The following is a 256,300-nucleotide window of genomic DNA, read 5'->3' as shown; positions in this document are numbered from 1 at the left end:
TTTTCAGGAAGTGGTACCAAGTCCACCACCTAACGGGGGCTGTTCTGGGATCCGGGTATTACAAACAGGCATATGATGTGGCCCTTGCCGTCGAAGGATGTGATGTAGCGGTGTTTGTGGTGAGCATCTCAGTACTGAATCCACCTCTACTTCAATCAGTTGTATCCACTACGATAGCTCTCAAGTCTGTCCCTCTTCTCCATCCCTCCACCTCCCTGGTCCAGCCACCATCTGGACCATCTGGCTCCACTCTGAATCACTGCGGTAGCTGGAGAGCTTGACAATGGCCTTCTCTAAGACACACGGCACACCTGAGTTAAGAGGCCTTTTTGAAATGCAAATCTGATTGTTTCAGGCACTCTGCTTAAACCCACTCTGGTTTCCCACTGATCTTAGGTTAAAAACCCAAGTCCTTAACCTGGCCTCTAAGGCCCTGCCAGGTGTGGCTCTGCCGGCCTCTCCAGATTCTTCTCCCACCACTCTCCCAGTGGGAGGGCTCCACTTCCGGTCCACTCAGCGCTTCATCCTGCAGAGAGACTTTGTGCAGCCTGGGCCCTCAGCCTGAAAGGCTCTTTCTCCCATTTCTCTTTTAGCTAGCTCCTCTTCATTCTTCAGATCTCAGTGTCTCTGCCACATCCTCAGGAAAGGTACCCTGCCCTTCCTTCCTGGGTCAGATTGCCCTTTCCTGAGCTCCCACACCAAGGTGTGCCTTTCCTCAGAGGCACTTGGCACAGTTGCAGTTCAACATTTGTTCATAATTTGATGGAGGTCTGTCTCTCTGGAGGATGTAAGCTCCCTGAGGGCAGGGATCGTGACTACAGATGCTCACTCTTGTCATACACAGGGGACCTCGAACTCCATAAATATTGAGTCAAAATATTGGTTTAATGGATGCATGCATGCCAGGATCTGGCTAGAGGGCTACAGATTTCAGGATCTCAGAGAGGATGGTTTGAGGCCATGATTCTCTCTCCAACAGTTGCGGCCCAGGAATCCCATATGCCATTTTCTTAACACCATTACTTCCTCCATATTTCCTAGCTTTGTCCATCTACACAGTTCCACCTTCATCTCAGGCCTCCTCCATCTTGCCTATGAGACCCTCCTTCCCTTTAACTTTGCAATGCCCCTTTCTGGTCTTGCTTCATTGGCTTCAGAAGGCAGCATGGAATAATGTGGCAACAGCACAGGATCTAGAACCATAATATCTGGGTTCAATTACTAGGTTAAAAGTATTAGTGGTGCAACCTTCATCAGGCTGTTAAATCACTCTGAACCCTAGCTTTCTTATCTATAAAATGGGAACAACTTCAGAATCAAGCAAGATGGAGGACTTAGAATATCTAAACGCACCATCACCTGGAAATACTGGATGAAATATGGGGGTAAAAGTAAACATGACTGAGTTCTCAAAAGGAAAATAAAATCCCAAGTGCTAGAAACAAAGAGAAAACTGAAAGCCAGATAGTAAGTTGACCATGGCAATGGTTGCTAGAAGGGGACTGGGAAAGAATTGGTTCTATGAACTAAAAATGTTTTACCAGCCACCAAAAGATGGGAGATGAGGTCTTGGTCCTGAAGAGGTGGGAAATCATATGAAAAGTGGACAAAGTTGACTCAAGAAGAAATAGAAAACCTGAACAGATCTATAAATTCTAATAAATGGAATGAGAAGTTAAAACACACACACACCCCTATCTAGATGGTTTTATAGATGTATTATTCTGCCAACTATTTTTTTTTTAAAGTAAGCTCTACACCTAACATGAGGCTTGAACTCATGACCCCAAGAGCGAGAGTCACATGTTCTATAGACTGAGCCAGCCAGGTGTCCCTATTTTGCCAACTATCAAAAACCATTTTTTTCATTTACTTATACAAACTGTAGCAGACAACAGAAAAAGAGGGACAATCACACTTATAAGACTAAAATCCTAGGGGTGCCTGGGTGGCTCAGTTAGTTAAGCCTCTGCCTTCAGCTCAGGTCATGATCTCCAGGTCCTGGGATCAGCCCGCATCGTCTGCTTCTCTCTCTCCTTCTGCCCCTCCCCACTGCTCATTCTCTCGCTCTCAAACAAATAAATAAAATCTTTAAAAAAGAAAGACTAAAATCCTAAATAAGATATTAGCAAACTGAATCTGGTGGAGTTTGTGCAAGTGTGTGTGTGTGTGTGTGTGTGTGTGTGTGTGTGTGTATGCATGACCAGCAGGCTTTATTGCAGGAACACAAGGATGGTGTACTTTAAAACTCTATTAATGATATGTACAATTTGTCATATTAAAAGGAAAAAAAAGATTGTCCCAATAGGTACAGAGAACACATTGGATAAAGTTTAACAGGAATTTATTATTTATTTTTTTAAAGATTTTACTTATTATTTGACAGAGAGACAGTGACAGCAGGAACACAAGCAGGAGTGGGAGAGGGAGAAGCAGGCTTCCTGTGGAGCGGAGACCCTGATGTGGGGCTCGATCCCAGGACCCTGGGATCATGCCCTGAGCTGAAGGCAGACACTTAATGACTGAGCCACCCAGGCACCCCAGGAATTTATTATTTTTAAAAAAATCTAGCTAACTGGGTGCCCGGGTGGCTCTCTTGCTCTCTCCCTGTCAAATAAATAAATAAAGTCATTAAAGAGAGAGAGAGAAAAAAAACTGTCCTTAAAATTCTTATAAAGAAGTAAATAGCCAAGAAAAGCCAACACGAGTTTGAAATGGAAGAATACGAGAGGCTAGCTGTACCATAATCACAACTTTACTATAAAGCCAGAGTGATCAAACAGTATAGTCCTGGCACATGGGCAAATAAATAGACCATTTTTACAGAGTAGAACTTCTTGGACTCAGACCTTCAAAGACTTGAGAACTTGGCATATGACAAAAATGACATAACTTGGTGGAAAAGGATGGACTATCTGTTAAACTGTCTTGAGTTAATTGGCTATCCAAATAGAAAAAAAATAGATCCCTACATTACAACATACCCCAAAACCAATTTTAGGTGGTTTAAATATGTGAAAAACAAAATTTTAAACTGTTTGAAGAAACTGTAAGATAATATACTGATGATACCATGGTAGGGAAGGATTTCTTAAACAAGATACAAAGAGCACAAACAATAAAGGGAAATATAGACACATATGACTATATCTTTAATTTTTTTAACTTTTATAAGATAAGAGACATCACAACAAAATAAAAATACAAGCCACAGACTTGGAGAATATTTACAACCTATACGATTGACGAAAGTTTGGTATCTGGGATTTATATAGAACTCTTGCAGATCACTAGGAAAAGGACAAGGCAGGAGAAAATGAGCAAAAGCTATGAATAGGCAAGTCACCAAAAAGGAAACCCAAATGGCCAATAAATATAAGAAAAGATGTTCAACTTCATTAGTAATGAACAAATGCAAATCAAAACCATGAGATACAATTTTACACATACTAACTCAGCAAAATTAAAATAACTCTGATAGGGATACCTTGCTGGCTCAGTCGGTGGAGCTTGTGACTCTTGATAGCAGAGTTATGAATTTGAGCCCACATTGGGTGTAGAGATTACTTAAAAATAAAATCTTTGAAAATAAAATAAGGGGCACCCTGGTGGCTCAGTTGGTTAGGCGACTGCCTTCGCCTCAGGTCATGATCCTGGGGTCCTGGAATCAAGCCCCACATCGGGCTCCTTGCTCAGCGGGGAGCCTGCTTCTCCCTCGCCCTCTGCCTGCCACTCCCCCTGCTTGTGCTCACTCTCTCTCTCGGACAAATAAATAAATAAAATCTTTAAAAATAAGTTAAAAAAAAAAACAACAAAAAAACCTTACCTGGCAATGAAAGTGCCCAATGTCTGAGATGCTCCAAACTCTGCCTTCAAGGAACTAAAATTGAAGGTGGCAAATTCACATTTCTGTGAAGGCCAGGCAGGTAATGTGCCAAATGCAAGGTTTTGTTTTTTAAGATTTTATTTATTTATTTGAGAAAGAGAGAGAGAGAGTGAGCATGAAAAGAGTAGGGGGGGAGGCAGAGGGAGAAGCAGACTCCCCACTGAGCAAGGAGCCCAACTTGGGGCTCCATTCCAGGACCCTGGGATCATGACCTGAGCCGCAGGCAGACACTTCACCGACTGAGCCACCCAGGTGCCCTGCCAAGTGCAAGGTTGTCTGGAGAGGCAGCAGCTCCTGGTCGGGTGTTGCCGTGTAGGAATTCAGAGCTAGCATTGCCTCATTTAAAGTTTTTTTTTTTTTTTTCTAAAAGAACTATAAATCCGAAATTTTTTATAAAATTTCTCCATTTTTAAGTGTTGTAATTAATTCAAAAGAATCATAAAAGCACATTGGGAACCAAATGAAATACTTGAGTGGGTTGCCATTTTCTGAGCTCTGAGACGGAGCCTGGCACAGAGACAGATGCAGGAGCAGGTCTTAAAAGTACAGTGTAATTGGAGCTACAATAAAGGTGAGTGACAGAGTGCAGTGGGAGCATGGGGGATTGAAGATGGCAGCAAATTCTTTGTCCCTCCTCCCATTACGACGTCCAGTCTATCCCCCCTTCCCTGGAGTCTGCGTTGGCCCTGTGACCTGTTTTGACCAACAGAATGTGGCAGGAGTGAACGTGTAACTTCTGAGGTTGGGTCTTATGAGATCGGCAGGTCCCACTTTTGGCACCTGGAACGTGCCTCCTCGGGACCCGGTCACCATGCTGTGAGGAAGCCCGAGCAGCTACTGAGAGAACCACATGAGGCAGACCCGAAGCCCATAGATGCCAGCAGCGGCTGGGTTCCAGCTGCAGCCAGTGTCAACTGCTTGCCAAGTGATGAGGCTGGGACATCCCACCACCCCAGCGCCCCGGCCAAACACTGACTGAAGCAGAGCTGCCCAGTCAACTTGCAGAATTGTGAGAATACATTTCTGTTAAAATGCTAAATATTAGGGTGGCTTATGGAACAGGGATAGATAACTAAAACAGGCAGCATTAGAAAAAAGAGGTCTCACTCTACCTGGAAGAGTCAGAGATGGGTCCATAGCATTTGAGATTTGAGCTAATTCTTGAAAAAGGCATACATTGGCTTTCTTTGTGGAGGGGGAGTGGACGGTAAGTGGTAAACTTTCCAGAAGGAGGAAAAAGCATGCACACAGCATGGATGATGAAAAGTGTGACATAATCAAGGACCCCCAAGTACGTCAGTTTTGCTGATGGGAACATAAAGCGCAAAGATGGGAGGGAAGGTAGAGAACAATCTCTAACATTTCTTGAGCACTTACCATGTGCCAGGCTCAGTGATACATGCTTCACAAAATCATATAAATCATGAGTCCTCAAAACATCCCTCTCTCATTTTGTACATGAGGAAGTCGTGGTCCAGAGTAACTTGCCAGAGATCACAGAGCCAAAAAATGGCAGAGCCAAGGTTCAAAGCCACTCTGTACAAGCTGTGTTCTTTCCACCCTACTTCATATCTTAAGTCAGATCCTGAAGGGCTTTGTGTGCCAGGTGAACAAGTGGAGATTTTACCTGAAGGGGAGAGGTAGCCATCAAGGAATTGTGAGTAGGAGAGTGAGAGGTTCTGGTTTTCACTTCAGAAGCGTCCCTCCAGCAGCTGGGAGGAGCACGGACTAGAGGAGATGGCAAACTAGAAGCAGAAGACCAGTAAAGAGACATCTTCAAAGGTCTGGGTGGCGACACCCGAGCAGTGCTGCATTCCTTCCTCATCGGGACTAGCACAGCTGGCCAAGTGGCTGATTCGGGGTTAGGTTCAAGGGCAGAAAGTAGGATAAAGACCATCTCTGAAGCATATAGAGAACTGAAGGCCATGTCACAATCCAGTGGGGGAAACTGGCTCTAGCCCTGGAATCCAGAAGTCCAGAGATGAGACTAAGGTTGGAGCTAGAGTTGGGAGCTGGAAAGAAGCAACACTGGGGGAGTAGGTCAAGAATGACCAGGAAATGTCTTAAGCAGAGGCTCCAAGGCCCAGGGAGCACTTGTGATTCATCTGTGAAGTGGGTGGGCACATGGTGCCCAGGGCTGGGGAAAGGCCAGGGGTAGGTAGGCAGGCAGTGGCCGCAGGGTTCATAATGTAATGCTATTCTGATTAGCTAGACAGTAAACTCGCTAGGACTTGGTTATTAGAATGGGAGTGGGAGGGGGGAGGCAAGAAAGAGTGTGGCCTGGGGATCCTTCCAGGATTCTGGCTTGGGCAACTGGGTGGTTGGTGATTCTGTCTACTGAAACCAGGAATAATGAAGAAGGAGCAGGTTTGGGAGAAAAGACAAATTTCAAATTAGGGAATATTCAATGCTTGCTCAATAAGTTTAAATTGAAACATTAATTTTTAAGCAACTGGGGACATTCAGATGGAAAGATTCATGAGACAGATATCTAGGAGTAAAGGTTAAAGGAGAAATGGGGGCTAAAAATACACATTTCAGAGTCACCAGCATAGTGATGGTATGAGAGTGCCTTAAAGAACTGTGCAGATAAGAAAAGAAGGGGGCCTGGACCTAGGCATGGAAAGTAGCCTGAGAAAGGCCAGGAAGAGAGGTAAGAGGACAAATGAGAGGGAGAGAGAGCAAGAGAGTGGTTTCACAAAAACCAGCAGAGAAAAGAACTTCAAAGGGTAGTCAACAAGGTCAAATGCTCCAGGGAAGAAAAAACAAAACGAAGATGAAAAATGTCCATTAGATTTGGAAAAGGGAAGATCTACCATGTTCAACCTTAGTGAGAGCAGATTCATTGGGAGGGCAGGAAGTAGAGCTGATGGCACTGAATTGAGGAGGTTGTATTAGTTACCCATGCTGTGTAACAAAGTACCCAAACCTTAATGGCTTAGAATAGCAATAACCATGCATTATCCCATGTATTCTACAGCTAGGAATTTGGGCAGGGCACAGTTGGGCCCACGTGTCTCTGCCCTACAATGTGTGGGGACTGCACTGGAAGTGACTGAATGGCTGGGAGCTGAAACCATCTGAAGACTTTCATCTGCATGTCTGACAGCTGATACTGGCAGTTGGTTGAAACCTTAGTTGAGGCTGTGGCCTCCTACCCCTGATGGCTGGGTTCCTGGGGAGCAAGCCTCCCAAGGGGAAGAGAGAGAACCCTGACATGTGAGGGGTCTGGATACAGAGTACAAATAAAGAATATGAAGTTGCAGGGACTTAATCTCCCTGTTGAGCTTATGGATTTGAGAAAAATGATTTTATCAAATCTACAACTTGAATAGGTCAATAAAATTCACACAACTTCATATTCTTTACTGATTTAGTTATGGATCAAAACAATGAAGATACATGTGGCCTCCATTTGTACTCTTCTCAGTTTTTTTTTTTTTTAAGATTTTATTTATTTATTTGACAGAGAGAGAGCACAAGTAGGCAGAGTGGCAGGCAGAGAGAGAGGGAGAAGCAGGCTCCCCACTGAGCAGTGAGCCCAATGCAGGGCTTGATCTCAGGACCTTGGGATCATGACCTAAGCCAAAGGCAGACACTTAAGCGACTGAAACACCCAGGTGTTCCTCTTCTCAGTTTTTAAAAATTTCAGTAGAGGGGTGCCTGGGTGGCTCAGTCAGTTAAGCGGCTGCCTTTGGCTCAGGTCCTGATCCCAGGGTCCTGAGATCAAGCCCTGCATCAGGCTCTCTGCTCACCAGGGGGCCTGCTTCTCCCTCTCCCACTCCCCCTGCTTGTGTTCCCTCTCTTGCTGTCTCTCTCACTCTGTCAAATAAATACAATCTTAAAAAAATAATAAATAAAAATAAAAATTTCAGTAGATTGTTTCTTTGAAGATGTTCCATTTTTCTTTGAGTTCCACATTCATAGTTTCTACTTCTTTTTTCAAAAAAGATTTTTATTTATTTATTTGACAATGAGAGAGAGCACAAGCAGGGGGAGCGGGAGGGTGAGAAACAGGCTCACCCAGGACCCTGAGATCATGACCTGAGCCAAAGGCAGACACTTAACCGGTTAGCTTAACCACTGACTGAGCCACCCAGGTGCCCCATAGTTTCTACTTATATCATAATTTCAGTAGTTTCTATTTCTGTCATAATTTCAAACTCGTTCTCAATGATCTATGGTTTAAAAATATATATATGATTATAGCCAACATTTACAAAATGTAAATGTATTTTTACCAAAATACAGTAAATGTAAAAAAAATAAAAATCATTTTAGTAGATGTTATAAAAGTTATTTTCTTCTAAAATATTCAAAATTATGTATTGAAAAAGGCAAAATAAAAATTATAATTAATAAATATTAATATTCTAAATCAAACTAATTATTTATTTATTTATTTAAAAGCTTTTTTTTTGCTTACCTTAAAAATCCTTATTAGATAGCTTTATAGAAATCAAACCATAATCTAGTATTCAATGTTCATCCACTTACCAAACAAAATCAATGTCATACCTCACAGAAGTTCTGTCTACACCTACATGCATACAAGTTTAACAGTAATAAAAATCATTTAATATTGCAAAATGTTCCTCAGTTGTCATTTGCAACTATTGTGAATGCAGCACAACCTAAATCAATACCTCTGGAACACAAAGAGAAGCAAGAAAAATGGACACTCAACACTATTGGGAAATGATACTTTATCATGCCACTTGAGAGGTAATATTTGACAAATTAATTAAGTTGCATTTTCTCTTACCTAAGTGCTTCCACCACTTAAATCCTGCCTATACACCAAACCAGCGTGCACCTCCAAATCTGGCAGAGGCATAGCCTAAACTTTCACAGGATTCGGTTGTAGTCATCTTTTGTTTCCAGGATACAGGGCAAGAGATTGCAGAAGCATTTCCCTAGGGCCCAAACAGTGTTAATTATGAGAGCAGATGTGCAGGGTTTCAGGTTGTGCTGTTGCCAGCACTGAGGGCCAGATCCCAAGTGCCTGGGTGTCATTTAATAAATGTAGTGTGTGATAAGTAAGGGCCCCCAAAGTATGTGGCCAGGGCTAGGCCCTTGTGGTCTGGATATGGTGATGATACTGTTTGTGGGCAAGATCATGATTAAGTTCCAAATATGCTAAGTTTGTGGTACCTTTGAGACATCCAAGTAGGGTTGCCATGTAGGCAGTCAGAGACACAAGACTGGAGATCAGAGAAAGAATAGAAACTTGAGAGTGATCGGCTGATAGCAGTTGAAGCCATGGGTCAGGTGTGATGGGTCCCCTGGAGGGAGAATATAACACAAGAAGAGGGGTTTGGGACTCACTGCCCTTGGTGAATTCCACTATGGCCAGATAGTACAGGATGAGCCCACAAAGAAGCAAGGAGCAGCCAAAAGGAGAGGAAGAAAATCAGAAGAGTGCTCAGTCCTGGAAACCAAAGGAAAATAACGTTTCAAGAAAGAATTGATCAACACAGTTGACTACTGGTGGGAATTCAAGCAGGGGAAAATGAAAAAATGGATTTAATGACAGAAGCCATTGCAAAAGCAGTTGAGCAGCATGAGAGAGGTGGATACCCACCTGAAAGGGCTGAGGAATGAGTGGAAGTGAGGGGATAGAGAATTTTTCCCCAACTTTTTATTATGAAACGTTTCAATACAGAAAAGTTGAAAGTATAGTATAATTATCATTTGTGCATCCACTACTTTACTTAGATTTAACAATTCTCATTTATACATACATACAAATATTTATATATTTATATACTTCTTAAAAAGATTTTATGTATTTATTTATTTGAGAAAGAGAGAGCACGAAGTGGGGAGGAGCAGAGGGAGAGTGAGAGAGAATCTCTCAAGCAGACTCCGCGCTGAGTGCAGAGCCCGATGCGGGGCTCCATCCCATGACCCCAAGATCATGACCTGAGCTGAAACCAAGAGTCGGACGCTTAACCGACTGAGCCACTCAGGTGCCCCAGTATTTATACATATTCTTGAGCCATGTGAAAATTTAGGAAATCATGATGCTTCACACTTTAATACTTCAGCATACACATCCTAAAAATGGGGACTTTCTCCTATGTAACTACAATGCTATGCTTACAGTAAGAGAATAACCATTGGTCCCTAATACCATCTGATATGCAAAATATACTCAAGCTTCACCCCAGTTCACCCCCAAATGTCTTTTGTATGTATTTTTTCTGAACCAGGATGCAATCAAGGCACACACACTGTGTGTGAGAATCAGGCCAGAAGAGGCGATTAAGAGGTGCAGGGAGCAGTGGGAGGAGGGAAGGTGGAGGAGGGGTTGGTTTTCTCAAAGGGAGAGTTTGAAGATTCAGGAGGGGAAAAGGGATGCAGAACACAGTAGAGACTGGCCTTGGGTGGGAGAAAGGCAGCTCCTCTACTCTAGTGGTTCTCAAAGTGGGGGCCCCAGGCCAGCAGCAACTAGTTACAAAAGAAAATTCTAGCTCCCCACTCAAACTCATGAATCAGGAACACATGGTTTAACACGCCCTCCAGGCAATTCTAACGCACACAAAATTGGAGAACTATTACTCTAACGTGAGGAACAAGGGGGTAGTGTAAATTTGGTAACAGATATTGGAGGGAATTCACCTCGGGGGGCTTCAGTTTCCTATGCGACATAAGTGAGATCGTCGACTGAGAGAGGTGAGACAGAGAAAGGAGCCTCAGAGGTCCAGGACCGGGGAGATTAAAGTAGCCATTGACCAGCACAATGTGGTTGGGTCGCTAAGCAGTGCTGGGGTTGGTGGCCACGAATAAGGAGTGGTGACTATTTCCTGGTTGTGAGACTTCCTCCAACACTTCTTGGCCATCAGAGTAAACTCCTAAAGAAAACAGATCCCAGGGCTCATCTAGAGGTGAGGCTTTTCAAGGTAGGGGCCAAGAGTGAAAATATAGAGGGGTGAGGGAGCGAGGGACCTTGTCAAGACAGTTGTTGAAATGAAGGACCATGCAGCTGAAAGTGGCTAGGAGGGGCTAATGGTTTGGAAGAAGGGAAATACCATTGACCAGGAGGTACCAGGAGACTGAGACATGGTGGTGAGGGGCTAGACGGGGTGACGGCTGGATGGTTAGAAGATGGGGGCTGAGTCAGGCAGGCTGCTTGAATGAGGGATTTTCTAAGAGGGGCTGCTTCAGATGACAAAGTCCAGGGTGTGACAAAGGGAATGGGTGGCCGGCTGGGAGTGCAGAAGGTCCTGGGACGATGTCACCAAGTTGTTAAGAGGCCAGGTGGGGAATGGGTCCTCCGTGTGCACAATGAGATGGGGAGACACAGTCCGCTGGGTGCCACTATCCCCCTGCATTCGAGGGAAGGAGGTCTGGCAGGTGGCGGACAGTAGCTAAGAGGAAGAGGGCAATTTAGCCAAATGGCTGAGCCACAGAGGCAGGGGGCTATTTTAAACACAAAACTGGGGACTGGAGGAGGTGTAGTTTGGAGGCAGCGATCTGGAGCAAGGAATGCACCCTCACCTATAAGAAAATAAACAGCTCTTATTTCAGAAGACAGCAAAGGAGGTAGTGCCCCCAGGAGAGAGTTACATTTCAGCTAAAGCCAGGAAGTGAAGAGAGTACACTAAGAAGTCAAGGGTATGAGGAGATCTGCAGTTTATTAGAGGGCATGAGGGTAGCTTAGGGAGGGGGTAAGTGGAGGGCTGGGTCAGGAGCAGAGTACAGAGTGTCATGGAGACAACAATGTTATGAAGTAGGTAGGCTAGGGCATTTACATTTTCACTTAAATGATCAAAACAGGGTTAGGAGGCAGGCTGGATTTCATTTAGTCTCTCAGAAGAGGTAAAAAGTGGTGATTAAGGATGTGGCCTCTAGGGGAGCCTGGCTGGCTCAATCGGAAGAGCATGTGACTCTCAATTTCGGGGTGATGAGTTTGAGCCCCATGTTGGGTGTAGAGATTACTCAAAATTAAATAAACTTAAAAAAAAAGATTTTATTTATTTATTTGAGAGAGAGAGAGAGAGCACAAGCAGGGGGAAGGCCAGAGGGAGAGAGAGAAGGGGGCTTGATCCCAGGTCCCTGGGATCATGACCTGAGCCAAAAGCAGACTCTCAACCAACTGAGCCACCCAGGTGGCCCCAGTAAATAAACTTAAAAAAAAAAAAAAGAAAAGGATGTGGCCTATAGAGCAGAGCTGACCGCATTCAAATCCCAGCCTTGTCACATTCCAGCTGTCTATAACATTGGACAAGGTCTCTCTGGGCCTCCATTTCCTCTTCTGTAAAATGGAGATCACTAGAGTACCGATCCCCCAGGGCTGCTGTGGGCATTAAATGACTTCGAGTGTTAAATGTCTGGGTAGTTGCCTCACACACATTTGGTGGTGGCTCCCAGGCCTGGCGCCCCAGCCTCCTCACCCACTTGGACCCTGCCCCTGTGCTAGGTGGAAAACACAAGCAGCAACCACTTGGATGGGAAGGACGAGTTTCATGAGCAGGTGGGAATGCAAGAATTATATGGAGACACCAAGAAATCCCAGTGAAAAAAGGGATTCTTTCGGTAGCAGCTGGCTGATACTTCCTATAAGTGGGATCTGGATGAGAAGGCTTCATTCCCTGAGATCACAGAAGGTTATATTGCTACGTATCAGGCCAATTATGGTTTCTCCAATGATGGCGAGTCTAGCCCTTCTGGAATTGTACAAAGGTATCAATGCTAGGGATGCAGAGGAACTTCTGCAAAGAAAAACCCCAAACCCACTGATCCTAAAAGGGGAGAGATAAAAGAAAGGAAGAATCAAGATGGTTTCATGTTGAAGAAGACAGAAACACAAATGTATTTTATGTCTGATTTGCCTCCAAACATTACAGTGGATGAATTGATACAACTTTTCCAAATCCTGCATTATTATGAGAGATCCTTGGAAGGAGCTCAAGGATACCAAGCTTTGCAAAAACAACCAAAGAGATCTTAAAGGAGATGCGCTCTGCTGTTACTTGAAGAGGGGATCTGCAAATCTTGCATTAACGCTTTCAGTAAAAATGCAAATTGGGGGTTGCAAAGTTCATGTCAAGGTTGCAAAGTGCCAAGCTGAAGGAAGAATATGATGCCTCAAAAAAGAAGTGCAAAGACCACAAGAAGACAACCTTCCACACCACAATTATAGCAGCTCAGCCTAGGTGTCTGCCCTCTGCAGGTCCTGGATGAGGCCCTGGGGCTGCAGAGCAAAGAATCAGAGAAAACTCAGAAATAAAAATGGAGACAGTGACATCTTCCGGGTAAAATGATTAGAAGTCTTCAGAAAGTAAAGGAGGAAAAAGAAGCTTGGAACGAGGGAAGGCTTCAGGGCAGTTAATCAAACCTTGGAGTAACCAGGAAACCCAGAGATTCCTTGAAGAATAGGATACAAGTGGAGATGAGGAAGAAATCAGGTGGTGTCAAAAGCAATTGCCAAAGGGCTCAAGCACAGGGGCATAGGGAAGAGCTGGTGACAATACCTACAGATGCTAAATTTGCAGGACTTATCCTGGACTATTAATGAGGCCAACCAGAGGCCAAGGACTGACCCCTGTCCTGTCCTTAATAGGCAGGTCCTCCATAGGATCTTGGGTTATAAATGGGAAAACAACATCTTCTCAAGTCTTCTCTGTGCAGACGTGGGGAATCTCCCACCTCCTGACTACTAGCCCCAGGCCTGGCCTATCCATATTCCCTTTAAGGAGCTGCTGTCTCTCCCTTTCCTACAGGTGATCTATACCGAGGCTCTGCAGGTACCCTGGTGAGAGCCCTAGAGCCTGAACGCTCCATGATCATCTCTGTAGCTATCTCCCAGGAGCAGTGCCAACATCCTCTGACTCTGATCCAGATCCTGAACTTAAAGTTGAACTCTGATCCTAATTCCATTTTAGAGACAATAGGATATAAACTCATGACGCCTTCCCTTCCCCAAACCCAGTGTCATATATATCCAAAGCATGTGAAAATACACAAACAGAATTTGACAAAATTAAATGAAAAAAAAAGAAAAATCCACATTCATAGTGAGTGACTTTGGCAAACCTTTCTCAATAACTGATAGAAAAAAAAACCACAAGGAAAAATCAGTAAGGATATAGAACATCTGAAGAACACAATTAACAACTTGACCTATTTGACAAATATAGAACACTTCCCCCAACAGCAAAAGAATCCACATTCTTTTGTATATCAAATTTTATTTACTAAAAATTACCCCATGCTATGTCACAGAACAAGCTTCAAAAAAACATCAAAGGATTGAAACCATTCAGTATATGTTTTCCAGGAGGGAGAAATCAAGAATAAAATAAGAAAATACTGAACTACTGAACTGCTCAGATGTCAAGCCATATACTCCTAAATAATCCTTGGATTATGGAAGCTACCACAATAGAAATTAGGAAATCTTTTGAATTGAGTAACAATAGAAAGAGATCAAAGATCAGAAATTGTGAGACACGACTAACAGTGTTTAGAGGGGAAGTTAAAGCATTGAGTCCATATGTTAGAAAAGGAGATAGGGCTGACAACCAATGATTCGAAATTCATCTTAACAACTAAAAAAAAGGTTAGCGTATCAAACTCAAACACAGCAAAGCGAAGAAACAGTAAAGAGGTGGCACCAATAAAATAGAAAAAGCAACATCCAATGAAGAAATTTGACAAAGTGGGGGCAAAAGCAGTGCCTTGTACAGAGTAAGCCCTTGATATGTGGCAGTCACACTATTGTCACTCAGGAAGGGTGGACACCGGGCTCACAGGCGGCTTGGATGCTCGCCCTGAAGTAGACTCGTCCAAAAGTTTGCAGATCGCTGAGGGTTGTGACGTGAGATTTGGGATGGGGAGTTTGAGAGAGGGAAAGAGAAGTCTCAAAAGGCTCTGGGGGGGTGTGTGTGTGTGTAACCTGGACACCGGTAAACTCCCGTGTGTGCAATGGCCAACCAACCAGGGTGAAGTGGAAGGGGGCAGCACCACAGGGACGAGTGTTTTGTCACTAACACTGTTGCAGAATGGTTGGTGCATGGGAACAAAAAAGTGAGTTTCAGTATTATCTTAAAATTGTCTATAGCACGCACCCTCTTGCTGCCTGCACCGGGGCAACCCTCCCTCCCTCCGCCCTGCGGTCAGTAAACTGCCGCCCGGGGGCGCATGTGAGTCAATAGTCCAGCTCCTCTCCCAAATTGGGAGAAGCCATGGCAAGTGAGGATTATTTTGCACACGCTAGCAGAGTTTTGAGCAGCATAGCTTTGTACAGGAGAGGTGTTTCCTATATATTTGATGAATGAATGGATAATTGGACCGAGTAATAATGGAGACAAGAAAATATGGGCATTTTGTTTAAACACAAAGAAAACCTTCCCAATTACTACGATTGTAAAATAATGCAAAACAGGACACTACACCATCTCATCGGAGCTCAAGGAGTTATTAACCTTTTTATGTTTGGAACCCCTTTGGCTGTGTGATGAAGTCTATGGAGTGTCAACTGCATAAAATAAAATACATAGGATTACAAAAGAAAACAATTGTATTAAAACACAGTTATCAAAATAAAAAATGTGTGGTAGATGATAAGATTCAGTGTAGGTATAACTACTATCATAACTATAAAGTAATAATGAGGGCTCAACGGGGAGCCTGCTTCTCCTTCTCCCTCTGCCTGCCGCCCCCCCACTTGTGCTCTCTCTCTCTCCCTGTCAAATAAATAAATAAAACCTTAAAGAAAAAAAAGTAATGATGAGGGGCGCCTGGGTGGCTCAGTTGGTTGAGCGACTGCCTTCGGCTCGGGTCATGATCCTGGAGTCCCAGGATTGAGTCCCGCATCGGGCTCCCTGCTCAGCGGGGAGTCTCCTTCTCCCTCTGACCCTCCCCCCTCTCATGTGCTCTCTCTCTCAAATAAATAAATAAAATCTTTGGAAAAAAAAAAAAGTAATGATGAGCACACATGACATTTTGAAATTTCTGCAACTGGAAGGTGATGTGATATAAAAACATCTGTGATTTCTATCGACAGTCACAGGTACTGCCAATTCTGCTGTCGTTTGTCGCTTACACTTTTCATTGGAGGAAATGCTAAATGTCAGTTCAAGGTTAGTGAAAATAAAATGCAATCTTTCTCGATCCTCATTCACAGAGCTTTAGGATCTTGGTTAAGGGCCCTGCATGGGAACCAGCGATGTCTGAGTGGAAAGGGAGCCAGGCCAGGAGACCATGTTGCTCCCTGCCCGTGAGCCTCGTGACCCTTTGTCCCTGCTACCTAGATCCTGGAACTGTCCTGGCTTCTGTCTTTTCCAAAGCCTGCCTGTTCAGCTTTTCCTTCATGTCTTCCAATAATTTACTCTTACTTCTTAGAATTAACTTGTTATTTCTCTACAGACAGCTACTGACATAGTCCCACAGCTCCCAGCCTGGAGTCATGAAACAAGAGGTGAGTGTGGACAGAGAAGGTTCAAGTCACTGAGTGGCTGTGTGCTGTTGGGACTCATTTACTTATTCAAGCATATGAAACAGAAAGAACACCTCCTCACGGGGCAGGTGTGTGAATTCAGTGAGATGAAAGGTCTACTCTATGAGATCAAGGACTTCGATTTAGTCTCTGCTGAATCCTTTCAGTGCCTATCATAGAACACAGAAGGGGATCAATAATATGCTTTGGCTTAATGAATACTGTATCTGAAAGACTCAGGGAACTCCAAAATGTAACATGAATTGCTGTACCCATTATTCCCAGGATAAAGAGAGCTGACATCTATTCTTCCCCCTCAAAGTTTGCCTTGGGCTTGCTTTTTCCTTCTTTTCTTGAACCTTTACCCCAAACCTATGTTGGAATCCAGCTAATTTTCCTGCTTCCCCTTATGACTGATTTCCTGAAATCAAAAAAGCCACCCTTCTTAAGTGGAGGGTGGGTGGGTCAATAATAGGATGAGGAGGAAGGAGGATGTCCCTTATTTCTTTTGTCCTCATTCAATAGTCCTGAAATTGATGCTGGAATGGGCACCCCCATTTTGCGCAGATATAGAGCTGTTAAACACTAAGTGTTTACTAGAGAGCCCCGGTAAGAAATAACTGAGGGCAAGCCGAGGGTACAGAGGTAGAGAAATAGAGGGAAATGCTATTTCTTTAAAAGACAGAGATCCCTGAGCAGCGTTGGAGAAATTTGAGGGGCAGTGATGTTCACCAGAAGTTGAGTTTCAGGCTGGAGATCATAAGATTCTATCTACGCCAAAGGGTTTTTAGGCTGGGGCACCTGGCTGGCTCAGTCCGTAGAGCTTGCAACTCTTGATCTCGGAATTGTAGGTTTGGTCCCACCTTAGGTGAAGAGATTACTTAAAAAATAACAAAATCTTGGGGCGCCTAGGTGGTTCAGTCAATTATGCATCAGACCCAACTAGGCTTAGCTCTTGATCTCAGGGACATGAGTTCAAGGTCCCCCCCACCCTTGGGCTCCACGCTGGGCGTGGAGTCTGCTTAAGATTCTCTCCCTCGGCCCGCATGCACTCTCTCTCTCAAATAAATAAATAAATAAAATCTCTCTAAAAAACCATTCTAAAAACATCTTTTTTTAAAAAAAGATTATTTATTTATTTATTTGACAGAGAGAGACACAGCGAGAGAGGGAACACAAGCACGGGGAGAGGGAGAAGCAGGCTTCCCGAGGAGCAGGGAGCCCGATGTGGGGCTCGATCCCAGGACCCGGGGATCATGACCCGAGCCGAAGGCAGACACTTAACGACTGAGCCACCCAGGCGCCCCTAAAAACATCTTTTTTAAAAGGGCCGGGGATAGGCTGAAGGAAAAGTCCTTCAGTTGTTTCAGTGATGGAAGCTGGGGAGAAGCTTCGCAGCCGCCGCCAACAAGACTAAGTAGCTGGGAACAACGCCATCTCCTGGTCGATGCTGCCCCCTGGAGGTCGATATGGGTATCGCGGTTCCCTTTCACGCAATTCTGTCGCATCGGGTCCTGAAAGACTGCTGGGTAAGCGTTCTTAGGGATCCCCGGCGAGATCGATGTCCCCGAAAACTGTGCGCTACAATAAAACGTGAATGCCTTCCGGTTCCCTAAACAAGAGCCTCCCCATACTCCAGCACTGCCCCTCAGTGAGCCCTGCAAAATAACGCGCTTATCGGTCGTCTGAATATTTGCGTTCCGGGATGGACAGAAGTGGCCTGTGCTAAAATCAAAGCGCCTGCCTGCACAGTCCTTCTCCCATAGGAGCATTGTTGACTTTCGATTAAGTCGCCTGTCTTGAGGAAGTCTTCCTCGCGGGGTATCAGAGGCCCCTTTCTGTGGGGAAACTGCTCTTTGTCAAAACAGCGTGCACCTCCCCTATCCCAGGTCCCAAACCCTGAGCGAACCTTCTTCCTGTGCACCTCAGGCTGAGGCCGGAGTCGGGTCAAATGTGAGCACTGCATCCCCCAAGGTTGAAAGTTAGAACTGGGGGAGGGGGTAGGTGGGCGAGGAATGAGAAGCGAGAAAGGAAGGCAGAGGGACAGAGGATTCCCGGGGCAAGCTTGCGGCCCTCGGAGCCCAGCACACCACCACCCAGCGCGCCGCAGGCCTCAGGGAATGTCTGGGGCAGAGTCAGGCAGGGTAATACTGGAAGGACGCCGAGAGCAGGGAGTTGAGTGGCCGTGACGCCGGCTGAGGTCAGTTAAGGACACTGCCCTGATTCCGCCCCTGAGGCGTCTGGGCCAGTCAGGAGCCGCCCACAGTTCCCTCCCCCCGCCATCACCCAGTTCCCCACCCCCCGGCACTTGGGCCTCGGGTGCCAAGGTTCTCAAAGCAGAGGAAGCAACTCTGACGTCTGGCTCCCAATCAGAGCGCGGCTCTCGGAGATGGGCGGAACCCAAAGAAGGCGGGAGCGGGAGAAGGCGCCCCTCCCGCCACGCCCCCACCCCGTGGCAGCCAATCGGGAGAGCCTGCCAGCCAGGGCCGTTCCAACTCCGCCTCCCGACGCGTCCACCTCCTTCTCACCGCCCTCCGGCGGAGCGGACCCGGACCCAGCGCTTGGCAAACTCGGGGCGCCTTTGAAGACCCTTCCCCTCCCTGCCTCGGCGACTGGGCCCGCATCCAGAGGGCCTAAGCGGGGGGCAGAATTCATTTTCCTTCCGTAACTCGTTCGGACCTGGGAAGGAATGCTCAGGCCATAGGGGAGAAGGAAACATCCCCAAATTATCATTTTCTCCGGACTGCCTGCGCCTTTCCCCTAAAGACTTAAAGGCGCCTCCGTGTCTCTCCGGTCTAGAGTCTGAGTTCAAATGAGGTGTACAGGTGCAGCAGGAAGGCCCCAAGTCAAAACACAGAAATGGATGAAATAGGCATTCTGGAAACCTGTCCTACCGCTGCCCCTGTCCTACCCCTGCAAGGGCTGTGCCAGCCACAACCAGAGGAGCTAAGAGCTGATGTTGTAGGAGAGGAGAGAGTCCCAGGGTCAGCTCGGTGGGGAGGGATGCAAGGAAAGCCCGTGTTGGGGAACCAAGGTAGCCTGTGGGACAGTGCCTGAGGCTGCACAGCCATGTTCCCAGCCCTTGAGGCATTTGCCATTTTATTTATTTTTTGAGGCATTTGCCATTTTAACCAGAGGCCACCTTCCTCCATCAAGTTGGTTACTTATGAACTAGTCCCCTCCGTGAAACCAATGGAGCCATTTCTTTGGCCTGAAGCAGCTAGAGGTTAAAGGTTACTATCTGTACCCCTTCTTTCTGGACACCCACCAGAAGGGAGGTAAGCCCAGGAGGTAGCCACAGCCAAAAGGTGACCCTGGAGCAGAAATGGGGGCCACCTGAAAGTCCCAGGAGGAAGGAGATGGGAAAAGAGTGTTATGTCATATTAAATATTTATTGTTTTCTGCAGACTGGGCTTGGAGTAACTCTCAAGCCAGGAGGGGACTGGTTAGTGTTCAAGTTTCTGAGATCTTAGGTCAAAAAGCTACAGAAAAGAAATCACTGAGTGGAGGAAAAAAAATGACTTGCCTTGCCACCAATTCCAAGAGTTGAGGCTTTGCGCCTCAGGACACGATGACAAGAGTTGAGTAAACCAGATATTGAGACAGTGAAGGTTTTACTGGGGGAAGAGAACTTGGGTGCAGGGGGTGAGGGGTGGTGAAATTGGGAAAATGATAAAGGCTGTTTTGGAAGCCCAGGAGGAAGTGGTCCCAGGTTTCAGTATACCTGAAAACAAGGGGATCCAGCTTATCCTGATGAGGCAGGGTCTGGAGAATGAAGGCAGGGTGAGGCATGTCAAGGACCTGGGAGGCAGGCGGAAAACCGGTAAGGAAACCCCAGGTGAAGAGTCTGGGACGGGGTACAGAAGTCCATAGAGAAGGCCGGTGGATCCCAGGGTCCAGCACATCAGAAGTTAGGCTTGTGTTTCTTGAGCTCCACCATTAGGTGATGAATGTTGATGAGCTCAGCCCGGGCAGGGAGAGCTCGGAGCTGGGGCTGAGAGAGCACCCGGTGGAAGCGATGATAGAGCTGGATCAGCTGGGTCAAAGCTCCCTGGTCAGAGAAAGTCATGGAAGGATCAGGCTGTGGGGTGGTGGTGCTAAAGATGATGTTAGGAATCAGGCTAGGGCTCATCCAGAACTTTGGGCATGCTGGATATTGAAGATCAAGGGTCACCTGGACGATGCTGAGCCCAGGGAAAACCACTAGTGATGGGAGTTGGGAGGGGAGTGAGGCCCGGGAGCTACAAGTCACCTGGATGATACTGGTTCCATTTCTGAAGTTGGTGAAACTCCGCATTACATCCTGACTCAGAGACTCCACTGATGATTTCCAGGAACTACCAAAGCCACGGATCAGCTGAGTAACCCGGGCTGATGGCAGGAGGAAAAAGGGAGGGTGTCAGAGGAGGACTTGGCTAGGTGATCTTTGACCCCTAAATCCTCCACAAGGCACAGCCCTCCTCAGCATCCAACCCCATTTTTCTGCTCTACCCCTCCCCGTGGAATCTGCATCCTCTCATTTTTCTTTTCCACTCCCCTTACCAATGACCCCACCACTACCACATCCTCTTCATACCTTCTTCCCCTCGAAGTCGCTCAGCCTGTCCACGCTCAATCAAAGCCTCAGCTTCCTTCACAAATGCCACCAGACCCCCAAAAGGGGGAGACAATAACTCTTCAATGAATTCCTGTAGAAATAAACACACACACATACACAGAGTCAAGTGTCCTGGTGTCAAGAGATTTCCCCACTTCCGGCATCATGACTGACCAGCTCCTCAGAATACTCCCAGAGCAAATTATATACTTGAAGACACCAATGGTCTCACAAGAGGTGGGGGAAATCTCCAAGGAGTCCCCCCTCTTCAAAAACAAAAACCAAAAAACTAAACTTGAGCTAGGAGCAGAGCAACGAGAAATTGGGATCAGGGCCGGAACCAGAGGGGTGGGCAGCTGGGAGAGGCAGGGCTGCCAGAAGGCAAATGGCCATGGCAACTCTGCTCTCTGGAAACCGAGCCTGACGCCAGATACAAGTAGAGAGGCGGAGCCTAGGTCTCTCGCGAGAGCCTCAAAGGGGTGCTGATGTAGATGGAGGTGGATTGCATCTTTCAGCCACTGCAAAAGCAGAGGCAAATCCTCTTGACAGATAAATATCCTCAACCCCATTTTAGGCCCATATGACTCCCCCTGACTAAGATCGAGCAATGACCTCAAAGATCGTCAGACACATAAGAAAGGAAACTACTATGAGAGGCAGGAGACAATAAGCAATGGACTCAGACCTCCAAAGACTGCCAACATCAGAACTGTCAGATATATAGTGGTTGTGCGTTCTGTACGAAACGTTCAAAGAATTAAAAATATAGACACAAAGATGACGACTCAAGATTAGGAATGGACAGACTTGAAACAAAATGAAATTTTTAAGAAATGACTTAAAAATTTTTAATGTTTTTAACTTTAAAAAGTCAACAGGTTAAACAGCAGATTAGAAATACCCAAAGAATGGTAACACCTAATTGAAATTTATAATTGAAGAAATAACTTAGAATGAAGCACAGAGAGATAAGGAGATGGAAAATTTTTAGACACTGAGAGGTACAGAAATCTAATTTGTGGATGTAGGCAGTGAGCACCGATGGCTACTGACAGAAAAGGAACCAAAAAGACATTATGTGTCCTGATGGAAGTACACACCACTAGCTCTCAATTATCCTGGAAAAAAAAAAAAAACAACTGCAATCTGATCAAACCTTTTCATCTAACTACACACTTATGGGGAAAAGAAACAGTTTAGCCACACCATGGAATGTGATCCGCAAACTCCAGACTGTATGTTATTCTACATGACAAATGACTCAGTGACTGTTTCTTCCACAGAAAGAATACTGAGGAGGGGAGCAAAGATGGAAGGGTACTCTATAGATTATAAAGAGACATATGTATGGACCATACATGGGTGCTGATTTGAACCATAAAAACCATTTATGAGAGGGGCGCCTGGGTGGCTCAGTTGGTTAAGCAGCTGCCTTCGGCTCAGGTCATGATCCTGGGGTCCTGGGATCGAGCCCCACGTCCGGCTCCCTGCTCAGCGGAGAGCCTGCTTCTCCCTCTCCCTCTGCCTGCCACTCTGCCTACTTGTGCTGTCAAATAAATAAATAAAATCTTTAAGAAAAACATTTATGAGATAACTGGAAAAATCTGAATACTAGCTCTTTTAAGTGAGATCATTTTTTTAAAGTGTAATATGTTGTGGTTTTTAAAACACATCCTGATACAGGTGAAGTGATGATGTATGATTTAATTCCAATTAACTGGGGGTGGGGCGCCTGGGTGGCTCAGTTGGTTGGGTGTCTGCCTTTGGCTCAGGTCATGATCCTGGGGTCCTGGGATCGAGGCCCACGTCGGACTCCCTGCTCAGCAGGGAGCCTGCTTCTCCCTCTCCCTCTGCCCCTCCCCTTGCTTGTGCTCTCTTTTTCTCTCTGTCAAATGAATAAATAAAATCTTAAAAAAAAATAACTGGGGGGCAGGCACGGAAGGATAAGCAATGAGTGCTGATAGAGATGAAATAAAACTACCCACGAGTAGTTACTGACTGAAGAAGATCTGTGATGGTACCTGGGGGTGCCACCCCTGGGGGATGGCACCTGGGGGGTCCACTATGCCATTCTCTATATTAGCATGTGCATTCAAAATTTCCCACAATAGGGGCGCCTGGGTGGCTCAGTTGTTAAGCCTCTGCCTTTGGCTCAGGTCATGATCCCAGGGTCCTAGGATCAAGCCCTGCATCGAGCTCCCTGCTTGGCGGGAAGCCTGCTTCTCCCTCTCCCACTCCCCCTGCTTGTGTTCCTTCTCTCGCTGTGTCTCTCTCTGTCAAATAAATAAATAAAATCTTTAAAAAAAAATAAAAAATTTCCCACAATAAAAAGTTAAAATTGGGGTGCCTGGCTGAGTCGGTAGAGCATGTGACCCTTGATCTTGGGGTTGTGAGTTCAAGCCCCACATTGGGCTCAGTGGGTTAGGTGTCCAGCTCTTGATTTCGGCTCAGGTCACCATCTCAGGGTCATGGGATAGAGCCCTGTGTGGGGCTCAGGGCGGAGCCTGCTTGGGATTTCCTCTCCCTCTGCTCCTCCCCCACCCCCCACTTTCTCTTTCTAAAAATTAAAAAAAAAAAAAAAAAGTTTTCCACTCTTCCCACAAACCATCCATTTACATTCACTGAAGGACATCAGGTAATTAATATGAGACTGGGGAGACATTCCCAAGAATGGATCTTTCTATAATTGAGGGATCTTCATTTGTAATATCACTTTGAACAGAGATTAAATAACCAAATTCAACCTATTCCAGTTGCCCAAATGCAATAACCCACTCTTAACAATGTAACAGTGGGGCGCACAGGGAGTGTACTGCAAAGGGAAGTTCAGCTAAGAGCAATGAACTGTCCTGTCTACCACAGTAGCCATGACTCACATGTAGCTATCAATCACCTGAAACGGGGTTAGTTGTAACTGAAATATGCCGTAAGCATAAAATATATGCCAGACTTCAAAGACTTCATATGGGAAAAAATTTAAATAATTACCAACTTCTTATTGGTTATATGTTGAAGTAATGATATTTTGAATACAGCAGCTTAAACAAAATATAGTAAGTTCATTCCATCTATTTCTTTTTACTGTTTGAAAGGTAGCTACTAGAAAATTTAAAATTACACGTGGCTCCTATTTGTGGCACATACTGTATTTCTATTGGACAGCAGTGGTCTAGACTTGGAAGCTTTCTTTATGCTATCAACTAAAAGAGAATGTTTTGGGAAAAAAAATTAAAAAAGAATATTCTGACAGCTGAGGAGCTGACCAGAGGGAAACAGTGCACTGGGCTTTGGCCAGCAATCTTTCCCACACACAGTATCAAGAAGCAGCCCAGCAAAAAGGACTGAGAGCACTGATGCCAGGTGGCTCTCTGGCCAATCTCACAGCACCTCAGCTGCTCTCAGCAGAGCCCTCTGGTTTAAGGGAATTGCAGTTCTGAAGGCAGAGCTGACATTTCCTCTGGTCACCTAACTGCAGGCGAGGACAAGTTTTCTTTCTGGTCTTCTTACATGTTTATTTTACTAAGAGAGAAGAATGGGAAAGTTTAACCTAAAACTAACCCAACCCCAGAAAGAAAGAAGAAAGAATGGAGAAAAAACAATGTTGAAAAGATACGGCTATGAGGGGTGCCTGGGTGGCTCAGTAGGTTAAGCGTCTGCCTTCGGCTCAGGTCATGATCTCAGGGTCCTGGGATAGAGCCCTGCTCGGCGGGGAGTCTGCTTCTCCCTCTCCCTCTGCCCCTCTCCCTGCTTGTGTTCTCTTGCTCTATCTCTCAAATTAATAAATAAAATCTTAGAAAAAAAAATAAGGCTGTCAATTTTCCCAAATTAATGAAAAAGATAAATTCAAAGACCCAGGAAACACAAGATACCAAACAAGATAAATAAAGAGAAATCCACATCTAAATATACTGTGGTAAAACTTCATTATACCAAAGAAAAGAGGATCTTTTAAGAGCAGTCAGAAGGAACAGACTGCCGTTTCTAAATGTTGAGAGAAAGTAATTTAGAATGTGACAGTAAGCCAGCAAAACTATCTTTTTCTAACAAAGATAAAATAAAGGCATTTATATAAAAACAAAAATGAAGTTTACTGCCAACAAACTTTCACCGAAATATTTCTGTAAGATTTACTTCAGGAAGAAGAAAAATGACCCCAAAAAGATAATTTGAATTTTAAAAAGGAATAGTAAACTGGGAAACATGCATGGAAATCCAGATAAAAGCTGTCACTATAAAATGGCAACAATTAAAAGTAGAACAGAGGGGCGTCTGGGTGGCTCAGTTGGTTAAGTGTCTGCCTTTGGCTCAGGTCATGATCCCAGGTTCCTGGGTTCAAGCCCTGTGTAGGGCTCCCTGCTCAGAGGGGAGTCTGCTTCTCCTGTTCCCTATACCCTCCCCTCCCCAGTCCCACTGGTGCTTCCTCTGTTTTTCAAATAAATAAATAAAATCTTAAAAAAAAAAAAGTAGAACAGAAATAAAATACTGGTCACTAATAGCATGGAAGGCAGAAGGGGGAGGAACGACTGGAGCATTAAAGTATTTTCAATGTTTTAAAGTCTACATATGTTTGGGAGAGCGGTTAAATATTAGGTTTAAATGTCAAGCTAAATATGCAAAGAAGTATTTAAAGGACAAATGCTAAAAGAATGGAATATGAAATCCAAACAGAAAAAAACACAGTGTGGAGTCTGTTTGAGATTCTCTCTCCTCCCTCTGCCCATCCTGCTTGTGAGTTCTCATGCTCTCTCTCTCTCAAATTAAATAAATAAATCTTAAAAAAAAAAAAGAAAACTAAAAATGGTAGAAAAAAGTCCAAATGTAACATTAATCATCATAAAAATAAACAGATTAAATCACAAGTTAAAAGGCAGATAACCCAATTTTTTAAAAGTTCCAGCTATATGCAATTTATAAAAGACTTAAAATGTAAAAACATAAAAAGGCTGAAAGTAGAAGAATGGAGATAAGTTAACAGGCAAATATTAATCAAACTAAAGCCGACAGAGCTATGTTAGTATCAGACATAACAGGCTTTAAGACAAAATTATTAGAGCTAAAGTGGGTCATTATATCGTGACAAATACTTCAAGTCACCAATAAGATCTAACGATTCTAACCTTTTAGGAATTTAGATAAAATAAGCTGAAACTATATAAAGCAAAAGTTGATAAACTGCAGTGAAAAAGTGACAAATCTATAAATTTCAAACATATCTCCCAACTATTGATAAGTCAAGCCCACACAAAAATAATCAGTAAAGATGTACATAATGTGAACAATACAATTAAAAGGCCTGGATCTCCACACTTAGCAATTAAAGAATACATGTTCTTCTCAAACACACATGGAACATTTACAAAAGTTGATCATGTAACTGGCCACAAGTGAATCTAAACAAACTTCCAAAAATCAGCACCAAAAACCACGTTCTCCATCCACAATGCAATTAAATTAGACATTAATAACAAAAAGATAAATAAGAAAACTACTTCTAGAAATTTTAAACACTCCTCCAAAAAAAACCTCATGGAGCGAAGAAGAAATAACTGAAATATACAAATTCTTAGAACGGAATTATTTTATTTTTATTATTATTTTAGAACTGAATTATTTTTAAAACGCTACATATTCAAACCTGCAGAATTCAATAAAAGCAGTAATCTGAGGGAATTCCATTGTTTTAAATCTTCAAGGATGCTTTTGCTGGCAAGTTCTATGAAACCTTTCAGGGAAGAGATCATTTTAATCTTAACTCTTTCAGAATAGAAACAAAAATGGTACACTTCCTTTCCCCCTCCTTCTACAAATCCAGTATGACTTTGGTACCAAAACCATACAAGGATACTACAAGAAAAGAAAATCAATGGCCAATATCACCTATGCACAAAGAAGCAAAAATTCTAAATGAATTAGACCAAATCCAGAATTGTTTAACATTCTAAAATCTACAAATGTCATAAACCATAAAATTGATAAAGAACAAAAGCCATATAATTACCTCAACCATTGCAGAAAAAACACATATTCTTAATAAAAAATTCAATGATTTTAATAAATAACAACTCTTGGCATACTAGGAATTGAATACCAACTGTTGGTGAGAATGTGGAGAAAAAGGGACCCTCTTGCATTGTTGGTGGGAATGCAAGCTGGTGCAGCCGCTATGGAAAATAGTATGGAGGTTCCTCAAAAAATTAAAAATAGAATCACCATATGATTCAGTAATTCTACTACTGGGTATTTACCCAAAGAAGACAAAAACACTAATTTGAAAAGACATACGCACCCCCATGTTTATTACAGCCTTATTTACCATAGCCAAGATACGGAAACAACCAAAGTGTCCATTGATAGATGAACAAAGATGTGGTATGTACATACAATGGAATATTAGCCACAAAAATAAATAAAATCTTGACAGTTGCAATGACATGATGAATCTAGAAGGTATAATGCTAAGTGAAATAAGTCAGCCAGAGAAAGACAAATACCATATGCTTTCACTCATATGTAGGATCTAAGAAACAAAACGAAGTAAAACAAGAGACAAACCAAAAATCAGAATCTTAAATACAGAGAACAAACTGGTGGTTGCCAGAGTGGGCAGGTGGGGGATGGATGAAATAGATAAAGGGGATTATGAGTACACTTATCTTGAGCACTGAGAAATGTTCACATTTGTTGAATCATCATATTGTACACCTGAAACTAATATAACACTGTATGTTAAATCATACTGGAATTTTAAAACATGAATTACTGATATGTAATGAAAAATAGTAATAATAATAACTTGGCATACTAGGTATTGAAAGGAATTTTCTTAACCTGTGAAAGGGTATCTATAAAAAGCCTATAAAACAAGACTATAAAAAATTTTCTTAACCTGAGAAAGGGTATCTATAAAACAGCAATATTACTCTTACTGGGGAAATGACGAAAGCATTCCTTTTAAAATCAGGAAAAGATAAAGGTTCTCACTATCATCACTTCTACTCAATTATTCAACTTTGTGCTGGAGGTACCAGCCAGTACAGTAAGAAAAAGACATAAGAAATTAAAGACTTAAGGATTAGAAAGTTAGAACTAAAATTGTCATGCCTATATAGAAACACACACACACACACACACACAAACTCCAGAAATGTTATTAGAATTGTAAGTTAAGGAGGTGGCTGGCTATATGGTTGATATACAAAAACCAATAGCATTTCTATTGGCAGTTCAAACAACAAGAAAATTTCTTTCTAAAATGATAATATTTAAGTATCAACAGTTTATTTAAAGGACAAATTCCAAAATAGATCAGAAAGCCTGAACAACCAGAAAGTAAAAACGTGGTAATTATTCCTAGTAATTCCTAGTACTCCTAGTAATTATTCCTAAATAAATGTGGATTTATTCCTAATAGGAATAACTACAGTAACAACTCCTAGCACACTAGAGACTGAGAAGAATTTTCTTGACCAGATAAAAGGCATCTACGAAAACACTCACAGCAGCATTACTCCTAATGGGGAAATGATTAAAGCATTCCCTTTAAAATCAGGAACGGGATAGGGGTTCTCAATATTACCCTTCAACTCAACTGCTCAACATTGTCAAAGAGATCCTAGCCAGAACAGTAGGAGATCAAAGATGTAAGAAATTAAAGGCAAAGGATTAGAGAGGATTTATTCACTCCTAGGGGGTGAAATCTGCATATTACACCTGCCTAAGAATAACTGACAAAAGATCTGCAATGTCTTTGTGCTGAAAATTACAAAAGGTTATCAAAAAACATTATAGAATATCTTAAAAAATGGGAAGCCCATGTTCATGGATGAGAAGTTTCAATATCACAAACTATCAATTTTTCCAAACTGATCCAAATTGATCAATGCAATTCCAATCAAAATCCTTAAAGTTTTTTCAATGTGAAAATTTACAAGCTGACAATAAAATTTATATGAAAAATCAAGAGGCCAATAATAAGAACCTCCTGAAAAAATTAGAATTTGCATAATTACAAAGCATAATTAAAACTGCACTGCAGGTTAGACAAATTGATCAATGGAATAGAACAGAGGCAAGACATACATCTTTATAGTTTTCTACGTAATAGAGGCACACTGTAGATCAAGTGGAGAAAGAAAGGGATTTTCTATAAATGGTTCTGTGCCCATTACTATCTATATATAAAATATTAAATTAGATTCCTACCTCACATCATACACAAAACCAATTCCAGGTAAATTTAGAGCTTAAACATAAAAGAGCAAAATTCTGTAACATTAAGAAAAAAATGTAGTATATTTTTCTGACCTTGGGATAATACGAGATTTCTTAAATGAGACAGAAAAATCAAGAAAAGATCAGTAAAGTCAATCATATTAAAATTAAGAATTTGTCCACCATAAAACAACATAAAAAAATAAAAATAAAAAATAAATAGATAAAGCACTGAAAGATATCTGCAACCTATCAAAAGATTGGTTTCATAAATATAAAAAAGCTCTTCTAAATCAAAAAGAAATACAAATAGCCCAATTTTAAAAAGGTCAAATGCTATGACAGATATTTTACAGGAAAAGAAAAATCTGTATGACTTTTGAACATTTGAAATGATGCTCAATCTCATTAGTTATCAGGAAAATGCAAATAAAGACCCCCCAACAAAATACCTACCAGAACGGTAAAGATAGTTTGATAATACCATGTGTTGGAGAAAATATTGCTCAGTGAGAATTCTTACACATTGCTGGTAAGGGAAAAACTGGTATACCACTTAGGAAAACAATCTGGCAGTGTCTCATAAAGTTGATTGCCGGCAAACCCTATAAGCAACTAGCCAATGCTGACTTCAAAGAGAAATTTTTATAAAACTTATCTCCATCTACATGCACTGAGACGTAATTGTTCACAAAACAATTCTCACAGTAGCAAAAAACTAGATAATCCAAATGTCTACCTGCAGAATACGTTATATTCACACAACATAAAATTATATAAAGTGAAAAAGAATAAGCTGCAGCCATATATAATAATATGACAATGTTGGAAAAATTATGCATGAAAAAAATCCTGTGATTGCTTTTATGTCACTCAAAAATAAAACTAAATGGGGGCGCCTGGCTGGCCCAGTGGGTAGAGCCTGCAACTCTTGATCTTGGGGTCGTGAGTTTGAGCCCAATGTTGGACATGGAGGTTACTTTAAAAAAGTAAATAAATAAATAATAAAAAATCTTAGAAATAAATAAATAAAACTAAGTAATCATCATTTTGCCATACTTAAAGGCGTATTTTTAAAAGCAAGAGCATGGTAAACACAATATTAGGTCGAGAGATTTAAAAGAGTGACAGGCAAGGAAATGGGTGAGGAAGAATTCATTGTTTGATGCTGGTTATCGCCAAGGTATGTGGGGTGTTCAGGGGCACACGTACCATTAAAAAAAACACAAAAGAAAATAAAGCAGACCAATAGTTCCAATTCTGTGTACCTGAAGCCCTCTAAGTGCCACTCCCTACACAGATACACACACACACACACACACACAGAACTGAAAATAGCACACGAGACTGTCCCTCTCTTCTTCCCCACTCCCCTACCTGTGTTCGAGCATTGAGCAGCTGCTGGAAACTCTCAACCTCCTTGCTGTCATCTGCAGCCCGCTCCTAAGGGAAGACAAAGGGAAATCTCAAGCGTGGGGAAAAGCAGCCCTTCACTTCAGGATATCCTCTTCCTTCCCCATTTACTGTACTTGGCCAGGCAATGGGCCAGACACCAAGAATAATACATGAACAAGACCAACATCATCCCTGTCCTCCCGGAGCTCACAGAGCAGTAGGGGAAGCCAGACTCTCTGGGTAGGGAGGAAGGGAGACATGGTGTCTGTACCATCAGCACACCCAGCATCATGTCATAGTTGTTGATCAGGAACACAAGCTGCTCCTTCCTTGAGGAGAACTCGGCTGCCACTCGGAGGACAAAATTCTCTACTTCCACCTGGAAAAGCCAGAAGGAAGAGGAAAAGCCACGAGGAGGCAGGAGCACATGGCCCTCGTCACACTCCAGGCCACTGCCACAGCCTAGCCGCCGGGAAGTCTCTCCTGCCCACCCTCACCTGTAGCTGTCCCAGCAGCTGCATTGTCCGTTCGTTGGGAATTGTCTGATTGATGCTGACAAGAGCAGACGAGAACTCTGCATATCGGCGTGTGATCTGGGGGAGAGAAAGTGGGAAGAAAATCACATCGGCCCCCTCGCCCAACCAACACAACCTCCCAAGTCCCTAGGAGCTAGCCAATCAACCTCTGTGACTCCCACCCCCAATCCCTCTACCCAACGGTGCCCGAGTCACCCTGCCCCTAGACTGCCCCCCACACACAGTGTGCCCAGTATCCAGCCAGGCCCACAACACAACTGGGAACCTGGCCAACCCCCACAGTGAAGCTAAGAGCCCTGCCTTTCAGGAACCCCTCTGTTACCCTTGCCCTCTCTCACATAGTGGGGCCGAGTATCCAGCCCCCCAAGGCGCTGAGGGTCAGTGCTTCGGACACTCTGGACATTCATCTCCAGGATCAGCTCAAATCGTGGCCACAGCAAGGCAAGCACCTGCTCCCAGTACCTGCAGGCTTAATCAGAATCAGAGATCAGCTGGCAAGAAATGGGGGGGTATCATGATAAGCACTGGGTGACACATGGAATTGCTGAATCACTGTATCATACACCTGAAACTAATAGAACACTGTATGTTAACTAACTGGAATTAAAATAAAAACTTAAAAGGCCAAAAAGAAATGTGGGGGGATGGTGGTCGGGTTTCTGTGGGGGAACCCAATTAACAGCTGAGGGCTGGGGGAGGCAGGACTGGTATGAAAGGTGAGTCAGAAAGCAGTACTATCCCCAGGCAGATGAACGGGAGTAAGAGTCAGGGTGTCGGGTCAGTAGCAGCCCAAGGGTCAGGGCAGGGTCATGTAAGACCAAGGGTTCAAGGGCATCAAGGACCAGAGCTCAGTGACCTGTCCAGGGCAGGAACATCCCTCTTCGCTGCAATGTTGCGGAATCGGAGGACGATGTGGATACAGAGAAAAACAGCAATGGCATCGTAGCAGTCCGTGAGATAAGACTCCAGGTGTTTCTATGATTCAGGGACAGAGTATTGGAAAAGGATGTTTGTTACTCTGTCCCCAGTGGCTATGGACAAATGCACGTGTTCCTCTGGGGATGCAGCACTGGGAGGGAAGGGAGTGAGCTCTCGGGAAATGCCCCCTCCTTCCCTGTCCACTGGCCACTCAGGTGGTCCTGCTGCCTTGCCCATCAGGATCTATGCTCACAAGCCCATCATAGTAGAAGTCAAGGCTGAGCACCATTTCGGGGGCCCTTAGTTTTCAGATGCTACTGCCTGGGTGTGGGTCAATAGTAGGGGTAGCCTCAGGGACCCCAAGCTTTGAGGGTTTCATATACTCTGTACTAGGCTTAGACATTTTAGAATGAGGGGGTCCTGGTTTCGGTACCACCAGAGCTATGACCCCACTATGGTGCTGCAGAGGACTGAGGACAAAGGGATCCAAGAGCACAGGAGCTGGGGATCTTACCAGGGTCATGCCGAGTGTGCGACCCATGACAGCATGGAAGAGGTCGTGTGCAGCCGAGCCAGACACAACGAAGAATTCACAGATGAAAAGATATTCACGGCAGGAATTGTCTAGGAGGGCGTAGTGCTGGCTTCGGAAGAGGGCCTCGAATGGATACTAGGATGGGAGAGGATGGGAGAGGTGAAAAAGAGAGACAGAAGGGATGGACCCCCAACACTGACTCCCATAGATATCGCTGGAAAAATCAACAAGCCTGGGTAATAAGAGCTCAGGAGGCCCTTCCCATCTAACCCAAATACAGGCTGTGAAGGAGCACCCTGAATGGGTACTGAAATGGGGAGGGGGATGAGGGGCACAAGAGAAGAACCCACCCCCACCTGCTGTTACTATGCCACCCACTTCCACAACCTGCCTCATGACATTCCCCTCAGCCAGTCTCGCCCTCTATCTGTCCTGAAGTCAATGGTCTCAACCCTCTTCCCATCACAGAACACTTGGGTGACCCAAGAAGGCCACTCCCAATTCTAAGGGGATTGATACAGGGGACTGCAGGGTGGGGAGCTTTGCCTAGAGGTCTGGCCTCCCCCCACCCATGCTCGGCATCCCCTCATGACTGACTCTTGTTCCTTCTCCTACCCTCTGTTCTCCCCGCTGGGCGGTGTGGGGCACCAGGATGGGGGCCTCCAGTTCAGTGGGGGAAATGACAGAACCACGGGTCCCCAGGGTGAAGATGGTGTTCCTGCTGCGGAGGGAAGGCTTCGAGAAGAATCGTGAAGGGTCAGAGTCAGGGAAAACAATAAGATCACAACTGTAACAAACACAGAGGCTCAGTACCTTCAGGAATTGCAGGCAGCCAGACACAGCCTAGATGTCCCTCCTTCCCAGTACCAGGGCCCCACTCCCCCTGACACCTGGGAAAGGACTTCAGAGAGCTTCTACCCTCCCTGACATCATATGCAAAACTATGTGTCAAAAAGGCATGTGACTTTTTCTGGGGAGGGGGGCCATAGCCTTTATCACATTCTCAAAGGTTTAGGCCCCAGAGAAAAAGGCAAAAAGCAGTGTCTTTGAGGCACCCTCACTGTCAAGGACTAGTAGGTGGGTTCCTCAGCTCTAGGATATCTTTCTTTGCTGTATCTTCTACACCCATTAGATCATCCTTTTCAGCAACTTCCTCGTACTAGGAAAAAAGAGAAGAGAGAACTGGTAACCATCTCTTCCCACGGTGTGATAAGAAAATTTTTTTCCACTGTCCAGTCTTGACCAGGTGTGGTCCCTCTTCCCAGACCACGTGCCTAGGAATGCCTCTCTCTTTGGCCTCACCTGCACCTTCATGAGCCGCCCCAGGTAAGAGCGATAGTAAGACAGGTAGATCTTGCTCAGTGTTTCCACATACTCATCCCTGATCTCCTTCGCTGTTGCTCGTTCATTGCCCAGCAGAAACTGATAGAAGAACCTGGGGGGTGCCGGGGACAAGTCAGTCTCCCTGCCTCCCCCAAGAAAGCAAACACTACACGGGCGGCTCGACAGCTCAGAGGCCATCCCGAGCGCTTCCTTTGGGCAGTGACCTGTACTTCAGCAGGGCCGTCTGGGGGATTTGATAGTTGGTCATTGGTTTTCTGAAGGAATAAATTTTCTGAAGAATAAACTCTCGGATCTTCGTCACCGCCTAGATGGGGGGGGGGGGACCAAATACAGGGCATTAAGCTGCAACCTTATGGCTGTTTGGGAAACAGGAGGGGAAGTGCCACATGTTAAATATAGGAGGATGGAGGGTGGAGAATACCTCTTTGGTATTTCTGAAAATTTTCAGGGGAACCCAGAGACATGACGATGAGCTCTGCCAGGTAAAGGCAGGGCGAAGTTCTTGGGGACGGGCTACAGGGCGCACTGCCAGGGAAACCCAGGTTGAAGATGTCAGGGAGGCTGGTTCTAGTAATCTCTGGGGTATCATTCCCACCCCTCACCTTGACCCGGAGCCGGTCGAGTATGCCTCTGACATCAGCGCAGGCTGCTGTCCCTCTACCTTCCTGCTCTCGGACTGCAGCTGCCTTGGCGTCCAGCTCCTGCAACTGCTCCAGGAACCTGGGCTCTGTCACTGGCGCCTCCAGAATTGCCCTGGGTAGCAGGGGCGGGTGGAAGGGGTTAGGAGAGAGACCTGGACATTGCTAGACCCCAAACCCCATCCCTTACATCCAGCCTGTTGCCTCTCCCTTCTTATGCTGAATCATGTAGTCAGGATGTATGTACAAAGTTTTCTGTTCCTGAAACCTCCCCTCTGTCTCATGCCCATGAGCCTTGAACACCCCCCCCCCCAATAAATGCCCAACCCTGGATAATTCCTAATCTTGGATGCCTAAAGCATACATCAAGGTTGAGTTGTCAACCCACCCATCAGTTTCTGGAAGGCGCTTGATGACCTGAAGCCGGAAACCCATGTGGTAAGTAGGGGAGGTCACCCTAGGCCATCTACCTGCTATAGACATTGTAACTCTTCAAACTGGCAACTCACGTGATCAGAGCAGAGGGCACTATCAGACCATCGACAAGTTCCCCAAGTTTTCCCCGAACTGCCTGGCGGTTTCGAAGCCGAATGTTCATGGCTCCTGACTGTTCCTGCAGTGTCCGGATCTCAGAGCTGATAGAGCTGAGGTCACTCTGAAAAGCTCCCAACATCTGCTCCATGCGCTGGGGGGAGGACAGAAGATGTTGCTGGAGCGCCACAGGGTTGGCAGGGGACAAATGTGCCACCTAAGTTTATTGGTGAAGTCTTCAATATCAGTCCCTGAGGGTAGCAGGTGATGAGGTAAGAGGTGCCCCAAAGGTCACTGGCAAGTAACATTAGTATGGCACTAACAACAAAAGAGGCTGCCGAGGTCATCCTGAAAGTGAATCTAACTATCCCCACCTGAGGCTGATGACCTAAAGAATGACACCAGAGACCACGATCTGGCTCAGGGTTATTAGGGGTCACAGGTCATGGTTACTAACCTCAAGAACAGCATCACAGGCTGTGATCTGGTTGTGCAAAGATGCTATATTCTCACTCTCTTGGATATCTGACCCACAAAAAGTCAAGGGGCCTCACCATAAAGTTGGAGATTCTCAGACCTGCAGGACCACTCCAATTTTTCCCTGCGATGACAGAAACCTCAGAGAGAAGATGTCAGCCCCTGCTGGGCTGCCTGCACCATGCTCCACAAAACCCCTATTTTAATAACATCACCCTTTTTCTCTACTGGAGGATACAATCCCGGATGGATTTCTGCTCAATCTGCTGTAGCTCCAGCTCAACCTGCTTTGAATAGTGACGGAGATCCACACCCTGGGAGAACGTAAACACAACAGGTTAGGAGAAAGTCGCAGTGAAGAGATACTGGGACAGGATAACAAAGGACTAGAGGATAAGACACCAGGGTAATATTATAAAAGCGAGACTGTTTCCTTTTTTTCTTCTTTGAGGGGAGGGTAAGCAGAGGGGCAGATCAGGATAGCAGAAAGCCTCACCGTTTTAAGAGCTTCCTTTACTAACTCATCCTCCAGATTTGCCTGAATGTGAACTGGAAATAGAAGTTTATCGTAAGGGTCCAGCTCCACAGCGCCCTCTCCCGCAAATGAACATCTGTACACCAATTCCTGCCTTATTACTTCCAGCCCCCATGCCTCTCAAATCAGAAGCAGTCTGCATCCACGTCGTACCATCACTTACCATCCACTTCATCCAGGATGAATTCATCAGAGGAGATGTCCAATTCTCCAAGTTGTAATGGCTCCTGAAGACCAGGACCACCCCCCTGAAGAGGGACAAGTTAATGGGAAAGGACAAGGAAGAGAGAGGGAGAACAAATATAATGGGATAATCCACATACCTTCAGGGAGTGGGGGAAGGTGGGGACAGGCTGGGATTTTACTGAGTTAAAAAATTCCAAGAATTTCACGCTGTACCCAATCTACTACTTGGGGCTTCTGGATAGGGAATATGACAAAGAGACTTGCAAGCCACCAAGAGAGTAGAGGTGTCCCAATAAGAAAAATCAGGGGTTGCAGAGAACAGAGCAGAACTTACAGTTGAATGTAGGATACCCAGACTCCTGCTATCCTAGGAGTTTTATCACAATCCCTGTGGAGATCACTAGCCCTTCTAGAAATGTCAGCTAACAGTGTTTACCTGCGTGCCAGGTACCATCTTTCATACATCATTCATCTAATCATAACCAACGATCTATATGGTTAAGTCTTACTAGTTCTTTCACCTTATAGGTGTGGGAAGTATGACACAGAAGTCGGTCAACTTGCCCAAAGACACACAGCATGCAAGAGGCAAAGCTGGAATTAGAACCCAGGCAATCTGACTATAAGCCATGTTCTTAACTTTTACACTACACTGCTTCTCTATATTCTGCCGCAAAATCTGGAAGTTAATTGAAATTCTGCCTCTAAAACCTGACTCTCGGCCATTCTGATTCCCGCTCAGACTCAGGCCCGATCCCAAGAAGGGATATGGAAAGCCACACAGGTAGCATCACCGGTAGCAGCCGCGCCCCCACTCTTGTGCCTAAACTCAGCCCGGGCCTTTCTGACGCGAGGACCACCGGACAAGACTCCGCAAGAGAAATAGCCCCGCATTCTCACCAGCGGGCCCTCCTCTTCCTCCATATCTGAGGCCCCGGCTCGCAACATCAGCTCTCGGGCAGCTGCCGCCATGGTCGCAGCAGCGGCCATTCCGCGCAGCCTCACTTCCGGCAGCTGTCAGTCGCTGTGAGTCCGCCCTGCGGTGGACCAACAAATCTTAGAGGGTCTTGCAGAGCGCGAAACCGTTCCCAGATATTTGAATTAGGTTGTTGACTCCAGCCTTCCCCTTTCAGCCTAACCACTTCACCCAGCTGCAAATGGGAACTGGGCGTCTTACGCACAATCTCACCCCGGAACCTTTGTTGCTCTCACGCTCAAGAACTTTACGAACTGTAAAGAGACCGCACCGGAAGTTGTGGCTACCAAGAGAGATTCTCAGAAGTCGAACTGGCTCTGGCACCAGCGGTTTTCGGAAGCGCTTCAGCATGGTCGCCCCGCCTCTTCCGCCTGGTTGCTATATAATGATACTACGTCACTTCCGGTCTCTCTTCCACAGGAGGCCTACACGCCGCCGCTAGGGCCGCCGCCATGGTAAGACTAGAACCAGTGCGGGGATCCGGCGACATCGGAACTGGGACACGGAAAGTCTGCTGTTAGGGGGCTAGAAATGCCCTATTCTGGGGGTTTGCAACATTCTGTGTGAATCTTTGAGTCGCACCCCTGGGAAGGAAGGACTGAAGACACCCAGTTCTGGGGAGTGGGCCAGAGGCAGAGTCGCTCCCAGGGCGCTCGAAAGCGGCTAAAAGTCTTGGGTGTGAATGGGGACAGCAGGTTCCCGCCACTCAGAGTGTACGTATGGGAACGGGCAGAAGATTTGCCCCTTCCCGGAGGTTGCGTTTTCCCGAGCCTGAACACTTCGTGTTCTGCTGCGTGCAAGACTGACGAGTTTGTTGTGAGAAAACTGAAGGGGGGGGGGTCGTTGCTCCCTGTATGACAAGCTTGGCGTTCCTCTTTGAGGTTACTGTTTGATGGTAGTTCACAGTGCCTGATTTCTCCCCCTATCTCTGTCAGTCTCTAGTGATACCTGAGAAGTTCCAGCACATTTTGCGTGTACTCAACACCAATATCGATGGGCGGCGGAAAATAGCCTTTGCCATCACTGCAATTAAGGTAAAGTAGGGTAAGGACTGGAGCATATAAATGACACTGGAGTTGTTAAGACAGCTTTAGTGAGGCAAGGTCGAGGAAACCTGTTCCAACCAGATCACCTTAGCTGCTGGGTAAAATAATGGTTAAAAGAGTGACTAGTTCCTTTAATCCTTTACCACAATTGCCCCAAAAGGTAAGTAATGAAAGCCAGTCAGGTCAAGCCAAGATACTTCTCTCCTAGGGGATGGGGAGTGGGTTGGCTCGTCTACTAGAATTCGCTAAAATTTTACTGGACCATCAGCCATGGTCCTCTTGTGAGGTTCATTCTAAGTTTGGTTTCTGTCTCCTACAGCAGTGCATCATAACAGCAATCCTTCCTGTGAAATCTGTATGCCCTAGAAATTGTGTAATTGTCCATGTGGGGGGTAGAAATGCCAACAGACTCCCAAGTGTGAAGAAACCTATAGTTGGGAAGTGGGAGGGAGTATTACCACATCGTAAGCAGGGCATTTATTCCAATGCCAGAGGTGAATGAAATGCATTTCCAGTTGATGGGAACCGGTATTTGGCTCATTGTATGCATTAGGTCGGTGAGCACAAGCTTGGATGTGTTCTTTGACCAACCTAACGAACTAGCCTTCCAGTGGGGGTCTTTATTCCACCGTATTTTTTTGTTGTGTAATACGTGTAATTGTGGATATGGCTGAATGTGTTTTTTGCCAATGATTACGGGGGGGGGGGGTGGGCAGGGACAGTCCTATCTTGTTCACAGTCCCCAGCTTCTGGTGCATAATAGGTGCTCATACAGTGTTAGGGAATGGATCCACGGATACTGTAGCCTGGTTTCAAAGAATTTAAAGGAAACATAAATACTGTATAGATAACTTGTTCGATCAAAACTGTATCTTCTAGCTTTGGTTCACAAGATTGATCAGATTCCGTTGGTTTTTCATGTTCTATTGCAGGAAGCACATCTTTCATTTGTTCTTAAATGGTAAATAAAAAGATTGCTTCCTTTTTTTTTTATGTGAAACTAGGAAGACAGTGTAAAATATACTAGTACCTTTTTAAGGGTTGCTATGAGGTTTAAATGGGATAGTGAATACAGACACGAATATCTCAGAGGTCTGTATAACAGGTTCAGTTCCAGGCAATAAAGTGAGTCAAAGGAATGTTTTGGTTTCCCAGTGCATATGCAAGTTACATTTACACTGTAGTTAATACTAAGCGTGTAATAGTGTTATGTCTAAAAAAAAAAAGTACGTACCTCAATTTTAAAATATTTTATTGCTAAAAAATGCAAATCATCATGAGCTTTCAAGGAGTTGTGATCACTGATCACTATAACATAATAATGAAAAGGTTTGAAATACTCTGAGAGTTACCAAAATGTGACACAAGCACAAAGTGAGCAAATGCTGTTGGAAAAATGGCATTGATAGACTTGACACCGGATTTGCCACAGGCTTTCAGCTTGTAAACAAAACAAATGAGGATATCTGCATAGTGCAGTTAAACAAGGGGTGCCTGTATAAAAGATGGTCATGGTCAGTGGGATGCTTGTGTTAAACCCTTTCTCTCTGCCTCTTTGAAATTAACTGGTTTTGTATTTACTTTCATTAAATATGTGTCAAAGTCTTTGTAGTCCACTTAAAACAATTGAACCAAAGGACTTTAAGGTACTTAATGAACTCTGTAATAAGTCTCTTAGGGATCCTGATGCTTTGCTTATCACTGGGAAAGGTTATTCCTAGAGATAGATGATACAGAGATTTTTTTGCTAATTGTGTGGAGAGCCAGCAAATGCAGCTAGCTAGCTCTTCCTCTGGTGAGAGAACTAAAGCTTGAATAGGAGAGGGTCTTTTGTTAAGGATCCAGAATGGAGGGGTAATACTTGGAAACTGGAAGAAAGTATGGTATAGGGAGGGGATTCTTCAAAAGATGTGGCTAAAGAGGTAAGTGAGATTAATTGGCTGGGGAAGGATGAAGAATGGAGTGGAAGTTGACAGTAAGCACAAGAGGATATTGAGAGGTAATACAGACCCTATAAGATTATTCTATGCCATGATTCCTTCCTAATGTTTTGTTTTTACTTGTAGACTTTTGCTATGGGTATTCTTTAAGGTTGGCTGGTCTTCTGCCCTTCCTCTAAATCAGGGTGATACTGCCCTCTGCAGGTTATTTGGAAACCTGGGAGGAAGGGGTTGGAGTTGGGCATAATCACTGGGAGGTACCCACTGGCCTTGTTTATGAGGAATTTGTGTCCTGTCCCATGAGTAACTCTGCTAAATACCTTCCAAGAGTAATACTAAGTTGGTGTCAACTTTTCTATTATATGGTCAAGGCCCTTGGACCACAAATATGAGTGATGGTCCCCTGAGTATACTTAACTCTTATGGATGGAGAAGATGGGGGTGGTCTCCTTGGAAGAGAAAAGGGATCTAACTTAGAAAGTTGGCAAGTCAATGTCAGCCCACAAACAGGGCTATCAAAAATCTTAGCCAGAGGGGCGCCTGGGTGGCTCAGTTGTTTAAGCGACTGCCTTCGGCTCAGGTCATGATCCTGGAGTCCCGCATCGGGCTCCCTGCTCGGCGGGGAGTCTGCTTCTCCCTCTGACTCTCCCCCTCTCATGCTCTCTCTCTATCACTGTCTCTCTCAATAAATAAATAAAAAATCTTTAAAAAAAAAAAAAAAATCTTAGCCAGAGGCTTTTGGGTGTGTCTGTCGATGAAGCATCTGTCTCTTCTCTTCATCTCAATTCAGGTCTTAATCTCAGGGTCTTGAATTCAAGGACCCCCCCCCTCCTCCATTGGGCTCCATGCTGGGCATGGAGCCTACTTTAAAACAGCAACTCTTTAAAAACTTGATTATGGAAAAATTTAAACATTCAAAAGTAGAAGGAAGAAAATTAGCCCCTGTGAAATATCATCTAGCAGAAATTCAAAATCCTGTTTTATCTATATGCTGTATCATTTAAAAGTAAATCTCAGACATAACTATTTTAACTGTAAATATTTAAATTTGAGACCTTAATCTCTTCTGTTCGGTTGGGGGGGTGGGGTTGTGGGGTTGTTTCTTTTTTTTTTAAGATTTATTTGAGAGAAAGAGAATGCGTGAGCAGAGGGGGCAGAGGGAGAGAGAGGAGCCCAACACAAGGCAAGCTTGATCTCACAATCCTGAGATCATGACCTGAGCAGAACCAAGAGTCGGACGCTTAACTGAATGAACTACCCAAGTGTCCCAAGACAGTCTCTTCTGAATCAACCTGATAATTTGATTTTCTAAGTCACTTTTTTTTTTATTTGAGCAAGAGCATGCACAAGTTGGGGGTGGGGGCAGAGGGAGGGAGAGAGAAGCAGACTCCTGGCTGAGCAGGGAGCCCTACCTGGAGCCTGATCCCAGGACCAGGAGATATGACCTGAGTCGAAGGCAGACGCTTAACCTACCCAGGCGCCCCTCTAGGTCACTTCTTACACACAGGAAATATCTTCTCATTGCTTGGGGCTACTGAGACAAGTCACCACATACTTGTTGGCTTAAAACAACAAAAACTTACTCCCATAGTTGTGGAGGCCAAACATCCAGAATCAAGGTGTCAGCAGAGCCATGCTCCCTCTGAAGGCTCTGGGAATTCTGTCTTCTGGTGGTTACTGGCAATCCTTGGTTTTCCTTAGCTGTGTCGCTCCTCCTATCACATGGCCTTCCACTCTCCTCTCGTTTTATAAGGACACCAGGCATTGGATTCAAGGCCTGCCCTAATCCCATGTAACCTCATTTAACTAACTATATTCACAATGGCCTTATTTCCAAATAAGGTCATGTTCTGGGATTCTAGATGGACATATTGGGGGGGCACTATTTAACCCAGCACATCATCCTTCACTATTCACATGTTTGCTTCATGAGTTCAAGTGGCAAGGAGTACTGGTGTTGGTGCTGATACAATGCCACCAGTGTAAGCATTAGTTCTTTTCAGTTTGGTTTGGGCACTTAGCTTCCTGTGGCCTGGTCATTTCTGGGCATTGACCAAATCCAAGTTTGTGATCTTGGAAAAGTGATCATTGTGATGGGGTGACCTGCCCAAAGAATTATGACCCGGGGCGCCTGGGTGGCTCAGTTGTTAAGCGTCTGCCTTCAGCTCAGGTCATGATCCCGGGGTCCTGGGATCGAGCCCCGCATCGGGCTACTTGCTCAGCCGGGAGCCTGCTTCTCCCTCTCCCACTCCCCCTGCTTGTGTTCCCTCTCTAGCTGTGTCTGTCAAATAAATAAAATCTTTAAAAAAAAAAAAAAAAAGAATTATGACCCTTAGAGACCCAGAGCACCACAGTCCTACCCCTTGATCAACCATGTTAATCCAGAAGCCCCTAGTCTTGCTGCATTGGTGCTGTATTAGCTTTGAGAGCATCAAGCCTTTGGTTTTCCACAGTGCAGAGATGAGAACGTACTGCTCTTGGGTGCTGCTGCAGTGTCTTTAAGAGCCAACATCTGACAGCTGTATATGCTGAGCAGTGTGGAAAGACTCTGCTTTTTTTCAGAACTGTCCCTGGGGCGGGGGCGGGGGTGGGGGGGAGCAAAACTTTTTCTCCTGTTTAATGGTTATGTTTTGTATCTAGAAAAGTAATGCCCTGGGTGGTTGCAGGCCCGACCTTTGTGTGCTTTTTGAATAGTGGGGCTATAAAGGCAACCAAAAAAAATCAGACTCAACCCCAAATTCCACAACCTCTCCTCAGGGTGTGGGGCGAAGATATGCTCATGTGGTGTTGAGGAAAGCAGACATCGATCTCACCAAAAGGGCCGGAGAGCTCACTGAGGATGAGGTGAGGACAAGGAAGGGGGGGCTGTGGGTTGGGCCTGCCTTCGAAGGGAAGCCCTCTGTATGTATCTGACCTTTGTCCTGCCTGCCAGGTGGAACGTGTGATCACCATTATGCAGAATCCTCGCCAGTATAAGATCCCAGACTGGTTTTTGAACAGACAAAAGGACGTGAAGGATGGAAAGTACAGCCAGGTGTGTGCTGAGATGGGAGAGATTAGGGAAGAGGCAGGGTGTCTAGTTAGAATTAGTCGTAGGAGGTCAGTGGGTAAAACATTACTCACCCTCTCTTCCAAATCCAGGTCCTGGCCAATGGTCTGGACAACAAACTTCGTGAAGACCTGGAGAGACTGAAGAAGATTAGGGCCCACAGAGGGCTGCGACACTTCTGGGGGTGAGTAGGGGTGGGAGTCTCCTCTGCTGCCTTGCCCCTAGACTCCCAGAGATTTGTCATGCTCTGCTTTCTCTTCCCAGACATTTCCTTTGCATTGTGTATATAACCTGTGACTCTTCTCTTCTCACCTGCAGACTTCGTGTCCGAGGCCAGCACACCAAGACCACAGGGCGCCGTGGCCGCACCGTGGGTGTGTCCAAGAAGAAATAAATCTGTAGGCCTTGTCTGTTAATAAAATAGTTTATACACCTAAGGCTTCCTTCTGTGTGATTCTCTCCATTCTTCTGGGGACCCTGATAGGGAAAGCTATCACGCTGAGCCCTGTGCGTGGTTTTCCTCTCTTGGTTGATCGCCTCACTCAGCTTCCCAAACTAGCTGCCCCCGTCTGGGCTAAAGCGATGGCGCGATGGCGTTACCACTCCCCGGCCTACCTGAAGCAACCCTGTGGTGCCCGCCCTCTAACGGAAGAGGTAGATAAAACCCCACCCCCCCTTGAGGGGAGTCCAAGGCAGTTTCAAGACAACCAAGGCCCCAGGGCGTTGGTGTGCCCAACGGCTTGGCCGGTGTGGGTACCTTGAGTCTAAGCAGTTGATGGCCCGGGGAGTATTTTCATATCTTGACACCCTTCGCCGCGCCGGGTTTCTTTAAGAAAAAGGGCGGGGGGGGCGCCGAGGCCGGGAAGCTGTGAGCTACCCGTACGGATGAAGATCTCTAAATCGTTGACCCGGAAGAGCTGGGCTCTGCAGCAGAGCGAGGGGTCGCGTGTGTGGTTAAGGAAGTTGGCCCCGGCTGGCGGGCTGCTCTGCGTTCGCCCCTGCGACTGCGACTGCGGCTCCAGGTTCCGCTCCCGTCGCCTCGCGCGGAGCCCCCGCCGCCGGTGCTCTGCCTGCCGTATTCCGTCCGCCGCAGCCGCGAAGCTTCGGAGCAGCTTCCGGGGAGGCGGGTGTGCGTGCGGCCCTACACCCTCCCAGGGAGGGGGGCGGGACCTAGCCGCCACCGCGGGCGGGGGAGGGGCGGCTGGCGCCGCCGCGAAACCCCACGATGGAGCCGAGCTTCGGGGCGGCGGGGCCCCGACAAGGTAACCTCCCCGCAGTTCTGGCTGTGCGGGCCCCCCCCCCCCCCCCCGCTTCCCGGGTCTCGGCGCTTTTCAGCGCCGGTACTGGCCGCGCGCACTAGCCCCCCGCTCCATCCCAGGCTTGGCCGGTTAGGGACTCAGGTCACGGAGACCTGGGGCGTCCGCCCACTAACCGCCCTCATCTTTCTCTCCAGGTCACTTCTGATTACCCCACACCATGCCTCTCAGCCTCTTCCGGCGCCTTCTCCTTGCCGTCCTGCTGCTGGTGATTATCTGGACCCTCTTCGGGCCCTCGGGCATCGGGGAGGAGCTGCTGAGCCTCTCGCTGGCCTCCCTGCGCCCGGCTCCGGCCTCCCCAGGGCCGCCCCTGGCCCTGCCCCGCCTTCTGATCCCCAATGAAGAGGCGTGCAGGGGATCCGGCGCCCCACCCTTCCTGCTCATCCTTGTGTGCACGGCACCAGAGAACCTGAACCAAAGAAATGCCATTCGGGCTTCGTGGGGCGGGCTGCGAGAGGCCCGGGGTCTCAGGGTGCAGACTCTCTTTCTGCTGGGAGAGCCAGGCTTGTGGCATCCTACCAGGGAACCCCACGACATCGATCTAGTGCGGGAGGCAGCGGCCCAGGGGGACATCTTGCAGGCGGCCTTCCGGGACTCCTACCGGAACCTTACTCTCAAGACCCTCAGCGGGCTGAACTGGGCAAACAAACACTGCTCCATGGCCCGCTACATCCTCAAGACGGACGATGATGTGTTTGTCAACGTCCCTGAGCTGGTATCAGAGCTGATTCGGCGAGGGGGCCATTGGGAACAATGGGAGAAGGGCAAGGAACCGCCTCTGAGAGAGGTTGAGGCTGGAGATGAAGACTGGGAAGAAGCGTCCATCCTGAGGAACCAGCCAATGCCTCTTTTGTACCTGGGCCGTGTGCACTGGCGGGTGCACCCCTCTCGGACACCAGGGAGCAAGCACCAAATATCAGAGGAGCAGTGGCCTCCCACCTGGGGCCCCTTTCCACCCTATGCTTCTGGCACAGGGTACGTGCTGTCAGCTTCTGCTGTGCAGCTTATCCTGAAAGTGGCCAGCCGGGCACCCTCTCTGCCACTGGAGGATGTCTTTGTGGGGGTAAGTGCCCGAAGAGGAGGCCTCACCCCAACCCACTGTGTTAAGCTGGCTGGGGCCACCCACTACCCCTTGGACCGGTGCTGCTATGGGAAATTCCTGCTGACATCCCATAAGTTGGACCCCTGGAAGATGCAGGAAGCCTGGAAGCTGGTGGGCGGCTCTGACGGGGAAAGGACTGCACCCTTCTGCTCCTGGCTCCAGGAAATCTTGGGCATCCTGCGCTGTCGGGTAATAGCCTGGCTTCACAGCTGAGAGTGCCTGGGGCCACAGGAGTGAGGAAGTTGAGGGTCTAGCTGGCACCCCCACAACCTTCTCTTGCCCAGGCCCAAGTCAGGGGGCCCTGACTGGCTGCAGCTGACCAGTTTCCTCTATCACTGAAGACGGAGGGATACAGGAGAAATCTAGGGGCCTGGCCTGGCGCCCCAATGATGGTCACCAGGAAGAGCAAACACTGCTGGGGTTGTTCTCTCCAGCTATTGCAGAGGAGGGGCACAAGCTCCTCAATAAACTTGTCTGTCTACCTCTTCGAGTGCAGCGTGGTCCTCAACAGGAGTCCCAGAATGCAAACCTGGGGAGCCTGGAGGCTGCCAGACCGTGCTGGATGGGAAGGACACCGCCAGGGACATGGGAAAGAGAGGAGGAAGGCCCCTAAAGAACAAGGCTAGGGTCATAGTGATAAGATACGGGGTGGGGGTAGAGCAGGATACCATGACCCCCTCAGATCCTAGAGTAGTCCCATGCTGGGCAAAGGGAGGGGAACAGGTCCCCAGGAAGATCTAGACACATTATCCAAAAAAAAAAAAAAAAAAAAAAAAAGCCATCTTCTTTAATACCAACCCAGCCCAGGAGCCAGCTGTCCCTCCCCAGTTGGGGAGGGGCACACTGCCCCCTCCTTATTCCAAGGAACAGCGTCATTTCCCCACAGGCAATTGTGGGGAGAGATTGTTCTTCTCAGGCCACCCTGAAGCATGGCTCAGCGCACAAATCTGTCCAGGGCAGATGGCCGGGCCCTCAGAGGCTTGGCCTTCTTCTCTTGCTTCTGTGGCTGTTGCTCAAGGCTCTGCCGGACTTTATCCTGGGTGGGGAGATGGGGGCAAGGTGAGAAGCGGCAGGCTGGCAAGGGCAGAGGCATTAGCAGGAGGGTGCGGCCCGTGGGATGCCTAGCCCACTGCCCAATGATCATTTACCCGGTGCTCCTCATCCATGACCTTCCTCTTCCTCTTCACCAGGCTTGCTGTTGAGCTGCGGCCCTTCTGCTTTGGCTTTGGCTGGAAGGGAGCCTTGGCCTCAGGGTCATAGCCCTAAGGGGAGGGGGACAAGGGTAAAATCTGTCAGAGGCCAGGAACTGTGGCAGCCCCCATCTGCTGTGCCTTACTTCTGGGAACATGGCACAGGGGAGGATGTGGAGGGGAGTAGGGCCTGAGCACCGGGGCCTGCTCCATACCAGCCTCTCTATCCGCTCCTTCTTCTCTTGCTCCAGAGAGATGACATCAACCTCTGCCAGGGCTCGTGGATCCAGACAAATGAGCTCTGCAGGTACCTGGAGGTGTCACAGAGGCACAGGAAAGGGTCAGGAGCCATAGGAGGGTGACCCAGAGGGACAGAGGCCAGGGGGGCTGCTGAATTCCACTCTTCCCAAGACCCCTGGGGCATGGGGAGCTTTCCCCAACCCCAGCCCAAACCACACACCGGCTCATGCTCACCTTCTCCAGCAGGGCCTTCACCTCCCACTCCTGGCGCTGCTTCTGGCTCCTATAAGGGTTACTCTCCAGGCCATCGAAGTTGGGCTCAGCAGCCCCTAGAGGGACGGAGAAGCATGGAGCCATAAACGGAACCCAGTCCAGCAGCTCCAGCCCAACCAAGCCCTTTGCTCCTGGCTGTCTTGAGCCAACCCAAACCTGACCCAGAGTTCATTCACACGGATCCCATCCCCTGGCCCACTCACCAGGGACCAGCATGCTGGTGATGCCGCCATTGTGGCCCACCCCCAGCACATCTTCAAAGGGGCAGAAATGAAGGCCATGCACGTGGCCTGAGAGCCGGTGGGTGAGGTAAGGCTGCTCCAGGGAGGGTGGGCTGGCCTTGCCCTGCCCTGCCCATATGTTGACCACATCACCCATGCCTGCAGCCAGCAGTCCCCGCTGGGAAAAGGCCAGGTGTCCTGCCCCCTGGGGCAGGGTCCGAGCACTCAGAGGCTGGAATGTCCCTCGTAGGTCAAAGATCTTCAGCTGGTGGTCCAGGCCAGAGGTGGCCATGTACCTGGTGGAGAGGGGGCAGGCAATTAATCTGTTGCATGGGCTTACTGAGCAGGGCTGTGGCCAAGTGCAAGCGTGAAGTCTTGTTGGGGAGGAACAATTTTTATTTCCCCTTTACAGATGAGGAAACTGAAGCTCAGAGAAAGGAGATCAGGGTGAGTGGTAAGCTAGAATCCAAGTCAGGCCGGTCTCTTCAGTGTCTGTTCTCTCTTTTTTTTTTTTTTTTTTTTAAAGATTTTTTATTTATTTGACAGAGAGACATAGCGAGAGAGAGAACACAAGCAGGGGGAGTGGGAGAGGGAGAAGCAGGCTTCCCGCGGAGCAGGGAGCCCGACACGGGGCTCGATCCCAGGACCCCGGGACCATGACCTGAGCGGAAGGCAGATGCTTAACGACTGAGCCACCCAGGCGCCCCTCAGTGTCTGTTCTCTTAATCAAGGGAAGAGCGCACACGCCCATCTGCACTGAAATGATATGTTCCGCCGCGCGCACACGGAGCACGGTGGCTCAGCAAAGAGAAGGACCGACAGCACTGGTCAGGGAGGACTTCATAATAAAACTGGGATTGGAGCCGTTCAAGGTCATTCTTGAGGAAGCACAAGAAACATATAGCAGGTACAAATGAATGAACATCACGGTGTGGAGATGAGATGGAAACAGGTCTGTTTTCAGGATTGGTGGGACATGTGGTCAGCAGGATGACGAGGGGACAAATCGCAGGAGCTCTTTAAACTCAGACTGAGGACCCAGATTCCCCAACACTGCTCTCTGGCAATGAGAGACAAGCTGAAGCCTGCATGTAGCTGAGAAAGGCTGAGGAAGCAATGACGTAATGCACTGGAGGACCCTGCCCCACCCTGTGCTTCCCTGGAAGAAGGGAGAGCAACGCTCTCGAGGAATCATGCACTGTGGCTGTTTGTTTTTAGAGGCTGGGAGTTTCTATCCATGTTCAAGTTGTTCCTCAGAGAGGAAGGCTGAAGGGAGACCAGCAAAGCCAGGGGATATAAGAGGCCACAGACTCTCTTCTTAGCCTTGGCTGTGAACCCCAGAAAAGGGGACTGAGGGACTCCTATGAGAGGGACTAGCCCTGTGATGGAGCTGAATAGGGGCCCAGCTGGATTCTACTCCAGACACAAGACGATTGGGGCCCCAGCTCCAGCAGATGGAAGGACCACCAGTGCTAGCCAGGAATTACTGAGGGCTCCTGGGACACAGGGTCACACCTTTCAGTCAACCCACAACTCAAGGGCACATGCTGGCTTCTCTCCCCACACATACCCACCTTTGGGATCTGCTGCACAAATACCAGCCCACTGGCCAGAGGGCATCCAGGCTACACTTCCACGCTTCTAAACTTGCAGACAACAGTTTAGCTCTGGGAATCCAATCCAATCCTAACGCAAGCTTCCAGAATGCCTCTTAAGCAGACAGTAAGCCTCATCTCTGGAGCCCCTGTGGCCTGAGGTGCTCCTGAGGAGGACCAGAGATAAGCAGAGCTGTTTTTTTGTTTGTTTTTAAAGATTTTATTTATTTATTTGAAAGAGACATAGCGAGAGCAGAAACACAAGCAAGGGGAACAGTAGAGGGAGAGGGAGAAGCAGGCCTCCCGTTGAGCAGGGAACCCGATGCAGGGCTCGATCCCAGGACCCTGGGATCATGACCTGAGCCGAAGGCAGACGCTTAATGACTAAGCCACCCAGGTGCCCAAGCAGAGCTGTTCTTAAGGTGCTGACCAAATCTCAGGGAACTAAGTGATTAGGCCTTGGGCACAGCAGTACCGGACCGAAGCAGCCCAGGGCAGGCAAACCACAATTTAGATTCAGTGGCCCAAAGAAAGCACTTTCCTAAAGCCAGGCTGGCACAAATACGGATTAAAAACAGTTGAGACAAACCACTTGGCCCCAAAGATACAACTATGGGAGGACAAGGCGGGGGCTGAGCATCTAGAAGGTTTTTATAAGTTGGTGACTACTAGGCTGTTCTTCCTTTCTTTAAAACCACTTAGAAATAAAGTTACGTAGTTTATACCTCATGTAGAAGATCCCCACGCAGCAGCGTGAAAGGAGGAAAGAAGCTTGTGGGAAAGATCAGTCTGCCCACAGCATTCAGGACACGCCAGGAGGAGGAAGAACCAGAGGCTGGAAAGTGGCTGCAAGCATCGTGCATGTTCACAGGAGACAGCGAGGATGGAGAGAAACAGACCTCAGAGGGCCCTCCAGGGGACAGCAGCCGGGACTTCACAGGGGGTCATGGGCAGTAATGAAGTGATGTCGCCGAAGCAAGCAGCAGAGCCTGGGCACCCAGGAAGCACCCAGCAAACAGCAATTTGGTTCCCGCCCTTACTGATGGCGGAAGACCATGGGGCTGTGTAGCTAGAGGTGTCGAGTCAAATTCTGGGTGACAGGAAAATGTGGCAGAAAGGCAGCAAGCAAGGAGGAATCTGGGAGTGGGGTGACCTATCCCGGGATGGACACATTAAGTCTGGGGTGATAGAAGACAACTCAACAGAAACTAAATGCATCTCCTGGCTAATCATTTCCATAAACTACAGTCCCCTGTCTCTGTACATAAAGTGGAATACTGCACCTGGGCAGGCTCGATGGCCCCTTCATCCTTGTACCCACCCCCCCAGAACCTCAGCCCAGAGCCCCACCCGCAGCAGGTGCCCGTGAGTGCCTAACAAAGAAAGGAATTAAGAGGAACACCCACTAATCCCATTCGAGGGAACCTGTGTGGAACACAGCGCACCAGGTACACACACACACACCCCTCAGCACAGCGGGTCAGCTGCAGACTCTCGAAGAGCAGAAATTCAGAGCAGGCCCACCGCTCCTACCCCTCACATCACCAGCCAGGCCTGAAGAGAACGATCACCTTCCATGACGCCAGTGGTGAACCGCGGTGCTCCATACTCCCCGGGCACTGTGCTAAACTCCACATGCCTTAACTCACGTTAACACCTAGGACGGCTTTACAAACTAAGCCCTGGGCTTGGCGACCTACAGCCCATGCGCCAAACAAATCCGGCCCACCCCCTACTTCTGGACAGCCCTCAAGCTCCGAATGGTTTGGCCATTTTTAAGTGCCCGGAAAAAATTCAAAAAATATTTTGAAACAGGTGAAAATTACATAGATTCAAATTTCAGCATCCGCAGAGGAAGCCGTATCGGAGCACGACCGCACTGGTTCACTGGCTTCTTCCGTGGCTGCTTTTGTACAATAGCCCGGGAGAGCGGTCAAGACCGACATCACATGTGGTGTGTCATCCCTTCACACCACTGTGGGCGCACGACAACTCACAGTGACACAGTTATAACCTGCCACCTATCTCATCATGTGTGTGAAAGATGTCTTCGAAGACAAAATAGGTAAAATCTCTCCACAGATCAACGTTAACAGATAAACGTCTACAACTGGGTTTGCTGATTTAGAACACTAACTTTGAACCTCAATTGAGCAAAATGTTATCCTCAAAACGAGGTATCCGATTCTTCCCATTAGTAGACCCGTGTTACAAAAATACTATATTCGGTAACTATTGTATTTTGAATTTTATTGCTTAAAAAATTGTGATGCTTTGTTTTCTCTTTACTCAAACATCTATACTACACTCAAATTTGCCTCTTGGCCAGCAAAACCTAAAATCTTTACTATCTGGCTCTTCACAGAAAAAGCTTTCTGACTCTTGAGTGAGATACTCATCCCTACCCTTGGGGCAAGGAAAGTGTGTGGCACACAGAGGTTATGAAATGTGCCCACGCTTACATGGCTCGTCAGTGGTTAACACCAGGATTTATTTACCTCCTTATTTTTTTAAGTAGGCTCCACGCCCATGGTGGAACCCAATGCAGGCCTTGAACTTACAACCCTGAGATCAAGACCTGAGCTGAGATCAACAGTCAGACGCTTAACCGAATGAGCCACCCAGGCGCCCCAACTAGGATTTAAACCTAGGCAGCTTGACTGTGAGTCTGTGCTCCTAAAGGCACACTACCTTCTAGATCTTTCTACCCAGCTGTGACCTCCCCAGCACCTCGTGACCAAACAAGTGACTTACGTGCCTGTAGAATCTATGGCCACAGCCCGGACCCCACCCCGATGACAGAGGATCTTTGCCAGTGGCTCCTTCATGGCTGGACTCCATAAGGACACGGTACCTGGACGTCAGGGGAGAGAAACCAAAGTTACTAATAGGCGCTAAGGTGATTACATCTGGGAAAGACAGGGTCTCAAGGCCAAGGGGTAACGAGAAGGAGGAATAGGGGCAACCTGAAGACACTTGCAAAGTACAAATAGAAGCAAAGCAGGTCAGGGTGGTCAGAGAGTCAAAGCTCAGCTAGAGACCAACCATTGCTGTGTCCGAGATGGATGACGGCATTGTAAGGATTCTTAGTCATGACGTCCAACCGTCCAGCCCGAGCATTCAGAGCTGCCACAATCTTTCCCACTGACACGTCCAGGTAGGTCAGAAATCCCGTCTCTGACTGAGAGAGAGAGAGACAGAATGAGTCCTGATTGCCCTCTGTCCTTCTACTGGGATCCCAGAGAAGAAGCGGTCTTCTCAAGGGCTGCCACCCAGTCCCTGTGCTCCACAGCCACTCACAGCCGTGGCCAGGAGGAAGTGGAAAGGCAGGAACTCCAGCCGTGTGACTCGGTCACAGCGGCGGATACAGTGGAGCTCGATGCCCTGGTTGTCATAGATGTGAAGCCAGCGATTCTGAGCAACAGCGAGCAGTGCCTCCGAATGCAGAAACCTGGAAGGAGGGGAGGTGAGGGTCAGTGGGAAAGGGGGTCAAGGGGCAGTCATTCAATCGGAAGGGGATGCCTCACCCCCACTGACCGGATATCCCGCACTGCCTCCATGACGTTGATCTCACACATGAGCCTCTTTGTTACCCAGTCAAGGGTGGCCACATGACCCCGGCGCCCTCCAAAAGCCAGATGTCTGTTGCAAGTAGGGGACAGGTAGAGTGTCAATGCAAGGAAGCACCCTGACTCAGACCATTTGAGGTCTGTCCCACACTGGCCCCTCCTCTATGTGCTCACCCTCACATGCAAGCGAATCACAGGACCCTCCCCACATCATCAGCCTGAACATACACTGGTACCGCTGAGGAGAGCGTGGCTGAAGTGGTTAAGGAGATGAACCACATCCTACTTCAACAGACTGATATCCAGCCTTACCTCCCAGTTGGGGAGTAATTCAGTCTGTAGGGTCCAAACTGCCTCAAGTTTAAATCAAAGTGCTGAGAAAGGAAAAAGTGGGGAAAAAATCAAGAAAGAAGTGGCTCCTTTCAGTTGTTCCCTCTTCTAGTCCCCACTTCCATCTTGCTCTGCACCACCAATCCAGCCAGTGGCCCCTTTTCAACTCAGACTCACCTTGGCCGCACTTGCAATATCCACAGCCTCCACAATGTCAGCTTGGCGTATCTGTGCTGTGTCCTCCCCATTCTCCCCTTCCAGAAACCTAGGAGTGAGTGCTGGAGTTGCAGTAAACTCCCAAACATGCAGTGGATGTACCAACATGAAAATGACAAAGAAAAGCCTCATAAAGCAGGACCTGGGGAGGTCCACATTAGGGTCCACTTACCCGGGTTCCTCAGCAAGCAGTAGTTCAGAACGAGCAGCTTTAATACTTATTTCCTCTTCCTCAGCTTCAGCCACCTCAAGTCGGCTTCGGGTTTTGGACTTCGAATGTGGCAGCTATAACGTCATTGGTGGGGGGAGAAGTGAGAGAAGAACCAGACATTATGTAGGGTCCCAGGAGAGCCACACAGCCTCCCCTCCAACCAACTCACTCATATACTCCCGGCTGCAACCTCTCCCCACTCTCTGGCTGGTCCTCACCTTTTTGGATTTGTCAATGCGACGGAACTTCCGAGCCACCTCCACAGGGACAGGGGCAGGGCCTGGAAATGGATCCTGGGCCTGGGGAAGGAGGAAACAATTAGCAAACAGGCTAGGGCTGACCCCAATCCTCGCACCCGTAAAGCACAAGGCGACTTGCCCCACCACCTTATCAGCTCCCAGGCTCACCCCGGACACGCTCCGCTGAGGCTCAAGATTCCTCCGTTCTCGGGGTTTCTTCGGGAGGTGAGGCTTCCTGGAGATCCGAGACTTCTTGGTGATGTTAGCGTTCTTTGGTCTCTCGGGGCGGAGCTCACGATTCCTCTTCTTGCTACCAGGGGGGCCTGGAGAGGCTCCCGCAGCGGTCAGAGTGGTTTCTTCCTCCCAGTACCTCCGCGGTTTCTACGGGCACATCAGAAGCTCTAAGACTCCGTAGCCCGCGCCCCGCCCCCCCCCCCCGGACCCCGCAGCTAAAAACTTCCCTTCCACCCTAGAGAGGAGACGTCTCTACCTTCTTGGCCTGAAGTCTGTCCTTCTTGGGCGGGACATCCCTGCCCGGTTTGGGGGCTGTTTCCATCTAGCCCACCCGAACTACAATCCACGTGCAAACTCCTCTCAGCTGTCCCACAGACCCCTTGAAAACTCCCGGAAGTGCGCCTGCCCTTTATCCAATCAGCGCCTACCAGGTCTGAAGCCTTTTAGGTGCCATCTTGAGTGAGGGCTTACGCTCTCGAGGGGCGGGGCAGGCCTTGATCCCGCAATCCGAAGCAGCCGCTTATGCCCGAGCAATGAAAGAAAGGTAGTCTGGAGCTGGGCCCTAAGTAACGGTGCGCCTTCTCCTTCCGGCTTCGTTTCCCTGTCTTGCCTAAAACCTCCCGAGTCCAGTCTTCTGGCGGAACAGCTCTCATTAAACATGCCAAAACTACAGTTCCCGGCATGCGTCAGAAGACAGCTTCCGGCGCCGTCTTTTCCCAGCATTCTTTGTTTACTTCCAGGTTTAGTAATAGTGAAGGGAGAACGTGAGTAGGGTTGGGTTACGGATGAGGGCTTTGGGGGGTCTTGCTGCGCCCGCCACCCCCTGGGGCCGGGGTAGAGGGCTCTCCGGGACGGGGTGAGGCTGCGGTGCCCCGGGAGGCTGCCTCTCAAGAGTGCTATCATTTCGGCAGGCCAGGCCAGAGAGGGGAGTTCGGGTACCACCCAGCGCCCCTCTCCCGCTCCCCGCAGGCCTTCGTCCCCGCCATGGCCGATCTAATCCAGAAGAAGCTACAGGGAGAAGTGGAGAAATATCAGCAGCTACAGAAGGGTAAGGGAGCAGGGTCTGTGCGGCCTCGCCCCAGTCCCTTCACTCACAGCCCAAAGCCAAACCAAGATAATGATTTCTGCCCCACCCGAGGCCCCGCGTGCCGCTCCTTCCCCATCTCAGTGCTTTTCCCCACTCACTGACTTGCTGCCGCATCCTTGTCTACTTCCTCAGTTCCATTTTCTTCTCACCAGGATTGGCATCAGGCGGCACATTTGAGGTTTCTAATCAAGCCTTTTTTTCCCCAACCCCCAGACTTGAGTAAATCCATGTCGGGGCGGCAGAAGCTTGAGGCCCAACTAACAGAAAATAATATCGTGAAGGAGGTGAGAGAGGACTTGTGGGGGCGAGGAGGGACCTGTATTGGCTCTGGTTCTGATCATGTATGTCCCATCCCTTCATCAGGAGCTGGCCCTGCTAGATGGGTCCAACGTGGTCTTTAAACTTCTGGGTCCTGTACTGGTCAAACAGGAGCTGGGAGAGGCTCGGGCCACCGTGGGGAAGAGGCTGGACTATATCACAGCTGAAATGTGAGTCTTTGTTCCACAACTTGCAATGCACCTGACACCGCTGGTGTAAAGGGGTTGAGGAGCCATTATAGAGTAGCTCCAGAGTCCCCCCTCTTGTCTAGTTCTTCCAGACCCTCTCCCAGATCTCAGGTTTTCTGTCAATCTCTTCCTTGCCTTCAGCACCCTCAGTAGTAAGTCCCATGAATTTCTCCTTATTTGCTTCTTTGTCTCTCTTCACTCTCCTTAGTAAGCGATATGAATCCCAGCTCCGGGACCTCGAACGGCAGTCAGAGCAACAAAGGGAGACCCTGGCTCAGCTGCAGCAGGAGTTCCAGCGGGCGCAGGCAGCCAAGGCAGGGGCTTCTGGGAAGGCCTGACCCCGTGATGGGGGGGAGGGGAGGGGAGGGAATGAGGCAGCTCTAGGGTCTATACTGTAGCTAATAAAATGTGAAAACGCCTGGCTGTTTTCTGACCAGCCACTTTCTGTCATAATTGTCTCCATCCGTTCCCCGGGCCCCTTCCACTTTATTTATACACCACATATATTACTCTATCAGGTCCAAGGTCTTGTAACTGGAATCTCTGCAGCAGAGTAATCCTTCCTTCTTTCCTGAGACTAAAATCTGAAATGTCTCAAACCTGCTTCTTGCCTGTATATACAACCCTTAATTCTTCCTTATCTTGGTTGGCACACCCTTTCAGGAAACATGAGAAGAGCATTTACAACACAGTTGTTGGGAAGGCCAGTTTAATTGCAGAACTCACAGTAATCTTAACTGAGACCCCAAGATGAAATGTGGTGACCCTCTTTGCTATGATTTCTTGTCATCCTCCAAAAAGCCCTGGCATCTCTCTTAAGTCGGTCTCTTTCTAGAATTTGTTTGAATGTAGCTTAGACGGATTTAAAATCCCAACATGGAATGCTTTGTGATGTTTTAAGTCTTCCAAGTTTACACATTATCCACAAAGTTTGTCTTCCATTTCTTTGTCCTAAAATTGTTTCTTACAAATTTCCAACCAGGGGTTGTTCTTCAGACTGATCACTTTAATTAGGTGACTAGTACTTGATGTGGGTCTGTGACAACTGAGGACAAAAACTTAGGAGCGAATAAAGGGACCCGGGTGGAGGTTACTGGGGAGGAATACACTATTGTGAGGAAACTTTTCACTAACACCTTGCTTTCAGCAACGGGGATAGAAAACACTGGGCCCCTTCTTGTTCCTTGACGTCTACCTTCAGCCATCTCCCTAACCCCACTGCCAGCAGCTAGACCATACGCACTGCAAAGACAGGACAGGGGAGTAAAATTTAGGTAGTGTTTTGGTTTATTATCTTAGTGTTGTCACAGTGACAGGAACCCCTACTTGAACCGATTTCTTGCCATCCCCTCTCCCCAGGGCTCAGAGCCTCTAGGCTTTTTCTCTCCCCCTCCTTGTAGGCCTTTCCTTGGCCCTCGGCATGCTAGGATGTGGCCAGGAATCAGGAATTGATTCCTTTTTCTAGCACCAGCTGTGTGCTGCATTCATGGAAAGTAGGGAGCTATACACAGGTATCCAACTTGGTTACCAAGATTACTAGTTCCCACAAGGCTGGATCTCTCAGCTATCTGGCAAGCCAGTGGCACTTCACTGCCCCGGGGTGTTTGGCCACCTTTCTGAATTTCTTGCCAGTGCAACATGACCTCCACCATTCAGGATGGCTACCCACATCTGGTATGGCCACCAGGAGTCCTGTTGAGCTAGAAGGGCTTCCTCCTCAGAACAGTGCCCGGGCAATCTTCCTCCCTGTGGCTTTGATCCTGGGAAAGGAACCCCCTCCTCCCTCACTTGGGGGAGTTCCTGAGGCAGAAGGGCTGCTGGTGAGACCCAGTGTGGCAGCAGAGGGCCTTCGCCGCTGCCGTAGGAGGAAATCGTGTGAAGCTCCATCCATAGCATAGAAGACGTTGGCCGAGGGTGGGATAGTCAGCTCTGTATGTTCAGAGAGGGAGTGTCAGGAACAGACACGGCCATTCCCCCCACAACCACCCGGACGTGGAAGCATTCCCACAGGTGGGCAGCACTCTCCTCTCGAGTCTGCCTTCCCTCATGGCCTCTGACCTCGCTCCCCTGGGAGCAGCTGCACGAGCTCATACTCCGAAGCCACCGCAGAATCACGATTGTTTTTCTTAAGGACACGACCGATGACACTTGGAGCCTTGTCCTGGCTTGTCACCTGGTAGGACAGGAGACCAAAAGAACAATAAATTGGCCATCACCTCTGCTTTCCATCCTTTCAGCTCTAACCACTGATCCCAACCAAACACGGTTACCGTGTCAAACACTTCAGAATGAACAGGGAAACCCTATATGGTGGCTCCTGGGACTCCACGGTGTCCAGTGAAATAGGGCTGCTTCCCTACGAAGAAACTGCTGTGGGTTCTGACAATCTAATATGGCCACCAAAATTCAAGGTGCAGCAGCTAATGCCAAGTAGCCTTTAAAATAAAACAGGTGAGGGGCATCTGGGTTGCTCAGTTGGTTGAGCGTCCAACTCTCGGTTTTGGCTCAGGTCATGATCTTGGTCATGAGATCGAGCCCGTGGGGCTCTGTGGTGCTGGGTGTGGAGCCTGCTTAAGATTCTCTCCCTCCCTCTCCCTCGGCCCCTTCCCACCCCTGCTCACAAGCACGCGCATGTGCACGTGCTCGTTCTCTCAAAAATGAAATAAAAAAAATTTTTTAAATAAAATAGCGGCCATAACCAAAGATCAAAATTAAAACTATAATCATCCTCCCAGTTGACTATTCAAACCTAAAACAACATCTGTAGTCCCACAAGGCATCAACCTTCCCCCCACCCCGCAGCCCGCAGCTTGCTCACCAAGATGCTCTTGTAGACACTGCCATCTTCCCCCAGCTCCATCTGGACTCGGATGATTCGGCAATCAGAGGCCCCTGGCCCAGACCCCCCACCCCCATATCCAGTCCCCTTGGAGGCCCCCTCGGCACCCCCACTGAGTGGGGAGCCACAGGAGGCGGAGCGGCGGTGACCTCGAGAAGGCCTAGGAGAGGAGGCTGGGGGAGAGAGGTGGCTGGGGTCAGACGGACTGTGCAAGGATGGAGTGCTTTCCAGGGCAGAGTCCAGAGATGAGACAGATGGCCACTTCATGTGCTAGGGACAAACAACATGGGGGACGGGCATGAAGGCAGAGAGGTCAAGGCAGAAACGTTCACAAAGGCCTGGTCAGTGCTGAGGTCAGAGGTCAGGAACAGAGCTCACCTGGGCCAGCCGGGTCAGCAGAGGGGCAGGGGTTCCAGGTACCTCATCTCCCCCCACACTGGGCCGGTCCCAGGAGACCAGGGGGGTGGGTCCCCCAACAGAGCCCAGAACCCTAGAGGGGCAAGAGATTGGGAGGGTCAGAGGAAGAAGGGCTCTTCTCCCAAGTAGCTTCCGCAAAACCTACCCCCCAACCGCTGATTTCCTCACTCTGTCCACTGCGAGATGACCAGCGTTGGCCGAAGCACCCGCGGGGCAGGAGGGTCACTGGTACCAGGTGGCTCCACCTCACAGGACACTCGATGGCTGTGAAAAGGGCCAATGGGCAGAGGTCAGGACGTGACACACCGATCCCCACACTCAGCCCCAGCCCTGGAGTCCCAACCTCATCCAGCCAGTCACCTCTGGGCCTCTGTCAGTGGCCGGAGCCCCTGTAGCCACTGCTGGATATCGGGATCAGGTCGGAGGTCATAGCCACGACATTCGTTCTGGAGCCGCCGCAGCTCAGAAAGGACAGCAAACTCCTAGGAAGGAGCCCACAGACTGCAGGAGCCAAAACTCAGGGACCCCCCCGACTTTCCCCTCTGTCTCCCCATCCTGGGACATGGCTAGGGATGCCTGGCATCCGGCCCAGGCACTCCCCTCACCTTCCTCCGCTTGTCAAAATTGATGTATCCGTTCTGCAAAAATAAGGGGGATGGGGTGAAGCCCAACCCTGCCACAGAGAGCACACACCCATCCACATCCAACTCACACACACTTCACCCACTAGGCCTCTGAGTCCTCTGTCCCTCCCCTGGCTCCCCCTCACCCCTGTCCTGCCCTAAACACTCTACCTCACCCTTGAAATGGAATATCACAGGTACAAGTAGTGTCCATTTCACAGCTGGGAAAATTAGGGCTCAGAGAGAATGAGGAATTTGCCCAAGATCCCAGTATCTGTTTCTTTAATGAATGCTACATAGGCTTACATTTCAGGCATGCTCTAAGTACCTGCTGAACAGTAATTCATTTAACTCTCGTAATAACAGACTGGCACAGACACGGTCGCTGCTTTCCCATTTACAGGTTACTGAGGCACAGAGAAGTTAAGCAACTTGCTCAAGTAACAGAACCAGAATGCTGGCAATCTGGCTCGAGCCCTGGAGTTCAGTGCTGACGCCCTGTAGCACCTTTCTGGAAGGTCTGTCTGACCCTGAGGCCCACTCATTCCCTCATCACAGTGCACACACGAACACACACACACCACTGACCTCCAGTTCATCCTTGGAGGCTGCATCCAGCATCACGAGGTCCTTCAAGAAGGTGCCAAGGTATGGGACCACACCCTGAGGTCAGAGGTCAGGATCAGACGCCCACCCCTGATCTGAGGGCTCTCCATCCCTCTGCACTTTCCTATCCCATTGCCTCGGAACCCCCCCCATGCCCCCTCTTCCCATCCCTCAGACCACTTCCCCCCCACACACTCCTTACTCCTTCACAACCACCCCCCAGCTAGTCACTCACCCCACCCCGGGAGCCAGACCTCGGGGCCTTCTTGGAATTTGGCTCCAGAGAGGGCTGCAGCTTCACCTCCTGGTGGTGACAGAAAAAGGAGGTATGGGTGTGGGGCGGGGAGCAGGGATGGCTGGGAACACCAGCAAACAGGGCCTCACCTGCAAGAGGAGCTCCCGGCTCTGGGAATAATTATCCTCCTCAGAGAAAATGTGGCAAAGGCTGGAGAAGACTCTGAGGCTGTCCCTGGGGGGTGGAGGGCAGCAGCCTTAAGGACGGGCCAGGCTCGCCCCCACGCCTCTTCCCAGCCCTCAGCTCCCAGCCAGTGCCCCATCCTCCCCACCTGGCTGCTTCCCCCCAGGCTGCTCGAAGCCTGTGGATAGGGCTGGACTGCAGGGCTGACACAACAGCATAAACTGAAGAGAAGTTTCGGAGCAGACGACACTCCTGCAGGGGTCACAGAGGTAGGCCTGAGCTTTGGGACCTCTCTCCACACCAGGGTCCCCAACGGGGCCAAGCCTCTCTCTTACCTCTGCCACACGGATCCACTTCTCCAGGAGCCGGGCCCTCTGGGGAGGACGGAGTGGCCGAATGGTCACCTCCCCGGGCCCCTCTCCAGTTGAGGTAGCCCCCAGGACAGAGCTGACCACTGCCCCTGCCACTTTGTTGAACTGTGTGACAGTAGCTCGGACAGATGGGCAGAGGTGGGAATGTCCTGGCCGGTCTCTGTGACCCCACAGGCTCCCCAGGCACTGTGAGGGGACCAGACTGAGAAACAGCTCCTGCAGGGCAGAGGGCAGAGGTTAAGGTTCATAGTCAAGTGAGGTCAGCCTACCAATATCAGGGGTGTGATGATCTCAGGTGGCCAAGGAACCAAAGGGGCACAGGGTTTGCAGGGTAACAATCAAGGTGAACAGGGGAAAGGTCAAAACTGAGTGGACAGAGGAGGCTGGGAGCTGGATCAGGAAGGGTTGGAAGCAAGGAAAGGACCTGGAGTCAGGGAGAGGTTAGTAAGGGGGCAGGGGGCACGGGGTCAGAGGTCAGGGTCTCACCGCATCTAGCAGGGTCAGCTGTTCGGCCAAGTGGTCAGCGAGGAACACCAGGACATCCGTGGGGTCAGCAGGGGGATCGCCAGGGAGGGCCAGGGGCTTAGAAAGGTCGGGGGCCTGGGGGTCCACCCGGGACCGGAGGTTGCGGATGAGGTCAGCGCTGCCCCCCCCAACACCCTCCCCTGCTGCATACCCGGTCCGAAGCAAGAAGCTCTCAAGCCGGTCAAGCTGACCCTTGACCTCAGAGCCAAAATCCTCAGGGTGAGAGGCCAGCCAGGTTGACAGTACAGAGATGGCTACCCTGGGAGAAGGGGAATCAGCCAGGAGTCAGGTATCAAGCCACAGCTCAGCCAGAGAAAACTGTGAGGTTAACAGCCAGGGGTCACTCACCCTATTGTGCTCTCTAGTTCATCAGTAGGATGAGATTCAAGGGCTTCTAGCCTGGGAAGGAGAAGAGATTCTATCTGCCCATTTTTTTCCAAACCCCCAGTGGCTCTGACTATTTTGGTGGGATTTTTTTGGCTCTAGAAAAGTCCAGACACCTCCGTAACCCTTGGTCCCTTATGACCCTGACCTGTCAGCCACAAGGCCTAGCAGGGCAGGCGTGGAGGTGAAGGCCCGGTGGGTGGCCAGGAAAGCTGATGTGAAGGTCACGTCAGCCCCTGATGTCCGGGCATCCAGCAGGTGTCTGACGAGGGCCTCCAGAGTGCCAGCTCGGAGCCTTCTGGAGGAACGCGGGGGAGGTGTGGGGGCCTGGGGGAGACAGAAGGAAAGTCACTGACCCTTTTTTCAACTCAGCCCCTAGATCTCTGGGGAAAATCCCAGACCTAGGAGATGGTCCAGGCTTGTTATATTAAGATTCAGAGAAGGCCAAAGACTTGACCTAAGTCACACAGCAGATTTCAGGTCTTCAGACATCTGACTTAGCACTCTGGCCAAAAAGTTGGCCAGATGAAGAGGCACTGGGAGGTGATGGGTCAGAGATGAGAAGCCAAAGTTAGGATCTCACCAAGGGATCAGGAGACCGATACTGGCGGCTTGTGACAGTAAAGGTGGCACCATCCTCCTCCTCATCCCAGACAGACACAGGGGCCTGGCGGAGCAAGGAAGGGGAGGTCAGACAGTCCCACACCACCCCCCACTGCTCCCAGCCCTCACCCCCAGGCCCTACTCCTCCCTCTGTACCCCTCACCTGTGGTGGCAGGGGACAGTACCAGCGAGTGCGAGGGGTGGGGGGGGCTGGTGACCCCAGGTCTCCCCCACTGGGGCCCAGACAGCCCCCCCCAAGCCGCCTCAGGGCCCGGTGGAGTCGAGGGGGTGGCAGTAGAGGGGCGGGTGGAACGCAGGAACCCTGGGCCTGGAGACCGCTGTAGCCCTTTCCCCCCAGAGCTGAACCCCAACAGAGCAGAGAAGTAAAGTGCAAAGGATAGGAGGGGGAAGCGAGAGAGGCAGAAAGCCAGAGGCAGAGACCTTGAGAAGCTGGAACCCCAGTCACAGGCACAGCCGCAAGCTCCGCCCTCCCCCGCAGGACCTGACCAAGCCCCAAGAGTTAGTCCTTCCCCTTAGCCCCCTTTCCCTGGTCCCCCAATGCTGGGAGACCCCCTCAAGGTGGAGGCTCCAATCCCAGTACAGGAAGGAGAAGGGGAAGTTGGGATGATGGGGGGGGGGCCCCAGCCAGCCGACTCGGAGAGTCACGTGGCCCCAGCCCCTCCCCCAACCGATCCAGAAAAACCAGCCCTGCCAGTCACCCTGCCCACACCCAGTCTCTGGACCCAGGAGTCCAGGGCCTCGGGGCCCCGAATCCAATTTCTGGCCCCTCCTGAGGCCCCAAATCCTGCTTCTGGCCACCATCATTAGTCCCGGAGGAAAGCAGGCGCCCTCCCCCCGACTCGGCCTGGGATCCCTCCAAAGTCCAAGAACCTGGGCTTCCCGCCTCCACTCGTTGCCCAGCGGGAGAGGGGGAGGGGTCACGAAATCGAAGAGTTCCCTCCCCAATCCCAGAGTCAGAGGAGCCGGTTACTGTGGAAACAAACCCCTCCCCGCCAAACAAAAACAAGGAGGGCGACAGGGACCAAGACACGATGCCCAGAGAGGCAGGCACAATCTGGCCGAAGCAGGGAGAGCCAGAGACTCGCAGAACAGAGAGCCAGACGCTCTGGCAGGAACTGGAAAGGTTTCTGCGGGCAGGTCCTGAGTCACACTGCCACGGGGAACCACAGAAACTCCGGGACTCCCCGCAGCGGGGAGACAGGCAGACACCCAGCAAGAGGCGCGGAAATAACTGAGGCTGGGAGGAAGAGATGAAGGGACACAGAGACACGAGAGAAAGGTGGAGAGTCTCCGAAATGTATACCTCCCCGACTTCCCACCACTCGAGTCTCACCTCGTCTTCTTCCTCCTCCTCCTCTTCCTCCTGCCCCCCGCCCACGCCCTGGCCACCTGGGCCCCCACCCTCTTCGGGGTCTCGGCTCCGGAAGCTGCTCAGCACGACTCCCCCGGGGGGACTCGTGTCCCAAAGCAGCCGCAGGGGCCGCGGGAGCATGGCCGAGTGAAGGAATCAGCGGGGTCGGGCCATGGGGGCGCCTGGGGAGAAATGGAGGGGGGCAGGTGGAGAGTCAGGTGGGCGCGGGGGGATCGGGGAGGGGAAGGACGCGAATGGGTGCCTAAGTGACCGTATGGGAGTCCTGGGGTGGGGGAGCAACACAAGAGTAGAATATGGGGGTCCCTGGTGCATTTTGGGGATGGGGGGTCACGAGTACGGGAACGGGCAGGGTCACAGGGTGCTCTGGCTCTGACCTGCTCGGGAATGGTGGGAGCAGCGCGGGTCCCGGGCCGCTGTTCCCGTCGGTCTCCGGTCCCCAACCGAGTCCCTGGACCGAGTCCCCTCCTCGGCTTTTCCGCACCCCCCGGTTACCCACCCCCCCCCCCGCCAGGCTCCCGGGCCCTCCCGCCCTTTCCGTTCCCCCCCACGTCCGCCCGCTCCGACAGCAGGAGCCAAAAAGGGAAGGAAGTGAGGACAGGAGCCAGGGCCGCGGACGAGAAGAGCGCTGGACGCCCAGCGGCCGAGACCCAGCAGCCAGGGTCCCCAGCTCCGCTGTCCTCGGTACCCCCTACGCGGGGATCCTGGAGCCCACGTAGCCCCGCACTGAATTGGAATAAAAATTCCAGTCTCCAGCTCCCGAGGGAGGACAGGAGCCGAATTTGACATTCCCCTCCACCCCACAACACTGAGGCTAAAACTCGCGTGGGAAGCGTTTTAGGCCGAGTGGGATCGGTTACTCCACCCCGCGGGGTTACGCTCCCCACTCACACCCACGCGTGTAGCGGACCGGAATCCACTCCGCGTTTTCCGAGGAGCGCGGCGTTCCGGCCCTCTTGTAAGGGGGCGGAGCAGGAAGCCGCCACTTCCGGTTCTAGATTCGGCCCTCCCGGATTTCCGGCGCCTGGCGCTGGTACGTACGCTCCCTTCTGCTCAACGCCGCCCCCCGTCCCCACGAAAGCCCGCTGCTAGAGGGCATGCTGCCCGCCATTAGTGGCGCTCGACCCCGACTTTTCCGGAGGGTTGGGTGTCGCCAGAGCGTTTGAGAGGTCGGGGGTAAGGGACCAGAGGTGGCTGTAAGAGTCTGTGCTTGCTTGCGAAGGGGACCCGTGGGGTAGAATGAGACACGCTGTGGGGAGCATTGGAACACAGCTTTATTCCCACACGATTAGATCCGCTTCCCGCGTCGGTCTAGCCGACGGTCCTCCCCCTCGGAGGTCCCCAGGCCAGCTGCCGCTTCCTTCGTCCAGTAGTTCTTTGGTCGAACACCTGCTTTTGCATACTTAGGACGAAAAAAGGACTGATTTCTTGTGCTGAGCGCCCCCCAGTGGGCGCCCGGCCCTGTGCCCGAGCGGGGACACAGCAGTGGACAGACAGGCACGTTCTTGCCATTGAGGAGCCGACAGCCCGGGAGGGGAGACAGGCATCTACCAACGACTCGCACAATCACTTAAATACAACTGTGGTGAACCGCACAAGAGGGACACGCGGCGGTCTGAGGGAATAACGAGGCTGACCTGGTCTGGAGCCTAAGAAGGGCGAGGGTGGACCAGACAAAGGGAACAGACCAGGGAAGGTGGGAGCCATTGGAAAAAAAGAAACAGCCATCGGTGTGGAGAACACTGAGGGAAGGGCTGGAGGGCACCAGGTGGGGTTGAAGAGGCAAGCAGTGGCTCCAGCTTGGGAGATGCATAGGCCAGGACAAGAAATGGATTTGGCTTCTAGAGCACTGGTTCTCCAAGTGTGGCCCTTGTCCCAGAGGTCCTGGAGACTATTTCGGTGAGTGTGCAAAGTTAAGGCCATTCATAACAATACTAAGATGTTATTTGCCTTTTTCACTCTGTCCAAAAAAACCGTACACTGGAGCTTTCCAGAAGCTGTCTATTGACATCATTGTCCTCCCAGCTAATGGAACGCGGGCTTGCTTACTAAGCAATTTATGCTACTAGAACTTACTAAGTGAGTAGCATAACTTACTAAGTTCCAGTAGCATAAATATCTATAGTTTATCACCCACATAACCAAAAGCTCTTTAGAGTTCTTGAGAATTTTTAAGCGGTCCTGAGATTTAAAATTTTTGAGACCCACTGCCTTAGAGCTCTAAGAAAGGAAATGCTATAGGTTTGTGTCCTTTGAAAAAGCATTCCAGCTGCTCTGTGGAGAGAGATTGGAGGGAGCATGAGCGGATGATGGTGTACTATTTGGGGGTGCTACTGCAGTAGCTCAGGCCAGAGATGATGGTGGCTTCCCCAGGATGGTGATGAGTGCCCTCACTGTGCTTTCTGGAAGAGAAATAAAAAGGAGGTGAGGAATTCCGGGTTTCAGAAAGCCAGGTGACATGCTCATGATCAGTCCAGAGATAAATGAACCCTCGTGGGCACAGAGGGAGGCAGAGGAACGGGGCTAACAGTTTCTGTCAGTTTTCTGCCTGGCAGACACTGGGCGGAGTGCTTTTGCCTAAGTACTTTTTTTCATCCTTACACTCAAGGAAACTGAGGTGTTAAGTAGAATATTCAAGGTGGCAGGAGTTAACCCAGGTCTGTGTGAATTCCAAATCCAGGGTGGACTTTGGCTGAGGAATCCTTGGGTGAGGAGTTACAGGGAGGGCCTCAAATGAGAATGGAAAGAAAAGGAGAGCTGTTACCTTCTCCTTTGAATCCTTCAAAGTGGACTTGTAGGCAGCTGCGGAGAGAGATTGAGAAGGAATGGTCTGAGGGAGTGGTAGGGCAGAAGAGGGACAGGTGTCAGGCTTCTGGGAGTAGGCAGGGACTGTCACTGTGGCAGGGAGGGTCACACTCACCCGCCCAGCCCAGCACTTTGATGAGCCCGAGGAGGAGAAAGGCAGACAGGAAGAGGCCCACGCCGTCCTCTAGGGAGGGTCCAGAGAGACCTGGCAGGTGGAAGGGGGGGGTTGGAGAGTGAACTCAGTAGTATCCTCCCAGGTGCCCACCCCTGGCTGCTCCATCCTTCTGGCTCCTACCTGCCACCTCCAGGGTGACCTCGGCGCTGCGCCCCAAGGCGGGCAGGGTGGGGTGGTGGACGCGACAGGCATAGCGTGCCCCATGGTGTTTGGCCGTGACTGGGACGGGCTGCAGGTGCGCAGAGAGGCTGACAGAGCCATCTGAGTGGTGGCTCAGGGCAGAGAGCCACCTCTGCCCCTCAGCCTTCTGAAAGCTGCCCTCTGAGCCGCCCCGGAGCTCCCACTTCACCTCCAGGCCCTCGGAGGGATAGAAGTGGGATACATGGCAGAGCAATTCAGGGGGTGCCTCCCCGGGGGCAGCCCATACAAGAGGTGCCGGCATCAGGGATACTTTGGGGGGCTCTGGGGAGAAAATAGGAAAGGAGCATGGGGGGAATCAGTCCATATCTGTCCTCCCTCAGAGACCCTCAGTTTGCCCTTTGGCTTTCCCCAAACTGAGGTGGGTTTGGGCTTTTTCTTCCAGGATGGGGAACCTGCAGTCTCCCCACTGGTGCTTCACAGGAAACCCCATGCTAAAACCCTTATTCTCAGGGATCCCCTATTCCTCAGATTCAGGAACTTTCATCCCATTCACTCAGGTTCCCAGGGACCTCCACCCATTGCGCCTCTGACTCCCAGGGACCCCAATCTTTCCCACCACTCACCCAGCACCGTCTTCTCCCCCATCCCTCTGCCATCATGGTGTCGCCATAATCCCAGTGCCCACTGTTTACCCGTGGGGGCCCCTGTACCCCAACTCACTCTGTACAGCAAGCTCCAGGGTGACCTGCCCTTGCAGGTACGGCAGGTGTACGGTGGCCAGATAGGCACCCTCCTGGAAGGGCTGTACTGCAGGCAGCTGGAGGGTCCCATTGCCAGTCCACGGACCCCATGGCTCATCATCATCCCAAGCGGCAAACGCCACTGCCCCCTCTTGGGCAGCTGGCATCTGCTCACCCAGCCCTGGAGTTGCAGCCAGGAGTAGGTGCCCCTTTCCCAGGTGCTGGCGTCTCCACTCCAGCCCAAAGGGAGGGGGACCGGGGGCCAGAGATGTAGCGGCCTCAGAGCTGGGGGGCATGTAGGCAAAGTTCAAGTCCAGCAGAGCATCTTGTCCCAGTTGGATCCGAGGGGTGGGAGTGTGGGTGAGGACAGTCAGCACAGCTGGGGAAGATGAGGAGAGGAGGAAGTGAAAGGGGCATGAGGGACAGAAAGAAAGAGGAAAAAAAACAGAGAAATAAGAGTTATAGAGAGGACCCAACTCAAATTCACCCACCCCTCAGAGGACACCTCCTTTTCTGATACTCACCATCTTCTAGTCCTCCCTGCACATCCCCTTTGTTCTGGGCCTGCGTGGGACCCAGAGAGGGAGCAGACGGGTCTAGAATAGGGGCAGTGAGTGGGCACAGCCGTTGAAGGCTGGTCTGAGCACAAAGCCCACTCAAGTTCTGGGGACAGTGGGCTCTGAGTGCACTTCTGACACAGCCTGAACCAGTCTGGTCTCCATGCACCGCCCTTAAAGAGCCAGGCCTTTCTTGGTTCGCTCGAGAAGACTGTGATGACTCAGGGCTGTCAATCCTCTGGTGCTATACAGAGCGCTTACTGACTCTGGAAGGTTCTGGCTCTAGCCTAGACCTGAACACAGACCTCTATGCTCTACTGAGGAAGGGCACGCTAGTTAAGTGCCTGGAGCCTGCCCACCCTGGTTAATCCCCACTCTGCCGCTATTTATATGGCCTGGTGGGCCGGTTGTTTCACGTTGCCGTGGCTCAGCTTAATCTCCTAAATAATGAGATAATAATGATGATAATAGTACCTATCTCATGGGGTTGTAACAAGGGTTAAATCATTTAGTGCCTCTTGCTACCCTGATTTATTCAGTTCCGGATTCTGGATAACAAGGACACCTGTGGGGGTGCCTGGGTGGCTCAGATGGTTAAGCATCTGCCTTTGGCTCAGGTCATGATCCCAGGTCCTGAGATTGAGCCCCGCATCGGGCTCCCTGCTCTGCAGGAAGCCTGCTTCTCCCTCTCCCACTCCCCCTGTTTGTGTTCCCTCTCTCACTGTGTCTCTCTGTCAAATAAATAAATAAAATCTTTAAAAAAAAAAAACAACAAGGACACCTGTATCTGAAAGGTGCTTCAAACAGTGCCCAGAATACAGTAAGTCCACCAAAGTGTTTGCAGTGATTACATCTAACCGTCTGCCAGACCAACTTAACATGCCCCAACTCAACAGCATCTCTGCATCCTTCCCTCGCCCAGCTCCAATGCCCATTCCCCCTGCCTTGATGAATGATCACCAGCAGCCCCCCAGACACTAAAGGCAAACACTTGGGAGTCACTAAGACTCCTTCCTCTAATTCTCTCACTCAACTAATATTTACTGAGCACCTACGATGTTCAAGGTAGAGGACAGAGCGGTGAATGAGACAGGCAGTCCCTTCCCTCAAGTTTCTTACAGTCTAGTAAGGGAGACAGATGAGCAAATTGGCAAATATAACATACCATGTGCTGTCCCCACCAGTCTTCCAAAGAGATCCCACTCTGTCTCCAGCTCAAGTTCTCACAACTTCCTCTCAGGTCTTCCTATCCTCAGTCTCCCTGTTCTTCAATTCATCCCCCATGCTGGAGCCACAAGGTGTGGCTACAAGTCTGATCGGGTCACGTACCTGTTTAAAAAACCCAGCTACCTACGAAGCCGGCGACTAAAGGCACAGGCTGGAGCTAAATGAGCCAGGCTCAAGTCCCAGCCCAGCTTCTTACAAGCTGGCGGTTCTCGGACAAGTTCCCCAAGTGCCCTGTCTCAGATTTCTTCATCTGTGACATGGAGATGATATCAGTACCTTGTTCCGATGGTTGTTGAGAGGAATAAATGACGTATGACAATAAAATGCTAGGACCTGGCTATAAGAGGAATAAATGAGATTATGCCAATAAAATGCCAGTACCTGGCTATAGAAAATGCTCAATAAATGTTAGGTGTTGCTATTTCCATTACCGCCATCATCATCCTCACGAACTTGCTGGGCATCTCAGGAAAATCGTTCATCTATATTTTTCTCATTAGTCCAGTGATCTGATCCTTGCCTAACTTTGTAAGAATCAAGTAAAATAGCAGGTTTTTGGGAAAACGGCATGCGTGTGCATGTACACACACACACACACAAAACTTCTGATGATTCACTGTTACCTATAAAACCCAGGTCTCAGGGTACTTGACAATCCAGCCCCCAATCCACCCTTCCAGACTTCTCTTGCACCCTAAGAACTGGCTCCAAAGAATCCCTTTCTCATGGCTAGTAGAAACTCTAATCATTGGGCCTTTCTTTGCTATGGTCATAAGTTTCCTTCAGGTCCCTCCCCATTGTCTCCCAAATATCTAAATACTCCATGTCCCTCAAGGTCAGTTCTACTGCTCCTTCTTCCCAGAAATGTCGGTCCTTCACATAAAAGTAATCTTTCTTCTCTTGTGATTATGTAATTTTTAATCCTAGTTTCTGAGCCCCACAAGGTTAAACTTCTCTCAACCACATGGGACAGTTTTTGTTCAATAAAGTAAAAAGGTAGGCAATTCACTTCGTTTATCAAAATCCAGAAACATACTTTTGAATTGTTAAAAACAATCCACAGGATTAATAAAATCTGAAGGTTTTACAGTTTAACCCTTAACCTAACACTGCTCTTTAATATCAGTTGATGGAGCAATTTTAGACCTGCATCCCACAAACTGGACTCTGAGAAATACAAATGTAAATACAACAGGGCCAGAACACTAAGGAAATTCGTACCTGTTTTTACAGCTTGCATTACATAGGTTTTTGCTTTTCTGTTAATAAAGTGAATGGTAGGGGCACCTGGGTGGCTCAGTCAGTTAAGCATCTGCCTTCAGCTCGGGTCATGATCCCAGGGTCCTGGAATCGAGCCCCACATCGGGCTCCCTGCTCAGCAGGAAGCCGGCTTCACCCTCTCCCACTCCCCCTGCTTGTTGTGCACGCGCACTCTCTCTCTCTCAAATAAAGAAAACCTTTAAAAAATAAAATAAACTAAATGGTAAAAACTATTATAAAGCATTACTGAAAAATTTTAAACCCAAATCTAATCAAGTTTCTAGATCTATCAAATTCATAGGAAGTATGGAAGAAAAAGGAACAAGGAAGAAAATGACACAATGAAGAAATACTTGGCCAAATACAGAATGTGGAAAGTTATACAGGACAAGTGACAAACCACTAGCATGGGGGGGGGGGTGTGTGTGTGGCAATTATAGAATAATGGAGACTTAAGAGACAAAACTGTTATGGACTCAATGTCTGTGGTACCCTCCCCCCAAGTTCATTTGTTAAAGCCTTAACCCGCAACGTGACTATACTGTTGGCCCTTGAACAGCACGGGTTTGAACTGCGAGGGTCCACTTATAGGCAGGGGTTTTTTACAGTACAGTCCTACAAATATATTTTCTTCTCCTATGATTAATTTTCTTAATAACACTTTCTTTTCTCTAGCTTACTTTATTATAAAAATACAGTATGTAATACATACAACATATAAAATATGTGTTAATCAACTGTTTATGTTATCGGTAAGGTTTCTTGTCAACAGTAGGCTATAAGTGGTTAAGTTTTGGGGGAGTCAAGTGTATGCAGATTTTCGACTGCTGGGGGTGGGTCAGCGCCTATAACCGCCTCCCTGCCCCCCACACCCCCCCACACACACACAGTTGTTCAAGGGTCAACTGTATTTGGAGATAGGGGCTGTGAAGAGGTGATCATGGTCAAATGAGATAATTAACACAGGGCTCTACCTGATATGCTGGTGTCCTTTTAAGAAGAGGAAGAAACACCAGAGTTCCCTCTCTCTCCTCCATGTGAGAACACAGCCAGAAGTGGCCATGTGTGACTACAAGGGTGGAGCTCTCTCATCAGACACCAACCCTGCTAGCATCTTGATCTTAGACTTGACCTGGGACTTCTAGCCTCCAGAGCTGTGAGAAAATAAATTTAAGACACCCAGTCTATGATATTTTGTTATGGTAACCCAAGCAGATGCAAGAACCAAATATAATATGTAGAGAGACCTGTTTTTGATCCTGATTCAAGCAAATCTACTGTAAAATAACATCACTGAGAAATTGGGAAAATTTTAATATGGGCTAGGAATTAAGTGATATTAAAGAATTATTGTTTGTTATGACAATGGTTTCTTTTAAGTCCTTATTTGATAGAGATGCTTACTGAAGTACTTATGAGTAAAATCATATGACGCCTGGTATATACTTTAAAACACTTCAAAAAAAGAAAATAGGTGGGAGGAGAGTCGGCAAAACAATGTGGTAAAACCTACTAACTACACAAGTGGGGGATGGGTCTACGGGGTTCATTTGACCATTCTCTCTACTTTTATGTGTCTTTGAAATTTTCCATAACAATGTATTAAAAGAACGATGAGAATTAAAAAACCATACACACAAAGTATGTTAGGACAGTGTATTTGTCAACAAACATTTTAAAGTATTTGCTAAGAAATACTGTATAAATGTATATTAGCAAAATTACCAATGATCTGTACCCCTAGAAGGATTCATTTTAAATCTTACGTTAAAACAACAACTTTCATTTTCTTCAATCCCCAATCAAGCAGAAATGCTTGATAAGGAAGACTGAGCACAATAACTAGTTTTTACCCCCAGGGGTCTATGAGAAGCAAAAAGTCTTCCCACCTGGGCCCTCCATGGCTCCTATCTACACTTCTCTCATGGACCAAATTGTCTTCCGCTCTATTTCACAATTAGCCATGACAAATCTACCGAAAACCTTGAGAGCAGAATCTACATCTGATCACCTTCCTGACCCTTAAAAGTGCCCAGGGCCACCTCAGAGATTCTGATTTAATTCGCCTGGAGTGGGACAATTCAGTATATTTTAGAAACTCCCAAGAGGACTCTTATTTGCAGCCTGGACTGAGAACCAACTGGGCCCTAATTTCTCCTTGGTGTTAATAAGTATTGAACCAGTGAGTAAATTAACAAAGTGCCTCCCCTGAGAGTCACAACAACGGAAAGGCAGAGGGGAAATAGCATCCACATTTTATAGTTGGAAAAACTGACTCAGAGAGAAAAGCATCTTCTCACCCCCCATCTCGGTGGAGCCAGCAGCCCTGGGAAATACTCCTCCCCACTGGAGAGAGCCACTATCCCCACAAGAAGCAGTTTGCCTCCACCCCTGCCTAGGATGGGGCCTGGGAACTTAGAATGGCAGCAGAGGCAGAGGTGATGGGTGGGTGCTGAGTCCCTTTCCCTGGTCCTGTGGGTGATTCACTCTCAGGGAGGGGGTGGCTGGAAGGTGGTCCTGGAGAAGGGAGAAGGGAGGGGTTGGCCTGCCAGTTTTTTTAACAAAAAATCGCACAAGAGACACCTGGCTGGCTCAGTTGGAAGAGCATTGTGGCTCTTGATCTCAGGGTCTTGAGTTCGAGCCCAATATTGGGTATAGAGATACTTACATACATATATACATACATAAACTTTAAATAAACTTAAAATTCACAAGACTGAGGGAAGCCAATGACTCTACTGGTATCCTACCCACCCTCTGCTGCAAGAATGGTGAGCCCCTAGGTACCCCATTCTTGCTTTATCCGCTCCCTCCTCAAGCCTCAGCTCAGCAAAGTGCCAGATCCCTGCCCGTCAAACAGCGTTGCACCATGCAATAAGCGATGCTCTCAGTGGGAGCCGTCAGGCCACCTGCGCTGTCTCTTCCGCCCAGTCCAGCCCACCATTTGGTGACCACAGAATCAGCGCATCCTCACGAGCCATAGGGAAGGGGCTGGCAAGAAAGGTCAACGCGCTGAAGTGCAAGAGCCTTTGCCTTGCTAAGTGCCACAGCTCCGGATGTGGGCACGGGTGGGGCTTGGACGCTGGTTTCTGAAACAGGGAAAACCTTAAAGATGGCAGTGTCTATCTAGCAAGACACAGATCTGGGAGGAGAGGAGAAAAAAAGTTCCTGCTTCTGAGCCCCTCCCAGCCCCAACCCCTTACAAGTTTCTCAAGATCCGGTGTCAGGAAAGTCAGACTTTCTCCAAAGCTCAGCCCTCCGCACGAAGCCCCGCCCCTAAACCCAGGCTTGTGATTGTTTTATTTGTTTGAAACTGGGCAGGAGCTAGAAGAAGCCGTTGAGATCAATTAAACAATCCTAGGCGAACCGCCTCGCTTTACATATAAGGAAACTAAGCCCCGATTGGGCAAACGAGTTCACAGCGCGAGTCACAGGCTGATCTAGACCCTTAGAATCTACCCACTCCTCTCCACCCCCCACCCTCCCCGATACCTGTTGCCAAGGTGATGAGAGCAGGCTCGGGCTGAGGCTCGGACTGTAGTCTCAGGAGGCTGGAGAGGCTGAAGATCGGGCTGGACATGCTGACCATGAGCCAAGTCCCGTCCAGGGACCGCGGGCAGCTCTGCTCGGGGGTCAGGCCCCTGGCCCAATTCGCCGAAGCGGGGAGCGGGACGTAGCTGCTCAGCTCGCAGTGTGGCGCGGGGGCGTCCGAGGGGTACCGCCTGAAGGCAGCCTGGAGTGCTCCCGCGGGGTCTGTGAGCCGGGAGAAGGGAGTTGCTGCTGCAGTCACCGCCAGGAAAGGGGCGGGGAGGGCAGCGTCCAGGCAATCCCGAATGCACAAACTACCCAGTAGTGAGAGATTTAGAGGTAATCCAGACTCATTTTACAGGGGGAAACTGAGGCCCGAGATCACAGCGCGACCTAAAGAGGAGGGGGTTTCGGTGGAAGTGACAGAGTTGAGGGCGAGTCCGGGATGACTCACCATGCACTTTGAGGTAGAGCTCGGGTTCGAGGTCCGGTCGGGGAGGTGGGGTCCCCGGGCCCTGGCGCAGCAGCAGTGCGGCGGGTTTCTTGGTCAGGCGGCCCCCGCCCGCATCCTCCACCATCCAGCACTCTATCACCGCGGGTCCCGCCGAGACGGCGGTCACCAAGGCTGGGGGAGAGGGGCACGAGTGAGGGGGCGACCCGCCCCCCAGCGTCCGGCGTGTGGTGGGCTCACATCCCTCCTCCTCCCCCTTGTTCTTGGGCAAAGAGTCTGGGGGTTCGCTCACCCAAAGCCACGGTGAGGGGCAGATACAGGGGCTTCATGGCGCCGCGATCTGCTCAGCCCCGAAGCCTCCACTTCTCCCTTTCACTTTCACTTTCCTTGGAAGGTCGGCAGGAGAGGTGGAGGAAGTCCCCTTTCTGGTTGGGTGAGGGCACGTGAGCGGCAGGTGCTTTCCGCACTGGCCGGGTAGGGATCCCGAAACTGTATCTCCGCTTCTGGTCTGGAGACCTCGGGCCCCGCCCCGCCCCGCCCTCTTGGCCCACACAGCACCACCCAGTCCCGGGGCCCTCCCCAACCCTAGGCTCCTCCTCCCTCCGTGCCCTGGCCCCCCAGACTCTACTTCCCAGAGTTCGGTTACTCCGCCTTCCCCCACCTGCGCCGGGGCTGCAGCAAACACAGAGGGGCTGTTGGTAAGCCGAGTGAAATGACCAATAAATATTTTAATCACCATTTAAAAAAAATAAGATTTAAAATAAAAACCTTGTATTCTTACGACTTACTCCCTCCTTGTCTTCACTCCCTCCGCAGTGAGAATCCAGTTGGGGGGCCCCCAAGGAGGGATAGGAGGGATGAGGGTGGAAATATAGGGCACGTCCTTAGGGAGGTGGGGTGGGTTCTAGGACAAGGGCGGGACTCAAAGGCCTGGTCCCCACAACAACACTAACACAGACTTCATGTACAGACTACAACCACCTGACCCTTGACCCTGTGACTCCAAGATGCTCCATGGCCCCCTCTCCCTCCCCCCGACCATATGTGCCCCAGTCTGTAGCTGGGACTTCAGTGTACGCATCTGAGGGGAAGGAAAGACTCAGTTCCGGGGATACGTCGTGGGAGAGTGGCTGAGGAATGGAATGGGCGGCTGATGGTGCAACACGGGTCCCTCTCCCAAAATATATACAAGTCCACAGAGATACGGAAGACATTAAGCGTGGTGGGAGATCACCTGAGAGCCACAGCGCCCCTGGCTCGTGCTCCCTGTTTCCTCCATCCGGAAAGCTACCTCTGGGAGCCTACCCCCTCAGTTCGTTCCTCCACCTCCACCGAAGCCCATCTCCACCTTGTGGACGCTGGGTGGGGACCAGACCCTTCGGCTGGACTGGGGCGTGGCTCCACTCGCCTCGTCGCCGCTGCCCCCGCCCCCTCCGGGGGATTCTCTCTTGGGTGGCAAGGCTGGCCCGGCGGGTCCCCCGGGTCCCGGCCCGCCCCCGCCCCCACCCAGGCGGTGCCGGCGCTCACAGTGTCCCCGGTGGCGCATGAAGCTGTCTCGCCACATGAACTTCTTGGCGCAGACGCCACACTCGTAGGGTTTGAGGCCTGTGTGTGTCTTCATGTGCTCGGTCAGGTGGTGCTTCATCTTAAACTTTTTGTTGCACACGGGGCAGTCAAAGGGCCGCAGGTTGAGGTGCATATTCACATGCCGATCGCGCATGCTCTTGTGGGAGAAGGCCTTCCCACAGTGGCACAAAAAGATCTTATTCCCATCCCCACTGCCTGTCCCTCCAGGGGTCCCCCCGGCACCACCAGGCATGCCCAGGGCCCCTGCCGAGGTGCCCCCCAGGGTCACCGCCCCGTGTTCGGCTTGGTTCCCTGGTGGCTGGCCTGGAGCCTGTGAGGAGGAGGAGGAAGATGAAGACGATGGGAAGACCAGGATCTGGTTGCCCTGCATGTCCAGGGGAAGCAGGGGCCTCGGAGGGTGGGAGGGGGCATAGGAGGAAGGGGTTGGCCCCCCTGAATCATCAAGCCCTGCCCCAGGACCCCCACCCTCATAAGAGCCAAAGTCATTGGAAGACTCACAGAAATTGACCTGCTCTTCTCCCTTGTCCGGGGGCTCAGTCAGGGTCCGGACATCACTTATGCTAAGAGTAGCCTCAGGTCCTCCGGCCTCGGGAACCCTGGAGCCACCCCCCAGCTCTTCATCTTCATCATCCTCACAGGTCAACACCAGGTCTTCCTCCTCCTCATCCTCTTCCAGATCTGGGTCTTGGGGAACCAGGGGTGCTGGTGCTGGGCTGTTTCCACCCCGCTTCACGTATACCCAGTGCTTCTGTGGCATGATGCTGGGCGGTGCGTAGGTGGGTCGCCGGAGCCCAGCCCCAGGAACCACAGCACCCCTCCCATCCCCGCCGTCGTCACAGAGCTCATCTGCCTCCAGCAGCAGCTTTCCAGAGGTAGCCCCCCCACTGCCAACCGCAGGGGCTGGGAATACCGGGCCACCTCCGCGACGCTCCCCGCCACCCACTGCAGAAGCTGCAAATGCCTCTTGGGAGGAAGATGAGAAATCAGTGGACTCTCGGGGGCTGAAGTAGTTGCTGCTGCTGGGGGACTGATTCTCACTGGCCCGGCTGGAGGCATGGGAGCGCACAGAGCCCATGGTGGCAGGCGCCACGGTAGCCCCGCTCCCTGATGGGACCCCAGCACCAGGGACAGTGGCAGAGGTGGCTGCAGCAGTGGTGACGGTGGTGGTGGTGGCTGAGGCCCGGCCTTCGCGGAGGAGTTCAGTGCACTTATCCACGATGTGCCACATTTGGAGCACCGACCCCACTGTGAGGAAGTTGACAATGTCAGCAGCAGCCATGCTGAGGCGGCCAGTGTAAGCCGAAGCCAGGACAGTCTCGAAGGCGCCTGGGTCCATGACGCTGGGCAGCGAGATGGAGGTCATGCCCTTGAGTAAAACCTGGTCGTGGAAGTAAGGGGAGGAGGCAGCCAGGACAGCACGATGAGCCCTGAACTCCCGGCCCTGCACTCGGATGGACACATCGCAGAGCTGGCCCTGTAGCCGCTGCTGATTGAGGGACTCCAGGAGGGCACTGGTCACCTCAGGGAAGGACACATGTACCACTGCAGCTGCAGGCAGGGGTAGTGGGGGTGGGGCCAGTGATAGAGGCAGGGGGAGTGCTGCCCCACTGGGAGAGAGAGGAGATGGCTCCATGGCGTGGAAGGAGGGGGTACCCCCCCAGCCACAGGAACAAGGGAAGGAGGAGGGCGGCCGGGGGGGTCTCTGGGAAGAAAAAGAGAGAAGAGTGGTAACATCTCATAATGACACAGCCCTTCCCTTTACAGTTTAAAAACATGTTCACACCCTTTATCTGAGTAATTCCCCACAACAACACTGTAAGGTAGGTATCCCTCTCAACCCTATTTGACAGACAGCAAACTGAGGCTCAGAAAGATTACGAGATTATCCAAGATCACACAGCCAGTAAGTGACAGTGCCAGCAAACGCAGATGTCCTGACTCCAAATCCAGTGCTCTTTCCTTGGAGATTAGAGAAATAAGGTGCTCTTGGGGAGTGGAGTGCCTCTCTCGTAATTTCCCATTTGCCTGAGAGCCTGACTTTCCATTTCCCTTATTGGTGTTTTGCACCCTTTTATTGGGAGGCGGCAAGTCTGTTCCTGTACTGAGAACCATCCCCCCCTCCATGTGTTTTTTAGGCTATGCACCCCCCCAAGCTCTTCCGCGAGCCAAGGCCCCCTTTGCCCCCCGCCCCCCGGCTTACCTCTAGCCCCGCCCCTCAAGACACGCCCCTTGGCCCTTTCGGCCCCGCCTCTTCAAGGCCCACCCCCGTGGCCCTCTCGGCCCCGCCCCTTGTCTACCCCCGCCCACACCGGACCCCGCCCCCCTCTGCTCCGCCCCAAGCGCTACTTCGACCTCCTCTCCCACCCGGAAGGCGCCCCCCAACGCCGCGCGTCCCCGCTTACCGGGCCGCGCGCCCCCGGGCCCCCCCGCCCCTCACTCGGCGGCCAGAGCCGCAGCCTGGGCCCCTCCCGCCGCCATCTTGCGCCGACTCCCTCCGCCCTCCGCCTCCGGTCCGCCTCCCGCCCCTCCGGCTTTAAAGGGACAGGCGGGCACCCCCGCCCGTGCCCCTGGGCAATACTCGGCCGACTCGGCAACTTCTCCTTTAAAGAACAGCTGTCTCATGCCACCTTAAAGGTACCAGGCCTCTTCCGCCGCTGAAGAACTCAGGGCTTGGTGGTTCGGCAGAAGCACTCGTTCCCCTTTAATTCTGTAAGCCTGCCCTTCCCATTGGCCAAGGGTCTTGGCCATCACTGCTTAGGCTCCGCCCCTGAACTGTGGCCATTAGCGGGTTTGCGGGATCTAATCGCCCGGCTCTCCCAGCTTCTGACAGTCCCCCTGGAGCCCCGCCCCCTTCCTCCGGGCACGGATTGGCCAAATAACCTTGAGTCGGCCCCTGATTGGCCTTTTTACTCCTACCGCTCAAAGTGAGAAAGTAAAGCGCATTCCGGACGCCGAAGCACGTTTTTTTTTTAGTGCCTGGCAGAGGGCAAGGGGAAGGCCTGAGGGCGAGGGAACTCCGAGAGAGGCAATCTAAGGACAGGCTACAAAGGACAGCTCCAAGGGGTAGCCAGGGGTCAGGGTAACCCTGAACCAGAGAACAGCTGGTGCCGAGCGGTGAGCATAGAAGGACAAGGAAAAGACAAGGATACAATAAGAAAAGAACTTTATTGTTTATTAATGTTTCTGTGTAAAACTTAAGTTTTTGTTGTTTTTTTGTTTTGTTTTTTTTAAAAGAAACACCACCAAAAGGGGATTAGCTCAGTCAATCCCTTCCTCGGTCATCAGCTTCCCACCATCCTCCAAATACTATCCCAAAACATTTTGGAGGCTGGGAGTGGGAGGAGAGGCGGCTAATCAGAGTCTGAGAGCACGATGATCTCCTCTGGATCGCACTGTGTGGCCACACTCATCTGCAGGGGAGTGAGAGACAGAGTCAGAAAGAGACGTCTGGAATATAAGGGGAGGAGAAGCAGAGGGAAGGACTTATCAGAGATTAAAAATAGGGGTGAGGAAAAAGGAAGAGAGAGGATGTGGTGTGTGTAATATTCAGATGGAACACCTGAAACTAAACAATGAAAGAGAATTAAGTTAGGGAAAAACTGCCTCCCCCTCTTACCTTGTAAGTACCAGGCCGGGAGGGTTGTGAATGGGGGGTTTGGGACAACCGGGCTGGAGATGGGCTACAGAGGGAGCTGGTCACCAGGCCATGGCTAGGAGAGTCCACTCTCGTCGAGGAATCAGCAACTGGGGCCATGGAACTCAGGGGAGAAGGTGGGCTGTACAGGGTGGGTATCTTCTTCCCATTCTTCTCATGCACTGCCCTTTGCCTTTCCACATAGCTGGGGACAGAAACACAAATATGTAAGGGGGTATGGAGAGCCTGAGGCTGGAGGGGTAGCATACAATCTCTCCCAGCAGACCCAGTTCCTTAATATTCCTCTCAGAAAGCCCCCTGTAATCTCTCCTTGGCCTCCGTCCTCCTCCTTGTTGTTGTTGTTACCTGTTTCCCAATGGCCCTGCTCCAGTTTGCTTCTCCTTCCGAGACTTCTTGCAGGGGGGACAGGAATCTCCCCAGGTGTGAGGAGAGACACCTCCATTGAAGGAAGTGGAGGTGACCATGGCTGCTCCATTCTCCAAGACAGTGGTGAGGGGGTCCTCTGATTGCTTCCTAGAAGAGGAAATGTCCCTCTCCTCAGGGGAAGGGGTGGTATCCAAGGGCAAGGCTTCAATCTCTAGCTCAAAGAGCTGAGACATAGGGCTCTCTTCCTCCAGGGGTAACTCCTCAAGGTGTTCTCCATTGCTTTCAGCATCTACGCTGGAGGGGGCCAAGGGCTCTTCTGACAGTGAAGATGGTGACACCATGAGTCCTTTGTTTTGCTGCTCCCCCACAGACCTGCTGATTCCTTTGCTAGGTTCCAGATTATTTTCAGTGGACATCCGTGGTGGGGACATGGGGCTCTTGTCTCCATCCTGACCTGGAAAAGAAGAAAAGAGGGGAGAGGTAGCATGAGAACTCAGGGAAAGAATACTGCTGAGAGTAAGAGGAGGAAGGGAAGGGTCTCAAACAGGTGGTTCACATCCAACAGAGTAGAGGGAACTGACACATGAGGGGATTGTTCTTGACATACCTGCTTCCTCCTCCTCCTCCTCTTCATCGTCCCCCTGACCTTCCTGCATCTGTTCGAGATCCTCCTCTTCTTCAGAATCTGTGGCCTCCTCTTCTTCTTCTTCCTCTTCCTCCTCTTCTTCCTCCTCTTCCTCTTCTTCCTCTTCCTCATCACTTTCCTCATCTTCTTCATCATCTGTCTCGGGCTTGGAGGTGGTAGGGCATTCCTGGGATGCCATTCCACTAGGGCCCTGGGGGACAAAGGAGTTTCTCTAAGGAATCCCTTGCCCCAGAGGGTCTGGTTCTTGTGTTCCTTCTGCACTCTTCCCCCTCAGTGACCCTGAAATCCCTGCTGGCCTGTGCAGGGGAAAGACAAGGTCTGTCTGAAGGGTTTATCCCTTCCATACCTCACCAGAATCCAAGGAGGCTTTCGGGGGGTCTGCAGTGTGGGAAGAGGTAGCTTGAGGAAGCCGAGCTCTTCTCTTCTGTCTCTCACCCTCCTCACTCTTGTCTTGCATCATTGCATATTTGGAGATGACCTCATCCAGCCGGCTCATAGCCAAGCTCCGGTTTTCTCGCAAGCGCCGGGCTAAGGTAGGATCCGACAATGCAGGATCAATGCCTATGTGGGAAGACAAAAAATCAGAGTACTCAGCCCAAACCCTAGAAGACGGGACTAGAGAGATGCCCCCTCCACCAAACATCTGACATATAAGGGTTATCGATAGGCATCTCACTAATCCCTACCTGGCCTATAGTCATCTGTGAGGTGACAGCCAAAGTTGTAGATGAGATCAAGGTGGCGTCGCTCCTGTAACCTGATGCCCACATCTCGGAAGGCATCCTGAGCCATGAGCTGGAGCTGCTGTTGGGGGAGGCCAAGGCTGTGCCGAGCAGCTGCCTTCTCCACAGCCCGCAGCACATCTCCATAGTCAGGGAACGTATCTGGCCCCGGTTTGTTGATGAGCCGCTCAATGCGCCTGTTAACCTCTGGATAGCGGGTGCCACGGTAGGGGATGCGTTGCTCTATGACACGGCCCGTCAGGGAAGAACAGTCTTTGAGCTCACACAGCCGCCCAAAGAGGCGGATCAGCTTACGCTTCAATCTTGCTTCCTGCAGGTATGTGGAGTCTGGGTCATCCAATTCTGAGAGATCCAACTCCTTTTCCTGCAGCCGCCGGATCTCTGCCACATAGAGCGCTAGCAGCTGCTCCAAGCGCTGGATCTGCCGCCGGGAACCACGGGTCCTTGGGGCCTCAGAGGCAGTGGTCTCAGCATTTGTGGGGTCCGAGGAGGGGTCTGTGGGAGGGTTATTCCCAGAGGGTTCACTAGAGGTGGTGGCAGCAGGGGCTAGGTTCAGCTTCTTCTTGGCTGAATGGGCCTTGAGAACAGTGCAGAGCTCATTAATGTAGACATAGAGCTTAGCTGGCCGACTCTGGGCCCGAGATAGGACCCGAGAGAGGATGTTGCAGAACTCCGCCGAGGCCAAAAACAGAGAGTGGGCACGCTGCTGCCGGTTATAGAGGAATGGGACCACCTCAGGGTGATCTGCTGTCTGCGTCTTACACAGTTCAAGGAACTAGAGGGTTCAGAGGAAGAAGGGAGGGGGAAGAGACAAGGGGAGGGGTTGAGAGAAAGAAGGCGAGGCGGGGTTAGTGGGGAAGAAAGGACAGGAGAGCCAGTCAGCCATCCCCCTCCCTGGGGCACAAGAATCTTCTCCCCTAAAGCTCACCTCTTCAAACAGCTTCTCATTCTCCAACTTGTAGCATTTCTTGCCGCCAGAACTACTGCTTCCTCCAGCCCCATGGGGCTGGGAGGAGCCAGGGGCTTCTGCCCGGGGTGAGGCCGGATTGGGGGGTGGGTGGGAGGGCCCTGGCTGAGCAGCTGCTTCATCTTCGTCATCATCATCCAGCACGATGATGCTGTTAGCGGTGGCCATGGGGGATCAAATCCCCCGGAGGGAGGAAGTGTTGGGGATTTCGGGATTCCTGCTGGAAGGGGATGGGGCCTCAGAAAGAGCCCCTCCAGCACAGCCCATCCCTTCATCTCACACATTTTCCAGTCTTCTTGGGCTTCAGTAACACCCAGCCCTGCCCAACAGTGTCCTCACCGCCTGTCTTCAGCAACTCTTAGTACCAGACGCTTTTCTGGCCTTTTACTACAGGAGCCCCAAACCACCTGAAAACCTTAAGTTCCCCACCCCCAGCTCCACCCCTCCTGTCGTTATCCAGTCTCTTTCGTTTTCCCCACTATCTCTCATACTTGCCAAGTTGATTCTTCCAACCCCTGGACCATCTCCCGCATTGCACTCTGGATTTCCTCGACATTCCCTCACACAGACACCACACCCCCGTCAGCACCACCTCACGAGCCTTCCCCCTTTCGCTCTCTAACACGTCAAATCCACACCCGCACCTCATCCTAAAGAATCACCCCCAACTCCTAGACTCTCTGAGGCGAAGGAGGTTCCCTCCCAACAATCCATTCCCCTTTCTCCTCCTTGAATTATCCTCACACTCCACCCTCTGACGGGTCTCCTCAAACCCGGGCGTTAGGTTGGAGAGATCTCACCTCAAGTCCCCTCCCTCTCACCCCACCCGATTTCCCCCATTCTTTCTCTGTGACCTGTAACCGACTGCGAGACCAGCACTGAACTCTCCCGATTCCTCTCAGATCCCAACCCCGCGTCCGACCCCTTCCCCTGAATGAGCTTCCCGCCAAGTCCCCCTCCCCCAGTTCAGCCCCCCGGCCGCCCCACTCCCCTTCAGGGATTGGAAGGAAGGTACCAGAGCTTGCCCCTCAGACTCAGCGTCCGGGACTCCCCAGTACCTCTCCCTCGACATTCCCGCCCCCGCCTTCGCTCCCCGCACGGTCCGGCCCCCACCTCAGAAACGGTCTCTCGAGGCGACCCTCGCTGCTGATCTCAGAACCTCGCATGGTTCCCTCCGCCTTCCTTCCCCCTCCCACCGCAGGCCCTTCTCTGGACCGGAAGTCGCAGAGTTTCCGCCTACAGTCAACTAGACGCGGCCATATTGTCGTACGGCGCCCGGCCCGTCCGCGGCCGGAAGTGGAGGTAGGCCCGCCCCCACCTCCAGTGCCGCCCACACGGTCGGGGGCCCCCTTTTCTGTGACCAGTAGAGGGCGGGCTTGTCCCCTGCGGGGCGTCCCAAAGTACCTGGGGGACGCCATCTTGCCGTACGGTATTGGCTAGGCCCGAGCTCGGGCGCGCCGCCGACGGAGCTCTTTTCACCCGGTGCTTCTGCGACTCTGCCAATCAGAAACTTCCTGCATCCGGCCCAACCGCCGGCGGGTCGCGTGCGGGAAGGACTGAGCCACCTTTCCAAGTAAGGGAGGGGGAACGGAACAGGACAGCTAAGGAATTGGGCCCTCCAAGACTGCGCAGGGGTACAGGGAAGAGCGAGAGTCTCTTAAGAGGGAAAAAAAAAAAAACCCTCTTCCTTCCGCTGGGCCATTGAACAGCCTTCCGGCGCTGCTTTCCTACCTGCCAGGTACCCTTTCCACGGCTTAATCGACTGCGCCTGCCCCTTCCCTTCTGCTGGCTGCGCGCTCCCTTGCCGCTGTCCAGCAGCTACTTCTACTTCCAGGTGCCTACAGCTCCCAAGCGTGAAATCATTAACACATGCGTACAGATTAGCACAATGCGCTATACAAATGTGTTATTATTGTTGCTATTCTTATTGATTTCTCTTTAAGCGCCTCCACGGAACTAATGACCAACCAAGCAGGTGGGACCTAGGTGGCTGTCCGTTCTTTTCTGGAGGGGGTCCCCGACGTGCGGGCAGTGATGACCTGGAGGCCGTGCTTTGTCCAGGAGCTCCAGAGACTTAGGACGGCGATATGGGGCGGGAGCTTTGAGGAGAATCTGTGCAAATTGCCGCTGTGAGGGCTGTCAGATGAAATGACACTTGTAAAGTACCTTGGGTGTCGACTCGTCTCCTCTTCCTCTGGGAGAGCTGAGGAAAGAACGAACAGGCAAGAAACTGATTTTGACGCCCGCCTCGCCCGCACCCCCATCTCACCCAACTACAGGAAGGCCGGAAGGACTAGTGGAGGCCAGGCTGGGTCCAAATATGAGCTTATGGGGAAGTCAGACCGGTTAACACGGAGATTCCCGTCTCCTGCAAACTTTCACATTCCACAAGTGGTGAGCATCTTGCCACTTTCTAGGACCGCAGAGGTCCTTATATCCCTAAGCCCTCAGAGTACCAGAACCTCAAACCCTCCCTTCCATTAAAGAATCCCACACCGTGTCTAAACCTATAGTCTTCAAATTAGGGAACATGAAAACTCTCCAAGAGAGTACTCAGACTTAGGAGATAGAGGAATTTAATTTCCAGATGCTCAACTTTCGCAAAATTGGTCTTACTGAGTAAATGCCTGCAGTAGAGGTTCTCCTTCTTCCTGTTTCCTTTTATAATAAACTTTCTCCTTCTTAAAAAAAAAAAAAAGTACGCAGATGTACCTCATTTTATTGTGCTTCACAGATATTGTGGGCTTTTTTTTTTTTTTTACATAAATTGAAGGTTTGCATTGAGCAAATCTTTCAGCAGCATTTCTCTTTTTTTTAAAAAAAAATATATTTTTAAGTAATCTCTACATCCAACGTGGGGCTCAAACTTACAACCCCCAAGATCAAAAGTTGTGTGCTCTAGGGACTAAGCCAGCCAGGTGCCTCTATTGGCACCATTTTTCTAACGGCATTTGCTCATTTTGTGTCTCTGTGTCACGTTTTGGTAAGTATTGCAATATTTCAAATTTTTTCATTATTTTTATATTTGTTATGGTGATCTGTGATCAGTGGTTTTTGATGTTATTATTGTCACTGTTTTGGGATACCACAAATGACACCCATATAAGACAGTGAACTTAATAAATATTGTGTGTTCTTATTGTTCCACCAACCAGCTGTTCCCCCATCTCTCTCCCTCTCCTCAGCCTCCCTTATTCTCTGAGACACAACAATATTGAAATTAGGCCAATTAATAACTACAATGGCCTCTAAGTGTTCAAGTGAAAGGAAGAGTCACCTGTCTCTCGCTTTAAATCAAAAGCTAGAAATGATTAAACTTAGTGAGGAAGGCATGTTGAAAGCTGAGATAGGCTGAAAGCTAGGCCTCTCGTGCCAAGCAGTCAGGCTGTGAATGCAAAGGAAAAGTTCTTGAAGGAAATTAAAAGTGCCTCTCCAATGAATACATGAATGTTAAGAAAAACAGCCTTATTGTTGATATGGAGGAAGCTTGCGTGGTCTGGATAGAAGATCAAACCAGCCACAACATTCCCTTAAGCCACAGCCAAACTCTCAGAGACCCTAACTGTCTTTAATTCTGTGAAGGCTGAGAGAGGTGAGGAAGCTTCAGAAGAAAATTTTGAGACTTACAGTGGTTGATTCATGAGGTATAAAGAAAGAAGCCATCTTTATAACATAAAAGTGCAAGGTGAAACAGCAGGTGCTGATGTAGAAGATATAGCAAGTTATCTAGAAGTTCTAGCTGAGATAATTAAGGAAAGTGACTACACTAAACAACAGATTTTCAGTGTAGATGAAACAGTCTTATATTGGAAGAAGATACTATCTAGGACTTTCATAGCTAGAGAGAAGTCAGTGCCTGGCCTCAAAGCTTCAAATGACAGGCTTACTCTCTTGTTAAGGGCTAATGCAGCTGGGTTAAAGCCATTGCTTACTTACCATTCCAAAAATCCTAGAGGCCTTAAGAATTTTGCTAAATCTACTCTGCCTGTGCTCTATAAATAACAACAAAGATGTGCTGGATGACAGCACATCTCTTGACAACGTAGTTTACTATTAAGATGTCCTACTCAGAAAGAAAGATTCCTTTCTGTTACTGCTCATTGAAAATGCACTTGGTCATCCAAGAGCTCTGATGAAGATGTACAATGAGATTAATATTGTTTTCATGCCTGCTAAACACAGCATCCATTCTGCAGACCATGGATCAAGGAGTAATTCTGACATTTAAGTCTTATTATTTCAGAATACGTATCATAAGGCTGTCGCTGGCATACATAGTGATTCTTCTAATGGATCTGGGGGAAGTAAATTGAAAACCTTGAAAGGATTCATCAATGTAGATGCCATTAAGAACATTCGTGATTCATAGGACAAGGTCAAAATATCAACATTAATAAGAGTTTTGAAGAAGTTGATTCCAACTTTCATGGATAACTTTGAGGGGTTCAAGACGTCAGTGGAGGAAGTAACCACAGATGTTGTAGAAATGGCTAGAGAACTAGAATCAGAAGTGGAACCTCAAGATGGGACTGAACTAACTGCAATCTCAAGATTAAACTTCAACAGATGAGGAGCTTCTTCTTATGGGTGAGCAAAAAAAAAGTGTTTTCTTGAGATGAAATCTCTTGGTGAAGATGCTATTAAGATTATTCAAATGACAACAAAGGATTTATTTTTTAAAAGATTTTATTTATTTATTTGGGAGAGAGAGAGAATGAGAGAGAGAGCATGAGAGGGGTAGGGTCAGAGGGAGAAGCAGACTCCCCGCTGAGCAGGGAGCCCGATGTGGGACTCGCATCCTGGGACTCCAGGATCATGACCTGAGCCAAAGGCAGACACTTAACCAACTGAGCCACCCAGGCACCCAGCAACAAAGGATTTAGAATATTACATAAACTTAGTTGATAAGTTAGCAGCAGGGTTTGAGAGGATTGACTAATTTTGAAAGTTCTGTGGGTAAAATGCTATCAAACAGCATCGCAAACTACAGAAAAGTCATTTGTGAAAGTAACAGTCAATTGATGCGGCAAACCTCCTTGTTGTCTTATTTTAAGAAATTGGCACAGCCATCCCAACCTTCAGCAGCCACCACCCTGATCAGTCAGCAGCCATCAGCATCTAGGAAATACCTTTTACCAGCAAAAAGATTAAAACTCCCTGAAAGCTCAGATGATGCTTGGCATCTTTTAGCAATAAAGTATTTTTATTTTATTCTTTATTTTTTGAGAGAGAGTGTGTGTGTGTGTGACTGGGTGGGGAGGGGCAAAGGGAGAGGGGGAGAGAGAATGCCAAGCAGTCTCCACACGCAGCGCAAAGCCCAACGTGGGGCTCTATTTCATGACCCTGAGATCATGACCTAAATAGAAATCAAGAGTCGAATGCTTAACCGACTGAGCCATGCAGGTGCCCCACAATAAAGTATTTTTAAATAAAGGTATGTACATTGGTTTTTTTAGACATAATGCTATTACACACTTAATAGACTATAGTGTAAACATTTATAAGCACTGGGAAACCAAAAAAGTTCCTTTGACTTGTTTTATTTCGGTATTTGCTTTGTTGTGGTGTCTGGAACTGAACCTGCAAATCTCTGAGGTATGGCTGTGGTTGTCAATCATGAAATCTTACCTTGTCTTAAATAAAGAAACACATAGTGGGGCGCCTGGGTGGCTCAGTCAGTAAGGGCCTGTCTTTGACTCAGGTCACGATACAGGCTCCCTGCTCAGTGAGAAGTCTGCTTCTCCCACTTCCTTTCCCTCTGCCCCTTCCCCCAGCTCTTACTTTCCCTCTCACTCTCTCTCAAATAAATAAATAAAAAACAAACAAATAGCCTCGTACTTTCCCTCTCACTCTCTCAAATAAATAAATAAAATCTTAAAAAAAAAAAAACCACACACACACATAGCCTATTTCTTTCATCAAGGTACCATAAACACCCCCTCTCCTATCTCATTAAAAATGTACTTTTAATTTTTAACCATGTTTAAAAATGTGTGCAATCTTTGCCATTTAATCAATTCTGTTCTCATAATAATTATAATGATAGCACAGAAGAAATTTTTTAAAAACCTTTTCGGTCTATGGTCACAAGAAAGAAAAACACTTTTCATCTCAATTAAAATATATGCACATGCAGGGAAGTATGATAGATTGGTCAATAAAAGATTTTCAAGTATAAAAGCCTAAAATTGTCTTTGGGGAAGTGGACTGGTAATAGGTGTTCAAGGAGAAAAGAGAGTCATAAAAGAAGGAAAGGAATAATCCCAATTGTTAGGAGCTAGTTTATCTATTTTTAAATGGGTAGTGGTGAGTATCAAGTCACTCTGATATTACCCTTCCCCTAGAAATTCAAGGGGTGATCTGTTTTATTTTTAAATGTGAATGTTTTCAATATGCCAGAAATTACATCCTTGAAACAATTTTAGTTTATGATGAAAAATTTTAGATGGTTACTTACAAATATGTGAGAAGTACAAACTTTTTCAAAATGATTTTCTGGAGTGTAGGTGCAAAAAATTTAAGACAGCGGCTCTGAGCTCTCCCAGTGTCCCCTCCATAGCCCCCAACAGTCCGGTTTCCCTCCCCTCTCACCTCTGTAGCAGGGGAAGAGAATGTTTATGGGAAAGGTGGTCGCAATTCCAGCTCCTCCTTCTGAGGTGTTCTCAGGGGCCGGTCCCCAAACTCTGTTCATGGCAGCAGTCACAGCAGCGGACGAACAGCCTCCAGTGTCAGGAGTGTGAGGGTGAGGGCCAGGAAGATAATGAAGGCCTTGTCCAACGCCCAGCGCAGGGGACTCCTCAGAGGACAGGGACCCTGGGCAAGTACCAGGAACACAGCCTCCTCAGCCACATCACCCTCCTCATCCACCATACTTACTCATAGTCTGACAGCTGACTGGATCAGGGAGGCTGGGAGGGAAGCCCTTGCTCAGCGACACCAGGATTAAGGGGCATGGCAGCAGCAAGCCCTGCACCTGTCGGGCTTGACCCTAATTCCCCCACCAAAGAGAGAGAAAGGAGAGAAGAGCCTCTGAGCCTTTGAAACAATCATATAATCATGGAGTGCAATGTGAATGGTCTGGACTAGATGATTCATAAAGTTCGTCCGCCTTTACTATAACTGGGACCTGGCAACTGAAGGCCCAACACAGAGACAGGCAAGCTGGAACTGCTGAAGTCATTCTAGGTCTCTGGGCTCAGGGCCCGACGTCTTGGGGCCCTACAGATAGAGAGTGAGCAAGCGGAGCTAGCTAGTACGCTACGGTTGAGCCGCTGTCAGCCCATTCCAGCTTTACAGTGGGTGGTGAGAAAAGGCCTAAGGGAAGGGCTCTCCTAACCCAGGTGGGTGGGAAAGGGCAGCGGCAGGCTGGAGGCTGCACAGGACTACTTCTCCCCCAAGTCTGCGGGCCACTGAGCATGCGACGGCGAAAGCCACACCTCTCTCTTCCTAATTTCCGGGCCCTGCGTTCCACAGGACAGCTATAATCGCACCCGCAGGAGCCCAAGGGGAGGTCTATAAAAAGAGAAAGATCGTGATTGGTCAGCGGGGCTAGAGTGAGTAATTGGGACTTAAGTGTTGGGGCAATAATGAGGGAGAGTGAGGGGTCCTGAGAAAGAGTTGTTGGCTGGGAATGTCGTCCAGGAGGTTGTCGTCGGGGCAAGCGTTGAAGGCCATTTCTTGGCCCTGTTCCCCAGGCACGGCCTGGAAGGTCCATGACAGAAATTGAAGCCCATGTGGAGACCTGAGGACCCCCTGGGATAAGTGGGGCAGTAGGGGATAGGGTAGCCAGCCGTGGAAGCAGTGTGTGGTAGTGGACCTCATACCTGGAGCCTTTAGGGTCTCTTACCTACCTTAATAGGAAGACTTTGTTCACCCCCAGAAAGGTACACAAGTCGTCACAATTTTGTTTACAGTCAACTTATGTTATTGTTTGCTGTTGCCACAGGAGGGTTGCATTAAGAGTCAAAAAAACTCGATGGGGTCAAACTAATTACTTATGAGGTGTGTTAAATTCTTGTTTAGTGTGTGTGCTGCCCAAGTGAGCCGGCCAAATAATTGCGGTTCTTCACTTCTGCACTGGATCTGTGTAACTCTTTCCCCTGGCTCCTGTCTACAGAGCATGACTAAGCACTTCTGGTTTGGTGCTGCCCCATTCAAATCTGTTTTTCTTCAAATAAATGCTTAAAATTTTTAATATGCCTCAGTTTATCTTTTGTCTGTGAGTGTGACCTTGGGGAAGTCACCTGAACTTTCTTTAGTTGTTTTTTTTTTTTATAAAATTGACAAATCTCTTGCCTCACAGAATTGTTATAAGGGGCAAATGACATAAGGAGCTTTTTTTGTTTATTTTCATTTTTTGTACATTGTGAAGTGCTATGTTAATATAATGTATTAATTTCTGATACCCTCACTTATGTCTCAGTCAAGTTTACAGTAAGGCTATACAAACACCTTTATCTTTCCTTCCACATGACAGGTTCAGCACCAAGGTCTTCTGTAATGTCTATTCATGGGATTTTAAAAAAAATTTTGAAACAATTTCAAGTTTACAGAAAAGTATCAAGAACTCTAGTATCCAGGGGCACCTGGGTGGCTCAGTCTGTTAAGCATCCGACTCTTGATTTCGGCCCAAGTCTTGATCTCAGGGTCATATGAGGGTCATGAGATCAAGCCCCGTATTGGGCTCAATGCTCAACATGGCGTCTGCTTGAGATTCTTTCCCCTCCCTCTCCCTCTGCTTCTCCCCACCTCCCCCGACCCCCCTGCTCCTGATAGCTCTCTCTCAAGTAAGTAAATAAAATCTTAAAAAAAATAAAGAGCACAGGCTTTTCATTTCTGCAAGATGTCCTTCAACCCAAGTGGCACATAAAGGCAGGAGAAAAATGATGTTTTGTCCTTTTCAGTGTATCACATCAGGAAGTGCAGGAGGTGAGCCCTTCTCACCCCTGTATTACCAACCCAGTTTGGCAGGTTTCTCCTCCATAAACTCACCACTTGTCTCTTTGTAATTCCTAAGTATCTGCTACATCATCAGATCTCCATCTATCTGCCTTAGCATCCATTGATAACCCCCATTAGAATAACTGCCATGATAATGTTTATTAAATACCGATTTTTAATTCCATCATTTCTTCTTCAACTTTTAGTCAACAATCTGCTATAAAAGAGAGCATTCCCTTCTTCCTCATTTATTCATCCATTGATATCCTATGGACTCATAGATTCCTATCTTACTCAATAAACTGTAATCCATTACTATCATATTTATTGTCTGAACCTGTGGACTTCTATTTTACTTAATGAATTATAATAGGTTACTATCATTATTATTTTGATGCACAAATTACCCCAAATTTGGCAAATGAAATAGCCCTTCAAGCTGGATCCCTTGTCCTTTTGAAATCTCCTTAACATTATTTGAGCACTTCCTTACTTTCTCTGCAAGAGGTTATCCATGGTTTCAATTTGTACTTTTCCTGCCTCAGCCCAGGAATCAACCATGTCTTCTTCTGGCTTCTTCTAACAGGATGGCACTTGGAAACCAAGATCTAGGTGCTAGATGTCCTTACTGCTACAGAGATGCCATTGTTTCTAGGCCCTGTCCACAAACCAAGCAAGGAAATATATGAACATATATATGTACACACACACACACACACACACACACACACACACTGTTCCAGTTACTATTGCCGCCTAAAATACCCAAAACTTAGTGGTATAAAACAACCATTTTATTGTGCTTGTGGAATGCTGTCAGGAATTCAGAAAGGATACAGTAAGGACAGCTTGTCTTTGGTGATGTCTGGATCTTCAGCTGGGAAGACTGGGGGTGACTTAACTACTGAGGTGGAATCATCTGGAGACATCTCCTGGTGGTTGATGTTAGCTGTCAGCTGTATCTCTGCTGGAGCTGTTGGCCAGAATACCTACACAAGTCCTCTCCATGTAGCCTGGGCTTCTTTACAGCATGGTAACATTGGGGTAGTTAGAATTCTTACATGGCCCTCATGGCTCTGAAAGCAAGTGTTGCAGTGAAAAGGGCAGAAGGTGCATCGCTTTTTAGATCTAGCCTCAGAAATCAGACAGCATGACTTCATTGCATTTTATTGGTTACAAGAGAGTCACAAACCTGTTCAGATTTATAGGGAGGAGATATAGATCTCATAAATCCACCTCTTGATGGAAGAAGTGGAGAGAGTTCAAGAGAGAGTGGTAGGTGAGTAAGAGGAGAACAAGAGCACAGCCTGTTCTTTCAAAGAATGTTGCCCTAAAGGGAAGGAGAGAAATACAGCATAATATAGAAGGAGATGTGGGATCAAGAGGAAGGATTTTTTAATGGGTATATTCTAGTATTTTTGTATGCTCATAGGAATGACTAAGTAGGGAGGGAGGAGACAAGGGGGTAAAGTCGTAATTGTAGGAGTGGTAGGAGTGGTATCCTTGAATGAGAGGGCCTGGGTTTCAGTGCACAAGTAGAGGAGGTGGACTTGGATAGACACTTAGATTTGGTGCCTGGAGGGAAGACAGAATCTAAGGGCAGAAATGTAGGTAGGTAGGAAGATGTAGTGGGAAGTGGAGAAAGTTTTCTTCTGTTGCTTCTGTTTTTCAGTGAACTAGGAAGTAACAATCAGCTGAGCACCAGGGAGTTGATTCACCAGGGAGAGAAAAGAAGGTGTAGACATTTGCAGGGTCCCAATGCAAGAGTAAAAATAGAGGCTTACATATCATAGGTCTAAATTTTAAAAAGCCATTAATCAGGCTAATGGATTGTTAAGGATGTTCTTTACTCATACCTTGACAAATCTACCCTCATAACAAAATTAAAAAAAAAAAATGTGTAAAACAACACAATTAGAAAAACATCAAAATGACTACATTTAATTATCATCACATGTATCTAGGTATTCTATTGGTGGATCAGATATGGTCAGATGAGTAATAAAGATATGCATTATTTACAAATTAATATGTTGTTTTTTAAAATTTTTATTTATTTTAGAGAGAGAGATCAGGGGAGGGGCCGAGGGAGAGGGAGAGAGGGAATCTCAAGCAGACTCGCAACTGAGCCCAGAGCCCAATACAGGGCTTGATCTCACGACCCTGAGATCATGACCCGAGCTGAAACCAAGGGTCAGACACTCAGCCGACTGAGCCACCCAGGCACCCCTAAAATATATATGTTATAAAATGAATTTTAGGGGCACCTGGGTGGCTCAGTCAGTTAAGCGTCTGCCTTCGGCTCAGGTCATGATCTCCCTCCTTCTCCCTTTCCTTCTGCTGCTCATCCTGCTTGAGCACTCTCGCTCACTCTCACTCTCTCTCAAATAAATAAATAAAATCCTGGGGCGCCTGGGTAGCTAAGTCGTTAAGCATCTGCCTTCAGCTCAGGTCATGATCCCGGGGTCCCAGGATCAAGGCCCACATCGGGCTCCCTGCTCAGCGGGAAGCCTGCTTCTCCCTCTCCCTCACTTGTGTTCCCTCTCTCGCTCTGTCTCTCTCTGTCAAATAAAGAAATAAAGTCTTTAAAAAAAATAAATAATATCCTTAAAATAAATAAAGTGAATTTTATTTATCTTTATTTTAGCAAAGTCACTATGTTGTTATAATCAAGATTTTCACATAATCTGTGTTCTATTGATGGCAATGGGTTAAAGAATTTAAAAGTTAAATGCAACCATATTCAAATTTTACATTATTTGAATATATTTGCATACAGATGTAAAATTAAACTAATGTAAGATTAAAATTATACTCATGCTTTCAAATATTATTTTTCTAATGTTTAAATCATCTATTCAAACTGAAGTATAAAATGCTGGTACTGGCACAAAAATAGACACAGAGATCAATGGAACAGAATAGAAAACCCGGAAATGGACCCACAACTATATGGTCAACTAATCTTCAACAAAGCAGGAAAGAATGTCCAATGGAAAAAAGACAGCCTCTTCAACAAATGTGTTGGGAAAATTGGACAGCCACATGCAGAAGAATGAAACTGGACCACTTTCTTACACCATACACAAAAATAAATTCAAAATGGATGAAAGACCTAAATGTGAGACAGGAAACCATCAAAATCCTAGAGGAGAACCTCTTTGACCTCGGCTCAAGCAACTTCTTACTAGACATGTCACTGGAGGCAAGGTTAACAAAAGCAAAAATGAACTATTGGAACTTCATCAAGATAAAAAGCTTCTGCACAATGAAGGAAATAATCAACAAAGCTAAAAGTCATCCTACGGAATGAGAGAAGATATTTGCAAATGACACATCTGATAAAGGATAGTATCCAAAAACTGTAAAGAACTTATCAAACTCAACACCCAAAAAACAAAAAATCTAGTCAAGAAATGGGCAGAAGACATGAACAGACATTTCTCCAAAGAAGACATACAAATGGCTAACAGACACATGAAAACATACTCAACATCACTCATCAGCAGGGAAATACAAATCAAAACTATGATGAGATACCACCTCACACCTGTCAGAATGGCTAAAATTAACAACACAGTAAACAACAAATGTTGATGAGGATGTGGAGAAAGGAGAACCCTCTTACACTGTTGGTGGGAATGCAAACTAGTGCAGCCACTCTGGAGAACAGTATGGAAGTTCCTCAAAGAGTTAAAAATAGTACTACCCTACAAATTGCACTACTCAATATTTACCCAAAGGATACAAAAATACAGATTCTAAGGGGGTACGTGCACCCTGATATTTATAGCAGCATTATCAACAATAGCCAAACTATGGAGAAGCCCAAATGTCCATTGACTGATGAGTGGATAAAGAAGATGTGGTGTATATATGCAATGGAATATTACTCAGACATCAAAAAGAATTAAATCTTGCCATTTGCAGCAATGTGGATGGAGCTAGAGTGTATTATGCTAAGTGAAATAAGTCAGAGAAAGACAAATACCATATGATTTCATTCGTATGTGGAATTTAGGAAACAAAACAGATGAATGTGTGGGAAGAGAAAAAAAGAGAGGAGGAAGGGGGAAGCAAACCATAAGAAATTCTTAAAGATAGAGAACAAACTGGGAGTTGATGGAGGGAGGTGGGTGGGGGATGGGCTAAATGGGTGATAGGTATTAAGGAGGGCACTTGTTATGATGAGCATTGGGTGTTATATGTAAGTGATGAATCGCTAAATTCTACTCCTGAAACAAATGTTACACTATATGTTAACTAACTAGAATTTAAATAAAAATTTGGAAGAAAAAAGAAGAAAGAAAAAGGAAGGAAGGAAGGAAGGTAGGAAGAAAGAAAGAAAGAAAGAGAGAGAGAGAGAGAGAAAACTATGACACAAACAAAATAAAAATTGAAAGCCAGATCAATGGAAATAGTTTCACAGTTAAGCTGATCCCAGTGTATTTACAGTAAAGGGTACGGGATAAATGAAAGGTAAAAGGATAAAGATTAAAAACTATCTCCTACAGAAGCCTTCTTTGATTATCTCCATTCTGGATTAAATGTTCCTCTTTGGTAATCAAAAGAGGAAAATAAAAATAAAAATAGAAGAAATAAAAATAAAGTATAAAATGCAAGTTATCCTAAATAAATATTTAAAATTATTATAGAAAGAAGGTATTTTAAAATTTAACTTTTTAAAATTGTAATTAAGTCTTCTTAAATATTTGTTAAAGATTTTATTTATTTATTTGAGAGGGAGAGAGAGAGAGAGAGCAAGCGAGAGCACAAGAGCAGGGGGAAGGAGAAGCAGACTCCCCGCTGAGCAGGGAGCCCTATGTGGAGCTCGATCCCAGAACACCGGGATCATGACCAGAACCAAAGGCAGCCACTCAACCCACTGAGCCACCCAGGTACCCCTTAAATATTTTTATAAAAATAAAATTATATGTACTTCAAGTATTGGCTGTCTGTTTAGTTGCCAGTGTAACTTCATTTGTCATGCTTGTTCTACCTACGTATACATATATACAAATCTAAGAGTAATATGAATTGTTTAGTACAGGAAAATGTTCCTCAGCCACCATGTGCAACTGTGGCCCTACTGGGAAATGAAACATCATTATGTGAGAAAACATTGCTTTCATACTGACCGAGAGAGAAGATTTGACAAGTTCATTAATTTGTCTTTTCTATTACTTAATCACTATCACTGCTAAATTCTCCCTGCATTCTAAACAAGTGTCCATCTTTAGAGTCAGCAACAGCACAACCCATAAATCTTCACAGCATTTGGTCACCATCAACTTTTGTGTCAATGATAGAGGATAAGAGGTATGGAAACACATTTCCTTGAAACCTGAATAGTGTTAATTATAACAGATGTTTAGGCTTATGGTCATGCTGTGTATAGTAGGCAGCCTTCTAAAATGGCTCCCAGTGATCTCCACCTCCTGATGTTCATGCCTTTGTGTAATCCCCCTCTTTGAGTGTGGACTAGACCTAATGACTTGCTTGTAATGAACTGAATATGGCAAAAGTGATGGGATGGCACTTTTTTTTTTTTGCAATGGACTTTTATTAATGGTAAATTACAATATATGTCCTTTCCCACCTCCCACCTTCACTCTGCCCAGCCCCCCAAAATTAACAAGAAAAAGAGCAAATATTTGGTAATATACCAACAGCAGTATTACTCTTTTTGAAGATCACATGTGCCAGTAATTTTATTTTTTAAGATTTATTTATTTATTTTAGAGAGAAAGAAAGAGAGAGCTCACACAAGGTGGGGAGGGGGTGGAGGGACAGAGGGAGAGGGAGAGAATCCTCAAGCAGACTCCCCGCTGAGGGCAGAGCCTGACCCAGGGCCCTGAGATCATGACCTCAGCCAAAATCAAAAGTCAGATGCTTAACTGACTGAGCCACCCAGGGACCCCAATGTGTCAGTAATTTTGAAAGGCCACAGTATACTTCAGATTTTGCTGGCAAGTATTTCTGGATTTCATGGTAAGTCTTTCCACCATTTGTGGGGCCTTAATGGAATATTCTCTTCCATTGTATGGCTCTGACTTCTTGGTATCAGTTAGGGGGTATTCTTTTTTTTTTTTTTATTTGATGGAGAGAGACACAGCGAGAGAGGGAACACAAGCAGGGGGAGTGGGAGAGGGAGAAGCAGGCCTCCTGCAGAGCAGGGAGCCCGATGCGGGGCTCGATCCCAGGACCCTGAAATCATGACCTGAGCCGAAGGCAGATGCCTAACGACTGAGCCACCCAGGCGCCCCAGTTAGGTGGTATTCTTAAGTCACTGATCTTACCTAGATCATCTTTACATTCCAACACAGGAAATACCTGTTTCTCACATCTCAAGGAAAATGGAAATAAATCATCCACAGGAGCTGCGCTGAAGCAAGTATCATTCAAAATAATGTGAATATCCACATCCAGGGAATGAGGCCGCACAATATAATTTCTAAAGCTTATGAAAGCTTGGTGGAAGAGACTAGCATTGAGTCCATAATCAACACCCAGTTTCTGAATTTCTTTTCTCTTGTAAAACTTGTCTAAGACTTTCTTTACTTCATGCTTGTCCAGAGGGTGGGTTAGCTTGGCCCCAACATTGCCATCCATGCGGGGGCCCTGAGGTTTCACAGTTGGCTGCACGAACAGGGATGTATTCTGAGCTTTGGAGCTTTCTGAGGCAGAGGAGAGGACAGAGGCAGCAGCACACATGCCCAAGAGTCCCAGGAAGGGGTTCAATATAGGCACAAAGGGCAAAGAAGTCGGCTGCCCCGGGAGCCAAGCCCACAACAGGGCATACTGGGGGAAGGACATCAAGGCTGCAAGCCCTAAAGGAGGGTGGCTGGAGCAGCCTGGGACTTAGCCTGGGATGTCACTTCTAAGATCGAGTTATAAAAGACATGACTTTCATCTTGCTGGCACTCTTGCTGGTTTTGATGAAGCAAGCTGCCGTGTTGGAGAGGCCCACATGGCAAAAAACTGAGGGTGGCCTCTGGACAGCAGCCAATAAGAAACTGATGGCCTGAGTCCAACAACCTTTAAGGAACTAAATCTTGCCAACAACTGTTGGAGTGAGCTTAGAAACAGGTCCTTCCCTAGATGAGCCTCAGATGAGATCACTGGCAACACCTTGATTGCAGCTTTGTGAGATACCCTGAAGCAGTGGATCTAGCTAAGCTTCTCCCAGATTTCTGCTCCCCAGAAATCATGAGATAAATATGTGTGCTGCTTTGGGCTGCTAAGTTTTGGGGTAATTTCTTATACAGTAATGGATAACTAATACACTGTGCCAGAAATAAGTGTCAGATCCTTAATAACAGAGAAATCCATATAACTTTTCCAAACTTACTCCTTTTGTATTATGACATGTGGGGACCTCTTAAATGTGGAGCTCACGCCAGAGTCCCTTCTTGTGTGGGTATAAAAATGGTGCTAGGATTAGTCCATCAGTCTTCAAATTTTTTGCTTGCATGTTTCCTAAAACAGTTTGGAAAACTATGTGACCTTTCCGTATTTTTTTTTACCTTATATCTAATTGTTTCCCTTGTGAGTTTAAGTAACTACAAAGAGTATAAAAATTCTGATGTCTTATAAATATTGACATTTTAAAGATTTTTTTGAAAAGATTTTATTTATTTGTCAGAGAGAGAGAGAACATAAGCAGGGGGAGCGGGCAGGCAGACGGAGAGGTAGGCTCCCCACTGAGCAAGGAGCCTGATGCGGGACTTGATCCCAGGACCTTGGGATCATGACCCGAGCCGAAAGCAGATGCTTAACTGACTGAGCCACCCAGGTGTCCCAAATATTGACATTTTAAAGTAAAACTGTTCATATTATTCTTTTAATGTATCCAATAGAATTAAAATGCCATCATTATTTGATATTCAACATCCACCTTTTATTTATTTTTTTAAAGAATTTATTTCTTTATTCGAGGGAGAGAGACAGAGAGAGAGATCACGAGCAGAGGGGAAGGGTAGAGGGAGAAGCAGACTCCCCTGCTGAGCAGGGAGTCTAATGAGGGGCTCAATCCCAGGACCCTAGGATCATGACCTGAGCCAAAGGCAGATGCTTAACCAACTGAGCCACGCAGGTGCCCCAATATCTGCCTTTTAAAAGAGATATGAATAGGGGTGCCTAGCTGGCTCAGTGGATAGAACGTGCGGCTCTTGATTTCAGGGTCATGAGTTCAAGTCCCACTTTGGGCATGGAACCTACTTAAAAAACATGTTTTAAAAAAAGTTATGAATAAACTCTTCTTCTGCAGTGGAGATTTTATTCCTATTTCATTCACTTCCACCACAGAATTTTATCTTAATTTAATAAATGTGATATCTGAAAGTCTTGTAATGATCTCCCTATATTTCTCTGCAACAAAATATATTTTTAAAAATTAGTTCCTTTTATTTTTTTTAACCATAACATTCTAAATGTTTCAATTTTTCTTCTGGGTTGAACCATTAGCAGTAGCCCAAACAGATGAAAATCACATAAGTATATCTATCATAAAATTTGATAATTAATAAATATTAATATAAAATGTTACCCAAAATGCATCTCTAAAATGAGTTTTCAACTAGTTCATGTGTCATTGAATCATGTTGCTGGAATGAGGCAGCATTAATTATCAATTCCTTTTCTATTTTTTCTTTTTCATCAGAGTAAAGGCTGAGAATCCTTGTTCACATAAATAAGTAAAAGGGAAGGGAAATACTTTTATTATAGCAGTAACACTCACTTCTTTGAACCCCTTCTGAATTATATGTCAAAAATCACATAATGAGCCATCATTAAAAATATTTTTAATGATATTCAAGCTGACAACTCAATTATATTCTCTTTTAATTTTGTTGAAAGCAAAGAATTGGAAACCACCTGACTTGCTAAAGGATTCATTACTCAATCATTAAAGTCATTTTCTTTCAAAAACAATATTCCAAATATTCCAAATTGTACTTCTGTTTGACAACCCAGATATTTTCACATTTCCTCACCTTGAGAGAATGGCATATATGCAATGGTAAAAGAGGAGGAGGGAAAAGAGAATCTGCAGAAAAGTTCTCAGGCAAACCAGTTTTAGGGAAAAGGACATATGGCAATAGAGAATGCAAAAATGGGTACCTTCATAACTGGTCATGCCCTCAGACCCCTTGTAAGGTCTCTGTGTACTCCTTGGGTGTCGAACACTCTAGGGTGAAGGGCAATATGATTGTCAGACAGCACTGAGGTCTACTTGAGGCTTACAATAAATTCAAAGTGAGATCAGCCAGCATGGTTGCATGGTTTTAATTCCCCCTGGATATGGCCAACTACATGAGTATGTGGCAGAGCTGGCAGAGTTAGAGCTTTGCCAAGAATGCTGGAAAAGAATAAAGTAGCAAAGGAGTCCAGGCCATATGCAAAAGTAACATCAGGATTATTGGTGGAGGCCAGACAGGAAGGCAAGTGCTAAAATTTCCAGTTGTTTTGATGGTTGTTGTTGTTGTTTTTAACTAAACTCTATCTTCAACGTGGGGTTCAAAATCATGATTCTCGAGATCAGTAGTTGCATGCTCTACTGACTGAGCCATCCAGGAGCCCCTAAAGTTTCTAGTTCTTAAGAATGAGATCTCCTGGGGTGCCTGGGTGGCTCAGTTGGTTAAGTGTCTGCCTTCAGCTCAGGTCATGATCTCTCTGGGTCCTGGGACCGAGCCTTGCATCGGGCTCCCTGCTCGGTGGAGAGTCTGCTTCTCCCTCTGCCCCTCACCCTGCTCATTCTCTCTTGCACTCTCTCTCAAATAAATAAATAAAATCTTAAAAAAAAAAAAAGGAAATTTGAAGGCATGGCTTCACTGTGTTTTAGCTTCCAGTGGACAACATTCTGGAACTTGATCCTTTGTATAAAACCTGTTTTATCTTCTCTAGAAGTTTTTAGGATCTCCCCTTTGTCCTCACTGGTGAAATTTTAAAATGATGTAGCTCTGGAACTGGCATATTTTCCTTTAAAATGCCAGGCACCTTCACTCTAGAAACTCATGTCCATCAGTTCTGGGAGATTTTCTTAAATTATTTCTTTGATGATATCCTTCCAAGTGTTCTCTCTATTCTGTCTTTATACAATTCCCCAAATCATATATTAGACCTCTTGGACTGCCTAATTTTTTATACTTTTTCTCTCATTTTTCATTTTGTTTTCTTTTTATTCTACTTTCTGGGGGATGTCATTGACTTTATCTTTCATATCTTCTTTTTCTTTTTTTATCTTCTTTTTTTTTTAAGATTTTATTTATTTATCTGACAGAGACAGAGATAGCGAGAGCAGGAACACAAGCAGCAAGAGAGGGAGAGGGAGAGGCAGGCTTCCCACCGAGGAAGGAGCCCGATGTGGGACTCGATCCCAGGACCCTGGGATCACGACCCAGGCTGAAGGCAGATGCCCAACAACCGAGCCACTCAGGTGCCCTATCTTCTTTTTGTCTATCTTCCATATTATGTTTTTCATTTCTGCTATCCCTTTTTTTTTTTATTTTCAAGAGCTTTGTTTTGTTCTCTGAATGCTATTTTTTATAATCTTCTGTTCTTATTTCATGAATCTAATTTCTTAATTCTCTTGAAGATATTAATAATAGATTTTTTGGTAAGTTTTTCCCCCCTTTTTAGTCTTTGTTTCCTCCAAGTTATTTTATTTTTGTTTTGTTTGATCTCCATATTTCAAGACAGAATTTTTTCTAAAATTTCTGGTCATCCTTGACTTTATATTTAGAAGGGGGCACTACAAAGCTGACTAGAAGTTCTATTCAATTTGCATGGGCATTTTCAATTTTGATGTGATTGTATTAGTTTGGGTTCTCTCAAAAGAGACCCTGAGACATGTATTCTAATGGAAGTACTCAGTGGAAACACAAGTAGGGAGCAAGGAATTAAGACAGAGAAGAGAAGGCTGCCACAATGCTAGCTATAACTGAGAATGACTATGGCTTAATCCTATGGAGAAATTCTGAGAAAATGGTGTAAAACACACACCTCAGAATTATTGCAAGCAAGGGTGAGGGAAATAGGGTATTCATACAACAAATCTTGACAGTCATTGATTGAGAGCCACTCCCGGTGGGGAGGTTATTAATTCCCTAACACTTCTGGCCTGCCGTATTCCTAAGCAGAGTAGCTTTCCCTGGCTTTGGAGAGAGACCACAGGCAAGGAGACTCAGACACTGGCACTTGGAAGTCAGCAGAAGTACACTGAAGTAGAACTACCCAGGGGATATGGGTGGGGGTAGTGACCTACCTGGGCTATTCTTGGATACACGCATCTGCATTTTTAGGTCTTTTCTTTTGTCCTTGTCATATTTTTTAGACAATCTCTTGTCTGGAGGGTTCCAGTCTGGCTGCCAGAGTTCTGTGACCTAAGTGGGGGAAAAGGCTGTGAATCTCAACTTTCAGTGGAAAACTCTAAACTTTCACATTCTCCTATTTTAGGATGACACCCTTGCTGTCTGGTGCCCTCTAGTCTAGAGACTCTCTACTTGGTAACTTCTAGGATATAAATTCTTTTTTTTTTTTTTTTTTTTTTTTAAAGATTTTATTTATTTATTTGAGAGAGAGAGAATGAGAGACAGCATGAGAGGGAGGAGGGTCAGAGGGAGAAGCAGACTCCCTGCCGAGCAGGGAGCCCATGCGGGACTCGATCCCAGGACTCCAGGATCATGACCTGAGCCGAAGGCAGTCGCTTAACCAACTGAGCCACCCAGGCGCCCCTAGGATATAAATTCTTAAACTTCTACTAGTTTGGGACGGGAAATCACATACCTGTTCTCAGAGGAGAGGTATTGGGGTTCAGTTGCTTCTTAAGTGGCCCCATACTCACCTCCATAGGTGACTGTGTCACTGATTCCTTTTGCAGCTTCTGTGATGTAAATTTGGTTGCTGCTCTGCTTTCCCCAGCTCTCTCTGGTCTGCTAAATTAGTTACCACTTGCTTTTCAGCTTTCCAGTTTCCAACATTTTGTTGCTGTTGTTGCTGTTGCTGTGTGATTTTGATCATTAAAAAGAATTCCTTAGCAGAATTCTTTCTGTGTCCTTTTATAACCTACTATTTTATTACAGACATTTGTGACATTTTACCTCCAACTGACTGGGAGAACTCCACTTCAGTAACTTCTCAGATTATCACAAAGTTATGTAACAGGGCATCTTGTCTGGCTGGTGAAGATGTCTTCCTATTCTACTGTCTTTCTTTATAGCTTTAGAAGCTTGAGAGCACTGACTGACCTTTTGCTTGGTATCTATGAGAAAGAGAAAGGGATAATGTGATGTCTGCTCACCATCACCCCAAGCCCCAACACAAGTTTGAGTGCCAGTGGTTCGTAGGCCCCAGCTCATCAGCGGAAGGAGCTGTTTCCTGAGAGATGTCAGGGACTCCAGACACAAGTCTTACTACTGTAGGGCTTATTGTCCCAGTTTGTCACACACCCCAGCATTAATGTGGTATTCTGAGGATTGGTTGATGGCATTTTCTGTAGGGTATCAGTCGTAGTAACAGCAAAGCTTCCTTAGCAGCTTTGAAACTATGAGCATTGAACCAGAAAGGAGAGGAGGAACATGGCAGATACTTCATGGTGGCTACAGCTGATGTTTACACACACACATAATGCCTCTTGTGGGCTCATCTAAAAACACCAAGGGAGGGAAATTTCTGCCAGACTGGCTGACGTAGGTCAAGACCTGTGGTGGTCTGCTGCATTGGTGACCCCTAAAGGATGCCTCCCCATATTCACAACATTGTGTGGTCCCCTCTCCTTGAATCTGTGCTGGCCCTGTCACATGATGTAACCAATAAGTTACAGTGGATGTGGCTATGACCCAGTTCTGAGCCTAAGCCTAAAGAAACCTTGGTAGTTTGAGTCTCTAGGTAAGAAGTCTGTCTACTATGCTGGAGTGACTGTGTGGAAAGGCTGCACAGAGAGGGAGGAACCCTGAGATTTCACAATAAAAAACTGAGGAAGCCAGCAACAATGAGAATTGAGGCCTCAGATGTATGACCCCAGTTGAGCAATTGCATCCCCTGGCCACTTGAGCCCTCCAAGCTGAGGCTCAAGGCATGTGAGTGAAGAAGCCCTCATGGACATTCCAGTCCCAGCAGACATCACATGAATCAGAAACAAGCTATGACCTGCCAGAATTCCTGACCCACTGCATTGTAAGAAACAATAAAACAATTACTATTTTAAGACACCAAGTTTTGGTGCAGTTTGTTATGCATCAATAGATAACCAAACTGAACCAGAAGAACTCTGGGTTCTTGATGTTTGAGGGACTTCCTCCTTGGTGGGTACCAAGGAGGTCTGATGACATTTAGACTGTGTTCAAAAAGAGCTAAACATGCAGGGCAGCTAAAAGCATAGACTGGTCTGGTAGAAAATATGCATTTTAGAATTTTAGAATTTTTTAAAATCTCTAAAAAAATATGAACCTAGGCATTGTTTTCTTTATTTACTGTTAGGCTTCAAAAGCCTAACAAGAGTGGGAAATATGCCAAACATTACCGCCAGATTGGGTAGCTTTTTGACACATCCCAGTATGAGCTCCCTCTAATACATGGCAAGGGAGCTGGGACCTTCCTCTCCACTTGTGATATTTTTTAACAGTGGCTTCAATCTTATGCCTTTAGTTTAAAACCAGGTTAAGTAAACTCACTTTCATACTTGTTTTAAAAATAAACTCTTACAAGAAAGAAAATGCTCATCTTTATAGAATCCTCCCCATGTGGTACTGGCACATTCTCTCAAGAGGTACCTTAATATAAGGAAAGGATGATGAGGTTAGAAATCACAGGGGATAGGGTTTGAATCCCACCTCTTTCATGTTTTAGCTGTGAGGCTTTGGAGAAGTTATTCAACTTCTTTCAGCCTGTTCCCTCATCATTAAAAAGTGAGAATGCTAATATCTACCTTGAAGGATTGCTTTGAGAATAAAATGAGGTAATGTGTATGAAAGTACATAACATACTGCTGGGCATATGGTTAAGACTCAAAAATATCTTGACTTCATTTTGCTGCATTCAGAGGTTATTGGATCCAGGATTATGGCTCAAGGAAGTTGAAAGAGGAACCAGAGGGCTAGACAGCTCAGTGGCAGTTTGGTTGGGTCACCATTACTGCCTTCTCTTCTTTCTATTGCCATTGACTTAGATCCTAGAGATAAAAGATCTTCAAAATAGTAACCAATTATCCTATCTTTCCTGTAACCCCTGTCCCTATTCTCAACACAGAAGACAAGGGTTCTGGTTTTATCTCAAGAAAGGAATGATAATAGTTAATACCAATTATAAATGAGTCAAATTTTTTGCTTTGGGGTTTTAAAAGCCAGACTTCTGGCATAAGAACAGTTTTGAAAGAATAATTGGAGAGGCGCCTGGGTGGCACAGTCTGTTAAGTGTCTGCCTTTGGCTCAGGTCATGATCTCAGGGTCTTGGGATCAAGCCCTGTGTCGGGCTCCCGGCTCAGCAGGGAGTCTGATTCTCCCTCTCCTTCTGCCCCTCCTCCCTGCTTGTGTGCTCTCTCTCTCGCTCTCTCTCAAATAAATAAATAAAATCTTTAAAAAAAGAAAGAATAATTGGAGAGTTGATTTTTCTCAACATTGTCACACATAAGCAAACACACACACTGACACATGTGTTCATGTCCACACTCAAAGAGCTGGACAAAACTTCACTGGACTTCAGAGTAGGGAAGTCAAGTAGAGCAGGGAGCTGGCATGAGTTTCACTGTTGGCTTCGATCCTTAGAAACTATTAATGTGTTTTTCTCTTTGCCCTTAGCAATGAAATGACCTCCTCCTTATTTGGTTATGGCATCAATCTGCTTGTGAGGAGGTTCAGATTGTTTCAGCAGGAATACCGAGAGAGGAAAAGAGCCATCTGTGTGGCTCAGTCGGTTAAGCAGCCAACTCTTGATTTCAGCTCAGGTCATGATCTCAGGGTTTTGGGATCAAGCCCCATGCGTCTTGGGCTCTGTGCTCATCAGGGACTCTGCCTCTTCCCTCGCTCTATCCTCTAAGATAAACAAATACATCTTTTTTTAAAAGAAAAGAAAAGAGGGGCGCCTGGGTGGCTCAGTTTGTTAAGTGTCCGACTCTTGGTTTGGGCCCAGGTCATGATCTCATGGTCATGGGATTGAGCCCTGCATCGGGCTCTGCGCTCAGTGTGGAGTCTGCGTCAGATTCTTTCTCCCTCTCCCTCTGACCCTCCCTGCCTCTTAAAAAAGAAAAGAAAAGAAAAAGCTAACATGCATTGAAATTCAAAATAGGATTTTTCAGCAAGACAATAGGCTTGAAAACTGGACTCTGTGAGAGACAAATAATTTTCTATATTCACTTAGTTCTTATTTAAGATCAAGATCCAAACCTAGATTCAAATTTCTACCAAAGGAGGGGCTAATTTAGTCTATTGTCTTTGATTTCCTCGTCTACCCATGATGATGGTGACCACACCTATATCAAAGGATTGTTTCCAAAAGGAACTTCTGTCTTCCGAAGTGACAACTAGAGTCAGGAAGCCAAGGATATATGAAAGGAAAAAAGAGAAGCCTGCCATTTCCTGTCTTGGACATTGAAGAAGATAGCTGGGAGGTGAGAGTGAGATAAGAATCAAAGAGGTTTAACTTGGAATTGGGGAAATGGCTTCAGAAATATCCAGCAAATAGAAGAAATCATTGAAGTTGGCACAAACTGGTGCCCAATTTGATAAGTGGGCAAAGCAGGGTGAACTGTCAGAGAGATAGGGTCTAGTTTGTACTTCCAGTCCTTCCCCAGTGATGAGTATTCAGTTGAGAGCCATGGGCCTGTCATGGGGCCATGGTGTGGCAGGAAGTTGGCAAAGGGGAATTGGAAGCATGTAGTTTGGACATCTTGGGTCAGGGGCTGGATGGGGGACATAGTAGAGATTCAAGGGGTCCCCTGGGCTTTGCAGAGCTATGGGAGGTTGAGTCAGCTAGAGAGTACCAGTGAGATCAGACCTAAACAAGAGAGATGTGACTTTAGCCAAAGGCCAGTAGGGTGAACATAACCATGGCCCATAAACCAGAGAAACCAAAGGGCGCACTGAGAGCATGAGGATCCCAGTTCTTCTCTTATACCCATCCTGAGGATATCACTTAAGCTTCATCTCTCTCTCCATGCACCCCCAACAGCTACTTGGCAAGAAGCCTGAGAGGAGGGAAGGCCTGTGAGAGATCTGAGACTCTGAGCATTTTTACCTATAGAGACTAAAAAGTATCTGAACAGCCTGTTTATTCTATGGTATTGCACTGAAACAACTCCAGCTTTTAATGCTACCCAGTAGATGAAGGTTGTAAGAAAAACCACATTACTTACAAATAAACTATTTCTCCACATCTCTGAGTTGTGGGGTAAGATCATTGATTCTATTAAAGGGCTTAGACATTGGTGGAGTCCTCAGAATGGCCTGTAATAGTCAGTTTTTGCTGTGCAACAAACAAACAGCTCCAAGATCTCAATGGTTTACAACAGAAACGATCTATTTTCATGCTTTTGGTAGTAGAAATTGACTATGGTTTGGCTTATCCAAGCTGGGCTTAACAGGGAGTGGTAGAACTTCAAGCTCCTGGTTATGTTCAGTTATTTAATCTGGGGCCCAAGCTGAAGGGGCAGTGGATATCTGGAATTTGCTTTTCTCTTGATACATCACAGGGGTGTAAGAGGCCAAGTCAAATCACAAAAGCACATTTTTAAAAAAGATTTTGTTTATTTATTTATCAGAGAGGGAGAGAGAGCACAAGCAGGGGGAGCGGCAGGCAGAGGGAGAAGCAGGCTCCCCACTGAGCAAGGAGCCTGATGTGGGACTCGATTCCAGGACCCTGAGATCATGACCTGAGCCGAAGGCAGACTCTTTTTTTTTTTTTTAAGATTTTATTTTATTTATTTGAGAGAGAGAGAATGAGAGATAGAGAGCACGAGAGGGAAGAGGGTCAGAGGGAGAAGCAGACTCCCTGCTCAGCAGGGAGCCGGATGTGGGACTCGATCCCAGGACTCCAGGATCATGACCTGAGCCGAAGGCAGTTGCTTAACCAACTGAGCCACCCAGGCGCCCCGAAGGCAGACTCTTAACTAACTTAGCCACCCAGGCATCCCAACACAAAAGCACGTTTAAAGTATCTGCTTTTATCATGTCTTATGACATTCTATTGGCCCAAGAAAGTCACATAGCAAAGGGCATGAGTGTATACTTAAATAAAGAGGAAGCAAAGAATGGGGAATAACAATCTAAACCACCACAGGACCACTGTCCCCTGCCCATTCCTCACGCCCTCCCCAAACAGCAATATTCCCAAATTAATTTAGGCAGTTTAGGAGCAGAGTTTCCCTTGTGCGAAGAGTATCAGTGGAGCATCACAGAGGACCCAAAAAGCCAGCATACGAAGCATGATGGAGGATGAGGAAAGCCTAGGTCTTGGATGATATAGTTGAAGGTCTTTAGCAGACACCTACCTCTAGACCTTTTTGTAATATGAAACAATTTAATGTCTTTATTGTTAGCTGAGTTTTCTGTTTATTGCAGCTGAGTGCATCCAAACTGATACTGGACTCTTATTAGTCCTATTTCTCCATGAGGCCTAGAGAAGTAAGTGCTGGAGGTTGGATTTGAACCCAAGCTTTGTCTACAGAGCACATGCTTTTACTTTACTGTGATACCTTGCCTTCCAAGTCTTGTGTGAGTCTGAAGTCTCTAACATACATGTCAGCTGATTCAAAGGGTAATGCAGTTAAATGCCTCCATGGTGAAAAAGGAGAAAGTCTGGGCGTAGCAGTAAAAAATACAAACATGGGGGGCGCCTGGGTGGCTCAGTCATTAAGCGTCTGCCTTCGGCTCAGGTCATGATCCCAGGGTCCTGGGATCAAGCCCCATATCGGGCTCCCTGCTCGGCGGGAAGCCTGCTTTTCCCTGTACCACTCCTCCTGCTGTGTTCCCTCTCTCGCTGTGTCTCTCTCTCTGTCAAATAAATAAATAAAATCTTTTAAAAAAAAAAAATACGAACATGGCTTTGGTCTGGCCCTGTGGCCATACAACTCAGAGAAGAGTCAGGACCAGGCATCAGAGGCTACTCAGATGGAGGGCTAGTCCTGGGGTTTCCCTGGGTTTTATGCAGGGAGAGATGTTATGTGATGGTGACCCCACGCAACGACTTAATCAACCTACACACTTAAAACAAGCCTTCTCAAGCACCTGCTCCCTTCACCCCCTTGTTCTTCTTTGAAAGGATGAAAAGGAAATTTGGTAAATAGCAGGCCTAAACCATCAATCTTCAAATCTATTCTATAGATCAAGATTTCTGGGTCACACGGAAATAGCTGTCTAGGTAGATACCAGGGACTGACCCAATAATTATATCCCACACAGGAGGTGTTCAGGCAGGTTTACTGGATGAGTGAACAAACCACAATCTAGGATCAGAGCCTGATGATTCTCATTGCAAGTCTAGAGGTTTGTTGGTCAGTGTATTTAGACTAACTGAAACTCAAAGGGCTAACTAAGCTAGTCAAAGTCATGTGAGACAGATCAGCCTGGATACCCAGGATATCATGTCTTTCCAGTAAGTAGATTTCTCATACCTCTGTCCAAGGCACTTCCTAGTACTGACATATAGATGCAGAATAAACATGATAGTCACTGAGCATGAGTCAGATGGGTGAGGACATGGTGAGTGAGGTTTCCCTACCTCCCCACAGAAGACGGTGAGCCATCTCTGCCTTGAGAGGATTTGGGAATTTTGAAAGTGTAATCTAATTTCTCAGGTTTGGATGCAATTTTGTCACACAGTGAAATATATATATATATAAATTTAAACTGATATTTTGAAGGACTCCTTCTCCTATTAAGAGAAATCTACCCCTGTCAGGGACGCCTGGGTGGCTCAGTCGGTTAAGCGTCTGCCTTCGGCTCAGGTCGTGATCCCAGGGTCCTGGGATCGAGTCCCGCATCGGGCTCCCTGCTCCACGGGGAGCCTGCTTCTCCCTCTGCCTCTGTCTCTCTCTCTCTCTCTGTCTCTCATGAATAAATAAATAAAATCTTTAAAAAAAAAAAAAAAAAAAAAAAAAAAAAAAAAAGAGAAATCTACCCCTGTCCAATCCCCAGTGTCTTGTCTGTGAGAGTATCTCCCCATGACCCTACATAGCACTTGGCCCTCAAGTGGCATGATGAATGCCCAGGGTTGTGTTTTTTATTTGTTTGTTTGTTTGTTTTTTATTCGTCAGACAGAGAGAGAGAGTATAAGCAGGGGGAGCAGCAGACAGAGGGAGAAGCAGGCTCCTGCTGAACAAGGAGCCCAATGTGGGACTCAATCCCAGGACCTCAAGATCATGACCCGAGCCGAAGGCAGACGCTTAACCAACTGAGCCACGCAGGCGCCCCAAATGCCCAGGGTTTTAACAGACCTCCAGTGATGATGGGGTCCCTGGTGCTGACACGTCTGTGCTATCACTATCTTTTTATTTTTTTATTTTTTTTTTTTTTTTAAAGATTTTATTTATTTATTTGAGAGAGAGAATGAGATAGAGAGAGAGCACGAGAGGGGGGAAGGTCAGAGGGAGAAGCAGACTCCCTGCTGAGCAGGGAGCCCGATGCGGGACTCGATCCCGGGACTCCGGGATCATGACCTGAGCCGAAGGCAGTCGCTTAACCAACTGAGCCACCCAGGCGCCCATATCACTATCTTTTTATACTGGGCTTCTGCACAGAGGGTCCAGGATGGGTCATCCGCCTCCACCCACAGACCTCTACTTCCACAGCTGGGGCTGTATGGTCTTTCTCAGTTCTTATCTTTTAGTTGCTCTGAAGCAGAAGGCCTTCATAGGGAGCTCAAATTTGCCCATATCTAAGGATAACTTGATTCATGTCCCATTTTGAGGCTATTTCTTTTATTCATTCCCGTAACTAGTCAACAAATATTGATGGCCAACTTTGTGCCATCAGTGTGCTAACAACTGGAGTAGTGGGGCGCCTGGGTGGCTCAGCCGTTGAGCGTCGGCCGTCGGCTCAGGTCATGATCCCAGGGTCCTGGGATCGTGTCCCGCATCAGGCTCCTTGCTCAGCAGGAAGCCTGCTTCTCCCTCTCACTCTCCCCCTGCTTGTGTTCCCTCTCTCACTATCTCTCTCTGTCAGATAAATAAATAAAATCTTAAAAAAAAAAAAAAACTGGAGTAGTGGTTAACAAAAAATTAGGTCCCTGCCTTCATGCAGCTTGTGGCCCAGCTGAAAATATTAACATTTATTAAGACATTACAATGAAATATGAAGTAAGTTATGATAGAGGAAATAAAATGTGCTATGAGAAGTATGGAACAGGGACAGCTAATCTAGGGTGATGCAGTAAAGAGCTTCCTAAGGATGAGAACTGAAGGATGAGTGGAAATCAACCCAGTAAAAAAGTGGGGGGCCTTAAAAAACATTTTTTTAAATTAGGGGCACCTGGCTCACTCAGTCAGTAGAGCATGTAACTCTTGATCTCCAGGTCATGAGCATAAGCCCCACCTTGGGCATAGAGCTTACTTAAAAAAAAAATTAAAGAGTTGGGGGCTGAGGGGTTCACTGTTTGGTATAAATTGTTTCTTATGGTAGAAAAAATGCTCCAGAGGTGCCTGGGTGGCTCAGTCAGTGAAGCATCTGCCTTTGGCTCAGGTCATGATCTCAGAGTCCTGGGATCGAGCCCTGCATTGGGCTCCCTGCTAGGTGGGGAGTCTACTTCTCCCTCTGCCCCTCACCCGGCTCATGCTCTCTCTCAAATAAATAAATAAAATCTTTTAAAAAAAAAGAAAAAGAAAAAGTGCCCCATGAAACTGTTACTTGGATACAGAATTATAACCAACATAAAACAAAAACAACATACACTTCTCCAGAGAAGAGAAAGAGTATATAAGAGTATATTTTCAAACTATTTTATAATACTTAATATAACTTGGTTAACAACATTAGACAGACAGTCTAAGACAGGAAAACTATAGGCTAATCTCAGTGACAAACACAGTTGGGAAAATCCTAAACAAGATTTTCATAAATCAGGGTGCCTGGGTGGCTCAATCGGTTAAGTGTCTGCCTTTGGCTCAGGTCACAATCCCAGGGTCTTGGGATTGAGCCCAGAGCAGCAGCTTTCTTGCTCAGTGGGGAGCCTCCTTCTCCTTCTCCCTCTGTCCCTCCCCCTGCTCGCACTCTCTCTCTATCTCTCTCAAATAAATAAAATCTTTTTAAAAAGGAAAAGATTTTCATAAATCTAACCAAGCTGTGTGTGTGTGTGTGTGTACTACTAACCTGATAATAAAAAAGGGGGAGGAACCCATAAATAATTATTGTATTGTTTATAAGGATTTTATTGTCTACTAGAAAACCCAACACATTATTAGAATTGATTAATAAGCAAAACAATTGGTTTTCTTTAAATGAGCAGCAGGTAGTAAGAAAATATAATTTTATAAAAGCCCTTTTATAATTACAATAAAAATTTTAAGATAACTAGGAATAAATTGAACAAAAATGTTCAAGAAATTTCTGAGGAAAACTATAGCATTTTATTGAAAGGTGCTAAAGAAGACCTAAATAAACAGAGAGACACACCATGTTCATGGATGAGAAGATTTAATGTTCAATGGTGTCAACTGTCCCCAGATTAATCTGTAAATCTAATGCAATTCTAATAAAAATCCTTACTAACAGTTTTTCTGGATTTCACGAGCTGATTCTAAAATTTATATGGATGAATAAAGGGCCAAGAACAACTAAGATAACTTTGAAGATTTGTCTTACCATATGTCAAGAATTACAGCAATTATTTAGTAATTAAGACAGTCTGGTATTGATACAGGGATAAACTCATAGAGCAGTGGAGCAGAATAGAAAGCTTAAAGATGATAATTACGCATAGATATGGATAATCATGCATATATACTGACACAAGTACGCTGTCCTTGTTCTGTGGATAGAATTGAGTATTCAATAAATTGTGCTGAGACAATTGGTTATCCATATGAAAAATAAAATAAAACTAGATTTCTACCTCATTCCATACAGAAAAAGGAAGCCCAGCTGGATTAAATTCCTAAATGTGAAAAGCAAAACTTTTAAACTTTCAGAGAAAAATATAGGACAGTAGATTATTGGGATAAAATAGAATTTCTGAAATAAAATACCTGAAAAGCACAAGCCCAAAAGGAAAAGATTGACAAATTTGTCTGTGTTAAAATTGAAATCTTCTGGGGCACCTGGCTGGCTCAATCGGAAGAGCATGCAACTCCTGATTTGGGGGTCATAAGTTCGAGCCTCATGTTGGGTGTAGAGATTACTTAAAATTAAATCTTTTCGGGCGCCTAGGTGGCTCAGTCGTTAAGCGTCTGCCTTCAGCTCAGGTCATGATCCCAGGGTCCTGGGATTGAGCTCCGCATCGGGCTCCCTGCTCAGCAGAAGCCTGCTTCTCCCTCTTCCACTCCCCCTGTTTGTGTTCCCTCTCTCGCTGTGTCTCTCTCTCTGCAAAATAAAAATAAAATCTTTAAAAAAAAATAAAATAAAAAATAAAATCTTTTAAAAAATAAATAAATAAATAGGGCGGCTGGGTGGCTCAGTCGTTAAGCATCTGCCTTCGGCTCAGGTCATGATCCTGGGGTCCTGGGATCGAGCCCCGCATCGAGCTCCCTGCTTGGGGTGAGTCTGCTTCTCCCTCTGCCTGCTGCTCCCCCTGTTGTGCTCTCTGTCTCTGTCAAATATAAAATAAAATAAAATAAAATAAAATAAAATAAAAATAAATAAGTCATTATAAGTTAACAACAAAGCATTTATTACCCCTGAGAAGGGATAACAGAGTAGCCAAACAATAGGATTATGAGGGAGACTTTTTATTGGTTAACTTTTTAAAAATTTAAAAAATTATTTTTAAGATTTTATTTATTTATTTGACAGAGAGCACGAGAGAGCGCAAGCAGGGGGAGCAGCACGGAGAGAGGGAGAAGCAGGCTCCCCGCTGAGCAGGGAAGGGGCTCGATCCCAGGACTCTGGGATCATGACCTGAGCTGAAGGCAGACGCTTAACCAACTGAGCCACCCAGGCGCCCCATGGTTACCTTTTTTTTAAAAGGTAAAATTCACATAGCATACAGTTAACCATTTTAAAATGTACAGTTCAGAGGTATTTAGCATATTCACAATGTTATGTAACCACCACCTTTCTCTAGTTTCCAAAGCTTTTTCATCACCCCATAAAACCACTCCATATCCATTAAGTAATCACTCCACATTCCCCCTGACTTCTTCTCCTGGTAACCTCTAATCTGGTTTCTATCTCTGTGGATTTGCCTATTTGCCTATAGACTGTATATATCTTATGAAAAGGAATCACACATAGGCCCCCGGGTGGCTCAACTGGTTGAGGGTCTGACTTTGGCTCAGGTCATGATCTCAGGGTCATGATCTCAGCGGGGTGTCTGCTTGTCCCTCTCCCTCTGCCTCCCCCCTGCTCATGCACACACTCTCTCTCCCAAATAAATACATAAAATCTTAAAAAAAAAAAAAAGGAACCATACAGGGGCACCTGGATGGCTCAGTCGGTTAAGCCTCCCACTCTTGGTTTTGGCTCAGGTCATGATCTCAGGGTCTTGAGATCGCCCAGCATTGGGATCCCTGCTCACTGGGGAGTCAGCTTCCCTTCTCTCTCTCCCTCTGCTCCTCCCCCTGCTCATGCTCTCTCTCTCTCTAAGATAAATAAATAAATCTTAAAAAAAAAAATAGGAATCACACAATACGTGATCTTTTGTGTCTGGCTTCTTACATTTAGCATAATGTTTTCGGGGTTCATCAAAGTAACATATATCAGTACTACATTCCTTTTTATGGCTGAATCCTTACTATTCCATTCTATGTATATATCGTAAATTGTTTATCCATTCATCAGTTGATGGACACTTGGGCTGTTTCTACCTTTTGACTATTATAGTGCTGCTATAAACATTCTTGTACAATTTTCTGTGTGGACATATGCTTTTATTTCTCAGGTAAAATTGCTGTTGCATACACAAAACTGGACCCTACTTAAAGTGGTAAGGACAAAGTCTAGTCAGTAGGATACTGTTGCAGTAAGGAAAAGAGGCCAGCATGAATGAAACTAATTCTGATTTGGACAGAGGTAACTGGGCATTTAAAAGGGAGAATGAGAGAACAGGGAGGAGGGATGAGTGGCGACTTTGTAGAGTGGAAGTGAAGAATTACAAAAAGCAGGAAGTGGGGTGGTTGGTCCACGTGACATCCATTTGGGTTTATTAACTGGTGCTTATCCAAGTTAGGCTCCTACCCTCCCACAGAGGCTGGGAGGCAGGGGCATACCTTCAGGCATTGGCTGGAACAAACAGTAAGTTCTTTGGCAGCCTTGAGCTTTCTCAGGCAGGCACTTTAAGCAGGGCAAGGGTCATCCTCAGATGTGGCCTTGAGCTGTTAGAAACGATGCTGGTATTTAAGTCTTTATAGGGCTAGATGGAAAGGGTTTAGAGGAACCTGGCTGGAGTTTGGTCAGTCATATGGTAATTATGTATTTAACTTTTGAAAGAACCCTGGTTATCTTTGTGTGCCTTTTGAAATACAGGTGAATATATTGCTATTACAAAAATTAAAGTAATAATAACAAAAGGCATGTTATAGGAGACATCATATGTAGGCATATAACTAAGAATTACTATCTAGAATTTATGGAGAATCTCCTCAAATCAATATGAAAAAGACAATAAACTCAACAGAAAAAGTGAAAATAGTATAAAAGACAACTCAAAGAAGAAACAAAAACTGCCAATTAAAGTAACAATGAGATAACATTTTACATCCATCAAATTAGCAAAGATGAGTCTGGTATAGCAAATGTTGGTGCCTCTATGGGGCAATAGGGACCCTCTTTTCTTTTTAAGATTTTATTTATTTATTTGAGAGAGAGAGAGAGAGAGAGTGAGCAGGAGAGAGAGCGAGCACATGCAGGGTGGGGGAGTGGAGAGGGAGAAGCAGGGTTCCCGCTGAGCGGGGAGCCCGACATGGGGCTCGATCCCAGCACCCTGGGATCATGACCTGAGCGGAAGGCAGAGGCTTAACCGACTGAGCCACCCAGGAGCCCCGCAGTTTTGAGGAATTTAAAAAAGCTTTGTAGCTGGGTTTGCCTTGGAGAAGTCTGGCCATATGGACATGGGCAGCGCACTGGACCGTTTAAGCCATGGTGACAGAAAAACATATGTAAGGTCTGGTCTCCCGGGCAACAGCCCCTCCCTCCCGCGCCCCTTCTGTCTCCTCACGGGAAATAGGCCCCTGCTCGCCCACGGCCCGAGATCCGCGAGCAACGAGCCCACGAGCTCCGCCATCCCATTAGGAGGAAAGCTGCTGTTCAGTCCATGAAGACGTGTGCCGCAAGAGTAGGAGACACTCCCAAAGAGTTTCAGTGCCCATTTGGACGTCCACAATCAGAGATGGCAGCAGAGGTGGCATCCTGGAAAGCTACTGAGCCTTGGTCTTTTCATCCAGTATATGCAAGATACTGGCGACATTATCATCAGGCGATGGCCTGGATGCGAAGCCACCATGGTGCCTACAGGAAGGCCGTGGAATCGTATTTCAGTTGCCCGTGGTCCTTCCCTCCTGCAGCTCTTCCCCAAAGCTCTTACACTAACAAGGCCAAATCTCCTCGGCCCTCTCGTGACCATCTCCCGGCTTCCACGGACTCGCACTGCGGTTCTGTACATTCCAGAAGGTCTAGGCAGCATCCACCAGCCCGCCCAAGACAACGCCGAGCTTGGCCCGCCACGGAGGAGGCGGAGTCCGAGTCAGATGCGGGCGTGGAGTGCGACCTGAGCAACATGGAGATCACCGAGGGGCCGCGCCAGTACTTCGCCGAGACCGAGAGGCACAGGGAAGAGCGCCGGCGGCAGCAGCAGCTGGACGCCAGCGCCTGGACGGCTCCGTGAACGCCGACCACGACCTGTACTACAGCACCCGCCGCTCGGTGGAGCCCCCGTCCCAGAGGCCTGGCGAGCGGCGCAAGGCCGAGATGAAGCGCTTGTATGGGGACAGTGCCGCGAAGATCCAGGCCATGGAGGCCGCCGTGCAGCTGAGCTTCGACAAGCACTGTGACAGGAAGCAGCCCAAGTACTGGCCGGTCATTCCGCTCAAGTTCTGAGCCCGCGGCGCAGGGTACCCAGCCATCACCCCCTTCCTCTTGGATTTTCTTTTGACCTAAAATGATAATTTCATATATATTATGCTTGGTTTTGATGTCACTAATAATGTTCAGTTCATTAAAGTCCTCACTTAGAGAAAAAAAACAAACATATGTAAGGACTTCTCTCTCTCTCTCTCTCTCTCTTTTTTTAAGATTTTATTTTTAAGTAATCTCTACACCGAGCCTGGGGCTTGAACTCACAATCCCAAGATCGAGAGTCATTTGATCTACTAACTGAGCCAGCCAGGTACCTCTTTAAAGGCCTTCTTTATAAAGAAAATATAACGGGCACCTGACTGGCTCAGCTGGTAGAGCTAGCACCGCTTGATGTCGGGGTCGTGAGTTGGGTGTAGCGATTACTTAAAAATAAAGTCTTAAAAAAGAAAATATAAGATCAGATATGAATTTTTCTTTGAAGAATGGAAGCCTGTTTTTAATTAGCGAAGGGCTCACTAACTAGATTTGGAAAACTTCAAAAAGCTAAATACAAATCTCAAAGTGAATGCATTTTTACATTGCACTTAGTGCTCTCAAGGTTCTGGCATCCAAAGGGAAGAGAACGCATACCACTGTGCATGCTGTGCTGAGGACGTCACATCCATGATCTCTTCGTTCTTGTCATTGCCTCTCTATCTGCTCATCTATCTGCACTCCTCACTGGGTGAGAACTTCCAAAAAGGCAGGGACTGGGGCACCTGGGTGGCGCAGTCGGTGAAGTGTCTGCCTTCAGCTCCGGTCATGATGCTGGGGTCCTGGGATTGAGCCCCTAGTTGGGCTCTCCTCTCCCTCAGCCCTTCCCCCTGCTCATGCTCGCGCTCGCTCTCTCTCTCAAATAAATAAATAAAATCTTAAAAAACAAACAAACAAAAAGGCAGGGACCGTGTCCGTCCTGTCTCTGCTGTGTGCCCAGCATCCAGCACAGTGTGGCACGTGCACAGCTATGCCCCTGGCTCCGTGCCGCAACTGGCCTGCAATAAAGTCTTCTTTTTTGTGTTTTAATGGCTGAGTCAACAGCTTTCTTCTTGGTCACTTGTTTTATACTTATTAGATAAACCAAAAGAACTGTTCAGTTTGTTATATGAACATGTGTAGAGGCATATATGACTGAAATTAACCATCTAACAATAGAAAATGTCTATGTTCAGAGTCCATCAACACTTCGGGATTCTGAGCTATTTTCTAGAATGGAAAACCGACTTAGCATCTCCATCTCCAGCGGATGCATGTTGTTCCCTGTGATAATTAAGGAATGTGATGGTCCTCGCAAGTCCATAGTACATGTTTGCCGCAAGTGCTGGCTGCAATTTTCTGGCCCTCAGTTCCAACCCTGGCTAAGCTAACAGCACCTCCTTGGTGACTACCGGTTCTTCTCATATTCTTTGATTCTGAACAATCTCTAGAAGTTGTTGTGCTGCTTGGTTGTCATTCATATACCAAGGAGGTTCATAGGTCTTCCTTTGATGAGATTTTCCAAAGACTACTCCTTTACTTCGATGTCTAGTAAGGACAGTGTGTGCGTGCTGTTCTGTCTGTTCTTCTTCATTTTGTCGAAGAAGCCTTCTGGTCTCTGAGTGTCTGTCCAAAAAAACAATAGAAATTGTCTCTACAAATTTATACATCTGTAAACTACAGCAGCCTATCGCATTTATTATGGAAGCGTTATGAATAACTCGATAAGAGATTCCCAGTTTTGTTGCTCTCAGAATAAGAGCACTGTATGTTGTCACCCCAAATGGATCATCAACCACAACCATTGATATCAGCATCCTTCAGAATATTATCTGCTTCTTGTGCCACTTCTCTAGGATCGAGAATCAATTTTCTTCCATAAAACTCTTCCAGGACTTCCTTCCCTACTAGATACACTTGAGTGCAGTGTCTTACAACTTCCAGACCCTTGGATGTTGATGTTCTTGGCATCACCCAGGCCCAAGTTGACCAGGTAATGCATTTCAAAGTCCAGGGGGAGGGAGACCACTTACTGCTGCCTTGCTGAAGAAGCAGTTACTAATCAGAGCGCTTCTTACACTGAATTTGCATCCTGCATAAAAATGAAGCAAGACATTATTAAGTGTAGTAACACTTTTTTATTTCTTTTATGACTAATTTTTTCTGAGGAGCACTGACCAAAGAAAGGAAGATGATGGTTTCTTAGACCTACTTTAAAGGGTGTATCTTCCCTGGATTTTTGACATTGCTTTTTATTTTTTATTTTTTATTTTTTTTATTTATTTATTTGAGAGAGAGAGAATGAGAGAGAGCGAGTACATGAGAGGGGGGAGGGTCAGAGGGAGAAGCAGACTCCCTGCCGAGCAGGGAGCCCGATGTGGGACTCGATCCAGGGACTCCAGGATCATGACCTGAGCCGAAGGCAGTCGCTTAACCAACTGAGCCACCCAGGCGCCCTGACATTGCTTTTTAGAGCGATAATGAATCTTACTTGGGGAGAGGCTGTCTCCTGGGAGGCCTATCCATGCAGATGGAGGGTGTGGTGGTGGTAAGTGATGCCTCCTTAGCAACTGGGACTGGAGACTGGAGAGGGAGGTCTTCCCCTCTCAAGACAAGGACCATGTGCATTCACGCCCTTTTTATTTAACACCTTTCAATTCCCATCGAAGAAATGACATTAAAAATAGAAAGCCACATTTCCTTCTTCTAGCCCAATCTCTACCCTACTTACATGACCAGTTATTTCCCAGTCTGGATATGAAAATTTCCATTATGAGAAATTCTAGGACGTTCATTCAGTATGGTTTGTAGTAGTGGAATTTTGTGATCCAGACACATCGTGAAAAAGAACATTCCTATAGCAGTTTGAGATGGAGCCTAGATGATGCCTGGCCTCTGAAAGTGCCCTCAGGCCCAGTGTCACAGGGGCATTCTCATCCCCCATATTGCTTCCCTTGCTATTCCAAATCTGTGCTGTTAGCTGTGTTTGGATAGTCTGGAAGAGCAGTGAGAAGAAGAGATAGCAAAAGAGAATCCAGCCATCTGTTTGTAGTTAATGTCAGTAGCTCTCTTATCTCTCTGAGAACTGGAAAGTCACTGGGGGAATAATTACCACATGGACTAAAAATCTCTATTAGTCCTTGGATAGAATAATGCAAACAGGAATTTTCCAATGTTCCCCATCCAATCTTTGTGTCTTCAAAAACATCTCAACGGATATCATGGGGGCGGGGCAAGGTTTAATCCTCCATCTCAGGGTAACTAGGTATCATAACCATGTTACATGACATTTGAAAATAGTGAAAACTTTTGCATTTTGATTATTTTTCCCTACTCTTTTTCTTATGCATCCTCTTTTTTCCAAACACAATTTTGAATGTAGTGTATATGCAAGGGGGGTGGACTTCTTCATGTACCTTACATCCTAAATGCTTTCCTTTGTGGAGGATCCAGAAGCAATGATGTGTTTTTGAAAGCAAATATGCTATAATACCATTTTTTTTTTTTACTTGAATAACTCACAAGGAGGGAAACTCTAGATTTGGAATCTAACTTGGCAAGATAATATGCAGATATGATTATAACAAAATCGGCAAGGTCTCCAACAGGGGGCTATCAACATAAGGTTGATGTGCAAATGTAACTTCATATAACAAATATAATTTTAACTTGAAGTGAACAAACACAATTTGTCATAACAAATAGTCTGACAAATGCAATTTCCTATAATAATAATAAAAAAAAAAGCCTTAAATTTTAGGTTATAACTTCTGGAGTTAGAAGTAGCTTATCACAGAGGCTACCTGATTTTATCCCACTTTTATTTATTTATTTACTTATTTATTTTTATTTTATTTTATTTCAATTCAATTAATTAACATATAGTGTATCATTAGTTTCAGAAGTAGTGTTCAGTTATTCATCAGTTGCGCATAAAACCCAGTGCTCATGACATCACGTGCCCTCCTTAATGTCCGTCACCCCCCCACTTCTCCAGTAACCCTCAGTTTGTTTCCTATTTTTAAGAGTCTCTTATGGTTTGTCTCCCTCTCTGATTTCATCTTGTTTTATTTTCCCCTCCTTTCCCCTATGATCTTCTATTTTGTTTCTTAAATTCCACATTTATCCCACTTTTTAAAATGGAATGGAAAAAAACAAATAAAAAATAAAATAAAATAATAGTTACTCTTTGACTAGAGACAGAGCATGCCTAAAACTAATTTCGAAAAAGCTTCTTCCCCTTGGCCAGATGCTGGTCTGTTGTAACCTTGATACCTACTGTCTGTACCTATATCTGAACCTAAGCTGCACTGAAAGACCTCATGTCAACGAAGTTCTTTTCTTGCAACGCTTCCCATTAGGTATCACTGTCACTTGTAACTGATTTGAACCAAAGTTGAATTACGATCTTTTAAAATTTATAATTTATTTTTATGCCACACCTGTTACTGTAGAGTCTTCAAATGGTATGGCCCTGTGTTTAAGGTCTGTCTCTTCAATTGACTCTAAGTTCCCTGAGGGCGGTGCTAGGTCTGTTTGGGCCCGGGGTTGGATCACTGGCAACAGCACACATAGAAGATGCACTGCCCCAATACGTATACTATATGTAATAGATGCATGTTATTAGAAGTATATGTAAATTATATTTGCATCATGTAATATAGTTTTGTCATCTTCTATTTAATAATCATCCATAGGTGGAGGGGCCTGGCTGGGAGGGGCCAGGGGCCCACCAGGGAGGTGCCTGGCTGGCTCAGTTGGTGGAGCATGTGACTCTTTTTTTTTTTTTAAGTGTTTACTTATTTATTTGACAGAGAGAGACAGTGAGAGAGGGAACACACGCAGGGGGAGTGGGAGAGGGAGAAGCAGGCTTCCAGCTGAGCAGGGAGCCAGATACGGGGCTTGATCCCAGGACCCTGGGATCATGACCTGAGCGGAAGGCAGACGCTTAATGACTGAGCCACCCAGGCGCCCCGGAGCATGTAACTCTTGATTTCAGGGTTGTGAGTTCAAGCCTCACACTGGGTATAGAGCCTACTTAAAATTTAAAAAGAAATAAAAAAAATCATCCACTGGTGGAAATTTTGGTTGTTGGCAGCACTTTATTTTTGTAAATTTTTGTGCACATTTCCGAGTATTTCCTTAAACTAAATTCTTAAATTGGAGTGTTACTTTAAGAGGTGTTGGTATTTTGGAGTTTCCTAAACTTCTAGGAAAGAAGTACCAATTTATACTCCCAGCAATTATGTATGGGGGTGCCATTTTGACACATATTTCATTCATTTTCTTTTCATTCTTTTTATCTTATTGTGTAAGGTATTTGTATGGTACAAAATGTAAAAGTACTCTCCCCTGCCCTGGACCGCTTTGAATTGCCTGGTCTTCACTTCCTGCTCAGCCCAGACAATATGGAGGTTTTTCTCCGACTCCAAGTACTTCTTTCCCTGGAGGACAAAAGGCTGATAGTGCACGTCAGACCTAATGGTAGTTATGTTCTTCTACCACGGGCTACTCAAATCTCTGTGCCTGAAGAAACACCCATAATTGTCACTTGTGGATTTGGGGCAAGTGGCCTGGAATAGGGCTCCTCCTCCGCTGTGTTTTCGGGAGGTGAGTGTGTAAGGGCCCTTGGAGAGCTCCTCTGCACCCTTTCCCCTAGAGCCTGTAGACAAGGACCCGGGAGTCACCGCAGTGCTGGAATGCTCTGGGAAAAACTGGAGGCCTTCCTCTCCAGAATAAACCACAAAACCTACTCCTCCCCATGACTTCCTGTAGAAATGAGCGGGTCTCCCCCTAATAGAACTGGTAACTATCTGTGTCTTGGTTGTGTTACCAAATAACACTCTGGGATAAAGGGAGAACAATTTTGGGGGAAATAAACCACCTCTGGCTGGGTCCCCTGAGACCCACAGAACTAGACCCATCCTTTGGGACCTCAGCTCCTGACACGTAACCACATCTCCACTCCCGTCAAGATGGAAGCTGCTCTTTCTGTATGCTTACTTATCTCATTGCTCACAGCCGAGATGAACTCCTTCTCTGGAAATCTTTCTTCAACTCCTCACTTCTGAGAAAGATGATCTAACAGCACTTGTCTTCCTTTTACCATATGGTAATATTTTATTGTCTGTCTCCCTTCACTCCCAAACTGGAAGCTCGGAAAGAGATTATGTTTGTCTTCATCAAAGCCTAGCACAGGGTATGACATGAGTGGGCACTTCAGAAATGTTGAATGAATTGTACTTGAAAACTGAAGGACCTATTAAAGCTTTTCATAATAGTTTTAAGAAATGAAATTCACCTTTTAAAGTGTACAAATCAGTGGTTTTTAGCATAGTCACAGAATTGTTCAATCATCACCCTACTCTGAGAACAAGGGGTCTGAAGATCAAGGTAGTGACAACCAATTTTGTGGGTGAAGGTAACAGAGGCAAAATGCCTGCAAGGGTCAGGGCCCAAGTAATACACCTTCCCGGAGAGTGAACACAAGAATTTACTAGGGTGGGATGGGGGGATGAAGGGTTGACATATTTTAGACAATCCAGGTAACTTTACTGTACACCTTGCCATCTGTGGAGAGGTTTGCAAAGGGCTGGGCAAGAAAAAAGGAACCTGCCAGACAAGCCAGAAAGAGAAGCAGGGGGAGGAAGGGATGAGGGTTTCAGGAATGTGATTTCAAAGGTAAGAAATCCTCCCCAGCTTGCAGGAGGAAATCTCAGAGGAGGAGTAAAGGACTACCAAAGGCAGTTCCTCTCAGCCTGCTCCTGAGATGAGCAGATGGGTGAGACTCTACCAAGACTAGGCATGGGGAACTCTTATTGTCCCCCTTAGCCCAACACCAAGGTCATGGAGAGAACTGACATCTTTATAATATCAAGTCTTCCTCTGTAAGCACATAGTATGCCTTTCCATTAATTTATTTTTTTTAATTTTTTAAAAGATTTTATTTATTCATTTGAGACAGAGAGATAGAGATAGAGAGAGAGAGAGAGAGAGAGCATGAGCAGGGGGAGAGGCAGGCTCCCTGCTGAGCCAGGAGCCTGATGTAGGCCTCGATCCCAGGACCCTGGGATCATGACCTGAGCTGAAGGCAGACGCTTAACCATCTGAGCCACCCAGGCGCCCTCTTTCCATTAATTTAAATTTTTTTCAATATCTTTCAATAAAGCTTTATCATTTTATCCACAAAAGCCTGCACACCTATTGTTAAATTTATTCTCAAGTACTTTATATTTTTGTTGCTATTGCAAATGGTATATTTTTATTAAAATGTTTATCGCAACCTAACATAAAGTACACAAATCAAGTGTACACCTTGACTTTTATATATGTATATGTTCATGTAACCAAATGGCAAATATTTTTAAAGATTTATTTAGGGGCACCTGGGTGGCTCAGTCCGTTAAGCGTCTGCCTTCGGCTCAGGTCATGATCCCAGGGTCCTGGGATCGAGCCCCACATCGGGCTCCCTGCTCCTCGGGAAGCCTGCTTCTCCCTCTCCCCCTGCTTGTGCTCTCTATCAAATAAATAAATTAATTAAAGCTTTTCATAAAATGTTTTAAAATAAATCAAAAAGATTTATTTACTTATTTATTTGATAGAGAGAGAGAAGGCATGCGTGTTGAGAGGGGGGCAGAGGTAGAGGGAGAGATAAAATCTCAAGCAGACTCCCCAGTGCGTGCAGAGCCCAACGCAGGGCTCGACCTTACAATCCTGAGATCATGACTTGAGCTGAAATCAAGAGTGGGGCGCTTGGGGCGCCTGGGTGGCTGTTGTTGGGCGTCTGCCTTCGGCTCGGGTTGTGGTCCCGGGATCCTGGGATGGAGCCCCGCGTCCAGCTCCCTGCTCGGTGGGAGGCCTGCTTCTCCCTCTCCCACTCCCCCTGCTTGTGTTCCCTTTCTCACTGTGTCTCTCTCAGTCACATAAATAAATAAAATCTTAAAAAAAAAAAAAAAGAATGGGACACTTAACTGACTGAGCCACCTAGGTGCCCCTCAAATGGCAAATATTTTTAAAAGTTATGCTCTTTGATGGTTGCTGATGCTAGAAATGCAATAGGTTTTGTATATTGATTTTTGTTATATTGATTTTGTACCCAGCAACCTTGCTAAATTCACTTACCAATTCTATCTCAATTTTCTTTTGGGGTTGCTACACACACAATAATTTCATCCACAAATACTGATATTCTTGTTTTTTTCCCAATCCTTATATATTTGTTGCTGTTGTTTATTGGACTGGCTAAACTTCCATTATTGCATTGACTGGGGTTATTGAGAGCAAGCAGCCTTGGCTTGTTTCTCATCTTAAGAGAAATGCTTTCAACACTTCACCATTATTGTGATGTGCGCTGCAGGATTTTTGAGGATGTCCTTTATCAGGTTATAGGGTAGTCTTTAATATCAACGGATGAATATTTCGAGTAGTTTTTATGTATCAATTGACATGAATGAACTGTTTCCCCTTTAATGTACTGATGGATCCATATTTCCCCTAGTCTAACATTTGTTTATAACTTTGAGAAATGTCTTTTGCTGTTACGTTTCTTCTCAGTTCTCCCTCTTGACCCAACCATTAAGTGTTGGTCTTCTTGTTTCCTCCCTCACTCTTCTTCTCTCTCTCTTCTTTTCAAGCTCCTACTTTTTGTAAGTTTCCTAAGCTATCAAAGTTTGGGGGATGACCCCCGGTTTTCAGACTCTGTGTCTCCCCAGTCTGCTCCCTCCACAAGCAGGTTTGAATTCAAGTTAAAGCACTGGATTGGAAGACAGGTGGCTTGAGTTCCAATTCTGTCAATCTCCAAAAATGCACCAAGACAGATTTCCCCCTGCCTTTCAGTCTCATCAATAAAATCCCTGTCCCATCTCCAGGTTGGTTGGAAACTCCCACGAATAAATGGGTAGAACCACTCTGCAAATTACTCACAGGTAAGAGTTTGATGTCTTTGACACTAAGATTGTTGGAGGTAGTGTGAGGTAACATATAGCTTGGATTTCGAAGCTAATAGAATCTAGATCCACTCCCAATCAGCAGTGTGACCTTGTGCTGGTTACTTAACCTTTCTAAACCTGCCTCCTTCGTCCAGCTTGCAGATAAAAGATGCAAAACACTCGACACATAGTAAGAGCTCAGTGAATTTAGCGATTATTAAAAGAGATAATGCACATGCAGACAGCCTGAAAAGCATAAAATATTCCATAAATGTAAGTCCGCGGGTTCGAGGCTCCGAAGGCCCTAAGCCAGCTCCCCAGCACCAGTATCAGCACCCAGGTACCTAGTAGGTAGGTTGATGAGGGGGACTGCAGAGAAAACTCCTCTGAGCCTCGAATCCCCACTGTCGGGCTTCCAGAAGCGCCAAGCCGTACCCAACGTCCCTAAGTCTGGTGAAAAATGCCAAATGACTGGGGAAGGGGCAGATGCGGCCACTCACACATTCGCGGGAGGGCTCCTGCTACCACTTTCCCGGAGCTTTACCGGGAGTTCAACTCCGCGGAGAGGCGCCGCGCCACCAACCGCAATCACTACGATCCAGTCGAGGGTAACGAGTGCGCTCCCTGCTGCAGTCGCTGGGGGGGGCTCGTCGCGTCCCTCCCCCTAAACGGGTCCCCGTTTGCGCACGCGTGATTACTTTCCTCCAGCGCTCTCGCCCCCACTCTAGCTACGTTCGCGCGGCGCGTTACAGGCATTTTCTGACGTAAGGCGCTGCAGCTAGGAGCCGAGCGGAAGTGCAGCGCGACGACGGCTACAGGAGGGGAGGGTGAGAGAGGTGGAAGTGGAGCCGGAAGTGTGACTAACTAGCCTGCCTCCCGGTGGCCCGCGAAGCAGGAAGGAGAAGGTGCCGGCCTGGCGGGGTGTGGCCTCGGGAGGCGGAGGGCGCTGCGATTGGCCCTTGGCTGTGGCGCCGGCGACGATTGGCCCTTGCTTGCGGAGGGAGGTGAGAAAGGTGGCGGCGGTTGGAATTCAAAAGTGGCGGGTGTGGCACCGGGCTGGTAGCCCCCCGGAGCCCGGAGCGCGCGTGCTTTGTGTCGCGAGCCGGCGAGAGAACGCGGGTCCCGGGAGCCCGGGCGCCGTGTCCTCTTCCATTGTGCTCCCCTGGCGCGTGTGGTACGGAACTGGACATGGAGCCGCAGGTGAGTAGAAGCCGCGTTGGGTCTCTTGCCCACGATGCTGACGAGCCCCCGGCTCCCGGCCGGCCTTCGTCCTGCCTGCTTGGAGGGTGAAAGTCCGTGCGTCCCCGAACAGTGGACAGGAGGGAGGGAGAGGGCGGGGAGCAGCCCCAGGAAGTCGGAGTGCATGTCTGTCTGCTCTCCCCCAATTTCAGGTAGTCCCATACACCCTTCCTCACTTTCATGTCTCCCGGATTTCCCATTTCGATTTCTCAGGCTTGTCTGACTCGTACCTACTTCTCCATTCCTACCGACGATTGCAGTGTGTGATCGAGAAAGGAGAGTTCTGAGATTCCGTCTCCCGCTGGGGAAATGGTGCCCGAGGCCAAATCCCCGCTGATGATCTTTCCAGTTCTCTCTTGTTCCTTTCGCTTTGGAGTGCTGGAAGGGGATAAAGGGATTGGGGTAACCTGAACGGAAGGACTCCTCATTCTCTCTCCTCCAGGTTTTACGGAGATCTTTGACTCCTGAGACTGGCTTGACTTAAGTTTCTTCTCTTATCAGCGCCCTGCTGCACCCCACAACCATCTGCAGCCTCCCCTCTCCAGTGGAGAGAGAGGTGTGACAGCGAGAGTGTATTGACTTTTGGTGCCAGAAAAAGACTCCTGTCTGGATCCTCTGTTTACTAGTATTTCACATTCAGATTTACCCAAAACAAGTTTCAACCTGAAGAGATGTTCTTTGTATCCTGACAGCTAAAGAGCAGAGCAGTATGATTGTGACAGTGAAAAACAGTAGAAGCCTTCTCATATTTACTGAGCACCTACTATGTACCAGGCACAGTTGTCGATAACTTGGGATGCAACAATAAACAAGACTAATCCCTGTCATCTCTATAGATGTCATTCTATGAGAAGCTGCCATTCTATGGGGAGATGGGAAATGTGTCATAAGTTATATAACTCTATTCTTTGTGCACATTTCTGCAGGCAGCAGGAAAAATAATGCCACCTCCTTTTTTTTTTGTATAGAAGCCAGTGGTCTGGATATATCACAGTTTATTTAAGTATTCCCCCACCGGTGGACATCCAATTTCATTCCTTTAAAAATGTATTGAGTCCTGACATGTAGCAGACATTATACTGGTTATATGGTTGTGAACAAAACAGATATGTTCTTATGATGCTCACAATCTAATGTAAGGAAAGACAATAAGCCAATAAACTAAAATTTAAAAAACCTGGGCATCAAATTGCTCCAGAGTTTTCTCTATAGGGATGCACTGTAAACATCCTTAAATATATCTCGTTGTATTTGGAATCTCTCCATGTTGTTTCTTAACAAGTTCATATGGATCTGCAATGAGTTTTAAATAAAAAGTTTAATTAAAAAACAAAAGAATAGGGGTGCCTGGGTGGCTCAGTCAGTTAAGTGACCAACTCTTGGTTTTGGCTCAGGTCATGATCTCATGGGTCATGAGATCAAGCCCCATTGTAGGGCTCTGCACTCAGCAGGGAGTCTGCTTGAAGATTCTCTCCCTCTGCCCCTCCCCCTACTTGACTGCACTCTCTCTCTCAAAATACATTTTTTTAAAATATTTATTTATTTGGGGTGCCTGGGTGGCTCAGTCGGTTGAGCGTCTGCCTTCGGCTCGGGTCATGATCCCAGGGTCCTGGGATCGAGCCCCACATCGGCTTCCTGCTCAGCGGAGAGCCTGCTTCTCCCTCTCCCTCTGCCTGCCTCTCTGCCTACCTGTACTCTCTATCTCTCTGTCAAATAAAAAAAAAAAAATATTTTTTTAAAAAATTATTTATTTGACAGAGAGAGCACACAAGAGGGCGGGGAAGCAGCAGAGGGAGAGAGAGAAGTAGGCTGAGCAGGGAGCTCAAGGTGGGGCTGGATCCCAGGACTCCAGGATCATGACCCGAGCCAAAGGCAGACACTCAACTGACCGAGCCATCCAGGCATCCCAAATACATTTTTTAAAAAAGGAAAAAACAGCCCTTCCTCCTGTTCTCTTGGTTGTTGGAACTGTGGCAGGCCTCTTGGAATCACCCTGGACTCCTCCATCTCCCTCACTGCCTGCCCTCTACCTCCCCTCACCAGGCCAGCTCCTAGTTAGATCAATACTTGGTTTCTAGTAACCCAGGCCCCTCCTCTTCATCCCCACTGCCTGCCCTCTCTCAGATGGATTTCTACTTAGCCCTCAAGCTCCTAAGACAGCCCCTCTCGGCTGAGTTCCATGAAAATTAAGCTCTATGCATCTTTTTCATCTAATGAATTAACTTCTCTCTTATGCATCTAGAATGGTAAGAGGTGTATACATCCTTGGGAGAATTGAGAAAGTGGATCATTTTTTGTAGAGTTTAATTCTTCTGTGGTACTCCAGTTTGGAAAGAATGCCCTATAAAGTTACCTCTGGGAGGGCAGGGATTTTATTCATTACTCTCACCCCAGCTTCTAGAACAGTGTCTGGTACGGAGCAGTCTTGCAACAAATCTTAGTGCAACAAATCCTTGTTGGATGAAGGAAGAAAGGAATGATGCATTCTTTCTGCCTGTCATACCCCTCATCTACCTCCATTCATTCTTCACCTTGTTTCACGTTGCTTTTTTGGTACAGATCTTGTCTTACTATTCTGACAAAATCATCATGGTCCCTCTTGCCTTCAGTAAACGCTAGACTCCTTATCATGGCATGCCGACTGCCACAATCCTTTCCCTTCATCTCCCCACTTTCCGCGCACACTCCGTGTGTCAGCTAAACAGAACAACTTGACATTCCTTGCATGCACCCCTCCTTGCTTTCTGCCTGGGATGCTCTTCCTTGGCCCAAGCCCCCTGGCTAACTCTCATCATCAAGGTTTTGCCTTAAAAGACCTTTTAGAAGTGTTCTCTGACACTCTCCCCATCTGAACTACATGCTCATCCCCTCCTTGGGGCACTTTTTATGATAGCACTCAGTAAAGTTTTAATAATCTCTTTAAATGCTTCTCTTCCCCATTTTTTCATGAGTATTTTGCAGGCAGGGATTACATCTATTACTCCCAAACCCAGATCGTTTTCTGGCACATAACAAACACTAAGTAAATATCGAATGAATGAAGGAAGCCAAAGGGCAGAGAGACTGGCCTTGGAATTAAAAGTTAATTATAGTGAAGATCAGAAGTTGATCAATCTACATAGTGCTCTCCTGATGGTGGGATCAGAGTAGGGTTTGCATAGGAAGGATCTGGCTTTAGCATGGAGAAGTTCTGTGTCCTCAGAAACCCGTTAGTTCTGCGCAAACTAGTATGGTTGGTCACCCTAGACAGGAGTAGCTGTGGAGTGGACATAATCTCCAGGCACTGAATTGAGGTGCTTAGGAGAGGATCTCTCTTTCACACTGCCCCCACCCCACACCTGTACTTTGGTGGTCTCCAAACTGGGTCATGCTGCTTCTTAGTCTTCTCCATGCAAGTCAGCCTACTTACAACTCATTGTTTTTTATAAATAGGCTCTTTTGTATATTTTTCACATGCCTGATCAGAAACTGTGTCTGGTTTTCCACATACACAGCTAAAGCCTAAACTCCTCCTTAGCCTGGCATCAAAGTCCTACAGGTCACTATATTCTAGCAGTTAAACGCATGGCCTCCAGAACCAGACTGTCTAGATTGTAACTGCGGCTCTGCCTTTTACTCGCTGATGAGCTAGACAAGCTATTTTACCTCTCAGTGCCTTCCTTTCCCTCATCTGCGAAATGAGGCTAATAATAGCACCTCCTCAGTGGGCTGCTGTAAGGATTAAGTTGATACAGAGGAAGCATTTAAAACAAATTCTAAAATGTTACCCACTTGAGGAGCCTGGGTGGCTCAGTCGGTTGAGCATCAGACTCTTGATTTCAGCTCAGGTCATGATCTCAGGGTCATGAGATCGAGCCCCACATGGTGCTTGGGCTGGATGTGGAGCCTGTGTAAGATTCTCTCTCCCTCTCTAAAAAAATTTTTTTTTTAAAATAAGTAAAATATTACCTACTCCTCCTATCTAGTCTTCAGCCTTATCTATCTTCCACTCTCTCTCTTATTTATGATTCTCCATTTTAGCTGAAAGAGCCTATTGGTTTCCCAGCCATATTATGTGTATGTTTGAGGTTTTGCCTTCTGAAGAAAGTATCCATTTCTCTGTGCTTGTTTAAGTACTACCCTTGGGATGCCTGGGTGGCTCAGTTGGTTAAGTGTCTGCCTTTGGCTCAGGTCAGGATCCCGGGGTCCTGGGATCGAGCTTGGTATTAGGCTCCTTGCTCAGCGGGGAGCCTGCTTCTCCCTCTCTCTCTGCCTGCCACTCACCCTCTCTTGTGCATGCTCTCTCTGTCAAATAAATAAATAAAATCTTAAAAAAAAAAAAAACGTACTACTCTTAAAGTTCGCTGAAGTTCAGCATCTGTCCAGCTTTTCTCTTAGAACTTTCTCCCACTTTTGCATTATGTCCCACTTCTCTCTGTGCCTTTTGGCTGGCACATCATCTGTGGGCCCCGGTTTGTGCACAAGAGGTACTCAGTCAGTGCTTGTTGGTGGTTGAGAATTAGGCTAGGGGACTAAGAAGGGGAGTTCTTGGGACATTTGGGCTCCAGGGTATGTCTGAAGGGTCTCTCTTTTCCCAGCAGAGGTCCCCCTTGTTGGAAGTGAGGGGGAACGTAGAGCTGAAGAGGCCCCTGGTCAAGGCTCCTTCTCGGCTGCCTCTACCGGGAACCAGGTTTAAGAGGGGGCCTGACCAGATGGAGGATGCCTTAGAGCCTGAGAAGGTGAGCTGGGTTTGGAAAAGCTTTACATGTGTGTGTGTGTGTGTGTCTGTGTGTGTGTGAAAGAGACAGAGGGAGAGTGTGTGTGTCTAAACCAATCAGGGAGAGTAAATGTACCCCATTCTTGTCTATCTCCAGAAAAGGACACGAGGACTGGATACAGTGACCAAAATTGCCACGTCCCACCCCAGAGCACCTGCCCTCACTGCAAGACCACAGACACAAGGCCAGACCACAGGTGGATTCTAGCAGTGGGCAGAAACCAAGGGAATAGAAGTCCAGTGCTCTTCAACTCACTTATTTCTTGTCTTTCAATTTTAGCTTATTTTGAATAATAGGTTTCACTTGTTTTAAAATTCCAAAGGCACAAGGGGTGCCTGGGTGGCTTGGTGGGTTAAGCATCTGACTCTTGATTTTGCCTCAAGTCATGATCTCAGGATCATGAGATCCAGCCCCAAGTCAGGCTCCACTATGGGCATGGAGCCTGCTTGGGATTCTCTCTCTCCCTCTCCCCCCCCCGCTCCAAATTCCAAAGGCACAAAAGTCATTTTACAGAGGAAAGTCTCCTTCCTACCTCTGTCCCCCAGCCACCCAGTTCCCCTCCCCAGGGGCGTTCTGTGGGCGTTCTGTCCCTTCCAGGGTGTTCTGTGGGCGTTCAAGCACATCTGGACATGTTCTCCGACATTTTTTTTTTTTTATATAAATGGTAGCGTTCTTGACACATGGCTCTGCCCCCTGCTCTTTTTGCTTATCTTGGTCCAACTTATTTCTTGGTGTCTTGAGTAATTTCTGGTCCTGGGAAGGATATCTTCAGAGTTGGCCAGATTTCAGGGAAGAGGGAAGTTATCTTCTTTCTTTTTTTTTTTTTTAAAGATTTTATTTATTCATTTGAGACACAGAGATACAGAGAGAGAGAGAGAAAGCATGAGCAGGGAGAGAGGCAGAGGCAGAGGGAGAAACAGGCTCCTCGCTGAGCCAGGAGCCCGATGTGGGGCTCGATCCCAGGACCCTGGACCTGAGCTGAAGGCAGACGCTTAACCATCTGAGCCACCCAGGTGCCCCGAAGTTATCTTATTTCTAATCCTCAGAAAAAGCAACGACTCTGTGCCTGGCCCAGCCAGAGTTCATTCCACCCTGAGATTGATTGTGCTACTTTTTCCTCTCCCATCTCCTGACAGCTCTAAAAGTTCCCAAGAAGACAGGACCCCGATGTTCCACAGCTATTGCCACAGGTAATAGTGCTTCAGAGCTGGGGCTGAGGAGAGATTTGGGGGTATGTGTAAAAGGAGATGATGGGGGTGGAAAGACCCTGGTGCTGTGATTTCTTATGTTAACTCCCCGATTCTCTAGTGTTGAAGAATCAGAAACCAGGCCCTGCCGTTCCTGCCCAGAAGCCTGCAGGTAGGTGCCAAGCATAACCATTGGGCGAGAGGCTGGGATAGGGAGGAGAGGAGGTGGTGAGTACCCCCCAAAAAAATCCATTTGGTTCCCTCCCTGTCTGGAGGGGAAAGAGTTGTAGCAGTGGGTGTGGAGGCCTTAAAGGCTAGGAGGGAGGAAAGATAGAAAGCCACGACCTCCCTGACCTTTGTCCTTTCCGTGCCCATCTTAGCGGCTGCCCCTCCCATGATGGGAGGGAAGAAACCCACCAAACGTCCGGCCTGGGACTTAAAGGGTCAGTTATGTGACCTGAATGCCCAGCTGAAGTGCTTCCGTGAGAGGACTCAGACTTTGAACCAGGAGAACCTACAACTGCAGGACCAACTCGAGGAGGCCCAGCAACAGGCCCGGGCCCTGGGGGCAGAGTGCAGGACACTGGAAGGGGAGTTGGCCAGGGTGCAGGCCCAGGCTGAGCAGGGTCAGCAGGAGTTGGGGAACCTCAGGGCTCATGTCCTGGAGCTGGAAGAGCAGCTGGGCACACAGGAGGGCTTAGTGCAAGAGCTCCAGAAAGAACAGTTGGGATTGCAGGAGGAGCGAAGGGGACTGGCCGCCCGGCTGGAGGAGCAGGAGGTAAGGGCCACCTTCTTACCAAATGCTAACCCTCCTTTCTGGGTTACCCTGAGGACTCTTTGGGCTTGGGAGTCCCTGGCCACCTCTCTCCAGCAGTATTCCTCTGTCCTTCTCCACCCCTGCCCACTCCTGATTGCGTCTTGCTTTCTGCCCCACTTCTCCCTATCCTGACTGCTTTCATAGCCCCCCACCCCACCCCAGATCTGTGTCTCCCCTCGTCCTCCATCTTCTCCTCTGTCTCTTTCTTCCCTGGTCAAAAATCCCCGCGGCGTTCTCTCTTCTTCTCATGTCCATTTGACTCCTTGGTGTCCCCACCAACTAGATGGAATTACTTGCAGTTTCTCAAATGATTCAATCTTCTCTTCAGGGCATTTTGCACATTCACTTCCCTCTTTGTGGAACGTTCTTTCTGTTCTCCGTCTTTTCCTTGGTTTATTCCGATACTTTTGGGTGTCGGCTTAGCTATCATTGTCCTTGTGCCCCTTTTGGCTGTTCCCAGAGCACTCCCTAATCTGGTACCATGACTCTTATTTTCTTACCTCTTTCCTTAGCAGACTTTGAAGTCCTTGGGGACAGGGACCGCCCTCCCTCCACCCCCTACCTCGTTATGACTTGTCCTTATTCTTCTGCTGGGTCTCACCCTCTGTGTCCATTCCGTTCCGAACAGAGGAGGCTGCAGGCCTCAGAAGCAGCTCTGTCAGGCAGCCAAGCGGAGGTGGCATGTCTGCGTCAGGAGGCTGCAGCGCAGGCGGCCGCACTGGTGGAGCAAGGAGAACGTCTGCATGGGCTAGAGATGGAGCGCCGGCGACTCCACAACCAGCTACAGGAACTCAAAGGCAATATCCGTGTGTTCTGCCGGGTCCGCCCTGTCCTTCCAGGGGAGCCCACCCCGTCCCCAGGCTTCCTCCTGTTTCCCTCTGGCCCCGGCGGGCCCTCCGATCCTCCAACCCGCCTCAGTGTCTCCCGGTCTGACGATCGTCGTGGGACCCTGAGTGGGGCGCCGGCCCCCACCACCCGCCACGACTTCTCCTTCGACCGGGTATTCCCACCAGGGAGTGGACAGGACCAAGTGTTTGAGGAGATTGCCATGCTTGTCCAGTCAGCCCTGGATGGCTACCCAGTGTGCATCTTTGCCTACGGCCAGACAGGCAGTGGCAAGACCTTCACCATGGAGGGTGGGCCTGGGGGAGACCCCCAGGTGGAGGGCCTGATCCCTCGGGCCCTGCGGCACCTCTTCTCTGTGGCCCAGGAGCTGGGCGGCCAGGGCTGGACCTACAGCTTTGTGGCAAGCTACGTAGAGATCTATAATGAGACTGTCCGAGACCTGCTGGCCACGGGGACCCGGAAGGGCCAGGGCGGTGAGTGTGAGATTCGCCGGGCAGGGCCGGGGAGTGAGGAACTCACTGTCACCAATGCCCGCTATGTTCCTGTGTCCTGTGAGAAAGAGGTAAGCACCGAGGGGCACTGGGACTGGAGAATGGGGAGGAGCGGGCAGGGTGGCACAGGATGTAGGTGGACAGAGGAGGGACCAGGAGAGAGCGGAAGGATGGGGGAAGGGTGGGTTGCGTCGGTGGGTCGCCACGTCAGTTTTGGCCGGGGGTGGGGGGGGTTGGGGGGGCTGTAAGGTAGATCTGTCTGCCTTAGGGAACGAGGGGGTGGAGTGACGCACGTGCCGAGGGCTTCCTGGCCCCTGCGCGCTGTATCTCAGGTCCCATTTCCTACTACTCCCCTTGCTCAGCTCGCTCCAGCCACGCTGGCCTCCTGGCTGTTCCCCAGCCAGCTCGTCACATTCTCGATTCAGGGCCTTTGCCTGAATGTTCCTCTCTTCGAATGGCTTGCTCCCTCGCTGCCTTCAGAGTTGAGGGCACTGAAGCTGTCCCTGGCCATCCTGTCTCAAATTGCAGCCCTCACCCTACCTTCACGCGCTCCTCCTGGTTCTGTTCTAGTTTCCCCCTCAGGACTCTGGGGCCGTAGCTGTGCATTTTACTTAGTCATTCTGTCTCTTCACTGGCTAGAAAGAAATCTTCAAGAGAGGCACTGACTCTGGGTCATTGCTACCGACGTGGCTGCGTGCTGAGCCCCTGCCCGCTCTTGCCCCTTGCTCCTCCTGTCCCCAGGTGGAGGCCCTGCTCCACGTGGCCCGCCAGAACAGGGCGGTGGCCCGCACGTCGCAGAACGAGCGCTCATCACGCAGTCACAGCGTTTTCCAGCTCCAGATCTCTGGGGAGCACGCCGGGCGGGGCCTGCAGTGTGGGGCCCCCCTTAGCCTTGTGGACCTGGCTGGGAGTGAGCGGCTGGACCCTGGCTTAGCCCTTGGCCCTGGGGAACGGGAACGCCTTCGGGAAACACAAGCCATTAACAGCAGCCTGTCCACCCTGGGGCTGGTCATCATGGCCCTGAGCAACAAGGTGGGAATGGGGATGGGGGCCGGTGGGACCTGGGGTGGGTTGAGGCTGCTCACGCTGAACCCTGTCCTATCCTAATCACCCGTCTCCCTCAACCCTCCAGGAGTCCCACGTTCCTTACCGGAACAGCAAACTCACCTACCTGCTGCAGAATTCTCTGGGTGGCAGCGCTAAGATGTGAGTGAAAGTGACAGACAGACAGGAGGGGTTGGGTGGAGACTGTGAGGCTGGGGTCAGGGGCGGGAAAGGGGCAACAGTGGGAACCTGGTGCAGGCTCCACCCAGCCACTGATGCTGGGGTTTGGTCCCCTCTCCTCTCTCCACAGGCTCATGTTCGTGAACATTTCCCCCCTAGAAGAAAACGTCTCTGAGTCCCTCAACTCCCTACGCTTTGCCTCCAAGGTGCAGTTACCACCAAGCCCAGGCCCTGTCAGGACCCCTGGGTGATTGTAGGCTTCTCCATTCTGACCCTTTAGGGTCCCCTTCAGTCCTTTAGGTCAAGGGCACATTCATCTGGAAAGGATTTGCATTTGCCGGGCATCTGGGGTACTATCTCTCTGGATCCATTTTTAGCTATTGGGTCTTGGGGTTTTTAAAATTTTTTTTTTTTTTTTAAGATTTTATTTATTTATTTGACAGAGAGAGACACAGCAAGAGAGGGAACACAAGCAGGGGGAGTGGGAGAGGGAGAAGCAGGCTTCCCACTGAGCAGGGAGCCCGATGCGGGGCTCGATCCCAGGACCCTGGGATCATGACCTGAGCTGGAGGCAGACGCTGAACGACTGAGCCACTCTGGTGCCCCAGGGTTTTTTAATTTTTAAAAATAGGTAGTTAAGGGGTCAAAACTATATAAAAGCTATACATAACAAATGAAGTTTTACCACCGCCCCTGTGCACCCCATTCTCCCCACCTGCCCTGGTAGAGGTAGTCATTTTTAACATTTAGCATTTTACTTATCCTTTCAGTGTTTCTTCTTGCAAATATAAGCAATATGCTTGTGCTTATTCCCTTCCTTCTTATATAGACATCTCTCTTTTCATATATATATGTATGTATATGTGTGTGTGTGTGTATATATATATATATATATATATATATGTTGTTCTGTACTTTGTTCTGCTTAACAAGATATCCCTAAGATTACTCCTCCCCCCCACCCCCCCAGCACGCAGAGATCATCCCATTATTTTTATGTCTGCCTGGGACTCTGCTATGTGGCTGCACCAAAGTTTATTCACCAGTTCCCTCTACTGGACACTTGGATTGTTTCCACCCTTGTTTCTATTACAAACAAGACCATGTTGGCTAACCTTGTACATATATGTCATTTTATATTTGTTTAGTCATATCTAACTATGTAGGGAGAGATTCCTGGCATTGGGATTGCTGGATCAAAGGAGACTTAGATGTGGGCACCTGGGTGGCTCAGTCGGTTAAGCGTTCGACTCTTGATACTGGTTCAGGGCATGATCTCAGGGTCGTGAGGTCAAGCCCCACGTCGCGTGGAACCCACTTCAGATTCTTTCTCTCCCTCCACCTCTGCCCCCCTGCCCCATGCGTGCACACGCTCTCTCTCTCCAAAAAAAAAAAAAAAGTGAGAGACTTAGATGGTTTTCAGACCATTCCAAGTAGTGTGAAGTCAGGCTCCAAAACCCACTTAAACATTAAGGGAAGGCCATGCCATGAATTCTCTAGGAGATTTATGCTCCTTCCACTAAAGTTTTAGGGGCTTGTTAGATTTGAATCAGGCTTATATTTCTTGACAAGAAAACTCAGATGGTACAGTATACTTTCTGTTGCATCAGGAGCACCTAATATCCAATTGTTTTACTTTTAATGAAATAAAAATCAATCATGGGATTTGGGTGTTACCAGCTTGTTACCATTTGAAAACTCCCTATTGACCTAGTGATTTCACTTAGTGATTTTATCGAACAATGATCGTACCTAGATCTATTATTTCATTAGAGAGTTTAATTTTCTCAGTCACTTTACATTTGTTAGTCCTGTCTCTTCTATAAAGAACTTCCCTTTGCCATGTATTTGGTTACTCTGAAATCCAGTCTATATAGGAAAGGCAGAGTAAATGCTAGATTCTTTATTAATTTTCAGTATTAGAAGTTGGTATCTTGGCAACTTCCAAAGGTGACCAAGTGGGTTTTTATCTGGGTGGGTGTCATTTTACAGATGCTTATGGATTTGATATATATCCTTTGTAGTCATTTTTTCTGATGCTCAAATTGCCCCATCTTTGGCCAGTGGGCGCTCCTTTAAGTTGGCTTCTGTGTCCTTTAGACAGGAACCAGTAGTCTTTATTGTAGATTCATCGTGTACATATCTTGCCTAAACTTAGGATCATTTATTTTCCAAGGAGCCTTGGTTCTTAAATGAGTGTTGTTCATGTTTTATCTAACTTATTAACCAGTAAATGGTGAGAGGCTTGGGGTCTCTGGGCCACAGTATTGCTGAAAATGGACGTTCCATCTCTCTCTGCTCCTGTGTGTGGCTTCCATCCCTTCTCAGTCAGGCCTCTTCACCTCCTCCAGACTTGGTGTGGTTAGTGGGCATAGACCTCACCTTAACTGAGACCAGCCTGAACCCGCCTTCAGAGCCCTTCAGTATTTTCTGAGGGTAGCCCCAATATTGGGGGTGGGAGGCAATCCAGAGAAACAGAGAAAACTGTTATTTTGGTTACTTAGAAAACGTTTTTATCCTGTCTAAAACCTCTGCCCGCAGGTGAACCAGTGTGTTATTGGTACGGCCCAGGCCAACAGGAAATGAAGACAGATCCAGATCCTCTGTGTGTTTGGGGTGGGGGTGGGGGGCGGATTGGGGATGCTTTATTGGGGGGGAGGGGCGCTGTGTGACCTGGGTCTATCAAATAAAGAACAGTTTTTTGGTTTTTTTTTCCTTTAAATAAAGGTTTTATTAGCGATGGGCCATATCTGTAAAAATGGGAACTGTGGATCTGCAAAGTATTTGTGTTTTGCAGAGCAAGGGCGTCAGCTTTTCTCCCTATCAGGCCATCACCTCGAGTCTAGGTGGCCTAAGCCTCCCATACCACCCCCTCCCCGTTGTCCGCCTCTAGGCGATGTGCCCACCAGCCAACCACCGTCACTAGTTTGCCGCAGGCCACCCAGCCCCATTCGGGAACGCTCCTCCGGCGCGTGTGGGAGGGTGGGAACCCGAGCCCAGGGGCGGGGCCAGCGCGCCCTCCCACAAACTGCTGGCTCTTCCTCCCGCCCTTTCCCTGGCTTCCCGTTCGAACCGCCAGGGCCGGCCCGCCCGCTGCCCATTGGCTGGCTCTCCGCGGCGTTACCGCCTCGCTACCAGCTCGCCGGGTCCGTGCACCCGCCCTGGAAGCGCTGGGCGGGACGCACGCCCGCTGACTCGCTCGCGCCAACCGCTAACGGCCACCGCCCCATAAAGGAGGGGCTCAATCCTCCCAGGTGCCGCGCGCGGGAGGGGTCACGCGTGCGCAGAAGCGCGGCGGCGGTGGGGGGGGGGGACTTGCCACGGGGAGGGCGGGGCCGGGGGCAAAGGCGGGAGGAGGGCGTGGCGGGGGCGATAGGAAGGGTGAATGGAGGGCGGGGTCGTGAACTGGGGCCGGGGGGCGGGACTTAGAGTGACCATGGAGGTTGGGGGGGCAGTTAACGGATGTGGCGTGGGGCGGGGGCCTGGCTGGAGGCCGGCTGCCGGGAAGGGGGGGATTCCCTCCTGCCCCGAGGGCGGGTCTCCCTCCGAGGAAGGGGCTGCGGGGATTCCCTCTCCCTCCGGGTCTTGACTTTCCACCCGCCCCAGCCTCGGAGAGGCCACCACTAGCTCGGCGCCCTCCAGGCCCTTTGGAGGTGAGGGAGGTGGGGTGAGGTGGTGCCCGCCCCCCCCACCGGCTCCTCCTTCCCCCCAGTCCTCCCCTCCCACCACCCTCCCCCCGAGCCGGTTTGTCCCTCCCCTCCCCTCCCCTCCTTCCCCTCGCCGCCTCCTCCTGCCGCTGCCGCTGCTTTGGCTGCTGCGTCATACGCCCCAGAGCTGCCGGGACGGAGGGGCTGGGCCTGGGGACCCCCCGGCCCTTGCCTGCCCGCCCTCCGACGCCCAGACGTGCCCTCCCCGCGCGGGGGGTTCGCCTCGGTCTCCCACGTCTGCCTCTGCCCGGCTCCCGGCGGCCCCAGCTGTCACTGGTAAGGAGGCGGCGGGAGGCGCCCGTGGGGGGGCAGGGAGCCGGGGGTCGGCGCGCAGGGCGCGGGCGGGAGAGCCTCGCCGCCCAGGCATCGGTTCGGGCTGGGCCGACTCAAGTCCCCTCTCGGACTCGCCGTCATGGGGAGTAGAGACCGGGACTGGGACACGCCCCCCTCCCCGGGCACTCAGGGAAGTTATCTAACCCGGGGGCAGGGAGCCCCGTATTTGAGGGTGACCCAACATAACCTGGCGTCAGGATGATTGTTCTGAATGAGACACGCGGGCCCGGGGAGGCAGCCGTTTCTGTTCTGGAAAACATTTCCAGAAAAGCTCCCAAAACACAGATCACCCCAATTATGATACCTCTAAACAAGAGAAGGTGACAGCAGAAACTGAATGGTAACCTTTGCTTCTGCAACCATCATTTCTCCTAAAATCTCAAGGCCAGGATATAGTATCCCAGGGGAGCTCTGGAAGCTGGGAAACTAGAGAACTAGGTTGGGGGGCGTGGGGGGTGTTAGGGAGAGGAGAGCCAGTCACTAGAGTTGGAAAAGCTGGAGTCAAGAAGCTTGGGAGGGGTGCTGTGTGGTTTCCTATCCAGGTGTCTCGGATTTGGAGACTGGGAGCACAGCTGCTTGAATCTTTGAGGCAAAGAAAAATGGGGAGTTTCTCAACATTCATAACCTCCTCCCATCCCACTTCTGGCTAGGCCCCCCCCAGGATGCAATGGCACAGCCCCCCCGGCTGAGCCGCTCTGGTGCCCCCCCACTTTGGGACCCAGCCTCCCCTGCTCCCACCTCAGGCCCCAGGCCTCGACTTTGGGAGGGTCAAGATGTGCTGGCCAGGTGGACGGATGGGCTGCTATACTTGGGGACCATCAAGAAGGTAAGACATTTGACCTCTGATCTATTGCCTTTTCCCCATACTCCTTACGTAGTTCTGATTCCTGTTTCATCCCCTGTGCTCATCCATTCCAGGTGGACAGTGCTCGGGAGGTGTGTCTGGTCCAGTTTGAGGATGATTCCCAGTTTCTGGTTCTGTGGAAAGACATCAGCCCCGGTGAGACCCTACAGGCCCAAGTGTGTGCATGCCATGGAAAGCAGAAATCTGGCATGAGGGATGGGAAGGGGGCTTAAGCACAGGCCCCGTAACACTGTGTTCCCTCACAGCTGCCCTCCCCGGGGAGGAACTTCTCTGCTGTGTCTGTCGATCTGAGACTGTGGTCCCTGGGAACCGGCTGGTCAGCTGTGAGAAGTGTCGCCACGGTGAGAGGGCAGGACACCTGAATGGTCCAGCTTGTCCTGAGCCTTTTAGGCTGCCTCTCAAGTCTTCCCTACACCACTGGTCCTTATGCCACCTGTCCTGACTAAGTCCCCAAGCCACTGCTCCGGCCAGTCTCAACTCTGTAATCTCACTCCCTTCCAGCACAGGGAGAAACAGCCATGAAATGGGGAGGTGTGAGCTTTGTAGACAGAGGGTGGTTCAGATACACCCTTTTCTAACCGTAAGACCTTGGGCAAATCCCCAAACCCCTAGGAGCCTGTCCCCTTACCTGTAAAATAAGGGTAATTCACCCACTACAGCCGGATCATGGTAAAGGATGAAATGAGGTGGCCGAGACTCCTCCTATCCCAGTCGCTAGCACACACAGGTATGCAGTGCAGTAAGTGCCCTACCATCAATATTATCATTATTCAGCTTATCACCAGGACTGCCACGTTCCAAGGGCCCCAGCCCCTGGAGAAGGAGAGGGCACGTCCTGGGTCTGCCGCCAGTGCGTCTTCGCCATTGCCACCAAGGTAAGTCACTTTCCTGTGGGAGCCTCCCATCCACAGTCTCTCCCGAGCCTTTCCGCCCCCCCACCCCTCTGAGGCAGCCTGCCTGTTCCCTCTATGCAGAGGGGGGGTGCACTGAAGAAGGGCCCCTATGCCCGGGCCATGCTGGGCATGAAGCTGTCACTGCCATATGGACTAAAGGGGCTAGACTGGGACGCTGGACATCTGAGCAACCGGCAGCAGAGCTACTGTTACTGTGGTGGCCCCGGGGAGTGAGTAACGACGGGGGGGGGGGGGTGTTGTGGGGGGGTTTGGGAATGGGTGATGGAGTGGGGTGGGAGGAATCCCAGGGAATGGAGGAGAAAGGACAGGACGAGGGGAGTGCTGAAGAGGGCAGAAGTAGGTGGTGAGTAGGGTGTGGGGCCGTTCAGGCGGGGGCAGTGTCTGGAGGTCACGAGTCCTGTGCTGCCCCTCAGGTGGAACCTGAAGATGCTGCAGTGCCGGAGCTGCCTGCAGTGGTTCCATGAGGCCTGCACCCAGTGTCTGAGCAAGCCCCTCCTCTACGGGGACAGGTGAGACCGGAGCCCTCCGGCTCTGCTCCGCTCGCTCAGTCCCCCACGATGCCTCAGCTCCGTTCTCTCCCCAGCCTCTGAAGCTTGCCTCCCCTGTGCACCCCCTCCTTGTTAGTGAGTCCTCCGTAGCCTGGTATCGTTTTCTTGTGTAAGGTGTGTTCTCTCCCTCCCTCCTGCCCACTTCCAGGTTCTATGAGTTCGAATGCTGTGTGTGTCGGGGGGGCCCTGAGAAGGTCAGGAGGCTACAGCTTCGCTGGTGAGCTAGCACGACCTCAGCGTAGGTCCTCTCTCAGCACCCCCAGGATTTCACACTATGTGCCCCAACCTCCCACCTCGGGACTGTAGGTTTTTGCAATGCTGCCACCACCTTGATAACTCAATATTTCTCCAGGGTGGACGTGGCCCATCTTGTCCTCTATCACCTCAGCGTTTGCTGTAAGAAAAAATACTTTGATTTTGACCGTGAGATCCTCCCCTTCACCTCTGAGAATTGGGACAGTTTGCTCCTCGGGGAGGTAAGGGGTGGTGAAGCTTTGGGGGTGAGGGTGGAACAGAGGAGTATAAAGAATGGGGGAAGGGAGAGGGACCACCTCTCCCCTGATCTCCTTTTCTTTCCCCTTCCCCAGCTCTCAGACACTCCCAAGGGAGAACGTTCTTCCAAACTCCTCTCTGCTCTCAACAGCCACAAGGACCGGTGAGTTGGAAGGAGGCTCAGAAAGAGATGTGGATATGGAAGCCTGGGAGGGAAGGGGCTGCAGCCCACCTGGAAGTTCATCTCTGAAAAGGATTGAGTAATGGCATCAGAGGGGCCCTTTATTGCTGCACTGACCCTGTATCATTTCTCTCCTCACCCCAGTTTCATTTCAGGGAGGGAGATTAAGAAGAGGAAATGCTTATTTGGTCTCCATGCTCGGATCCCTCCCCCTGTGGAGCCCCTTACTGGAGATGGAGCCCCCACCAGGTCACTGGTCCAGGGAGGATGGGGAAATTCTCAGGGTATTAATGGGGGAGGCATATGTATGGAGATGGGGAGGTCTTTGGGGTGTCCGGGAGGGGGCTGGGGGGATAAGGAGGCCTCTTACAGCTTCCCTTCAGGGCAGGGCCCTGGGGGAGGGGTCTCACGTCCCCTGGGGAAGCGCCGGAGGCCGGAGCCAGAGCCCCTGAGGAGGAGGCAGAAGGGGAAAATGGAGGAGCTGGGGCCACCCTCAGCAGTGCGCAATCAGCCCGAGCCCCAGGAGCAAAGGGAGCGGGCTCGTCTGCAGAGGGCACTGCAGGTACAGGGGCAGGGGGAACCCCATGGAGCTAAATGGTGGTGTGGGAAGGAATCAAGGATTATCTCTCAGTCCTTTGCTCCTCCTCCTAGGCCTCAGTGTCTCCACCACCCCCCAGCCCTAACCAGAGTTACCAGGGCAGCAGCGGCTACAACTTCCGGCCCACAGACGCCCGCTGCCTGCCCAGGTCAGTGCTCCTTCACCTTCCAACCAGTTATGTACCCCTAGAATCTCTCCTCCAGTTGTCTACATCCTCTGGACTTTCTTACCCAGGATTATTTTCCATCTCCCCCTTGGCTACCCACTTCTTATCCTAGAGAGACTTCCAGAACCAATGTCTGATCCCTAGTATTCTGGGGATGGGGATTCCTTGGGGCTGTTTGAGCTCTGCTCTTCTCAGTGGGAGAGGGTCCTATTCCCCTGCTTCAGGTCCTGACTTTCCCCCTCCCCAACCCCAGCAGTCCCATCCGGATGTTCGCTTCCTTCCACCCCTCTGCCAGCACCGCAGGGACCTCTGGGGATGGTGAACCCCCAGACAGGTGAGATTCTTCCCCTTTACCTGTGCCACCCCTCTTCATGTCTGTGCTCTTAAGTTCCTCAGTCTGTAACCTGATTTCTTTGTGCCTCTGATCCACATGTGAGCTCCATTTTTAGTCAGTCCTTATCTGCATCTGGACTCACAATTGCCTTCTCTCCCTAGGTCACCCCTGGAACTTCACATTGGTTTCCCCACAGACATCCCTAAAAGTGCCCCCCACTCGATGACTGCCTCATCTTCCTCAGTCCCAGCCCCCTCCCCAGGTCTTCCTAGACGCTCAGCACCCCCTTCTCCCCTGTGCCGTAGTTTGTCTCCTGGGACTGGGGGAGGAGTCCGAGGTGGGGTTGGCTACCTGTCCCGAGGGGACCCTGTCCGGGTCCTTGCTCGGAGAGTACGGCCTGATGGTTCTGTGCAGTACCTGGTTGAGTGGGGAGGTGGGGGCATCTTCTGAACAGCCTGCCTCTGCCTACCTCCCCATTCACACACACCGGCACTTTCATACCCTGACCTCTGACCTCACCTACAGCTGGGATGTACCTGGGGAGGTAGGGGGTAGTTCTCCCTACTGCCCAGGCTGGAATCCAGGTGGGGGGTTGGGGAAGAGGCTCTCTTCTCTACTCCTTCCTGATTCCTGACCCTTCCCCCATCCCTCTTCCCATTTCCTTTGATGTTATTTTGTTACAGCTTTTTAAATATTTTTTAAAATTATTTAACCCCTGGGGATGGAGACTGAGGAGGGGGGGAATGATAAAGGATCCCAGACTCTGTATGATTGAAATAAAGGTAAATAAACAAATCTAGCAGCCCTGGGTCATTCTGGAAGATGAGAACACAGGGACTAGCAGCAATTCCAGTCTTCCCAACCAAATTCACATACATGACAAGGAAAAAGGCAAAAGGCAGAGAAAACCAAAGATAGGATTTATTAGGGGCCCAGTCATCACCTGGAAGTCAAAGGGCATGGAAGTATACAAGGGGAACATGGCAGAAACAGGGCTCATCACGGTAGGACTGTGCTGGAGTCGGAAACTGACTCCGTAACCTGGTGCACCCAATGCAGGTATGGGGCATTCCCCTGCTCCACAGGCAATGCAATCACCTCAGCCACTTCGTAAGGGTGCACAGAACTGTGAAAACATGGGGGATCACTCAAAGATCTACCTTAAAGGAGCCCACCACCCCCTCAGACTGCCCAGCAAGTGCCACCCTCACCGCTACCCACGTCAAAGTTCTCACCGAACAAAATCTGTCAAAGCTGGAACCATGGAACTTCGGGTTTTAATCATCTAAGAGGCAAAGACAAACATGACTGAATCAAGGAGTGGGGTTGATTTCAGGATCTCGGATGAGGGAACGGGGTCAGGGAATTGAGGTTTCATTGGATGGGGAAATGTTTCTCACCATCAGCACCTCATTGTCCTCCTCAATCTTTCCTTTCCACTCATAGCTGAAAAGGTCAGGGAGAAAGTGTTGAGGGAGCAAAGATTGCCCTCAAGGAAAAGCACTGCCTATCAGCCCCTAGAGTTAGGCTAACCCCCCAACTCCTATGACTCACATGGATGTAATCTGAGGGATGAGGTTAACGCAGGCTGCCAGGCGCTTCTCCACCACAGCCCTGAAGGTGAAGAGAAAGCCCCATTCAGAACGCCCCATGACCCGGATTTTGCACTGGCAGCCCAGAGACAAGGTTCCAAAGCCCAAGGTCAGGCAGGAAGCTGCGGGAGTGCACTCTTCTCTCCCACCCCCAACTCTCTCCCGTCATGATCCTCCTTCCTCGCTCCACACTGAGGTCCCCACCTGGCGATCTCCTTGGCGACCTTCTCGTTGGGGCAGGTGACAAAGGCTGCAGAGACCGAGCCGGGAACATAGCCGGAGCTCGAGGCGGGCGAGGGCTGCTGGGACGGGGGGCTTCCTGAAGCCATGGACAGCAGAGCTCGGGGTAGCAAGAGAAGGCGGGAGGCCACAGGCAACAGCGCCGGCATCCAAAGAAGCGACAGGAGCAGAGCGGCCTGAGAGCACGAAATGAATAGGGTGTCACCCCACAAATAGCCGAGGAAATTGCATCTCGGGAACCCTTCACTTGTATAGACAGGCTCTGCCCTCCCACTCCTGCACCCCGAAGGAAAAGGTCCCTGAAGCTGGGAGAGAAACTTGGGAAATGAAGGCAGACTCGGTTTTCACTCCCTCCTCAGGAGCCAATCCCTAGGATTTTGGGTGCGGGTGGTGGTTGAGGCTTCGAGGACCGGAAGGGGCGGGGCCGGTCACTCACCCCTCCGCCGAGCAGGATTGCGGGAACCCGCTCCCCCCTCATGCAGCCTATGCTGGTAGAGGAGGGTTGAATATCAAAAACCGCACGTAATGCCGAAAAGGGACCCCAAACCCAGGAAGGGCGGCCTCTTCTTACCTGGGCAGCACCCACGTGATAAGAAAACAGCACACACCACGTGACAATAGAAGCCGCACCCGAACCTCCAGAGCCACCCAATCCTGGCCCTCACGTGGCCCAGTTTGCCCCGCCTCCTGTCGGGGGAGGAGCGAAAGGGAATTTGGCCAATCGACAGCCGGATCTGCAGACGTGCACGGAAATGGCACGCTCGTTTCCGTGTAAACCGGAAACGGCCGATTGCGGGCTGAGGAGAGCCGCAGCGGCGTTCCGCTGTCACGTGAGGGGGGCGGTCTCCCTCAGGCGGCTGTACCTCAATGAGCTGCGCGAAGAGGCCAATCGCAGGCCAGCCCCGCAGGCCACGTGACGAGAGAGCTGGCGCTAGAAAGGGGGAATGGAGACCCCGCCGACTCGATGCGTCAGGTTGTGGAGTGGGGAATCATCCTTAAACCCCAGAATGTGCCCAGTTACAGCCCCTACACTGTTCCCGAGGCCTTAAGGAGTGGGAGGGTCTGAGAAGATTGAACCTCAGGGGGTAAAGAGAGCGCCCCCTGCCTCTTTGGTTAGGACTGACATATGCCTAGGTTGGGTAATGAACAACGAAAATCTGAGAAGCCCGCTGTCCCTGAGCAGGGGATAGTGATTAGGCAGGGATGGGCATGGCAAGACGATGGCTAGGTGGGAAAAGATGCATTTTAAAAGGACAGAGTGAGACCCTGTAAATGGGATAGAGGGTGATGAAAATGGGGCTGAGGACAATTCAGGCTTCTTAATTGAAACCCCAAAGGTCAGGACAGACTGGTGGTGAATGCGGGGGGGGGAGGGGAGCGAGCTTTAGGTCGGGGATATAGTGATGGTGCTTTTGTCCCTTACCCCTCCCCCTCCTATTTAACTCTCCAGGACTGGTATACCTCTGAGTCTTGGGTCTCCTTCCCTTAACCCATCCCCCAGGAGCCAGGACCTGTCCTACATAACTTCCCTGGGGCCCAAGCACATCCAGTGACCCAAAAATGGAGGGGCCAATGAGAGGAGAGAGAGGTGGGAGGAGGCAGCAGAGAAAAGGCTCTTGCCACTCCCCCTACCCAGTGTTCCCCCTTCTTTCAAGGTTTGGGGGTCTCCAGAGTCTGCGTGACTGGGCGTTTATCAGAGTTCTCTCATACCTGTGTCTCTGGGGATGGGGTCTCCCTGAGATCTGTCTTTGGGTTTGGAGTTCGTTTCTGAGCTAGATCTCTGCGGGGCCTTTCAGTATTTGCAGTGGGATATTTCTCGGGACCGGAGTTTCCATTTTGTTTTGGGAGTTTCTGTGTTTCCAGGACCTCATCACTCTGTGAGGTCTTTCAAACTCTTCTTTATGAGTTTGGGGTCTCTGCATTCTACATCTCTGAGCTGCATGAGTGTCTCTCCCTGTCCCTCTCCCTTCTCCCCAATCTCAACCCCCAGGTCTGGAGTTTATCTCTTGAGTTACCAGTCTCTGAGTCTGCAATTTCTTTTCTCTGAGATATAAGTCTGGGGTCTGGTATCTCTCTCTGGATAGGAATCCTCTAAGAGCTAATTCTAGGTCTGGGTTTTTTCTGAATCTGGATCTCATCTTTTTCTTTAACTCTAGGTCTCTGATCTTGGTTCCTGAAATCACCATCTGATTCTGGAGTCTAAGATTTCTGTGGCTGTGGAGAACCTTTTTTGAAACTGGACACCCACATTTTGACCTCTGACCCTTCTCTCAATGGGGGATCTGGGGTCTTTTTTTTTCTGAGATTGGGGTCTCTTTTCCTCTAGATTTTGGGTTTGTGCATCAGATTAACCCCTGTCCCCGGGGTGGGCAGCTAGGTATCTTTCTCTGTGGGTCTGGGGTCTCTCAGTCTCAGGATCTGAGGTCTACATCTTTAGAACAGCACTCTTTCTCAGTCTGGTGTGTTTTTGAGTCAGGGGTCTCTCTCCCTGGTTCTCCCTGAGTAGGGGTGGGGGCTGCAGAGTCTCTCTCTCCTCCTCCTCCTGCTCTCTCCTCTCTCGCTCGCTCCCCCGCCCCCCTCTCTCCCTCTCTCCCTCTCTCTCTCTCTCCCGGCTGCCGCTGCTGCCGTTGGCTCCTATTCTCCTCCTCCTCCTCCTCTCTCCTCCTCTCCGCTCCTCTCTGCTCCTCTCTCCTCCTCTCTCCTCCTCCTCCTCCTCCACCTCCTCCTCCTTCTCCCCCTCTCTCTCCCCCTCTTTCTCTCTTCTCTTTCTCCCCCGTCCCCCCCGCCCCCTCCCCCCCCAGGCCTGATGAGCAGGTCTCGCGCCTCCATCCATCGGGGGAGCATCCCCGCGATGTCCTATGCCCCCTTCAGAGGTACGGTGGGGAGGGGAGGGCCAGTTGGGGGGGGGCAAGAGGGGGAGGGGCAGGGGCGGGGGGGGGGGAGCAGAGTCGGGGCCAGGGAGGGGAGCAGCTGAAATGGAGGGAGAGAGAGGAGGACCGGGAAGGCAGGGATGGGAGCAAAGGGGAAGGAGGGATTGGAGGCCAGATAGGGGTAGATAGGGGCCGGAGGGGACAGGAAACAGGCTATGAAGGGGGCTGAGGGGAACATGATGAAGGGGAAAGAGATTGCCAGAAAGGGTGGGAAGATAGAGGGATAGGGTTGGGGAAGAGCTGCAGAAATAATTTGGAGGTGGGAGCTGAGAGATGAGGAAAATATTAAGGAAATAGAAGGAAGTCTTAGAAGAGGGGCTAGGAGGGGGAAATGAAAACATAGGGGTGAAAAGAGAAGCAAAGAAGATGGGGGGTAGAATACGGTGAAGGGGCTCAGAGAATGGTAGGGGGTTGAAAAAGAGAGGAGGATGGAGGGAGAGAAGAAGGGGCCAGATGGAGAGAGAGGGAGGCAGTGGGGGGTGGGGGGAATGGAGGGTCCAGATGGAGGGAAGAGAGGAGAGAGGGAATGGTCTGGGGGAGGAGAGACCAGGGCAGGGGGAGGGCCAAATTATGTGTGTGTTTATTAAGGGGGGGAGGGGGCAATAGAAGTAAGATTGAGTGATGGAAGTAGAGGGCAGGTTAGGACCTGCCCCAGACTCTGACCCTCCTTAAGGCCTTTGACCAGTGAAATGTAACCCCAGGGGTCCTATCCGCCTCTTCACTTCACCACTTTTTACCCCCCTCCCCCACCTCCAATCCCTATTACCATTCCCCCTCCCTCCTCTGGTGTCCATCACCTATATCTTTCCCCCCATATGGTGTCCGTTCCTTATATGAGTCCCCCTTCTGTCCTTCCCTTATATCAGTCCTTTCTCTGGTCCATTCTCTCTCCCTCTCTTCTATCTGGTAGCTCCCTTATATCTCTGCCACCTCTTCACCTGTCCTTCATGACCCCCTTGTCTTAGTACCCCTGTTAGGTGCACCTCATTTCCTCTGCCCCATGTCCACTTGGGCTCTTCTGGTATATTCCCTTGTCTCTAGGGATTTACTCTCATTTCTGCCTTCTTTTCTCTTGATCCATCCCTATGATTTGTCCCCCAGCCCATCCTCTATCTCTACCCCATTCCCCGGCTTGTCACTCCAGTCTGTGCCTACCCACTTTCCCCTAATACCTCAGCTCTTACCACCCATTCCTCTTTTCTTGTCTCCTCTACTTCCTGGGCTGTTGGAGATTTGGGTGCAAAGATGCAGGTTTTGATGGTTGGAACAGGACCTAGAAGACATCCCCATCTGAGCCCTGTGGGACTTCGTATCCTAGTAAATTTTTCCCTTTTCTCAGCTGTGTTAGTCTGTCTCTTGCATCTGCCTCCCAGAATCATCCTTACTTAAGTCTAGACAATATGTGTGTGTGGAATGTGTGTTTCCAGAGTTGATTCTAAGCTAAGTTCCCTGCAGCCTTCCCTGCTCCCAGGAGGAAGGTGTCCCTGAACTCTAACCTGCCTCCTTGGGGCTGCAGCCTGAACCAAACCTTCCCAGAATGATTAGATGTATCAACAGATTTCTCCTCTGGGAGTCCTCAGAGTCTGAGTGCAGTGGGCATGTTGCCTGCAGCATGTGCAGTCTCAGAGCCTAGGGACTGGTGATCTCTATATCTAGAGGGTATCGGACAGAATCTCTGAGATGGCATTGCGATAGTGAGTCTCAAAGTATTGGGGTTTCTAACTATCTGTATTCTAGGGGTTCATCTCTGACTCTGATCTGCAGGTTGGGTAAATTTGAAGAATATTTTTGTAGACAGAAAGGGGTAGATTTTTCAAAATTTCCTACTCCGGGTATTCAGTTAGAATGAAGCTTAACGACCAGTTCTTTTCCTGCACTATACCAGTGATTATTTTGTAAAGGTGACAGAATTTGATTTTGCTTCCTCTAAATTGTTCTTCACTGTGATACCTTAAACCTATTTTCTATCACTTTGATGTCACCAATTTGATTTCTTTCTTACTTCCATAGTGCCTGGTTCCCTGTGTCCCTTTGATGGTGTGTGACATTGGGATTTAAAGGAGAGACAGTTTACAGGGATAGGGGCGAGGGAAGAACAGCTAAGTTGGGTAAGATGCCCCTGGGGGCATCTCCAAGCATGGGCAACGCTTGGTCTACTGTTTGTCCCCATTCCCAGCTTGAGCTTTTGGAGGCCCCCCTCTCTGTCCCAGGCCTGGATCTTCCATTCTTCCTTCCCCTCTTTCTTCCTCAAGCTCTTCACTGTACCTTGGAGAGGTTTCTCACCTGTGGAGTTGGCTTTCATCCTATCCATGGAGACTAGGTGAAGAGAGGGGGCAGTATCGAATCTTTGATCTCTGGGCATGGAGTGGGAGAAGAGATCAATTCAGTCTCTGTTATTCAAACAAAGGCATGTTTCCTACCTTCTCACTCTCCAGCCCTTCCCATAGCCAGGTGTTGACATATCCTCCCCCTACCACCAGAAGAACCAGAACTTTTCCCAGAGTTGAACAGGGTTGGGCTAGAGGAGGAGGGAGCTCAGAATAGAGGAGAGGCAGGAGGAGAGGCCCTCTCCTGTCTCTGACTTTGTGAACAGGTAAGCTCCCTCACGTCCTCTCTTTTCCAGATGTTTAGCTCTCAGCATTTCATGCTCAAATGTTCCTATACCCCTGGCCCCATCCTTCTTTCCCACAGCTGTGTAGCTTTTTCCTTTCACTCTCTTCCCTCCAAGTGCTTGACTTCTGCAGTTATTTGGATGCCTTCCCTCTTCCCAGTCCCCTGCCACCACCATCTCTGTGTGCTTCTCTTCTGCCAGTTCTGCTGCACCCTCCATCTTTCCATTTTTTGGATATGGATGGAGAGCACCGCCACTTTTCTCTGCCTCTGAATGTGTACCCTCTCTGTCATGATATAATCCCCCTCCCTGAACCACCCCTCTGTATTTCTTTCCTGCAGTCTACAGAGCCCCCATGTGAAGTGATTTCCCCTCCCCTCTTTCCTCCCAGATATACAGGCTTATCTTCTGTTCCTTTAATTAAGTTACCATGTGCCTAACCCCCATCTGTGATCCCCAAGGCGGGTGGGGTCTTATTCTCCCACTTTGTGGACTCTCTTCTTGCCATTTCGGGCCTCTGTCTCCTAAGTGCATAGAACCTCCCTTACCATTTCTGTGTGTCTCTGTCCCCCAGATGTACGGGGACCCCCTATGCACCGAACCCAATACGTTCATTCCCCATATGATCGTCCTGGTTGGAACCCACGGTTCTGCATCATCTCGGGGAACCAGCTTCTCATGCTGGATGAGGACGAGGTGAGCAGAGTGGGAAGGTTGGGGAAAGACCTCTGGGTAGTATGGGAGAACGTGGAGAGAAAGATGAGGAGAATCCTCATTAGTGAAGTGGTGAAAGACACAGAGAAGGCAGAGAAGAGGGAAACATTTGCAAGCAGTCTGAGGAGGGTGGCCATTGAGATTTGGATTGGGATGTGCAAAAGTGCAAGCATCCTCTCACCTTGGCCAGGGGATCTTTCTGGGCTATGTGCAGTGTTGGAGAGGAGATGTGGTTCTGAAGACTTGGGGGTGGCTCCTGTTGTGGCCCTGCCCATATTGTGGGATAGGTTAGGATGGGAAAGGGAAACTGAAGGGCTTGGAGAAGGGGTGGCAAGAAATGGGCATTGCTTTGGAGGGATCACCTCCCAAGTGGTCCTCGGGAACCCTCTCCTGTTCTTCCCCCACCTCAGCAAGACCCATCACTCACCACTCCCAGGCCTGCCCCCATCACGTGAGGAGTGGGAACTGAGGGAAACCGGGACCAGGAGGGGGCTGGAGGGTACTAGGAGAGATGACAGAAGTCAGTGGATCTTGGTGTGGATGGTGGTGAAGACTGGGAAGGTGCCCAACCAAGGTCAGCATTTAGAGAGACCAGGAGGGCTTTCACCAGGGACATCAATCAGGAAAGAATATAAGGGAGGAGATGCCTGGGGAATGGGGGGAACTGGGAGCAGGGGACATTTTCTAGAGAAGTAGGAGTGGGAGAGGGGTAGGGACTAGCCAGAGTGTGGGAGGTGGGGGCCATGCTGGGTCATTAGAGCCAAGGGAGTATGGGTTCTGACTGGGCACTGGGTCAGCAGTGGAGGACCCATCAGAGGAAACAGGGTACAGATATGAAAGGTGGGTGCCCAGAGGTGTGATTCAGGGAGTTGGGGGTGATTTGGGGGACCAGCTTTAGAGAGTGATAGGTAGCCTTGGAGCCCAGTGTGGTGGTGAGAGGTGCTCCTGCTGCTGTTGGGGAGGATGTGGTGAGGCAGGGCTAGAATTGGTTGGGGTTAACCAGGGTTTGGAGGGACCTGAGGGGCAAGGGAGAGTGTGCAAAGGCTGGCTAGAGCTTCCAGGTCACAGAATGAAGTCCAGGTGTCTAGGGGAGGACATGGTGGCTTTAAAGGAAGAGGTGGTTCGGGAGTCCAAGTTTTAGGCATTGGGGGGCATTTGAGTGATTCACTAGTGGTCTTGACCAGGTTGTAGGGGGTGTGTAGGATCAATTAGGGGAACTGGAACCAATAAGAGTGGGGACTATTGTGAGGATTGAGAGGGTGGGATAACGAAGGAATGACAGAGCTGGGCCCAAGTCCAGGGGACCAGTGGCCAGCAAGCTAAGGGGCAACCTGAGCGGAGCGGCCAGAGTCTGGAGTGGGAAGGCTGCGGGGGTGGGATGGGTAGGTGAGCAGTGTGTAGGGCTACAGGGGGCTGGAAGTAGGTGGGTTGTGGACCTGGAGCTAGGGACTAGCAAGGTGGGGTGGTTCTTGTAGGGCTGGAGAAGATTGGAGGCTTGGAGCTGGGAATGAGGCTCAGGGAGAGGGAATGGCTCAAGAGAAGGAGGCACGTGAAAAAGGTTGAGTGGGGGGCAAGGGAAGGAGATGAAGGGTGGGGGGAGGTGACCAGGCCCTTTGAGGGGGGTGGGGAGGTTGAGTCCCAGTCTGGCCGAAAGCCGGGCCGTGGGAGGGAGACAAGCTGTAGATCCTGATTATAAATGCAGCTTCTGCTACCCCCGTGACAGGCACGGAGGGAGGGAAGGTGGTGAGGGAGGTGGGAGGTTGGGAGGAAAGCAGGGAGAATGGAGGAACTGAAGGTCAAGGGGAAAGGGGATTACCAGAGTAGCAGACTCCTGCGGGGTTGCGGGAAGAGCTGAGTCGGGTTTGGGAGAATTTCCCGGAGGGTGTTTCAAAAGAAATGGAGGGAGGAAAAAGGAGGATGGGACGGGAGGGAAACGAGGGAGAGAGACTTGAAGAGAGAGGGGAAAGAGAAACCGACTCATCCCAAGACACTTAAAGAGTGTGCAGGAGTAGGGGCCGAAGGTGGGCAGGCCCGGTGGAGAGGGAGGTTCATCCTTCCTTGGTGGGGGAGGGAAAGAGGAGGGACGGCCTGGGCCAGTGAGGTCTGACACACCCCCGCATCCCCTAGATACACCCCCTTCTGATCCGGGACCGGAGGAGCGAGTCCAGTCGCAACAAACTGCTGAGACGCACGGTCTCCGTGCCGGTGGAGGGGCGGCCCCACGGCGAGCATGGTACGGCGGCCGAGCAGGCTCTCGTGCCCCGGACAGTGGCGGGGAGAGGGCCGAAGGTGGCCGGGGCTGCAGGGGAGGGGGGAGTCGGGGAAATGAGGGAGCTGTCAGGGGGTGGGAGGAGGAGGAGACACAGTCTTTCATCCTGCGAGTGGGAGCCTGGAAGGAGAAGGCGCCCTCCTCTGGGATCTGGAGCGGGACTGGGGCTGTGGGTGAGAGGCCCCAGTGGTCTTTGCTCTGTTTCGCTCCCTTTTTCCTCTCCAGCAGCGAAGTTTGCCTGTTTTCCTGGTGCTTGTAAAAATAGTCTCCTTAGATCTTTAGCTTCCTGTCCGAGCGTTCCTGCCCCTGCCCCTCTCCCAGCCCTTGGTCTGGGATCGTGGAGAGAATGACCTAGTTCCTGCCCTCCCCCCAGACCTCTGCCCCACCCCCATGCTCCTGATTCCTCTTCTAGACCTTCTGGCCTATGGGCCCTCCCTCTTTTCTTGCCCCCTTTTCTCTTCAGCTGCTTCTATTTTCTGCAATTCTGTCACCCCCTTTCTCTTTCTTTCCTCTCCGATTTCTCTTATTTTCCCCATCCCTCTTGATTCCTCTGTCGCTCCCCTTTGCTCCTGGTGGAACTTCATCAGACCACCCCCCCCCATCATCTCCTTTCTGTCGGTCTGTAGAGCTATCTGCTCAGTCTGTCTCTCCAACTCTCTCCCTCTCTCCATCTGTCTCTTCCCCTCCCTCCCTCTTTCTGCCCCCCCTCCACCCCCCTCTTTAGTCATTTAAAAAAAGATTTTTGTCTTCCTGAGAAGTTCGCTTAAAAGGTTTCCATGGGAACAGTGAGGGGAGATGAAGGCAGAGAACAGAGATCTGCAGCCAAGGTGCAGAGAGACGCCCTCAGCCCCCAGAAACCCCCTTGTCACTGCCCCCTACCACTGCATTCCCCTTCCAAGAGTAGGGATCCAGTTCCTGCATCCCTCCAACCCCTGGTTACCCCTTTCTTCCACCAGCAGACCCTTCCCTCAGGTATCCAGGCTCCCAGTTTCTCTTCCTCCAAGAGATCCAGTGGCCTGTCTCCATCCTTTAGCTCCCTATATTTAGTCCTTTTCTGATAGGCCCAGGTCTCACTGCCCTTGGGGGCCAGCTCTGGGACCCTGGGTGGGTGGATGGGCAGGGATGTGTGTCATTGTCATGGAAACCTCTGACCATGGGGGTGTGTGGATAGCACATTTCTGTGAGGCAAAGCCAGGTGGTGGTGGTGGTGGTGGTGGTGGTAGTGGTGTGTACAGAGAATGTGTGTGATGTCTGTCACATCTGTGTGTGTGTGTGTGTGTGTGTGTGATGTCCATGTCTGGGAAAGATTTGTGTGTGTGCACATGTGCATACCTGTGTGTCCAGGCCAGAATGGTCACATGCTCACGGAGCATGTTTATCATATGTAGGGTGGTTGATACCTCTGCCCACATAATCCCCATCTTTCTCCTTACCCTGAGTCCTCGGGGTCTGGGGTCTCCAGTGTGGGTCTCCGTTGTGTTTTGGGTGGGGGCATCCCTGTGTGTTTGGAGTTGGGGATGGTATATGGAGGTTGTTGGGTTGGGGGTTCAGTAGGGGTTGGAAGAGGGTGCTGGAGTATATCTAGTTGGGGGGAGGGTCTAGTGAAAGAGTTGATAGCTGGTGAACGTTTGGGGTTTTCAGGGGGACATGGAATGTGTAAAGGGCATGGAGAATATGCAGGGACATAGGGATCTTTAGGGGCTTGGGGGCCTGGTTCCGCGAAGGTGTGTGCTGAAGCTGTGGACGCTGGAGCCCAGGAGAGGTCGCCGGACCTTTGAGGGGCATTGGAATCCAGGGCTCCTCCTCTGCTGGGTGGAGCCGCCGCCCCTCGTTCCCTCCGCGGTTTTGGTGGGGGGTCCTGCTAGGGAGGGGATGGTGGGAGGCCCGGTTGGTTTTGGGGGTCCCCTCGCCCCCCTCCCCCGTCTCTCTCGCGCTGTCTCCGGGCGACGGGGCTCGTGACAGAGGCGGCCACGGCAGCAGCGGTCGCCTAGCAACGGCGGCGGGGCCCGGGCAACGGCGGCAGCGGCGGGAGCGGCGGCGGAGGGAGCCGTTCCCGCGGCCGTCACCGCGCGGCCGTCCCGGCCGTCCCGGGCCCCGCCGCCGCCCCCAACGCGCCGGGCGGCGCGAGCCGGGCCGCGCCGCCCCCTCTCCCGCCGCACCCCGCCCCTCCCCCGCGCAGGGGCGGGGCCCCTCCCCCACCGGGGACACCCCCGACCCCCCCCAGAGGGCGGTGCGAGGTAAGGGCGGGGCCGGGCGGACGAAGAGCGCGCGTGGGGGCGGGGGCGCGCGTGTGCGTGGGCGCGGGGAGGGGGGTGGGGAAGCCGCGGCGGCGGCGGCGGCGGCGGCAGCTGCTCCCTCCGCATGTTCTCGCTGCATCTTCCGAGTGGGGGGAGTTATGGTAACTGGAGGGGGGCAGCGGAGGTGGGGGATCGGGGACCGGCTTCCGGGGGGCCAGGGTCGCGAGCACGCGGGGGAGGCCGGTGTGGGATGGTCTCGGAGACCCTTGGTGGAGACGGCAGCCCGTGTGTCCGTGTGTGTGTTCGTGTCCATGCTCGTGTCCCCCGTGTGTCGATGCCATGTGTACCCGGGGCCCAGTTCCTCATGCACCGTGTGCAAGCCTGTCCTGTCTCATCGTGCCTCTGTCCGGTTCCTGCCTAGGAGGCCGCTGGGCCGGCCACTGGCCATACTGGTACACGTCACCTCTGACCCTGAGCTTGCATGTCCCTGGCTGGGGCTCACCTCCAGTCAGTCTCCTGTGTGTAGGGATGTGTTGGCAGCATGAGCAAGATTTTCTCTGTCCCTGGTGGCAGGTGTGTGTCTTTGCATGTGTTCCATCATTGGCCTGGGTATCTGTGTCAATCCCAGCACGGGTGTCCAGGGCGTGTCTGGATGTGGGTGGTGTGCAAGTGGGGGAAGGAAGTGAGAGTGTGTGAGTGGGCTTCTTGGAATCCTACTATGTGTGAAACACCTTTGGGCTGGGCAGGTGTGAGCCCCTGGGCTGTCTGGAGTGGAGTGGAGAGAAAGTGGAAAAGTGGGGAGAAAGGAGGTGAAGAGGAATGAGGGAGGTTTGGCTAGGAGAAAAGGAATAGCTGGAGAATGGGAATGTAGGAGATACTTGAGCGAGAATGAGGAGAAAAGAGGATAAGAGAGCTTAAGATGGGGAACTGGATGGAGATGGAGGGAGACCGGGTCTGGGAGCTGGGGAGGAGGGGTGGGGAGAGCAGAGAGGCCTGTTAGTAAAGCTATCTGAGAGAAGTAAGGGGCAAGATGAGAGAGGGCATTGGTTCATGTAGGCTGTATAGGATCAGGCTTAGTTGGATGAGGGATGGCCACTCAGGCATGGAGGCTGGCTCATGGTGAGGCCTGTCACCATAGGGACTGTCATTAGAGCTTCCTGTCCCCAGCACAGAGTTTTGCCCCCCATTTCTCTGCTCTCTCCAACTCTGTTCCTCATCCTGCTCTGGCAACCTCCCTCCTTGGCTCCCCTCAAGAGCTGCCAGCTGGGTATGACAAGGAAGAAAGGCCAAAGGGAAGGTTAGGGATCTGGCAGATTGGAGGGCAGGGGGAGATTCTGTGGGTGATGGCAAGATTAGAGAGGTTGGAGAGGCGGGAGTCCAAGCCCTTGCGGTTTGTGTGTGAGAGTGCAATTGTGTGTGTACACGGGGTGTGTACATGTGTGGGTGTGTGCACAATGTCTGTGTTACGGGTGCGTGTAGGTGGCTGTTATGTGTGTGCATGTGTGTATACATCGTGCAGGGATGGGACATGGAGACCCAGGATTGCAGTGTATGCTGACCAGGTTTGCTGTGTGTGTGTACACGGGTATGTGCTGTGTTTTCTGTACATGCCACTGCATGCAGCTTTCATAACAGAATGTCCTGTATTTCTGTCACTCTCTTTTCTCTACGTGTTTTTCTTTTTTGTGGTAGTGAAAGTCTTTGTAAGCATTTGTGTATGTGGCCTCCATGTACCTGTGACTTATGTGTGAGTTCATGGATCTTAGTTCCTGGTAACATGTGTAAGGTTATGTTACTTCCAAGAGCCAAGTAAACCAGTTAGCAAATTTGTTCTCTTTCTGCCAATTCTTTAGTTCCAAAGCAAAATTTTAGTGGATTTAAAGTTAGTCTTTGTGCCTTTATTAGAGGAGCTTGCATATGAAAGTAGTGCCTGAGTTTGGTTCTTTGGAACGAGAGTGAGGCAACCATACCTAAGAAATGCAGAGACTAAGAAAAAAATATCCTGACCCCTTAGATGCATTGTTGAATGTGTTCTAGAAGGGTAATTGATGCATTTGCTCCTCGTTTTTTCCTCCTTGGGAGAGCAATCATGGATGCCTGCGTTGGAATCAGACAAGGGCTGGGGGAGAAGAAGGTTGTCCTGAGATGGAGTGGATGTGGTCATACTTCCCATGTGAATGAATGGTGTTTGTGCTTTTGGGGTACCAGGATACCTTGCTGTGGTTGGCATCACAGTATACTCAAGCATCTATCTTAGAGGTTAAACCGACTTCGTGTATGTGCGTGTGTTAGGGTTAAACGTCCATTTCTGTAATGTGCTGCCCACATGATTGCCCAAGGGACTGGGGCCACACGTCCACACCAGCAGCTCTCATGTGGGTGTCTGGGTCGAAATGTGTACTCCCCTGTTGCAGTGTTCACATATGTTTAAGCATGTATCCCATGGAGTATGTGGGCCTCAAGGTCTCAGAATGTGGATCTCTGGCACCCCCGTGCTCACAGTTGTCTGTATGTCTCATAAGCACCTAGATCCCTATTTTTTGTATTGTGGTTATATACACGTACCCCCACAGTTCAGTGTATGTTTCTGTGCTCTACACATTGTTCCCAAGGGTCTGGCAAGGGTCCCTCTGTTATGGGGCCCACATTTTTGTGGGCAGACCTTCTAACACCTGGGTTTTAGAGGCAAAGGGAAGCTGGAGACTGATTCTAGGGCAAGTTGCTGGTGATTTGCGATTCTGGGAGCAGACAGTGAAAATGTAGCTGTGGTCCTCCCTTGTTCTGGAACCTAGAGAGTTAACAGGCAGCTCTTCCGGTCCCCCCCCCCCCAGCCTGTAGCTTCTTGTTGCCGTGGAGATGGTAGCCCCGCCCCTGATGCAGCACCTGCCCCCCCATTGGCTGCAGTGGTGACTGTGGGGCTGAGGGGGGAGCCCAGGCCTGGGCAGCCATTCTGGAGCTGGAGCCGGAGCTTGGCATCCCCCCACTTTCATTCTCCTCTAGCCCCTTGGCCCCTCTAAATTCCCTGGCAGCAGAGCCTCAGCTTCCCTCCTCGAGCTGCCACCTCTCTAGACTCTTGGCAGTCTGAGCTTCATCCGCATTCTCTTCCCCTCCTCCTCCTCTCCCTACCCTCACTTGGGAGTCCCCTGAACCTCCACTGCTCATCCTCCCCACTCCCTGCCCACTCCCCCACTCCCCTGCATTCTTTTATTTTTCTCTCCCTCCTCCTTCCTTTCTGAGTCCCTACCACTGCAGTGCACGTGGAACCGGCCCCTTCTCCCCTCCCCCCCATCTGCCCCTTCCTTGGATTTTCTGTCCCCAGGCTTCTTTTCCTGCCACTCCTCACAGGTCTCTTCTAAGACTTCCCCCTCCAGACCAGGGAGGGGGTCATGGGAGGCAGCTCTGGCTCTTCAGACGGACAGGGATTCCAGGAGAGGGGAGCAGGTGAAAGATGTGCCCAGCTGAGGGGAGAGGAAAGCCTGCCTGTGGGCAATGACCTTTAACCCAACTTTCCCCCCCAGCTAGCCCCTTCCTGGGGGGGTGGGCACCAAGGACCTAGCTTCCGTGGATCTTTGGTGTCCTTTAATCACTGGGGTTTTACTGACCCTCTCAGCCATGCCCTTCTGCTGACTGCCAGTCCCAGTCATGGGCCTAAGGCCTCCCACCCCGTCCCCCTCGGGGGGCTCCGGCTCGGGTTCTTTACCCCCTCCTTCCCGCCGCCAGCCTCTCAGCCGCCGCTGCTCTTCCTGCTGCTTTCCGGGGGGTAGGTGAGGCTGGAGCTGAGGGGCAGAGGGAGGTGGGCGAATGGGCTGGGGTCAGAAGTGGACACCTGGGCTAACAGCGACCCCTCCCAACCTCCCTCCTGGCTCTTTTCCCCTCTCCAGAATACCACTTGGGTCGCTCGAGGAGGAAGAGCGTCCCAGGGGGGAAGCAGTACAGCATGGAGGCCGCCCCCGCTGCGCCCTTCCGGCCCTCGGTGAGTGAAGGCGCCTGCCAGATGTGGCTCAGCTGGGCCCCCTCCCCTCCAGCCCCAGCTGAAGCCCCAGCATTCCAAGAAAGGGGGCAGGAGGGAGAGAGAGACAGAGAGAGAGTGCACTTGCTTCTCCCCACCTCTTTGGTTTCCCCCTCCTTGGCTCTGTCCCCCTGCTTCTCAGACCAGACCTCCCACCTTCTCCAAACTGGTGTGTGTGTGTGTGTGTGTGTGTGTGTGTATGCGTATGCGTGCGTGTGCAAGCTGGTGTGTGTGTGTGTGTGTGTGTGTATGCGTATGCGTGCGTGTGCGTCCGCTTGCACCCGTTGGGAGCAAAGGAAGACAAATTGGTAGCAGGACTCCAATCTCCATTTCCTCATCTCTGGAGACTTCCCTTTTCCCCCATCCCACTTTCATCCAGGGACTCTTTACCAGCTGAGGGCTGAGTAGGTAGAACTGACCCTGCCCCAACCCACCCATATCCCCATCTCCCCCCACCCCAGCAAGGCTTCCTGAGCCGGAGGTTAAAAAGCTCCATCAAACGCACAAAGTCACAACCCAAACTTGACCGGACCAGCAGCTTTCGCCAGATCCTGCCTCGCTTCCGAAGTGCTGACCATGACAGGTACAGGGGCTGGGGTGGGTGGGGTGAGTTGGATGCAATATAGGGCAATATAGGGGGTTCTTGGGTGAGATTGGAGGGAAGGGGGTTACCTGGGTGCAGAGAGTGAAGGCCCTGGATTGGCTGAGGGATGTTTTGCGCCAGGGGACAGAATGGAGAAGAGGCAGCAGCAGGAGAGGGGCAGGGTGCAGGGAGAGGACAAGCAGAGAGGCAGGAAGGGAAATGAAGGTGAGGCCAAGGAGGGACTCTTCTGGCCAACAGAAGGATGGGTTGCAGCCCAGGACTGAAGGAGCTGTACAGGACAGAGAAGGAGTAGAGGAGCCTGGAGGGAACATTGAAGGAATCCAGGAAAGGGGACAGTGGGCTGGTAGGAGAGGGAGCAGTGTGACCTAGGGAGAAGGGGTGAGGGGATGGCAGCAGGTTGGAGTGGGGCTGGGGCTGGCAGAGTCCACTGGAGGAGGGAAGGGGAGCAGGAGGGAAGGGGAGGCTGGGACAGGTATACAGGTTGGCAGAACAGGGAGGGGAAGCTCTAGGGTTAATCATGGACTGAAGTATGAGGAAGAAGCCCTCAGAGAATTTCGGAGGGTACTGTCTCTGAGGCTGGGGATGCAGGAGATCTGGTATTTGCTTCTGTTGTCTGCTTCTTGGGGTCCCTCTTTGGGTTTCCCTTCACCCAGTCACTCCCCAGGGAGAACCCTGTCCTTCCTTTTCCCCCATGTCTGGCCGCCCCCAGGATTGGGCAGGTAGGGAGGTTGGGATAGGTGAGTCACACCTTCCCCTGCCCCCTCCCATGTCACCAGAGCTGGATTTGGGCCTGGCGGGGGGGGGGGGGGGGGGTGAGGGCATGGTATTCCTGGCCGCGGGGGCGGGGGGGGGCCGGGGGAGCGTCGTGCTGACGGCAAAGGAGCCCAAGATGACGGGGCTGCTATAAATAGCTTCATGGAGGCTCCCACACCCGAGCTCCCCCTCCCGCTTTCCTACTGCTCTCCACTCTTCCTCCCCTAGCCATCTCCCAGCCGCTCACTATTCCATCCCTCTGTATTGTGTGGCCCATCATCCGTTCCCTCAGCCCCCTTTACCTTCTGTTGTCTGGTGCAGTCTCTGCTTGTCCCCCCATCTCTGTTCCCACGCCCATCTTTCCCGCTGCTCCTCCTCGTCTTCTCCCACCCTCTGTCTTTCTGCACTCGGCTTTGCCCCCACCTGCTCCCTCCTGCCCTACCTCCCCCTCTTCCCCAGGCCCCATTTTCCAGCTCTTCCTTCTCACACAGCTTTCCCCTATTTCTTGTGATTTACCCTCCTTCTTTCTTCTGATTCTGAGAAAACTTGTCCTCTTCTTGGATTCATTCATTCTTTGAATCATTAAATGTGTTTTAGGTACTAGCTGTGTGCCAGGCCCAAACCAACATCTTCTTTGTACTTTTGGTTCTTTACTTCCACTTTCCCCCCCTTATGTTGAGGCTCTGGTTTCAGCTAGAAGTCCCACCTAGAAGTGCCCCAGGCCCACCTGTTCTCTTTTTTTTTTGCTACCATGATCTATTTCTGGGTTGAGATATTTCCAGGTGTCCCCAGTCCTCACAGCCCCTTAGGTGTGAATCGGTGGGGTAGGAGCTTCTTAAAGGGTTCTGGCTTCTCTCACTTTGCTCATGTCTTTCCCCAAGGATAGGTCAGCTCTCTTTCTGTCTGTGTCTGTATGGGAAGGGGGTTCAGGAGGCTCTTTCCCCAGGTATCTATCCTAGAGTTGGCCCCTGGGTGTGTAAGAAGAGTGAGGCCCTGACCCTGTGGTCTGACCCTTCCCTGCCAGGGCCCGGCTGATGCAGAGCTTCAAGGAGTCACACTCGCATGAGTCCTTGCTGAGCCCTAGCAGTGCGGCCGAGGCCTTGGAGCTCAACTTGGATGAAGATTCCATTATCAAGCCAGTGCATAGCTCCATCCTGGGCCAGGAGTTCTGTTTTGAGGTACTGAGTCTAGTGGGCTGGGGAGGGCAGGAATGATGGAGGGTGAGGGCACGGAGGCCTGGAGAAAGTGGCACAGGTGGGGATGGTAAGGAAATAGAAACCTCTGGGGCTGGGAGAGAGGAGGGTAGGCCAGGGAGGAAGACATGGCGATGGGGTGTCGGGTGCTTAGGAGTCACCTCCCCTCTGGAGCCCCATCTCAACCCCCCACCCCTCTCAGGTAACAACGTCTTCAGGAACAAAATGTTTTGCCTGTCGTTCCGCGGCCGAAAGGGACAAATGGATCGAGAATCTACAACGGGCAGTAAAACCCAACAAGGTATCGGGAGTAAAGGAGACACAGACAGCATGGGCAAGGCAAAGGTCAAGCCACAGGGGAAGCTGGGGGCCTAGGGGGCAAGGTGAGCTAAAGGGAAGGGAGGCTTGGGGAGGAGGGGACCTGGATGAGCAGGAGGTGACCCCCACTTTTCTCTGAGTCCCCATTTCTTTTACCATTCTTTCTGCCTCATGGTCTGTTACCATAGAAGTCATAGATTTAGAGCATTGATCCACCTTCCCTGTAGGCAAGCAGTGCCCCACCAACACCCTGACAGCTGGACACCTAGCCCCTGCTTGCCACGGGAATGGGGTTTATATGGCAATTAGATGATCTCTAAAGTCCTTCTGGCTCAGAAATTCTACAAGTCTGTGTTCTTCCCAAGGCTTCTATTTCCTAGGAGAAATGCTCCCAGTTCCATCAGCTCTTCTCGAATCCCAGGTTCCAGTGAGCTCATAGTCCTGGCAACCCTCCTCTGGGGGAATCCCTTGTTTTTCATTGTCCAGAACTAGACCCAAGAGGCTGGATGCAGTCTGACCTATGCAGAGTCCGAACACTGTGTTCTCTTTACGCAGCAGCATCCCCTGAGCTTGACTAAGACCTTGTGGTCCGCTGCACCCCCAGGCCCTTTCTCACTAACTTTGCATATAGCCTCACCCATCCCGTATTTATGCAACCCACTTTTTTTGTTTTTGCTGTCAATCTCTGATTGTCTTTGGAGGGCTCCCCAGTTCTCCCCTTCAAATTCCATCTTACTATTTTTGGTTTATTCTTTGAGCTTTTGAAATTTTTCCTGATGCTGATTCTATTGTCTGATCTATGAGCCACCATCTGTATTAGTTGTCTAGGGCTGCTATAACAAATTACTACAAATAGGTCACTTAAAATGAAAGAACTTTATTCTTCCACAGTTTAGGAAACCGAAAGTCCAAAATGAAGGTGCTGGCAGAACCTTGCTCCCTCTGAAGCTCTAGGAAGAATCCTTCCCTGCCTCTTTTTGGTTTTTTTCGTTTTTTCTTCCTTGCCTCCTGATAGCTCCTTGACTTATAGCTGCATCTGTCCAATACCTGCCTCTATGTGCCTCCGGTTTCTAAATCTCTCTCTGCATAGAGAAATGAGGCATTGGATTCTCTAATCCAGGATGAATACATCTTAATATGAGTAGATCAGCAAAGACCCTTTGCTCAATGAAGGCCACATTCACAGGTTCTGAGTGGACATGAATTTTGGAGGGGGGGGACACTATTCAACCCAGTACACATCTTCTCGGCCTTATGATTGCTGTCTTAGAGACCCTGTCTCGTTTTCTCACTGCCTCTCCCCTTTTGCTGTCTCTGTCTGTCTCTCCCTTCCCCTTTATCCACTGTGCCCACCCCACCACCCCAGGACAACAGCCGCCGGGTGGACAACGTGTTGAAGCTGTGGATCATAGAGGCTCGGGAGCTGCCCCCCAAGAAGCGGTACTACTGTGAGCTCTGCCTGGACGACATGCTGTATGCGCGTACCACCTCCAAGCCCCGCTCGGCCTCAGGGGACACCGTCTTCTGGGGCGAGCACTTCGAGTTTAACAACCTGCCGGCTGTCCGCGCCCTGCGGCTACATCTGTACCGTGACTCAGACAAAAAGCGCAAGAAGGACAAGGCGGGCTATGTCGGCCTGGTGACTGTGCCTGTGGCCACCCTCGCTGGGCGCCACTTCACAGAGCAGTGGTACCCTGTCACCCTGCCGACGGGCAGCGGGGGCTCCGGGGGTATGGGGGGCTCAGGAGGGGGCGGGGGCTCGGGGAGTGGCTCAGGGGGCAAGGGCAAAGGAGGCTGCCCGGCTGTGCGGCTGAAAGCGCGTTACCAGACAATGAGTATCCTGCCCATGGAGCTGTATAAGGAGTTTGCAGAGTATGTCACCAACCATTATCGGATGCTGTGTGCAGTACTGGAGCCCGCCCTGAATGTCAAGGGCAAGGAGGAGGTGGCCAGTGCACTGGTTCACATTCTGCAGAGTACGGGCAAGGCCAAGGTGAGTGCTATGCCCTCAGGAACAGGTGACCTGGGAGTGGGCACTTGCTGGGGAGGGGGGGATAGTAAGGATAGGGCACTCTGTCTTCAGAATGAGCTTGGGTTGTACAGAGGCTGACCCTTGGATTTTCCCGGGCCTCAGGACTTCCTTTCAGACATGGCCATGTCTGAGGTGGACCGGTTCATGGAACGGGAGCACCTCATATTCCGCGAGAACACGCTCGCCACTAAAGCCATAGAAGAGTACATGAGACTGATTGGTCAGAAATACCTCAAGGATGCCATTGGTATGGCCCACCCTCAGGTCTTCTTCCTAAACCTACCAGATGTGCATCCCAACCCTAAACCTGGCTACTCCAGACCCCAAGTCACCCTTCCTCAGCTTGATGCTTCCAAGCCTAGAGTCCCCGGACTCCAGCCTCCAACCATGGGATTCTGAGATTCCCCAACCCAGGCAGCCCCCCTCCTTGCCCTTGGCAAGTGTGACCACCCTCTGTTGTGCCCCCACCCCAGGGGAATTCATCCGTGCTCTGTATGAGTCTGAGGAGAACTGCGAGGTGGACCCCATCAAGTGCACGGCGTCCAGCCTGGCAGAGCACCAGGCCAACCTGCGGATGTGCTGTGAGTTGGCCCTGTGCAAGGTGGTCAACTCCCACTGGTGAGACTGGGAACGCTGGGTGGGGGCCGGGTCTGGGGTCGTGTGTTCATCTGTTCATCCATCTGTCCATCCGCAAAGAGGACTGAGTACTGGTTATGGGCAAAGTGGTGTGCTGGGGGCTGTAAAGCAGACAGAGAGGAATGAGGCCTGGCCCTGCCCTGAGAGGGCCTCACCCAGAATGAATAGGGACAGGGTAGATAACATGGAAAGCCACAGAACAGCTGTAGTATGTGTGAAGTGCCAAGTGAGGGTTCCCCCAGGAAACATGAGGTCAGAGAAGGCAGAGCTTTGATTGGGATAAGCAGGGAAGGCTTCATGGAGGAGGTGTCCCCCGGGGCTGGGCTTTGAAGACTGGGTTGGGTTCTGATAACGTGGATATGGTGGGCAAAGGAGACATTGCAGGAGAAGGCTGTAGGATGGGACATGCATGAAGGTGAGCGGCCCGGGAGCTTTCCGGGGCCAGCAGTTAGCTCAGGTTTAATGGAACCCGTGGCTCCTAATGGAGAGTGGAAGAAGAGGTCCAGACAGGGGGGATGGAGTTAGAATCTGGAAGTCCTCAGCTGCCAGGCTAAGGAGATTGAGTTCTCTGGTAGGTCATGGGATGCCATTAGTGGTGCTGGTGCCAAGAAGTATCACGAATGAGAAGATTAATCCTTAAGTGGTGTGGAGTGTGGGGAGTGACTGGAGTAGGGAGAGCGAAGTGCAGGCTAGTTGGAGGTGATTGTTGTTGGATGACATGCGGATCAGGACGGTGGCAGGGAGGGGAAGGGGGGCCCACTGTGAAGGCCCCTCTGAGGAAGGGATCAGCTGGAGTTGTCAACTGACTGGGAAGAAGAGAGCTTGTCTGTGGGGAGTCAAGGATGACTCAAGAGGCCATGAGGCTGGTGTTTGAGACCTGTGGCCTCATTGACAGAACCAGGGAAGTCAGGAGGAGGAGCTCATTGGAGGTGTGGGGGCGATGGTGAGCTCTGTTTTACACTACACGAGTCAGTTTAAGGTGTCAATGGGACACTGAAGTGGAACGGGGAGGTGGGGGAGTGAGCGCTGAGCCATTGCAGGGAGTGGGGATCACGCAGGGGCACCTCCATCCCCATTTCCCTGGAATCCAGAAGAGTTGGGGGGTCCGAGCTCCCTGTACCTCAAGTGACCCTCCATCTCTCTCCCATCTCTGTCTCTCCCTGGTGTCTGTTTTTCTTCTACTCCTCTCCTTGTCTCTCTCATGCACCCTCCGTCCCTCTCCCGCATGTCTCTCTCCCCTCACCCTCTCTCCCCCTCCATTTCTCTCTCCCTGATCTGTCTGTTTCCTCTGCCATAGGCCTCTTCTTCCAGCAGCCTCCCGTCTTCCTGCTGCAGTCCCTCCCTCCCTGTCTCTCCCCGACTCTGTTTCCACACCCTCACCTCCTACCACCCCCCTCAGCATGTTCCCTGGAAGCTGAGGGTCTCTGGGGCTCAGTCCCGGTCTCTCTCTTTCTTTCTCTCTCTCTCTGTCTCCCTACCCCTTCCCCTCAGCGTGTTCCCGAGGGAGCTGAAGGAGGTGTTTGCATCTTGGCGACTGCGCTGCGCAGAGCGGGGCCGGGAGGACATCGCTGACAGGCTGATCAGCGCCTCGCTCTTCTTGCGCTTCCTCTGCCCAGCCATTATGTCGCCCAGTCTCTTTGGGCTCATGCAGGAGTACCCAGATGAGCAGACCTCACGAACCCTAACCCTCATCGCCAAGGTCATCCAAAACCTGGCCAACTTTTCCAAGTGAGGGAAGCCTCAGGCAGGGGTAGGGTGGGGCTGGGGGTGGGCAGGAAGGGTCTCCCGAGTCCCCCAGAGACCCTGAGACGGGTGGGAGTGAGGCCTTCTGTGTGTGTGACCTCTACCTTCTGGATGCCTTGGCCAGGTTTACCTCAAAGGAGGACTTTCTGGGATTCATGAATGAGTTCCTGGAGCTGGAGTGGGGTTCCATGCAGCAGTTCCTGTATGAGATCTCCAACCTGGACACGCTGACCAACAGTAGTAGCTTTGAGGGTTACATCGACTTGGGCCGAGAGCTCTCCACACTCCATGCCCTGCTCTGGGAGGTGCTGCCCCAGCTCAGTAAGGTCAGCAGATGCCCCTCTGCCCCCTCCCCAGATGTCTCCAGAGGCTCCAGTGGCCTGAGAGACCACCCCCTGCACAGATTTTTCTCCCCTCCCTGTCCCCAGATGTGTCTCTACCACTCCCCCAGTTCAGACATCCTTCCCCTGCCCCCCACACCCTCTGGGGCCCTCTTAGAGCTGGGTGCTTAGCCCCAGGTAACAGCCTCATCCTTCCAGGAAGCCCTCCTGAAGCTGGGCCCACTGCCCCGGCTCCTCAATGACATCAGCACAGCTCTGAGGAACCCCAACATCCAAAGGCAGCCAAGCCGTCAGAGTGAGCGGCCCCGGCCTCAGCCTGTGGTGCTGCGGGGCCCATCGGCCGAGATGCAGGGCTACATGATGCGGGACCTCAACAGGTGAGTACCTGGGACCCCCACACCTTTGCCCTAGGAGCCCCTACTTTTCTGTTCTGGATACGCTTCACTGGGCCCCAGTGCATCTCTCTATGGCTTGAAAGAAAGGAACAAGAGGCAGGCTCTCAGAGAAAATGGTAAAGAGACAGGTTAGGCGGAGAGCCCTTTAAGGCCAGAGGGAGCAGGAATCTCCCAGCCCTGGGAAGAGTGACAGGGCTCCTCCAGCTCCAGCTTGTTGTAAGCCTGGGGCTTCCTGCTGCTAGCTCTGATTTGCCTAGTCCCTCCGCCTGCCCATGCCTGTCCCAGGGCCGAGGTGCCACCAGACATGTTGGATCAGCCGTGTACTATCCAAACATTGAACCATCTGTACTGGTTGGTAAATAAGCACTATCGCAGCCCCCCACCAGAACTGAGCAGACCTCGGTCACGATCCAGCACTGGAGAAGTAACATGGGGACCCTAGCAGGGCCTCCTGAGACCCAACATCCATTCCAATGTGGCGGCCTCAGCTGCTGCTTATTCTGCTGACCGCCCTGCTTGTCCCTCCGCCCCGGTCTCCCTCCATGATGCCATACCCATTCCACCATTCCCGCCTCTTGTTCCATGCGTCCACGCCTTCTGCCCACCTCTCTCCTTCTGTCTGTCTGTGCTCGCCCCTCTTCCCATCTCTCTCCAGCTCCATCGACCTACAGTCCTTCATGGCTCGAGGCCTCAACAGGTGAGGGGCTCTCCCCTCCCCCGCCCCCTCTCCTCTCCTCTCTGCTCCCCCCCTCCCACTCCAGTGGCCTTCACCTTCCTCCTCTCCTCTTTTCCTCCATGCACCCTCATCTCCTCCATATCTGCCCGGACCTGCCCCTCATCCCTCCTCTTGGTGCCCCCATCTCCCCTCCTCTAGGCCTCACTCCCTTCCTGGAGGGACCTTTTCCTTTCCTTTTTCCCATGTATCCCCTCCCATGCTCCCTGCCGGCCCTCTCCAGAGCTGCCACCACCAGCTCCCCGCCCTTCCCTGCGGGTCCCACTTCTCACCCCAAGGCCTGTGCCAGACCACAGCAGGCTCAGTTGCCAGTGGCCGTGGCCTCACCTCCTGCTCGTATGCCCCTTTCCCTTCCCGCAGCTCTATGGACATGGCTCGCCTCCCCTCCCCAACCAAGGAAAAGCCACCCCCGCCACCCCCTGGTGGGGGTAAAGACCTGTTCTATGTAAGCCGTCCACCCCTGGCCCGTTCCTCGCCAGCATACTGCACAAGCAGCTCGGACATCACAGAGCCAGAGCAGAAGATGCTGAGCGTCAACAAGAGTGTCTCCATGCTGGATTTGCAGGGCGACGGGCCCGGCGGCCGCCTCAACAGCAGCAGTGTGTCCAACCTGGCGGCCGTTGGGGACCTGCTGCACTCAAGCCAGGCTTCCCTGACTGCAGCCTTGGGGCTGCGGCCTGCGCCCGCTGGACGCCTCTCCCAGGGGAGTGGCTCGTCCATTACAGCAGCTGGCATGCGCCTCAGCCAGATGGGTGTCACCACGGACGGTGTCCCTGCCCAGCAACTGCGCATCCCCCTCTCCTTCCAGAACCCTCTCTTCCACATGGCTGCTGATGGGCCAGGCCCCCCAGGGGGCCACGGAGGGGGTGGTGGTCACGGCCCACCTTCCTCCCATCACCACCATCACCACCATCACCACCACCGAGGTGGAGAGCCTCCCGGGGACACCTTTGCCCCATTCCATGGCTATAGCAAGAGTGAGGACCTCTCCTCAGGGGTCCCCAAGCCCCCTGCCGCTTCCATCCTTCACAGCCACAGCTACAGTGATGAGTTTGGACCCTCTGGCACTGACTTCACCCGTCGGCAGCTCTCACTCCAGGACAACCTGCAGCACATGCTGTCCCCTCCTCAGATCACCATTGGTCCCCAGAGGCCTGCCCCCTCAGGGCCCGGAGGTGGGAGCGGCGGTGGGGGCAGTGGTGGGGGTGGCGGGGGCCAACCGCCTCCATTACAGAGGGGCAAGTCTCAGCAGTTGACGGTCAGCGCTGCCCAGAAACCCCGGCCATCCAGTGGGAATCTGTTGCAGTCACCGGAGCCGAGCTACGGCCCCGCCCGTCCGCGGCAACAGAGCCTCAGCAAAGAGGGCAGCATTGGGGGCAGCGGGGGCAGCGGTGGCGGAGGGGGTGGGGGGCTCAAGCCCTCCATCACCAAGCAGGTATGTGAGGGTGGGAGGAAGGCCAAATGGGTGAGGAACAGGGAGGGAAGGAGGAAGTGGGTTGGGGAGGTGGGGGCAGCATAGTCTGGGGTCTGAAATTATAGTGTTCTCACCTCCTTTCATTCATTAAACAAATTGTATATAGAGTCCCTGCTACGTGCCATGTCCTGTTCTAGGCACTGTGGGTTTGACAGTGAACGCCACACAAACCCTGCCCTGGTGGAGCTCGCCTCTCCAGAGGGGAGACATGATAAATAAATAGCATTCACAAGGGCATCAACACTAGAGCAGGGGAACAAGACTGGGATGGTCATCTCCTTTGGCAGCACTCTCTCCTCCTAAATGCACCCTGCCTTCTCCCACCTTTCCTCTCTCTTCACCTCCACCTTGCCCCATCCCAGCATTCTCAGGCGCCATCCACGCTGAACCCCACCATGCCAGCCTCCGAGCGGACGGTGGCCTGGGTCTCCAACATGCCTCACCTGTCAGCTGACATTGAGAGTGCCCACATCGAGCGAGAAGAGTACAAGCTCAAGGAGTACTCTAAGTCGATGGATGAGAGCCGACTGGACAGGGTACGCTGGGCCCCTGACCTTCCCGTTACCCACAGGGGAAGCCTCTAGACGCTTTTCAGGGAAGCACTGGGGGTCAAGTAGTTACAGTAGAAAGAAGAAGAGACAAAGACCTGATCCCCTTTCTTGAGAAGCCTTCAATCTTCTAGGGGAGGCTGGGCACACACAGTCTGTTGGAAAGCCAACTTCCAACTTTATTTTGTGGCTTCTATGCATCATAGACAGTTTGCAGAGAAATATTTTATGTTATAGCTTAGTTCCGTGTTCCTCCCCAGGGAGAACATAAGCCCTGGCTCCTGTGACTACTCAGGAAAGGGAGGGCTGCTCTACCAGCAGCGTGAGCTGCTAAATTGGGTGGGGGGCAGAGGGGTTGCAGTTGTACTACAAATGATGTCTAGCTTACCCAGTCATCGTCCCACCGGCATAGGTGACAGAGGGTCGGTGTTGGAAAAGTGGTGTGTATTGGCCCATGTGTGGAAAGACCAGACTCTCAGCTGGTGGTGACCCAGAGCAAAAGACAGCAAGAGCTCAGGGACACACACAGATAACTTAGCAGAAAGTTCCTTGGGGAAGCTGTCGCTCCAAGGACTCTGAAGAAGAGGGTGGTTGTAGGATTAGCTTAATGTAAAGACTGTAGGACCCCAACTTGGGGGGAGCAGAGAGAGGTTTCTTGGGAGCTGTGGTCTTTGAGCATAGGAAAATGTTGGGACTGATCTAGATGGACTTGGTGTAGCAAGTTCCCTGAGAGAATTAGGCCCTAATGCCCCAAGGTAGCCACCTTAGGTAATAAATAACATCTCTCTTTTGTGTCTAGAATGGGGTTGATTATGTATGTATCCTCTTTGGAGAATGACCAAATACTCTCTCAAACCATTTTTTCTGTTCTATGGCTCAGATGAGCTATTTTTGTTGAGGAAGGCTCTAGACTAGGACCGTCCAGTAGAATTTTCTGCAGTAATGAGAAATGTTCTATGATCTACACTGTCCAGTATGATAACCACTGGCCACATGTGATGCAATTGAGGAATTAAATGTTTAGTTTTATTTACATTTTAAATAGCCATACATAGCTAGTGGCTACTGTATTGGATAGCACACAGCTCTAGACTCTAGAGCCAATAGGGCAGGTAAAATGACTCTCTTATGCCCTTCTAGCCCCAGAATTCCGGGATCATTATCAACAGAGAGGCAGTCCTACATTCTCAGCCTGGACTTGTTTGAAGCCCAGACCCGTGATCCCACATAGCCTCTCCTTATCCGATGTCTTTTCTTTCTGGGTCTCCCCCATGTGATCTGGTTGGATTGAGGAATCACCTTAATCTTTCATTTCTGGGTACGGTCACTCAAGGTGTGTCCTTGAGTCTGTCTAGGTTCTTATGTGGTCCTCATGTGTCCAGATTTACATGTGAGGGTAGGTATATACTTCTCAGGGTATGGGAGCATATGACCTTGGTCCATTTTAAAGGAGCCTTAGCTCCATAGAACGTCAAACGCCACCGTGTCTGGTATGATCAGCAGGCAGGGAAAGGGCTGCAGAAGGCAGTTGGGATGTCCCTCACCATGCAGTGGCTGCATGGTAGTCAAGGACAGAGACTGGGTGGTGGGGTTGGGGTGAGGCACCCCTCACAGTGCGGGGTCGTGTGCCCGGCGGGCAGGTGAAGGAGTATGAGGAGGAGATCCACTCACTGAAGGAGCGGCTGCACATGTCCAACCGGAAGCTAGAAGAGTATGAGCGGAGGCTGCTGTCCCAGGAAGAGCAGACCAGCAAAATCTTGATGCAGTATCAGGCCCGACTGGAGCAGAGCGAGAAGAGGCTAAGGCAGCAACAGGTGGAGAAGGATTCGCAGATCAAAAGCATCATTGGCAGGTGAGGGGCGGCCTGGGGAGGGGTAGCAAGGGAGAGCCTGAGGCTGAAGAGAGCCAGTGAGCTTCCCCTCCAGCTTCCAGCCCCAAACTCAGGACACCATGAGGAAAGCCCACGACCCTGCTCCCAGAGATTGCCACTCACTCACCAATCACCAAATGGGGAGAAATTTCTTGCTTAATGCATAAATGTTCTCTCCTGATAGAGTAACTTCTGAAGGCCTTGGAAAATGTGCCTGTTACCGTCCATCACTATGTGTCTGGCCCCAGCCTAGGCTGGGACTCCCCACTGGTTATTCTCAATCCAGCCTGTGATGTTCTCCCCAAAACCAAGCAGAGATTCCCTAGCCAGAGTAGCCCCTAGCCATCCCTATCCTCGGTAAACCCTCTCCAGCCCTGAAAAGATGTTCTGTTAGCAAGTGAATGACCCTTCTTTTAGCGTGTGAACATTTTCAACTGCTCTGCCAAGCCCTGGCCTCCAAAGAAGGTGTCTCAGCAAGGGGGTCAGCTATCCTGAGAAGTGGATGGGACCCCAGGCCCCACTCTAACCAGAGCCAGTCCCGTTTTGGTCCACTCTGAATGTAGCTTTGAGTAAGATTAATTAGAAAAAAAAGGCTTGACTTGAAACTTATTTTGAAACCCTGCTCTAATGGATATCCTTGCTGAGAAATCACCTTGAGAATTTTCATCAAAGGCAGGGAGGTGGTGGGAATGATGACTGTAGAGACCCCTCTTGGGCTAGGGGGCATCCCAGGGGAGGCACTGGAGGTATCCTAGGTTCAGTCAGGTAGAATGGGACATGGAAGCCAGGCCTTCAGCCACAGAGGGGCTGTGGGAGGGCACTGTCCTGAATGGGAAGATGTAGGGCTTAGGGGGTGTCTGGGTGGTAGAGGTCTTTGAGGCCCAGAAAGTGGTCCTTAGCAGGGAAATGTGAGGATACCTGAGAGGAAGGTTAACACAGGGAGTCTTTTGGGTTGTAACAATGGAAGGATTCTGAAGGCAGAGGAGAAGGACGCCTGAGGCTTTTCCAGAGAGCTACAGGGGTTCCCTAGGATCAGGAGTTCCACCAGCAGGCTCCAAGCCCGTGCCCGCCACTAACCCCACTGAAGCCCGTCCCTTCAGGCTGATGCTGGTGGAGGAGGAGCTGCGCCGGGACCACCCCGCCATGCCTGAGCCGCTGCCCGAACCCAAGAAGAGGCTGCTCGACGCTCAGGTGGAAATTACAATGTCATTTATCTTCTCCGTGTCCCATCCCCATCCATCCCACTGTCCTTCGTGCACTCACTGCACCAGCCACCCAGCCCCATTTCCATCTGTCTCCCACTGTCCTCTGTTTGTCCACTGGCTGCTCCTGGCAGCCCCCCCAGTGACCCCATCTTCATCCCATCGTCTGTGCCTTTGTCACTCCTGGCAGTGTCAGCCCCACCCCTGTGCCTTCCTGCCCCATCTTTCCCACTCCTGTCTGGGTCTTGGAACATCCACCAGAACCTCAGTCTCTGCCCCTGGACCCCACCCAGTTCCCGGCACCCCTGCCCCATCTTGTGCCTGCTCCTGTTCACATCAGGGAGTTCAGCTTCCTGAGCTCTCCTTGAGCCAGAAGGGCTAGAGGCTGTAGTTTGCTGGAACAGAGTATGAGTTCTAGCTTCTCAGGCTCTGAATGGCCCCCATCACCTCTATTCTCTTGGCTTCTCAATTTTCCTGTCTCCTGGGCAGCTTCTGAATAGCTTCCTCTTCTGACTCTTTAGCTCTTGAAGGCCCCTCCCACCCCATAAACTCTCCTTCCCTCGGTATTTAAATGCAGTGAAGGCCTCTGGCCTGTCCCTCTGTTCCTCACACCTGTCCAGCCCTCCAGCTCCCTGCTGCCCTCCCTCTCTTCTCAGCCAGCTTTTGGGACCTCCCTCCTGCACCCTTACCCCTTGCTCTCCCCAGTTCTGCTCACTTTCCCACCCATGCTCCTCCTTCCTCTGCTCTGACCGCCAGGCTTCCCCACCACTACCGCTAAGGCTCCTGACCCCATGACCCCACTCTCTCCCCCTGCAGCTCCTCATCAGGTAATTCTCCTGGTTCCGCTTTGACCACGGGCGGAGGACACAGGGGGAGGTGACTCCGGACCACTGCAGGTTGGTCGTGAAGCCCACTCCCCTCCAACTCTCTGGAGCCTCTCCCCGCCGCTCCCCCCCCCATTGCTGCTCTCCACACCCGAGAACCTCCACAGACCCTACCCTCCTGACACCTTCTGCACAGACCCATTTCCAAGCCACTGCCCAGAGAGAGCATTTCTTGCTGCTCCCGGAACTGTTCAGTGACACCCTGCCAACACCAAGCATTGTACCCTGGACAGGCCCAGCACAACCCCACATCTCCTTCGATAGAACCCACTGCCCAGCCTCCTCTCAGTCCTCTTCCTCTGCCTCTCCAGTGTATGTCTGTCACCCCCCATTTCACCAGAGCGTCCTTGGGAGTTGGGACGTTGGGGGTGGGGCTTGTTAAGGGGTGGCCGTGATGATGGGTTGGGGGACCCTGGCTAGAGGGGCTGTGCTGACTGCAGCAGGTAGGTGGGGGTTTCCTCTTCCTTCCTTAACCTTGGTTCTCCACGCCTCCTTCCACCCCTCACCGGTTCCTCTCTTCCTCTTCCCTTACATCTGAAGTAGAAGGCATCTGCAGCTCCTATTGGGCCCCACTGGGTGGGAATTAAGGGTAAGCTAACTCAGGAAGACTTTGGGAGGGGGCACTGGAAAGAATGCTGTTCAGGATGTCAGGATATTAGGCAGGGTGAGTGGAACAAGAAGAAACAAAAAAAGGAGGCTTGACAGATGTTAGGACGCAGACTGGCCCATGTGGCGTGGGAGTTGGAAGTGGGGTGAGCCGTCTTCCTAGATAAGATCATGGGCTCAGTAGCCATGTGGATTCCCAGGCAGAGATGCCAGGAACAGCATGTTAAATAATCTCTCTATTCTTCTTGTCAGAGCTCACTCCCCCTCTCCCGCCACCCAGTGGCCTTGCCGGACGCACAGTCCTACCTAAAAACCAGTAAATGGGAATCTGTCAGCCACTGACATCATTTCTGAGGTGCTTTCTTTTCTGTGGGACTGATCTGCAGTGGGCAGTGGCTCCTCACACTGTAATTTTAACTCTCTGCCTGCCCAGCCTCTCTGTCAAAGTAGTTAATGATCTGTAAACAGATGCTGAAAGGCACCAGGGGATCTCACCATTTAAAGGACTCCTGCAGTGAATTCTTTTGTAAAATGAATAATGGTACCCTCATTTATCTACTTTCTAAATTTGGGTCCATGGGGGTGTAGGGGGCATGCCTATATTCTGTTGCCAGCAGACAAGCAGAGAGGAGGGAATCTGAGGTTCCCTTCCCCTGCTCTCCTGCCATACTCAGGATCCCCTACCATACGTAATTTCCTCTCTCTCGCTGACTTGGGGAAAGTGTACGAGATGCTCAGCAAGCTAAGGGGGAGGCTTTGCTTAAGGCTGGGGTTTTGGTGACCTTCTGAGAGGTGAGCTCTTTGATTTGGAAGGGAGAGCTGATCCGGGAGCCTCTACTTGGAATGTTTTTGTATCCCACAGAGATATGGTTACACATAACGGGCCTAAATGCCCCGTGGCCCAGGAAATAACTTGGACACTTTCTAAATCACTTTTAGGTATTGGTCCCTCTGCAATGCATTCATTGGCTTAAAAATTAATTTTGTGCCTGTATTTTAAAAAGCCAAGTGAGCGACCAGAAGTGTAGTACAGGTGGCTTCCTTCTCTCCCAGCAGAGGAACAGAAGCCAGAGCTGAGGGCAGGAGGCAGGAGCTAGCTGGTCCAGGGGTGGGAGTAGGGTCTGGTACCCCTCTCCCTCTAACCGCGATCCCAGGGAGAGGGATTGAAAGGAACATGGGGGTGGAAAGGAATGAAGCAGTTCTGCTTCCTGGGGACACAGAGATGGGGGCATGCTGTGCCTCTGCAGACGCTCCTAGTCATTTCTGCCCTTAGCACGAGACAGGCAGCCCTCCCCCTATGTTTTTACCATCCCCCATCACTTCCCTGAACCCATCGCCCCCCACCCCCCAGTACAGTTAAACCTCTCTAATTTGGAAAGTTATATTCGAGAAGATGACCACTCTGAACAAGTGACAAAACTGAACGGCAGTGTCTATTTAATGAAATGCATGTCTTCAAAATACATACAGTAAGTAGGACTCGATGAACAAGGCTTTTCCACTGGAGGCCCTTAGGGAGCATGCGTTAATGAATAGATAGGATTCAAAAGTCTGTTGGCTGGTACCCTCCTACAGACACGTTTCCACTATTAATTTGCTTAGCACACCCTTTCTTCAGAGCTAAAGGAAAACGCAAGCCCAGTTTTTGTTCAAATTATGAAAAAAGTCCAAATCCATGGGGGTTTGGATTAATGAGGTTTTGCTGTACTGCCTCCCCTTGTTCCCTCAACACAAAGTTCCTACCTCGGATTGGGGGTGGGCTGGGAGGGGGTTCCACGAGGAGGAGGGAGGCTGGGTAGGGGAAGATACAGGGGGTTAGGTCGGGGGTGAGATAGGAACTTGTTTCTTTTGAACTGGTTTCCTGGTATGACTCCCTGGGTTGAAGGCCCATTAGGAGTCAGGGGGTGAGATTCTCTTCTCCCTGATCCCAGAAGATGTAACTTCTACTGCAGGTGAGGAAAAAATAGGAGGATGGGGGTGGGGGGTTGTCCTGGGGGCAGGGAGGGGGACATGGTTTATGGAGTGGACTGGTTATGGCGGGGGGCCCATGGCTAAGGGGGCTGGCACCCAGGCCCCCGCGAAGCGTCTCAATAAGTCCGCGCTCTCCTCTTTGGTGTCTTGCAGGAGAGGCAGCTTCCCCCCTTGGGTCCAACAAACCCGCGTGTGACGCTGGCCCCACCTTGGAACGGCCTGGCCCCCCCAGCACCGCCCCCCCCACCCCGGCTGCAGATCACCGAGAACGGCGAGTTCCGAAACACCGCAGACCACTAGCCCACCCAGCATCACAGACCTTCTCCCTCCCCATGCACCCCACCCTGGAATAGCACCCACCACCAGGACTGGATGTCGCCGAGGGACAGTGGGATTGCCTCCCTGAATGCCTCCTTGGGGGGCACCAATCCCCCACCCCCACTGCACCATTTCCAGGCGGGAAGAGTGCGGACCCTTAGCTGTCCCCTTTTCCTTCCTGTTGGGGTGCTGCCCCCTGTGACCCCCAGGGACCCTTACCCCAGGACACCACCTACCCCACACAGACCCCTTCACTCTGGGGTGCTATCCCCATCCTCTGCCTCATCGTTCCCCTGAGCACTGGGGGACAGACCCTCACCCCCACCTTGGGGGTGTGGCACCTCCAAACTTTCAACTTCAGGGTGATTTTTTAGCAGTAACCAGAGCTGACAATCTAACTCCCCTCCACCGCCCCATTTTGGCCTCCCCTGTCCCCTTTGTTATGGGGAGGGGACCCCGGGTGAGGGGGCCCTATTACCCCTTGATTTCTCAGGAGCGTCTGGGGGGGCTCAGCACGCACAAACTCCTTCTCCTACTACTATTAAATTTACTCCCTCCCCACCCAGAACCCAGATGGGGTGGAGGGGCCACCGGGGCAGGGAGGGGGCGGCAAGGGGGGAACGGGAGTTGTCTCCCCTTCCTCCCACACCTGATCTGCTCTTGGCTGGTCCCAGAGCGGGGTGAGGGGGCTTATGCCCCCCCCTCCCCCAGTGTGTTGGGTGGGGTGGAATTGAGGTTAGGGTGAGGGGTTAGGGTCTAGGAGGATGTGTGTGTTAGGGAGGACAGACTAGTTGATCTGCCCTACCCTGACACACACAGCCCCCCTCGTCCCTCCCCTCTCTCTTCTTGGTCTCTACTCCCAGGGGGAGGGGGGAACTTACTCTAGGAAAAGCCATGTCTCTCTCCCCCAGGGTGGGGGGACCTGTGTTGGAGGAGGGGTGTTGGGGGCCCCCTTCCATGACTCTGTCCCCCCGGGGGAGGTAGGACAGGGCTGGGCTTCCCTCTCATCCTCCCCCCTCCCCAATCTCCCTCCACCTCCCTCCCTCCCGCCAGCTCCACAATTTTTCGGTGTTTCTCTGTACATAGCTCTCTGGCGGGATAGGGGAGGTAGGATGGATGGGGTTTAGGGTGGGTAGGTCATGGGAGGGGAGAAGCCCCTCCTTGGCACCCCCTCTTCCCTGACTGCTGTCCCCTACCCAGCCTTGCCCCCTCATCCCTTCTTGCGTTTGGTATTGAGACTCTTTCCAGACTTCACCCTTCTTTCTTTTGTATGGACAGTTCCTCTTCAGTCCCATCCCCCTACACACATACACCCAGCCGGGGCCAAATTTATACTTATATAAAAGTTGTAAATATGTGAAATTTTATCCCTGTGCCCTCTCCTTGCTTTCCCAACCTCAGACCCTACCCCTGGACCCCCTTTCCTCCTCTCTTTGGCTGTTGTAATTATCTGGGGTTTGTACTGTACATATCGGGGGTGTGTGTGTGTGGGCTGGGGGCAACCCCTCTGTACAGAGCTTCCTGGCCCCCTCCCCCCCCACGCTTCCCTCCCCCTCCACCACCCTAAGGGTAGGGAGATGCTCTTCCTACCTGTTTTATTTTGTTTTCTCGTTATCCCTCCCTACCCTATCCCACCCCACTCCCGGCCTTCTCTGTCCTCCACCACTATCCCTTTTTCTCCACTCCCAGCCCCATTTCCTTTTTTTCTGGAGTGTGTGGTGAAACAGAAAAATCATGTTTAATAAACGGAGATTGTTCTTTTATCGCTGTGCTGACTTTCCTAAGCTGGGACCTCCAGACGGACGAGCAGGGTCCTGCTTTTTGACAGGAAACTGACAGCCTGGGAGAAACTATATCCCTGCATGATCCCAAAGTCTCCTCCAGAGTATCATTCTCCCACCCAGCGACGAGATTTATTCTGTTTTTGAGCAGGGGTTGTGCACTGGCCAAGCTTACCCAATCTCGCTGTCCCCTCACCACTGCTCCCCTTAGCCCTAATGAGTAAAGAGGCCAGGGAACAGGAACATTATCTGATAAAAAATTCCAAGTATATATCTGCAGACACACATATACATATATATTTAGCAATTGCCTAGAAATAAGGTTTATTTAATTGCTGGTTAAAATGCTCCCGTAGGGAATGGAGGAAAGAACTTGGTTCCTCAGCAAATCTTGAGTTCTAATCCCAGGCCCATCACTTGCCAGCCTCGGTTTCCCCCAGGAAACAGCACACCAACACCTACCTTGCAGGGCTGGGGGAGGAAACAAGGTGATGCGGACAATGGCTGGCCCACACAATAGGTGCCCACTAATCTCGCCTTCTCAGCACCTAGCAGGGGGCGGGCGCTATATTTAATCACCCTCAGGGTTTACGGGTCGCCTCCTCCTTCCGGGCTGTGGTCTCTCGAGCCCTGGCTCGCTGTGTTCCTACAGGGGCCGCCACCCCGTCCGCGGCCGCGCGGGGGTCAGAGACCTCCTTGCCAGCACCGCCTTCTCGCCCGCGCAACCAATCAACACGAGGCTTGTAGGCCACCGCCTTCCGATTGGCTGCGGCTCTGGCACCGCCCACCGTACCTGGCGTTGGCGTCCGGCGGGAAGACGGCGGCTTCCGGCCCGGGACTGAGCGGTGTCCGCGGACGCGCTCCGGCCGCGTGCCGCTTGTGTACCGGCGGGGGCGTGGCGGCGGGAAGGGCATCCCTGCTGGCGCCCACGGTCTCCCGGCGGCCGCGGCTTCCCCGGAGTCGGGCCCTCTGGGCACCGTGAGAAGGAGTGGAGCGGCGCGCGGGAGCCGTCCGGGGCAGACGAGGTCAGGCGCGTGGCTGGAAGGACCTCCTCAGCTTCCTCCACAGGCCCTGGAAGTGAAACCCCGGTTGGTCTTTTGTTGTGGTCGTTTAGTTTTTCTTTTCTTGGTGGGGGAGTGCGCGGGACTGATCTGCGGAAACCACCACTGACTGAAAAGTTTCCACAGGTTCGGTTGGGGAGGCGGGTGTTGTATGAGGAGACGTGGTTGCCCTTATCCAGAGCTTCTGTGACCCCCGTCTCTTTCCTCCACAGCCTTCATCCCGCTGGGGGTCCACCCCCAGCCCCTCATCTCCTGTATTTGATCCTCTGGGATCTCTCTCTTTCTGAGGCGACCATATGGATACCTCGACGCCCATGCCCCCCGTTCCCCCCTCCCCGACCTGCAACCCTGCCCCACGGACAATCCAGATCGAGTTCCCGCAGCATAGCTCAGTGCTGCTGGAAGCCCTGAACCGCCACAGGCTAGAGGGAAAGTTCTGTGATGTGTCCCTCTTGGTGCAGGGCCGGGAACTTAGGGCGCACAAAGCAGTGTTGGCTGCTGCCTCTCCTTACTTCCATGACAAACTTCTTCTGGGGGATGCGCCACGTCTCACTCTGCCCAGCGTTATTGAAGCCGATGCCTTCGAGGGGCTGCTCCAGCTCATTTATTCTGGGCGCCTCCGTCTGCCACTGGATGCTCTCCCTGCCCACCTCCTTGTGGCCAGTGGCCTCCAGATGTGGCAAGTAGTAGATCAGTGCTCAGAGATTCTTAGAGAACTAGAAACCTCAGGTGGTGGAATTTCAACCCGTGGGGCGACCTCTTATCACACACTTCTTTCCACCACATCCTCTCCAGGAGGCTGGTGCATTCGCTCTTCCCCTTTCCAGACCCCAGTGCAGTCTTCCACCTCTACCGAGAGCCCCGTTTTAGGGGAGGGGAGTGAACTGGGAGATGTGTTACAGATTCAAGTTGAAGAAGAGGAGGAGGAGGAGGAGGAAGAAGAAGAAGATGAGGAGGAGGACCAGGGGTCAGCAGCACCCTCTCAGACACCTCAGCCTCAGAGAGTATCAGGGGCTTTTCCCTGTCCTCATGGATCACACCCACTGCCTATATCCACTACTCCCCGCAGGGTTTCAGAGGGCGAGAGTGCACCACTTGAGCCACCTACCCCTCATACTGCACTGCCCCCCAAAGTCTTCTACATTAAGCAGGAACCCTCTGAGCCTAAAGAAGAGATATCAGGAGGTGGAACTCAGTCTGGAGGAACAAAGGAGGAGACCAAAGTGTTTCCTGGAGGGGACACTGAAGGGAATGGAGGGCTAGGGTTCTCACTGCCCTCAGGAGCAGGGGCAGCATATGGAGGAGGAGGAGGTCCATCCTGGAAACCAGTGGATCTTCATGGGAATGAAATCCTGTCAGGGGGTGGGGGACCTGGGGGGGCAGGACAGGCTGTGCATGGGCCTGTCAAGTTAGGAGGTACACCCCCCGCCGATGGAAAACGCTTTGGTTGCTTGTGTGGGAAGCGGTTTGCAGTGAAGCCAAAGCGTGACCGGCACATCATGCTGACCTTCAGCCTTCGGCCCTTTGGCTGTGGCATCTGCAATAAGCGCTTCAAGCTGAAGCACCATCTGACAGAACATATGAAGACCCATGCTGGAGCTCTGCATGCCTGCCCCCATTGTGGCCGTCGGTTCCGAGTCCATGCCTGTTTCCTTCGCCATCGGGACCTATGCAAGGGCCAGGGTTGGGCCACTGCTCACTGGACTTACAACTGACTGCTGAGGCCGTACACTAATTTCTAGGATAAGAGAGCCACTGCTGCTGATGGATACTTTGCCCTCACAACCATCACACCCCTCTTCTGGATCTTGTAATCATGCCAAGAAGATCTATATATTCTGGATATCTTGTTCTTAAGTGTGGGCATCAACCTGGCAGATTTGGGAACTCAGATTTCTCCTCTCCAGGTTTTTGCAAACCACCCCATAGGAAGGTGGTTTACAGGGCATACATAAATTGATCACTTGCCCATAATAGACCTTTCATAAAGGAAACCAGATTTCAGATTAGAAGTTTGTTTGGTGAGAGAAGAGTTACAGCAAAAAGATATAAAAATGTTTCATTTGGTCTCCATGAGGTGTTAAAGGAGCTGGTCTCCATGTAGGGATGTTTGGTTCCAAGGTCTAATAATTCAGAAACTAATAATGTTCTCGTCTCCCTTGTCATTGCTGAAATGATTTAGGCAGAGTTCTTTTTAAGTACTCTTAAAAAGACAGAGTACTTTCTTTTGTTTGATCTTTCCAGAAGCCTCTCAGATCATAACTTGCTCTGCACCTTCCCAACACTTCTGTTTTTAATTTTGTAGTTAAGCACTTTAACAAATTGAGCATTCCATGTGTCATTCTTAGAACCCTCTTTTTAATAGAGGATATTCCCTCAACAGCCTGTGCCTCTTGTTTATCTTTGTTTACCACTGATCACCCATATACTGATCACAGTGATTGGAATGTGACCAGTGAACTCAGGAGATGGCCACTGACCTAAAATGCTCTCAGGGTAGCACCACTGTTGAACAAGTGGCTGTTGTCAGAGGCTGAGACAGCACATATCAGAAGGCTGAAGAGTATCTGCACAGTAGGAGCACACCCCCTTCCTTTCCATCCCACTCACATGATAGGCCCTTTATTGAGAGAGAAAAAAGTAGATATTGGAATGGGGAGATTGTGACAGTTTACTTAATTTCTTCAAATAAACTTTGCCCTGAAACCTAAACTGACAATGGACTGGATTGAGTAATTTACGTGGGAGAGACAGCATGAAAACAGTTGCAAAGACTTGGATGTGTTCGTTATGTGGCAGGGTTATGTTGATGGGGGAAGAATGGGATGGTTTCGCACTGGTGCAGAGAAAACACTGTCCTGGATGTCAGTGGGCCAGATTCTAGGCCCTGACCTGCCACTAAATGATCTCAGATAAGTTATCTTTCAGAGTATGAACTGGGGGTTTTTGTGGGGTGGTATGTATCTGCTCATTGGTTCTCTTGTCTTTTTATTTTTAAAGGAGTTGGTTCACATGATCTTTACCTATAATCTTACCTGACTTTATGTATAATATATGTTTGGTTGTGGTTTGGTTTGTTCTACAAACATTTAGTGCAGTGCACTATGCTAGACCCTTATACTCTGACCTCAAAAAGTTCACAGCTACTATCAAAGTTAGACAAATAATGACAATGTGGTATGATAAGTCTGTCTTAGTGGGCAGTACAGGCTACTGTAGTGTCATAAAGGAAGCCAGGAGAAGGTCTTAAATGTTAGCAAAGGTTTCATAAAGATCTCGGTGTACCAGAGTACGGCAACAATGTTGGTGGCCTAGTTGAAGTTATAACTAGAGCCAGGATTGATAGCTTTCCCCAAAGCATGTTCCTTAAAAATATTATGGCACCCAGAAGAGGCTGAAAATGTGACTTTATGGCTGAGAAGGTGGATTCTCGCTGTGATCTGTCAGCCTTTCTAAAGAGCCATGCCATGGTACCATCCCCATGGTAAGGACTGTGAACACATTGGGAAAGGGGTCAGGGAGAGAGCTACCAAATCACACCCACCTGCCATTCTTTTGGCACACGTTCCGCAGGTGGCTACAGACATACCTCAGAGTTATTATAGGTTAAGTTCCAGACCACTACAACAGAGCAAGTCAAATGAACTTTTTAGCTTCTCAGTGCATATAAAAGTTATGTTTTTACAGTAGCCTATTAAGTGTGCAGTAGCATTATGTCTAAAGAAAATGTATATACCGCAGGGCACCTGGGTGGTTCAGTTGGTTAAGCGTCTGACTCTTGATCTCAGCTCAGGGCTTGATCTCATCTCAGGTCTTGATCTCAGGGTCATGAGTTCAAGCCCTGCGTTGGGCTCCACACGGCATGGAGCCTACTTTTTAAAAAAAAAATACCTACCTTAAAGAAATACTTTATTGCTAAAAAATACTAACGATCATCTGAGCTTTCAACAAGTAGTAATCACAGATCACCATAACAAATATATTAATAATGAAAAAGTTTGAAATATTTCAAGATTTACCAAATGTGATGCAGAGACACAAAGTGAGCAAATACTGTTGGAGAAATGGTGCCAATAGACTTGCTCCAAACCTTCAATTGCAGACCTTCAAAGACTTTCTGTAAACCTTTAGTTTGTAAAAAAACAAACCAACAAATAAAAACCCTGTAATATCTGCAAAGTGCATTAAAGGGAAGCACGATAAAATGAGGTGTGCCTATCTATCCTTTGAGCAGGATCCTTTGGTTGCAAGCAAGGGAAGCTGGCTCTGACTAACATTATCAAAACGAATCTATGGAAGTATGTGGGGTGGCTCCTGGAATGGAAGGAAGGGGTGAAGGGCCAGCCTTTGGAAGGTTAAGACCTGGGTAAGGATAAGCTCTGGGGGTTCAGGGAACAGGAACTCCTGGGGAATCTTTTCCGGTCATATGTTTTGTGATGATGATCCAGTCATTCTTATTTCTTGTGTTACTTATCTCAAGATAAAATTTCCCAGGAGAGGGGGCATCTGGGAAGCTCGGTCAATTGAGAGTCCGACTCTTGGTTTCAGCTCAGGTCATGATCTCAGGGTCATGAGATCAAGTCCCACATTGGGCTCAGCATGGAGTCTGCTTGAGATTCTCTCCCTCTTTGTCCCAGGTCTACCCTCTGGCCAGAGCACCCTAATTATTATTCCATCAAGGGAACAAAGTGGGCATGTAATCCCAAAGGGGAAATTGAATTCCTGGAATAGAAGAGTGGGGAATGGTGCTAGCCATCCCACAGGAACAGAGAGGCCCACCCAGACAATCTCCACATGTTGCCCATCTTAGGATCCTTAAAGCCTCAGATATACCTGGCACTTAATAGGTGCTCAAGAAATGGTGAACCTGCCCAACCTCCACCTCTGCCTTCTGAACTTAAGGCAGAATTGCTTCTTCCCTCTCCTTAATCCCCATAGCACTTTGTTATTTCTACTGTAAGCCAATTAAAATACCATGTTAGAGTTTTGGTTTTGTTTTAAAGTTATTAGGAATTACACAGAAAACAAGTTCCATTATGAAAGATCTGGATTTACACCTGGTGCCCCCCTCAGTCGTGGAGCAGCCTTCCGCAGTCTCCTCTGCAAATGGGCTCCGTGACCTAGGGTTCCATACACCTAGGCCTGTGAGGGGTCGTGCAGAGGTTCCCACAAGCCCAAAAACAACAGTATGGCAGCCATCCCCTCCAGTGGCTTGCTTATGGCCACCCACACTATTACCCACACCACCCGGGTTCCACTTCTGGTAACAGCTTCTGCGGAAGTGCAGAGTATCCTGGGGAAGCCATCCCTCCCCACCCCAGTCTCCGCAGGGCCAACCCATTCACTGGTGGGCAAACTTCTTTTTTGGGAAGTCCATTTTCCCATTCCTGGCTACAGTGTTGGAGTCCCCAGATTGCTTGGAATCTCCCAGGCCTCCAGCAGCACGATCACCTATGACTTGGTTCTGGAAGCAGCCTGGTGGCCAGCCTGTCAAAGCCAACACCTGGCCCCAGTCTTGAGTGGCCATCACCAGCTACCAGGCTTCAGGAGGTGCTAGGCTCATCAGAGCACCCCCCCCCCATAGACTAGGCAGGCCGCAGCAAGCAGAAGCAGTTGGGTTCTTTTAAAGATTTTTTTTTTTTTAATTTATTTATTAGAGAGAGAGGGAGAGCATGAGAGGGGGGAAGGTCAGAGGGAGAAGCAGACTCCCCGCCGAGCAGGGAGCCCGATGTGGGACTCGATTCCGGGACTCCAGGATCATGACCTGAGCTGAAGGCAGTCTCTTAACCAACTGAGCCACCCAGGCGCCCCAGTTGGGTTCTTTTATAACAAAACAGCAAAACACCAAAAAGGAAGTTGAGAGAACCCCACTCTTTATTATCCAAGCTACACACAAGCCTTCCTGACACCTGTAACCATATGCCTTGCATGAAGTGGAAAATAAACTCCAAGCAGCCAGTTAAAAAAAAAGGGGGGGGGGCGCCTGGGTGGCTCAGTCGTTAAGCGTCTGCCTTCGGCTCAGTTCATGATCCCAGGATCCTGGGATCGAGCCCCGCATCGGGCTCCCTGCTCAGCGGGAAGCCTGCTTCTCCCTCTCCCACTTCCCCTGCTTGTGTTCCCTCTCTCGCTGTGTCCCTCTCTGCCAAATAAATAAAAATCTTAAAAAAAAAAAAAGATTTAGGGGCACCTGGGTGGCTCAGTCATTAAGCGTCTGCCTTCGGCTCAGGTCATGATCCCAGGGTCCTGGGATCGAGCCCCGCATCGGGCTCCCTGCTCAGCGGGAAGCCTGCTTCTCCCTCTCCCACTTCCCCTGCTTGTATTCCCTCTCTCGCTGTGTCCCTCTCTGCCAAATAAATAAAAATCTTAAAAAAAAAAAAAGAAATAGAATGTGAGCAGCTTTAAAAAAAAAAAAAAAGATTTAGGGGCACCTGGGTGGCTCAGTCATTAAGCGTCTGCCTTCAGCTCAGGTCATGATCCCAGGGTCTTGGGATTGAGCCCCGCATCGGGCTCCCTGCTCTGCGGGAAGCCTCGTTCTCCCTCTCCCACTCCCGCTGCTTGTGTTCCCTCTCTCACTGTGTCTCTCTCTGTCAAATAAATAAATAAAATATTAAAAAAAAAAGATTTAAATTTAAAAATGTACCTTTCTGCCTCTGTCCTTTCCTCCTTGTAGTGGAAGAGATGTCACTCCTTCTGACCAAGGCTAGCCCCCTTCCCAGAGCCCTTGCTCTTTTTTTTTTTAAGATTTTTTTTATTGTTATGTTAATCCCATACATTACATCATTAGTTTTAGATGTAGTGTTCCGTGATTCATTGTTTGTGCATAACACCCAGTGCTCCATGCAGAACGTGCCCTCCTCAATACCCATCACCAGGCTAACCCATCCTCCCACCCCCCTCCCCTCTAGAACCCTCAGTTTGTTTTTCAGAGTCCATCATCTCTCATAGTTAGTCTACCCCTCCGATTTCCCCCCCTTCATTCTTCCCCTCCTGCTATCTTCTTCTTCTTTTTTTTTTTCTTAACATATATTGCATTATTTGTTTCAGAGGTACAGATCTGAGATTCAACAGTCTTGCACAATTCACAGCGCTTACCAGAGCACATACCCTCCCCAGTGTCTATCACCCAGTCACCGCATCCCTCCCACCCCACCCCCCACTCCAGCAACCCTCAGTTTGTTTCCTGAGATTAAGAATTCCTCATATCAGTGAGGTCATATGATACATGTCTTTCTTTGTTTGACTTATTTCGCTCAGCATAATACCCTCCAGTTCCATCCACGTCGCTGCAAATGGCAAGATCTCATTCCTTTTGATGGCTGCGTAATATTCCATTGTATATATATATACCACATCTTCTTTATCCATTCATCTGTCGATGGACATCTTGGCTCTTTCCACAGTTTGGCTATTGTGGACATTGCTGCTATAAACATTGGGGTGCACGTACCCTTTCGGATCCCTACTTTTGTATCTTTGGGGTTAATACCCAGTAGTGCAATTGCTGGATCATATGGTAGCTCTATTTTCAACTTTTTGAGGAACCTCCATACTGTTTTCCAGAGTGGCTGCACCAGCTTACATTCCCACCAACAGTGTAGGAGGGTTCCCCTTTCTCCGCATCCCCACCAACATCTGTCATTTCCTGACTTGTTAATTTTAGCCATTCTGACTGGTGTGAGGTGGTATCTCACTGAGGTTTTGATTTGGATTTCCCTGATGCTGAGCGATAGTGAGCTCTTTTTCATGTGTCTGTTGGCCATTTGGATGTCTTCTTTGGAAAAATGTCTGTTCATGTCGTCTGCCCATTTCTTGATTGGATTCTTTGTTCTTTTGGTGTTGAGTTTGATAAGTTCTTTATAGATTTTGGATACTAGCCCTTTATCTGATACGTCATTTGCAAATATCTTCTCCCATTCTGTCGGTTGTCTTTTGGTTTTGTTGACTGTTTCCCTTGCTTTGCAAAAGCTTTTTATCTTGATGAAGTCCCAATAGTTCATTTTTGCCCTTGCTTCCCTTGCCTTTGGCGATGTTTCTAGGAAGAAGTTGCTGCGGCTGAGGTCGAAGAGGTTGCTGCCTGTGTTCACCTTTAGGATTTTGATGGACTCCTGTCTCACATTGAGGTCTTTCAACCATTTTGAGTCTATTTTTGTGTGTGGTGTAAGGAAATGGTCCAGTTTCATTCTTCTGCATGTGGCTATCCAATTTTCCCAACACCATTTGTTGAAGAGACTGTCTTTTTTCCATTGGACATTCATTCCTGCTTTGTCAAAGATTAGTTGACCATAGAGTTGAGGGTCCATTTCTGGAGCCCTTGCTCTTTTAATTATCCCTCTGTCCAGCATCTTCACTCTGTCTGGAGTTCCTCATTCGCACTTAATCATGCTCACAGGTCTGTAAGAATTAATACATGTAAAATGCTTAGACCAGGGCCTTGCCCTCAGTAAACTCGATAAATGTTAGCTGTTATTATGAGTGAGACCATTAGTTCCCCACACCTTTACTGGGATCAGTTTTCTCGGGGAGGGTCACATATATAAAGGGAAAAATATTTTCAACTAAAGGGGAAATGAGGCATACTCATTGTTATTATCTTTCTCATAAATGCTAGAGTTCTTCAGAGGTCTTTTCACCCTCTTTTTTTTTTTTTTTTTTTTAAGATTTTATTTGTCAGAGGGAGAGAGAGTGAGAGTGTGAGAACAAGCAGGGAGAGCAGCAGGCAGAGGGAGAAGCAGGCTCCCTGCTGAGCAAGGAGCCCAGTGCGGGACACGATCCCAGGACCCTGGGATCATGACCTGAGCCGAAGGCAGACGCTTAATGACTGAGCCACCCAGGCTCCCCTTTTTACCCTCTTCTAAATTTATACACTCCTGGGTGATTTTTATCCACTCTGAGTTAAACCATTTAAATACTGATGACCCTTAATTTTATATCTCCAGTTTTCCTGATCCCCAGACCCACTTAGATTTCCTCCTTCTTTCCTTCCTTCAACAATAGGGCCTGCTGGGGCGCCTTAGTGGCTCAGTTGCTTAAGGGTCTGACTCTCGATCTCAGCTCAGGTCTTGATCTCAGGGTCATGAGTTCAAACCCCACATTGGGCTCCACGCTGGGCGTGGAACTACTTAAAAACAACAACAACAAAAACCCAATAGGGCCTGCTCTGCACCCGGCACTGATGAGAAAAGCAGGATTGTCACTTTAAGAGACGGATGTATAAACCAGCTATTTAGGTACTTCATAGACATCTCAAGCTCAATATGTCTAAAATACTGCACCCCATCTCTAGCCAGCTGCTCCATTGTTTCCAGATTTAGTAAAACTTCCACCATCTACCCAAATACCCAAGATTGGAAGCTGGGAGTGTTCCTGGGCACGAATCTCACCTCCCATACCTGTCCTACCAATGCTGTCTCCTAAATATTTCAAATTGATGTATTCTTTCATTCCCAGTACTGCTACTGCAACCTCCTAACTGGTTGTCTTCTGTCTTGCTTCCCTCTATGTCTCACTCCACACACTGTGGCCAGAGTGATCTTTCTAAAGCATAAAGTACTGTTTCACTAGCTCTCCAGCTTAAACCTTTCATTTGCTCCCTCCTGCTCTTTGATGAAGTCCAATGATCTGCTCCCAATTACTGCACTCTTGCTGCTCATGTCTCCCTTGGAGCTCTGCTTTTTTTTTTTTTTTTTTTGCTCCTCATGCTCATCTCTCTGCCTAGAATAGTTACCTTCCTAGAAATAGGCTTCAGTGAGCTAATACCTACTCTCTTCAGATATCAGCTGAAGCATCACTTCCTTTAGAAATCTGACCATTAGGCCAAGCGAGGACCTCTGCTCTGAGCTCTAGTAGCTCTAGTAGCTCTTATTTCACTGTGTCATGAAACTTTATTGGCATTTCCCTTACTCAGTAAGTATTTGCCAACTATCCACTATTACCCATTATATGTGGGTGCTGTTTTAGGCATGCTGGACAATGCTTGCCTTATAAGATTTCATTCCAGTGCTGTAAGGAAAATAAACCTGGTCATAAGGTGGAGCATAATAGAAAAGGAAGCATACTGTACACATTGATTTAGTATCCAAAGGAGAAGACCCAGACATGCAAAATAGGGCAGGGGAGATGGTTCCAGTACAGTGTTTAGCAGATGCAAAGGCCAAGAAAGAAAATGAGAATGGTATGTGTGACAAGGAAACCAGTGGACTTGGGGAGGAATGAGATGTTGTTTTAGTCTATTGGGGCTGCTATAACAATACCATAAACTAGGTGGCTTATAAACAATGGAAATTTATTTCTCACAGTTCTGGAGACTGAGAAATCCAAGATCAAGCACGACAGATTGAGTATCGTGAGGACCTGCTTCCTGTTTCATAGATGGTCATCTTCTTACCATGTCCTCACATGGTAGAAAGAGAAAGGAAGCTCTCTGCGGTCTCTATAAGGGCACTAATCCCATTCATGGGGCTCTATCCTCATGACCTAATCACCTCCCCAAAGCCACACCTCCTAATACTATCACAGTGGGGGTTAGGATTTCAATGTATGAATTTTGGGGGAACACAAACATTCAGTCCATTGCAGATGTATTTGAAGAGGTAGGCTGGGCTGGGTTATATAGAGCCTTTCAGAGCATGTTAAGGCATTTGGAGTTCATTTGAAATGCAATGGGAAGGCAATAAAGAGTTTAAAGTAGGGGAGCAAATGATCTTTTAACATTTTAAAGAGATTCCTCTAGCTACAGAGGGAATATTGGATCATAAGGGGGCAAGAGTAGAAACAGGGAGACAAATTAGACTATTTCAGTAGGGCAGACAAGAGGTGGATAAAAGCAGCAGATATGGAGAGAAGTAGATGGATTAAAGCTATTACATTTGGAGGTAGGACTGACACAGGACATTCTAACAGATTAATATAGAGATTGCGGCAAAGTAAAAAGTCAAGGAAGACTGCTAGAGTTTTGGCTTGAGTAATTGAATAAGAGGCCATTTACTGAGTGGAAGACAGGAGTAGAAGAACTTGAAAGTGGATCAAGGGTTTTATTTGAATGGCTAGAAGCAGCTGGCTGTACTTGTAAAGTGTTTTTCTACACCAGAGGTTAGCGAACTTATGCCATAGAAGATCAGATAGTAATATTAGGCTTCGCATGTCAAGAAGCAAAATCAAAGATATTATATAAGTACATAAAAATTAAAACAAATTTCTACAATTTTTTATTGACAAAACTCAAAGTATAATGATTGAGTTTTTTTGTTTTTTTTTTTTTGTAATACAGGTCTGCTACTTAATTGGGGTACAAAGTTAGTGTTCCTTGTCATCAAAATCAATTGCAAATGTTTATTTGTTAATGCTGATCTGTAATGAGATTTTATGTATTTCGTCTTTGAAAACATCTTCATACAGATAGTACTGCCAAATACTGATATTAATCCAATACCATGTAATTTTAATTGAGCATATTCATCACCTGAAAGGCATTTATAGAATTCTTTTATATTCTTCCCTTGATACTTGCCTTTTATCATGTCATTACACTGTGGATTAGTCCCATCCAAATGAAGGTTAGGTGGAAACTCCTCAACTGCACAATTAAATGAAATACAGAAATTTTCTTTGCACTTGTATTGAGGTTTGAAAAATACTGCTGGAACTGTAGTTTGAGCTCAGAAAATATATATGCTGCAAATCCATGTGGGAATGGAGATCTTGCTTTTTGTTGTAACTTTTGATAGCACAGGAAGTATATACAGCAGCTTGACATTACCCACGATTCAACAACTTTGATGATTTTGCTGCAGTATATGTTTCGTATATTGGCACTGCTTTGCCTTGTAATTTTAAATTGAATTCATTAGGAAACATCACCATGTCTGTAGCAAGTGTCCACCAATGGATGAATGGATAAACAAAATGTGATATTTACATACAATGGAATGTTAGTCAGCCTTATAAAGTTAGGAGATCTCGACGTGTGCTACAACATGGATGAATCTTGAAGACATTATACTATGTGAAATAAGCCAGTCACAAAAGGAAAAATACTGTTTGATTCCATTTATATGAAGGATTTAGAACAGCCAAGTACATTGAGACAGGAAGAAGAATGGTGGTGGCCAGGAGCTGAGGAGAGGGGCAAATGGAGAGTTATTATTTCATGGGTACCGAGTTTCAATTTGGGAAGATGATAAAAGTTCTGTAGATGGATGGCGGTGATGGTTGTGCAGTAGTGTGAACATAGTTATCGCCTCTGAACTCTACAGCTGAAAATGGTTTAAATGGTAAACTTTATGTTATATATATTTTACCACCACAACAAAAAAAAACAAATAAATGAACCATGAATGAACTAATGGATCTAGGTATTGGGCATCAGTGGCTGCAAACACCACAAAAAAGAAACAACCAGGCCGCCTGGGTGGCTCAGATGGTTAAGCGTCTGCCTTTGGCTCAGGTCATGATCCCAGGGGCCTGGGATCAAGTCCCACATCGGGCTCCCCGCTCAGCGGGGAGCCTGCTTCTCCCTCTGCCTCTCTCTCTCTGTCTCTTATGAATAAATAAATAAAATCTTAAAAAAAAAAAAAAGAAACAACCAGACCATATGTGCTTCTTATGGAAAACACCACCACCACCTATGAATTAGTCTGGCCCAAAATATTGAACTTGAATGTGATCAAGCCTCAAAATATAACTACCAATTCACAGAAAATGCAGAGGGCAGGGAAACATGTTAAACCACACCACAGTGAGGTAATCAGCAAAATTGAGACTGCGAGAAATTCTAAGAAACAAACACACCCCATTTTCTTCACCAAAATAATTGTAAAGGGACAAAGGGGAGGGAGGGAAACCTGTAGTTTAAAAGATTTTTTTTAAGTTTGTTTATTTATTTTTTTAGTAATCTCTACACCCAATGTGGGGCTCGAACTCAAGACCACAAGGTCAAGAGTCGCACACTTCCAATGGAGCCAGGAAGGCACCCCCAAAGATTTTAAAAGACATATTAACTGGGGCGCCTGGGTGGCTCAGTTGGTTAAGCGGCCAACTCTTGATTTTGGCTCAGGTCATGATCTCAGGGTCGTGAGATCAAGCCCTGCATCCGCTCTGTGCTCAGCAGGGAGTCTAGCTGATATTCTCTCTCTCCCTCTCCCTTTGCCCCTCCCCACCCCTCGCGTGTGCGCGTGCTTTCTCTCTCTCTCTCAAATAAATAAATAATAAAATAAAACACATATTAACCACAGTGTGCAGAGCTTATTTGGATCATAATTTTTTTTAAAAGATTAAAAAAAACAAGTATGGCCCCTATGAGACAACTGGGGACTCAACCACCAACTGGACATTTGATGATATTAGGAGTTACTGTTAAAGTTTTTAGTTGTGATAAGGGTATTGTAGTTAAGGTTAAAAAGAAGGGCCCTTGTCTTTTGATGGCATTGGTTATTTATGGGTAAGTTTATCCATAGTTATGGAATGAATAAAAATATGAAATATACACATATATGAGTTCTAGATAATTGTATAAATTAAATTATATAGTCAATTTTTTAAAAGATTGAGAAATAAGTTTGGGAATAGCTATACACTTTAAGGGTATCTGATCAGAAATTTTATAAAGACTTTTTTTTTTAAAGATTTTATTTATTAATTTATTTGAGAGAGCATGAGCAGGGTAAGGAGCAGAGGGGGAGGAAGAGGGTGGAGTGGAAAGAATCTCAAGCAGACTCCATGTTGAGCTTGTGTGGGACTCGATCTCACCACCCTGAGATCATGACCTGAGCCAAAACCAAGAGTCGGACACCCAACTGACTGAGCCACCTAGGCACCCCCAGAAATTTTATATTATAAACACATTCTGGTTTGTGTGCTGGTCCAAGTTAATAAAACATTCTGCTTGACTCTTAAAATCATCAGTTGCTCTATGTATTGATGTAGAAAGATCTCCAGTATATTTTGTTAAGTGAAAAAAAGCAAAATGCAGAACAGTTATACATAATATGCTATGTTTTGTATGAGAGACAGTGAGGGTGGAGAGCAAATAAGAAAGGTGTATTTGCTTATATTTGCAAAAAGAAGCACTACTAGAATAAACAATAAAAATGGGAAAGAAGTTGAGGGAAGGACAGAAAGAAGATACGTGTACTTTAAGATTCCTCTATGTGTACTTTGAATCATGTAATTCCACTACCTAATCAAAAAATTAAAGAAATTTTTGGGACACCTGGGTGTTTCAGTCAGCTGAGCATCTGCCTTCAGCTCAGGTGATGATCCCAGGCTCCTTGCTCAGCAGGGAGCCTGCTTCTTCCTCTGCCTGCCACTCCCACCCCCCCCCCCCCCCCGCCGCCTTGGGCTCTCTCTCTGACAAATAAATAAAATCTTTAAAAAAGAAAAGAAAAGAAATTTAAAAAATTCTTTTAATTTGACTAAATAAATTGAACCATATCACCTTGGTAGCATAATCACAGAAAGAAAGAATTCTGAAGACTACAACCATAAAGGGGATGTACACTAAGGACAAAAAAACCTCCAGCTATAATTTTAAACTTTTATTTTTCTTTCTTTATTTTTAAAGATTTTAATGTTTATTTTTTTTAAGTAGGCACCATGCCTAATGTGGGGCTTGAACCCACAACCCTGAGATTAAGAGTCGCATGCTCTACCTACTGAGCCAGCCAGGCACCCCTACAATTTAAACTTTAAATCCTTAAATATTTTTTTTTAAAGATTTTATTTATTCATTTGACAGAGAGACAGCGAGAGCAGGACACAAGCGGGGGAGTGGGAGAGAGAGAAGCAGGCTTCCCGTGGAGCAGGGAGCCCGATGCGGGGCTGGATCCCAGGACACTGGGATCATGACCTGAGCTGAAGGCAGACGCTTAACGACTGAGCCACCCAGGTGCCCCTAAATCCTTAAATATTAAACTCTTTTAAATTTTAAACTTCTTGGGGTGCCCCTAAATCCTTAAATATTAAACTCTTAAATTTTAAACTTCTTGGGGCGCCTGGGTGGCTCAGTCGTTAAGCGTCTGCCTTCAGCTCAGGTCATGATCCCAGCGTCCTGGGATCGAGCCCCGCATCAGGCTCTCTGCTCCGCGGGAAGCCTGCTTCTCCCTCTCCCACTCCCCCTGCTTGTGTTCCCTCTTTCGCTGTGTTTCTCTCTGTCAAATAAATAAAATCTTAAAAAAAAAATTTTTTTTAAACTTCTTTCAGAAGTTCTATTGTTTGTAGTATTATCAGCAATGGAATTTTGAAAATATAGTTTTTTTCTTATAAATAGGTTAAAGGACAAGTAATTATATTAATAATGTAAATAATAAAATTTTAGTATAAGAGAAAAGATATTATATCACCAAAGAAACTAAGTGAAAACATAATAACATGAAAAATGAAAAATCAATATGAACTCATGAGTTTTCAAATATGTGTTTTTCTGGTTCTGTCCATGGAAATGGATTAGAAGCAATGAGCAGCCCTAGTGCCTTTGTTGTGATCTCTAACACTATTCCCCATTAAAACAGCATGGCCTTGTACAGCACAGAGAATATAATAAATAATATTGTAGCAAATTTGTATGGTGACGGATGGTAATAGACTTATTTTGGTGACCATTTCTTAATGTATATAAATATTGAGTCACTTTGTTGTGCACTTAATACTAATACAATATTATATGTCAACTATTCTTCAATTTAAAACATTTTTAAAGAGTAACAATGGAAAACAAAAGAAACAAAAAAAACAAAACAAAGTATGGTTTCTTTAAGAAACTGCTGGTTCCAGGTCTAAAGCAGGCATTTTTCAAGGTGTGCCTGGGACATGTTTTTATGTTAAAAACAAGAAAGCTATAGAAGTGGGGTGCCTGGGTGGCTCAGTCAGTCAAGTGTTCAACTCTTGATTTCAGCTCAGGTCTTGATATCAGGGTCGTGAGTTCAAGTCTCATGTTGGGCTCCACACTGGGCATGGAGCCCACTTAAAAAAAAAAAAGAAAGAAAGCTGTAGAAGAAAATGTCATATCAAAAGAACCTAGGAGCCCATATGAAAGTGTTCCCACTGAACAAAGTTATGACATTCTGAGCAACTAGAAGAGGGATTGTATTGAACACACTGAATCGATGAAAATTCATTATTTTGTAATGATACCCAAAATGAGAGTAGTCAAGAAGTCTCATTTGTTACCATTTAAGGCAACTATTAAAACAACTACTTACTTTGAAAATTGGTATAATTAGAGGGAAAATATTAAGCATTTATTTTGCTCTTCTAGTAAAAATTTATTTTAGGATAACTGAATAGTTCTAGATAATGAAGAGAACCTTCACAAAATGCTAGTTAAACAATGTAAAAGAAACAAAAGAATTAGGAAAAACATAATTTCACAAACTCCAACAAAACTATTGACTCAGGAAGAATTATCAATTGGTGTTAAAACCAAAAGATGATTGGTTACTGTAAACATGCACATAGAGTCAAAGTAACACCAGGCAGATTACTTTCTAGTTTCAAGAGGGAAAGCATTAACTGTAAATCGGGGGATCATATGTCACCACCTTAATCTAGGGGTTCAATCTCAGCATCCCTAATGATTAATCATAGGTGTTTTCTAATAGGAGACAGCATTAACTATACAACAATATGATAACTATATGACTTTATTCTTCCTAGTACCTTTTATCCTCATTCAGGCATCCCTCAGGATTTTTAGGAATCCATTCCTAAAAACATGTTGGATTGTGAATTTTTAGGTAGTGGGAGTCTGTAAGTCATTATTTTATTTTATTTTTGTATGTCATTATTTTATTTTATTTAAATTCAATTAATTAACATATAGTGTATTATTAGTTTTAGAGGTAGAGTTCAGTGACTCATCAGTTGTATATAACACCCAGTGCTCATTACATCCGGTGCCCTCTTTAATGCCCATCACCCAGTTACCCCATCCTCCCACCCACCTCCCCTCCAGCAACCCTTGGTTTGTTTTCTATGGTTAAGAGTCTCCCTCTCTGGTTTTGTCTTGTTTTATTTTTCCCTCCCCGTATGTCATTATTTTAAATGAAAACAAATAATAATGTATTTCCAGCATGTCTAAAAACCCCAATTAATTTCCCTCAGTGCTTGAAACACTCTAGAAAAAATATATAACAATTAACCAGGTTTTTCTGCTTAATGTAAAGCCTTTAAAACACCAGTTACTTAATTGTTTAACACTTAATTAACTCATTAATGAATTTGTGTAGTAACATAGGATACGAATGTTTTCCTCTTAACTTCAACAACTGCATACTGTAATGTAAATGAACAGTGAAATGATATGTTAAAGACACATAATGAAGGCAAATAACACTCAGCAATAGTGAAATAAACAAGGCAAGTTTCTAAATGTGGTTACTGAAATTGCAGTGTCTCCTGAGTGAGGCTGGAGATGAGAAGGGAGGTATGGAGGTTGTAGTCACTGTTGCTGTTTAGTGGTGGATGAAGGTGAACAAGAATGAGCTTGAGAAGGAGTGAAACAGTAAATGTCTAATGTTCATCCATGTCCGGATCCAAGAAGCTGATAATCAGCTTTCCTTGGCAATGAGTCTCAGAAGTGAATGGTCATGAATTGTCTTCTGAAAGTATTGACAAAGCATAAAAAGAAACTAAAAACGGACAAGTGTTACATTCCCTTTGCTTGTGTTATACAGCTTCTGATAACCCTAGGCTGTGCTGGAAATTGCATTTTTAAAAAAGACGTATTTATTTATTTTAGAGGGGAGAGGGGAGAGAGGGAGAGTGGGGGGAGGAGGAGCAGAGGGAGAGGGAGAGAGAGAATGCCAAGCAGACTCCCCCTCAGAGTGGAGCCTGATGTGGTGCTTGATCTCACAACCCTGAGATCATGACCCGAGCCAAAATCAGGAGTTGGCTGCTTAACTGACCAAGTCACCCAGTTGCCCCGGAAATTGCATTTTTGAATGTGATTTTTCTGCTCTTGTCATGATCATGATGTCTTATAAGCAACAGTGATCATTCTGTCTCCATGATCTAAAATTTCCTTTAGTGTTGCCTGCCTAGCTCCGTTGGAAAAACATGTGACTCTTGACCTCAGGGTTGTGAGTTTGAGCCCCACACTGGGTGTAGGGATTAAATAAATAAAAACTTTAGGGGCGCCTGGGTGGCTCAGTTGGTTAAGCAACTGCCTTCGGCTCAGGTCATGATCCTGGAGTCCCGGGATCGAGTCCCGCATCGGACTCCCTGCTCAGCGGGGAGTCTGCTTCTCCCTCTGATCCTCCCCCTCTCATGCTCTCTGTCTCCCATTCTCTCTCTCAGATAAATAAATTTTAAAAAAAATCTTAAAAAAAAAAATAAATAAATAAAAACTTTAAAAGATAAATAAATAAAATTTCCTTCAAACATTTGTTGTCAAGTATTAGTCTGCTAGGGCTGCCATTACAAAATACCACAGGCTGTGTGGCTTAAATGGCAAATATTTCTTTTCTCACAGTTCTGGAGACTGAAAGTTCAAGATCAGGATGCCGGCAGGTTTGGTTTTTCCTGAGGCCTTTCTCCTTGGCTGGCAGCCTGCCACCATTCTCACTGGTTTCCTCACATGGTCTTTCTTTGTGCAAGGGCACTCCTGGTGTCTCTATTCTGATAAGGACAACAGTCATATTGGGTTAGGCCTTCACTCTTATGACTGCATTTAGCCTTACTTACCTCTTTAAAGACCTTATCTCCAAATACAGTCACATTGAGTGTCAACCTAAGAAGGGGCGGGGGGGGGGGGCATAGTTCAGTCTGTAACACAGCTCTTCCTCCAACTTAGTTCCTTCCAGCATTATTCCAGTGGAATGTGTTTCTTGGAAGGAGCATGGTAAAGCTCTCCAGAATGAACAACACTTTAATCATTTGTCTTTATTTTCTCTCACATGGGAAATAAGGTATTCACAGGAAATGGAAGCATGTACATGGCCATGCATATATCTTTTTATGCTTTCAGCTCTTAATACACTCTGTCACTTCCAATATACATGTTTCTCTAGTCCCTCTTTTTTTTTAATTAAAAATTTTTAAGATTTTATTTTTAAGTAATCTCTACACCCAACCTGGGGCTCAAACTCACGACCTGGAGATCAAGAGTCCCACACTCCACTGACTGAGCCAGCCAGGCGCCCCTCTCTCGTTTCTTAAGTTCACCTGCTTTCTTCACAGTTTTTCCACTTGAGTCATTTTCATTTTCTAATGTGGGGAATGGACACAGAAAATGCATATATAACATTAGACTGTCCATCCTTGCCCCAACACCACACTGTCTTAAAGAGTATTGTATCTTCACACTGTTTTGGTATCAATTAGTGTAGGATCTCCGACTTTGTCCTTTTACTTCAAGATTGCACAGTTTGGCCATGTACAAAAGTGCACTGTACCTTTTGACAAAGAGACTGGATTTCACAGAGGTATGGACTGGATTCTGTTTTCTTCAGAAGAACTTCAGAATGCACTACAACAAGAAAATTGTGTTACTGATGGAGTAAAGCTCCACATTCAAGCTCAAAGACCAAAAGTTTTACAAGGCTATCAAACATCTGATGAAAGATTTTTTTTTTTTTTTTTTTTGACAAAGAGAGACACAGCGAAAGAGGGAACATAAGCGGGGGAGTGGGAGAGAGAAGCAGGCTTCCCGCGGAGCAGGGAGCCCGATGCGGGGCTCGATCCCAGGACCCTGGGATCATGACCTGAGCCGAAGGCAGACGCTTAACGACTGAGCCACCCAGGTGCCCCGAAAGATTTTTGAGACTATTACAATCTACTAAATAAACAAGATTGAAAAAAATACACATAATACTTAGCATTTTAACTTTTTTTTTTTTTTTTAAAGATTTTATTTATTTATTTGGCAGAGAGAGACACAGCGAGAGAGGGAACACAAGCAGGGGAAGTGGGAGAGGGAGAAGCAGGCTTCCCGTGGAGCGGGGAGCCTGATGCGGGGCTCGATCCCAGGACCCTGGGATCATGACCTGAGCCGAAGGCAGACGCTTAACGACTGAGCCACCCAGGCGCCCTTAACTATTTTAAAGTAATGTGGTGGTATGAAGTACATCCAGGATGCTGAGAAACCATCACCACTATCTAGTTCCAAAACTTTTTTTAAAATTTTTAAAAAATTTTTATTTAAATTCAATTAGCCAACACATAGTACATCATTAGTTTCAGTTGTAGAGTTCAGTAATTCATCAGTTGCATATAACACCCAGTGCTCATCACATCACATGCCCTCCTTAATGCCCATCACCCAGTTACCCCATCACCCCACCAACCTCCCCTCCAGCAACCTTCAGTTTGTTTCCTAGAGTTAAGAGTCTCTCATGGTTTGTCTCCCTCTCTGATTTCTTCCCATTTAGTTCCAGACCTTTTTTATCACCCCAAGCAAAAACCTTGTACCGATTAAGCAGTTACTCTCCATTCTCCACAAAGCTCCTTCGATCTGCTTTCTGTCTATGGATTTGCCTGGTCTAAATATTTCATATAAATGGAATCGTACAATATATAGCCTTTTGTGTCTGACTTCTTTCACTTAGGATGTTTTCAAGGGTCATCCGTGTTGTAGAATGTGTTGGTATTTCATACATTTTTATGTCTGAATAATATTTCATCATATGAATATATTATATTTTGTATATCCATTCATCCATTGATAAACATTTGGATGACTTCCCCCTTTTGGCTGTTGTGAATAATGTTACTAGGAACACTGGTGAACAAAGATCTGTTTGAATCCTTGTTTTCAGTTCTTTTGACTGTATACCCAGAAGTGGAATTGCTGGATCCTATGGTAATGTTATGTTTAACTTCTTGAGGAATTGCTCTTCTGTTTCCCCAACAGCTGCACCATTTTACGTTTCCACCAGCACTTTGCCCATTTTTAAGTTGGGTTGTTTGTCTTTTGGTTGTTGAGTTGTAAGAGTTCTTTACATATTCTGGATAGTAGACCCTTTATATATATATATGTGGCAAATATTTTCTCCCATTCTATTATATATATCTTATATATATATATATATCTCTTTATATCTCTTTATATATTATATATCTTATATACCTATTATATATATTAAATATATATTTAAAGATATATATAATATTTAAATATATATATTTAAAGATTTTATTTATTTATTCATGAGAGACAAAGAGAGAGAGAGGCAGAGGCAGAGGGAGAAGCAAGCTCCCCATGGAGCAGGGAGCCCGATGCAGGACTCAATCCCAGAACCCTGGAGTCATGACCTGAGCTGAAGGCAGATGCTTGACCGACTGAGCCACCTAGGTGCCCTGATCATGGTTTTTAGAACTATTTTCCTTTCATAATAGGAAAATGTGGAGGTGTGTTTATAGTTACCTTCAAAAGAGTTTGAGAGACTTTGAGTTTCTTAATCTTGTAGTCCTGACAAAGATACTCGGTTAAGGAGGAAGTAATGGCTGTGACAAAGTATTCTGAGTACATTTTGGACCTCCGTTGGACATGCCATACTCTTTTTGTTTTGTTTTGTTTTATAGTTTTAGGTCTTTGGTCCGTTTTGAGTTAATGTTTGTGTACTGTATGGGGTAAGGTTCCAGATTCAGTACTTTGCATGTAGATTGTCTAATGTCCTTTCATTTCAGCCTGAAGAGGTCCCTTTAGCATTTCTTATAGAGCAGATCTGCTATCAATGAACTCCATCAGCTTTTATCTGGGAATGTCTTAATTTCTTCCATATTCTTAAAGGATTCATGTTGCTGTATGTAAAATTCGTGGGTGACAGGTTTTTTTTTTTCCAGCTTTTTAATTATGTCATCCCACTGCCTCTGACCTCCATGGTTTCTGATTAAAAATCAGCTATTAATAGTTATTGATTATCCCTTGCACATTATGATTTGCTTTTCTCTTGCTGCTTTCAAGATGCTTTCTTTATCTTTGGTTTTCAGCAGTTTGATTGTGTCTCTCAATGTGGATCTCTTTCAGTTTATCCTACTTGAAGTTTGTTGAGCTTCTTGGATGTGTAGTGTCATGTCTTTTTTCAAATTTGAGGAGTCAGCCATTAATTCTTCAAATATTCTTTCTGCCCCTTTCTCTCCTCTACTTTTTGGGACTCCCATTGTGCATATGTTAGTATGCTTGATGGTGTCTCACAGGTCTCTTAGGCTCTGTTCATTTTTCCTCATATTTTTTTCTTCTGTCCTCAGACTGGATAATTTCATTTGACCTATTCTTGATTCTTTTCTCCGTCTGCTCAAATCAGCAGTTGAAACCTCTAGTGGATTTTTCATTTCACTTATCGTACATTTCAGTTCCGGAATTCCTGTTTTGTTCCTTTTTATCATTTCTATCTTTTTATTGATGTCCATCTTTTCTACCCCTGTGAATGGGCCATACTTCCTTGGTTTTTTGCATGCTTTATCATTTTTTTTTGTTGAAAACTGGCCATCTTGAATATTATGAAAAAAAAAAAGGAAAGGAAAATTACTCTCTAGGTCTTTCCAGATTGGCTCTGGGTTGCAAAAACTCCTTCAGTGCTTAACTAGGCCATTTACAACTCTTTCTTAACCTTCACTTCCTACTCGCACTGAGCGTAAGGACCAGCCAGAGATGAATGCCTATGCTCTTCTCAGGTCTTTTCTGAGCATACATTCTGCCCTGGACATGTGTGTGGACTTTAAGGTTCCCCAGTATACATGAGAGCTTTTCAAGACCCCTGTTCCCCCAAAATCTCCCTGGCTTTTCCTCCCAGGTTTTTATTGTGTCTATTGTTTTCTCCAACAGCTATATTTGCCCCAGGGGGCAGCAGCTTGTTCATTTGTCTTTCAATATTCTCAAAGAATGTTCTCTGCATAAGCTGCTCTGCCTCGATAGAATTCTGAAATAGGGAAACAAAGGTAAGACCTTACGTCAGTCCTTCAGGAAAACTCCAGTCAGGTCGAAATAGACAAACATAATTCCTTGGTAACAAAGTCCATTCTGTTCCCTCTAGAACCATGTACACATACTGGGAATACAGTGTGCCATTTTTGAGACTGCTACCATGCCAGAGAGAAGAGTGGGCAGGACTAAGTGAAAACACCTCAAAGCTCTCTTGCCTTGTTACAGTGGTCTTTCTCCTGGTTAAGCATTCACTTGGTTGCTGTAAGCCTTTCACTACCTTCCAGAGTTCTTTAAGGTTGATTCTGACCAGGTTTTTTGGTGTTTCTGGGGAGAGCTTGCCCCAGAGGTTCCTACTCCATTTTTACCTGTATCACTTTCAGTGATGTTTTGAACTTTTAATTGTAGAGATCTTGTACATCTTTTGTTAGATATTTTTCTGGGTATTTTATGTAATTATAAATGTTTTTTAAAAATCTTTTTTTCAGGGGGTGGCTCAGTTAATTAAGTGTCCAACTCTTGGTTTTGGCTCAGGTCATGATCTCAGGTCCTGAGATGGAGTCCCAGGTCAGGCTCCATGCACAGGGAGGAGTCTGCTGGAGATTCTCTCCTTCTCCCTCTGACCCTCCCCCTGCTTGTGCTTTTTTCTTTCTCTTTTTCTCTGTAAAAAATCTGTAAATAATACATCTCAGTTTCTGATTAGGTGTTACTAGTATATAAAAGTGCAATTTTTTTTTAAATTTTTTTTATTGTTATGTTAATCCCCATACATTACATCATTAGTTTTAGATATAGTGTTCCATGATTCATTGTTTGTGCATAACACCCAGTGCTCCATGCAGAACGTGCCCTCCTCAATACCCATCACCAGGCTAACCCATCCTCCCACCCCCCTCCCCTCTGGAACCCTCAGTTTGTTTTTCAGAGTCCATCGTCTCTCATGGTTCTTCTCCCCCTCCGATTCCCCCCCTTCGTTCTCCCCCTCCTGCTACATTCTTCTTCTTCTTTTTTTCTTTCTTAACATATATTGTATTATTTGTTTCAGAGGTACAGATCTGAGATTCAACAGTCTTGCACAATTCACAGCGCTTACCAGAACACATACCCTCCCCAGTGTCCATCACCCAGTCACCCCATCCCTCCCACCCCACCCACCACTCCAACAACCCTCAGTTTGTTTCCTGAGATTAAGAATTCCTCATATCAGTGAGGTCATATGATACATGGCTTTCTCTCTTTGACTTATTTCACTCAGCATAATACCCTCCAGTTCCATCCACGTCGTTGCAAATGGCAAGATCTCATTCTTTTTGATGGCTGCATAATATTCCGTTGTATATATATACCACCTCTTCTTTATCCATTCATCTGTTGATGGACATCTTGGCTCTTTCCACAGTTTGGCTATTGTGGACATTGCTGCTATAAACATCGGGGTGCACGTACCCTTTCAGGTCCCTACTTTTGTATCTTTGGGGTAAATACCCAGTAGTGCAATTGCTGGATCATATGGTAGCTCTATTTTCAACTTTTTGAGGAACCTCCATACTGTTTTCCAGAGTGGCTGCACCAGCTTGCATTCCCACCAACAGTGTAGGAGGGTTCCCCTTTCTCCGCATCCCCGCCAACATCTGTCATTTCCTGACTTGTTAATTTTAGCCATTCTGACCGGTGTGAGGTGGTATCTCATTGAGGTTTTGATTTGGATTTCCCTGATGCTGAGCGATATTGAACACTTTTTCATGTGTCTGTTGGCCATTTGGATGTCTTCTTTGGAAAAATGTCTGTTCATGTCTTCTGCCCATTTCTTGATTGGATTCTTTGTTCTTTTGGTGTTGAGTTTGGTGAGTTCTTTATAGATTTTGGATACTAGCCCTTTATCTGATATGTCATTTGCAAATATCTTCTCCCATTCTGTCAGTTGTCTTTTGGTTTTGTTGACTGTTTCCTTTGCTTTGCAAAAGCTTTTTATCTTGATGAAGTCCCAAGAGTTCATTTTTGCCCTTGCTTCCCTTGCCTTTGGCGATGTTTCTAGGAAGAAGTTGCTGTGGCTGAGGTCGAAGAGGTTGCTGCCTGTGTTCTCCTTTAGGATTTTGATGGACTCCTGTCTCACATTGAGGTCTTTCAACCATTTGGAGTCTATTTTTGTGTGTGGTGTAAGGAAATGGTCCAGTTTCATTCTTCTGCATGTGGCTGTCCAATTTTCCCAACACCATTTGTTGAAGAGACTGTCTTTTTTCCATTGGACATTCTTTCCTGCTTTGTCAAAGATTAGTTGACCATATAGTTGAGGGTCCATTTCTGGGCTCTCTATTCTGTTCCATTGATCTATGTGTCTGTTTTTGTGCCAGTACCATACTGTCTTGATGATGACAGCTTTGTAGTAGAGCTGGAAGTCCGGAATTGTGATGCCGCCAGCTTTGCTTTTCTTTTTCAACATTTCTCTGGCTATGCGGGGTCTTTTCTGGTTCCATACAAATTTTAGGATTATTTGTTCCATTTCTTTGAAAAAAGTAGATGGTATTTTGATGGGGATTGCATTGAATGTGTAGATTGCTCTAGGTAGGATTGACATCTTCACAATATTTGTTCTTCCAATCCATGAGCATGGAACGTTTTTCCATTTCTTTGTGTCTTCCTCAATTTCTTTCATGAGTATTTTATAGTTTTCTGTGTACAGATCCTTTGCCTCTTTGGTTAGATTTATTCCTAGGTATCTTATGGTTTTGGGTGCAATTGTAAATGGGATCGACTCCTTAATTTCTCTTTCTTCTGACTTGTTGTTGGTGTATAGTAATGCCACTGACTTCTGTGCATTGATTTTATATCCTGCCACTTGACTGAATTCCTGTATGAGTTCTAGCAGTTTTGGGGTGGAGTCTTTGGGATTTTCCACATAAAGTATCATATCATCTGCAAAGAGTGAGAGTTTGACTTCTTCTTTGCCGATTTGGATGCCTTTGATTTCTTTTTGTTGTCTGATTGCTGTGGCTAGGACTTCCAATACTATGTTGAATAGCAGTGGTGATAGTGGACATCCCTGCCGCGTTCCTGACCTTAGGGGGAAAGCTCTCAGTTTTTCCCCATTGAGAATGATATTCGCTGTAGGTTTTTCATAGATGGCTTTTATGATATTGAGGTATGTACCCTCTATGCCTATACTCTGAAGAGTTTTGATCAAGAAAGGATGCTGTACTTTGTCAAATGCTTTTTCTGCATCTATTGAGAGGATCATATGATTCTTGTTCTTTCTTTTGTTAATGTATTGTATCACGTTGATTGATTTGCGGATGTTGAACCAACCTTGCAGCCCAGGGATAAATCCCACTTGGTCGTGGTGAATAATCCTTTTAATGTACTGTTGGATCCTATTGGCTAGTATTTTGGTGAGAATTTTTGCATCCATGTTCATCAGGGATATTGGTCTGTAATTCTCCTTTTGGATGGGGTCTTTGTCTGGTTTTGGGATCAAGGTAATGCTGGCCTCATAAAATGAGTTTGGAAGTTTTCCTTCCATTTCTATTTTTTGGAACAGTTTCAGAAGAATAGGTATTAATTCTTCTTGAAATGTTTGGTAGAATTCCCCTGGGAAGCCATCTGGCCCTGGGCTTTTGTGTTTTGGGAGATTTTTGATGACTGCTTCAATTTCCTTAGTGGTTATAGATCTGTTCAGGTTTTCTATTTCTTCCTGGTTCAGTTTTGGTAGTTGATACATCTCTAGGAATGCATCCATTTCTTCCAGGTTATCTAATTTGCTGGCATAGAGTTGCTCATAATATGTTCTCATAATTGTTTGTATTTCTTTGGTGTTGGTTGTGATTTCTCCTCTTTCATTCATGATTTTGTTGATTTGGGTCATTTCTCTTTTCTTTTTGATAAGTCTGGCCAGGGGTTTATCAATCATGTTAATTCTTTCAAAGAACCAGCTCCTAGTTTCGTTGATCTGTTCTACTGTTCTTTTGGTTTCTATTTCATTGATTTCTGCTCTGATCTTTATTATTTCTCTTCTCCTGCTGGGTTCAGGCTTTATTTGCTGTTATTTCTCCAGCTCCTTTAGGTGTAGGGTTAGGTTGTGTACTTGAGACCTTTCTTGTTTCTTGAGAAAGGCTTGTATTGCTATATACTTTCCTCTTAGGACTGCCTTTGCTGTATCCCAAAGATTTTGAATAGTTGTGTTTTCATTTTCATTGGTTTCCGCAATTTATTTTTAAATATTTATTCAGGGATCATACTAAATTTACTTATTATTTTAATAGTTTCTATGTGGATTCTTTTGGATTTCCTATGTCATCTGTGAATAATGACAGGGTTTTCTTCTTTCCAATCCTTTAATTTATTTTTTCTTGCCTTATTTTAAAGGTTAGAACCTCTAATACAATGTTACATTGATGTGATGATAGTGAGCATTCTAGTTTCAAATCTGATCCTATGGCAAAAACTTTCAATATTTCACTATTGACTATGATGTTTGCTGAAAATTTTTTTAGACCCTCATTTTTACATTCTTTTAAGTCCCGTTGATATGCTGAATGAAGAAAATGACAGGCTTAAGCTAACTAACCACAAACTCAGGAAGGGTGTGAGAGCCAGAACGTCGCTATGACAGTATTGTAAAAGACATGCATATCCTGCAGCTAGAGGGAGGATTGAGCTGAGAACTAAGCACAGGACTTGATTGCAACAATAGCAGAATTACAGAGAAGGCTTAATTCACAACCCTGTTAAGACTCTTATATCAGGAGCACCTGGGTGGCTCAGTTGGTTAAGAGTCCAACTCTTGATTTCAGCTCAGGTCATGATCTTAGTTAGGGTTGTGAGATCAAGCCCTGCATCAAACCCTGCCCCGGCTTCCACACTAGGCATAGAACATGCTTGAGATTCTCTCTCTCCCTCTCTTTCTGCCCTCCCTTCCCACTCACACGTGCTCTCTCTCTCTCAAAAGAAAAAAAAAAGAAGAAAAGGAGACTCCCACATCAAAATTAGTGCCCTGGGGCGCCTGGGTGGCTCAGTCGTTAAGCGTCTGCTTTCAGCTCAGGTCATGATCCCAGGGTCCTGGGATCGAGCCCCGCATCGGGCTCCCTGCTTGGCGGGAGGCCTGCTTCTCCCTTTCCCACTCCCCCTGCTTGTGTCCCCTCTCTCGCTGTGTCTCTCTCTGTCAAATAAATAAATAAAATCTTTAAAAAACAAAAAACAAAATCAGTGCCCTGATAAGAAGAGAATGACACTCTTATACCTGAAATGGGGATATTGTGTGGACATACTTGAGCCCCAGATTCCCCTGAACTTGCTAGACCTAAAGAAATGTCTCATTTCCCTTTTTTGGAGGATAACAGCTTCCACTTATTCAGAAACATGAAACAACGTGGAGGCAAAGGCCTTGTAAGATGATAGCTGCTATCCTCAAGATTTGCCCCCAACCTCCCTCTTCTTTTTTTTTTTTTCTAGAACTGCTTGTATGTAAACACAATAGCAAAGTGATTGAGAGCATTCTGCCAGTTATCAATTTATTAACTCTCAGCTCCAAATTCATTCTTCAGTACTTGCTCTGCAGTAATGGACTGGACTATTTAAACATTTCTTCTGTACAGTGAGCATGATGTAGAGGGCAGAGGAGGATGGAAGGAAGAAAGGAGTTTTTCTTCCTAGTTCCAAGGTGCTGCATTTTGCTTTTGTTGCCCCTGCTACATGGTCTATCAGCAATGTGTGTATGTGTGTGTTTGTGTTGGCCAAGGTGGGGACCATCCAGGAGTGCTCCGCTCCATTCATGTGCCCAGAGAATGCAGCCCTTCAGCTATCATGAAGCCCTAGTGGGCCCAGTGACTACTTTGTGGCTGTCCTCCCCGTGTAGATAAGGTACATTCCAGGCCTCATGGCCATAGCAGTGCCCTGACTCCCTCTACATGCCTACCCACCAGCCTCAGCTTGCTTCAACCCAGTTATTTCCCACTTGTGGTGAACACCATGTACTCCACATGCCTCAACTGTCTCTGCATGTCTGACCACCAGCCTCAGTTCACCCGCACCCCGGAGGATTGTTTCCTGCTTGCCTGGTGATTGCTGACTAGTTCTGGCCTGGGCAACCCAGCAAACGTCTCTGCCATCCAGTGGGTTGCAACCATACGTTCTCCAATAAGGTCTGAACCATAGGCTTGGACAGTTTCCCTCAGCTTTAGGATACTTCTTAATCTCTTTATAGTTACTAACCTATCATTTAATAATTCTTTATATTAAGCTACCCTGTTTAAATTACTATGTGGTTTCTGTCTCTTGATTGAACACAAAATAATAAAGAATTGGTACCAGGAATGGTCCCAGGAATTAGACCCATTCGGGTGGCATTTGGGCATTGGTTTGGCCACACCCTTGGGCTTGAGCACAGTGCTCTCTTTGTTGATGAGAAATGGGCGGCTAGTAACCCATAGCATGCAGTGGCGTCACAATTAATTGGACTATCATCTGTGGTTGATTGTGATAAAGTGCCAACTGAAGCACATGCCTTGGGAGCCCATGTGGCTACGGCCTTTCACTGTTATGGCATTTACAACCACTATAAGGGGGCACCTGTCTGGCTTAGTTGGTGGAGCATGCGACTCTTGATCTTGGAGTTGTGAGTTTGAGCCCCATTTTGGGTGTAGGGATTACTTGAAGAATAAAATCTTTAAAAAAATAATGGTGTGAGGCAGTTTTTTTTTTTTTTTTTTTAGTATACTTGAGCACTTACAAAGAGAAAATAATAGCTCAAGACTGTTAAGTCTCAGGGCGCCTGGGTGGCTCAGTTGGTTAAGCAACTGCCTTCGGCTCAGGTCATGATCCTGGAGTCCTGGGATTGAGTCCCGCATCGGGCTCCCTGCTCAGCGGGGAGTCTGTTTCTCCCTCTGACCCTCCCCCCTCTCATGCTCTCTCTATCTCATTCTCTCTCTCAAATAAATAAATAAAATCTTAAAAAAAAAAAAAAAGACTGTTAAGTCTCAGCTGAAGTCATGGAATGAGAACCAGAGAGCTTCCATGATAACCCTAAAAGAATTTCTTATTTCTTACAGTTCCAGGGCTGATATTGCTAAAAAACCAAAACCAAAATTTAATTGTGTAGGCTGCTGAATTATAATGACTGTTGAATTAACAGTCTTGCCAAGTTTGTCATGTAAAAGTTAGGGCCTTGATCTGGAAAGAATGGGATTCTGAACCTTGAGATTGAGACATCCAAATAAAACCAATAATCTTGAACTCCCAGGTCATTCTGAGTCCCCAGAGTTTGCCTTCTGGTGTCTGAAGATACTAGTTTTCCTCTACTTGAAAAACTTGTGACAACCTGACCTGAGGCAGGTGACTTGAAAGAGGATCCTCATTCTCCTCAGGATCCACCACAGCCACCCCCTTTGCCACTAGGCCCATGAACAGTGTGAGCCTTAGCATGCTCTGGAGGTGCAGGAGCACAACACAACCCAGAAAAAAGGAGCTTAGGCATCAAAAGAATTGCGGGACTTTTCTAACATATACTGGTAGTAAATTGTGGAATACGTGTGGGAATGGGTTCTTAGGTTGGTAAATCAAAGACGAAAAGATATATAACACCAGATCAGAAAAAAAAAAACCACTATATCAAATTTTTAAAAAAATTGTTTATGTATGTAAGTAATCTCTTCACCCATTGTAGGGCTCAAACTCACAACCCTGAGATCGAGTCGCATGCTTTTCCAACTGAGCCAGCCAGACACTCCCACTATATCAAATTTTTTATATGAATATGCTTACTAGAATTCCATGTGTATTTTGTTAGTTTGTGTAGTTAAAGGTGGCTCTAACTTCTTATTTGGTTGGTTGACTGAAATTTGAACTCAATATTCCGGTGTAATGAGGTCTAATTTAATGAGGTCAAGATGCCAGAGCTTTTCTGGTATGATGTGAAGAAGGAAATCCAGATGTGCAGGGAGATTGCCATGTTGGATTGGATTTATCACGTGTGACTTATCCCCTAACTATATTCTTTTTTTTTTTTTTTGAAAAGGGAGGTTTCTTTTTTTTTTTTTAAGATTTTATTTATTTGACAGAGACACAGAGAGAGAGGGAACACAAGCAGGGGGAGTGGGAGAGGGAGAAGCAGGCTTCCCGCTGAGCAGTGAGCCGGACACGGGGCTCAATCCCAGGACCCTGGGATCATGACCTGAGCCGAAGGCAGACGCTTAACGACTGAGCCACCCAGGCGCCCCTCCCCTAACTATATTCTATGTGAAGGGCCAAGAAGACACCCCCTTTACTAAGGCATTGTGAAATATATTAGGGAGGGGAGCACGTTTATCCTTGAAAAGTTCTGTGGTTTCTCTCCCTTGTAGGCCATTTATGACTGTAGGGGATGGCACTCTTAAACTGCACTTCTGATTTCAATGAGGATGATGGTACTATTCCACTGTAGCAGAGGCAAGTGGAAACACTTAACCATCAACCACACGGTGGGTACCTCAACCATAAAGGGCATCAGGGATGTTTCAGTGATCAGAATGCCTTGGCCTGCAGAGATCTTTAGTGGTAACTGACTGATCATGGTGTCCCTAGGAATGAAATAGATAATAAGCCTACTAGAATTGCTTGATCCATGTAACAGGAAAAACTCCAGGTCTGGTAGCCAAACACCTATCTTGAGTCACCATAATGGAGTAGGATGCTCAGTTGCCAGACTTAAGTCAGTGCACAGACCCAAAGCACTTTCAAAAAGCCAGGTTCCCTTGAGAAAGGACCCTGCTCCACTGCCACAGATAAACGCCTTAATCTTCCTGCAAGCATTCCCAAAGGAACCCACAACTATTTACTAGCCTGACTGTGCACTGAGGAAAAGGAAATATCCAGACCTTTCAGAGATTACCAGACATTGGCTCTGAATTGATGCCAATTCCTTGGGATTTAAAAATGCCACCGTGGCCCACCACTCAAAGTAGGGGTATATGATGGACAGGTGATAGAATCTCAACTCAAGTGTGACTCACAGCTGGCCCAGTTGACCCATGAATTCACCCTGTGGCTAGTTCCCTGGTTCCTGACAGTATAATTGGAATAGATATATTTGGCAACTGGCAGAATCCCCACATTGGCTCTATGGGATCATTATGGGGTCATTATGGTAGGCAGGGTTAAGTGGAAGCCTCTGGAACCTTCACCCCCTGCCAAGATAGTAAACCGGAAGCAACACTGCATCTCTGAGGGAAATGAAGACATTGACACTCCCATCAAAGATTCGAAAGAAGCAGGGCTAGTGATTCCTAACCCTTCCCATTTAATTCACCAGTTTGGCCTGTGCAAAAGTCAAGTGTAATCTTAGAAAAATGACTGTGGACTACTGTCAACTTAATCTGATGGGACTCCTACTGCAGGTGCTGTCCAGATGCGAGATGTGATCCCTTAGGGTAGTATTTTTACTGGACCTATGACTCATCTAGAGGGTGTGTGTGTGTGTGTGTGTGTGTGTGTGTTTTGGTTTTTTTTTTAAGTAGGCTCCACATGGGGCTCAAACTCATGACCCTGAGATCAAGAACTGAGCTGAAATGTAGTCAGAAACTTAGCCGACTGAGCCACCTAAGCACCCCATGTGTGTTTTAAATTTATAAAACTATAGATCTTAAAAGTATCTTCTTAAAATATTGATTTTTAACTTGATTGCATTGTGGTCTAAGCATATCGTCTTATATGATAATAACCTTTGCAGTTTGCTAAGACTTACTTTGTACCCTAGTACACAGTCAATTTTTGCCATTTTTGTAAGTGTCCCATATGTACTTGACAGGAATGTGAATTCTCTAATTGTATGCAAGATTGCTTATCTATATAGTTCTCACTTTGCCTACCTAATCTAGATACTTCTGAGATATATGTTAAAATCACCCGTTGTCATTGGGAATTATAAATTTCTCCTTAGAATTCTGGTTTTGCTTCTTATGTTTATATTATTTTGTGCACACAATTAAGAATTTTTAATTCTTCTTTGTGAATTAAATCATCTATGATTATATAGAGATCCTCTTCATTTCTTTTTTTTTAAATCATCAGGCATTTTTATTTTATATTTATTGAAGTATGGTTTACACACAATGTTACATAATTTCAGGTGTACAGTGGTGATTTAAAAAACTTATATGTTATGCTATGCTCACTACAAATGTAGCTCCCATCTGTCACCGTACAACACTATTACAATGCCATTGACTATGTTCCCTATGCTGTACCTTTCATTCCTGTGACTTATTCATTCCATACTGAAAGGCTGTTTCTCCCATTCCTCTTCACCCACTTTGCCCAGCACCCTGCCTTCCTCCCCTCTGGCAACCTTCAGTCTGTTCCCTGTATTTATGGGTCTGTTTCAGCTTTTTGTTTGTTTATTCATTTGTTTTTTTAGATTCCACATATGAGTGAAATCATATGGTATTTGTCTTTCTCTGACTTATTTCACTTAATATCCTACTGTCTGGGTCCATCCGTATTGTTGCAAATGGCAAGATGTCATTCTTTTTTATGGCTGAGTAATATTTCACTGTGTATATACACCACTTCTTTATCCGTTCATCTCTCAGTGGACACTTGGGCTACTTTCGTGTCTTGGCTATTGTAAATTAAGCTGCAATAAACATACGGTCTATATGTCTTTTCAATTTAGTGTTTTACTTCTTTTTTTTTAAGATTTATTTATTTATTTTAGAGAGAGAGAGAAAGAGAAAGTACACAGGGGGGAGGGGCAGAGTGAGAGAGAGAGTCTTAAGCAGACTCAATGCTAAGTGTGGAGCCCGATACGGGGCTTGAACCCACAACCCATGAGATCAGGACCCCTAGCCAAAATCAAGAGTCAGATGCTTAACTGACTGAGTCGCCCAGACACTCCTGTGCTACACTTTAGATAATTTTGTCAGATTTATCTTCCATTGCCCAATTCTTTTTTTTTTTTTTTAAAGATTTTATTTATTTATTTGACAGAGAGAGAGAGCACAAGTAGGGGGAGTAGTAGAGGGAGAGGGAGAAGCAGGCTCTCCGATGAGTAGGGAGCCCGATGTGGAGCTTGATCCGAGGACCCTGGGATCATGACCTGAGCGGAAGGCAGACGCTTAACTGACTAAGCCACCCCGGCGCCCCTTTCAGTGCCCAATTCTAACCTCAGCTACTTCTAATCATCTGTTTAATTCATCCATTGAGTTTATAATAATCATTTATAATCATTGATGTGTAACATTTTTATAGCATTCTGTTATTTCTCATGCTTTTGATTCTTTGTTTTATGACTTCAACAATTTTTAATATACTTATAGCTTGAAGCTTATAATTCCATTGTCTGAAGTGATCGAAAGTTTAATCCTGCTCTTTGTTATGTAGGTAAGCACTCATTCATGGTAGATTATTTCCTTGTGGGTTTTCCAATTTTGGAGTGTGAGCTAATGTTGATGGCCTTGAGGAGCAACCTCCCCAGGCTTTTGTGATCGAATCAATGAACTCATGTGAAGATATGTCTCAAGTTCAGGTGAAAATAAAATCACATTGAAAAGAATACATAGAAGGGCAAGAACAGTCCACCAGGTCATGCTATGTGTAAAAACAAACAACACAAAAACCCCACAAGACAAACAGGCTTAAACCACCAAACCCTGGCCAGAATCATACCAGGGAATAATATTAAACACTCTCTTGCATGTGCCAGGCACTTTACTCATATCTTTAACCTTCATAACAACTGCAAGGGAGGTGATATTCCCATTTGACAGAACAGAAACTGTGACAGAGTCATTAATTTATAGCTAATTGGGGGACCCCAGTTAAAACCCAGGTCTGAATGACTATAAAGTTCATGCTTTTCAAATTCACCCCATTGTTCCTTAGAACTATTAGTGGAAAAAAAACACCATCATTTGGACTACATACATATTTTTTCCCAGTTCAATTTTAATTCAGGCCAGTTAACCCTACGGATCATAAAAATGTGTTGAATAATTAATGAAAAAGGAAAAAGAATGCATACAGCTACAAAAGAATTGCATTTTAAGTAAAGAAATTTTCGTTCTTCATTTTCTTTCATTTTTCCAATTTGGGATTTTGTTTATGTACAAAAAAGGCAATTAACAAGAATCTTACTTATGAGAAACCCCTGGAGCTCCCCAAAGCTAATAAAAATGTATCTGAGCATTCTGAGTATAACAAAGCAAGCCAGTGTAAATTTAATCTCTTAATAAGGAGTTTGCGAATTAACTTAAACATTAACAATTTTACATCAATAAACCAGGACACGTTAAAGCCAATTGGTGGCAATACATTTCAGTCGTCAATCCTTTGTTGCCCAGGTCCAGAGAGGCCACGGCAAGTGTCCCCTCAGAATGTGGGTTCGGGGTGCCCCCTTTGCCTGTCCAGCTCTTCCGAGGATCATCATCCAGGAACCAGCTGGGGTGCTTGGGAATTACCAACTGTCTTAAATATTATCAACATAAACTGCACCTAGTATTTGGAGTTAGGGAGTCTGATTTTAATCAGGTTGATTCAATTCATGACTTATTTAAAATGCTGGTCTGGGTTTCTTGATTTAATCAACTTTCAACCAAAAGTTAGTGCTTGTCATTTGATGGAAATTTTATTTTATTTTATTTTATTTTTTTATTGTTTAAAGATTTTGTATTTTATTTATTTGACAGAGAGAGACACAGCGAGAGCAGGAACACAAGCGGGGGAATGGGAGAGGGAGAAGCAGGCTTCCCGCGGAGCAGGGAGCCCGATGCGAGGCTCGATCCCAGGACCCTGGGATCACGACCCGAGCCGAAGGCAGATGCCCAACGACTGAGCCACCCAGGCGCCCTGATAGAAATTTTATACATGATCTTCACCCCTCAGATTTGGCTCTAGGTTACATTTTACTATGGGGACTTTAAAAAATGTTAATACCATTAAATAACTAATTAAAATTAATCATTAACTTTGCAAATGTATCCAAAGGGATATGGAAAGATGATTTTGTTAGTAAATTTAGCAAAAATAGAGGATGTAAATAATTGTGGAGTCACTGGGAGATGAACTCTGTCCAGCTAATTTGTTAGTTTTGCATTCTGACATGCATTTATTTTTGTCAGACTATGAAAAATACAAAAATTACCAAAAAATATTGACATTATAAAAGTATTTTATTTTCCTAAAAGAGCTACATCATATAATCTGGATGATTTTTTTCTTTCTTTTTTTTTTTAAAGATTTTATTTATTTATTTGACAGGGAGAGACACAGCGAGAGAGGGAACACAAGCAGGGGGAGTGGGAGAGGGAGAAGCAGGCTTCCCGTAGAGCAGGGAGCCCGATGCGGGGCTCGATCCCAGGACCCTGGGATCATGACCTGAGCCGAAGGCAGACGCTTAACAACTGAGCCACCCAGGCACCCCGGATGATTTCTTCTATGTGTTTGACTTTAACAAGACTGGTTAAGTGATTTTAATACTATGAAGCAATACAAATAAAATATTGTTAAAATTGAATTTTGTAATCATCTCAACATGAAAAATCACCTTGCCTTCCTATTTAGAGCCCCTTAAAGATAAGCTTTCTTCCTCTTTCAGTTTCCATAGGCTACAGAGTGAATTATTTCCGATGAAAATGTTCTTTCCCCATCTGCCTTAAGAAAGCCACTGCTGGGGTGTCTGGGTGGCTCAGTCAGTTAAGTGTCAGATTCTTGTTTCGGCTCAGGTCATGGTCTCAGGGTCGTGAGATCGAGCCCTGCATTGGGCTCCGCGCCCAGCACAGAGTCTGCTTGAGATTCTCTCTCCCTCTGCCCCTTCCCCACTGTGCTTTCTCTCTCTCTCTCTAACTAAAATAAGTAATAAATAAATCTTTACAAAAAAAGAAAGCAAGCCACTGCAAACTGCATGCAGGCTTTCATCCCAGCTGCTTGCAGTCTTGCACAAGGCTGGGATGAAGGCTCCTTCTGGCACTTGTCTCTGCACGGGCCTGGGCGAGGGTTTCTCTGAGCTCTGAACCCAGGGGACAGTACGCACACGTGCCAATTTTGCAAAGCACTACAGGTGCCTTTCCAGAGGGCCATATTCTCTACGTATCCACTAATGTTGCCCAAGGATCCCAGCTCCCCAGATCTTGGCCAGTGTTGCTTATTTCCCACCTTTCTATCTTTGGTCTCTCTAACTGGGATAAAGTGGTTGTCTCATTGCCATGACCTTTTCATTTCATTTTTGTTTTTTTGACAGATCCCGCCACAGGTTTATTTGTTCAAATAGCACGGAGGACACCAGCCCCATGCAGACAGAAGCCCGGGCGTCGCATCAGTGCTTCTGTCCTCACACTGGCAGAGGTCTCTGCACCGGAGCCTTTGTGGGGGCTGGGCGCCTCTGGGAGCCTGAGCTGCAGCAGGAGCTGGAGCGGGGGGCGCAGCTGCGGCCTGGGCCTTGGTCTGAGCCTTGGTCTTGGACTTCGGGCTGCAGAGCCCTGAGACCCTTGGCAAAGTGGACACGAGCAGGTTTCCCGAGCTTGGGGTGAGCAATGCAGGCAAATCGATTGAGCTCGCGGCTGCCGCCCTTTGGGACCTTGGGCTTGACCTCCATGGGCTTGATGAGGTCCTTGATAGTCTCAGCACGTGCACGCACGGCCTTGGTGTTGTTGGCCTGCATCTAATTCATGCCCTTCTTGTGCTTCTTGGCAAAGCACATGTTCCTCAGGAACTCAGAATCTGCCCTCTTAAGAGATTCATATCTTTTTTTAAAGATTTCTTTATTATTTGAGAGAATAAGAGAGAGAATCTCAAGCAGACTCCATGCGGAGTGCAGAGCCCCACACGAGGCTCAATCTCACGACCCTGAGATCATGACCTGAGTGGAAACCAAGAGTTGGATGCTTAACCTACTGAGCCACGCAGGCGCCCGAGATTCATATCTTTGTGACCGGGGTTTCTTGATGCCTTTTCTGTGCCATTTTTGTGACTGGCGGTCGTGGTATGGTTCTTGGACTTGGCCATGCCTGAACCGAAGCCTGTGGCTCCCAAAGCGCCTCCCATTTCATTTACTGCATTTAGTATTTCTAGAAGTCCAACCTGGTTCCTTTTAAGATGTACCATATCACTTTTCTACTTTCCTATTCCCTGCAGAGATATTCAACCTACTTCTTTACAACAGTAAACTTAGTTTATCATCTGTATCACGTAGTTCCATTATCTAGAGTCTTTACATGGGGTGGCACCTAGGCCAGAGGGCATCTTCATACAAATTAGAAAAAGTGGCCCTTCTTCAACCATGTGTTTTTGTTTTTGTTTTGTTTTGTTTTAAGATTTTATCCATTTATTTGACAGAGAGAGAGAGCACAAGCAGGGGGAGGGACAGAGGGAGAGGGAGAAGCAGACTCCCGGCGGAGCGGGGAGCCCGATGTGGGGCTCGATCCCAGGACCCTGGGATCATGATCCAAGCCGAAGGCAGACACTCAACTAACTGAGCCACCCAGGTGCCCCCAACCATGTGTTTTTTTATTTTTATTTTTATTTATTTATTTATTTTAAAAGATTTTATTTATTTGACAGAGAGAGATACACAGCGAGAGAGAGAACACGAGCAGGGGGAGAGGGAGAGGGAGAAGCAGGCTTCCTGCAGAGCAGGGAGCCCGATGTGGGGCTCAATCCCAGGACCCTGGGATCATGACCTGAGCCGAAGGCAGACACTTAATGACTGAGCCACCCAGGTGCCACCCACGTGTTTTTTTTTAAAGTTAGAAGATTATCACAAAACCTGACCAGCTCGGCCAGGGAGAACATTCCAGCATGTTGGGGGCACACACTGTCACACACTCACACAACCCCTGGCTGCTGGGGCACACAGCTGCTGATGGCCACACACTCCCTTTGTCCCCAGCGGTCAGACGTGGAGTCTGGCAGCCGCAGAAATTGGGCTTCTAGGGCAGCGGGCTGGAGCCTGATTTCCTTGTTTCCTGAGTTATCTTTGACGACATGCTGGTTGTTGTCTTATTCGTAGGAATAATTCAGAAGGAAGGTAATCTCCTCCACAGAGCATTTGTGTTTGCTGCTTCCAAGAGCCTGGGGGCATCACCGGCGCTGAGCTTCTCTAAGTTAAGGCTTGGGATACCCAGGGTCACCTGCACCGACAGAGCCAGGCTGTGATCTCCCCAGGCTGGCCCACTTCCGGTTTACCCTTAACCTGGCTTATTGGGGGGAATGGGGTCTCCCGTTAGACTTCCCACCCGCGGGGCTGTGGTGGAGACACACTCATCTCAAGAGGCCATCAGGAGGAGAGCTCAACTGTCCGCTAGTGGGCAGAGGTCCTCAGGAAGAGAGCAGCTTCTCCTTGATCCCCGTGCCCATCAGAGTGATGCTGTCCCATCTTGTCAGCTCTTTACAGAGGCTCCTTTCAACACTCTATCCAGTTTTTTTTAGTTGTTTCAGCAGGAGGGTTGCGGGAGAGGTTCTCCTGCTATTACCAGAGAGTCCTGTTGTTTTAATTTGCAATCTTTTGATTAGAGGTGAATTGCAGGCTCGCCTGGGATTGGCAATATTTCCAATTTCCTCTCCAGCCAAGTGCCCGCTCATTCCCTGTGCCCTCCTTTCTCACTCTTTCCTGCCTTTCTCTTGTTGATGTGAAGGTGTTCCTTAAACACTCTAGATGTTAATTCTGTGTTAATTGCATATAACATCTTTTCCTGCTGAGTTATCTAGCCAGTCAGTACCTTTCTGGAGGGCTTTACGCAACAGATACCCTTGATTTTGATGCGGGCAAATTCAACCTAGTCCCCTCTGGAAGGTTTGCAGTGTGTCACCAGGACCCTTCGTCATTCAAAGCCAGGTCTCCCAGCGTCATTTGACCTGCATGAAGTAGAGGGGCTCTGACCTCCCTCTACTGTTCACTAAGCTTGTATTTGCACAGGTTAAGTCTGCAGCGTTGGCGACCTTGCCACATCGCTGCCTCATTTGTTAGCTTCCAATAAGAGCCATGAGTCCCTGATGCGTGTTGCTGTGAGGCCCTAGCCCCCCTCATCCTGGGCTCGCCAAGCTAAGTCTGAGACCTACAGGCAGAACACAGATCGTCATTATTTTTCATCTTGAGTCAGCCCACCATGCCAGGCTGCTAAGTTATTTTTGGACCCTGATTCTGTCATCCAGTGCTTTGGCTGTCCCAGTTTTTGGGGCCACCTGAAACTTTGGTAAATATGTCATCCATGCCTCCCCCCGTATCACCCGTGAGAGGGTGGACCATGAGAGGACGAAGGTCTGAACCCTGGCACATGTCCTTGGGGTCCTCTTTCAGGCAGATATTGATTGATTAATGATAACATTCCCCGAGAGTCCTTGAGGAGCCACTAAATGCCGGAGCGTGGGCTAAGTGCTGGGGACGCAAGGCAGCCGGGGAAACAAGTCCTCCACCCTCTCAGGGCTCACACCGCCATGGAGGAGGCAGAGGCAATTAAATCTATAAATGATCATTTCCACTTGTTCTGCGCTTTTTTTTTAAAGATTTTATTTATTCATTTGAGACACAGAGATAGAGAGAGCATGAGCAGTGGGAGACGCAGAGGGAGAGGGAGAAGCAGGCTCCCCACTGAGCCAGGAGCCCGATGTGGGGCTCAATCCCAGGACCCTGGGATCATGACCTGAGCCGAAGGCAGACGCTTAACCATCTGAGCCACCCAGGCGCCCCTGAGTGCTTTTGTTTTTACAAAGAACTCCCTCATGGATTGTCTCTTTTGAGCCCTGTTTGGGACAGGCAGTCCGCCAAGAATACGTGTACTTAGCCACAAACCATCCTACAGTTCCCCAGTTATCCTGCGGGCTTTCAGGAAATCAGCCAAGCGCTTTGCTGAAATTCCCGCGCACCGTGTCTGCAGCGCCGGGCAAGGACTGCAAACAGGACAGAGATCCGGTGTGCAGGCTTCCTCATGAAGGCACGCCGTACCCCTTTATAACGGCTTACGAATTATTTGTTCATAAGTCACTGCCAGTCTCATTTGCAGCACTTCCTGCAAGGTTTGTGAGGCTCCTTCTCGTACGGTGCTGGGGTGTAATTCATCAGGACCAGGAGATTCCAGAGGATCCTACAGTCTGCACTGTTTATCCGGGGAGGTATTTACCCTCCAGCCCAGCAATTTAGGGGGGCCTGGTAAAGCCCTCTTCTGGGTCCAGTGTACCCCCCCTCCACTGGCGGGAGAGGGTAATGCAGTGCTTCTCCAAGCGCGGGGGCCATTGGGGGTCCTGTCCCATTAATGGATGAGGAAATGCATTTACTAGGTCTTGACTAGCATTTGCTTTTAAATAAAACAGAACGAATAGAAAATATCAGCGCTGTGGGTGGTAAGGGTACATGCTGTTTTATGAAATTCTCCTTTCAGTTATATATTAGATGTATGTGTGCTGGGTTCAGATCTAAAATCCGTCTCTTACTGTGGGTCTTTGTGGAAAAGCTTCCAAAGCTACGGGCACAGTGATTAAATCCATCCTCTTGAGTCCGCTAGAACACAGCTCAGCTCTGTGACTTTGGAGCCAGTTACCCAACGTAAGAGAAGTTCATCGATAACACAAGATTGTAGGACCTATCTCCTCGGGCTTTTATGAGGATTAAATGAAATAATAAGTGGAAATGGCTTGGTTCAGCACCTGGAATGTAATGTGCTCTTAAGATGGGGTTGTTTTCTCGCTTTGAAGATATGCACACATGGCCTGGTTTCCCTCTCATCCCCAGCGCTATTAATTTCACTTCCTACTTTCTATTTTCAGCAGTTTGGAGAAGCAAGTCTGTGGCTTTCTAGCAATCCTGGATTTTATGGATATTATCTCTCACATCTCAGAGGGTTTCAAAGCTCATAAACCTGGTTCTCCCGAGGCTTGAGGCTCGATGCCTGTGTTGCCTATGATTTGGGGGCGGCTCCACGCGCCCCAGCCCCCACTCCTCCAGCGGAGGCCGGGAGGTATTTTAAAACCAGGCTCTCTCCTTCCTTTTCCTCATGGAATGGAAACCTTTTCCTGCCTGTCCTCCCAGCGCCGTAAACTCTCTCCCATTCCCTGGGCCAGGCCTCTTTTCCAGCCTCCCTGCACCCCTGCTTCTTGGTCAGGGGGCAGGGGTGCTCTCAGCCCCCCCCACCCCCTGCATCCCGGGCGCCCTCACTGTTCCCTGACCCAGGGCGCTGGAGCCAGCTGCCGCCCAGGTTTGTGGGGCCAGCCACCTCCCCTCCCACCCTGAGCCAGAATTCAAGAGCAGGGTGGGCAGACTGCAAAGCCCAGCTCCCCCCAGAAGCAGGCACAGGGTTGAGGGCCACGTGAAAGCCCCACAGGCCTCTCATTCGTTCACACCTAGTGCTGGAGTCACCAAGATGACTAAGGAATGTTCTCTGCGCTCCAAGGCTCAGTCTAGGCCCAAGTCTTTAATGCCACCCCTCAAAAAGGCTTGTGGGTGCAGGGGGTGGGGGCCCCTGTAAGAAGTTCCCCCAGAAGGGCACCTCTAACAGGGGAAATTGCCTTTCTTAACAATAAAATTTGAATTCAAATATGTCACAGTTTATAGCACAATAGAATCAGGATCAAAGAAACTAGAAGGGCGAGGCAGAGTTTGCTTTTGAAAAAGCATTTCAGGGATTTTCCTCCTTGATTGTCTATGCAATAGGAACTATCCTGGTTTTTCTTTTCAGATTACGCATTGAGTGCCAGGTGTCAGGAGGGGAGCGGGGTGCCAGAGCGTCCCTTCTGGGCCATGCTGAACCCCGGGTTATGAAGTCCACTCCACTCCTGGAGACGGGTCCCCAAGGGACTGTGGGACACTCCCCTCTCTTCACAACTCGCAAATAAACATCACTTAGAAAAAACTTTGCCATCAGTACACCAGTGGGCAACAAAATGGATACTTCTTAAATATTCCAAGATCATACACCCTTTTCAGCAATCCCATTAGAACTAGGCTTTAATTTTAAAAAACGCCAATTTGATTGGATAGAAATTACTTTTCTACAACTTTCCTTTAGCCAAAAATGTTATAAATTGTTTTTACTCTGTGCTTTATATACCATGTGGACCTGGTGTGTCAAAATTAAATTTCAAGAGAAATAAATGTATGGAAAGATCAGCTGAGTTGAGCCCTCATCCTGAAAACATTGCATACAAAAGATACGAGTAACTAGCGGTTAGTAAACAACCACACACATATTTTTCGGTATTTTAATTTCTCATTCTGATGACAGAAAACATTAGAGGCGCACGACATAGAAAGTGAGCTTCTCCAGTAATTCCATTTCCAACGTCAAACCTCAGAGGCCGTGTGTGTCTGGCCCACCTGCTCGTAGAGAGTAGAGCGATGCCCGTGTGTGAACACGCCCAGGAGCGTATGTAGAAGTAGAAATATTTGGGGCGCTTGGGTGGCTCAGTCAGTTAAGCGTCCGACCCTTGATTTCGGCTCAGGTCGTGATCTCAGAGTTGTGAGATCGAGGCCCGAGTCGGGCTCCACTCTCAGTGTGGTGTCTACTTAAGATTCTCTTTCCTTCTCAAATAAAATAAATCTTAAAAAAAAAATAGAAAATTTTTTAAAGTTTATTTATTTATTTATTTAGATTTTTTATTTATTTTTTGACAGAGAGAGACACAGCGAGAGAGGGAACACAAGCAGGGGGAGTGGGAGAGGGAGAAGCAGGCTTCCCGCGGAGCAGGGAGCCCGATGTGGGGCTTGAGCCCAGGACCCCGGGATCATGACCTGAGCCGAAGGCAGATGCCTAAGGACTGCGCCACCCAGGCGCCCCCCAAAATAGAAATGTTTGCTTCCATCAGACGGTTTGAAGTACTTCTGCCCGGGGAGAAGGCAAGGGGCGGAGGGCCTTATGCTGGCGCTGGGGTAGCACACTGCGCCGTCTCTCAGCTAGGGCTGGCTGAGAGAGTGGGGAACCTGGGGGCGGGGTGGCTCAAAGGAAACACTTCAGGGTGGCATTCCTCAGTCTGGGAATAAGGACAGGGAAGGGGAAGAGCTGGGAGGTAGCAAGCGATCGCCAAGGTGCCAAGAGGCCGCTGGAGAGGCAGCGGTGCAGAGGGAGGGTTGCATATACTCCGCCCTCAGTGACTGCGGGAGACTCCCCTGCACACCCTGCCACGGGGGGTGGGCGGGGGGCTGTGCGCGGGTCAGAGCTCACAGATGGGCTCCTGCAGGGCGGAGGCGGCAGTGTCCCCCCCAGGCAGCACAGAGCGACTGCTCGGGACAAAGCCCTCTCCGAGATGCGGGAGCCAGCGGGGTCTGCCTCCCCTTCTGCGGTCCATGCGGTCCGTGGGGGCAACGCTGGGCCAGACCTCGCCATGGTGGAGCGACGCTCCCAGGCCGACATGGGACAGGTGAGCTGAAACAGGGAACCCCACTTACTCAGGGCTGTCTTTCTGAAACGGGTTTCAGCTGAGACTTGAAATACACCCTCCACCCCTCCACACACGCCCCGTCGTCCTCCCGGTGCTAACCCTCCGGGGAGTAACTTCCTCCGCCACCACGGTCTGTCTGCACATCGCAACGCGGCCTATCCTGGCCAAGGCCTCCACCTGAGATCTTCTGTTTAGTTCTCTTTTGTTCAAGGCTGAGATGACCTCAACTCACAATTCCCGAAAGCGCACCACTGTTGGCGTGCCGGTTTGAGATTTCCTAGGCGAAATAGCCAGGGTGAGCCATTCCCATCGGAGATCTGGGTCCCGGCCCGATGGCAAGCCTCCCGTGGGTGCCCGGCATTCAGGAAGACTACCTCTTCCTCCTGCAAGTTTGGGCGGTGGGTTTAGTGAGTGAGGACAGGCTTCCTGTGGTTGGGGGAGGACATGCCATTTGTTTGGTGGAAAGTCGCCTCACGACTGCAGGTAACCGACTTCTGCCAGTCCCAGGTACCGCCTTCCGGCCTTCCAGAAGTGCCCACGGAAGTCGGGCCACTGCGAGTTTCATCTCTTTTACCTCCTGGCCACCCCCCCACCCCCTGGCCTTGGCAATGCTATCCCCCCACCCCCGGGGGAAGCTCATGTGGCCTCTAAAGACCCTGATACAATGCGCCCACTGCAATGGCTGATTCCAGAAAAGCCATGACATGTGTGTGTGGGGGGAGGGGAATGCTACATCCGACAGGGAGAGCAGGGTATCAGAGGATCCGACTCAGTCTTACCCTCCAGCTCCACACTGGCTTGCGGCACACTCCCCTCTCCCTCCCCTCCCCCAATCCCTTCAGAACCGGCTCCCTTTGTTACTGGCTTTGTCACCATCGCTTCAGCAGCAAAACCTGGAGCGGGCCGGAAGGTGCCCCTGCAAGAGTTACATCCACGTCCTAACCCCTGGAACCTAGGAGTGCAAATGGATTTGGAAAAAGGGTGTTTGCCGATGTAATTAAGAATCTTGAGACTAGATCATCCTGGATTACGAGAGGAGCCCTAAATCCAAAGACAAGTGTCCTAGGAGCCACAGAAGAGACACGGACAGGATAGCGGGCCTTGAGAAGACACAGGCGGAGAATGGAGTTCCACGGCCACAAACCAAGGAGCCTTGGGAGCCCCAGGAGCTGGCTGAGGCAAAGGATTATCCCCCAGGGCCCGCAGAGGGAGCTCGGTCCCGCTGGTACCTTGATTTTGGACCTCTGGCCTCCAGAACCCTGAGAATTCCTATTGTTCTAAGCCGCTCGGCTGGTGCTAGGTGCTAGGTGCTAGGTGCTAAGTGCTAGGTGCTAGGTGCAGCCGCGGGGAGCTCAGACAGCGCCCTCAACAGAGCCAGTGTCCCTGCCCAGTCCTACGCCTGCCTGCTCAGCAGCAGCACCAGGAGGCGACTGTCCCATCCTCAGGCACTGCCTTCCCGGCTCCTCACTGCTGTTTTCCCACCTCACGGGACACTTTCACAATCTTCCAGGCTGAGTCCCTCGCTTCCCCCTACTGCTGAATGTTGGAGCCCCCAGCATGACCCTCATGAATCCCCTCGGTGAAATCATCCTGTCCCGTGGCGCTAAACACCACCTGCCCTCTCTGCTCCCGATTTCCTTCTGCAGGAACCTGGCGAGGCAGGGGCTCAGAAACTATTCGGAGGATGAGTAACATCTTTTCACATAAATCACCATTTTAAATGTGTTTACCATAGCGGGGCGCCTGGCTGGCTCTGTCAGTGGAGTGTGCGACTCTTGATCTTGGGGTTGTGAGCTCAAGCCCCACGGTGGGTGTAGAGATCACTTACAAAAATTAATATATGTGTTTATCATATTCATTTTGGAAGCACTCTCAGATGTACTCTCTTGTTCTTCTCATAAAAGCCCTGTGGCTTTTGAGTGACTGGGTGCTGGTCCTTCGGCTATTTTGTGGCAAAACCCAGGTTTCTGGATCTTTCAGGCCTCTCCTACCGCCCTCTGACAGGCTGGAGCACCGCCCTGAAGGTTCTGTTGCACTGATCGTGCTGTTCCGAGGTTTCTCTGCATTACGAATCCTGTCTCGTGACTCCATCCTCTGATTATCAAGGCTTCTCGAGAGGCTTTCTCTCTGGAACAGGGGTTGGCAAAGTAGGACCTGCGGGCCAAACCCGGTAGGCTCTCTGTTTTCGTAAAGCAAATCGTACTGGAAGGCAGCCACACTCCTCGGCATGCGTAGTTCTGGCTGCTTCTGTGCTCCGACAGCAGGGCCGGGCCGATAGCCCACAGCCGAGCATTTTTACTCTCTGGCCCCTTTACAGAAACGGCTTGGAATTAGCCACAGGGAAGGCTTTCCCCTCCTTGCTGTGTTTGCACCCTCGGTCTCCTGCATCCATTCTGGGAGAAGGGAAGGGATGATCTTTTCCCGCTTTCCCACTAGTCAGACTCCAGGCTTGGAAATGGTATGAAACCTACTATGCTGATGACGGTCTTGGTGATTGCTGGCCACCTTTCTGCCCTCCTCCCTCCCCATCAAGGCCTCTCCCCGAAGTGGAGTCTCTGACAATCAATAAGGTTGGGATTCCTCCTAAAGGCCTTCCCACATCTGCAACAAAGAGAAGCAGCCTCCTGAGAAAAGGCCTCTCCGCACTCCTTACCGACACACATATACTCCCTCCCATCGCGAAGAAAAGGAGAAAGTGCCTCGTCGTCTTGGAAGGTTCTTCCACACTCATTACGTTCACGGAGCTTTTTCGATTATGAAGTACCGATGAGCAGCCTGAGCGACTGACTCCTGGGGCTTTCTCTCCACCCTCAGCACTCAGGAGACTTCTTGCCCGGTGTGGGAAGCTGGGAGCTGGTGCTAAAGGTTTTGCCACGCCGCTCACAGCCACGGGCCTTCCGTCTGCTGCGGTGCTCGGAGCCCGAGACCACAACTGCCCACACCTGCTGCGGGAGTGCGCTCTGGCGTGAGCACACCGATGCCCGGGCACGTTTCTGTTTCTCGGCGCTTCCTCGCGCTCCTTACCTCGATCAGACTGCTGGTGAGCGCAATTCCTGTGGGCCGCAGGAACGGGACAGCGCAGACCTCTCTCCAGCAGATTTTCCGCCAAGCAGGAGGTCGTGACTTCCCAGGGGACCTCTTCCCGCACTCGCCATACTTGAAAGATCTTTTCTTCTAAGACCTCTTGTGGTTTCTCGGGACTCAGGAGCTTCTACAAAATTAGATCTCTGGGGCCCAGCCTTTGGGAGTTCTCCCCACGCCTTCCCTCCACACTGAGCGTCCTCAGAAATGCCCTGCTTCCCAGCCGCCTCCGCCTCCCTGCCTCCGCCCTCACCACCTGACAAATAAAAACGCGGCAGGACCTGATAGCCACTGTGCACCAAAACCAACCTGAGAACAGAAGCACCGAAGAGAGAATGCTGGTGTGCGGCCCTCGTCCTCCCAAGCCGTCGCGGTAAGGGAGGGAAGGGGGCTGGGACGGGGCCGAGAGCCAGCCGACAGGGAAGGCCGAGTGTGCTGGTAACACAGAGAGTGAGAGGGAGGAACGAAGGGCCGGGCAGAACACCTAGGGAATGAACAGCGCAGTCAGCTGATGTGTAGAGATGAAGTCAAGCCCCAGAAGGAAAGGGGTGAGAAAACAAAGCAGCAGGTAAAGGGGAACGGCTGTGGGCGAAGCTCCTCGGGGTCTTCACTGCACGCAGACGGCGCAGGCAGAGGCAGACGTCAGAGGCCGTCCTCCGGGTGCTCATGGCTAACCCAGGGGAGAGGAAATGCACACTGGGGTATTCCTGTCGAAGTTTCTATCCGATTTCCCCTGGTGGCCAAGAGACCAAGAGAAAATGAGGAATCATCTAAATCAGCGTTCCGCCCAATGTTTCCGAAGGCACACGGGAAGGAGTAGCCACAGCAGGGGAGCTAAGGGACTCCCCTCACTCACTGGTGTGAGCGAAGCCCTCCATCCTCAAGTGGCCGGCAGATCTGGTACCCATCATGCTTCCCTTTGTTCCAGGAAGATGATCAGATTAGGCTGGGAAAAATAAAATTCTATTCATAGCACTGGGAACAGGAAAAGGGGAGATAATGGACCCAAAGCAGCCTTAGGCCTTCTGCCAACATGAAACAGACACGGCCGGGGAAGCCAACAGGCGGGGCTGCTCTCTAAGGGGACGACCATCTTAGGCCGGAAGTAAAACTCCCAAGGTCAAGGTCTTCGATACAGACAGATCACCTGGGTGCTGGAGAGGGTAAACTCAGATCCCAGGAAATGTGCCCATTTCCAGTAGGGGAAGTATCAGAACCCAACATTTACGGGAAGCAGAAATAGCCCACTCTTCATCAGGAGGGACCATGCAGCTTACAAGGATTCAGAAACTAAAACCAACTAACCTGAAAGCTTCAGACCATGCCAACAAATGGGTGGCAGCAATGACTTAGTCAGCAATGGATTAACTGAGACACACAGAGAGTTCTTACCCAGTCAGGTCACGTTCCCAAAATTCTCCATCACGTCTTAATGGAGATTCCTCTCGGAAGGGCCAGGCAACGCCAGTCCCTATGAGTGACATGTATGGCCAGGGCCTCACACATCTTCAAAGGTCACCCAATCCTGAAACACAGGATTTCTGCTGCCACCAGAAGAATAATCCCCGAGGGATTTTTCAGCAGAGTAAAGGGGAGGCTCTGAGTCTCTGTCTATACCTGATGAGTAAGGACAGCTATGGAACAAGACAAGGGTCTTCCAGCAGGGAAAGGGATGGCTAGGGCTGCCGTGGTCAAGCAAATACCACAGCAATGAAGGTGCAAGGGAAAACTGTATTTCCCTCCCCAACTCTCAACACTTTTGGTCACCAAATAGGTGTGTGTTCGGGGGTCTTCCTACACCAAATAGTTCTCTGACACCAGCTGGGTGTCCCGTAACTTTTTTTTTTTTTTTAAGATTTTATTTTTTTAATCTTTTTTAAAAATTATTTATTTATTTTTTTTTTAAGTAATCTCTACACCCAACATGGGGCTTGAACTCACAATCCCAAGATCAAGAGTCACATGCTCCACTGACTGAGCCAGCCAGGCCCCCCAAGGGAGTCTCATGATTTAACTCACTTCTGACACTGTCTACGTGGAGAGAGCATCAGATCCCACAGGTTAAGGGCTCAGTTCCACTGGACTGTCCCCACTGCGGATGCCAATCACCAAGTCCAAGTTGTCACCTGCACTTCTGACTAACTGGCTCTAAATCAGGGGTTCCCATGACCCCCTCCTCAGGTTCGATTAATTGCTAGAGCCACTCTCAGAACTCAGGAAAACAGTTTACTTACTAGTGCCAGTTTATTACAAAGGTATTGAAAGATATGACTAAACAGCTAGATGTAGAGATCATAAGCAGAGCGTAGGTGCTTCTGTCCCCGGAGGACTTAGGCTGTGCCACCTGCTGGCACAGATGTGTTCTTGTTCATCAACCCAGAAGAACTCGTCAAATCTCACTGCCCAGCAGGTCTTACTGGGCTTCATAACCAGTCTTCTTCCCTTCTTATAGGTTGGCAGGTGGAGCTGAAAATTGCAACCCTCCAATTATTGGTGGAGCTGAAAATTGCAACCCTCCAATTACTTGGTCTCTCTGGTGACCAGGCCCATCCTGAGGCTATCCAGGGACCCTACCTGCCCTAAGTCCCCTCGTCAGCAAAAACTCCTGTGTGCTTGGAAAGGGACTCCTTAAGAGTAACAAGAGACGATTCTATCACCCAGGAAATTCAAAGGGTTTTAGAAGCTCAGTGCCAGGAACCAGGGCCAAAGGCCAAATATATTTATTATACCACAGGAAGAAATGCAAACTTTAATTGATTATTAGGTGGTCAGGCAAGGTCTCGTGAAGCAGCGGAAGGAAGCAAAGCTTACCAGACCCAAGGGCTAGGGCTGCAGCCGCCATGACCGCCATGACCGGGCCTCAGGACTTTCCTCTGCAGAGGGTGGGGGCTTCGGGGCCACGACCGGCAGAGGCTGGGGGAAAAGTTTCTGAGGACCAAAAAAAAAAAAAGAGGCAGTCCTCTGCCTTGTACCCCAACCCATTCCCAATGCCCAGGGAGAGACCAGACACACAAGGCAGGAATATTTCCAGAAGGGGGAGTACGCACAGCCCTGTAGTTCTAACCCTGCATTCAAATCTGCTTCAGAAACTGGACTCTGAGGCAACAATGGACAGTAAGTACCCAGCATCCCTCCTGTGGAAGACAAGTGGGCTTCACTTTAGAATTTAAAAATTTTCCCACATATACCCTAACCATCTCGACTTGGGCCACTAAATAAGTAAACGGCTAAAAGTGTAACAAATAATAAATCTCCACTGGTCAGGGAGATATGGCATGTCTCCGCAGTGAAATACCATAAGCTACAGAGAGAATAAAGTAGACTTATATGGAAAGACCTGGAGATGTTTCATGATGCAGTAAGGTGCTGTAAGGGGAAAACCAAAGTTCAGCTTGATCCTTTTAAAAAAACATATATACTTGGTGGGGGGTGGGAGGGATGGGGGGGCTGGGTGATGGACACTGGGGAGGGTATGTGCTATGGTGAGCGCTGTGAATTGTGTAAGACTGATGAGTCACAGACCTGTACCCCTGAAACAAATAATACATTATATGTTAAAAAAAAAAAAAAAGAAGAAGAAGATAGTAGGAAGGGAAAAATGAAGGGGGGGAAATCAGAGGGGGAGACGAACCATGAGAGACTATGGACTCTGGGAAACAAATTGAGGGGTTTAGAAGGGAAGGGGTGGGGGGATGGGCTAGCCTGGTGATGGGTATTAAAGAGGGCACGTACTAAATGAGCACTGGGTGTTATACGCAAACAATGAATCATGGAACACTACATCAAAAACTAACGATGTAGGGCGCCTGGGTGGCTCAGCTGGTTAAGTGACTTCCTTCGGCTCAGGTCATGATCCTAGAGTCCCGGGATCAAGTCCCACATCGGGCTCCCTGCTCAGCAGGGAGTCTGCTTCTCCCTCTGACCCTCCCCCCTCTCATGCTCTATCTCATTCTCTCTCTCAAATAAATAAATAAAATCTTTAAAAACAAAACAAAACAAAAAAACTAATGATGTAATGTATGGTGATTAACATAATAAAATAAAATTAAAAAAAAATAAAAATCATATATACTTATATGAAATCTGGATGATTTTATTCTAAATCCTTGAAGGAAAGGATTAAGAGAGGTATCCATTCACTTTCCACATTCTTTTTTACACAAAGAACTTAATGAAAAACATTTTCTCTCGAATTTTTTTATTATGCTCAGATATAAACATAAAAGGTATTTACTTCTTGATTTTTTTAGACAATAGCAAAGACTTATTTCTTACTCATGTCATAGCCGGGCTGTGGCTGGCTACGGCTTTGCTCCATTGCACTCAGGCTGAAAGAACAAGCCCAACCAGCAACCACTCTTTTTTTTTAAAGATTTATTTATTTTGAGAGAGAGAGAGAGAGTCAGGGGAGGGGCAGAGGGAGAGACTCTTCAAGCAGACTCCCCACTGCGCGCAGAGCCCACGCAGAGCCGGACACGGGGCTCCATCCCACGACCCTGAGATCATGACCTGAGCTGAAACCAAGAGCCAGAAGCTTAACCACCTGAGCCACGCAGGCGCCCTGCAACCACTCTTTTTTTAAAAAAGTTGTGGTACAGGGGCACCTGGGTGGCTCAGTCGTTAAGCGTCTGCCTTCGGCTCAGGTCATGATCCTGGGGTCCTGGGATCGAGCCCCGCATCGGGCTCCCTGCTCCGCGGGAAGCCTGCTTCTCCCTCTCCCACTCCCCCTGCTTGTGTTCCCTCTCTCGCTGTGTCTCTCTCTGTCAAATAAATAAATAAAATCTTTAAAAATAAAAAAATAATAAAAAGTTGTGGTACAATGTATAGATCATAAAATTTATGTAGTAACTTTTAAGCATAAGCTCAATGGCATTAAGCACATTCCAGCCGCAGTGCCACCACCTCCAGCACTTCTCTCACCTGCCCAAACTGACACCCCATACCCATTAAGCACTAACTTCCCCCCAGCCCCTGGCAATCACCACTCCACTTCCCATCTCCATGAATTTGGCTCCTCGAGGTACCTCCTATAAGTGGAGTCAAACTGTATTTGTCCTTTTGTGACTGCCTTACTGCACTAATACAATGTCTTTGAGGTTCATCCATGTCATAGCACGGGGGCAGAATTTCCTTTGTTTGAGGGGCGCCTGGGTGGCTCAGTCGGTTAAGCGTCTACCTTCGGCTCAGGTCATGATCCCGGGGTCCTGGGATTGAGCCCTGCATCGGGCTCCCTGCTCAGTGGGGAGCCTGCTTCTCCCTTGCCCTCTGCCGCTCTCCCAGCTTGTGCTCTCTTGCATTCTCTCTCTCTCAAATAAATAAATAAAATCTTTTACAAAAGAATTTCCTTCGTTTGAAAGGCTGAGCAACATTCCATTGTACGATACGACGTTTCGTTTCTCCAGTCCCCCAGGGGTGGATACCTGGTTGCTTCCACCTTCTGTATTATCACTAACACTGCTATAGACATGGGTGTGCAAATAAATACCAGAGTCTCTGTTTCCAGTTCTTTTGGAAATATACCAAGAAGCAGAATTGCTGGGTCATATGGTAATTCTATTTGAATTATTTTGAGGAACTGCCATACCATTTTTCGCAGCGGCCGCACAAGGGTTGTGATTTCTCCATAGCCTCCCCAACACTTGTAGTTTGTTTTGCTCGTAATAGTCATGGTAACGGGTGTGAAGTGGTATCTCATTGTAGGTTTGATTTGCATTTCCCTGATGATTAGTGATGTTAAGCATCTTTTCCTGGAAATGTCTATTACTCAAGCCCTTGGCCCATTTTTTAATGTTGCTTGTTTTTAATTGTAGGAGTACTTTATTTGAGAGAGTGTGTGAGAGTGAGAGCACAAGGGGGTTGGTCGGAGGAGAGGCAGAGGGAGAGTGAGAAGTAGACTCCCTGCTGGGTAGGAAGCCCGATGCGGGGCTCGATCCCAGGATCCCGGGATCATGACCTGAGCCGAAGGCAGACACTTAACTGACTGGGCCACCCAGGCGCCTCCCTCTTTTTTCTTATTTTTTTTTTGGTGGGCAGCCACCCAGGCACCCCTGATTGTAGGAGTACTTTATATATTTTTGATCTCTTTCAATTTTTAAAGACTTTCCAAAAAACCTTTTGCATGGAAAACGCCTATAATTCAAGAATGTCTCAAAAATACTGTTTACAGTTGGATCGGGATTTTGGAGATTTTTTAGCTTTTTATTTTGAAATAATGACAGATCTCACAGGATCTTAGATACTTGCATCTGGAGTTAAAACAGCATCCCAGGCTGAATGTAAAGGTGGAGTAAATATGCAAAGCTAAGCAGGAGAGCTAGTCTCTTAGCCCATCTCTTCCTCCCACCCCCCACCAAAGTCCACTTATTTCACAAACCAGAATGGGAAAACTATAGTAGGAGAAATTTGCATCTGGGAAGAGTGACAAGGGCCATCACTTTATATATATTACAAAGTTATTCTGGTTTCACTGAGAACATTCCCAGAAAAAAATTTCTATAAAGGGTAGGCAGTGGAAATCATACTTTCTACCAAAAATGAATTGTGACAATTTTTTTTTTTTAATATTTTATTTATTTGACAGAGAGAGACAGGCAGAGAGGGAACACAAGCAGGAAGAGTGGGAGAGGGAGAAGCAGGCTTCCCGCGGAGCAGAGAGCCCGATGCGGGGCTCGATCCCAGGACTCCGGGACCATGACCTGAGCCGAAGGCAGACGCTTAACGACTGAGCCACCCAGGCGCCCCTGAATTGTGACAATTAAGAGGACAGACTTTTCAAAAGCTTTTCCAATGTGATCTGAGCACTCTGTCAGAGGCTGTGAGTCACCTACCAACACCACTCTCCTTTCCTACTAACAGAAACACATTTGTTGTATCCAGGGTGACAAAGTGCCCAGCTAAAAAGGCCACATCTTCCAGCCTCTCCCACAGCCAGGGATGGTTACATGATACAGTTCCGGCCAATGAAATGAAAGCCAGGAAGTCACTAGACAGGGCTTCCAGAAAGTTCTTTCAAGTCCTCTTATTTAAACAAGTGTGATAGGGGTGCCTGGGTGGCTCAGTCGGTTAAGCGTCTGCCTTCGGCTCAGGTCATGATCTCAGGGTCCTGGGATCAAGTCTCACATTAGGCTCCCTGCTTGGCTGCGAGTCTGCTTCTCCTTCTTCCTCTGTGATCTCCCTTGCTCTCACGCCCTCTCAAATAAATAAATTTTAAAAATAAAAAGTGTGATACTTTGTTAGAAATGCAGAATCTTGGGCATTTAGTCCAACCTATGGAATTGGGATCTGCATTTTAACAAGACCCCCTGTTGGCTCACATATGCATTTAAAGTTTTGAGAAGTGTTGCTTTAAGGGGTGTTTTTAGCTTCCTCTTTCTTCCTGCCTGGAATGAGAATGGGATTGCTGGGGCTTATATACAGTGGCCATCTTTTGACCACGATGTGACCTCAAAGAAGCCACATGCTAAGGAGGATAGTGGAAAAAAACGGAAGGAGCCTGGGGCACTGATGACATTATGGAGCCACCACACTGTCCGGAACTGCCTGCTCCACCAGACTTCTTGAACATAAGAGGACAGCCTCTACCATGTGCAACTACTACTGAGAAGGAACCACTCCAGATGTACAGACTAGAAGAAAAATCAGAAAGCCGTCAGCAAGAAAAAGCACAGTCAACTGTTACTGGATCGTAAACTATACATAATTATTCCATTTTAAGTTAATATGGGTAGGCACATGTAAGTGTATAAAAATGTCCAGGGGTGACTGGGTGGCTCAGTCAGTTAAGCATCTGACCCTTGATCTCAGCTCAGGTCTCCATCTCAGGGTCATGAGTTCAAGCCCTGTATTGGACCCCGGAGCCTACAATGTCCAGAAGATAGAAGTATATATATCAAAATGCTCATAGTGTAGATGGTGGAATTATGAGTAAATTTAATTTTCTTCTTTACAACTTCTTTTATTGACTGAATTTTTTACATTTTGCATGAATTTTATTTTATAGTAAGAGAAATGGTTTTTAAAAGATAGAAAATACATGTACCCTACACAGAAGTACACCTTAAGATAATTAAAAAATATATATATTGAACAGGATAAAGAATTGCTAGGTTGCCTGGCTGGCTCAGTCAGAAAAGCATGTGGCTCTTGATCTTGAGGGTCGTGAGTTCGAGCCCCACGTCGTGGATAGATATTATTTAAATAACTAAAGAAACTTTTCAAAAAAAAAAAAGAGAATTGCCCACTTCTGGGGGTAGGAGTGGGCCGACGAGAAAACAGGAAATAAAGTGAAAGCAACCTTGCTCGACTAATGATGTCAAGGGGCCTCAAATGGCGTATAATTTGCACACCCTTGACTCCTAAGGTCCAAAAAACTTCCAGCTCACATCACAGACATTTTTGACTAAACATCTATTCACCGGCTTGCGGAATTCCTTGGTCTTCAGATTCCACTAAATAACTTTTGGCTACATTTCAAAATAAAATGATCCTCAAGAGGCAAAGACTAGTCACACTTGAGGCCCACATACATGTAACCACTTCAAAGGCAGCTCAAAAAACACTTGAACCAGCAGCACAGCAAACCTAAATGAAGTAGGGCCCTCCAGGATCCTTCCTTTAAGGGGAAAATGTTCAAACACATGCTCGTTTAAGGAAACAATGCAGCATCCTGTTGTGTGCACTTCCTTCTCTCCCTTTCCTTCTTGCACGACTCTCCACACTCTGTATATAAGAACATTTCAAGAATTAAAACACACACACACATACACAATTGAAGCTATCTTTTGAATACAGCTAAGTTAAAATGTGTATACAGCAATCCAAACTGGCAAAACTCACACTAAACTAAAACTGTACCAAGAGAGCGGCTCAGCAGATTCTAGCATATTGATGCCACCCAGTGAAATTCAATAATGCCCACACCCGACTTGCTTGCATATACATTCATGAGGGAAAGAATTTTTATCTTTTTTGTTCATTGATGATCTCAAGCATCTAGAACAGGACCTGGCAAATAGGAGGTGTGTGGGGAAGATTTTTTTTGAATGACTGTGTATAGCAATAAACAAAGTCTTTGCTTGAAGCAAAAAGTTACCCACAGACACACATTAAATCAATTTGCAAATGTCTCCAAGAGAAAAGGATATGGAATAGGTTCCCACTAATCTCTGCTTTCATCTAAGTGTATAAAGCGAATACACAGCGGTGCCTGGGTGGCTCAGCTGGTGAAGCGTCTGCCTTCGGCTCAGGTCATGATCCCGGAGTCCTGGGATGGAGCCCCGCATCGGGCTCCCTGCTCAGCGGGGAGTCTGCTTCTCCCTCTCCCTCTCCCCCCACTCTCGTGCTCTCTCTCAAATAAGTAAATAAAATCTTAAAAAAATAAAATAAAGCAAATACACCTTTTGTCAATCAACTACTTAGATGTTACAAACACATGGATTCTCTCCACACAAGGCAATGAGAAGTAAATTATGGGGGACAAAGATGACAAGGTAGTATGTATAGATGATGGACAGCCATGTAAAATGTTCAGGTGCCAGACCATGGAGATGAGATGGCAGGTACTTAGGACCCTAAGAGTGGCAGGAGAGACAAGATTAATCACCTGCAGAACCTACCCACCTCAGGCTAGTTCTGAAGGTGAGGATCAGAAGGCCCGGATGTGTGTGATTTGGGCTTTGTCTTTGATGTAACTTGGAAAGCTATGATGTAGACAATCTTATTTAAACATCTTCAAATGTGTATTAACAGGCTACCACGTAGCTTGCTGATGCAGGTTATTAAGATCAATGCCCTTTTTTTGAATTCTATAATATAATTTGACTTTCTATATCCTTTTTATAGGGAAAAGATGTGTGCCCAACTTGCAGAAATAGTCTTGTTCCCTTGCCAGATATATTTCTCATTGTAAATTCACATGCTGGCTAATTATAACAGCTTGGAAGTTACATAAATGTCCAACAATAGAGAATCAGTTAAGAATAAAATTCATTATAGTGCATATGTATAAGACGATACAGCCATTAAAAAACATGATGTAAAAATAGGTATTGCCACAGGAAGATGTCCACAAATAGAGGGCATATAAAAAATCAGGTTATAAAACACATGTATCAAGTAATCCCAGCTATGTTTAAAAAACTACTCAAGAGGCAAAAAAACCTGGCAGAACCTTACTAAGCATGGGGTTATGTCTCAGGGTACAAATAGAGATGACTTGTTTTATTCTGCAGTTTTGTGAATTTAGGTCTCATTTTTCTGTATTTTCCAAATTTTCTATACTGAACAAGAATTACTTCTATAATCAGAAAATAAGCAGCAATAATTTTATTTTTCAATTTTCATTCAGATGACCTTAGGCAAGTTAATCAATCTGTTTCTTTAACTGTAAATGGTAGAGGCAGAGAAACCTTTAGGTTACCAGGACATGTAATAAATGCTTAGAACAGGCCCTGGCAAGTGGGAACTGCGCAGTACAAGTTAGCTATTCGCTCCGAAATTCTTTCGGGTATGGTTGTAAGCACTTGAGGCGGGGCCTGTCTCACCCGTGGTGACCCTGCTTGTAAAGCCAGCCTGAGAAGCCGGTACGCTTCTCCATCTCTTTCCACTGTGAACAACAGCTAACAAAGGTAGAAAGGGAAATTTAGGGCTGAGTTCACAAATTCCCAAGTCTTTAGGCACCATGGAAGAAATGGAAATGTGAGTGAAGTGGGGGTGGGGCTCCCTGGACAGGGGGGACTCCCCAGAAGTACCTCAATTCAGCTTATTTATTTATTTATTTATTTTTAGATTATTTATTTATTTATTTGACAGAGAGAGAGACACAGTGAGAGAGGGAACACAAGCAGGGGGAGTGGGAGAGGGAGAAGCAGGCTTCCTGCAGAGCAGGGAGCCCGATGTGGGGCTCGATCCCAGGACCCTGGGATCATGACCTGAGCTGAAGGCAGATGCTTAATGGCTGAGCCACCCAGGCGCCCCTATTTATTTATTTTTAAAGATTTATTTTAGAAAGAGAGCTTGGGCAGGGGAGAGGAACAGAGGGAGAGAGAGTCTTTTTTTTTTTTTTTTTTTTTAAGATTTTATTATTTGTCAGAGAGGAGAGCACAAGCAGGGGGAGTGGCAGGCAGAGGGAGAAGCAGGCTCCCCGCTGAGCAGGGAGCCCATCGCGGGGCTCGATCCCAGGACCCTGGGGTCCTGACCTGAGCCAAAGGCAGCTGCTTAAGCGACTGAGCCACCCAGGTGTCCCATGAGAGAGAGTCTTAAGCAGACTCCGTGCTGAGCACCGAGGCCAATGCGGGGCTCGATCCCACAACCCACAAGATCACAACCTGAGCTGAAACCAAGAGTCGGGACATTTAACCGACTGCACCACTGAGGCACCCAATTTTTTTTTTAAGATTTTATTTTATTATTTCTTTTTTGAGAGACAGAGAGAGAGAAAGAGCGCGAGCACACATGAGTGGGGGGAGGGGCAGAGGGAGAGAGAAAATCTCAATCAGGCTCCGTCCCACGACTCTGAGATCATGACCTGAGCCGAAATCAAGAGTCGGACGTTTAACCGACTGCGCCACCCACACACCCCTACACGTTTTATTTTTAAGTAATCTCTACACCCAATTTGGGGCTCAGACTCACAACCCAGGATCAAGAGTTGCATGCTCTACCACCTGAGCCAGCCAGGCGCCCCAATTCAGCGTATTTGAAAAGCGGGCACTGGCCTAACAGCCCACATCTACCCTGCAGCTGCCTGACTTGTGCGGTCAAGTCTCCGCAGGAAAGAACAATTCAGAGTGATGGAACTTCACAGGTGGTTGACAGGCCACCCCCCTCCCCCTCCGTCAATGCTTCCTTCTCTTCGGTGTGTTTACAGCTGGGTCTCAAATAGCTGTCAGTGTCCCCTCGGGGAGGATGTTGTTAAAGCACACAGCAACGGTTTCTCTCCTCCCACATCAGTGGCCCTATCAATGACGGAAACTGGCCGCATGACCGACCTGGGGTAAGAAAGGCAGTCCAGGGCTGCACAGCTGAGGGGCCCATGGGCAAGCTGGTCTGACTGGTTCCAGTCCGAACGACCGGGCAGGGAACTCAAAGGGCAGGAACCAATCCTGCAGCAAATGTGAGCTGTCCGAGAATTCCAGGGACCATATGATTTATTGTCACGATGCGGGTACTTCTTACTTCTCACAGTGGAAAGGAATGCTATTAACAGTCCCACGGGGACATGGGGTCTTGACTGGAAATGCCTCAAACACACTGGGATATACAGCTACCCAATTAAAATCAACAGGCTCCCTAAGGCCTCGGGTAAATTCCAGCTCTTCACCGACAACTACCTACTTACGTGGCAGGAAGAAACCACTCTTTTCAAACCACGGCGTATTAGTAAATAACCAGGAGGCCTATATCAAGGGCTTACTCCCCACAGAAGTTGGGGATCTTCCTCTCCAGAATCCCTGGACTGAAAGCAGAGAGGCTCTACAGGGAGGATGAGGGCCCGGTTCCAAGAGCTGAGACAGGGAGAAGTGTTGCAGAAGGAAAGGCAGACAGCAGTGGATCTCTCAGTCCCCGGTCCCTCCCTAGATCCCTGATTCCACACCAGCCTCAGGGAGGAGGGACTAAGGGGGCTATTCTGTGCGGCGGCTCCCCCTGGACTCAGCGGGGTCAGGGACTGTGCTACCAGTGAACCTCTGTCCCCCTTTCCTCACTGGAATCCAGGGGTTACAGGTCAGCCACTGGCTCAGGAGCCACCGGTGCAGTAATGACAGGAGGCCCAAGCCCATGGCCGTGGCGGACAACAGCTGGGACTGAAATTTGATGTGCACTCCACCTAACAAGTATCTTCCAAATTCTACAGATGGAAAACAGGCCTCCATTACATTCCCATGATCTATCTGATAATTATCCTATTCAGCCCTCTTCCTATGTTGTGAATTTTTAGCTTCTCAAATTTGCCTCTCTTTTCCCTCCTCCTATACTAATTAACAGAATTCCAATCTGGCTTTGAAACTACAGAACTCCCCAACTACTGGTGAAAAAAGATCAGGGGGAAAAAATATTTCTCTGTTCTCCTAACAGCTGCAGAAAAGCAAGCACTATTCAAATGTCCCAAAAGTGTTCTTGCTAAGGTTATTATTTTTTTAAAGATTTTATTTATTTGAGAGAGAGAGTGCAAGCATGCTCCAGCAGGGGGGGAGGGGCAGAGGGAAAACCAGATCCCCCACTGAGCAGGGAGGCCAAGGTTGGTGGGGGGAGTTGGTGGTGCTTGATCCCAGGACCCTGAGATCATGACCTGAGCCAAAGGCAGACACTTAACCAACTGAGCCACCCAGGCGCCCCTTATCAAGGTTAGTTTTAAGGAGTCTTTCAAGACTGCTGGACTTCAGACATTGTTAATATATCCTGGGAAAGTGATCTTTAAAGTCTATAAATTTTAAAGACTTTAAAGTCTGTAATTCTGATAGCTTACTTAATAATTTGTAGTCCTGGGGGATGCCTGGGTGGTGCAGTTGGTTGAGCATCCCAACTCTTGATTTTGGTTCAGGTCATGATCTCAGGATCGTGAGATCGAGCCCTGAGACCAGCTCTGTGCTCAGCTCAGAGTCTGCTTGAGATTCTCTCTCCCTCTGCCCCTCCCCCCACTCGTATGCACTCACTCCAAATAAATAAAACCTTTAAAATAGTAATAATAATTTGTAGTCCTGGTAGCACTATTTAAATAGATATGCTAGTTTTTTTGGAAGGTGTGATTTTTCATTCTTAAACCAGGAGAGGATCATTATCAGCAACCTCGTCTACTGATTAGAGCATGGAGATAAAAATGAATAAAAACACTGGCTTTATTGGATTTTGTTTTTAAACAGAATTTGACAATCAAATGTTTAACTTTATCAGCAATAAAGCTCCAACTGTTTCAATGTCTGGTGGCTGAAGTTATTCTTTTTGCCTTTAGCAAATCTGTAAGAGGACTGAGCCAAGCTGTCTGGATCACAGGGAGCGCATCAATCCTGCACTGGGGCCAGTGCCCAACCCCCAGCAACCAGGAGAGAACAGGAATGAGCTCTTGGCCCTTCAAGTAACCAGGGAAGGTCTTCACCTTAGGCAAACCTGTAATCATGGCCTGTTGGGTCAAGATAACTTTCCAGTCCTCTTCCTGTTCCCCAGGATGAGAAGTCCTGTTGATTTCACAAAGGGGACAGAGTTGAGGAAGGCGGGCTGGAGGTCCCATTGCCATCACCCAGAGACACCTTTTCTCAGTCCAATGTCAGAAGAGGGGCCACTGGATTCAGACTGGTGCTTATTTGAACATGAGGGTTCTGAGAATTTGAGGGGGTCCAGATCCAAAGACCCATTCTCTACTCTGCCTCCATTTCCAAAGAAAAATGAAAATGCAGATTCTAAATAGAACACACAAAAACTGGAAGTGCTAGGGGCACCTGGCTGGCTCAGTCAATAGAGCATGTGACTCTTGATCTTGGGGTCATGAGTTTGAGCCCCATGTTAGGCACAGAGATCACTTTAAAAATAAAAATTAATTAATTAATTAATAACAGGAGGAAAAAAAAAAACCTGTAAATGCTACTACATTCTGCTCACTTAAAAATCCTAAGTCCAGGGCGCCTGGGTGGCTCAGTCGGTTAAGCGACTGCCTTCGGCTCAGGTCATGATCCTGGAGTCCCGGGATCAAGTCCCGCATCGGGCTCCCTGCTCAGCGGGGAGTCTGCTTCTCCCTCTGATCCTCCCCCCTCTCATACTGTCTCATTCTCTCTCTCAAATAAATAAATAAAATCTTAAAAAAAAAAAAATCCTAAGTCCATTGGGAATCGAGGAGGGTGGGAAGAAATCCATCTTCACGGTAACTCTGAACCACAGTTCAAGACCTGAGAGAAAAGGCCTGGATAGTCATTGATAATAGTAAAAGAAACCAAAAATAAATAAATAAAATAAAATAAACCAGGAGGAGAAAACTAACTAGAATGAACCTATATTCTGAACAAAAGAATTCACGAGCCTTTAGAATTTCTACGGTAATAGGTACAAGTTGAAGGCAGAGCAGGACAGGGGTCTCAAAGGCCTTCCTGCACTCACCTGGCTATGGTTCTTTGTCCAACCCAGATACACAAGGCTTCCCCACTTTCCAAGTGACTTGTCACTTCAGTTTTATAGACTGAAAATCCTATTCGGGGGCAAGAAAAAGGATCAGCATGTTAAGGAATCAGGGTATGAGGGCAACTCTCTGCTGATTAGCCCCCTAATTTCATGGCTCCAGACAGGCTAACTGTCCTCCTCATTCCTGCCCCTTGGCTCCTACCCACTGGCTCTAGATATTCCATTTACTTCCTTCTTTCCTCTTTTCCCATGACCAACTGTAGACTTCCCAGCTTCCCACTATCTTGCTGTCCACTCTAACCTAAAAAAAGCTTCTCAGATAAAGGTTTTTCTGCCGATCACCACAGAATTACAGAAAATGGGTAGAAAGCCTGGTCTGTGTTTCTGGTTTTCCAGGTACCCTGGGAAACTCTTTTCTACCACCCTTTTGTAATCAAGGGTGGATTTCAACTCCATCCCATTCGTACATACTTTCTCCAACACTTACACTGCAGGACTCCTTTTCTAACTACAAAATAGGGGGTAGGGGGGCTGGCAAACTCCAGATGGGAATCTTCTACCTTAATGTCCCTCCAAATTTAATTTAATTAAAACATTCTGATACAGGATTATAGTGACAAAAAGAACTAAAGACTCATTTCCTAAATTTGGGGGAAGTTGGAGAAATATGCTCTGAGGGGCAGAATATACTCTAAGGCCTGGATGGGCCTGGTGGCAAATCTTTTTTGTGTGTCTGGGATGAAAAGAAGACTGGCAGTGGGCAGCCACCCTAGAAAGCTACCAGTCAGTCCCAGGCCCAGGATCCTGCTGTGGGGAGTGCTTATGCAGAACTCTAGCTATGAGAAAGGCAAGAATTGAGAATGCTTACAAAACTGCCCACTTTTAACAACTCTTGATCTTGGGGTTGTGAGTTTGAACCCACTGGAGGTAGAGTTTATTTAGGAAAAAGAGAGAGAGAGAGAAAGAAGTATCTTGCCTCAGGGCCCAGCAGCATTTCAAGGCTCTCTGTCAAAATACTGGGAATTAGGACTTGTACAGCTCCATCCGGCAGCACTTGCACCAAAAGAGGGCTTGCCATACCAATAAGGGACATTTCAAGCCAAGGGACATGCAAATTCCAAGCCTTTCCTCTGGCATAAAAATAAATATAGGGGCGCCTGCGTGGCTCAGTCGGTTAAGCATCCGACTCTGGATTAGGCTCAGGCCATGATCTCAGGGCTCAGATGGAGACCCACATGGGGCTCCGGCTCAGCGGGAGTCGGCTTGGATATTCTCTCCCTCTACCCCTTCCCCCACTCGTGCTCGCTCTCTCTCTCAAATAAATAAATCTTTAAGATAAGTAAATAGATAAATAATACAAGGAAGAAATAGACATTGAAATAAAAACCAAAACCAGAAGAAGGCTGAGCTCTGCTATTCGGAAAGTCTGTTAGTGAGAAACTGCACTTAAGCCTTCCAGTCGGAGCGACTGTGGGTCACAGGAGAGTTCTTACTCAGAGCCATGGCGTTTCCGCAATTCTTTAATGTCACGTCCGTGTAAAGAGCCTTCTCAGGCCACTCCAGGCGAGTCCACTCTGTTTCTGAAGCCCACGTCCACATCATCGAAGGTCACCGGCCCCGGCAACAGGAGGTTTGTCCACTATGACCCGGGGTCGTCCCAGAACCTGCTCCTCGGGGGAGAAGTAGGGCTGGGAACTTGAGGAGTGGGGGATGGGCGCGCCTCAGAAGAGACGGTCGGGGGACACCGAGGGTGGCACGGCCCCGACCACCCGGGCACGAGGACAGACACTGCTGGCGTCGACCCTCGCCGGGGGACTCGGGACCCGCACCCACTCCCCTCGGGCGCTGGCGGCACCGCTAGGTGAGGTAAACGGGAGAACAGAGGGCAACACGCGAACGTCCCCGCTCAGCGACACACTATCACCGACCCTCACAGAACCGGTTAAACTGCATCGCTGGTCAACGCGCAGGGGCCTCGGGCCCCGCCCCCAGCCGACTTCCGCGTCCTCTCTAGGCTGCGCGGAGGACCTTGCGTCTCGGCGGGCCGCGCCACAGGGCGCCTGGATAGCGCGGCTGGTCCGGGCTGGGACCGCAAACATGGCGTCCGGGGCCGCGGGGTAAGGTCTGGGCGATCCTGCGAGGCTTGGCCCCTCACTCCTCACGTTTTACGCCAATCATCTTTAAAACTACTTTTCCCCCATTCTATTTCCCATTGGACAACTAAAGGAAAAAAAAAAAAAGCTAATGGCGCTCCAAATATACGGAAATTTTATTTTTTTTAATTTTTTTAATTTTTAATTTTTTTAATTTGAAGATTCATTACAAGATTATTACAAGTACAATAATCAATACAATGTGATATCATAATAAACGTAGACACATAAATGGAACTAAGTAGACTCAAAGAATAGCAATAAGCACATAAGATATTCGATCATCAGGTTGATACAACAGATACATGCAAATTAAAACCAGAATTAGGTACTATCATATACCTACTAGAATGACTGAAATTTTAAAATAGTAATGATATCAAGTAAGGTGAGAATATGGAGCATCTGGAAATCTCGTTTTTACTGATGAGAGTGTAAAATGGTGTAACCACTTTGATTTTTTTGTTTGTTTGTAGTTTCTTTTGGTTTTGTTTTATTTTTACTGTTAATATTTTAGAGAATTTTACTCTGATAATTTTCTACATATAGTTTGATGTTTTTGTGTTTTTGTCATCTCCAATTTTCCCACTTGATTTTGTAATATAAGTGTTCCCTTGCCCCATACTGTGACACCCATTATAATACTCCGTTACCTGGATTATCATCATGTATTTATTCATTCTGTATCAAATCACCCAGTCTGAGCCCAGGAAATCAGCCTTCCACTAGTAGCACCACCAAATTGGGTCTCATCCTGTCCTCAGGGAAGTGCTGTGAAGCTCGTCACTGTTTTCTCTCTGAGGAGGACAGTACTTTTTTTTTACACAGCCCCTCTCTATAATTGCTCAAAGGGAGACATTTTTATGGTCTTGCTATCAAGAAAAGTTTAATAGAGCAACCGGTTAGTTTTGGCCTATGGACCCAGGGAGTTGGCTATTAGAAAGCTAACAGAAATTAAGGTGTCGATCCCATTTACAATTGCACCCAAAGCCATAAGTAATCTAGGAATAAACCTAACCAAAGAGGCAAAGGATCCGTACTCAGAAAACTATAGAACGCTTATGAAAGAAATTGAGGAAGACACAAAGAAATGGAAAAATGTTCCATGCTCATGGATTGAAAGAACAAATATTGTTAAAATGTCTATGCTACCTAGAGCAATCTATACATTCAATACAATCCCTATCAAAATACCACCAACTTTTTTCACAGAGATGGAACAAATAATCCTAAAATTTGTATGGAACCAGAAAAGACCCCAAATAGCCAAAGGAATGTTGAAAAAGAAAACCAAAGCTGGTGACATCACAATCCCAGACTTCAAGCTCTATTATAAAGGTGTAATCATCACAACAATATGGTACTGGCACAAAAACAGACACATAGATCAGTGGAACAGAATATAGAGCCCAGAAATGGACCCTCAATTCTATGGTCAACTAATCTTCAACAAAGCAGGAAAGAATACCCAATGGAAAGAAGACAATCTCTTCAACAAATGGTGTCGGGAAAATTGGACAGCCACATACAGAAGAATGAAACTGGACCATTTCCGGGGCACCTGGGTGGCTCAATCGGTTAAGTGGCTGCCTTTGGCTCAGGTCATGATCCTGGGGTCCTGGGATCGAGTCCCACGTCCAGCTCCCTGCTCAGCGGAGAGCCTGCTTCTCCCTCTCCCTCTGCCTGCCACTCTGCCTACTTGTGCTCTCTCTATCTCTCTGTCAATTAAATAAATAAAATAAAATAAAATAAAAAAGAAACTGGACCATTTCCTTATACCATACACAAAAATAGACTCAAAATGGATGAAAGACCTCAATGTGAGACAGAAATCCATCAAAATCCTTGAGGAGAACAGAGGCAGCTACCTCTGTGACCTCGGCCACAGCAACTTCTTGCTAGACACGTCTCCAAAGGCAGGGGAAACAAAGGCAAAAATGAACTATTGGGATTTCATCATGATAAAAAGCTTTTGCACAGCAAAAGAAACAGTCAACCAAACCAAAAAGCAGCCGACATAATGGGAGAAGATATTTGCAAATGATATATCAGATAAAGGGCTAGTATCCAAGATCCATAAAGAACTTATCAAACTCAACACCCAAAAAACAAATAATCCAGTCAAGAAATGGGGAGAAGACATGAACAGATATTTCTCCAAAGAAGATATACAAATGGCCAACAGACACATGAAAAAATGCTCAGCATCACTTGGCATCAGGGAAAAACAAATCAAAACCACAATGCGATACCACCTCACACCAATCAGAGTGGTTACAATTAACAAGTCAAGAAATGACAGATGTTGGCGAGGATGCAGAGAAAGGGGAACCCTCTTACACTGTTGGTGGGAATGGAAACTGGTGCAGCCTCTCTGGAAAACAGTATGGAGGTTACTCAAAAGGTTGAAAATAGAGCTACCCTCCACCCAGCAATTGCACTACTGGGTATTTACCCCAAAGATACAAATATAGTGATCCAAAGGGGCACCTGCACCCCAATGTTTATAACAGCAATGTCCACAATAGCCAAACTATGGAAAGAGCCCAGATGTCCATCAACAGATGAATGGATAAAGAAGACGTGAGATAGATAGATGGATAGATAGATAGATAGACAGACAGACAGACAGACAGACAATGGAATACTACTCAGCCATAAAAAAATGAAATCTCCATTTGCAATGACGTGGATGGAATAGAGAGTGTTAGGCTACTTGAAATAAGCCAATCATTGGGCGCCTGGGTGGCTCAGATGGTTAAGCGTCTGCCTTCGGCTCAGGTCATGATCCCAGGGTCCTGGGATCGAGTTCCGCATTGGGCTCCCTGCTCCTTGGGAGCCTGCTTCTCCCTCTGCCTCTCTCTCTCTCTCTCTGTCTCTCATGAATAAATACATAAAATCTTTAAAAAAAAAAAAAAAAAGAAAGAAGCCAATCATTGAAAGACAATTATCATATGATCTCACTGATATGTGGAATTTAAGAAACAAAACAGAGGATCATAGGGGAAGAGAGGAAAATAAATAAAACAAGATGAAATCAGAGAGGGAGACAAGCCATAAGAGACTCTTAAGCATAGGAAATAAACTGAGGGTTGCTGAAGGGGAGAGGGGTGGGGGGATGGTATAACTGGGTGATGGACATTAAGGAGGGCATGTGATGTAATGAGCACTGGGTATCATATAAGACTGATGAATCACTGACCTCTTCCTCTGAAACCAATAATACATCATATGTTAATTTAATTTAAATAAAAATTTAAAAAGAAAAAAAGAAAGCAAGCTAACAGCAAATCTTACCTAAGGGCTAAGGGGACCAGTAAGTGCAAGGGTAACTTTTTACCCAAATCTGTTTGTTCTCGGAATTCAACCTGCTGCCATGTTTCTATAGATAACATTCTTGCCTGGCACAACAATAGGAAAATGTTGGTTTAGTTGTTTTGCAGAGACTCGGGTTTCAGTAGAAACCAGACAGAACCAGTGAGGACCCCAACCTTCTCTTGGAGCATGTGCTAGTGTCTGGTGGATGAGTATTTGATACAGAAGGGCCTAAAACGCCACCCTGGAATCACACCAAGGGGGCCATTTTCTGATCATGGGTCATATGAAGAGGCATGCAGATCTGTGAAGATGCAGAAAATGAGATCACGTCAACCCTTCCCTTACTTATTACCTCCCTTTATCTGATTTTGAAATCATGTAGCTCCTCTTCCCATACCCAGATCCTTTTTCATTTACCTTTAAATATCCCTGACTCTCCCCCTTTGAGGAGAGGAATTTGAGGCTTGCCTTCCCTTCTCCTTTGGCTACCTTTTTTTTTCTTCTTTTCTTTCAAATAAACTCTATGCCCAACTTGGGGCCCGAACTCATGACCCCAAGATTAAGAGTCACAATCTCCACCGACTGAGCCAGCCAGTCTCCCCTCCTTTGGCTACCTCTTGAATAAACCCTTTTCTTCCTGCATACTTGATGTCTCAGTGATTGGCTCTGCTGCACATTGGTCATATGAACCTGGGTTTGGTCACAAATTTGGTGAGCCAGCCAGGAGCTCTTTGACCTTGGTTAGATAGCCCCAGCCATTAAAGGGAGTCCTGTGACGAATCCAAGCAGCTGCCTAGGCTCTTCATCCTGGGGATTTTCCCTGGGGCCCCCACCCCAATTTGGGTCCACTGACCTTCAGGCGGTTAATTTAACTCTTGTGGCAAGGAAACAGCTTTTGGCTTCTGTATGGACAGACATCTCTTTGGTGAGTAACCTCAGTACAAGTGACCAAATGCTTCTTTCTCCCTCCTATTTGGTTCCCTCCAAACAGGGGGTTTGGCTTTGGCTCTCTTAGCCTTCTTTTTCTTGCTTAAGAAAAGTTTGACTAGGAAGCTGTTTATTCAGTTGATAAAGCCCTGACTTTTAGAGTGGAGCTAGAGAATCTTTGTTCACAGAGGTACTCTTGGCTTCATTTGGTTCATTTGTTGCTGTAGCTTGTGGTATCTTTGAATAAAACTGGCTGTGTTCTAATTGGAAAATAGGAAATGAAAATTTGATCCCTGCATGCAGCCCTTTGGGCTATATTCTCAAAAATTGGACAATGTTTAGTTATGAACCTATGAAAAGGAAAAAGGTGATCTTCTTTTGCAACACTGCTTGGCCACAATACTCATTAGACTCTGGGGAAAATAGCCAATTAATGGATCCTTAAAATATAATACCATCTTGCAATTAGATTTGTTTTGTAAAAGGAAAGGTAAATGGGATGAAATACCTTATGTTCAGTCTTTTTTTTTTTTTTTTTTTTTTTGCTTTTGTATCAAAATAAGCCAGGTCAGAAAAGATGTAAAATTCTACTCCAACAAACCAGTAACACTAAAAAGCCTGTGTTGCCTGATTCTCACCAGGGAGAGGAGGAGGATTTATTGATTACGTGGATTTAACTCCCCTACAGCTCTTCCACTCTATGGGAGCACCAGAGCTACTGCCTGTACTCAGCAGCCCCAGTCCCAACAACCTGAGCCCCCACAGAGCCCAAACAAGGACCCTCAGCTTCAGGGGGCCAACAGGTAGGAATGATCTCCCCTTCTTATACCCTAACTCAATTAGGTCAAGGAGCCACTCGTGCCCAGGGAGGAGAATATCTGCTGAGGCAAGTCCCAAATCTGAGGCTTAGATGGGGGGAAGGGGTATAACCTGTAGGAATGATTTGAGTCCACTCTCCACCCTCCACTTTGAATTTATTTAACTGGAAAAACAAGATGCCTACTTACAGAGATGACCCCAAGAGGATGGAAAATTCGTTCCCATCTATTTTTGCCACCCACAACCCCACTTGGACAGATGTACAAAATTTGTTAAATATTCTCCTCACTCCTGAGGAATGCCACATGATGCTAGAAAAGGCTAGGGAAGAAGTTACCTGGCTGCACGCTAAAACCCCTAATAACTCCCTAAGAGCAAATCCATGATGCCCATTCCTACTATGAATCCCAACTGGAACATCAGTATTGGAGACTGAGGTAAGCTTGAACACTATTGGGGTGGGATTTTAGCTGGATTAAGAAAGGGGGTCCCTGCACTGTGTAAAAGTGTTTCATTTTGGTGTAGTATCAATAGTTTAATTTTACTTTTGTTTCACTTGCCTGAGGAAAACATATCTAGAAAAATGTTTCTGTGGCTAATGTCAAAGAAATTACTGCCTATGTTTTCTTCATGTTTTATGGTTTCAGGTCTCACATTTAGGTCTTTAACCCATTTTGATTTGTTTTCATGTATAGTATAAGAAATTGGGAGTCCCTGGCTGGCTCAATTGGTGGAGCATGTGACTCTTGATCTCAGGGTTGTGAGTTCAAGCCCCACACTGGGTGTAAAGATTACTTAAAAATAATTTTTTTTTTTTTTAAGAAGAAAGTGGTGCAGTTTCATTCTTTTGCATGTAGCTATCCAGTTTTCCTAACACCATTTGTTAAAGAGACTGTCTTTTTCCCATTGTATATTCTTGCCTCCATTGTCATAGATTTATTGACCATATAACCATGGGCTTATTTCTGGACTCTCTGTTCTGTTCCATTGATCTTTGTGTCTATTTTTGTGCCAATACCATAACGTTCGATTACTACAGTTTTGGAGTACAGCTTGGGATCTGGGATTGTGATACATCAGCTTTGTTTTTCTTTTTCAAGATTGCTTTGGCTAGGGACACCTGGGTGGCTCAGTTGGTTGAGCGTCTGCCTTCAGCTCGGGTAACAATCCCAGGGTCATGGAATCGAGCCCCACATCAGGCTCCCTGCTCAGTGGGGAGTCTGCTTCTCCCTCTACGCGCCCCCCCGCCCCGTTAGTGATCTCTCTCTCAAATAAATAAATAAAATCTTTAAAAAAAAAGATTGCTTTGGCTATTCATAGTCTTTTGTGGTTTCATACAAATTTTAGGATTATTTGTTCTAGTTCTGTGAAATATGTTGTTGGTATTTTGATAGGAGCTGCATTAAATCTGCAGATTGTTTTGAGTAGTATGGACATTTCAACAATATTTGTTCTTCCTAATCCATGAGCATGGTATAGCTTTCCATTTGTTTGTGTTTTATAGTTTTCAGAGTACAGGTCTTTCACCTCCTTGGTTAAGTTTATTCTTAGGTATTTTGTTCTTTTTGATGCAATTGTTAATGGGATTGTTTTCTTAATTTCTCTTTTTGCTACTTCATTATTAGTGTATAGAAATGCAACAGATTTCTGGTATTAATTTTGTATCCTGTGACTTTACTGAATTCAATTATCAGTTCTAGTAGTTTTTTGGTGGAGTCTTTAAGGTTTTCTATATATGGTATCATGTCATCTGCAAATAGTGAAAGTTTTACTTCTTCCTTACCAATTTGGATGCCTTTTATTTCTTTATCTTGTGTGATTGTTGTGGCTAGGAGTTCTAATACTATGTTGAGTAAAAGTAGTGAGAGTGGACATCCTTGTCTTATTCCTGACCTTAGAAGGAAAAGCTCTCAGTTTTTCACCCCTGAGTATGATGTTAGCTGTGAATTTTTCATATATGGCCTTTATTATGTTGAGGTATGTTACCTCTAAACCTACTTTGTTGAGAATATTTATCATGAATGGATGTTTTACTTTGTTCAGTGCTTTTTCTGCATCTATTGAGATGATCAGATGGTTTTTATCCTTTCTCTTGTTAATGTGGTGCATCATGTCGATTGATTTGTGAATATTAAACTACTCTTGCATCCTTGGAATAAATCCCACTTAATCGTGGTAAATGGGGGTGCCTGGGTGGCTCTGTGGTCAAGCGTCTGTCTTCGGCTCGGGGCATGAACCCAGGGTCCTGGGATCGAGCCCCACATTGGGTTCCCTGCTCTGTGAGAAGCCTGCTTCTCCCTCTCCCACTCCCCCTGCTGTGTTCCCTCTCTGGCTGTGTCTCTCTCTGTCAAATAAATAAATAAAATCTTTTTTTAAAAAAATCATGGTGAATGATTTTTTAATGTATTTTTGGATTTAGTTTGCTAATATTTTGTTGAGGAATTTCATATCTATGTTCATCAGAGATATTGGCCTATAGCTAGCTTCCTTCCTTCTTTCCTTTTCTTTTCCTCTTTCTTTCTTTCTTTCTTTCTTTCTGTGTCTTTGTCTGGCTTTGGTATCAGGATAATTCTGGCCTTGTAGAATGAATTTAAAAATTAAACTATTGGGACTACACCAAAATAAAAAGCTTTTGCACAGTGAAGGAAATCATTAACAAAACAAAAAAGTTACCTACTGAATGGGAGAGATATTTGCAAATGATATATCTGATAAACGGTTAATATAGAAAACATATAACTTATGCAACTCTACAAAATAGAATTTATACAACTCTACACACACACAGACACACACACAATTTGATTATAAATAGGCAGAAGACCTAAATAGACATTTTTCAAAAGAAGACATACAGATGGCCAACAGACAAATGAAAAGATGCCCAACATCACTAATCATCAGGGAAATGCAAATCAAAACCACAATGAGATATCATTTTACACCTGTCAGAATGGCTAAAATAAAAAACACAAAAAGTAACAATTGTTGGTGAGGATGTGGAGAAAGAGGAACCCTCGTGCACAGTTGATAGGAATGCAAATCAGTGCAGCCACTGTGGAAAACAGTATGGATGTTCTTCAAAAAATTAAAAATAGAATTACCATATGATCCTGTAATTCCACTACTGGGTATTTATCCAAAGAAAACGAAAACACTAATTCAAAAACATATATGCACTTCTCTGTTTATTGCAGCATTATTTACAATAACCAAGATATGGAAGCAAGCCCAGTGTCCATCAACAGATGAAAAGATAAAGAAGATATGGGAGCACTTGTGTGGTGCAGTCGATTAAGCATCTGACTCTTGGTTTTGGCTCAGGTCATGATCTCAGGGTTGTGGTACTGAACCCTGCATCAGGCTCTGCCCTCAGCACAGAGTCTGCTTGAGATTCTCTCTTCCTCTTCCTCTGCCCATCCCATGCGTGCTCTTTCTCTTTCTCATAAATAAATAAATCTTTTTTGGGCGCCTGGGCGGCTCAGTTGGTTAAGCGACTGCCTTCGGCTCAGGTCATGATCCTGGAGTCCCAGGATCGAGTCCCACATTGGGCTCCCTGCTCAGCAGGGAGTCTGCTTCTCCCTCTGACCCTCCCCCCTCTCATGTTCTCTTTCTCTCACATAAATAAATAAATAAATAAACTTTTTAAAAGGAAAGAAGATATGGTATATTTATACAATGGAATATTACTCAGCCATAAAAAGAATGACATCTTGCCATTTGCAACAACATAGATAGACCTAGAGGGTATGATGCTAAGTGAAATAAGTAAATTTGTCAGAGAAGGACAAATACCATTTGATTTCACTCGTATGTGGAATTTAAGAAACAAACAAACAAAGAAAAAAGAGACAAACAAAAAACAGACTCTTAAATACAGAGAACAAATTGGTGGTTGCCAGAGGGGAGGTGGGTGGGAGCATCGGTGAAATAGGTGAAAGGAATTAAGAGTGCACTTACCTTAGGGCAGCTGGCTGGCTCAGTTGGTGGAACATGTGACTCTTGATCTCTGGGTCATGCGTTTGAGCCCCACTTTGGGCATAGAGATTATTTAAAAAAAAAAAAAAAGAGTACACTTATCTTGATGAGCATTAAAAATGCATAGAATTGTTGAATCATTATATCATACACTTGAAACTAAAATAACACTGTATATTAATTATACTTGAATTTAAAAAAAGGAAAAAGAAAAGCAGCCCCTAAGCAAAGGAGTTTGAATAAGTTTTAAGAAATAAAGCAAGGGGAGCCTGGGTTGCTCGTTCAGTTAAGCGTCCAACTCCCGATTTTGGCTCAGGTCATAATCTTAGGGTGGTGAGATTGAGCCCTGCGT

At 48.0% G+C, this 256,300-nt stretch overlaps 16 protein-coding genes, 1 long non-coding RNA gene, 1 other non-coding gene and 3 pseudogenes across 54 annotated transcripts; 8 read left to right on the top strand and 13 right to left on the bottom strand.

The window, feature by feature from the left end:
• Window positions 1-19,704: 19,704 nt before the first annotated feature.
• VPS52 (VPS52 subunit of GARP complex) lies at window positions 19,705-37,439 on the bottom strand. Of its 2 annotated transcripts, XM_078055495.1 has the most exons (21): window positions 37,416-37,434; window positions 37,135-37,271; window positions 36,212-36,296; window positions 36,010-36,062; window positions 35,752-35,827; window positions 35,494-35,561; window positions 35,015-35,190; window positions 34,470-34,620; window positions 34,071-34,171; window positions 33,826-33,958; window positions 33,625-33,682; window positions 33,139-33,272; window positions 32,503-32,658; window positions 31,927-32,045; window positions 31,409-31,532; window positions 31,032-31,127; window positions 30,806-30,913; window positions 30,517-30,582; window positions 20,908-21,019; window positions 20,584-20,702; window positions 19,705-20,382 (listed from the first exon to the last, which is right to left on the bottom strand). In XM_078055495.1, exons 2-21 carry the CDS (start codon window positions 37,222-37,224, stop codon window positions 20,236-20,238), a joined length of 2,172 nt encoding a protein of 723 aa, XP_077911621.1. In that variant the 5' UTR covers window positions 37,225-37,271; window positions 37,416-37,434; the 3' UTR covers window positions 19,705-20,235. The 2 variants fall into 2 exon arrangements, with proteins under 2 accessions (XP_077911621.1, XP_077911620.1); XM_078055494.1 differs by having other exon boundaries at window positions 37,135-37,439.
• A 120-nt stretch (window positions 37,440-37,559) lies between these two features.
• Window positions 37,560-43,682, top strand: RPS18 (ribosomal protein S18). The gene is made up of 6 exons (XM_036093670.2): window positions 37,560-37,665; window positions 38,146-38,244; window positions 42,954-43,040; window positions 43,129-43,230; window positions 43,338-43,429; window positions 43,564-43,682. The coding sequence occupies exons 1-6, from the start codon at window positions 37,663-37,665 to the stop codon at window positions 43,637-43,639; spliced, it is 459 nt and encodes a 152-aa protein (XP_035949563.1). The 5' UTR covers window positions 37,560-37,662; the 3' UTR covers window positions 43,640-43,682.
• A 460-nt stretch (window positions 43,683-44,142) lies between these two features.
• B3GALT4 (beta-1,3-galactosyltransferase 4) lies at window positions 44,143-46,144 on the top strand. 2 transcript variants are annotated; one of them, XM_036093666.2, is made up of 2 exons: window positions 44,143-44,374; window positions 44,699-46,144. In XM_036093666.2, the coding sequence occupies exon 2, from the start codon at window positions 44,722-44,724 to the stop codon at window positions 45,874-45,876; it is 1,155 nt and encodes a 384-aa protein (XP_035949559.1). In that variant the 5' UTR covers window positions 44,143-44,374; window positions 44,699-44,721; the 3' UTR covers window positions 45,877-46,144. The 2 variants fall into 2 exon arrangements, with proteins under 2 accessions (XP_035949559.1, XP_035949560.1); XM_036093667.2 differs by lacking the exon at window positions 44,143-44,374 and adding an exon at window positions 44,411-44,507.
• Window positions 46,145-46,435: 291 nt separating this feature from the next.
• Window positions 46,436-54,383, bottom strand: WDR46 (WD repeat domain 46). Its single transcript, XM_036093663.2, has 15 exons — window positions 54,238-54,383; window positions 53,916-54,128; window positions 53,727-53,807; window positions 53,470-53,582; window positions 53,259-53,346; window positions 53,064-53,125; window positions 52,720-52,824; window positions 52,483-52,633; window positions 52,228-52,363; window positions 51,937-52,036; window positions 47,570-47,883; window positions 47,328-47,422; window positions 47,069-47,164; window positions 46,812-46,925; window positions 46,436-46,699 (listed from the first exon to the last, which is right to left on the bottom strand). The coding sequence occupies exons 1-15, from the start codon at window positions 54,301-54,303 to the stop codon at window positions 46,598-46,600; spliced, it is 1,836 nt and encodes a 611-aa protein (XP_035949556.2). The 5' UTR covers window positions 54,304-54,383; the 3' UTR covers window positions 46,436-46,597.
• A 326-nt stretch (window positions 54,384-54,709) lies between these two features.
• Window positions 54,710-56,012, top strand: PFDN6 (prefoldin subunit 6). The gene is made up of 4 exons (XM_078055497.1): window positions 54,710-55,029; window positions 55,282-55,352; window positions 55,432-55,556; window positions 55,783-56,012. The coding sequence occupies exons 1-4, from the start codon at window positions 54,966-54,968 to the stop codon at window positions 55,910-55,912; spliced, it is 390 nt and encodes a 129-aa protein (XP_077911623.1). The 5' UTR covers window positions 54,710-54,965; the 3' UTR covers window positions 55,913-56,012.
• Window positions 56,013-56,838: 826 nt separating this feature from the next.
• RGL2 (ral guanine nucleotide dissociation stimulator like 2) lies at window positions 56,839-64,247 on the bottom strand. Its single transcript, XM_036093656.2, has 18 exons — window positions 64,128-64,247; window positions 63,715-63,914; window positions 62,341-62,424; window positions 61,906-62,084; window positions 61,722-61,772; window positions 61,335-61,632; window positions 60,813-61,064; window positions 60,626-60,729; window positions 60,444-60,528; window positions 60,295-60,363; window positions 60,042-60,116; window positions 59,436-59,468; window positions 59,191-59,312; window positions 58,999-59,094; window positions 58,792-58,903; window positions 58,393-58,683; window positions 57,633-57,747; window positions 56,839-57,503 (listed from the first exon to the last, which is right to left on the bottom strand). Exons 2-18 carry the CDS (start codon window positions 63,871-63,873, stop codon window positions 57,292-57,294), a joined length of 2,337 nt encoding a protein of 778 aa, XP_035949549.1. The 5' UTR covers window positions 63,874-63,914; window positions 64,128-64,247; the 3' UTR covers window positions 56,839-57,291.
• A 759-nt stretch (window positions 64,248-65,006) lies between these two features.
• On the bottom strand, window positions 65,007-75,154 carry TAPBP (TAP binding protein). The gene is made up of 8 exons (XM_036093655.2): window positions 74,927-75,154; window positions 74,638-74,808; window positions 74,148-74,408; window positions 67,592-67,990; window positions 66,851-67,192; window positions 66,671-66,760; window positions 66,515-66,552; window positions 65,007-66,152 (listed from the first exon to the last, which is right to left on the bottom strand). The coding sequence occupies exons 1-8, from the start codon at window positions 74,961-74,963 to the stop codon at window positions 66,141-66,143; spliced, it is 1,350 nt and encodes a 449-aa protein (XP_035949548.1). The 5' UTR covers window positions 74,964-75,154; the 3' UTR covers window positions 65,007-66,140.
• Window positions 75,155-75,342: 188 nt separating this feature from the next.
• On the bottom strand, window positions 75,343-78,892 carry ZBTB22 (zinc finger and BTB domain containing 22). 2 transcript variants are annotated; one of them, XM_078055493.1, is made up of 2 exons: window positions 78,849-78,892; window positions 75,343-77,923 (listed from the first exon to the last, which is right to left on the bottom strand). In XM_078055493.1, the coding sequence occupies exon 2, from the start codon at window positions 77,852-77,854 to the stop codon at window positions 75,944-75,946; it is 1,911 nt and encodes a 636-aa protein (XP_077911619.1). In that variant the 5' UTR covers window positions 77,855-77,923; window positions 78,849-78,892; the 3' UTR covers window positions 75,343-75,943. The 2 variants fall into 2 exon arrangements, with proteins under 2 accessions (XP_077911619.1, XP_077911618.1); XM_078055492.1 differs by lacking the exon at window positions 78,849-78,892 and adding an exon at window positions 78,624-78,722.
• A 475-nt stretch (window positions 78,893-79,367) lies between these two features.
• Window positions 79,368-84,149, bottom strand: DAXX (death domain associated protein). Of its 3 annotated transcripts, none has more exons than XM_036093659.2 (8): window positions 84,003-84,149; window positions 82,560-82,818; window positions 81,575-82,406; window positions 81,235-81,449; window positions 80,850-81,078; window positions 80,222-80,696; window positions 79,838-80,060; window positions 79,368-79,631 (listed from the first exon to the last, which is right to left on the bottom strand). In XM_036093659.2, the coding sequence occupies exons 2-8, from the start codon at window positions 82,764-82,766 to the stop codon at window positions 79,572-79,574; spliced, it is 2,241 nt and encodes a 746-aa protein (XP_035949552.2). In that variant the 5' UTR covers window positions 82,767-82,818; window positions 84,003-84,149; the 3' UTR covers window positions 79,368-79,571. The 3 variants fall into 3 exon arrangements, with proteins under 3 accessions (XP_035949552.2, XP_035949550.2, XP_035949551.2); XM_036093657.2 differs by lacking the exon at window positions 84,003-84,149 and adding an exon at window positions 83,712-83,861; XM_036093658.2 differs by lacking the exon at window positions 84,003-84,149 and adding an exon at window positions 83,712-83,812 and having other exon boundaries at window positions 82,560-82,815.
• Window positions 84,150-89,195: 5,046 nt separating this feature from the next.
• On the bottom strand, window positions 89,196-89,597 carry SMIM40 (small integral membrane protein 40). The gene has a single exon (XM_036093671.2). It carries the CDS (start codon window positions 89,466-89,468, stop codon window positions 89,298-89,300), a length of 171 nt encoding a protein of 56 aa, XP_035949564.1. The 5' UTR covers window positions 89,469-89,597; the 3' UTR covers window positions 89,196-89,297.
• A 2,717-nt stretch (window positions 89,598-92,314) lies between these two features.
• Window positions 92,315-103,461, bottom strand: LOC144378995 (uncharacterized). Of its 2 annotated transcripts, XR_013440960.1 has the most exons (4): window positions 103,384-103,461; window positions 102,805-102,922; window positions 100,662-100,728; window positions 92,315-92,614 (listed from the first exon to the last, which is right to left on the bottom strand). It is a non-coding gene; the product is annotated as an uncharacterized LOC144378995 (long non-coding RNA). The 2 variants fall into 2 exon arrangements; XR_013440961.1 differs by lacking the exon at window positions 100,662-100,728.
• A 13,017-nt stretch (window positions 103,462-116,478) lies between these two features.
• Window positions 116,479-119,705, bottom strand: LOC118550458 (diphthine methyl ester synthase pseudogene; annotated as a pseudogene). The gene is made up of 2 exons (XR_013441307.1): window positions 118,322-119,705; window positions 116,479-117,768 (listed from the first exon to the last, which is right to left on the bottom strand). The product of XR_013441307.1 is annotated as a diphthine methyl ester synthase pseudogene (transcript).
• LOC118550464 (gem-associated protein 8 pseudogene) lies at window positions 116,734-117,778 on the top strand (annotated as a pseudogene).
• A 7,978-nt stretch (window positions 119,706-127,683) lies between the features above and the next one.
• On the top strand, window positions 127,684-139,807 carry KIFC1 (kinesin family member C1). Its single transcript, XM_036115424.2, has 11 exons — window positions 127,684-127,830; window positions 132,450-132,587; window positions 132,723-132,822; window positions 133,763-133,816; window positions 133,935-133,985; window positions 134,194-134,591; window positions 135,259-136,038; window positions 136,709-136,999; window positions 137,100-137,173; window positions 137,322-137,397; window positions 139,733-139,807. The coding sequence occupies exons 1-11, from the start codon at window positions 127,819-127,821 to the stop codon at window positions 139,775-139,777; spliced, it is 2,019 nt and encodes a 672-aa protein (XP_035971317.1). The 5' UTR covers window positions 127,684-127,818; the 3' UTR covers window positions 139,778-139,807.
• Window positions 139,808-140,952: 1,145 nt separating this feature from the next.
• PHF1 (PHD finger protein 1) lies at window positions 140,953-146,124 on the top strand. 5 transcript variants are annotated; one of them, XM_036115448.2, is made up of 15 exons: window positions 140,955-141,174; window positions 141,882-142,057; window positions 142,150-142,231; window positions 142,342-142,437; window positions 142,871-142,971; window positions 143,071-143,219; window positions 143,424-143,519; window positions 143,707-143,775; window positions 143,911-144,034; window positions 144,146-144,213; window positions 144,376-144,480; window positions 144,604-144,793; window positions 144,883-144,977; window positions 145,252-145,329; window positions 145,491-146,124. In XM_036115448.2, exons 2-15 carry the CDS (start codon window positions 141,899-141,901, stop codon window positions 145,777-145,779), a joined length of 1,701 nt encoding a protein of 566 aa, XP_035971341.1. In that variant the 5' UTR covers window positions 140,955-141,174; window positions 141,882-141,898; the 3' UTR covers window positions 145,780-146,124. The 5 variants fall into 5 exon arrangements, with proteins under 5 accessions (XP_035971367.1, XP_035971341.1, XP_035971349.1 ...); XM_036115439.2 differs by having other exon boundaries at window positions 140,957-141,174; window positions 145,249-145,329; XM_036115474.2 differs by lacking the exon at window positions 144,604-144,793 and having other exon boundaries at window positions 140,953-141,174; window positions 145,491-145,602.
• A 103-nt stretch (window positions 146,125-146,227) lies between these two features.
• CUTA (cutA divalent cation tolerance homolog) lies at window positions 146,228-147,875 on the bottom strand. 2 transcript variants are annotated; one of them, XM_036115612.2, is made up of 7 exons: window positions 147,733-147,826; window positions 147,598-147,649; window positions 147,126-147,337; window positions 146,884-146,943; window positions 146,730-146,775; window positions 146,565-146,614; window positions 146,228-146,455 (listed from the first exon to the last, which is right to left on the bottom strand). In XM_036115612.2, exons 2-7 carry the CDS (start codon window positions 147,637-147,639, stop codon window positions 146,329-146,331), a joined length of 537 nt encoding a protein of 178 aa, XP_035971505.1. In that variant the 5' UTR covers window positions 147,640-147,649; window positions 147,733-147,826; the 3' UTR covers window positions 146,228-146,328. The 2 variants fall into 2 exon arrangements, with proteins under 2 accessions (XP_035971505.1, XP_035971511.1); XM_036115618.2 differs by lacking the exon at window positions 147,598-147,649 and having other exon boundaries at window positions 147,733-147,875.
• A 2,084-nt stretch (window positions 147,876-149,959) lies between these two features.
• On the top strand, window positions 149,960-181,315 carry SYNGAP1 (synaptic Ras GTPase activating protein 1). 12 transcript variants are annotated; one of them, XR_004924504.2, is made up of 20 exons: window positions 149,960-150,034; window positions 153,277-153,398; window positions 155,544-155,649; window positions 161,804-161,895; window positions 162,393-162,514; window positions 164,313-164,466; window positions 164,684-164,782; window positions 166,166-166,792; window positions 166,934-167,078; window positions 167,305-167,449; window positions 168,959-169,195; window positions 169,335-169,536; window positions 169,750-169,928; window positions 170,602-170,643; window positions 171,040-172,114; window positions 172,516-172,689; window positions 174,342-174,553; window positions 175,672-175,762; window positions 176,590-176,669; window positions 179,388-179,517. XR_004924504.2 is itself a non-coding variant. In XM_078055483.1 (19 exons), exons 1-19 carry the CDS (start codon window positions 149,968-149,970, stop codon window positions 179,532-179,534), a joined length of 4,032 nt encoding a protein of 1,343 aa, XP_077911609.1. In that variant the 5' UTR covers window positions 149,960-149,967; the 3' UTR covers window positions 179,535-181,315. The 12 variants fall into 12 exon arrangements, 10 of the variants coding, with proteins under 10 accessions (XP_077911609.1, XP_035971191.1, XP_035971244.1 ...); XR_004924523.2 differs by having other exon boundaries at window positions 175,659-175,762; window positions 179,388-179,426; XM_078055483.1 differs by lacking the exon at window positions 176,590-176,669 and having other exon boundaries at window positions 174,348-174,553; window positions 179,388-181,315.
• An 827-nt stretch (window positions 181,316-182,142) lies between these two features.
• On the top strand, window positions 182,143-185,106 carry ZBTB9 (zinc finger and BTB domain containing 9). Its single transcript, XM_036115483.1, has 2 exons — window positions 182,143-182,421; window positions 182,607-185,106. The coding sequence occupies exon 2, from the start codon at window positions 182,691-182,693 to the stop codon at window positions 184,107-184,109; it is 1,419 nt and encodes a 472-aa protein (XP_035971376.1). The 5' UTR covers window positions 182,143-182,421; window positions 182,607-182,690; the 3' UTR covers window positions 184,110-185,106.
• An 11,878-nt stretch (window positions 185,107-196,984) lies between these two features.
• Window positions 196,985-197,057, bottom strand: TRNAK-CUU (transfer RNA lysine (anticodon CUU)). The gene has a single exon. It is a non-coding gene; the product is annotated as a tRNA-Lys (tRNA).
• A 22,403-nt stretch (window positions 197,058-219,460) lies between these two features.
• Window positions 219,461-220,210, bottom strand: LOC144378930 (large ribosomal subunit protein eL29 pseudogene; annotated as a pseudogene).
• Window positions 220,211-225,752: 5,542 nt separating this feature from the next.
• Window positions 225,753-247,898, bottom strand: LOC118550424 (uncharacterized). 14 transcript variants are annotated; one of them, XR_013441295.1, is made up of 6 exons: window positions 246,247-247,898; window positions 244,733-244,820; window positions 232,463-232,579; window positions 229,961-230,135; window positions 226,670-229,781; window positions 225,753-226,554 (listed from the first exon to the last, which is right to left on the bottom strand). XR_013441295.1 is itself a non-coding variant. In XM_078055482.1 (6 exons), exons 1-6 carry the CDS (start codon window positions 246,353-246,355, stop codon window positions 226,343-226,345), a joined length of 888 nt encoding a protein of 295 aa, XP_077911608.1. In that variant the 5' UTR covers window positions 246,356-246,799; the 3' UTR covers window positions 225,753-226,342. The 14 variants fall into 14 exon arrangements, 2 of the variants coding, with proteins under 2 accessions (XP_077911608.1, XP_077911607.1); XR_013441298.1 differs by adding exons at window positions 230,508-230,597; window positions 231,044-231,176 and having other exon boundaries at window positions 225,753-230,384; window positions 246,247-246,792; XM_078055482.1 differs by having other exon boundaries at window positions 229,595-229,781; window positions 246,247-246,799.
• Between the last annotated feature and the right edge of the window lie 8,402 nt (window positions 247,899-256,300).

This window comes from Halichoerus grypus, chromosome 9 (genome assembly GCF_964656455.1).
Source record: "Halichoerus grypus chromosome 9, mHalGry1.hap1.1, whole genome shotgun sequence".
NCBI classification, from domain to species: domain Eukaryota; kingdom Metazoa; phylum Chordata; class Mammalia; order Carnivora; family Phocidae; genus Halichoerus; species Halichoerus grypus.
Note: the sequence above shows the minus strand (reverse complement) of the source record. Positions and strands in the feature narration are given on the sequence as shown.

Excerpts from the sequence above, each read along its gene's own strand:
- RPS18 (XM_036093670.2), top strand. Across the intron at positions 38,245-42,953 it reads TTGCCATCACTGCAATTAAG|GGTGTGGGGCGAAGATATGC; the intron begins GTAAAGTAGGGT and ends ACCTCTCCTCAG. Across the intron at positions 43,041-43,128 it reads GAGAGCTCACTGAGGATGAG|GTGGAACGTGTGATCACCAT; the intron begins GTGAGGACAAGG and ends CCTGCCTGCCAG.
- ZBTB9 (XM_036115483.1), top strand. The coding sequence starts at position 182,691 with ATGGATACCTCGACGCCCATGCCCCCCGTTCCCCCCTCCCCGACCTGC.
- KIFC1 (XM_036115424.2), top strand. Across the intron at positions 132,823-133,762 it reads GACACAAGGCCAGACCACAG|CTCTAAAAGTTCCCAAGAAG; the intron begins GTGGATTCTAGC and ends ATCTCCTGACAG. Across the intron at positions 133,986-134,193 it reads TCCTGCCCAGAAGCCTGCAG|CGGCTGCCCCTCCCATGATG; the intron begins GTAGGTGCCAAG and ends TGCCCATCTTAG.
- PFDN6 (XM_078055497.1), top strand. The coding sequence starts at position 54,966 with ATGGCCGATCTAATCCAGAAGAAGCTACAGGGAGAAGTGGAGAAATAT. Across the intron at positions 55,030-55,281 it reads ATATCAGCAGCTACAGAAGG|ACTTGAGTAAATCCATGTCG; the intron begins GTAAGGGAGCAG and ends CCCAACCCCCAG. Across the intron at positions 55,557-55,782 it reads GACTATATCACAGCTGAAAT|TAAGCGATATGAATCCCAGC; the intron begins GTGAGTCTTTGT and ends CACTCTCCTTAG.
- SYNGAP1 (XM_036115298.2), top strand. The coding sequence starts at position 149,968 with ATGAGCAGGTCTCGCGCCTCCATCCATCGGGGGAGCATCCCCGCGATG. Across the intron at positions 153,399-155,543 it reads TCATGCTGGATGAGGACGAG|ATACACCCCCTTCTGATCCG; the intron begins GTGAGCAGAGTG and ends CGCATCCCCTAG. Across the intron at positions 167,079-167,304 it reads ATACCTCAAGGATGCCATTG|GGGAATTCATCCGTGCTCTG; the intron begins GTATGGCCCACC and ends CCCCCACCCCAG.
- VPS52 (XM_078055494.1), bottom strand. The coding sequence starts at position 37,224 with ATGGCCGCTGCTGCGACCATGGCGGCAGCTGCCCGAGAGCTGATGTTG. Across the intron at positions 33,273-33,624 it reads AGAAGATACAGCAAAGAAAG|GATTCTTCTCGAAGCCTTCC; the intron begins ATATCCTAGAGC and ends CTGACCCTTCAC. Across the intron at positions 31,128-31,408 it reads TGGATACTCGGCCCCACTAT|ATCACACGCCGATATGCAGA; the intron begins GTGAGAGAGGGC and ends TCTCTCCCCCAG.
- DAXX (XM_036093659.2), bottom strand. The coding sequence starts at position 82,766 with ATGGCCACCGCTAACAGCATCATCGTGCTGGATGATGATGACGAAGAT. Across the intron at positions 81,450-81,574 it reads CACAGATGACTATAGGCCAG|GCATTGATCCTGCATTGTCG; the intron begins GTAGGGATTAGT and ends CTTCCCACATAG. Across the intron at positions 80,697-80,849 it reads GGAGGAGGAGGAGGAAGCAG|GTCAGGATGGAGACAAGAGC; the intron begins GTATGTCAAGAA and ends CTTCTTTTCCAG.
- TAPBP (XM_036093655.2), bottom strand. The coding sequence starts at position 74,963 with ATGAAGCCCCTGTATCTGCCCCTCACCGTGGCTTTGG. Across the intron at positions 74,409-74,637 it reads GCTCTACCTCAAAGTGCATG|ACCCCGCGGGAGCACTCCAG; the intron begins GTGAGTCATCCC and ends CCCGGCTCACAG. Across the intron at positions 67,193-67,591 it reads CCTGGAGCTTGCTGTACAGA|AGCCCCCCAAAGTATCCCTG; the intron begins GTGAGTTGGGGT and ends TTTTCTCCCCAG.
- WDR46 (XM_036093663.2), bottom strand. The coding sequence starts at position 54,303 with ATGGAAACAGCCCCCAAACCGGGCAGGGATGTCCCGCCCAAGAAGGAC. Across the intron at positions 47,884-51,936 it reads GCCATAGATTCTACAGGCAC|GTACATGGCCACCTCTGGCC; the intron begins GTAAGTCACTTG and ends CCTCTCCACCAG. Across the intron at positions 46,926-47,068 it reads AGGAGCGGATAGAGAGGCTG|GGCTATGACCCTGAGGCCAA; the intron begins GTATGGAGCAGG and ends CCCTCCCCTTAG.
- RGL2 (XM_036093656.2), bottom strand. The coding sequence starts at position 63,873 with ATGCTCCCGCGGCCCCTGCGGCTGCTTTGGGACACGAGTCCCCCCGGG. Across the intron at positions 61,773-61,905 it reads CTAGGCCTTGTGGCTGACAG|GCTAGAAGCCCTTGAATCTC; the intron begins GTCAGGGTCATA and ends TCTCCTTCCCAG. Across the intron at positions 61,633-61,721 it reads GAACTAGAGAGCACAATAGG|GGTAGCCATCTCTGTACTGT; the intron begins GTGAGTGACCCC and ends CCCTTCTCCCAG.
- B3GALT4 (XM_036093666.2), top strand. The coding sequence starts at position 44,722 with ATGCCTCTCAGCCTCTTCCGGCGCCTTCTCCTTGCCGTCCTGCTGCTG.
- ZBTB22 (XM_078055493.1), bottom strand. The coding sequence starts at position 77,854 with ATGGAGCCATCTCCTCTCTCTCCCAGTGGGGCAGCACTCCCCCTGCCT.
- CUTA (XM_036115612.2), bottom strand. The coding sequence starts at position 147,639 with ATGAGGGGGGAGCGGGTTCCCGCAATCCTGCTCGGCGGAGGG. Across the intron at positions 147,338-147,597 it reads CAATCCTGCTCGGCGGAGGG|GCCGCTCTGCTCCTGTCGCT; the intron begins GTGAGTGACCGG and ends TCGTGCTCTCAG. Across the intron at positions 146,615-146,729 it reads AGGACAATGAGGTGCTGATG|ATGATTAAAACCCGAAGTTC; the intron begins GTGAGAAACATT and ends TTTGCCTCTTAG.
- SMIM40 (XM_036093671.2), bottom strand. The coding sequence starts at position 89,468 with ATGGTGGATGAGGAGGGTGATGTGGCTGAGGAGGCTGTGTTCCTGGTA.
- LOC118550424 (XM_078055481.1), bottom strand. The coding sequence starts at position 246,355 with ATGATGTGGACGTGGGCTTCAGAAACAGAGTGGACTCGCCTGGAGTGG. Across the intron at positions 244,821-246,246 it reads CGGAAACGCCATGGCTCTGA|GATTTTCAGTCTATAAAACT; the intron begins GTAAGAACTCTC and ends GCCCCCGAATAG. Across the intron at positions 230,136-232,462 it reads AGCCCTAGCCCTTGGGTCTG|GTGTTCTGCCCGGCCCTTCG; the intron begins GTAAGCTTTGCT and ends TTCATTCCCTAG.
- PHF1 (XM_036115439.2), top strand. The coding sequence starts at position 141,899 with ATGGCACAGCCCCCCCGGCTGAGCCGCTCTGGTGCCCCCCCACTTTGG. Across the intron at positions 142,972-143,070 it reads TCTTCGCCATTGCCACCAAG|AGGGGGGGTGCACTGAAGAA; the intron begins GTAAGTCACTTT and ends CCCTCTATGCAG. Across the intron at positions 144,481-144,603 it reads GGAGATGGAGCCCCCACCAG|CTTCCCTTCAGGGCAGGGCC; the intron begins GTCACTGGTCCA and ends GGCCTCTTACAG.